Source organism: Erpetoichthys calabaricus, chromosome 17 (assembly GCF_900747795.2).
Source record: "Erpetoichthys calabaricus chromosome 17, fErpCal1.3, whole genome shotgun sequence".
Lineage (NCBI taxonomy): Eukaryota > Metazoa > Chordata > Cladistia > Polypteriformes > Polypteridae > Erpetoichthys > Erpetoichthys calabaricus.
The window spans coordinates 32990286-33270285 of record NC_041410.2 but is presented as its reverse complement, the minus strand read 5'-3'; the positions used below and the strand labels follow the sequence as shown (position 1 = coordinate 33270285).

Sequence of the window (280000 nt, the reverse complement as noted above, 5' to 3'; positions counted from 1 at the left end):
TGACTTTCCAATTAACCCTTAAATATTCCTTCTACCAACTTGTTTTAAAATAACTGAATCACTGGATTTGAGTTTTTATTGTAATATTCTTAATTTTGGACATCTTAGGGTGATCAGAAGAATGACAACTGGATCTTTGCTCTGGCTGTTCTTTTCAGTAGCATCCTGGTATACAACAGCATGGGAACCATCAACAACGAGGCTGTGCAGAGCCTGCAGTATCCTTCATTCATGCATTGTGAATTTCCCCTTGGGATTATCTATCTATCTATCTATCTATCTATCTATCTATCTATCTATCTATCTATCTATCTATCTATCTATCTATCTATCTATCTATCTATCTATCTATCTATCTATCTATCTATCTATCTATCTATCTATCTATCTATCTATCTATCTATCTAGGAGCTTGTGAGTGGACTGAATATTTCTGACCTTTTATTTAGGTTCAGTAGGGTGTTGGATTGTGCTTATCATTCAATTTACTTGTACTTTGTGTTCTCATTTTTGTGTTTCTCTTCAAGGAGTGGTATTTTTATTAAAGACAACATTTCTTTTTTCACCTTCCCTTCTTTCTGGTATTCTGGCAGCAGTGGACTGCAACCAGGGCTATTTCGTATCACAGCTCATTACACAAAAACAGTTTGAGTCCTTCAAAGGAAGCTGTTCACAACCAGTTAGTGATGTCTTGCTCACAGCATACACCAGATGGAGCCTTAACTGTTATTTTTCAGGTATGTCACAGAGATGTCAAAATACATTAAAGTGAAGTCTGAGAAGAAGGACAGTGATGATTCTGCTGAATTTGCACGCTTCTTTCCATCTTTTGTGTGGGCTGTGCGAGACTTTACCTTAGAGCTTGTGCTAAATGGGAAGCCCATTAAACCAGATGAATATCTAGAGAATTCTCTCAAGCTGAAGCAAGGTATGAGAGGAGGATAATGAGAAACTGCTGTTTATCTCCATGTTGGATAATAGCAGTGTTAAGTGTTAATACCTTAAGTGAAAGAAGGTATAACAGAAAAGTTTAAAGAATGACTTAAAGATTTTCAATTGTTTTTAAAGTTGCAGGCAATTCAAAAGGTATTGAGAGCTACAATCTGCCACGTTTATGTATCAGGAATTACTTTCCAACCCGGAGGTGCTTTGTGTTTGAACGTCCAGCATCAGCGAGCAAAATGAGGAAAATGGAAACTCTGACCGATGCAGATCTGGACCCTGACTTTGTTAGTCAAACACAGGATTTTTGCAGGTACATTCTTGACAAGAACGGTCGTGCAAAGATCATCAAGGGTGGATTTACCATGACTGGGCAAAGTAAGTAACTAAGAGAGTAAGCTCTTGTCTACATTGGTGAACAGCCTGAATGCTCGTTCATAACCGGATTGTTCACATTTTTTTTTTCCAATGGCAGTGTTGGGGACCCTTATTCCAATTTATGTAGACACCATTCGCAGTGGCAGTGTGCCATGCCTAGACAACGCCATCAGTGCCCTGGCCCAGATACAGAATACAGCTGCAGTACAATGTGCCATATCACATTACAAGGAGCAAATGGAGAAGATGACTGCAGAATTGTTTGAATCCCAGAAGAAGCTCTCTGATGTCCATGGCCATTGCGAACGAGAGGCAATTAAAGTGTTTATGAGCAAATCCTTTAAAGATGATGACCAACTCTTTCAGGAAGAACTTGGGGTATGTATTGAGTGTTAGAGGTAGTACATCAGGCTGGCTTTAAAATTACATTTAAAGTCCTTTAAAAATGAAAGAATGTAATTATCAGCATCAATTTGGACTACAGACCTATTTCTTTAAGTGTTTGCAACACTATTCAATGAATTGTAATTTAAAACTTTGGGATATGGCACTTTCCATAGCAGATAGAAGAACCAGTACTTTACCCTTACCAAACGGTCCAATGTGGGTTATTGATTGGCTTTTGCTGGACCATAGTAGTGAAGCAGAGAGGTCCTAGATAAGCACATCCTAACACAATGAGAAGGACCCTACAGTTTGTGGGTAACCTTCCAAACCAGTTTATTAAACAGGCTTGAACAGACACGTAGGCTTATGCCAAGCTAGTTTACTCCATTTCAACTTCAACTCTTCTCCTTCTTCTAAAAAATAATAAAACTTTATACTGTATATACATACTTTAAGCAAGAAAACTTAAGTAAATAAATATAATGTGTGCATTGCAGGTAATATGTGAATTTAGTAGTAAATCTCTTATGTCTGATGTGCAGTTTGTTGAAACACAGCTAAAGAAATCACTGGATTCATTTCGCTAATTTGTATACTTTTATTTGTACCTAAGAATTCCTTAAAGAAGGAGTATGAGTCTTACTGTCTGAAACAAGAAGACCGTTCTCGGGAGTATTGCCTCTCTCTTCTGAAAGAATTTTGTAAAGATGTGGAGGCTAAGATTAAGAATGGTGTCTACATGAAACCAGGAGGCTACCAGGATTACCGCTCAGACCTACAGCACATTGTCAAGAAATATGGAGAATCCCCCAAAAAAGGCATGAAGGTAAGAGATAATGTTCCACAGAACCAGCATTTCTCTGTCACATGCACATGTCCACACCTGAATGTGACATCTGCAGTTGATTTCTTAGAGCAATGGAAAAAAAGCCTTTAAGAAGACTTCAGAGAGAGCTCCATCAATAAAAATGATATTTTGGGCTCATGACTGCTAGAAATGGGAGCACTTTAAACACTTTGTAAGAATCTCAGTCCAGCACTGTTATATAACCAAATGTATTATGATCTCTTAATCATCACAATTTGACAACCACATTGTCAGTCAAGAAAGTTTTGACTAAAAACAACGTGTTGTGTGCAGGTGTGTTGTCACAGTGTAAAATGAGGTTTTGCGTGTGCCACTGCTTGAGACGTTTTTTCCTCCAATGGTTTCACCTTGACGCCTGAGCAGTTAAGTCACTGATGAACATTCTGTTCCCTTAGAACAAACACTTGATGACAAGTCTGTCATTGGCAAAAAATGTTATCATCATTGGCCATTAAAAATTCTGCCATAGTAGCTTGGAGGAAAAAAGAAACATCACTGAAGTCACTTGCACAATTGTAGAGTAAACACCAGAAATACACACTCGATTAACTTGGCGCAATGCCGCTTGACAAATTAACAAAACTGTAGGCTTACAATTCCTCCACCCTACTCCTGTGGTATTGACAGATACCAGAAATTTTTTGGTCCCCCCTAGCATTTTCAAATGCTAAAAATTATAGTCTCTGTTAGCAGAGATGACATTTCTAGTAGGTTAAATTATTAACACAGATTTTTATTCTTTTTCTTTCCACTCAGGTTTTGCTTTTGTGTAACAAGGTATAAACAAATAAAGTATAGACCTAAATATTAACATAAAACTAAAACATTATCTGGCAAGGTTTTATGGCTGTAATGAAAGTTGGTTTGCAGCCATGGATTATTGTACCAGTAGACATCCAGAATATGCTTAGCATGTCCAAAAACATTCTACATTATGCTTGTCTTAAAATACTGTTTGGAAAACATTAAATTATGGTATAACTAGCCATCCCCTGCTGCTTCGCCCGCGTATTAGTGAAACAGGACAGTGAGGAGGACCCCACCCAGCTGTCTACTCCTGACGTCACTCTTCTACCTCCCCTCGGCCCACAGCCTCTGTGTCGGATTAGTGTGAATATATCGCTCTTGCAAGCAAACTATGATTCTTAGCGCAATGAGAGAAGTCGCAAAATCAACCGGAATGCTCAAACAAATTATATATAAAAAAAAAAAAGATCTAATTCTGTTAAGTAGTTGTCTCTTTCGCTAACTAAGCAGAATTAAGGTTATGCCCGAAGGCAGACACATGAGTGAGGAGGGCCCAGCCCTCCTCCCTTGAAGCCCAATGAGTCTCTCTTGGATTTGCGCTAATAAATCAGTACCACAAGCGAACTATGGTACTTGGCACAATGAGAAAGTCGCAAAATCAACAGAATATTCAAGCAAATTATAGAAACAAACCCGATCTAAATCTGTTAAGTAGTTCTCTCGTGAAATGCAGACAGACATGAAATGCAGACAGACATACAATGGGTTTAAAAAACTATAAGAAACTTCGCGCTTGGACCACGAAATTTTTAAAACCATTTCTTAGCAAGCACCTATGGGCCAAGGGTAACCTATATTCCAAATTTCAAGTCCTCATGGTTATGGAGATTTCGTGATGAGTGAGTCAGTGGTATTTGTCTTTTAAACTGTATATATAGATTAAAATGTGACAAATCTGCAGTTCTTTCTGTGGAATGTAAAGAAACTGATTCATGCTGTTACTGACTTGAATACTTTAGTGAACTTCTTGTAAGTGTTATTAGGTCAAGACTACCCCATAAACTTCAGACGGTCCAAAATTCTGCTGGTTGGATCTTTACTGGTACAATAAGCTCTGGTTTTCTCGACAACGGTCTTCATATAACTTCATCAGTTTCAAGTTAGAGCCAGGTCTATGTCCATGATAAGATGTTGAATGTCATTGCTGCTTCTTTTCCTGCCTGGTTTTCTACACCAATCCATTGCCTCTTGTTATCTTAATAATACCTGTAACTTTAAAAATGTGCAGAATGTCCTAATGCTGTATTCTTCACTCTCTGTATTTCACATGTTGCATTTGCTGTGTTTTTTATAGGCTGACATTGTCCTTCTTGAGTTCTTGAAAGAGAAAGAAGAGATTGGAGGCTCCATCCTAAAAGCTGACAATGCTATGACCGAACAGGAGAAGCAGATCCAGAGTGAGTTCCAATCTTGTCTTCTTGCTTCTAACATAGTATACTTAACAATAGCTCTGTTTTTCAAGGCTTCTGATTTATGCCAATATATCCTACATTGAGGCTTGTTCTTATGGAGTTTATGTGGTTTAGTGGAACTTGTTCATTGCCAGGAATTGCTTCCTTGGAATATTACAAAGGCAACAAACTATATCTCTTGCATTTTGGAAGCTGTCAATTGCTGTTTCGTTGTTGTTAAAATGTGCATCATTGATATGAGGAGAAAGGCCTAGTTGCTGTCCACACATAACAGATAACAGAGCTGATAATTCTTTTGCACTTCAATTCTGTGTCTGTTAGCCTGGAATTACATTTTGCTAGTGACACTATGCCTATTTTATAATCTAAGCTTTTATAAACGTTTTTGATAATTCCATCTGTTGGGTTGTAGCTTCCTTGTATTAACTTTGGCTAGACCTGCATCTCTGCTGTGCTCATATTTGCCTCTATTGGCCCTAGTTTACGTATACTGGCACCCATGGATCATAAGAATGAGTTCATCTTTTATAAAGATATCACGGATTGAGTCAACTCCTCTTCTGTGTCTTTTTGTATCCCTGCAAACCTCACAATACTCTATACAATTTTTCTAAAATTTCTAGCTGTGTTTCTCTTTACTAAGGAAAGTAACAAGCTGTCTTGAACTTTAGTGTTTCAGCACATGGACACTTGCCTTTTAAAATTAGTCTGAAACCTAAAGTAGAGTGACAATATATGAACAAGGATAGACTAAGAACTTATATGTACTCTCTTTGTAGTCTTGTCATGAGATAACACTAGAGTTGAATAATGACAGGGTGAATGATGTGGCATCTTGTCCTCATCAGTTCATTGCATATATGTGTTTTTTTTTTGTTATTCTATTTGTAGTGGAACAAGTGAAAAAAGAATCCATGGAAAGAGAGGCATCGGCAGCACGTGAGGCTCAGAGGGCACTTGAGCAAAGGCTCGTCGACCAGGAAAAAGCCCATCAAGAACATATGAATCAGTACATGGAGAAAATGGAGCAGGAGCGCCAAGCTGCTATGGAGGAGCAGAGCAGGCTAATAGATTCAAAACTGAGGGTAACGTTTTCAATACAATGTTTAATTCTGTTATAAAATTTCTAACATAAAGGCAGACATGCCTTGAATGATTTTAAATAAGGTAGTTGCTTCACACAAGAGTATATATACAGGATTGTCCCATATCATGAAGAGTGACTCTTTAAAGTTTAAAAGTTTAAGTATTTACTTCAAGAAGACAGAAGATCGGGAGAAAATACAACATATGTGATTCATTAATTATAATTAAACAAACTAGAGGGCTTTGCCCCCTGCTGATTTCGCTTGCCAACCCCCCCGGCCTGCGCTATGCGCCAGCCACTTCGCGCCTCTACTGCTTGCGTATGTGGATTTCACTTTCACCAAACAACAAATCTCGCAGATACGCCTCTTCTTTGAGAAGAAATACTACTTTTCCCTGAAGGCAACATGAATTAGATGATCTACAAATCTCCGACTTAAAGTTTAAATCTGAACAATATATTCGTTCTCTTTTCACTGTTACGTTATTTTAACAAGTAATAATTTCCGTTTGTTTGCACTAATATGATCTTTACTTTCATTTTTTTTTGAAGACTTTCGAGTTTTAGTACTTTCATTATCTCTAATCTGCTCTGCATGTGTATGGTGCCAATGTTTTTGAATTCTATATGACGTTCTACTTTGTCATCTACTCTTTGTCTTCTACTCTTTGTCTTTTATTTCCGGCCCCAGTTAAATCAATTGGCACAATGTCTTGTCTTGTGGGATGTGAAAGTATTTCTCCAAAAAAGTCATGTCTTGTCCCAGGCTAAAAAGTCTTGTCTCGTCCCTGGATTTTTTTTATTATAATAGAGAGATAATGTTAAGCTCAAATGTGGCCAATTTGACAAACTCAGTGAAGAAGGATGTTTGCAGACATGTGAGAACCTGTACCATCTGCCCACTGTACGAAAAACCACCTGGGTTTCCTGCAGGACAACTACAATCAACAAATATCACTGAACCCAGAGAGATGTGGGGAATTGATATTATGGGTCCATTGCCGCCAAGTAAGAACAAGAAGACCGTCTTAGTAGTGGTGGTGGATTATTTCTCCAAATGGGTGGAGCTTTTTGCTTTGCCAAACTCAACAACTGAACAGCTGTTCTCCACCCTAAAAAATGAGATGTTTACTCGCTGGGGGGTTCCAAAGGTCATAATTTCTGAAAGGGGTCCACAATTTACAAGCTCTGAGATGGAAAGTTTCATTAAGGATTGGGGAGTAACCCATAAGAAAACCACGGCATACCATCCACAATCCAACCTCATGGAGCAAGTGAATCGGACCCTGAAAACTATGATAGACTCCTAGGTCTGTACCCGCCACCAGGACTGGGATCAGAGGCTTCCAGAGTTAAGAATGGCCCTCAATTCGGTGTGGCATGAGAGTACCGGTGAATCGCCTGCTTGTTTGGCTCTCGGAAGACAGATATTGGGTCCCCTAGAGTGGCTTGTTACTCCCCCAACTCCTGATTCATCCCAATATCTCAAAGTCTTGCCATTAGAAAATTTAAAGGATCTGGTTAGAGAGAGGTTAGTACGTTCCAAGGCCATGTGCAGACATGTGCGGAGGAGAGATGCTGGGTATGTTGGGAGATGAATGCTAAGGATAGAGCTGCCAGGGAAGAGGAAAAGAGGAAGGCTTAAGCAAAGGTTTATGGATGTCGTGAGAGAGGACATGCAGGTGATGGGTGTAACAGAACAAGATGCAGAGGACAGAAAGATATGGAAGAAGATAATCCGCTGTGGCAACCCCTAATGAGAGCAGCTGAAAGAAGACGTGCGTTCCAAGGCCCAACAAGCCCGGTTTTACAATAAATGCAGACAAAGTGTTAGATATTCTGAAGGGGACCAGATTTGGCTGAGGACACACTATCTCTCAAAAGCATTGTGCAGATTTACATTCAAGCTAGCACCAAAATGGCTTGGTCCAGCAACAGTAATAAAACAATTAGGGCCTGTTAATTAGCAAGTCCAATGGCAAACTGACAGTAACATGAAAACAGATACATACCATGTGACCAGTATGAAACCCTACTATGTCCCAATGGAGGGTTTGGGGTTGGGGACTCTGTAACGGTCGTCTGGAATATGTGTGTGTCACTAAGTTTGTAACTTTTCCCATTCCTGTTATTAGTGGAATGGCTTAATTTGTAAGGCCGGCCAGTTACACAGGGGGAGAGGAGCACCTGGCTTGGAGGGTCAACAGACTGTACGGGGGGGAGCCAACGGTATGTAAATGGGTGGCAGGAAAAAGGAGAGGAGGAGCGCAAAGCCAAGAGAGAAGCGGACGCCATCACAGGAAAAGGCAAGAGGGAAAGGACTGACACCACCTGGAAAATGTCAGGTGAACCCGGGTTCATTTCAAAACAAATTAATTTAATTTCTGGTGAAAGGTATTTGGGAGAGGACCTGATGGCCCAGCACAAGGAACTGTTATTCTGCACGTTTCCCGGAATAGGAGGTATGGTTGGTGCCTCATTCCTCACTGCAGACTGAGCTCGACATTGACTACAAATAGGTTTTTTTTTCTCTTGCTCAAATTTCTGTAGTAGTATCTTATGTGTTTAAGTGTTTTGTGTCATGATTTGTGTTGGGTGGGAAGCGCTGCAGCGCGATATTATGTATATAGGGCTTTTTTGTTACAGTAAGTATGTGTGTATCATCTTACAGTAATTTTTTACTTAACCCTGCTTTCACTGGTGTGTCTCTATACTTGGGGTGGTGTAGTAGGAAAGTAGTGTTGGTCACTCATGCCCTGGATTATTTTTTTTCTTTTTCCTTTGCTGTCACTCTAGGCGGGCAGCACATATTATAATCGTGCTGGTTCTAAGAGCGGTACAACCTCGCACTGAGAGTGAGAATCAAGGAAGTAAAGCAAAACATATTGTATATAAAAAGGATTTATCATTGGCTTTCCAGAGGGAGATGACATGTCTAATTAGTCCTTCACTTTTTAAAATCCTTTAAGATCATTCATTTCTAAATCCTTAGAGTTAATGGTATAGTGCAAGTATGACTTTGTCCCACTTATCTCTGATTTGTATAGCTACTAGAAAATCTGTAAATGCTTTTGACCGCCAAATATTTTGGTTCTTGCATTCTCTACTCTTGACATGCCTTCATACTTCAAATATGATAGAACTACATATACAGATTTGTTGCAGAAGACTTTCCTTCCTAGCCAAAACAAGGGACCCATCAACTCCCTGTGTCATCTCTCTTCTTTTGGAGGCCATGTGTATAAAGATGTAATAGGATAAGGATACAGTCTTCCTCCAGCATGTAAAATATAGTTATATCTGGTAAATTACCCAAATAAGTTACTATGTGGGAAAGACAGTTTAGTGTGAAAAATCACATGTTATAACAATGAATTTTCCAAAATAGAATAAAGCATGCTGTAACATACTCAAGATGGTTTTCCCCCAGGTTGTACCCTGGTTCCTGCTCTCCTAGTCATGCTGAAGATTGAAAACCCATGTGACTTAACTGGCTGAGCTACAGATAAACTTTTGTATGCCAGAAGGTTATAGCAGTTGTTCTAGGCAGGGGATTTGCTGATAGTGCAAAGTGACAGGCTTTCATGCCAAGCAGAGTCAGAACAGAGTCTGTGTATTCTTTCTAATGGCAATGTTATGAATTACAACAAAACCTGAACCATATTATACAGATATGTGTGTGTTTCCTATCTGCCACGTTTCTGATGTACATATATCGAGTCCTTTTCAATGGTTCATTTCCTGTAAAATGCTTTTAATAAACATACTGCACAGTCCTATGCATACATTTAATGGTGGAGTGGTTCTCATATGGGTGGCAATGGCCAGTGCCTAGACAGTTTCAGGGTTCCCAGTTATTAGCACTGTACAATTTGCATGCTCCTGGTTTCTTCACATAGCCAAAGTGTGTGAATATCGGGTTAATTTGTGGCTCTATTGGTCTTTTATGACTGAGTGCGAGTGAACACATGAGTGTTCATTGTGATGGGCTCGTGCCGAATCCAGGGTTGGTTCCTGGTTGCTGCTGTTATAGGGATGTAACCTCCATTACCTTGTGTCTTGTGACTTTTGCCATTATACATCATACCCCATTACACTGGTGTGTAGAGTTACTGCGACTGCATCATCTCAGAGTTCAAGGATAGAGTCCTAGCTTGGATGCAATCTGTTTGCAGTATGCGTAGTTTTTTTTCCTGAGTCTACATTTGTTCTTCTCAGTGTAGTGCGACTCTCCTCACACATGCCAAAAAGAAGTGCGTTAGATTAGTTGTCAACTCACAGCATTTGTACCAGCTATCTCAAATCTGAAATGGACTCCATTATATTCTCAGATTCAGAAACATTGGGTGGGGCTTGGAGGTTTTGGGGGTGGAGCTTATCCCGGAAGCCCTGTGTCCATGGTAGGACCTGTTCATGCCAGAACAGCACCAGAACTCAGAGGGGGCTTATGTGGCTTCACCATTTTAACTAACCTTTACATATTTATGGATGCTGGAGGAAAACCCCTAGAGTGAGTGGCTGGTAGAATGTTCAAACTCCACTTATGTAATAGCTGAGCACATGGCTCAAACCCAGGATTCTGAAAACATGGGGCAGCAGCACTCACTACTGCACCACTGTGCCTCTCATGCTGACCTGGGTATCACATGAAAATTAATGGAGCTTGGCTACATTCCTCTTTTAATTCCTAGTAATAATTATAGTAGAATATTTTAATAAATTTCAAATTTCTAATTCTTGTTTGGTAAAAGTTGGCTGCACAGCCCATGGAGTGCAATATCTTTAATGGGGAGCCACCAAATTATTGAATGCAGCATTAAAAAAATTGAAATCACTACTGTGTATAAACATGCACAGTGACTTAATAGCAGTAGTTTTAAACCTTGAGCATATTTTAGCAATGAAATGTATGTTGCCATGAGAAGTTTGCTCATCTTCTGAACTTTTGTTATGTTACAGGAGCAGAAGGAGTTCCTACAGGAGGGATTCAATCAGAGAGCAGCAGACCTGAATCGCCAGATAGAAGAGCTGAAAAAACGGAAGCCCCCATCCGGCCCAAGATGTGTGGTCATGTAACAGCTGGGCATAAAATTTTTCTGCCTATCATACTTGTAAAGTTACATGGCTGCAAGGTGGAAGGCTCTTCATGACTACTGCTGGAAAGACTGCAGTGGGAAGATGTCAGCAGTAACTCGGATCCTGCTTGGGCCAAGAGTCTCCCATTTTGCTAGCAGTAGTTCTTACTTTAACTGATATTGTATGTTACTTCTTGTCTAATGAAACTCCTCAGCTAAATAATTATTTTTCCTCCCAGTATGTGTATTTATTTGTAGACTTGATACTAAGCAATTTAGAAAACCACAAAGGTTTAATTATTCCATACTTTATTTGTAGTATTAGTGAAAAGTGTCATTCCTGAAAAATGTAAATTTAAAAAGAACACCAGAGCTGTAAATGTGTCTTTTTCTGTATATTATGCAATATTGTTTGTCTAGTAAACCAATAAAAATAGATTATCTTACAAACACCTAAAATGTCACTTGGGTATTATATGTGATTTAAATACTTTATTTTTCACCTATCAATTCAAATGGCATTTTCACAGTGGGTAATGGAGGCCCATCTGCCATTGGCAGGAGTCAAAAAGTGGACACCAGACGAGCGACATGCCTCAAAAATAACATTCTCAAGAGCTGGCATTACAGGAATGCTATCAAAAGAGGAAGCACTGGATAAGAAAGGTTGAGACACAAAAGGATACAAAAGAAAGACATGGGAGGAATGCTGGGAGTTAATGTAAGGCTATAGATATAAGATATGAAATATTTTTAGATTTATTGTATTACCTGTCTTCAACAAGTAACATATATGTACCTTGAATTTCATATGCTGACTATATACAGTATACGAGTTCAAAAGTCATTACATTTAGAGAACATTGTGATACACTGAATACCATGTGCCTACATGGGGGCATTAGTAAATAAGAGCTTAATTCACCAGATAACGTGAAAAAGCTAAATGAAAATCATGATAATAATGATGAATATCCTAAAATCCAAAATATAAAATGCACTAAATTATCTCCATGTAATACGTGTTAATGCTTGCTACATTAGAATGAAAATATAACACCCTCATTTTTGTAATAAATGAACTAACAACAAAATATTGGAACTAGAAAATAACAGCTTGTTTAATTAAAAAACGGGTACAATTAAAGAACGCCTGCAGTCAGAGTAGGCCCCTCAAGACAGAACATGAGAAGCGCTCACTCAACTGATTTCATTTTCCGCAGGAAAGTAAAACCAGATTCTACACCATCATCCACCACTAGATGGCCTCGGAGTCACACTTCTCTAAAATAAGAATAAGGTCAACACTTCAGTAGTGTACAGTCAGATGGTTTTGTTCCTGCCTCTTTCCTCGTTAATACTGAAGGTCTGAGATATATTGATCTATTCTAACTTCTGGGCAACAAAACATTTTTATGGTGCCCTCAGAAAAAAGAAAGTCCACAGTTTTGGAAATGTCTGGTGTGGCAAAATGAAAATACCAACAAACCATAACAGTTATCATTAACAGCAAGATTTTGCTAATTAATTAATTGGTTGTAGTTAAATTGGGTTGGACATAGGGGTTCATCTGTTGGCTCACTTCACACCAATTTTTTAATTGGCTGCTATTTATGGAAATAAGAAGCAACTGAGAGGTCAGGGTCTTAAAAATGCAGGTCAGTTAATATTAAATCAAAAGAAGTCTTCAGTTAGCAACAGTACTTGGTTACTTGGTAAATAATTGCTAAGTAAGTATTTGGTAAGACCTATATGAGTCCTTACTGAAATAGCACATTTATTGGACTAGCAGATGCAAGTAATTTAATGGACCTTAATTTAAATATGTAGAAAACAAAGGTCATGGTTGAAGATCAAAACAGGATTAACATCAATATTAGAAGGGACAGCACTCAAATGGAACAGGTTTATGAATACAGATATCTGGGAAAGATGGTAGATGACCACTTTGACACTAAGGTGGAAATAAGAGCTATATTAGAACAATAATTTTCTGCATATATAAACAGGAAAAATATCCTTTGTAATAGACAAATAAATCTAAACCTGAACCTTCAGATTCTAAAATGTTATATTTGGTCTCCTATACTTTATCGTCATGGATGCATAAATCATACACCCAATACAAGATGAATGTATTCTAGATGTGGCCTACAGGCATATTCTATGCATATCATGGACAGAGAGAATCACTGAGGAAGAGGTTCTATATAAATTGAATAAGACCATGGAGAAAATATAAAATATGAGACCCTATGAATATGATAAGACCCTGGGAAAAATATAATAAAACAAAGAAAACTGAAATACTTACATAGAAAGATATGAAAAGATCAAAGTATTAAAATAAATTGCATCAAGAAAGATTAAAAGAAAATGACCAAATGGCAGGAGAAGAACATCCTGGATGAGTAATATAAGAAACTGGATAGGTATTTTCAGAGAAGAACTACCGTAATACACACAGCAAGAGAAAAATGGAGATTGCACCAAGACAGAAAGAGAGACAGAGAATTGGTTACTAATTAAAATGGTGGTAGAATGCCCAGTTTATGGCATTTCAAGGCAGGATTCTTGAAGTTCAGTCCTTGAGTTCTGCATTGGCTGAATGCTTTTATTGCAAACCCGTTTCTAAATTAGAAGCCAGTTATTTCTGTTAAAGCAGTAATGGTTCAATCTTCATTTTTGTTAGCCTTTAACTTTAAACAGCTACAATCACTGTTTTAATTGCTTTTTGTTTTTTTAACAAACTAATGACTAATAGCTGCTCAATGTACAACTTGGGAGCAGTTACGACTGTGTGTGTTCATCATGAAGTACCTGTTTCAACTGTTTATGCCTTGTGTGGTGTTAGTGGCGACTCCACAAGCGGAGTGATTGATTGCTGCCACTAGCTTATAGCCCCTTAGGTTACCTTTTGCTCTAAGTGTCTCCTGAATGAGAACCAGACATCTTGTCTCCCTTGGATCTGCTTATAGTTTCTACTGTACATTGATTTGGCAAATATGGAATAATGGTTAGTCTTTGACTGGAGCCACCATGTGCCTAGGTGTGTTTGTCTGCTTTGGTTAGCGATTCACATTGCATTTCCTTTGTTTTGCATTGCTTTCAGTTTTCCTACAAGGAAAGCTTTCAACCATTTGACTTCCATTGTTTGTAGTACATGTAGTTTTACACAGTCTGCCTCACAAGGAAGTGTACTACTGAAACATAATTTTAGCCCTACATATATAAGGGTCACACACAATAGATCCCCGATGGAAAAGGCTCACATCAGCAAGGTGGAAGCAAAACTGAAAGCCAGAACTAACCTGATACAGATGTTGGCTTGCACCTCTTGGGCACCATCCACCTGTTGCCTTCAAACATCATGATTAGCTCTAGTTTACTCAGTAGCAGAATGACGTGCCCTTGTATAGCATAACAGTCCACACATCAAGGACATCAACAACACTGGCATTAGACCATAACAGGCACAGTGTGCTCAATACATACTGGATGGCTTCTTCTACTGCATCTCTTCAAACAATCTTTACTCTTGGAGTAAAAACTAAAAATCTCTCTATTATAAAAACAAATCTTGGAAGGTTGGAAGAAGACGAGGCATGATTTTCTCAGAGAGACACTTTCACATCCCGCGAGACGAGTCTTTGTGCCAAGAGATTTAACCACGCCCTGGGCCGGAAATAAAAGACAAAGAGTAGATGACAACATAGAACATCATAAAGAATTCAAAAACGTTGGCACAATACGTATGCAGGGCAGATTAGAGATAATGGAAGTATGAAAATACGAAAGTCTCAAAAAAAGGATAGTAAAGATCACATTAGCGCAAACAAACGTAAATTATTACTTAGTGAAATAATGGAACATCAAAAAGAGATTGAATATATTGTTCAGATTTAAATTTTAAGTTGGAAATTGTATGATTTGTGTTGCCATCAGGGGAAAAAAAGTAGTGTTTCTTCCCAATGAACAGGCGTATCCACGAGAATTAAAACATTTGTTGTTTGGTGAAAGTGAAATCCCGCGAGAGAAATCATTTCTCATTTGTGTGAATGCTATTGTCAGACACATTTCTTGAGAAACGATATTCACTCACGGGCAGTTATACATTGCGTTGTCACGATGTAATTCCAAACGTGGAATCAAAATTCAATGTGATATTGATGAAAAGGTAAAAGTGAAAAGGGATCAAATATATGGACATAGGTGATATGGCAGAAGTGCTCCGCATGAGATGCAGATCCCACAGCACGGCAGCAGCAGCAAGCCAGCAGCTGATCGAGCAAAGAGGAGGTAAATTAAAACTGCATTTGTTTCCCATTGTATCACCATTTAAGAGGGGGTTTCGGAGGAGCGACTGCGTCTCCTTGAGGTGTGTTCAGCCCCCCTCTTCCCAACGCGAGCGGCAGAGACACGAAGTGGCTGGCGCAGAGCGCTGGCCCCATGGGGGAGGGGTTGCCAAGCAAAGCGAGCAGGGGGGCAAAGCCCCCTAGTAATGAAAAATGACAAGTTGCCTGTCTGAAAAGACACCCTCAAAGATCCACCAATTCGACTAACCAACCAAAACACAGTAGCTGCATCTTTAACAGCACAACGATAATCAACTGATCAAGAGAGTTATAGTTGGCATCTAAAGCATAGTGTAAGCTCACACAACGTTGACCACGGCACAGACAGTGCAACATCACAAAGATTACGTGGGGTTTTTCAGCCAACCCTAGTTGTGCCTGTGAACATCTGGAACAGACAACTGACCACATTTTATTGGATTGCCCAGCGTTAGCATAACTGTCATAACATTGTACACCAGAAGAACAAACCCATTGTCTTTCTTAATTAAATTTGTGAAGAAGCTGGGTCAAGTTTAAATTGTTTTGTTCTTAATTTTTTTGTCAATTTTAGTAAAATCCATACAATAAATAGATACATCTGTTTTAATAAAATACTAGCCATAAGACCTGTCGAAGATAGGGAATAAAATTAATTTAAAAATATTTGTTATCTCATATCCTTGGCACCCTCATTGCCTTTCATTGGTATCCATGTTTGTCTGAACCCCTCTTGCCTGGGGTTCCCCCTCTTGATCATGTTCCCATGAAGCCTACTTCCCAGACTCAGACTAGGCAACTCTCCATGTGCCCTCTACTCCTTTACTCCTTGTGTGTCTCACTCTGGCACTTCCTGTTTCGATAGACCAATTTTATTGTCTGTAGGGAGCGGACATACACACAGACCTTAACATTTTATGAAATAGATTTTGAAAAAAAAATGGAGGAGAAAAAGTAAAGTACTGAAAATTACCACTCTGCTTCAGTCTACAAATCATTTGGATTGCTACTAAATTTCAATACAATAAATCCAAGAAAGTCCTAACTAGTCATAGAATTAAATAACCAGGAAAGAATTAAGAAACAGGGTTGGAAGAAAAGCATGCAGCCATTGTTGCCTTACAGGACTGAACCCAATAACCACTGATGAAAGGACAGAAAAGAGTTCAATAGCACATTGTGACGTTAAAAAATGGAATTTCTATAATCAACTTATTAGTAAGTATATGGAAAAAGATGATCTGCTGTGGCAACCCCTAATGGGAGCAGCCAAAAGAAGAAGGAGAACTTATTAGTAAGTAAAACTTAAATAATGATATTCGGCCAATATACTCTACATTAAAAATAATGGCGCGTACAATATGTACAAGTTAGTTTTGCCATAAGACTACAAACAGAAATGTGGTGCTAGTACAGGCAATGCTGATGAAATATAACTTTAAACAGAGCTAAAAAAGAGATCAAGTATTTTAAAATAGGAGTATCTAGATACTGTATGTCATACCGAGGACAATCATAATAAGAATTATTATGAACATTCTTATATTGCATTCACTAATCACCAAGGGACAGATGTTTTTTCGCTGTGATTACCTCAAAGTGCCAGCTCTTACTTTCTATAAAAGGAGTTTAATTATAAATGCAAAACACATGATGTTAGCTTACATGAAGCACATCCTGAAAAGAATTCAAGGATTTATTTTAATGCAACATTCTTCTCCTGCAAGGTTAAGCATGGAAGCAACAAAAAGGGCAGATAAAAAGTCACATTATGAAAACTGTATGTAGTGAGTACTGTAGTCTTTAATGAGGTAGAGTGGCGATTTCTAGAGGGGAGTGAGAGAGAGAGAGAGAGGGAGAAAGAGAAAGAAAGAAAGAAAGAAAGAAAGAAAGAAAGAAAGACTTACAGCTGTCGGTTTGCACAGAAACATAAGGCCATTTATTCATTTTGTAATCTTCTTTGTCCAATTTCATAAATCCTGGTTACTGTCTGTGTGAGCACGCCTTGTGTTGGTGGCTCTCCCATTTTCTTCCCATTTCCTGTACTTGGGTTGACTGCCGATACTTTTTGAGTGTGATGATTGGTACAGTGTGCCCTGTGATGGGCTCCCATGGCCTTTTGGCAGACGCACAAGGCACCTAGCAATTGATTTCTATGAAATGAAATAAAAGAATGAAAATGGAGCACATCTAAGAAAATCAGTTTTTTGCAAGATAAGGAACTCCATACAGAGAGTAATAAAGCTGGCTCTTGAACCTTGGTCCTAGGCCAGGTACAGCAGTCAAATCAATTTTTCCACCCACAGCCTGAACTCAGTTTCACTGCAAGCCTGATCCAATCCTGGTAGCATTATTCAGTATGCAGAAACTTGTCCTGGGTAGGATGCAAGTTCATCAGACACATCAACCACTTATTACTTATACGTAGTCACAGTTAACATTCTATGCACATCTTTAAAGAACACAGAGAGAACTCACATGAACTCAGGGAAAACATACAAATACCAGGTGTTTAGTCCTAATAACTATGAAGCAGCTAAGTTATGAAGTGTGATACGTTCATTTCAGTTCATCCTTTATTCGCCTATTTTTGTTGCAGCAGGTTTTTTAGGAATCGACCGAGAACAATGGTTTAAAGCAGGGGTCTGAAAAGTCAGTCCTTTAGAGCTGTAGTGGCTGCAGATTTTGTTTATACATGATTGCTTGATTAGAAACTAACCCTTGCCACTTTCAGATCCTGTTTAATTGTATGGCTTGATGGTGTTTTCATTGTGCAGCTTATTCTTATATTGTAGATTTTTGTCTACATAGGAATTACTTATGAATGCTTTGAAATCACTGGCACAGGAGAAACTCCCCAAATATGTTATACCATTTGACTAATCTAGATATCTAGTTATATGAAATGTCAAGCTTTTTCTGACTCTCTAGATCTGAATTTCTAGACCATATTTTGTGCAGGAAATGACATTCTAGAGTAAAAGAGTAAACCAATAGGTGTTGTCACGCATGTGTGTCATGCCTCCTCAGGACACTAAAGGGCAAGTGACCCAGCCACAGTTAGGGACAAAAAGCGGTTTCTTTGCAGAGAGAGAAAGGCCAGCTGGGAGTGTGTGGGATTCTGCCTTTTTTCCAACAGTACAGGATTCATGAAAACCTGTCCCTTTATGATCAAAAGAAGGATAAGAGGTCAATGCAGCAAGCTGAACTAGGTAGGCAATGTTCTTGAAGAGCATTGAATAGAGTCACCAATGCAGAAGAAAGAGTTCAATTTGGAAAGGATTCTTCCAGTCAGTTGCCAGAGGGCAGTTGGCCCAACTGTTGGCAACAGTACATGATCTTCTGTTGAGAAAAGCCAGTGTGAGCAGAAAGAGGACATGATGCTTCGTGGACGGCAAATGTCGCAGTCCAGATCCATTAGCTGTGGAAACTTGAGCCAAGCTTTCCATGTAAGGACAAGGCCAAGGAGGACTAACAAAAGCCAGATACTCTTCCGTTTGTTGAGTCTAGCTTCATGTTACAGAGCTGGCACAGGCACTGTAGCTCATCTAATGTGTAGGGTAGTACTACAAGTCAGCTTGCAAATTAGAGACCACCCTAAGCTTGGCAGTGTTTCATCAGATGATAATGGCATTCCTAATGTGATGCCTTGACCTTGCAGCATATTTCAAAAGGCAGGTCTGCACTGGGGGAATGGCCATAGATCAACGATTTGTACTGTATATGAGTCAGAGGCACAAAAAATTCAAAAACCAAAGTGAACTGATTATAATGTAAATCTGTGTTGGCATACTTTATGGATGTTGATCCAGAAGAGAGCAGTGTAGTTATACTGTTGTTGATTCACACCACAATTCATCAGTGTGCAGTAACTGTTGGTGTCAAACTGTGAACTCACAGCATCTGGATTACATAGGCCCTCAGAAGCAGCATCCATTATCAGCTTGAGATATATAAGAGAACCCCATTAACTGTACACACCGGGACAGGCTATGAGTAATGTAAAGCAGAGCGCTCTCTCTCTGACTCACAGCACCCACCATACTGCTTGACACCTTCACCATACTTCTCCATGTAAAGACTGCTGACTACACCAAGTGTATTGTTGTGCACTTACATTACAAGTCAATGAGTTCACAAATGTGCACTATGGCAACAATACAGAGGTAATAAAAATGGCAGAAGCCAAAAAAGGAGAAAGATTGAATAACTGTATACACATGGAATTGTCTGAGTGTGGTCATGTAAATTATTTTGCAAAAGGACTATGGGTAAAATAAATTTGGCCTTCTTGTGACAAAAGAGCATTTGCCAAGGTAAAGACATTTTTGAAGAGGAATTCTAACAACTCGAGTTAACATTTAATGCATGCTTGCTTCCTTGCATCTGATGCTTTCCATGACTCTACTGGGTTATTTATTTATTTATTTTTTTGTATAGTTGTTTTCACTGAGTGCAAGCACAGAATGCTGTAACAAGAGTTCTTATGTAAAATGCTGCAACAAATGTTAGAAAGTACTAATAACATGCATGCACAAAGATACAGATCTATTTAATCATACAGTGAAATACACCAATTCCAAACTGATTAGCAATATCTGCCCATTAACATTATTGTTGAACTGTGGTTAGTTCAAATAGAATAGAAAAACAAAACTCCGCTCAGTAGGAACGATGAAGAAAATAAACCTCTGAGGGTCCCATGGTCAGTTATATTGCAAAGCCGAAAGACAAAGTCAGGCATAGCCACAGTCCTACTGATCTTGACCAACTACCCACCACTCCCCTGGGCATTCTACAGTAGAAGTCTATTGGCCTGCCTGCAGTCTTGACTGTCTCCGATTGAAAATGTGTGCTGTGTAATAAAGCACAAAAACATGTCAATGAAGCCCCTGCATAATTGTGTAGCTGAAGACCTGCATAATGGATGAATGGGGAAAAATTCCACTTGCCAACCTTAATCAACTTATGTTTTCAGTGCTCAAATACTTTTTTAGCGTTAATTAAAAGAAATGGAGAGGTTGCACAGCGGTAAACACTTGACTGTCCCAATATTTTTGAAGCGTGTCATTTGAAAAAAAGAAATTAATTCACAAGGTTAAACATCAAACAATGTATTGTTGTAGTGTTTTCAGTGTAGTACAGGGTGAAAAGAATTTACAAATCCCTCCTTTTTTGTTTTAATTAGCATTTTCCAAACTGGGTTTGTAACAAGACAAAGACTAGATGTGTGCAGGCTGTCTTTAATGTTATTACTGGACTGTACTGTTCTCATAAAATGTGACCATCGAAATACCCAATATTCTGCTTTCCCAACTTAATTTCCCTCAAGCACAAACAAGCACACCCGGGCTTAAGCAATAAAGGCACAATTGGCAGCAACATGCAACAAAACGCACACACACTTGTACTCCAAGATTTTCAAGCCGCAGCTTCAAAGGGACCGGGAAGCAGATGTGCATGTTAATTTAATGCCAGCACCATTTGCTCATGGATTGTGAAAATCTGATTTAGAATGCAATTGACTGCCCTAAGCACAATCACGTCCACTTTATTAAATGCTTCTAAATATTGTAGCCCTAGGGACTGAGGAGGAATCTAAAGGTTTTACCCCAGGTTTGAATATCTTTCAAGGCAATTGTAAAAATATAAGGTCACTTCTTTCTTTGATCACCCCTCATGTGACCACTATGGACGCCATCACAGGAGTGTAGCATTTCCAAGCAGACAATATGCTTTAACTGGAGTCATAGAAAACACAACTAAAATGATTTAAACATTTAGAACACTGGCTATGTGTTAAAAAAAGGCAATTAGGGATAGATAGATAGATAGATAGATAGATAGATAGATAGATAGATAGATAGATAGATAGATAGATAGATAGATAGATAGATAGATAGATAGATAGATAGATAGATAGATAGATAGATAGATAGATAGATAGATAGATAGATAGATAGATATGTATCATACTAATAGGATCTTAAGTTTTAATTAATTAAGAAATCTGAATTTGTTCAAAACAATTTTTTTTAAAAAGATGAAGAGGGAAAAAATAGAAAACGGTAATTCTACAATATTAACAATAACAGATCTGAACTTTGTGCATGGCTGTCTACCAGAAGAAAACTCAATGTCAGTATAAAGAATAACACTAATAATTAGGTGGATTATTGGAGAAATTTTCATCAAACAATGAAAAGCGAGTCTAAGGAAGTCCCACTAAGAAGGCAATAAGAAGAGAACTGGTAGTAGGAGATTGCTGTTTTCTCTGCATCGTCCTTTTGTGAAAAGGATTTATCATTTACTCATATAGACATTTTATTAATAAAGGAAATCCCTAAAGCATAATGCAACTAGCACTTCATGGGGCGATTAAGATGACTCATGACTTTAAACCTCATTTTAAGGATTTTGCCATACAGCAAAATAACACTCCATTAGTGTGGCTTTATTTCTCCCAAGTTGTGCTTCACTTTACAAGTTTATTGCTGATAAATCTCTTTTGCAGTATTGCCATAATGGAAAATGATTTATTACTGAATATCCACTCCTGACCAATGAAGCCCTAGGAAATGAAGCAGCTTCTCCAACTTAAAAAATTCCCTGTTTGGCTCCTCATGTGCTATAGTACTGGTCTTTAGCTTTAGGTGATTTGAACTTTGAAATGCTCAAGCAGTTCTTATTTCTATTTTCAGGAGAAGTGTGCCTTTTGAAGTTAGTATATGGTGTAACAAATGTGTGGTTTTTTTTTTACTGGACATAAGAATGGAGTATTTATCAACTTTATTTATATAGCACATTTAAAACAAAATGCTGTGGCCAAAGTGCTTTACGATAATAGAATTAAAGGAAAACATACAATTAACATGTAATTAACATGAATAACATAAATAGAAATAAAATAAATGAACATAAATAAAATAAATAATAAATAGAAGTAATGTTACATAATCACAATGAGGAAACCATCAGTATTACTGAAGGTCATGGAATGCAAGTGAATAGAAATGAGACTTTAATCTTGTGTCTGGGGTTTCAGTTAATTGTATAAATGCACCTTATCTGGAACGTCCAACTTGTGGTGAGTCAGAATGGTGGCCTAAAGTACACAATTAAGACAAAAGAACACTGTAAGAAATTCAGTGAAAAGCACAAGTTAGGAAATAGAGACACGAAAATATCCAAGTCACTGAAAATCCACTTAAATCAAGAATGAAGAAATGGAAAGAGTGTGACACAGCTGTAAATCTGCCATTGAACAACTGAAAACAACTGGCATCACCAGTTATGATTTATTTGTGTCATATTGAATACTTATGTAATCAATTATTTTGTACTTTATATTTATAATTAATTTACACCACTTTGCAATGTCAAAAAGGCCAAATTCAACGTGGTTCAATGCTGTATAACTATAAAATGTGAAAATTTTCCAGGTGTTGAATACTTTATATAGGCACTGTGCTTTGGACTAAAAGACTGGTTTGTTCATGTTTCTTACAGTATTCAAATACCCATCTATTTGCTAATCCCACATTTTCCTGATCAATGTTTAGATGACTAGAACCTTTCTTGTCCTATACTGGCTCATTGCTGATCATATACCCACAGTCTTTTACATTAAAGCAATTGAGACATCACGATAAACAGCAGCAAATCTTATTTTTTACACAGGAATACATGGAGAACATACAATTCCCTATAGAAGGTACAGTACGTCATCTGAAAATATAAGGGGTAACAAGGTTAGTAGTTGCCATCCAATATGCAAACAATGAATTTTATATTGTGATTACTGTCCTGATTTGCTTCACCAACCATAATATAGTCAACTCAGAGATGCTTAAACTCAAGTTAAGAGCCACAAGAGCGATCAGAGCCTTCCAATCTGAGCTTTGAAGTCCAGGTTCTTATTATGCTATCTACCTTAACCATATTGACTGCATCAGATTCATTGTCTATGGTTTTCTCCCAGAGTTTATGCTCTTAGACCAAACATATTTGTCACAATTATAAGGTTGAAGGGCTTTCTATCAACTATTGCAATATGCCATAATTTTCATGTCAAGTCATATCTGAAAGCTGTCAAGACAACCATAAAACTCAGGTACACTCTTAAAAATACTGGTTCTTTAATGGCACTTTATAGTCCTTTACTGGGTTGTGTGGTTCCTTGTAGAACCATTGCTTGACAAAACACTATTACATTGTGGGACATGTTCTTTGCATGTGAAATTGGTTCTTAGTACTTTGAAAAACTTCCTAATATGTAGAAGAAACTTGAAATTTTTAATATATGGTAGGCTACCTTGCAGGACACTAACAGATTAAGAAGGCCTGAACTTATCCTGTGGTTTTGTATGCAGTGAGAGTCATTTTAAAATACAGTAAGGACACACTGGCATTTCACAAATCTGTTACTATCAGTTCATGGTTATTTACTATACAGAACCTGTTACAGATCCAAAGAAATAAGGGTTCATTCTGGAACCTTCATGTGGACAATTCTTTAAGGAACCAAAAATTGTTCCCCTATGGCATCACTCAGAAGAACCACTCTGCACGTTTATTTTTAAGAGTGCTGGAAAGACACTGTCCATACCCCAACCAAAATGAATGTCATGAAGCTAGTGAGTGAGATTAAGAGGCAAGAAAACTATGAGAAATATAAACACCAATGAAAAATGCCACTTGAACGCAGAGAAAATGTACTCCTCACTCTGCACATGGTAATCACTCCAGCTGAGTAATAGCCATAGGAATTCAAGGCAGAGCAAAGCAGTCCCATCACCAGCTTCTCATTACCATTTCTATCCTTTCATTATCGACTTACTCTACAATCACGGTGTAGGTCATGACTGTAGTGTGTTAATTCCTGTGAAAAGCCAAACATTAACAAAAAGATGTTTAGGTAGGTGGGCGGCATGGTGGCGCAGTGGGTAGCGCTGCTGCCTCGCAGTTGGGAGACCTGGGGACCTGGGTTCGCTTCCTGGGTCCTCCCTGCATGGAGTTTGCATGTTCTCCCCGTGTCTGCGTGGGTTTCCTCCGGGCGCTCTGGTTTCCTCCCACAGTCCAAAGACATGCAGGTTAGGTGTATTGTTGATTCTAAATTGGCCCTAGTGTGTGCTTGGTGTGTTTGTGTGTGTCCTGTGACAGGTTGGCACCCTGCCCGGGATTGGTTCGTGCCCTGTGTTGGCTGGGATTGGCTCCAGCAGACCCCCATGACCCTGTGTTCGGATTCAGCAGGTTGGAAAGTGGATGGATGGATATTTAGGTAGGTACCTGTAGTTCATCTTCTTTCTTTATCAAATTTTTATTGATTTAATTTTTAAAAAAATAAATGAGCAACTTTTAACAATGCAAATAAAAAACAAAAAAGAAGCCCCATCAACAGTCATTGAAGAGAACATAGAAAAGTAAGAGGTTGACTCAAACTTGTGCAGCCAGAAGGTGGTGAGAGCGACTGGTGCCTCATGCTTAGTCACCAGGGAAAAGAGAAAAACAGATGAGAGACTGGCTGAAAAGGCAAACATCTCTACATCACTGAGCATCAATCACTCAGGGATCCACCATATTACAAATGTTCAGTTTCCTAATATTTGAGCCAGATGACCAGTTGATGTTGAACATGAAGAGTTTTAAGGATTCATTGGTTGTAAAAAGTAGATTTTTTATGAATCAAGAGAGTGGGAATGAAGTAGAAACTTTCCTGTGATAGACCAGGGACAGGTTAGCAGAGCTAGGATTCTCTACTGAGTAAGATTCAAAACAGAAAGAAGAAACCAAAAAGAAAATAATGTGGAGAAAAAGAAAGGACTCTTCAGTGGAAGTTGAGGACAAAAGACCAGAACAGTCCTTGAACACTGAAGAAATATTTCAGGGGCATTGAGAGTTACAATGGTGAGGAAGAGAAGCACTTGATTGGCAAAACATTTAAATAATAATAATAATAATTCATTACATTTATAGAGCTTTTCAAGTAGTGTGTCAAATTAGAGTTGCACAAATTTAAATTGGATTTATTGGTGATTAGTTATTTCTAGTTGAGAATGTAATATTTTATATAAATAATGTCCCTGGATAAATATACTTTATACAGTTGCACATTTTAATACGAAAGTGTAGCTCAAATATGAATAGAAAACTTGTGCATTTATGAAAATAAGTAGAAGGTCAGAATGAAGAATTTACAATTGAATTGGGGTAGTGTGTAAATCTTTATTGATTGTAATGGCAAATGTTAGTGTCCAACTGTATACAATATTCTATGGTCAGATGGTCAAGGAGAGGAGGAGGAAACAAAAACTGCATCCAGCATGGAAGCTGGACAAAATCAACCTTTAGGAGCTCCAAGACCAGAAGACTCCCAGGCCCACCATGGCAGTCTTCAATTTATAAATGTGACACAGTTATTAATTATTGCCTACATATGATGAAATGTCTAATAGTGTGATTACACTGGTCTACAAAAAATATTTTTTGTTTGCTTCTGGGAACTTCAGAGCATCTCTTTGTTGAGTTTTTTACACTGATTTCATATATGAAATTGAATGAATTAAGCTAGCACATCAGGTTTTTGAAATACACATAATTGACGTTTTGACACTTTTGAATATCAATATAACATATCAACACGATATCTGCAGTTTGGACTATGTCTCACCAAAATTGTTTTGATGTGTTTATTCTGAAAACAAACCAGAAGACGATACCAAAAATGTTGGAGGCACTTGCTGTTGCGCTTGTGCTGCACATCTGTCTCTCTTTGCAAGAACCAACATTAGTCACCCATCATGCTCGGAGTGAATTTTTCCCGATATCAGTTTTCCATTACGTTTATATCTTGATGAAATCTTTCCCCATGCTCATCTCTGACATCGCTTAGATTTGGTGGAAAAAAGTCGAGATGAGAATGTAAAAATGCATCTTCAGTGACATTCTGGCTCCCGTAAGCTAATATACTTTCAGCATATTCTCCATAAGCTCAGTATAATTCTCTGCTCTGTGACTGTCAAGAAAATTCTGGACAACCTGCACGAATGAGGGTGCTGATTCAGTTGGCTTCAGTTTTCTTTTGAACTCATCATCAAGCATCAGTTCACGTATTTCAGGGCCAACAAAAACACCTTTCTTAATTTTGGCTTCACTTTGCTCGAGACCAAACTTATTTCTTAAATGCTGAAACGCATCGCCTTTACTGTCCAGTCACCCTAGTTGTCCTAGACCTGGAACATCATAACTAAAAAAACAGGACGCTCTGGACTTAAACGGTTTGTACATTTGAAGTCAGCAAGCGAAATTTGTTAAAATACAGATGAAAGAATCCCAGTAGCAAAATGCTTGTTGACCAGTGTTATCTTTCATTCTTTCCAGCATCAAACTATTTTGTCCAGGTGACAGTGGCACAAAGTGCCAATACTGGACAACTGAAAGAGAAAACAAAGACTAAAGTAGTAAGTAAAAAAAAAAGGCCACCTCACCAATTCCTTCACAATTCATTCTCAGAATATTGAGCAAGCCGGTGTTCAAAGATCTGAGATTCCAATTTGGGTTGGATGGGATCAGATGTTCAGGAGTATAGAAAGATTGTTCAAAGCCTTAATAAGAACTTGTTATGTTACCTGGCTTCACTTGTGAAATTTTGCTAACAAAAATTGCCTTAGTTATAGTTCCATTGGTTAATTGGATGTATCAGACGTACTACTGTATCGATATATTTGTAGTTTTAGGGCTAGTATTATTGGCAACCAGAATGGTGCAGTGGTTAAGGCTTTGGAGTTCAGACTTCAAACCCTGAAGTTATGGGTTGAAATCATGCGACCGACATTGTTTGACCATAAGTATTTTACTTCAACTGCCTGTGGTCAAAATAAAAGAAATGTAACCATTGGTTGCAAATGTTGAATGTTGCCTTGGATGAAGACGTCAGTCCAGTACTAATTTTATTAGGTCACTGGAGGGGCTTACTCTTGAACATGGTATACACAATTGTCCAGGAGTCTGCATTAGATCAATATTTGCTTTTCCTAGTGACATGGCTTTTGTTGAAGGTCACTATAAATACAGGAAAGTACATTCTTTTCAGTAATCAGTGGGAATAATGAGAAATTTGAAGTATATATTGTAATGATTATGTGATGTGTACAATTTTTGTATTTGTTTATATCATTAAGTCAAATATTTCTTTTGGTGTTTTTAGTCAGATGTATGTGGTTCCCCTTTAAATTCTGCAGAAGTGAAAGTACAAGCAAAGAATGTTAGAGAGTGTGGGTGCGGGGAGTGGGAATCCTCATTCCAAGTAAGCAGATGGGCATGTAATTGTAAACCACTTTGGAGGGCAGGGTTGGCCGCAGGGTTGCCAACCATATGTAAATTTACTGACAGAATGCAAAAAAATATGTAAAATCAAAGCTTGTTTGCAATTTTGTAAATATAGTTAACTGCTTGCAAAACAAAATTCCATTAAATACAGCAACACTACAAATCCATCTTGTGGCGGACTGCCGGCACCTCATCCCACCCGGGACGGTCCTGAGATGGAAGGATGGGGGGAGGTAGCATTTCCATGACACTGCCTCCCCCAAAACGCTAGATGGTAGCTCCCCTGGAGTGTAGCGGTGCCCCGGATTCCCGCAGGGCATCCTGGGACTTGGAGTGCGGTTTCTCAGCCCTGTTGGGTACCGTGGGGGCTGCCAGGAGGAGCTATGAGAGGACCGGAGGAGCCATGTCTCCTGTCATGAGGACGGGAGCCTCAAAGTACTTCCGGGCTGAAGAAAAAGCCAATTCTCCATCTGACCTGGAAATGCCAGCAAGTCATGTGGGCGGAAAGGCAGAAGCGATTCCAGGTCAAGGACTATATAAAGGACTGTTGAGAACCCAGCAAGTGAGCCGGAGTCAGGAGGTGTAGGACAGAGCTTGGTGGGAGGTGTGAAGGAAAGAGCATTGTGGTGATTTATTGTTTATTTATTTGTCTATTGTGAATGTGGTGCTTTGGGCAGTATTAAGGAGAAGAAAAGCATTAAAATACTTCTCATTGCTTTTACCCTGTGTCCTGGGCATCTGTCTGTTGGGTTGAAAGAGGCAACAGCGATCCCTAGCATCCTTACAATCTCCATATAATGCTTGAACACAGTTGGTCATTCGTCCTATATGTGCCTATCAATTAAATATCACAACAACCCATGTACAGCCAAGATGTAAGTGTATGCACTTACCGCTAATATTATAAGCGAGTGCAGCAAGACACGATGACAAAAGGCGAAGACGATTGGCCTTAGAAAAGCCGGCATTGCTGTGTGAGAACAGCTTGGTCTAAAGAGCTAGAGTTTTTGCAGTGGGTATGGACAGATAAAAACCCAGTAAACATGCATATTATTTGCAGTGCAAAAAAACTTCTTCAATTGCTTATGTTGGTGTTAGGGATGTACTTATGGAGTCATGCTAGTAGTGTGAAGCATGGTAGTATTGGTAAAGCTAGCGGATACATTAGCAGAGTTGAGTGAGCGTAAAAAATTTTACTTACGTTGCTTTAAGAGTGAAAAATGGCTGAATTCAAGAAGTGTTGTCATTGAAAAGCAAAATTTAAGGTTGGCAACTGTGGGAGGTCCCTTTTCAAATGCCATAGATATGCTATATATTTCAGTATAGTATCTCGGGGTAGACCTGTTCAGTTTAAACAGATTCCACTGGTCACTGCTTCTGTTGGATCCAAGGACACCACTTTTTCCACTTCTTCTCCTTACCTTCCTTTTTACTTGTAGCCAGGCAACACCAAAGGTCACATGCACAGCTTCTGGCACCCGCACTCAAGCTTTAAAGTGGTTTTGCTAATCATGTATCCCTTGAGCTTTACCAACCTTTCTTCTTCTGTTTCACAACTCACTTCATTCTGCAAATATGGCATCGTCAACACAGCCCCAAAACACTTTTGGTAGTAAGTGGAACGCAGGTAGGCGGTGGTGTAATGAGTCAGCAGTGGGGACTGAAGTGGCAGCCTTGTGGTTTGGAGTTCAATGCCTTAACCAGTAGGTCACAGGGAAATTACAATTACAATATTTTGCATTACAAAATAAATATCAATTTTGAATCGAGACCCTATATCTAGTGTATTATTGGGCTGAGCAAGTTTCAGCTTGAGTAATGATCCCTCAGGGATAATAGAGAAAGCACCGGTCTGCCCATTCTCACTTCACTAGAATCCCTCCCACAGATTCAGCCTGCCCAAACAAGAAAAGAGTGAGCAATGGAGGCAAACTAATGACTGATAAACACATCTGACATAAGCTTACTCCACAAGTAACGTATCCAGTAAGTGCTGACAGATAAGAATATTTAATGGGGATGCCTGACTGATGAACAAGCTTAGCTGGAGAAGAAGTTGTTCACTTTCTTTGCTTTGCATTTTAAGATCTAAAAGATGTGCAGACTATTGATGTTGAGGCTCGATGCCAAAAAGCCACAAATGGATAACACTGTTTTGAGCTAGAAGATGGGTTTGGTGCAGATGCAATGCAGTATAGCTAAACTGTGACAATCAGATACCAGAAAAAGGAATTATTCAAGCAGTATCAGATTGTGCTGAAGAGACAGCGGCATAGGAATTGAGAGGGTCAAATGACCACAGAGCCCTGGTAACTGGGCAAGTGTCCTCTGAAGATTGTCAGTAATTAGACTTAATCATTTGTCAAAGTCTGTACTGGAGTAAATGCAAGTTCAGATGGCATCAGTTGTAGCCTCTTTTTTATGTCTCCGTGAAGCATCAGGGAGCTATAGTAGATGCAATGAAAAACAAGTCTCTGTTCATCCATTCATCCATATCAGCAAACTAGCCAGTGTTAAATTAATGTTTAATGTCTGTTGCTACACGCGAGTGCTTAGGAGGCAGCCAACAAGTCCTGAGGTGAGTGAAATATCACGAGACAAGTGGTTGATTTTGAGTATTAATGCCTCTCTCCTTGTTTCACCAGAGGTTGTTGAAGAAAAATAATAAAATAACTCACTCACCTCCAGTAGTCCCGCATTCCCAAAATGGCTTACATTCCATCACATCACTTCCGCTTCTGGCTCCCAAAGATGACGTCACTTTCCGGTCACCTCTCGATGATGCCACTTTTGGCCTTCCCCGATGATGTCACTTCCAGTTGCCTCCCGATGACGTTACTTCCATCAGTACTTGCTTCCGTTCCCCATTTTCTAAGATCACAACCAACTCCTGTTTGCTATCAATTGTTATGTTTTTTGATCACATTTTTTGCTTATTTTCTGCAAGATCTCTGGACATTATAAGGGGACAATTCTGCAACTCTTTTTTGAGTTTCTTTGTTGATTTATTTACCCACACTATATAATGTCGGATGCACACACTTAGCATGTGCTTTAAAGGCTCTCCGAATTCAGGCAACTCTCCTCCAAAAAAAAATTGGGTCGCCATCACTTTTTTCTTCCATTTCACCCAAAGACCTGACGGCTGCTGACACTAATAAGGCATTCAAGTGCTCTCGATCTATTTAGTGCTCTGAGTTGTGATGTTTGGATTTCCTTTCTGACTTTACAGAGAAATACAAAATTACTGTTGATTTGTTACCTAATCTGAAAAAAGCAATTAAAGTATAAACAGCATTTTTTGTAGAAATAAAGAGCAAAATGAACATATTAAATGTGAATCTATTTGCCATGAAAATTCAGTTCGACAAAAAATTAGCATTTCTGGCTGTCCAGGGGCCTCATATATAAACGGTGTGTACGCCCGCTTCCACTCTTACATTGGGATGTATAAAAACTAAACTTGGCATAACATGACACGTATTTCTGTTCAGTTTTGTAAACGGGTGGCACCCAGGGTCAAAGAAGTGCTACTGTTTCTGTGTGGTTTCCATTTCTTTTTTATATTTGCATTCATGACGTGGGCTTCATCAAATACACAGAAATGAATTGCATTATTGTTTACAAATTTAAAACACTTGCTTGTAATAAATCTGTTACAATATAATGGTGCATAGAATGGCCGGACTATTCTAACTACCATGGCTGCTGTAGTTTTGTTGGAAGAGAGGGTGTACTTAGAGATTATACTGATTTCTTGTCCCATGATGATGACTGGCTTCTAAATCATTTTTGATTTCCAACAGCTATCCTCATGGTGCTGTGTGCTGAACTGGCGCCGGCTTTACAAAGGAAGAATTGTGCTCTACCTGCTCCTTTGCAAGTTCTGTCCACACTCGGGTTTTAAGTCACAGGAGCTTTTCAACGTGAACTGGTTGACCAATCTGTGTTTCTCAGTCATCACTGAGTCATGCCATGCCAGCTCTATGGGATGGTATTATCTACTTGTCATCCAGATGTATAAGATTTCCTTATACTGTGATTGAACATCACAAACATCAAAGCACAATTTACAGTAATGTCCGGTTTTCCAAATGTAATCGGAGAGATCAACTGCACGCACATTGCTATCAAGGTGTCTTCATAGAATGAATATGGTATTGTAAATAGAAAGCATTTCCACTCTATTAATGTGAAAAATAAATGTGATACAAAAATGTGTCTCATTAATGTTGTGGCAAGATATATAAGTGTCTCGCCAATAATTGCAGCAGCTCACTGCTCAAATGGTGTGAGCCCCAGAATTTTTCTATCTTTTCCAGTGGTGTTGACACTCAGACAATAGGCTGTGACTTGTCTTTTCATGTCGACTTTGATATCTGACCACTTCTTTTTTATTTCAGCACTGTGCAACTTTATGAACTTGAAATTTTGAGTGCCTCTATCACATTGTACCACTCCATCAATTTCCTTTTGTTGCTTATACCACTGCTTAAGCCACTAAATAATAAGTTTTCCCTTGCCTCTGAAGAGGACTTCACTGAGAAGGACCTCCACTTCGCATTCACTGAAATTACTTCTTATTTACATGTGGTTTGGCCATTGTCTTTTAACAAAACACTGAATGCAAGGGGCTATTTATATTGATTTGCATAATCAAATAGGCAAAATTCTGTGAGCATTTGGAGTGGGGCTGTAGGAGCGTGCATGTGCATTAAAATTCACATTGATTTGGATTTATAAAAGGAAAGGGCTTAGAACTTTGCTTATACAGAGTTTTATGGACCTGAATTTTTTGTGCATACGCACATTTCTATCTTTGTCTGCCATGTTTTAGTGAGAATTCTATGGAATGTGTTATCCATGAGGCCCCAGGTTATAATGACTAAGGTGAAAAGGCAGCATTGTATCTCAGACTTGTAGCCTCAAGTTCGTAGGGTGTTCATTTGAAATTTCCAACTTAGAAATTTGGATTTACTGTCTGTTGAAGAGCATATGAACACAGCATTGACATCACTTCTGGAACCAGTTTGGAAGATCCTCTCCTTTAGCTAGGGGTCATAGTTAAACACCAACGAACCTGGAAATAACATAAAGAATCTGAAGAACCCGTGTCTGGTGGGAGCACCATTAGCCTCCAGTAGCACCATGCAATTCTGTGGTCCTCATTATTATTTGTATGTTTTGTTCCATCAGTTAATAGGCATTTCTGTTAAATGGGGTTTTAACAGGTTAGTTTCCCAATGCTTTGACTGATGTTCTCTGACCCAATAATGAAATCAACTGGTTCAGAACATGAGTAGAAAGACTGATGGAGGGTTATGTGATTTATTGTTACCGGTAAGCAAATTACTAGTATAACTTAGTATTTCATCACACTGGCCTCTTCAGAACAGAACAGCTAAACTGTTATTACGGGCCAGCTGCACATTATCTTGTTTGTCTGGCAGTGTGCTCTGGGTATCTGCACCTGAGCCATGTTATAGTGAGAACAAATTTGTCCTTCAGCCTCTCCCACTTCAACTATAATTATAGCAGATTGTAATTTACTTTGTGAGGCAAGGAAGACATGCAAGGAATGTCGAGGGGTCCAGCACTGTAATCTCTTAGTGAGAGAATGTCAGCCCCTCTGGAGCCCCAGAAAATGGTGAACAGCACTTAAAAATGATTTTTAAATAGTGTAGGCAGGGTGTCTGAAAGCAAATGGCACTTAATACACTACTAGCTAGAAAGCAAACTTAAAAAGCATATGGATAAAATGGGAAAATGCAGTAAATAAATTAGTAAATATGAATACAAATCTCTAATTCTTTGGGTAGCCACAGAAGAAGTAATTGATTGACTAGGGCCAGCATTATACATACATGCAATCTCAGATATACAGGGTCCGTAGCCTATCCTGGCATTAGGTATAGTGTGGAAACCAGTTCTGCTCATGGCACTGGTCCATTTCAAGATCCACTTATATATACACTTACATGGTGCCAGTTTAGAATGACCACGTAGACTAACATGTACACCTCTTGAAGGATTTAGGCGAAAAAATGGGGTACCGACAAAATGGCCAAAGAAATATAATGGAGAACAGGCAGATAGAGACTGGACATGGGATCTGAACCTCGAAAGTGAAGCCACGAGGCAGCAAGACTAACCACTGTGCTTCAGTCTCACATAGTAGAGTATGCTTTGAAACTTCTATTGCTCCATTATATTTGTGTATCTGTGCAAAGTATTCTGGGCTTTTCATCACTAAAGGATACTACATAAGAATTAGCTGAACTTAATAGCAGTAAGATCAGAATGTATCTGAATATGCAGCACCAATCCTGGTCCAGGCTTTGGTTTTGCCATGTTTGGACTGCTGCAACTCTGTGCTGGAGGGAGTGCCACCATGTGTCACACTGCTGCTGCTGATTATTCAAAATGCAGCAGCTCATCTGGTTTTCAACCAGCTGAGGTGGGCCCATGTCACTCCTCTTTTCAGATCGCTACATTGGCTTAATGAAGCAGCATACATTAGGTTCAAATCATCGCTGCTTGGCCACAGAGTAGTCAATGGGTCAGCATCTATATATATCCAGGGTTATATTCTTAGCCTCCTCTCTGTCCAGGTGGTGAATATGTACTCCTCCCATGAGTACCCATGAACACTTACAGTATGTTAAGTTAACTACTATCTCTAATTGGGCCTTCTGAAAGTGTCCCCTGTGTCCCCTAAATAAACAGGATTCTGAGAAATTAATTCATGCATTTATTTCTAGTAGGATTGACTACTGCAATGTGGTGTTCACTGGATGTTCAAACTATTCTTTATATAGCCTCCAGTTAATCCAAAATGCTGCTGCAAGAATTATTACAAGAACAAGAAAATACGAACACATAACTCCAGTTCTTAAATCCTTACACTGGCTCCCGGTTAAGTTTAGGGCAGATTTCAAAGTCCTCCGTTTAAGATATAAAGCATTAAATGTCCAAGGTTCACCTTACTTGTCTGAACTGATCATTACTTACAAACCAGAGCGCACATTAAGATCTCAAGATGCCGGTCTTCTTATGATTCCAAGGATTAATAAAATAACAGTGGGAGGTTGAGCTTTTAGTTACAGGGCCCCTAAACTGTGGAATGGTCTGCCTGATACTACAAGAATTGCCCCTTCGATGTCAACTTTTAAATCCCGGCTGAAGACTCACTACTTCAGTTTAGCATATCCTGACTAGAGCTGCTGATTAACTGTACAGACTGCATCTCTGTTGTTAGTCATTAGCACTAAAACAGAAGTAATAAGATAATTATAATTTGTTACTAACCCTCACCTATTCTGTTTCTCTTCTCGGTACTCAAACGTGGCACTTGGTGCCACGGCCCACCTGCCAAATTGTTTTCCCTGCCTAAGGTAAAGTCATCCGTGATGGAGGATCACAGGAATCAATCAATGTTTCAGCTGTGGAATGGCCAAATGGGGGAGGCAGCTTGATGGTTGTGGTCTCCAGGACTCTAAACAAATCCAAATCATATTATGTGATATCATCTACTGTTAAATTCTGGTCCATACTTGTAAATTTTTTATTTTTATACTGTATTGAGGATTTGTTCTGTTCTGTGTATTGTATTGTATTGTATTGACCCCCTTCTTTTTGACACCCACTGCACACCGAACTTACCTGGAAAGGGGTCTCTCTTTGAACTGCCTTTCACAAGGTTTCTTCCATTTTTTCCCTACAAGGGCTTTTTTGGGAGTCTTTCCTTGTCTTCTTAGAGAGTCAAGGCTGGGGGGCTGTCAAGAGGGAGGCCCTATTAAAGCCCGTTGTGGCACATCTTGTGTGATTTTGGGCTATACAAAAATAAATTATATTGTATTGTATTGTATTGTATAATTTGGAACCTTCTCATACAGGGTGGGCTTCTATCCAGCACATGATTTTAAAAGGAGACATTCTTGCTCTCCCTTAATCCTTGAAATTAGGTCTGCCAAATACATTAGATGGATGTACCCATTGTGGTATGGAGTTTCTTTCAAGGCAAAAATGCATGAGGCTTCCAAAACAACCTAGAAAGCAGGTCATTAACTTACCTGTTCTGCCCAGCAAAGGCTCACCTGACTTGAAACCTGCTGGCTTCATTTGGAGAAAGCCACAACAATGGAGAGATGACAAAAATACTATCAAAATCTCAAGATCAAGAAAAAAGCCTCAAAAGGAGTAGGTTGACCATAAACCTTCAGCTTGTATAAACAGGGTAAGTAAGGATTCTTTATAAATAAATGATTTAGAAGAAGCACAAAAGAGTTGCCTAAAAACAATCCAATGCAAATGAAACCACAATACGCAGTTCAGAAATCAAAATCCTTTAACAGAGCAGAAAAATTTAAGAAAGCCAAAAAATCCAAAATAGAAAATACAATACTTAATGTAACTCCGCCAACTTGAATAATTCCCACATTTGAGCCTTTTCTGTCAGTTAAATAACCAGAGGGTGGACCCAGGGGTGATGACATCAGTAATGACATAAGAACCTTTTGGAGATCCACCCACAAAGAACATGGAACAGCAGAATATTCAAAGAGACAGAACATTAACTACAAACATAAAACTAAAACACGGAATTATTCAAAAATAAACACGTGTAATAGCATAACAGTACCCTTGCATAACACCAATAAAGACGTTTTAACAGGAATCACACCCAAAGAGAAAGCATCTGCAGTTGTGTTATAATTGTAACAATTCTTTAAATGCTGAATAAATCCAAAAATTACAATAATTTAAACTTTTTATCAGTGTAACACAATGACAGTCACAGATACCGTTGAAAGACAATTGTAAAGAAAAGCTCCTTTGTTGCTGTGGTAGGAGTCTTTCAAACAATGCTAAAGATCTGCACCCCTGTATAGCTGCATGTTGAGATGATCGTCTTTTCAATATCTCCATTATATGAAGCATATTGTGTCTGAAATACCTTTACAGTTACAGTAAAATTGACCATCCATGGTAATGGCAGAGTGGCCAGACATGTCTTTATGAAGATTTCAGCTCTAATATGACATCTCAGCTGCAGGAACTTTAGTAGAATAGATTTTCACTCAGCTCTGAGTGGAGTTGGACCAAATGAACTGGCGCAGTTTTACAGTTGATACGTTTACATACGTTCACATAAACCTAATTTATAAAATGCCATTTAAACCTTATTCCAATTAGAGAAATTGGTTTATTAGCCTCTGAGAAACTTGATTAAGAGAAGTTGATTTCTCAGTGACTAATCCGATTACATGGCCATGTAAACCCTTAATCGGGTCACTGTTGAGGATTTTGTAGACAGTACATGTCTATTGCACTTTGCGATTCAAGACTGAGAATCAGCTTAGCTTCTTTTGTTTTTCTTTGAAAAGTGTCTTAGAAGTCCTGTGAAAGAACACAAACAGAGAGATCAGTGTGACTATTATCAAAGGATGTGAAGCGTTCTGCTATATTTTGTAAGCACTTTGATTTTAATGGCTTGAATATGCTCCCTGAAGTGATCTGCAAAATGTCTCCCTATTTCACCTAATGAATTTAACAAAGCGATCAGATGCAAGTGTATTTTTGGTGACATATCTGCAAGTGACACAGTGTCTTCTGTCACAGATTAAAGTGCCTGGGTGAGGAATGTGGCTCTTTTCTGTGAAGTGGGCTGCAGATGAGATGTTTGTGCAGGTTAGGTGGTCTTCAGAAGAAGATCAAGGGAGGGTTAGGAAAACTGGCTCCTGTCAAAGGATTAGTATGTTTGTGCCGGTGATCATGTTGAAGAACTCAGTTATGTCAAAGTAAAAATACCTTTCTGCAGATACATCTTGAATTAATTATGAGGGTTCTTTAGAATTTTCGGCACTTTATTTTTCATTGATTTTTTTTTATGTTAAATACATTTAAAATGCATTACTTTATCATAAAGTCTTCCTGCCTTTCAATATACTTGTGACAGCTTTCTGAATGCCTTCAGAAAAAAAAGATCTTTTGGTTTAATGCAAAGCTGGCTGTGCACCCCTTCTTTTATGTCATCATTTTCTGCAAATTAACAACATCTCGGAACTGTAATGCAATTTCCTCTGTCGCTATCCTGATGATAAGAGCGATGGCCCGAGCTGAACATATTTGAACAACTACTCGTATTAGCTTCAGTGAGGTAAAGCATTGTCCTCATACTGAATGCACAAACAGATATGGGTGGCACGGTGGTGCAACGGTAAACCAGTGTTTGCATTGACTTCCTCTGGGTACTCCATTTTCCTCCCACTGTCCAAAGACGTGCAGGTCAAGTGAACTGGTAACACTAAATTTGTCCTAGGGTCCAGGGTTTGTTCCTGCCTTTCATCTTATGCTCCCTGGGATATGCTCCAGCACCCACCCGTGACTCTGGTCAGGATTAAGCAGATTAGAAAATATGTCATAAACAGATATGATTTTCAGCTCTTTTAATACATCGGTCCCAAAAAAAATTCAGCCATGTTCACCACTTGGTAGCAACTCACACACTGACCGGAATGTAAACAGCAACAGAATAACAAACCAGCAGACTAAGCGTAAAAATGTTGCAAGGTCTCAGCAAACGAATGCAGAAAATAACTTAAATTGAAGTAACACAGGCCGGTGAATGCTTGAGACTTGAAAGATTTGGGAAGACAGAAGAAAAATGAATACAGAAAAGCAAAAAGAAATTTAGTGGGAAAAACCTGCTGGAGTTGACAAAAGACTTGGGATTTCAGATAAATGTAATTTGTCTACTGGCCAATGACCCAATGCATGTAGCCAAAGCCACACAGGCTTAACAACAAAACAAAATTCAGACCTCAGATATAGCAGGAGTTGGAAATTACTGTTTACCAGCAGTCCACATCCAACCTGAGGAGGCTTCAGCAGTTTTACAAGGAACAATGAATAAAATTACAGGGCACAGATGTGAAGAGTCAGCAGAGACTTATAGCGAAAAAAAAATCAGGGCTGCAAATTCTACAAAATTTCAACTTAAAGGGGGTGAATATTAATTCAAATGATTGCTTTTAATTTAGAATTATTTTAAAAGTATCTTCAGGAGAATTTTCCATCTTTTTATATTATAGGACTTCTGATTTTCATCAATGACAAAAGTTTAAAAAAATATAAAGCAATATTCCATATTGGAACACAATTAAATACGTAAAAGTCTAATTTAAGGTTTACTCATTGTGATAAGAACGACACAGATACAGCAAAACGGTTTGGGGCAGCCATCCAGATATTATGCACTGGCTGCTAAAGGTTGATTTTTAGTTGAGATGTGTTCAGGTTGAAGTCCAAAACAGAACTGATTTCTGTTTGAGAAGATGGCAGATTTAAAGGTCATGGCAGGAAGTGTTGTCATTGAGGCTGGAACCGGAAGTGACATCCTCGGGACCGGAAGTGACATCATCCATGCCGCTGGGACTGTAAGTGACGCCAGCAATGGCAGCCGGTACCGGAAAGCGATGTCATCAATGGTGCCGATACCGGAGGTGACGTCATCAAAAGCACCGGCACCTAGTAGGATTTCCCAAGGATCGTCTGCAGAGGTTGGTGAGAGAGTTAGTGCAGCTTGCCACCCCCTGGTCTGGCGTGGTATTACTATTATTTGTGCCCTCTAGCTGCCTCCCATGTGCACATGTGTGACACCATTCTTTCACCCATCCAACTATGCCACATGTTACCTGCTGATTCCAGTTGAAGGTTGCGGGGATTGAATCTAATCCAGGTGGCTAAGGGTGCAAGACAGGAACCAATCCCAAAATGAGTAAATCTCATTGAAGTAAATGTTGACGTGTAAGTTAAATATTCAGGTATTGACAGGAAATGGTAATGATGTTCATTCCAACTTCTGATAGTGAAACCAAGCTGAAATTCCATTTTCTGCTTATTGACATTTGATGGACAAACATCTCCACATCCAGGAGGGTGACAGAGAAAACAACAGAAAAGAGTTAATTGTCAACAAATAAATAAATCCATAGATAGATAGATAGATAGATAGATAGATAGATAGATAGATAGATAGATAGATAGATAGATAGATAGATAGATCATAATCCTCCAGGAAATCTATCCATGTAATTGTCTGTGTTAGAATATTATATTTCCACACTTTCTGGTCCTTGAGTCAAATGACTCATGACAACTTTACAGCTCATCTGGATGAGTCAGAAAATGCTTTGTGTCACTCATGAGCATCGGAGAATCACCTTACCTGAGGTATGCAATACCACTCTCTTACTACTGTTGCTAACAGTATTGTCTCCTATGTCTCCAACAGTGCTGGGAAAACACCCAATAAGGGCATGTGAGCCAGAGAAGTTCCATCCATTCCAGTCCAAATGCTATAAAAGCAGGCATCCCCAGAAGGAGGAGCCAATGGTCTAAGCAGCCAATGGTTTGGAGCTGTGCCAAAAGCCAGACCTAATAAGTGATTATGTAGGTGATTGCCTGAAGTTCTTTTGTTTGGAAGTGCCAAAGAGCTGCTGTTTATTTTAGTTTTTCTTCTTGCCAGCATTAAATGGACTGGCTTGGTTGGCACCCCCAGTTTGTGTGTGATTCCTTCCCTTTTGTCACTCAACCACATTTGGTGAATACAGTCAAATGCTACAACAAAATGCTCTGAGATGTCATTTTACTTCTGGGGCTGGGGAAGGTATCACTTAAGGCTGTGAGCAGTTTAACATTGTCGAACTGATGCTGGATGCATTTTTACTCGGGTCTTCTGTTAGGTTTAAGTTTTAATTTGAGATATAGTGTTTTCAGATCACCCTTTCTTGCTTCTTGTTTTAAAATTCATAAAGTTTTGAATCACCTCATCTGGCAGAAAGTCATGCTGAAAAATGTACATGAAAGACATTTCAGCATCATTCTATGTTAGAACATGTCATTGCAATATAGGTTGCTGCTTTTACAAAGGAAAATAATGAACAATATGTTTATACTAAATATGGGACCACCAAATTAAGTAAACTTAGCAAATTACCTTTTGTTAGCTCAAAAAGTACAGCAAGATATATTCATAAATCATTCACTTCTGCTCCAGTTAAAAAAAAAGTTAATTATCATTGTTTTTAAGATAATATTTTAAAAGCATATAAAAAAAATAAAAATTCCTTTTTTTATGAGCAATATCTTTTGTAGTTCGCAGCAAGGTAAAGCAGCAACAGCTTACTTAGTAATTGCTGCCAGGAGGGGGCGCTGGAGGAGGCTTTATATGCTAGTCCTGTGCAATATTGGCACTCAACTTTTTCTTCAGCTTATAAGTGTGCTTCTTCTCTACACTACACAATATGTTTAAATTTCTTTGTTACTTTATCTGTCCTAGTTCAGTAAAATGAATGTTTAGCTGGCACAGCATAGCTTAAAAAAATAACATTTCACCTGACACTAGCAACAGCCAGGCTCTAATCAATAAGGATGAATTTCCCTGTAGTGACACCTGATACCTGTGTCATGAACAAAGATTCACTAGGAACATATTTGGTTGTTAAAGGTAAAGGCCAAATATCACCCCCCCCCTTGATTTTTTTAACCAATTAATTTGCTCTTAAACTCCAGGCTCACTAATGGATTGCTAAACATAAGGTTGATGATTTCAATCCTGGACATAACTGAACCGCTTAATATGCCTGTGCTCATTTTGTGGGAAAATAAGTCATTTGCTAGTTGCTCTGATAAAAACCTCAACTAAGTAAGCTGTGTAATTTAGCTATGATGTTACTTAAGCCTCACTTTTAGCAGAAAGCTTTGCTACTCCTCAAGAATTTGAGGGCCATTGATATTATTAATTAAATGTCTTTTGTGTGTACTTTTCATGCATTAGTGGAGCCCATAAAATAAGCAAGAACTCAAAAGACGAAATGTGAGACGCTGCTGCTTTTTAATAGTCGTCCATATGCTGTATAACATCATATCATTACATAGATGTCTTTATGTATTATCTCATTATATTAAATAAAAGCTGCATAATTAAATTGGGAAACATGTTCACACATTATTAGCATTACATTCTTAAAGCTTTATAGAACTGAATCCAGTCTGGGCAACGTCTATGTGATGTTTATGAGTTTTTCTTCTGCTCTTATGGTTGTTTGGATTACTCTGGATTCAGATACTCTGGTATTTGAAGATGCTTGGTTCCTGGCTAAAGCCCAGTGATACTGCTTTAAGCTCAAGACTGTTTATGATAGTGTAATGGATAAGTAGATTTACAAAATGATTAAATGGATGTGTCATGAACTAGGGGTCTAAAAAGCACTTCCAAAAATGCCAAGGGGGATATCCCATCCAAAAAACCCTTACTAGATACAAAAGGACCTCGCAGAATCTTCATACAATAAAAGATTTATTCTTGGCAAAAGATGTTTTCTAATCACATTGAAGCTCCACAGAGCAAAAAAGGCAAAATGGAATTGCCTGTAACAAGAAGGCAATGCAAATCAAACAAGTCCCAATACAGATTCCAAAAGCAAGTAAACGTACAGGCGGCAGCACGGTGGCGCAGTGGGTAGCGCTGCTGCCTCGCAGTTGGGAGACCTGGGGACCTGGGTTCGCTTCCCGGGTCCTCCCTGCGTGGAGTTTGCATGTTCTCCCCGTGTCTGCATGGGTTTCCTCCAGGTACTCCGGTTTCCTCCCACAGTCCAAAGACATGCAGGTTAGGTGGATTGGTGATTCTAAATTGGCTGCGGTGGGTTGGTACCCTGCCCGGGATTGGTTCCTGCCTTGTGCCCTGTGTTGGCTGGGATTGGCTCCAGCAGACCCCCGTGACCCAGTGTTCGGATTCAGCGGGTTGGAAAATGGATGGATGGATGGAAACTTACAGGCTCCCTAATACATTCACACTGAACTGCCAGGAACTGTGGGATACCCTCTGAATTTATAGGATGGAGAGCAGTTCTTGGAGGTAATTGGCAGGTCGCCTCACCACTTGAGGGGCACCACCCACAAAACACATAGAGCATAACACCGTCACAAAAAGGAGGATGATGCAGGAGATGATCAACAAGAGTAACAATAACACAAATAAATGGCACAACAAAGAACAAAAGGGACACAAAACAAGGCTTTGAATACCGGCAAAGGGCGAAAACCTGGCTGGGATAAAACAGAATGAATGAATAAATGAATGAGTGGTTTTCTCCATAATCTTGCATTGCTTCCCAACTGACATGTCTGCCTCTGTTCTGGATAAGAAATCCTTAAACAGTGTAACAACAACGGGGCACCACTGAACTCCAAACCACAGACACAATAATGGCCAAACGCAATTCCAGTTCGAATCAAAGATTTATTCACCTCCAGCACCTTCTTTATGCAATCACCAGTCACAATATGCAAATATAAATGTTCTCCTTCCACCTCCCATAGAAATTTGCCTGCTGCCTCCTGACTCTGACTCCATTAAGTGAGGCTGAGGGCTTTCTTTTAAATCCATCCTGGTAACTGCGTTCTGATGTCACAGCAAGTCATCCAGAGCACTTCTGGGTTGTGCGGAAACCAGGCCAGTCCTGCACCAGAAGTGACCTCTGCTGGTACCCAAAGACCCCTACAGGGTTGCATTTCAGGACTCTAACTCCCATACTACCCTGCAGGTATCCTAATTGGCTTCAGCCCTGAGGAACACTGCCACCTGTTGTATGGGGGAATGAACTGCTCCCGATTTTCTCTTTTGCCCAGTCCATCCATTATGGTCTCCTGGCTGAGTAGGAATCCATCATTTATTCTGGCCAGGATGTCTGCCCTTCCTGCCTGACACGTACAAGAGATTAGAACTAAATAATATGCACAATCTCACAATATATAATTACACTATAGTTTTGGACACTGGAGCTCCCTGCAGTGACCATTGTTAAATTTCTGATCAAATAATAAAACTGAGAAGTGAGAACCAGCTTTTCTCACTATAAGATGTATCTACTCTATTGGGAGATTTATACTGAATTTCTAATTATTTCCCTTTCCTTTCCTCTTTTGAGCTAATGCAGAATTCCACTGTTATGATTGTGATCAAGACTACAAAAAACAAACCTCAGTAGTGGCATTGTTTCAATGGCTTCCAGTGATTTTCTTCCTTTCCACTGGCAGATGCATGCAGAATTAATGCATATACTGTAAATGCCTTCGTATTGAAATCAAACGCCTTTAGCATGAATTTTGACATGAATTTCACTGAACTAATGTAATGAAATTTGCAAGTGAAACACTGAGTTTCGATGCAAATACAAGTTTGTGCAAATCATTTTGCTCAATGATTAGCAATGTTGCCATCTCTAACAACAATATGCCTAGGATGAAAACATCTCAAAAAAGTGCACAACCCATGCACAAAATGGCACCGTCATGGTGTAACCTGAAATATGTAAAATTTTCAAAACAGTATTATGCCATAATAATTTTATGCACACTTTATGAAGAAATACATATACATATTGACACATGTAGCATTTCTTGCATTTCCTTTCAGCCTACACTTACCCAGATCTTTGTAGACACGGAACATGCATGAAATATGTAATATTCCACATAATGAAATACTGTATTATTTACCCTATACAACTCCAGGAACCTCACACACAGATAAGGAGCCTTGGCTTGAGCTGGAAGAACTTTTTGCCCTGGCTGAGCTCCGTCAAGGAGGGGGATAATGGGACAGCAGGCTGGTTGTGCTGATCAACACATTTACAAAATAAAAGATGCTGATGGAGAGGTGCGAAGGAATTCAGGGTGGGTCAGAATTACGTGTTTTTTTTGTATGCTTCAGGGATTCTAGTGTTAAGGGCTCGGATAATTGTAATCTTCCCCCGGAAAGCCAGAGGGTGTAGACTAATGCCTTTTCTCTTCCCTTCTCTGCAGACCGAATGATTCACAATCATGATACCTCTGACATCACTTCAGGTTTCTGCCTGCCTGGACACACCTCTTCCTGCCAAGAACCTTAATCACCAGAAGCAATGCCATCTTAGTCAGTCCAGCTTGGAGACTCGTGTTGTCCCGACATTTCTTTTCTTTTTCAATACGCTATACCTCATGTTTTATTTGAATAAATTAGGTTAGCTTTCATGGTGTTCCAAAGATTTATCATCTCTTTTTGTTTCTTTATTACAATATTTACAAACAAATTATAACAGGACAGATTCCAAATGGGACACCAGCCCACTGCCAAACATGCTTATCCTTACCAGGCCAGTTTAAAATCAGCACTCATCCAAATATGCAGATGTATAAAGAAACTTGTACAGACATGATGAAACCATGAAAACCTTCACAGACAGTAGCATGTTTGAGAATTGAACTGGAGTCCCGGGGCCGTGAAGTAACAGTATTAACCACTAAGCCACCTAGGAATCCCTGCATGTCAGCTCAAAGAGAATTCAGGCAATGTCTTCAACTTGTACTATGTGGAGAACTGTACCAGCCCACATCCAACAAACCCCATCTGGCTCAACACTGTAAACCTTTTAGTTTGGCTTTTTGACAACAGGCCATATTTCTAACAATGATGGTGTTGTTTTCTTTATGGGGGTATTCAGTGGAGCAATGTTTATACATAACAAAAATATGTGCGGACTCCCTTTCTGCCTGGTCTACCTCAAATATATACACAATATGTCTTCCTTACTGTCTCCCACACACTGCTCCCTGAAGCCCACTTGAAGGATAAAACAGCACTTTTTGGTTCAAAATGAAATGATGCAGTGTTAAGGTCATTGCCATCAGCGACACAAGCACATTGCTTTCAATCCTGCAGAATTATCACCACGTTGGTGAAACCATCAGAAGCTGGTACTGGAGGTGGTCAGACATGCGCATTCTAAGGGGAAAAGGCCATTTGCACTACTTTTTCTGTCATAATATCTAGAAGAATGGATCAGTTATTATTTATTTAACCCCAAAAATGTGTGTTTTTTTTCTTTCAGACGTTGCCTAATTTCTTTTCTCTTATGTCTTAAGGCAGAAGAAGGATAAATAAAATTGGGCAGTTAAAAAACAAAGTAAAGTGTAAAAACAAAATCTCTGCAGCTCCTCTGTGCTTAGATGTGTCTCAAACCTCCATCTACCCAGTGGGGAGGCTCACTCACACCCTACATAGTACTGTATCCGTCCTCTACACCTCTTTCCACCCTGGACTTTTTCTTTTTCCCTGTCAGATCAAGACTTGCCTTCACTTAAATTTTGTCTCCACACTCCAATACCTCTTCCCTGGGATTACTTATTGTCAATCTACAATCACTTTCAGGGTCCAGGCAGCCCTGATTTTGCAACAGAGACAACATGCAGCACCTCCTTCAAGTGAATATCTTATACCCCTGCACCCTTCAGATGTTGGTTTCCATCAAAGAGGCCTATCTCTATGGCAGGGCACCTAGTCCGGGCTGCTCGACTCTGGAATAGTATGCTACCCTTTATTGGACAACAGGCTGTGACTCTTGTACTTTAGACGACATCCTTACAGGCTCTGTCAAGGTATACAGTAACCCCCTAGACCAAGAGGGGATGCTATTGTTAACCTTATCTTCTCCTACTCTCCCCATAGCACCAGGAAACTGCCCAACGAGGGCGCCAAACTCCACCCTTTCTGGCCGTCCATCCACAAACGCACTGGATTCCCAGAAGGAGGCGTCATTTGCTAGATGGAAGAACTGCTAGACAAAGCTCCCTTTAAAGAGACGTGAAAGAGATTTTTGTTTCTGTTTGTTGGCCCAAAACCATTGGTATTTTATGTCAAGATGGGCGTTACTTTATCTCAGCAATCCACATTGTCACATTTTTATAAGAAGAGATCGGGCATCCTTGGAACCTGCTGATTTGAAAACCATCTATCACCCTAGGAGAGTATCGTCCATTTCCTCCTCTCTCCTCTTCTGTGGTGTTTTTGATCTAGTCCAGCACAGTCACAGGATATATAACCCCAGTGTTGTTCTTCCTTATGCATACAGAATCTCTACCAATACATTCTCTCTCTGCCTCTGTCCTGTGCCTCCATGCTCCTGTTTACCAGACCACCCATTAAACATTTTAATCATACGGGATCAGCAAAGCTAGCACACCTTAACCCCTATAAATAGTACACACCACCTGCCTAGCCTGGGAGACAATCTGTAGATATCAGTTAAGTTTCTTTAGCTATGTTTGGATCAGAAAATAACACCAAGCCCTGGAATTAAAGGTGCAAGTATAGTGGAGAGTTTAGCTAAAAAGAAGACTGCCAGTGACTCTGTTAGTTGCCAAGAGCTGCTAATACCTTAAGATGTGGACAAATTTGTTGGTATCTCCCACAAAAAGAGAAAAACACCACAATTGTTTCCCATCATTGTTTAATATGTATTTAACAAATATCAGACGTTGCCTCAGAGTTTCAATTCAACAGAAATATTTCAAATAATAAAATAAATGAAGATGGCATGGACAAAAATGACGAGACCCTAACCTAATATTTTGTTGCACGATCTTTAGAGGCAATCACTACAAACAAATGATCAATGTAGCTCTCAATGAGACTTCTGCCACTCTTCTTGAGCAAAGCGGTCCTGCTGAGTCAGGTTTGTAGGGGACCTTCTCCAGACTGCGTGTTTCAGTTCTTTCCATAGATGTTTGATAGGATTCAAATGAGGGCTCATAGAAGGCCACTTCAGAATAGTCCAATGTTTTATTCTTAGCTATTCTTGGGTGCTTCTGGCCGTGTGTTTTGGGTCATTATCTGTTCGAGGATCCATGACTGAGACAGAGCTTTCTGACACTGGGCAGTACTGGGTAGTTTTGATAGTCTTGAGATTTCATTGTTTCCTGCACAGACTCAAGGCAACCTGTGCCAGATGCAGCAAGGCAGCTCCAAAACATAGCCCGAGCCTCCTCTACGTTTCATAGTAGGTATGGAATTCTTTTCTTTGAAGTCTTCATTTTTTCATCTGTGGATGTAGAACTGATGTGACTTGTCTGAAAGCTCCAGTTTCATCTTATCTGTCCAAAGAAGAACATTCTCCCAGAAGCATTGTGGTTTGTCAATATGCATTTCATCAAATTCCAGTCTGTTATGTTTTTCTTTCAACAGTGCAGTTCTCCTGCATCTTCATCCATTGAGCCCACTGTCACTCATATAAGCGACAGATGGTGCAATTAGACACTGCCAGACCTTGACCTTGGAGTTCATCTTCTATCTCTTTGGAAGTTGTCCTTGGCTTTTTGTCTGCTGTTCTCACTATCCTTCTGCCCATTCTGGTGTTGAGTTTCCTCTTGCAGCCACATCCAAGGAGGTCCGCTACAGTTCCATGAACCTTAAACTTCTTAATAATATTTGCAAATGTTTTCACAGGAACGTCAAGCTGCTTGAATATGATCTTATAGCTCTTTGTCACCTGCCATTGTTTTGAGAGCGTTGTGGATTCCAATATGACCACCCACAAGACTTTTAGGATCAAGCGCTTCCTTGCCAAGAAGCAGAAGCAGAACAGACTAATCCCCCAATGGATTCGCATGAAGACTGGTAACAAGATTAGGTACAATTCTAAAAGAAGACATTGGCGAAGGACAAAACTTGGCCTGTAAACAGGTTGCCCATTATGTTCTTAGAATTTTTCATGACTTTTAAGAATGGGTGAAAAAAGAACATGCTGCCTTACATCTTGAAGATATTTTGTACAGATATATGGCTGATGATATTAAGTGCTGTGAGCCACTAGGGGGCGTACTGCCACCCTAACCCAGACACACTCCACACGTTTATTTACAGTTTTACCAGTCCACCATACCAGTAAACACAATGCAACACACCAACATCATTCAGTCCCTTCTTGCCGCCATTCCTTCTCCCTCCACTCCTCTTCAGGCTTTGTCCTCTCCTCCCGACTCTGGCCACTTATGGAGTGAGGCGGCTCCTTTTTATAGGGCACCTGGATGGACTCCAGGTGCCTAACGAGCTTCCTCCGGCCACACTTTCGAGTGTGGCGGAAGCGTGACCACATAAGGGCCTGGAAAGTTCCATGTGCCCCCTGGCGGTGGCCACGGGTTCCAACAGGGTTGAGCCTCCATGCTCATAACCCGTGGCCCCACTGGAAACTAAGGGGGCTGCCCTCTATCGGCCCAGGGAAGAAACTGTCCCGACAATCCTCTTTCCCCCCTGTCTTTCCACACTTTGGGCGTCCTGGCTGGACAAAGGCCCTGGCCATCCGTCACAGTGCACAATAAATGTTTTAGAAAGCAAAAAGAGAAAAAATAGAATTTGATTGTCTATAATTTTGTTTCTGGTCTCCTCAGACATCTCTCTCCTGTGCTTTCTCTGGTCCATGTTCAGAGTGGGACACACAATGATACCAAAAAAGCAGAATAACGACTTTTCTCCACCTAAATAAGCTGAATGACTAATTGGACGATCTGAGACAAGTGTAATACTAATTAAAGAAACAGCCAGTTTGAAAAATCACTCTACTCCAGTTATTTAGGATCTTTTCTCAGAGGATCAACAAATGTGTCCATGCCATGTTAGAATATCTTTGTAGAATAACCAACACTTGATCTCTTGTCACACAAAGGCATGCAGGTATACACAGGACAACTACTTTTCATTTCATCACCTTTCAGGAGGCATACAGCACTTTTTCAATGAGCTATAAGGGTACCACCAAATCTGTTTGTGTTTATATCTGCTACAAGTGTTACATTTAAAGATAAGTCGTATCTTTGTGTTTATATAGTAAAACACCTCAGGATGGTGTTTTCATGAAAATACACTTGATAAAGTTAAGCTTTTCATGTAATGTACTCTGCGGTGGGTTGGCGCCCTGCCCGGGGCTTGTTTCCTGCTTTGCGCCCTGTGTTTGCTGGGATTGGCTCCAGCAAACCCCTGTGACCCCGTAGTTAGGATATAGCGGGCTGGATAATGGATGGATGGATGTAATGTACTATCTGTTTAAATATTTAAATTATTAACAGGACAAACAATTACACCTTTAATAACTATTTGAGTACATTTTAAGAAAGGTTAGTTATTATTATTATCTGTGAATTTCCCGTTGGGATTAATAAAGCATCTATCTATCTATCTATCTATCTATCTATCTATCTATCTATCTATCTATCTATCTATCTATCTATCTATCTATCTATTAACCCTTAAAACACCACAACTGGCTATAATTGGTTCCCAGTGCAATTTGCCAGCATGCCAGAGCTGATCAGTCTGTACCGTACATTCGTTGAGCAGCCAGCTCATGACCACTGCAGCATCACTGACCCTGGGATTCAGCCGCTGCACTAGACTAGCCTTCAAGCGTCAGCGTTGGCCTCGGTGTGTTTGCGTGCAGCCAGTTCAAGCGCAGTTGGCTCGGTGATTTACTGAATTTCATCAATGGTGTCAGTTCCACCTTGTACATATAATAATAGATTGTTGCAGTAGTTTTTTTTTTTATAGTTATTACAGTTCATTGGCAGTGTGTAAAATGATCAGTGTTGCAGTAATTGTAATGCTCTTTGCATGAAAAAAACATGTGTTCCATTGAAATTAAATTTTTTCTTGGTTAACAAGGGGGGCTCCGCCCCCTGCTCGCTTTGCTCGCCTACCCCCAGAGTTGGGTATCCTGAAATACATTAGTCGAGCTTGTTTGTCTTGGAGCTGTGCCCGCTTTGCTTGCGGCATTACAGACGCGCGTTGTAGGCGCCCGCGTTCATTGATTTTATCCAGGCGGGCTCGTGTTTGTATATCCGTCAGTCGAGCTTGTCCGTTTTGAACCCGTGCCTGCTTTGCTTCCGCATTTTCAGATGCGCGTTGTAGGTGCCTGCGTTCATTGATCTTATCCAGGTGGGCTCGTGTTTGTATCGTTGAGCTGTATTGCGTTTGAATTCGGTGTAAAGCGTTCAGCGGTTTGTACAATCCCAAGCAGCACATTATTCCAAACTTCACTCCGCAGTAGTGCCACTCACTCCGCAGTAGTGCCACTCACAATATGGTGGTGACGCCTGCGCCCTCACTCCGTACCATCTTTGTGGACCTGTGGGGCCTCCGTAGCCTCTTCCATTTGAATCTGGGCTGCAGCGCAGAATCCTCTTTTTTGTGTGGTTGTGTCGGTAGTCGTTAGCTATGGGCGCGTTGTTGCTTCGTTTCTCATTCACGTAAGTTGAGCTCTTTCGTTTTTGGACCGTGACTCCTTCGTGGGCGGTGGATACGACTTCGCTTGCGGTTTATGAGACGTGCGCTGTAGGCGCCTGCGCAGTACGTCTAATGGTCCCATCGCCGTGTACCTGCGTCCATGCCATCCGGTTTACCATTCTCGGTTAGTAATATAGATTGTGATGTTTCCTTAAAAGTGAAGCAAAAAAGTATTTGGCATCCAGGGATGCATCAACTCCCCAAGTATGTGAGTTAAGAGGCATGGCAACACCACTCCCTTACAGTTCAAATCCCATGCCCAGTCATTGTCAGTAGGAAATCTGAACATTCTTCCTGTGTCTTTCTTCTAGGTACTCTTCTTTTCCTCCCACATTCTTCAGAGATGTGTGTGTGTGTTTTCTTGATTGGCAATTCCCAGTGTGCCCTGTTTAAGGGTGGGTGAGTGAGTGTGATGGACTGGCATGTCGTCTGGGTCTGTTTCACCCCTTGTGCTAGAATAGTCTCCACTGCACCTCGACCATGAATTGGATATACAGTAATCCCTCCTCCATCGCGGGGGTTGCGTTCCAGAGCCACCCGCGAAATAAGAAAATCCGCGAAGTAGAAACCATATGTTTATATGGTTATTTTTATATTGTCATGCTTGGGTCACAGATTTGCGCAGAAACACAGGAGGTTGTAGAGAGACAGGAACGTTATTCAAACACTGCAAACAAACATTTGTCTCTTTTTCAAAAGTTTAAACTGTGCTCCATGACAAGACAGAGATGACAGTTCCGTCTCACAATTAAAAGAATGCAAACATATTTTCCTCTTCAAAGGAGTGCGCGTCAGGAGCAGAGTCTGTCAGAAAGACACAGGAAAGCAAACAAATCAATAGGGCTATTTGCTTTTAAGTATGCGAAGCACTGCGGCACAAAGCTGTTGAAGGCAGCAGCTCACACCCCCTCCGTCAGGAGCAGGGAGAGAGAGAGAGAGAGAGAGAGAGAGAGAGCCAGAGAAAAACAAAACAGTGAAAAATCAATACGTGCCCTTCGAGCTTTTAAGTATGCGAAGCACTGTGCAGCATGTCGTTTCAGGAAGCAGCTGCACAAAAGATAGCAACGTGAAGATAATCTTTCAGCATTTTTAGACGAGTGTCCGTATTGTCTAGGTGTGCGAACAACCCCCCTGCTCAATCCCCCTACGTCAGGATCAGAGAAAGTCAGCGCAAGAGAAAGAGAAAAGTAAGCTGGGTAGCTTCTCAGCCATCTGCCAATAGCGTCCCTTGTATGAAATCAACTGGGCAAACCAACTGAGGAAGCATGTACCAGAAATTAAAAGACACATTGTCCGCAGAAACCCGCGAAGCAGCGAAAAATCCGCGATATATATTTAAATATGCTTACATATAAAATCCGCGATGGAGTGAAGCCGCGAAAGGCGAAGCGCGATATAGCGAGGGATTACTGTAGCAGTCTTGAGAATAAAATGATGATATTTTGAATTAGTACTGACTCCGTGTGTTCGCTATTCTCTGCATTCACACTCATGCATTGTTGTTTTAAAGTGGTGTCAATCAGGCATTTTATTTCATGGCTCCTCTATAGTTACTGCTAAAGTTTGGACATGCATGTCTATTGTTAAGCTTTTCTCTAGTTATATTTTCCATATTTTTAGACAGGATGAGTTTGGAGGGGAGTTGCTTTCCTAATTTCCATGTCCTTCATATAAAGGTCACTTTATTTTTGGGTAGGTGTGATGCTTCACTGTGGGGCACATTGCCAAAGCAAGCAGCACGTCACTTCTGTGCAGTGTTCGACACTCTCTGTGCAGGCGACTTTGACAGTGCTCTTTATGAGATGGTGCTCTGTGATGCTGTGAGAACTGCCTCTGGTCTCCATCGCTCACTGATCCATCTGTTACCTTTCACCAACAGCTTCCCTATGATGCTCTGCCTTCGGTCCATTAACTGTCACGTCAAATCTCCACAGGGCTTTTTGTTTTCACTAAAGCAAGTACAAGAAAACAAACACATTCTAAATAAAGCAGGCACACCAGGTCAAACAAATTGCTGTTCGGACTGAATATGTTTGCACATGCAGCCATTTTGTCCCCAGGAAATGCCTGAGCACACATGGGAGGCCACTCAGGAAGCCCAGCAGGCATGGAGAGTGGAGACACAGCAGCTGAGTAAAGCCACCCTGAGCCGCTGCTGGCTGCTCTCCTAAGGAGCATATAATGCTTGTTCGCAGCTGTCAGATGGCCGAATACCACAATGAGAATATATCAGAGGGCATTTGTTAGAGCTGCAGAGCTCATGTGAGCAGAGGATACGCCACTCCAGACTATGTAAAGTGTGACCTGCGGGGCTAAAGGTCTGAAGCCTTACAGAGACCCCAGAGAGCTGCAAATCAAGCCATCATTTTTGGTTTTTTTTGTAGGCAACAATGTGAAAATGAAAAAGGTTAATAACTTGGAATTTCTAACAGAATCTAAGGCTGAAAGAAAATAAGATGTTTTTGGAGTTCAGCTGTATTATTGCTGAGCTCTTTGTTCTGAAATAATGAAAGGAAGCAAAGCATTGGCTACTAATGTATAAGATTCCAAAGTTGGAGGTCTCCCGTTGATGGTCATTAATTTAAGAAGATGGGATTTTTTTAACAGTTTTAGTGACATTTAGTTTAAGTTTAAGCTTTACATTTTTTAGGCGTGTCCTTCTTAAGGAAGGTCTGAGCTGAGGATCATGCCGTACTTGGCTCCATTTGTTATCCTCCCACAGTAAATGAAAGCTAATAGGCAAGTGTGGCATAATGAAAGACTTGAATACATCAACTCAGGAAGCCTAGATAAAATATTATACTACCAGGGGTACCTTGCACTGTCCAAGGGGAATAAAGTGTAGGGGTGGCCACTAAAAAATCTAAATTTTACTGAATGAACCCACATTAGACAGCAACTTTGCATATACAGTATGTGCCAAGTCCTAAAACTGCCTCCTAGGGGACACATCCCTAATAAAGTGTGGGTGTAATCACTAAATGAAGTTCCCCAAGGGGAAAAAAAAATCAGAGCAAGACACAGCAAGTGGTCTTACCCTGTGCAAATGGGGGATCTGTGCAAAATATGGCAGAGATAATTTAATTTATGTGGATTTGTACAATGAAACACAGAAAGACACATTCATCTTTTTATATTTTAGATGTACACAGAGTTTGTAGGGTTCATAGGGTCAGCGTACTTGTACAGTGAAATTCTTACTTGCATGTGCCACTGGCGCTAGGATTAGTGAGTACTGCTGCCTTACTGCAAAGGTTCTGCCAGCAGCCATCCGTACCATCTGCACTTCAGAACACATCATCCTCCTGACGCTTAGCATGTTCAGGCCTGGCCAGTACTTGGATAGGAGACCATCTAGGAAAAGCTTGGGTTGCTGCTAGAAGAGGTGTTGGTCAGGCCAGCAGGGGGCATTTACCCTGTGGTCAGAATGTGGATCCCAGTTCAGTGATGGGGACATGGTCCTGTTAATATGCCACCATCCTTCTGATAAGACGTAAAACCAAGGTCCTCACTGTCTATGGTCATGACAGATCCCTGGGAATTCTTTGTAAGCAGCAGAGTGTATCATTAATATCCAGGTTAAATTGCCCACCACATCTTAGTTTTTCCGGCCCCCTAGTCATCCCCTGTCTCTAACTGACTATCTCTCTCACCACTTCACTAGTTAATGTGTGGCAAGCTGGTGGATGCTACACATTAATAGTGGTTCAAGTGGCTCCCCACTGACTGAAGCACTCTGAGTAGTGAGAAATGTGAATTATTATTATTATTATTATTATTATTGTTTCTTACCTTCACACTTCAGTCTCCCTTATCTGAAATAACTACCTTACCCTGAAGGTAAAACTATACCTGCAATAGAATGTAAATTTAAAATGAAAGTGTTCACCTTCAATTTATATATATATATATATATATATATATATATATATATATATATACAGTTAGGTGCATAAATATTTGGACAGAGACAACTTTTTTCTAATTTTGGTTCTGTACATTACCACAATGAACTTTAAATGAAACAACTCAGATGCAGTTGAAGTGCAGACTTTCAGCTTTAATTCACTGGGGTGAACAAAACGATTGCAAAAAAATGTGAGGCAACTAAAGCATTTTTTTAACACAATCCCTTTTATATATATATAAAGTTTGGGAACCCCTCCTAATTCTTTGGATTTTTGTTGATCATTGGCTGAGCTTTCAAAGTAGCAACTTTCTTTTAATATATGACATGCCTTATGGAAACAGTAGTATTTCAGCAGTGACATTAAGTTTATTGGATTAACAGAAAATATGCAATATGCATCATAAAAATTAGACAGGTGCATAAATTTGGGCACCCCAACGGAGATATTACATCAATACTTAGTTGAGCCTCATTTTGTAAATATAACAGCCTCTAGATGCCTCCTATAGCCTTTGATGAATGTCTGGATTCTGGATGGAGGTATTTGTGACCATTCTTCCATACAAAATCTCTCCAGTTCAGTTCAATTTGATGGCTGCCGAGTATGGACAGCCTACTTCAAATCATCCCATAGATTTTTGATGATATTCAAGTCAGGGGACTGTGACGGCCATTCCAGAACATTGTACTTCTCCCTCTGCATGAATGCCTTTGTAGATTTCGAACTGAGTTTTGGGTCATTGTCTTGTTGGAATATCCAACCCCTGCGTAACTTCAACTTTGTGACTGATACTTGAACATTATCCTGAAGAATTTGTTGATTTTGGGTTGAATTCATCTGACCCTCGGCTTTAACAAGAGCCCCATTCCCTGAACTAGCCACACAGCCTCACAGCATGATGGAACCTCCACCAAATTTGACAGTAGGTAGCAGGTGTTTTTATTGGAATGCGGTGTTCTTCTTCCTCCATGCAAAGCGCTTTTTGTTATAACCAAATAACTCAATTTTTGTCTCATCAGCCCAAAGCACTTTGTTCCAAAATGAATCTGGCTTGTCTAAATGAGCATTTGCATACAACAAGCGACTCTATTTGTGGCGTGAGTGCAGAAAGGGCTTCTTTCTTATCACCCTGCCATACAGATGTTCTTTGTGCAAATTGTGCTAAATTGTAGAATGATGTACAGATATACCATCTGCAGCAAGATGTCCTTGCAGGTCTTTGGAGGTGATCTGTGGGTTGTCTGTAACCATTCTCACAATCCTGCACATATGCCGCTCCTGTATTTTTCTTGGCCTGCCAGACCTGCTGGGTTTAACAGCAACTGTGCCTGTGGCCTTCCATTTCCTGATTCCATTCCTTACAGTTGAAACTGACAGTTTAAACCTCTGAGATAGCTTTTTGTAGCCTTCCCCTAAACCATGATACTGTGCAATCTTTGTTTTCAGATCTTTTGAGAGTTGCTTTGAGGATCCCATGCTGCCACTCTTCAGAGGAGAGTCAAAGGGAAGCACAACTTGCAACTGACCACCTTAAATACCTTTTCTCATGATTGGACACACCTGTCTATGAAGTTCAAGGCTTAACGAGCTAATCCAACCAATTTGGTGTTGCAAGTAATCAGTATTGAGCAGTTATATGCATTCAAATCAGCAAAATGACAAGGGGACCCACATTTTTGCACAGCCAGTTATTCACATTTGATTTAATTTCATTCAACTAAATACTGCTTCACTAAAAATCTTTGTTCGGAAAACACCCCAGTACTCAGATGTTCCTAGGAAATGAAAGACGTACCACTGTTATCTTTCTTGTTGAAAGTAGAGTAAATTATTATGCAGTCTGAGAGGGGTTCCCATACTTTTTCATATGACTGCATATATATAAAGCAGACTGTAACAATCTTGCGGTCTTGTACGTTTGTTATCATCCAGTTGATGCTCAGAGTGTTTCTGTTGTGCTCCATAAAAGTAACCAACAGTTTTATCATGAAAAATCCATAGTATTATTTGTTTGTCATTTAGTATTTGTTTTTGTCAACTATATTTTCGTTTTGCTTTATTCTTATTGTAACAATGCTGTAGTGGCAATAAAATGAAATCAACCTAATAATAATATTAATTTAATTTAAATTTTTTCGTCATAAAATCTGCATGTAAAAAATGTATTACTACACCACAAACAGGGCAATGGCGGGTATTTCAGCTATATATATATATACATCCATTATCCATTACTGTATATCCTAACTACAGGGTCACGGGGGTCTGCTGGAGCCAATCCCAGCCAACACAGTCTGCAAGGCAGGAAACAAACTCAGGGCAGGGCGCCAGCCCAACGCATGTATATATATATATATATATATATATATATATATATATATATATATATATATATATATATATATATATATATATATTGTATATATATATATATATATATATATATATATATATATATATATATATATAATTGCTAAAAAAATAAACATAAATTATGAAACATTTAGACTCATAGGTAATCTAAATGTCTAACACACATACGGCGTTATATACTAAATGTGAATCTACTGTATAAAGCTTAATATGTGTTTGTTTGTTCACCCCAGGCAGTACCGCCAGGTAACCCTGCTAGTTTATTATATGAGTGAAAAGATTTGGTTGCTGCGTTTAACTTAAAGGTCTCCAAAGTCAGTTCTGGGGGACTATAGTGGCTCAATCCAATTTCTTAATGAAAAGTCAGTTATTGCAGTTAAAGCTCTTATTGCTCAAGCAACATTTTTATGCTTCATTTTAGTTTTCTCCCTTGTTAAGATTTCCCACCCTTAATTGCTCATTTTAGTTTTAAACAGCTGTGTTCAGTGTTTTTAATGACTCATTATTAGTAATAAAATGCAAATGGCAAAGGAACCAGCAGTTCTCATTTCTATTAAAATTGTGTGTATTCATTGGGAACTATCTGGGTTAATAAAGTATTTGGAATAAAACAAGAGAAAAAGATGTAGGACTGTAAATTATTAACCCACTTCAGACTACAAGTCACCTGGATGACATCCTTAGAAAAACGAGTTAGTGTAAGCACCTTAATTTGGGGTGTTCATAAGCAATGTAATGATTTACTTCATGGAGTAGAAGTATATAACAAACAAGAATAGTTGCTTCAAATATTTGAAATATTAAAATGTATACTTCAGCTTAAATGTTGTCACACATGCGCATCAGTGGGTCACCTTTCGGGCTAGTCAGGGGTAAGCATTACCACCCAGGGACACCAGAGGGCATGATAACTGACTATCTTGACACCTTTTTTCTACCCAGAAATTAGGGAAGATGCCCCATGACAGCAACTGACTTGGCACCTTCTGGTCTACAAGCTCTAAGAGCAGGGCACTCTCAGAAGAAGGTGTCTCATTTAGGAACTCCAACCCTGAAGCCTGACCACTCTTTAGAGTTTATTTACTCCAGCCGACAGATGACCGCACTTTCTGTTCCTTATAGCACCATTGTGTGCCTGTTATTTTGTTTATCTTGTTATTTCAGTAAACTGGATGGCCCAGTTGGCACCCCTACATATCATTTGGACTCTTGCATTGCTTTCAGTCAACGACAATGTTTGAAGTCTAAATATTCTCGATTGCAGTAGAAACTGGCTATTCTTACCCTCTGATAGAAGATCATAGAGAACTATCAACAATAATGTCATATTTGTAATCTCTGACATTAAAATAGTCTAAAACGATACGCTACATGCTTATGTTTGAAATCTGTCATTTTAACCCTTCTGGGAGTGGCTCTTAGAGGGCTAGAACCACTGGTAAATAATCAAATATCAGAAAATATTATCATTCTAATGATCAGGAACCTTGAAATAGCATAAAACAACACTCCACATACCTATTTTATCATTCCCCAAATTTTGTGAAAAGGAGAAACTTTTACCTCTCATATAAGATTTGAGGATGAACCCCAGGGGACACTTAATATGGCTTGTACAACTTCAAGTCCTTCTGATCATTTCTGCTGGAGACACTGTAAAGTGGTCGGGCACCAGGGAAACTGACAACTTGTGACAACTTAATGAATGCTGGAACGCCAACTGGGTTATCCCCTTTAATTTAAGGCAAATATCGTTTGGAACGTAAGGATAGTGCATTGACAATAAGATAACAGAAAACAAGGCTCAGGTTAGCCAGCTTTAATGATGACAATGTAGGTCTCTTGAGGAGCTCTGTAGCGTTCAGGTCTCAGTCTCGAATGATAACTCCTTTGAGGCCCTTGGGTTTCTTATGTCGGGAGGACAGGAACGGGTGGAGCTAATTGTCCTGTGTGTGTGGCTTCTCAGAGTTGCAGGGAAAGAAGGAGAAGACACAGAAGAAGGAGAAGACACAGTTAACGACAATGCTCCTTCTCTTCCCAATAGATGAACACCTACCTTGAAAGACCCAGCAAGGAATTCCTCTGACACACATGCGTGACAACACTCTTTTTTTTTTACTCTTTTACTCTAGAATGTCATTTCCTGCACAAAATATGGTCTAGAAATTCAGATCTAGAGAGTCATTAAAAGCTTGACATTTCACATACTGTAACTAGATATCTAGATGAGTCAAACAGTATATCATATTTGGGGAGTTTCTCCTGTGCCAGTGATTTCAAAGCATTCATATGTAATTCCTATGTAGACAAAAATCTACAATATAAGAATAAGCTGCACAATGAAAACACCATCAAGCCATACAATTAAACAGGATCTGAAAGTGGCAAGGGTTAGTTTCTAATCAAGCAATCATGTATAAACAAAATCTGCAGCCACTACAGCTCTAAAGGACTGACTTTTCAGACCCCTGCTTTAAACCATTGTTCTCGGTCGATTCCTAAAAAACCTGCTGCAACAAAAATAGGCGAATAAAGGATGAACTGAAATGAACGTATCACACTTCATAACTTAGCTGCTTCATAGTTATTAGGACTAAACACCTGGTATTTGTATGTTTTCCCTGAGTTCATGTGAGTTCTCTCTGTGTTCTTTAAAGATGTGCATAGAATGTTAACTGTGACTACGTATAAGTAATAAGTGGTTGATGTGTCTGATGAACTTGCATCCTACCCAGGACAAGTTTCTGCATACTGAATAATGCTACCAGGATTGGATCAGGCTTGCAATGAAACTGAGTTCAGGCTGTGGGTGGAAAAATTGATTTGACTGCTGTACCTGGCCTAGGACCAAGGTTCAAGAGCCAGCTTTATTACTCTCTGTATGGAGTTCCTTATCTTGCAAAAAACTGATTTTCTTAGATGTGCTCCATTTTCATTCTTTTATTTCATTTCATAGAAATCAATTGCTAGGTGCCTTGTGCGTCTGCCAAAAGGCCATGGGAGCCCATCACAGGGCACACTGTACCAATCATCATACTCAAAATGTATCGGCAGTCAACCCAAGTACAGGAAATGGGAAGAAAATGGGAGAGCCACCAACACAAGGCGTGCTCACACACAGACAGTAACCAGGATTTACAGTATGAAATTGGACAAAGAAGATTACAAAATGAATAAATGGCCTTATGTTTCTGTGCAAACAGACAGCTGTAAGTCTTTCTTTCTTTCTTTCTTTCTTTCTTTCTTTCTTTCTTTCTTTCTTTCTTTCTTTCTTTCTTTCTTTCTTTCTTTCTTTCTTTCTTTCTTTCTTTCTTTCTTTCAATATGAAGATCTACAGGGACAGGGACAGGTACAAATGATGAGAAGCTTTTTGTGCATACTCTAGCTGCCATGATCTCTTTCATCCATAGATGCATGGTAAATTTGTAAAATTGTTTCCATCATGAATAGTGCTTGAGCGTGTGCACACCACACCACTTGTGATTTTGCATCTTGCTCTCACTCAGTGTACTGCAGATAACAAACCTTCTAAACCTTCCAGCATGTACTGGTCCATTCTGGTGAAAGTGACCACTTCAGTCATTACATCTAGCAATTACAAGATAACCGTGCATGCCAGAGGGTTACCTTCCATTCCAGGCTCACCTATGGGATGTGGTGCCAGCCCAGAACAAGAGGGAGCGCTGTAGCTATCAGTCTTGTCTTCTTTTTCCCTCACAGCACTGAGAAACTACTCATTGAGGACAATGGAGCCAGAGTAGCTCTGCCCCTTCCCATCCAGCAGATATAAAGTAAAGACATACCCACAAGGTGGCATCTCATTTGGACCCAACAGAGTGTAACTGCAGACCGCAGTACCTATGAGGTTAGCCATGTAATGCCCCAACATCACGAAACGCCCTCAATGTCAGTCATGAAACACCCACAGCATTAGACTATGATTAACATTAGGGCCCCGTTACACTTTGGTTAAGATTAGGGTTGTTGGAGGGTTATCTGACTCAATGGGTGTGTTGTGACTGATGTTGAGGGTATTACCTGACCTGTGTCATAGGTATTGCAGGCTGCAGTTAGACCCTTCTCTTTGGACCTCAGAGCCTGACTGTCAGAGACGGCTCCAGACCAGCCTTTCCTAGGAACTCCACTAAAGGGCAATAAGAGACTATTAGCCATTTTTTGTATTGGAGCACCATTGTGTGCATGTTAAATAATTTTTTTTCCAGTTAAACAGGGTTTGCCCAGTTGGCACCCCAACTATTTTGGGTCTTGCTCTGACTTATCACTCGCCCTGCCACAGAGTGGTTAACTGACATCAATAAACTGACCTTGTGAAAGGTGTGAAGTTATCCTAATATTACCTGGTGCCCCCTTCCTTCCAATTTTTGTTAACACCTGATTCTACCAGGGTAGCTTTGGGCATCCTACACAATGTAATGGAAAGAACAGGTTCTGAAAATAGATTAGTGTTTAGGTGAGCTGAACTTTACAATGGATGCATTGCATTGAGCTAAAAACTCCACATCTGAGCAATGTGTGTTTTTCCTGGCCAACTATGCACATCTGCAGTGTTGCACATGGGGAGATCCTGGAACACCTGTTTGTGTGCTGTGTAGTGCCAGCTAGTGGTCCATAATCAGCTTTTCCCATGTCATGTGTTTAATGAAATCATGTTGGCCAAATCCCTAAAAATCAAAGCTGTCTTGTCTCAATTTTGCATTAATCATTCATTCATAAAGAAAATGTGGACTTGATAGTAAAACATACACACACACACAAACAATTACTTGTATCAAAAAGAGCTTCTGCAGGGCTGTGAAAGAAATGGGAGAAAAACGTTTAAGTTTATTCCATGACCACTTCCTGTATTGTTGGCACAAATGTGATCCAAGATCCTAGGCAGGATATCCTGCATATATGGTTTGTCAAAAAGACCTGCTCCACTCAGGATACCCTGCCTACAAGTACTTGAGCAGTAATCCGGTTCGGCAGGAATGAGAACCGCCAGGCGAGCTGGCCTTAAACTCTCAGGAGATCTGCTCCTTCCAGTCAAGATGAAGGAGAAATCCTCCTTTGACACGTACTGGGATCATTGTCATTTTTAGTTTTATTACCTTTGGTGTATATAGTGACTTTCAAAGTGGATTCTACCACACCAAAAAAAAACCAACTATAAATTAATTTTATAAATATTGGAGTGTAAAGCGTTGCTGAGAGAAGGTACAAGGAAATGCATCACTTACTGTATGATAAAAAAGGACTTAAGGCAAATAAAACATAAAACAAGACAAAGGTTGCATCTTCAAGTTCATGGATTTCCCAAACATAGATATACTTTTATTAAGAGTATTGCAATAATTTTCCTTATTAGTAAGACAAGATAATTCAAAATGTAATAGCGACAAGATTGTTCTACTTAGCGTTTTTTTTTTGGTGTAATACAAAGTCACCTATAATTAAATGTAAAAATACATTTTAACGATCTTAAGGAATAAAGTGAACAACACACAGAACCTCAAACTACAATATTTATGAAATCATGTGGTTGTGGCACCTCTTTCACAATAAGTTGTTATCTCACTGCCTTTTGCTGCCAAAGATGGTTGTATATTTATATTTTGTAACCTGCTTTTCTGGATCAGGGTTATTTGAACAATAACAGGTGGAAGAAGGAAATTAAAATTGATCAGGATCATCACTGGACACGCACACTCACACACACACACATGCGCTCATGCACCCACGATCACTCGCATGGCATATAAAGATGTCCTCATGGATGAATGTGAAGAAGTGGGCAGGGTGACATGTCAAGCCAATACCATAGAATAAAGTACAATAAGCAATAATTCAAGCAAATCAATAGAATCAATAATAAATAAATTATACATGAATACAAATAATGAAAAAAATACATAGATATAGACCACACCTCCAAAGTCATACATCCCACCTACATCTGACCTGCAGCAAGGGGTTGTAGTGCTGTCAAGGAACCCACACAGGATGAGGAGGCCGACATCAGAGTTCAGATTTATACCACATGATAAGGAGTCAGAGATAACCACAATCAAACTAAAAAACACAGAAAACTGGAGTATCCAAGAGATTAATATAAAGCAGAAAATGTTCAAAATACAAATGTCATTATGGTCAGATTCTAATCCTGTTTATAGGACCACTGCCAATTACTTTACGAAATGTTTTCAAAAGTTACAAACAATATAAGTAGTTTAGCAATTAGCATTAAAAAAACACCCAATTATTCAGCCCTGTTTCTAGCTAATCATAATTATGGAAAGCCACTGCTGATCATTGCAGCACTGGGCACGAGAAAAGGAGCCATCATTAGAAGAGATGCCTGTCCATTACAGAATTCACTCAATCACAATATTCTGATGGCATTACTATGAGAGGAAACCATAATCATAAAAACATGATTTAACTGTTATGTTCCTGTCACGTTTCCATCTATTTATCCTGAATGAAGAATGACCTAAACATATTTCCTTCTGTGGTTCACAATTATATTTTTTTCATTGTTCGGTTATATTTTACAATATAATGCATTTCCTATATTTTTTTCATAATGGATTTTAAAATTGTGTTTTCCATTTTGGTAAATGTTTTTCTATTGGAAATGAATAACAATAATAAGTCACAGTGGTAACGTAGTTAGCACTGGTGATTTCAGATCCAGACTCCTTGGCTCAGAGCCTGACCCTGGCACAGGCCTTGCAGGGCTGACACACACTCGAGCTGTGCCTGCATAGGTCTGACGTATCTTCCATATCTAAAAGGATATCATTAGGTTCTTTATATTATCACAATTTGTGTTTATACTTTAGGATATTTGGCCTTGAAATGCATTCCATCCAGGATTGTTGGGCTTTATATTATTATTATTATTATTATTATTATTATTATTATTATTATTATTATTATTATTATTATTATTATCAAACAATAAACCTAGACCTTTTAATATGTTACTATATACTGTATTATAGTACTACAGTAATATATCATAGTAGAATGGTATTATACTTTAGGAATATGGAGATATTTAATTAAATTAATATAATTATTAATAATTATAGTAATATACTTTATTTTAAAAGTATTGTTCCTTCCATGAAATTTATTTCTTAGAAAGGGCAAGTTGACTAACCTTAAAAGATCTGTGTCACTGGATCTTCTTCTTCTTTCGGCTGCTCCCGTTAGGGGTTGCCACAGCGGATCATCTTCCTCTATCTATCTATCTATCTATCTATCTATCTATCTATCTATCTATCTATCTATCTATCTATCTATCTATCTATCTATCTATCTATCTATCTATCTTGTTCTGTTACACCCATCACCTGCATGTCCTCTCTCACCACATCCATAAAACATTTCTTAGGCCTTCCTCTTTTTCTCTTCCCTGGCAGCTCTCCACTGCACATCTCCAAACCAAGGAAATCTCACCTCTCTGACTTTGTCTCCCAAACGTCCAACCTGAGATGACCCTCTAATGTCCTCATTTCTAATCCTGTCCATCCTTGTTACACCCAATGCAAATCTTAGCATCTTTAACTCTGCCACCTCCAGCTCTGTCTCCTGCTTTCTGGCCAGTGCCACCGTCTCCAGCCCATATAACATAGCTGGTCTCACTACCGTCCTGTAGACCTTCACTTTCACTCTTGCTGATACCCGTCTGTCACAAATTACTCCTAACACTCTTCTCCACCCTACCTGCACTCTCTTTATCACTTCTTTCCCACAATCCCCATTACTCTGTACTGTTGATGGATGATTGACTTACATTTCACCACTTAACTCTTTTGTAAATGTATTCAGCTCCATTCAGTTAAACTAAATAATTCTTAGAACATTAGACCAATCTAGATGAGAGGAAGCTTTTCAGCCCAACAAAGCTTGTCGATCCTATCCACTTAATTCTTCTAAAATAACATCAAGTGGAGTTTTGAAGGTCTCTAAAGTCCTACTGTCTACCATACTACCTGGTTACTTATTTCAAGTATCTGTGGTTCTCTATGTAAAGAAAAACTTCCTAATGTTTGTGCAAATTTTACCCATAACAAAACCAATAGTCTTATCCTTTAGGAGATCTTTTACTGTCTAATCTTCACCTGATCTTCTGTCTATTTTAAGACATTTTTTTGCTTCCTGCTTGTATCTAGCAGGTGGAAGTGTCAGAATCTTTTTTTACAATACCAGGAATAACTGCATCATTTAGCTCTGTGTCAACTATTGGTAAAAACATCAACCCTCATCATTGTTTGAATCATTGATGTTTCTGTTTTTGCTTTGTTATCTTTACCTAATGCTGGCAATAGATGTCTTCATTAGTTTTTTATTTTGTCCACTTTTATGTTTGAGCACTAAACTAAAAAAAATCACCAGACTAAAGTGCAAACAGCAGAGTATGCAAAAATAAAAGCACTTTTACATGCTAAACAATTTCTACCTTCCCCAACATTCCAATACATCTTTCTCATGGTTTATGTCCATTCATTTATACATTAAAAACCTACTGTATCCTCACCCTGTTCCTAGAACTCCAAGACCTTGCCTAGTATTTAGCCTCAAGGCCGGACATCATGACAAATGTAATGGCAGTTCATCACAGGGTGTACACGGACTTATATATAAATACAGTTGAGCAATTTAGACTCACAAATCATTTTGACAGCCTGCCCAGGGGTTAAAGAAGGAGTGAGGACCCTCCAGAGGAAATGTATAATGTATAAGGAAATTGGAAAAATACAAATGTGCCAAACAGAAATCACCCAGAGCCCAACTGAGATGAGTGACAATGTTATCTGTTATCCCTATTGGCCATCTGTGTATGCTGTATGAGTGAATGTGCAACAGATTTTTGTGTGAATTTTGAAATGTGACCTGGCAAAAATCTGCTTCCCCCTCAGGGGATTGTACTAATGTATGGGTCACCTCCCCAAACCCCCATATGATCCCACTAAACACAAAGGATCTTTGTTTGGATCAGGAGGTTTCTGTAGGTCACTATCATGCACCAACACTTGCTTTTACATTTTCTGCCATGCTTTACATTTTCACAAATATTGAACTGATTCTAAACGCTGTAATTAGGTGTTAGTCTACTATTGGGGTCCAAGGTACCTCAGTGAAACAGAAAAGGTGTGCACATCTTCTTCATTTCTTTTGCCTCCACTTTTCATGACCCTCCTCTCATTTTCTCTATACCTCCAGACAGAGATTTCCTATTGGCCTGCTTCATAGTACTTGATGGATTTCTGTATGCGTCTGACCTAAGAAACCCACAAAGCAGATTGACTGGAGCTGATTGCACAAGAAAGCCAAGAAAGAAATAGATAAAAGCAAGATGGAGTGACACTATAGAGCTGATAGACAAGTCAACATGTTGTCAGGCTACCAAACTGCTAATCCACGAATCAATCCATCATCTTATCTGATCAGGCTGCTCAATTTTTTGTGTTATGGCCACAGGCAACAATTTTAGATCACTCACCCCCTGACTTAACCCTTTCACTGTGACTGATCCTCCTTAAGATAGCTCAAAACAAACAGCTGTCGGCCCTGAGGAAATGAAAGACAACACCAAAGCAGGCGGCTCTTTCTTTAAATGCCCAAAAAGCAGGATGCAGGTGACACACTTTAGGCTTCAGGTGGCACAGCTGCTCCAGCAAGCCTCATTTAAAGACTTCTTAAAGTTTTCTCCCAGAGTGCATTTCTTCTCTGCGCCTTTTACTAGTGCTATGGACTGCACAGAAACTAAATAAGAAAATCAAAGAACTTTCAATGCCATGTTGTCCTGATGCGGCTTTCTGGAGTTGTGTTCACATCCTGGCACACTGGCAGATGGGTGTTTATATAGCGTGTGAGGTTCTTCATGATAACCTAAAAACGTATACTGTTTAGTGCTTTGTGAGCTCTTAACACTTCAGAAGTGAACCCTTGTCATTTCACAATGAGATCTGTGTAACTTTATAACAGAGGTTCTCAGGTGTCTTTTTTTTTGTTTCCACACAAGACTGGGAATTAAATACACAAAGGTGTTCCAGGAGCCACTTTGGTGCCGGCTTTCTCTTCATGAGTCTCCTTAGGATTGAGACTAAAGTCCCAATTATTCTTTACAAACTACTAGGGACATTATATTTTTATCAATGCTCTATTATTTTGGCTTTATTATATAGTGTCACAGACAGCCGGGGTCTTTGTCCGGCCGGGATGCCTCTTCACTGTACGGACTGGGGGAGCAAGCTTGGTCAGAACAGTACTTCCCCTGGGACGCTAGATGGCAGCCCACCTGCATGGCAGTGGTGCCTCAGATTCTGGCAGGGATCCATGGGAGATAGAGTTCTGTACAACACTGTTGGTATCCAGGGGTGCCGCCAGGGGGTGCTGCAGTGGTTCCTGAGCCCATGCGTACAGTTCTTCTGCCACACCCAGAAGTGCAGCCAGGAATGGGACATCAAACACCTGGAGCACTTCCGGGTGGGCTATAAAAGGAGCCAGCAGCCACCACTCTGGGAGCCAGAGTCGGGAGGAGAGGCACTAAGAGGAGTGGAGGAGAACTTAAAGAGAAGTATTAGGATTGTGATTGATAGTGCTTATTAGATAGATAGATAGATAGATAGATAGATAGATAGATAGATAGATAGATAGATAGATAGATAGATAGATAGATAGATAGATAGATAGATAGATAGATAGATAGATAGATAGATAGATAGATAGATAGATAGATAGATAGATAGATAGATAGATAGATAGATAGATAGATACTTTATTAAACCCAAGGGGAAATTCACATACTCCAGCAGCAGCATACTGATACAAAAACAATATTAAATTAAAGAGTAATAAAAATGCAGGTATAACAGACAATAACTTTGAATAATGTTAACGTTTAACCCCCCGGGTGGAATTGAAGCGTCACATAGTTTGGGGGAGGAACGATCTCCTCAGTCTGTCAGTGGAGCAGGACAGTGACAGCAGTCTGTTGCTGAAACTGCTCTTCTGTTTGGAGATGACACTGTTTAGTGGATGCATTGGATTCTCCATATAGGAGCCTTTTGAGCGCCCGTCACTCTGCCACGGATGTCAAACTGTCCAGCTCTGTGCCTACAATAGAGCCTGCTTTCCTCACCAGTTTGTCCAGGCGTTAGGCGTCTTTCTTCTTAATGCTGCCTCCCCAGCACACCACAGCGTAGAAGAGGACGCTCACCACAACTGTCTGATAGAACATCTGCAGCATCTTATTGCAGATATTGAAGGACGCCAGTCTTCTAAGGAAGTATAGCCGGCTCTGTCCTCTCTTGCACAGAGAATCAGTATTGGCAGTCCAATCCAATTTATCATTCAAAATTTGGATTTAGAAATATTGGACTGTGTTGTGGGTTCATGGGGACAGGGAAGACGTTCCACATGAGAGATGAAAAATAAAAGTGCTTTGTTTGTAGTAGTGTGTCTCCCGTGTCTGTCTTTGTCAGGATGAGCACTGCTATAGCACCTCTTATTGTCACAATAGATTCCTCCTGAAAGTGCACACAATGAATCAATCACCCAATCTGATGTTGTCTGACTCTGCATTTTTGCAGCGCAGGTCCACAGAGATTCAACGTCGATGCCAACATCAACAAGCACCAGGCAGTCTATTGTATTGCTCTATGAAAATCAATATCTATTTTATATATCTCCTTTTACAACAAGTATCAATAAGCTCAATTTACAAAGCTGATGAGAATTAAAAGTCGCATGTGATAATGAGGTAGTGTGTGGCATTGATTCTTTGCGGGCCTTGATGTTAGTAATTGTAAAGTGCTTTGTGTGATTTTTTTGCTGATGCCATATATTTTCCAGGATATTTTACAGGAATGAGGCGACATTAGGTTTATGGTAGTATGAATGAATAGAATCAGTATACCAACACGCAATGCTGAAAGCGATGCTAGTTGACCTAAATCAGGGCCGGCACTATGAAGGGTGCATTGGACCCCAGGTCCTGATTAAAGAGCGCCCACCACTAGCTGCAGTTTTTAAGAGAAACAGAGAGACATAATAAATAAATAATCTTAACATTGCACATGGGGGCATGTTTTACCCAATAGATATATTAGTTTGGTATATTTTAAAATAAAACACAGTGATCTGTTGGAAAGCACTGATGTGCAAATTATTTTTCAGTTGGTCATTTCAGGCGCAGTTGATCCAGACACGTAACTACTATTGGCTAAATACACCACTTTTTTGTAAAACTTGAGTTATGTGTATGGAATGTTATTTAATATTAATAAAATCAATAAAATTAAAAAAAAATACATCACTGCTATTGTAAGACTGAATATTGAAGAGCATTACGTTGTTGTCACTGTATGCTTGTTAGTGTCTTGCAATTGATGAAAATGAAGCAAAAGTGTAAGTTGGGTACTCAGAAGCACAAAGAACAGAAAAGACAATTAGAAAACACTCACAAGAATGTACAGATCCTGGCTCAAGATTCCCGATGCAGCAGTACCGTGTACCACCGAGTGCCATAATCAGATGGCAGACCTACTCAGTAGATCCATCATCATGGCAACAATACTGTGGAAAAAACTGAGGCTGAAGTTGTGAATGTTGAGTACTTATTCAGTGCATCGTAGTAGGCATAATTCTGACATGAATGATTTTTGATCCAGTAGCATAGCTAGGGGAGGGTGTAGCGGGCAGTCTGCTGCGGGCGGCAAATTTTTGAGGGCGGCATTATTGGCCAAAAGGCTCAGTACAATTTGTGTGTAAGCAGCAGTGTTCAGAAAAATATCACTCATGAATGGAAAAAGAAAAATTATCTGATTTTTATCCACAAATACTTCAAAAATTATTTTCAGACTGTTCTTCTGTGACGGCATCAGACACAGCAGTTGAAATTTATGAGGCAATAACAAAAATAAACATAAAAATTACACCGATAGTAATTTCTGGGAAGATCAACTAATTTACAATTTATAATTTCATTTCATTATCAATCCAAATGCATTCTTGCTCTGTGCAGAAAACATCCCCACCTATCGCTTGTACACTACACTGGTTCTGGTTTTCGCAGCATAATTATATTAAACTAATAATTATAACATGGCTTATCAGTGCATCTATACTATATTCTTGTCTAGTTGATGCTTATAAATAATTATATATAAAAAATTATTGCTGTTTCTCTATATATGAATAAATCTATGCAAAATGTATTTTCATTTTTCTCGATACGTATTTTAAATTTTCTATTTAAATAGGTTAACATTCGGAGTTTGCATGTTCTCCCTGTGTCTGCGTGGGTTTCCTCCGGGTGTTCTGGTTTCCTCCCACAGTCCAAAAACATGCAGGTTAGGTGCATTGGCGATCCTAAATTGTCCCTAGTGTGTGCTTGGTGTGTGGGTGTGTGTGCCCTGCGGTGGGCTGGCACCCTGCCCGGGGTTTGTTTCCTGCCTTGTGCCCTGTGTTGGCTGGAATTGGCTCCAGCAGAGCCCCATGACCCTGTGTTAGGATATAGCGGGTTGGAAAATGACTGACTGACTAACTGATATTCAGATATGTTGGAAGGCAGCAAATTGAAGCACCGAGCGACACAAACTCTAGCTACGCCACTGTTTTGATCCTGCACTTTAACCAGACTTAACAATCAAAATCATCAAACTATAAATAGCTGTTTTTAGAATACAGATATGTATTTAATTAGTACATTTTCACACAAAATTGTATCCAAAGTGCATTACAAATAGCAAAATGAAAAAACACACTTAGAAAAATAAAGATTAAAATGGCAGAATCTTTAATAAAATATGAGCATGCATTATAATTAAAATCTTGTAGCTTTTCTCCAATGGGTATTGTGGCGGATGGCTGGAACCCTTGCCCGGCTGGGATGCCTCTGCCTTGTATGGTCTGGAGGAACAAGCATGGACAGAGCATTACCTCTCCCGAAACGCTAGATGGCAGCCACCCTGGGTGGCCGTGGTGCCTCGGACTCCCACAGGGCTTCATGGGAGATGGAGTTGGATACAGCCCTGTTGGGATCCGGAGGCACCACCAGGGGCGCTGCAGCTGCTCCTGAGCCTGTGTGGGCAGTTCTTCTGCCACACCTGGAAGTGCAGCCAAAAATGGGGCAATGAGCACCTGGAGCACTTCTGGGTGACTTGTATAAGGGGCCAGCAGAGAATACTCGGGGAGCCAGAGTTGGTGAGGGAGGAAGACAAAGATTGCGGAGGAGTAGGGGAGGAGAAAGAAGAGAGATTATAGCAGAAGAGTATTGTGTGTGATTTTGCTTATTGGGACTGTGTTGTGCCTGGGGAAATGGGGAAGACGTTGCCCACAGGTGAAGAAAAAGAAAATAAAACATTCATGTTTTATCTGTGTGCCTCCTGCGTCTGTCTGTTTCGGGTTAAGCGCTGGTATAGCGATGTCACAGTATAAAGAGAAAATTCGGTGTCGTGCCCTCATCTGCTGTTTTTCAGAACATTGAGCAGACTAGTGTTCAAAGATCTAAGATCACAATAACTGATGTAAAATCCATGGCAGGCACTACTTAAAATTAAGACTGATACATGTTTATTCATTCCATCCCTTTTGGAAAACTATTGTTACAGGGCATGTTTTCACACAGCTTCTGTCAGCACCAGTAAGCACAAAGCAGGAGCTGACCCTTAGTTGGGATGCCATTTCTTTTCAGTGTAATATATCAATTGCTCACTCTTTATTTTTTACATACTAAAGTAATATCGTACTATAGTAATCTTAATAAAAATCACCAAGACAAGGCACCCAAAGCCTAAACTGTACAATACAATGCAGCACAAGATAATATAATAGGCTGTGGCACTGCTTCATTTGTAATAGTGTTAGCTAAGAAGGGCTGCATTTAAAATAGAAATTCATCAATCTGTGAAACACATATATTCGAAATATGGAGTCATAAAGACATTAAGTGCTTATTTTAACAGCATCGGGCATAAGACAGGGACCAAACCTGAATGAGATACCAGTGGGTGATGAATATTCATTAATTCAGGGCAATATGTGGATGGAACATGTTACAGAAGCTTTCAAGTTATGAATAATCCCTGGATGAGATACTAGAAACTAGTAAGTATCCATCAATCTGTCATCCACCCATACTTGTCCAAACCGAGTGAATCAAGTTCTAGAGTTTGAGGTGGGCTACAGCTTAACTTGGCAGCACTGGCTGTCAGTAGGGCACAACCCCTGAATTGGAGGCCAGTGATTGATCGATAAGTGATTGTAGCTAAATCAGCAAATCTGACATTCATCTCTGAGCTGTCATTATATCAGACCACGTTACATGAAATAATTTTTAATTTTATTCAGAAGTGCATGACTTTTACATTTGACATTTAAACAAAACGGGGAAGGAGGTTTACTACAAGCTTCAACAAGCTACACACCCCATCCTGAGGTGACCTATCCTTTTCCCTGTTTCAAATTCCAAACTCACTTTTACCTTCTCATCTTTAATTGCCTAACGTTCAGCCATTGGTGGTCTACTGCCCTACCTAAGAACTAAAACCCAACTCACCTCAGGCAGCATTAGGTGACTATTAAGTATGAAAGTGTCTGACTTTAATCTGCGTTTATCTGCTTTGAGAAATATTAGCAATACAAACTCCTTAGTAACAACTTTCACCTGAAGTGGCCAAAATTCAGTTGTGAAATAATAGGTGGCCACATTTTATTTGAGGGCATACAATACCAACTTACTGTTTTTACTTTCCTTTTTATTGTCACAAAGAATTTTACAGCTAATCTTTAATTTTGTTTTGCACAGATTAAGCATCAAATCAAGGGTAACCAACCAGAAATGGTATACTGAACAAACTGTAAAGGTGTGATGTCACAAATAGCAATTCTGAAAATCCCTGAAGACAGCCTTAGTCCATCCACTGCTGGGGCAGCTCAAAGCTGCTACCTACAGTATGGGCTGTCCCAGGTGTAACTGCACCACTGTTCTCCACCTTCACTTTATAAATCAAATTAACTAAACCTGTGCTGCCCCTAGGGTGACATCTGCTCTTCGGACAGGCCACCAAACTCTTAGTTCAAGTAGATAAGTGCCCAACCATGGTGGGAAACACTGTTACTTCCTGCTGTTAATAACCTTTCTGATTTCCATTATTTAAAGGAGCAGGTGGCCAAGTGTTCCCGGTATGGATGCTCTAACCCAAGGGACTGGCTTTAAGAAAAGGGCAGGAGTCATTGATCCATAACAATCTGCAGTGTGGGGTCTGTCCTGTGGACATGTTTCAGAGGCAGTGTGGATTGTAAATCACTAGGCCATCAGCTTAGTACCCACCTCAGATTTACTATGTGACCCTGAGGGAGACACTTAACTGACCTGGACTCCAGTTTTTAAAATGAGACATCAACAAATGTACCAGCAAAATGCAGCGTACTTTCTTAAACGGTTCTATAAAATAATGGTCTCAGAAAGTGGTGATATGTCGCATGTAGATTAGCACATGCAAGTAAGAATTTTACTCTGTACACCTGACAATGATAACTGAAACCTAATAACTACAAAAATATAGTTTAGTTGTTTTCTAATTGGAGAACCTCAATACAATTCCGTAATCAGTACCAGATATCTAAGACTGAGTGCCCCAATTTTAGGACACCGATTGTGGTGGTGATGAGGGGAGGTACGCTAACTGGACTCAAGCCCAATTGAAAGAATCTCCCTCCCTGAGCTTAGATACTGGACATCTTTCATGTATTTATTTAGCTTCCATACAGTGTCTAACCAAAGTAACATAGTTTTATAGTGCTATCTACATTTTTTTCCTACAATTCTGCAACTAGACGACTTAGAGATGATGTGGCTCCCCCTATCCCTAACCCCTAACCCTAGCCAGAACTCTTGGGGTTTGCAGTCCAGCATCTTACTCACCCTGCCTGATGTCATGTGTGCTTACACTTCATTCATCGCTTTTTTGTACAGGATCTTCAAGCAGTGGTGTTCAGCTTCATCTATAATGAATTACAAGGCAGACAACCTCCCATTCTCCCTTGGGTGTCATTGCCTGGTCTTCTTGTCATATGCTGCTGTCTAAATTCTGTTCCTCTCATTAGTGATCATAGTAATGAGTGGCCACCCATCTGTTACATAAGCATATTGGTGTTTGACTAGGCCACTGCGCGTGTGTGTGGATGGGGGGCTCTTTCAGGCATATAAGTCAATAGGTGGCTCATCTAGGGCATGTCACTGTATACATGGAAGCAGTATTACAATATACTGATGACTTGCCCACACCTTGTCATCATTGTAGAGCAGCTATGGATGCATTACTGGCTCATGATATACTGTATGTTGTTATAGACACTTGCCAGCGATGAGAGAAACAACTGATGTAAAACTGAATTTAAATAAATATTAGCGCATTGATTCAGGAAAAAAATGTGTAGTCCTGTCAGGCATTTATATATTTACATTTCACGTGTGTCTGCATTAGTAGTAAATAAAAATCCCTAGTGAAAAAAAAAATCACCACACTCATCTATCATGTGCGATCAAATCTTGCCAGAAGAAAAAGCTGGCATATTGTAATCTTTCTAGTTAGCCAATGAAAGGTGTCATTTTGCTTGACTTCTCACTACATTCATAATGGCAAACACGGTACAAAACCCTAGTACTACTATCATGTGTAGCAATGTTGTCGAGCTACCAGACATGGACTGGTTATATGATTCCCAACTTCTCCAATTATGATGACAACGTTTATGATTTGGAGTTCCAAACATGGTAAAATGGTGGCATGCATGACACCTCCTTTTAAAAGTCCCTTAAAGCTGTCTGGCTAGGACCTTTACTGGTCTGTCCAGCAGAGCCTCTCATAAACTGAACTAGGCTACAGAAATTAAATGTTTGGTTTCAACTGGAGCAGACCCAGAAGTGAGAAGCTGGCATCTATACATATCCCAAAATATAACATAAGCTTAACAACAACCCTTGTCTTGGATTAACAGTGCAAACGTAGAATCTTTATAAATAAAAACTCAGAAGAGTAAACAGAGGTAATAGGAGGTAAAAGGCAATACTTAGCAAATAAAGTCCCAAAATAAAATCCAGAAATCAGAATCCTTAATACAAATCAAGAAATAATGAGAAAACCAATACATGTAAGCAGATAAAGCGATACAACCTCCAACAATTAACAAATTGTTCAACTGGTGAATCCTGCTTCAGGCTGCAAAATATAAAGCCATAAGGAGGACCCAGCAGCTGTCATGTTAGGGTGGCCCTGACTCTTGTAGAGCCATCCACAAAGAACAAGGGACATAGGCACATTCAAAAGGACAGTATATAATAAAGAAACAGAAATAGAAAACAAAAACAACAAAACGAACAACATACTTAAATTAAGACTGACGCATGACAACAATCTTTGTCTTCACAATCCTAAAGATGCATCAGAGACAGAAAAGAAACTCGAAGCTACAAGGCCTCTTGTGCAGGAATCAAGAAATGGGAATGGTTGGCTTCTCATGTAGTGAGATTATCCTGTGAAGATAGCAATGTGTATTCTGGAGCTGTTTAGTGTGTGTTTGTTTGAAAAATATGCAGCAATTTGTATTTTTTTTAAAAAGCATATTGCGCTCCTACGCTTTGATGTGAACAAGAGGCATAAATAGAATTGATTTTACTGTTAGCGACAGATTACTTTTATTACATAGAATCACAAAAGAACACAGAAGTGTGAATGAGCCATTAGAGAGCACTATTACTTGTTTTCCATCCCTTTAAAATTTGCAAAAAGCTCTTTATATTGTCAGTTTCATTTATCCTGACTCGGCAGGAAAACAGATAACTAATTCCTTGAGTTTAAATGGGAGATGTGAGCAAAATGCAAATCAAAAAAATAAAATAAACAAAGTGACCGAAATCCGGATGAGAGGCAAAAATGAGAGTCAAAATTCAGGTAAGAAGATGAAAACCAGGCAAGACATGGAAATAAATCAGAAATGATTACAATAAAGATTTTATCTGCAGATTGGATAAAACTCAGTGCAACCAGTGACCCTTTATTCCGTCTGTTGATGAACTCGAGGTCACGATGCCGAAGACCACTCCTCTAGAAATTTAGGATGTCACCCTAACAACAGAACGTAAAATGGCTTTCACTATTGGAAAAGGCTGTGTGGCAAACGACCAGGGATCCCGCCCCACCGGGACGCCTGGATGAAAGACGGACCGGGAGAGGGGCACTATCTGTGCCTGGGCACAAGAGGGCAGCCCCCTTGGATTCCATTAGGGCTGCGGAAATGGAGCTGGGAAGGTTAACCCTGTGGGGATCCGTGGCCACCACCAGGGGGAGCCTGGACGGTCCTGGAGCCCTGGAGGTCAGCACTTTCGCCACACCAGGAAGTGCAGCCAAACCAGGAACTATGTATGCCCAGAGTACTTCCGGGAGCAAGGGCAGCACTTCCATCAACTAGGAAGTGCTGCCGGTGGAAGTGCTGCCAGAAGACCATTACAGAGCACCTGGAGCACATCCGGGGTGAGATAAAAGGGGCTGCCTCACTCCATTCAAGAGGCTGGAGTCGGGTGGAAGAGGACAGAGCTTGCAAGAGAGGAGTGGAGGCAGCTGAAGGAAGGAAAAGGGCTGAGTATAGTGTGGTGACTTGTGCACTGTGTTGGTGTTGTGTGTTGCACAATAAGGGGTGCATGTTTTGAACATTAGGAGTCCATGTCTGTCTGTGCCGAGGCTGGTCTTTCACAGCTGTAAGACCCCAAAATCCATGACATCATGAGACTATAAGAGAATCAGAACTTGCTTAGGATGAATCACCATGGTGGTTAACATGGATCCTGTGTTAGCCCAAGGCACAGAAGATATATGTGGCTGTCTGGGTGAACCATGTGACATTGGCAGGAGTAAACAAATGTACAGTTAGCTAAAAGCTGTTGACAAGAATGTGACACTTTGACAGACTCCACAATGATAGGCACAGTTCACAGATGCACAGCTCACAGCATAAAAAACATAGGTGACTGTATCGTCTGTGTCGCCATGTCAGACAGAAGCTGAATCATTATAACTATCCCTTTTTTGATGGTAAAGTATCAAAAGTATTCAGGGGACCAAGTTGGCCAGAGATGAGATATTAAGAAGATCAGCCAAGGTAGTAAATAGCTGATCCCCTTGATTTGTGGCAGTTCATTCTGAGCACAGTGGCCAAACAAGCAGACCAGACAAATTTCAACAAAGAGGCAAAAGGACCAGTCATTGACTAGTTGATCCACAACTGTGGCCAGAGGGGCTGTGAGGAGCGGTCAGTCCCTTTCGTTTTTAATGTCAGATTCCTTTGATCATTCTTGCAGAGGCTGCTCACCTGAAGGCATTTGACCTTTGCTCATTCCCAGAAATTGCTGTGCAAAAACTTGTTGGGAGGGTCACAGTGAGTCAAAACCTCTCTAACGGCACCATGTTAGTCATTAATGAGCAGTAGCTGAGAAAGGAGAATTGACAGAAGTGACATTTTCATCAGCAGAATCGATTCCTTTCATGCTTCCCCGAATCAGTGACTTTTCCAACAGCTGGCAGTGGCGCCTGGTCCAGAATTACAATATCAGCAGGGCGGTTGTCTCATTCCCGAAATGCGAGCGCGCTGTTTATTTTTATCTGCTTTCACTGTGGGTCAGAGGTGACACGTTCAATATGGATGACACGTTCAGGACTCGTGATTAGGAATTGGTCTCAGGGGGATTGCATCAAGAATTTAAAGAAAAATTCTTCTTAGGATATGTTTATATTTCCAAATGTTCTTCCTCTCTACCTGGATTTTCTTACTACATAATGATTTTAGAGAGAGTTGAAGAAGTTCTCTTAAAATTTAGGAAATATTCTCAGATAAGACTAGAACTTATTGAACTGTGTTTCTGCATAATGATGTGCTAGTGAAGATGATAATCAAAGCTTCTGTCAAGCACCCGGCCATGGGCAGCTAATGCACCCTGCAGTTATCACCGAGCTTCTCAGGTTTAGTCGTCCTCTGCAGCTGTCTCAGTGATGACTGCAAGTCTTTAGCACAATGTTCACTTCCAAAAAATGTTATCAGCAGAACTCAAGAAGCACGAGTTATGGAAATATTGAAATATTTCCTAATTAGTGCTTAGAAGAGATCCAGGAGTGCTGGACAGTTGGCCATCTCAGAAAGTGAGGCTTCACTGGATGTTCTTCATATGTATTATGATTACCTTTATTACATTATATTGATTTATTTAGCTGTGCTTTTTGCATATTTTGCATGCAGCTTAAGTGAGTCACACAATAAGCTAGTAGTAGGAACTGAACTAGAGTCCTTGTGCCTTACAGTCCACTGTTTTATCCATGACGCCATACTAATTTATTAAAATGTCTAGATGTATCAAGTTTAAGCAGAAAGGCTTTCACAAATCATTCAGGCCAGCACAGTGTGGCAAGCACCTGATTAATGTCAGGCTAAGGTGCCGTCTGTGTGGTGCTTGGCGTGTGGGTGTTCATGTGGGTTTCACAATGTCTGACAGCAGCACTTTAAGTATTCCTGTCACCTCTCACTGTTTTGTCATTTATCTCATACCTTTGGAGTGTATACTGCCTCACACAGCCATGAAACCAATTCCCTAGGCAATACAATTCCACCAGCTCAAAAAGGCAAGAAAGATTTTAGACATAACACTTTGGATCATCTTCCAATTTCCAAGTCAGACCTTCTAACTAGTGTTGATTTTTTTGCAGTGAGTTTGTTGGGTTTTGAAGTGATCTTGATAACCACATTTTTTTCCCAAACAAATTTGCTGTGCATTTGGCTTAGGCAAACATTTTTTTCCCAGTGTACCTTTTGTTTGCAATTTCCAGCATGGCATTATAGAACTGTAGCAGCCACTTCTATTCTGTCTGAACCAGAAAGCTTGTTGTGGCTTATCTCCCACCATCCCCGGCCATCTTTCCAAATGACCATCAGAGAGCTGTCATCAGCAGAATCAGCAACAGTAATGGTGGTGGCAATCTGATGGTTGGTATGGAGAGACTTTTCAGCCTCATTGACTCAGTCAGACAGAGTTTGGCAGTAGCAGCAGTCATTGCCAATGGCTAAACTGCATGCTGAGTGACTACCTGGGGTGCACAGAGTCCTGGGTTACAAAGCTGGACTTATGCCATGAGCTTGCTCAGCATGTGCGTTCAGGTAGTCAGCTTACTCTCTGCGTCTAACAGAACTTGAGTGGATCTGCCAGGAAGAATGAAGATAAACTACCCAAATTCAGCTGTGCAAAGCTTGTAGAGAATTACTCTACAAGCTGGAATTGCAGCTATGAAATTATTGAAAAGTACTTTTATGAATGAGAGAATTCAGTTTTTGATTTATAATAAATTTGCAAATCTTCAATTAAACAAGTTTTCAATTTGTCAATGTAGGTTATTGAGTGTAGATTGATGGACAAGAATTTCAAATTATCAGTTTAAAATTAAATCTATACCACAATGCAGTGTGCAGAAAGTGAAGTGATCTGAGTATTTTCTGAATTCACTGTACCAGCGTAGAGTCACCAGCTAACTTAAAATATGATTCCTTGGGATGCGTTAAACCAGTGTCATATTGTGCCAATCCAGACCAGGATCACTTGTGGGGAGTGGGGGACGGGCTTAGGCGGAGCCTATCCCAGCTAGCTAAGGGCACAAGGCAGGAACAAACCCTGGACAGGGCGTCAGTCCATCACAGAGTGAATATACACACACACACACTCAGTTCATCCCAGACACTAGGACCTCACACACTAGGACCAACTTAGCATTACCATTTCAGCTAACCTGCATTTTTGGAGCACCAAGAGGAAACCCATGCAGACATGGGGAGAGCATGCAAACTCCTAGCAAGGAGGACCCAGGAAAAGAACGTGGGTCTCCTTACTACTGCACCACTGTGCCACCCTATTAACCCAGAGTACCTGGAGAAAAACCCATACAGACACAAAGAGAACATGCAGACTCCACACAGACAGTGCCAGCCTGCTTCACCATTAGTAAAGTAATACATAAATACAGTATACATTATTACATAGTTTGAAAGGTTTTATATTAAGATTATTTACCTAAACATGTACATGTCAATGTTAATACATTATTCACAAACAAGCATTAGATAAACAGGTACAAATAGGTAACTCTCGTTATTATTGAAGCCCCTTACCTACAGGTTAGGGCAGATGACCGTGTTTGCTTTACATGTGCATTTCTGATCAGCAGGATGACGCAGTAGTTTTGTGGTAACTTCTCTGGATCAGATCTCTCTCTTTCTGCTGATTGTTCACTCATTTAGTTATTACTCATGCTTGATTCATTTTCGCGAGCCTGCTGAGCCATGATCTCTGTCTATAGTAAATTTTCAGAAGCATCACTTTACAAAGGCATTCTATGAGTTGCAGTAATAGAGTACAGTATATGTTTATGACTCATCATGAAATTCAATTCTTTTCAAAGTAATGAATTTGCTTTTCATTTGACTAAAGAGTCACATGCTTGGCTCTTTTAGCAGTGACTTGTCGGCTGTTGTATTTGCTGACCGTCGCTTACGGCACACAAGTACAGATTAGTAAGTGAGAGGTGGTGGGTAGCTTGTGTTTAGTTCCAGTTCCTGATTTTATAATAATGACTTTACTTAACTGAAAGTAAGTGGAAAATGCTTTTCATAGAAACTGACCTCATTAGTCATGTAACAGGATGTTCACTTTCAGGCAGCATGTATGGTAACCTTTAAAAGACCTCAATTTTAATAATAGTCTTCTTTTTTGTTTCTTTTTAATCAATTTGCGTTTTAAGATTTAGAACTCCTACCTACTTGTTTTGTCCTTTACTAGATGCCTTTGCATCTTCATCTTCCTGGAGGGCCATCATTTTCTTTCCAGCTTAGTTTCTTAGTTAGTGGTAGTCCCTGCTGTTAATTCCATTGCTCGTCAGTAGTCTCATTTTGTCATGAAAGACTTGTAAAAGTGTTGTTTTTTTTTTTCTGACAGCACCATCAGAATGTTTTGTGGACTTGATCAGATCAATATTTCTGACCTTCACTATTTTCTTTTAAAATATTTTATTGGGACATATATCTGAGTGTCAGGGCTTGTGAGTATCCTGGATAAAAACCAAGATTCAGGCCTTTAATGACCTCTTGGGCACAGACATCAGCAGTGTGTCTGTCTGCATAGAGAGAGTGTCGACCTTGTCGAGAGGTTTACTTACCCTGGCAGTGATATTCATGTCTCTGGTGACTCTTCCTATGAAGTCAGTAGATGGAGTGGGAGAGCATGCGGGGGTCATGAGGTAGCTGGAAAGAGGTGTGTGGCGCTCCCGATATCTATGCAAAAGAACAACGGTCCATGTCTTTAGAGTCCTGGTGCTTCCTGTCTTGCTGTATGGTTGCGAGACATGGACGCTATCCAGTGACCTGAGATGAAGACTGGACTCCTTTGGTACTGTGTCTCTCTAGAAAAACCTTGGGTACCGATGGTTTGACTTCGTGTTGAATGAGCGGTTGCTCACGGAGTCCCAAATGAGGCACATTACCTGCATTGTGAGGGAGTGTCAGTTACGGCACGACGGCCATGTGGTCTGATTCCTCGAAGGTGATCCGTCTCACAGGATCCTCATTGTTGAGGACTGGACCAGGCCAAGGGGATGCCGACATACAGTAACACCTGGCTGCGGCAGATAGAGGGTCATTTCTGAAGGGTGGGACTAGACCACTTGTCTACCTGGAGAGTCGCCAACCAGGATCCTGAGCTGTTTAATCATGTGGTGGGTGTGGCAACACGCTGTACCAGTTCATGCTCCCCAACCTAACCTGACCTGACCTGACCTAACCTTATGTCATGGAAAAATTATCAAAATGGATGAAGTTAGCTGGTCATCTGTTGGATCACTTTCTATCTCATTATTGTGGGGCTACTGGTTCAAGAAAGAACAAACAATTCAGGGTTCTGAATCTAAAATTAAAAGTAAATTAAGTTAAGGTAAAAGAAGTCTTTTTAGTTCAATACGTTACTAATTGTGGAAGTGGAGAGAATGAAAACCTGCTGATCTGTACAGGATGGTAAGCCTCACACTTAGGATATCAACTGTACCTAACAGGGCTCACCCACCCACACTCACTTAAGTAGCACTGATTAACCTAAAGCCAATGTGAAATTATGCAACTACTAGTCATAGGGTATGTCAAACTAGAAGATTGTGTTACCAGTGGCTGATTTCTTCACCAGACTGTGTCAACTTACATGACTGAAAATTGCTGGGCATGTTGAATTTAGCATCTGCTACATTTGAGTTCACCCCCTTTTTATGACAGCCAGTAGTGAGCTATCTGATGGAGTTGGTTCTGTATGAAACCTTAACAAGTATGGTGAGTTGAGCTGCTATCGCGGCCCTTTTTTTTTCTTTTTTCCATTCTGCCGTAGTACGTAAAACATCAGGCATCACACAGACAAGCTTCTGATCTGTTTGTGAGTCCCAAAACACCCGCATTCCTTATTCCTCATCACTGCATTATATGCACATAACTAGTGTTGTGCACACAGAGTCTGCCTCGCAACTAAAAACAAAATGAAACCGGTCAGATTATTTTCAGAGTCTTGGACTAATTGGAGTGAGCCACAGGGTATGTCAGACTATGCAACTAGCATTCATGGCACTGAAAAACACAGAACAGTCAACAAATGTGACATGGCCTTAAGGGTGACCACGTAGTTGAAGCCCCCCGGGTCCGGACATGATGCCAGGGCCCTGTCTGTGGGGTGTTTGCATGCTCCACCTGTGTCTGTGTGAGTTTTCTTTCATTCTAATGACACTTAGGGTAAGGTAATTCTAAATTAGTTCAGTACTGACATGAGAGTGAATAAATAGATTAGCTCCCTTATGGTTCTGAGATTGCCTTTGGCCAACCATGACCCTGAGTGGATTAAAGTTAGTTTAAGAAGAAGATAAAATGTCTTCCATCCATCCATCCATCCATCCATCCATCCATCCATCCATCCATCCATCCATCCATCCGTCTGTTTTTAAACCCATTTTATCCTGACCAGGGTCACAGAGAAGCTGGAGCCTATTCCATCAAGCAAAGCAGGAACAATCCCTGGACAGGTCAATAAATTAATAAAGGCATCTTTTGGAATGTGCAAGAAAATTGACTATCTAGGGAAAACCTACATAAAGGTTGTCACACACGTGTGAGTAGGAGGATGTTGTATGGATCAAGCGAGGGTACTTACGTGGCAGGTCAGGGGGTGGCGGGGTGCACTAAACCTTCTCCTGTTATCTCTACAGACCAGCCGTGGGAAAACCTGTCTGACTCAGATCTGATGACGTCACCTCCGGCACCCAGTCTGACATCACTTCCAGTTCTGGTGCCCAGAAGAATGTCACTTCCGGTTCCGGTGAACAGACTGAAGTCAGAAGAGAGCCACTTCCGGTTCCCCACATGTCACTTCCGGTTCCTACACATCACTTCCGGTCTAATCCTTTAAAGATGCCATCTTTGCAAACCCTCAGTAGTTCTGTTTCGGACTCAGTATTGTGAACATCTCTTTGCTATTCAAAAAAACCTTTTGCAACCAGGAATATTATACGGGTGGCTGCCCCAAACCTTTTTAAGTGTGTCGAGTCTGTTCATTTTCACAACTTGTAAGGAATGTATAGATTCTGCACAGAGCCCAGACCAAAAATTGAATTCAAGTCCTAGTGACATACACCATGCTACCCTTGCTTGGTAATGCATTAATCTACTGAGTATCTAGAAATGATTCACCTGATAATGTAATGAGCCTTAATTTATTTCTTTTTCATTTAGGCATTTAGTCTTTTAAAGCTTTAGTCACACATGAGGATGAAAATAAACTGACAGGAAAAAAAGCAATTTTGCAATATAATAACATCTCCCCCAGCATTCAAGGGCTCTTTATTATCAAGCAGTAAAAGAATCATTCATTAGCTTGAAGATGGCAGATTGTGAATGCTTGATGAATGTGGCAATGGAGTTTAGCAGTGCTGCCGATCAGTGCAGATGCACACTGTCTGAATACATTTATAAGCCTTTAACATGATAAAAAGAAAGAGTCAAAGTAGGATATTATACTGGATGTTAAATATAAGCAACTTCATTCCAGTCTGAATTTATTTTATTAATATAATGAGCTCCTCTGTCACAATGGTACAATAATTAACGCAGCTGTTTCACAGATCCTCTGTCCTGAGTTCAAACTCTAGTTGCTCAGCTACTGTTAATATCCCACATCCCAAAGATGTGTTTTTAGGTTGACTGGTGACCCTAAATTGTTCCTCTCTGAGTGGGCTATGTGATTCCCTGCGCCCCAGTCCTGGGCTCGTGCCTGCCTTGTATATCATGTGACTGGATCAAGCCATGGGCTCCTGACACCCCTGCCTTGGGCAGCCTTGTACGATGTATTGTGTAGATACAACATTTGCAAGGCATGCATCTTTTTCTTTCAAACTTGAGATTTAATTTATTAATTCTTTTATGGCCAATCAATGAATTTTGATTGTATATAGTATACTAGCTCCACCCATGTAGTAGTGAAACAGGACTGTGAGGAGGGCCTTACCCGGCTCCCCATTCCTGACATCATGCTTCCCCCTTCCATCGGCCTGGCGCCTCTGTCTTGGACTTGGGCGAATATATCGCTCCTGAAACCAAAATATGATTCTTAGCACAATGAGAGAAATCGCAAAATCAACCGGAATGTTCATACAAATTCTAGAAAAAAACCCAATTTAAATTCGTTAAGTAGTTCTCTTGGAAAAAGCGGACAGACAGACATATGTTGGATTTTATATATATAGAGATATCACAGCAGGTGCTCTTAGAACAAGACACTTTACAAAGCAAACAGGAATTCAGCACAAAGTCAAGGAAGATAACAAAGCAGATTAATAGATCGTTCAAATTCCAAACTAAGACATTTTGAGATTTTGTGATGAGTATTAAGATACAAAGGCGAAACCTGTAGGTTAGATCTGAAAGACGGCACAGCATGGCAGAAGAACATTCAAAAAGAGGCAACAACAAAAAAATAACATTAAAAGAGAGGAAAAGTGATGCTTCACATGTAATTTATCACAGAGTGGGAGCACAATAAAAATGTGGAATGGCATGGGATGAGATATCTAGACAGACATCAAGATGTAAGATTAGAAAGGGGGCACTTCACTCTGAGGTTAAAAAAAGAATTCTTGTAAGGACCGTACTGAGGACCACCCACAGGTAAAGGATTAATAAAGTATCTATCTATCTATCTATCTATCTATCTATCTATCTATCTATCTATCTATCTATCTATCTATCTATCTATCTATCTATCTATCACAGGTAAAGGACAAAATATGAAAATGGAACAGCACAGATGTCTAATTAATCATACCCGAAATGAGCATTAAATAATTACAGATTTATTAACACAAAATTGAATTACAAGAGGCAAAAATGTAAATGGACTAATCATTGATTAAAAGGAAAAGAAGAGCCTAAATTAATTAAACACTGAGAAAAGAAAGGAAGAACCCTAAATTCTAATTACCGTATATACTCGCGTATAAGTCGGGTCTTGAAACCCAAAAAATAGATCATAAAATCAGCCCCCGACTTGTAGGCCTGTTCAAAAATATGACACTTAGATTTTTTTTTTGACATCTTCTTGCCTCCTCCAATCTTGCACCAGTTTTTCAGACACATCGAATTTTGTTGCAGCACCGCAGTTACCAATTTGTTTCGCTACTTCTACGACTTTTAATTTAAAACCAGCTTCATATTTTCTTCTGACTGAACGCTCCATCGTAGATAAGAGATGCTCTTACGATAAAGGTGTATGAGGGTGTAAGATACAAAAAACACAAAACAGTGCAAACCTTGCTTTGGAATAGTTCGGTTATTACCATGTGATCACGTAAGCATAATACATAGAAAAAAAGGCAGTGTGCTCCATGGTTACTCTCGCAGGTGGGCGTTAGAATATCATAATCTCTTGGACCAATAGCATGAGTTTTCCACATTCGACTTATATGAACGACATTATAAAATATCGGAAATTATACGGTAAAATCAAGCCCCGACTTATCCGCAGGAGAACTTAAACGCGAGTATATTCGGTAAATAAACTATATTTAAATCTATGAAGTACAAAATAAGGACACCTAAATAACTGAAGCAAAGTTCTACACCAAATTGACAGAGGAACAAATGTATAGAAAATCTTGAAAAGAGGAACAAGGCAATGCCTCAGCAAACATTTGAGGCTGCAGTTTTGTATGATAGATGTTATTCACTAATTTTTTATGAGTTTTCTGCATCTTGTGGGAATAAAATCTACATCTTTTTTAACTCATGGAATTTGTTTCTGATATTAGTTAGCGTTCAAAAGCCTCCTAAGAAATGTTACCATTATTTATCATTATTTCACAACACCAAATTGGGTGCTGCCATTTTCTGTTATTTAGCATATGGTTTCCATGAGGATTTTACATAGCAGTCATTTTTGATGTTACCCGAGTGACCATATAAAGGTTGACTCATGCATTCCTTACACCAGACTTACATCACCAGACTGCATCAGTTTGCATAATCAAAAATCGCTGAGCATGTCAAATTTACCGACCAAGTGCAGTGCCATCCTTCCAGTTCAGTTGTACTTGCCACTTCTTCGAACAACCTAGTGGAGTTGGTGCTGTACAAAGGGTTAATGGGTACCATGAGCTCAGCTGCTGTCTCTGCCCCTTTTTTTTTCCTGTTCTGTCATGGCAAGTAAAACACGAGATATCAGGGAGATGATCTTCTCTTCTGTTTGTGAGGTCCTAAACACCAGCATTGCTTTTTCCTCTTCACTGGATTCTACGCACGGTACTTTTGGATGAGCATTCATTGGTTGTCAACTTTCATGCTCACAGAGACCACCTCTGTAACGAAAAGATAAAATCAAACCTGTTTGGTTTTACCGGAGTGAGTCGCAGACAAGTTGGAATGAGTCACTGGGCATGTGACCGGCTTCATGGGCACACAACTCCAACTCATTAAAATTTTATAAATGAAGGCTACGATTGAAAATCGCTGGAAATGTCACGTAATGTGACATAGCCTTTAGTTGCCTGAGATCTGCATATGAAGAGCTTTCCATGTGTTATTCTTTTGGTTGTAATCCTAATAGTAAAGCATTGTTTAGGGGTCTTGATGTTTGGATTAGTGTTTAGTGTTGATTATGAACATGACACGTTTTCTTAGGATGTCAATTCTCCAGGTTCTTATCATTAAAAAGCCCCTCAGTCTTCTGCAAACTGAACAATTATCAGCAACTCCTGAGTAGATGTCACAACTGGAAGCCAAGCCAAGAAAGTGGAACAAGTGACAAAACTCCAACAAAACCATGAGACCTTTTGCTAGGTCAATGCTGTTATTTGGTCTTTTTCCTCAATGAATGTGAGTAGCCAGCATGATTCCCAGTGCTCTGACTATGAACTCCTCTGCTTTTTTCTATCTCTATAAAGCTGAATCCTTGTGGTGAATTATCAATCAGTTAGAACAATGTGCAGACATCCCTTTAGAAAATGATTTGAAGTCAGACAAATGAGACCTTCTGTGGACAATCTTATCTTGCCTGTGTGGTTTTATGATGAAGGTCAAATGCCAGCCCTCATAACAAATAAGAAAAAGGAACACAGTGAAGGGAATAATGTCAGTCTGACATTAGGCAGAGTACTGTGGTTTCATAAGATGTTTCAATAACTGAAAAGGCACTGGTTACAAAATAGTGACCTCATGAAATGGAACAGTAGGCCTCCAAACAGACAGCAGCATAAACCTATGGAAAAACCTTATCCGAAATAACCCTTACTGAAATAAATGTATGTCTAAACAAAAGTCAAAAGCAGGATGACCTGTTTAAAAGAATAACAAACAGAAAGGCCTTCCACACACTTCTTCATGACTCTTTCAGCTGCCGAGTGCACGTTGAAGTTTTCTTTTGGTCCCCTTGGAGAGCGTGAAGGGTAAAGGTCATCTTTACATGCATGCTTGCAGCTGTGCACGGTGAGACGTCAGTCAGACCACGGGACAATGCAAAGTTCCGCTTAGATCCTTCCTGTGGGTTAAGGGATGCTATTTTAATTATAAGAATTTATCCAACTTTGTGTTATGCTAAGGCCACATGATCTGTTGTGCGGGGGCAAGTTGAGCAAAGTTTAAATTTCCTGTTAAAATACTTGCAGTGTCTGAGTTGAAACTTTGCTGAAAGAGGGATTCATAACTAGCAGGCAAATATACAATGGGTGCGTGAGAAAATGAGGTGCATAGAGCCAAAGGTTGGTAGGGGACCGGGACAGAGGGGCTTACCCCTTCATAAATGTAACAAGCACCACTCAGAAGACCATCAGGCCCACACTATAGCAAACTAAAGCCATTAGAGTAAAGTCAGCGGAAGCTCTGAATTTTGTCTCTTTACAACTTAAATGGAAACAGCATCGAGCGACATGGTTGCTACGCTCAATCACCAGCTCTCAGCTGCAAGTGTAATTGAGTTAGGAGGACAGCAAACAACCGCTGCCTCAATCAGACTCCCATTTTCCATGGCGCTGAAAATATTTACCTGTAAAACAAACCTAATTTTTACAAATATCATTATTCATTTATGGAAACTTTATCCTTGGTCGTTTCAGAGTGGCACTTAAAATACATCCAGTCTAAGATCTAAAATTGAAATTGTCCTTCTTCATTGCATTGATGCTTTCCTAACAACACAAAACTGCTTTGTTCATTCAAGTTTGTAAAAGATGGGTGAAAACAAGACCAGGATAAGGGAAGGGTTTGACTGAGACCGAATGCACAATCCAGTTCATGGTCTTGTCATGAATTTTCAACAGCTGGAGCACATACAGGTCACTCATTGTATTAGAGAAAATCTGATCCAGAAACTTTGTGTTTTAAAGTTGTGCGAGATGACCCATGTTTTCACCCAGCCTGGAAGCCCTTGAGGTGGAAGGACAGTGAGAGATGGCTTACACAGGGATCTGTCACCTCCAGGATGATAAATGGCAGCGATCCCGGGCTCAGATCCTGGCATGGGTGTTCCCAATGCATTCTGGGTATTGTAGTCCTAGGGGACAGCCATGTTGGGTCCCATGGGGGCTGCTGGGAGTCCATGCAGGATTTGGGCTCCAACCTCACCCAGAAATATTTTGCAGAATTAGATAAAATGATCTGCCTGCCTCATGTGGATGAGCCAGAGTCGGGTGGAAGGTGGACAACGCTTGTGTGGTGGAGTGAAGCAGGCTGTGTCCAGTGAAAGGCAGAGAGAGAAAGGAAGACAAAGAGTTTGATTATTGTGCTTTATTGTACTTGTGGATGTGGTGGGGAAAACACTTGTGAGAAGAGTTTTCCCACAATAAAAGACTCTTTGTGCTTTTAACTTCTGTCCAGAGCCTGCTTGTGTTGGGTGTTTGGGGAGCTGGAGCGCCCCCTGCTGTCCACAATGTTCAATGCCATTGTCAGAACCCTATACAGTGATCCCTCGCTATATTGCGCTTCGCCTTTTGCGGCTTCACTCCATCGCGGATTTTATATGTAAGCATATTTAAATATATATCGCAGATTTTTTGCTGGTTCGCGGATTTCTGCGGACAATGGGTCTTTTAATTTCTGGTACATGCTTCTTCAGTTGGTTTGCCCAGTTGATTTCATACAAGGGATGCTATTGGCAGATGGCTGAGAAGCTACCCGGCTTACTTTTCTGTCTCTCTTGCGCTGACTTTCTCTGATCCTGACGTAGGGGGATTGAGCAGGGGGGCTGTTCGCACACCTAGACGATAAGGACGCTCGTCTAAAAATACTGAAAGATTATCTTCACGTTGCTATCTTTTGTGCAGCTGCTTCCTGAAACGACATGCTGCACGGTGCTTCGCATACTTAAAAGCTCGAAGGGCACGTATTGATTTTTGATTGAAAAACAAACTCTGTCTCTCTCTCTCTCTCTCTCTCTCCCTGCTCCTGACGGAGGGGGTGTGAGCTGCCGCCTTCAACAGCTTTGTGCCGCGGTGCTTCGCATACTTAAAAGCAAACAGCCCTATTGATTTGTTTGCTTTCCTCTGTCTTTCTGACAGACTCTGCTCCTGACGCGCACTCCTTTGAAGAGGAAAATATGTTTTCATTCTTTTAATTGTGAGACAGAACTGTCATCTCTGTCTTGTCATGGAGCACAGTTTAAACTTTTGAAAAAGAGACAAATGTTTGTTTGCAGTGTTTGAATAACGTTCCTGTCTCTCTACAACCTCCTGTGTTTCTGCGCAAATCTGTGACCCAAGCATGACAATATAAAAATAACCATATAAACATATGGTTTCTACTTCGCGGATTTTCTTATTTTGCGGGTGGCTCTGGAACGCAACCCCCGCGATGGAGGAGGGATTACTGTAATGAGGACCCATCCCTGACTCTTGAAACAGTAGTGTTAAAAACCTTAGGATTCAAACCGAGCTGAATTGAAAAGTCTCCATCTTGACACTAGCAAATACGAATGACATCTGGAGGTGAGTATGAGCAAAGGCTCAATGGCAGGAGGCCACATTTTGAACCAGGTTAGGACAGAAAGGAAGAACAAGTAAGAAAAGGGGTCTGCACTGTTGAATTTAAGAACTTAAGAATTATGACAATCAGGAAGTGACAATTCACTCATCAGGTTAATTTTGAGTTCATTTTTTCAATTTTTATATACTTTTCTCTGTCAATTCTCATTTTTTTGAGTCACTGAGATTGGCACTGACATCCATTATTTTGGACCATTGTGATGCCCTTTGAGTACTGCCCAGGATGATTCACCTTGGGCATCTCTTAGTTTTTGTACTGAGCATCAATAGTAGAGAGAAACTGGTGACAGCACAACAATATACAAAATGAAAAAACACAGTGCTTCTTTATTCACAGGTGAATTAAAAAAAATCAGAACAATTAAATAAAACATCAGTGTCATAACAACTAATAATAAAAGAAAACACAAAGTCCTGATGACACAGTTAAAAAATATAACACAAAAGAAAAATACATGCAAAAAACGCAGGCAATCAATCAAGAAGAAATAAAAATAATCAAACTATTTACTGTACACGAAAACAAAACAAGCATACAGCTCACACACTATTGTGTTCTAGGGCTTCCTTCACTCACACACTTAGCTCCCCTCAAGTGTTTCTTGCTAGCAGGTTGATACACACAGAAAGACTTGATCAAGCATCCAACTCCCTGATTCATATGGCAGTGGGACTAATGCAAACAATCCCCTTTTGCTTTTGCCACGATGATGGACACATGCCATGTTCCCTCTCCCGTAACTGTCCACTTAAAATGACTTTCCACACATCCTTGCAGACAGAAATGCTTCTCTCTCTCTCCCTCTGGTAAGCATTCCATGCACAACTTTCTCGTGACCTCTAATTCTTATGACTTTCTTTCTAAAGTATTTAAATAAACTATCATTTTCCCACAGCATCATAATAGCACAGGCTGCTGGCCTCACCTAGCTGAGTCACGGCACGGCCGTCATCTTACTGGTGCCGTTGTCATCACCACACTTACTCCTCTGGCAAAAGGTAGTGCCTTCTCCATATAACTATTTATACAGTGAACAGCTATAGATCTCATGATGTGACCCATCACAAATGTTTCATTCACCATTTTAATGCTTGATGCCATTTTGGAGCAAAAGTACCTGTTAGGCATGTTGTTTGAGGTCTAGACATGGCACGGTGGGTTAAAAAGTCCACCTGGACTTCATTTCTACATCTGAATTGCAAAATCAAAACCCTTTTCTAATCACTCTTTCAAACTCTTTTTACTAAAATGAAATTTTAGTTCATGTGCAATTTGTTTTTGTTGTTTAACCACAAATTTTTGTCTCTCGTTTTGGCTTTGATGCTTGTATTTTTTGATTTCTCTGTATTGACCCATTTTTGGCTTCTTCTAATTTCGTGGCTCACTCTCAAACCCAATCTGCTTGCAAACATTACATATTTGGTTAACTAATAGCAATGTTGTCTGAATTTGTCATCAAAATACTTTTTTAAATTTGTCAGGGTTCCCGCTTCAACTACATGACTTAGTAGCTTGTTCCAGATTCCCACAACTCTTCTTTGAAGAAGTGTTTCCTGGCTTCAGCCTTATGTGCAATTCTCCTTCATTTATGAACAATGAACAATGCTGCTCTTCCTCACTCTGAAACACTAACACCGAGTACTTTCAGTCAGCGAATCATTCAGAAGAAGTGTGTAAAAAGACATGATTGGGGCTCCTTTACACCAATAGCAATATGTCTGCACAATACCTCTCTGGGACTGGGACTGCCAAGTCAGAAGCTTTCTTTCTTTTCAAAATTTCTTACTTTTTAGTAATTCTGGTGTGTATTCAGATCATATTTTATGCATAAATGTATTTATTTAACTATATTTATGTATTTAAAGAGCTTCTGTAAAAAGCCAAATTTCACCCTAGAACAAATAAAGGTCTCTTATGCTATCTTATCTTTCCATTTCTATTAGTTGTCACACACGTGCACTTAGGAGACAGCCAACAAGCCATAAGGTGACTGATCTACCACGAGATGATGGGTTGATTTCGAGTACTAATGTCTCTCTCTCTCTCTTTAATCAGACCCAAAGAAGACAAATAATAATTCTACGCACTTACCTCCACCATTTCCGGGTTCTCAAAATGGCCACTCCACATAATTTCTACCTCCGGCTTCAAAAGACGACGTCACTTCCGGTCCCACCGTGATGATGTCACTTCCGGGTCCTAGTGATGATGTCACTTCTGGTCCCGCCATGATGATGGCACTTCCAACTCCTAGTGATAACGTGACGTCCGGCTCCTTCTTGATGACATCACTTTCGACCTACAATTTTGATGTCATTTCCTGCCATATCATATCCTCTCACCATTTTCAATATAAATATCTCCATCTCAGTCCTGTATGTTGTCAAATCCTTTGGGTTTTGATTTATTTTTCAATCAACTTTCATCAAGTCCGACGAACATTTTACGGGGCAATTTCCCCAACTCTTTTTGATGTGTCTGAGACAAATTTATCTTATTACATTGTGTACATAAATGTGTGAGTCACTATACAACTGTAAGAATTCTACTGAATTTTTGATGCCTTTGTAAGTTTTGAAGGCCCAGTTAAGTCCCCATGTCACCTCCTTTCAAGTTTAATTCCCTGAGCTGTCAGAGTAGGACATGCCCTTTAATCCTGAGATGCCCTTGGTTGCTTGTCTCTGTACAACTTCCAGTGCTGTGATGTCTTTTTTGAAGTGTGGCCACCAGAACTGTACACTGTACTGTGGTTGTGGTTATCTAACACTGTCCATTTTATGAGTATATCATAACATGATTTATATTGAGCTGTTGTTTACTGTCATGATTTGGTTTTATCTTACAATATTTCTGTACATTTTTGTTTGTTTTTCCAGTCCTTTTTCTTATCATCAAGGTTCATCAAACATGCTGAAACCAAATTTTTCTTATAACTTTATTTTGAAGGAGTTTAAATATTTTTGTGTTTTCCAAAAGCATCATCTTGGATTTCTTTCAGAGATGGAATTTTTTAGTAGAAATTTTTAGCGGTTACTATAGCATTGCTATGTGAAGATGGGGTGCACAATGTGTGATGTCACGAAAGTGACAGTATAAATGTCATTATTGTGCCCTACCTTGTTGTCCAAGATTGCTGATATTCCCTTAACCCTCTGAACTCCTGACTTTGTCTGTGTTTTGTGAAAAGCAAGACTAATTTTATGGTTTTATAACCAGCTAGGCAAACAACTATATTTCATCTTCTGGTCCTTTTTCCATTAAATCTTTCTCTCTTTATTTATGGCGGAACAGCTTACAAGATCGATTAAAATATTAAATACCAGTAATGGCGTACTGCACAATAACGTGCAGTGAATACACTTGACTTATAGTTTTCCTACTCTTTTTCTCTACGTTTAGCATTCGTTTGCTCAGAGGTTGATGCGATTGCTGCTTCCTGAGCAGCTCTTCTTTTTTCCACCCTAGCGGCCCACTTTTTCTCTTCTTTCGTCGGCATCTTTTTGTGTTAAAACTGATTGTATTGCAATTACTTTGTATGTTTTCTTTAATTTTTCACATAAGCTGGCACTTAAGTGTTCAATCTGCTACCAGAAGAATGATTTAAGATATGAAGAGGTAGAGGAAGTGACGGCAAAGGTGGAAGGAAATGAGAACGGTGCCCATACACATGCGCCACGCGGCTGCCTGCTGCCGAGAGTTGATTCTACAATAAAATAAAATAAAAATGAAAAGAGAAATAACCTTGGAGGTTAATCATCACCCCAAAAGTGTATAGTAGACGTCACGTAGTATATGTGTACCAAATTTCAGGTCAATGGTTCAAACGGTTTGCAAGCTACAGGTGATCTAACATCCTAGATAGACAAACGATCAGCCATGGTAGCGTATTATATAAGAAGACCAGTAATAACGTGCAGTGAATACACTTGACTTGAGCATTCCTAGTTTTCATCCTCTTTCTCTGTACGTTTAGCATTCGTTTGCTCAGAGGTTGATGCACTGCTTCTTTCGTCTGCATCTTTTCACGTTAAAACTGATTAAGTCAGTGTTTGTGTTGCAATTACTTAGTACATTTTCTTTAATTTTTCACTTAAGCTGGCACTTAAGTCTTCAATCTGCCTCAAGAATGATTTAAGATATGAAGAGGTAGGGGAAGTGACGGCGAATGTGGTAGAGAACGAGAACGGCACCTTTACGCATGTGCCGCACGGCCACCCTGCTGGCTACTGCCGAGAGTTTATTCTACAATAAAATAAAATAAAAATAAAAAGAAGAATAACCTTGGAGGTCAATCATCACAGTAGACGTCACGTAGTATATGTATACCAAATTTCAGGTCAATTGGTTTGCGAGCTACAGGTGATTCAAAATCTTGGACTGACAAATGAACAGCCACGGAAGCTTATTATATAAGAAGATTATTTACAATTTTAATTACTTCTGCACATTGCATAGATGATAAGATAATTGCATACAGAGAACCCTTGAAGTTCTTTTTAGTGGTCACTTTCTTCAGGTGAGTGGCATCCATTTTGCGTGCCTCATTAATGCTTTTTTCCCTATGTGTGGTACTTTGTACTTTTTTAGTTCCGTATATTGTGGACCACTTGACCTGGGATATGCAACCTGTATTCAAAAGGTCTTTGGGGCAGGAGAGTTTGCTTTGTGTTTCCTTTAATTTCACACTTAGAGCTATGTGAGGTGCAGTGCAGCATTCAGTGGTGAGCACTGCTGCCTCACACGTCTGTAGGCTTTTAGGTCGCTCTGTGAACAGTTGGCATAATTACTCTCTGTCTCTGTGTGTCCCAAGATTCTCCAGTTTCCTCCCACATCCAAGCACAGGCAAAATAGGTGAAAATTTTCTCTGAACTGGTGCGACGTGCATAAATGTGTGCATGGATTGCTGTCACATCCAAGGATGAAACCAATTTTTGCACCAGTTCTAAAACTGACTGTGGTTCAGTACTGAAGATACTGTATCAGGTAGCCTACACAGAATGGATGGCATTTTTATTTTGATCATCCCTTCTGATACTATTAATCAATAAGCTCTAAAATGATTAATTCATTTTACATCTATTTGGCAGTTAGTCAGGTTGTAACAAATAGCAGGTGGCGCTCTTATCATAGGCAATCATTAACCTTTATTTCACATAGCATCCTTCACCTATCATTACAAAGTGGTGTATAAAGCAAACATGAAGAACTCAAAGAAGCAAGATAATGTAGAATGCAAGGCTGCTCGATACAAGATAAATATGAAATGAGCACACTTCAAAGTAAATAAAAGTAAACATGAACTGATACTGAACTGAAATTAACAATGTGATCCATGATATGCGTGACCTCTGACCTTTTCCCAGAATTTCTCCAGAAATTCCCAAATGCTATTGTGTTTAAATGTCCGGTTTTCGGTAAACAGCAAAGTAATAATAGTAGCTAGTAAACCAGCCAAAAATGGGACAGGTATGAGAGCACAATTCTACAAATTTAGAGTGATCAGAAGATCATATAGTCACCTTAGTCTTTCTTCAGTTAAAATGTTGTAAATGTTAAATATTCCTTTTTTCGTGAAAAATAATCTAGTAAAGTCAATGATTGAAAACAAAACGATATTTGTAAAATTAATGATCTGTAGCGCATTGCTCAAACCATTTCAAATAAAACAAAACAAGACACTTGCTTGTTCAGAAAACTATTAAGATGAATGCCTATGAGTGATGCAATTAGCCAAAAGCATCCTCATACGTATCAAACAAAACCTGAATAATTAAACATAAACAGCAGAGTCTATCAGAATTAACAGAGTGCTGAAAAGTTAATATCAAGAAGAACCTTTAGAAATTATGGATACTTTTTAATAATCTTTACTTCACTGATGTTTTGATCTCAACTTTAAAGCAAGCATACATTTCTCATTTTGCCTACCATACAATGGAAACAAACCCCTATGCATGTGTGTAGCTGGCTTTCAGCTGACAAGCTCATAGTTATCCAAAGCCAAAATCACATTATGGGACTTTTAGTCATCGGGTATATCAGATTTACTGACTGCATTGGTGATCTAGTCACCAGAACATGACAATTTACACGGCGGAAAAAACTGGGCTGTCTGATTGATCCATGGATGTACAAAATGTTAACAGATATGGCAAATCCAGCTACAATTAAAAAAAATAAACAAATAAATAAAATAAAACATGAGACATCAGACATATAAGCCTCTCTTCTTTTTGTGAGTTCCAAAAACTAGCATTCCTTATTCCTCAACCCTGCATTATCTGCATTGTACTTGTCAGCAGTCATGCACACAGAGCCCACCAATACGACTATGAGCAAGTCATGGACTAGTTGGACTGAGTCATTGGGCTTGTCACATTATGCTACAAGCTTCACCTGTCTGAAAATCACTGGAAATGTCATGTAGTAAGTAGTATTTAAAAAATTGTAATAATAGGTAGCAGCAAAGAAGAGGATTAAAACTGAGTGCCATTATGAACAATGCTGCAAATCCTCTCTCTGACACTAATGACCCTCAGGCAAAGAATTGTGTTAAGAAACACAACTGGGGGGTCTGTTAAACCAACAGCAATACATCTGCATAATGCCTCACTGGGACTGAAACTTTCTAATTTACCCATAGTATAGAATAAAGATCTATCTATCTATCTATCTATCTATCTATCTATCTATCTATCTATCTATCTATCTATCTATCTATCTATCTATCTATCTATCTATCTATCTATCTATCTATCTATCTATCTATCTATCTATCTATCTATCTATCTATCTATCTATCTATCTATCTATCTATCTATCTATCTATCTATCTATCTATCTATCTATCTATCTGCCTGCCTGCCTGCCTGCCTGTCTGCCTGTCTGTCTACCTAGAGACAGCAACATAGCTTTAACAAGGAGATGCTGAAAAGGAGGACTGTTTGCAGGAAGTGTTTCACAGGACATAGGTGGGACAGAGTTATGAAGGTGTGCCTGGCTGGGATGACACACATGCCACATTAGTGCAGGAAGAAGGACAATGCCTGGGGCAATATGCCCTGTGTGAGCACTGAATGACCCAGGAAGGCTCAGGATTGGATCACTTATGAAAATGAGAGATGAAAGGACAGGAAAGGGTGTTGAGATCCCTGGACCGCAGGCGAAAGAAGAGGGATGCTTTGAATGCTGAATGACAAAAATCATGAGGCTTGTGACAAAGCCTGTTAAAAATCATTCCAAGGGGATTCAAACTGGTGCGATCTGATATTGGTTTAAACAGCCTGGTGAGGGGCGGACAGTTATCTCTTCAGATAATTTGTTCAAGGAATGCAATGTATATATAACAGCCAATCACGACTATGCATTGGCACTAGAGCCCAAAAACAGAATTACCTCATCACATTATTGGACTTGCAAAAATGGCTACAGGCCAGAAACATATTTCTTTTTTAACAAATAATATCATCCTTCCACCCATGCATTTATTATCAAACTTGTTTAATTCATTTCAAGGTCATGAGGGTAACAACAGTGGAAAAAAGGCAGAAATTAATCCTGGGCATAAAAAATGCCCAGCAAGGAGAAAAGAAAAGAAAATGAAAGAAAAGAAAACTTTATCCTCACCAATCAAAATCATTTAGTCACCATGGTAGTACCAATACTCATGAAATTGTGGATGTTGAGATGTTGCAACAACCTACTAGTGCACCTGCACTTTAAATAATAAAAGAGTAGCAGAACTTTTGTAAGTAAGCAGTCAGTTTTATTTTATGTTTTGCCGTCATCGGTGACTTGGATGTTGCTGGTCCTGTTTCATGCTGTCCTGCTTCTGTCACAGTGGACAAAAATGGCTTGAAGAGGACTCCACGGGTCAAGCTCTTTTACAGAAAAGCACAATTGAAGCACTCAGGGACACACAGCCAGTCCATCCTCTCTGATTCATACACATGTTTGAAAAGATATGCTACACCTAAGTGACTGTTGTGTGCACTTGAGGAGGGCACAAGTGGGCTTCAGCTTGAGCCAGCTGATAGCTTAAAAAAATCTCTAAAATCCAAGTACTTGCAGGCTTTGGGGTCAGCTCTGTTTTTCAAGTTTTGTAAAAGGAAAGGCAAGGCTGGATAATGTTGGGAATGAACAGCTAAAGGTGGTCTGGTTCCTTTTTTATTTTTTTTTTTAAAGCACGTGCTGCCTTTTCATTACATTATGAGAAAAGGGAAGGCATGAAAATGATGGTGGAGGATTTCAGAGGACCCCATGATGGACTAAATTAATAAAGCTTACTATATGGATATAGGTTCATATGGTGTCTACAATATCTCTTTTTTAATGTCAACACTTTTTTGTTTGACAGACTATTTCTATAATATTGGTTTCACAATAAAAGTACAGTGGACCCTTGACTTACAAACTCAATTTGTTCGCGAGGGCTGGTTGTAACTCAAGTTGGTTGTAAGTCAAGACTATTTTTCCCATAAGAAATAATGGAAATGCCCTTAATGTGTTCCGAACCGCCCATAGCAACACTTACTTAACTTTTTTTAATAGAGAAGGGTTGTATAATGTGCATAATTTACCAAAAATACAAATAATTTTTCTAATGTACTAACCAAAAAGTTATAAAAAGTGCCTAGCCTACCAGAAACAACAATTTCATACTGTACTCACCATTTAAGTTGACATCTTTTGCTTGCAGGAAGGAAGAAGGAGGAGAATGAAATGGAAGGTGGTTATTGTTTGGAAGGAGTTTCCTTATACTAATCTTTTCTTTGTAAAATTGTTGAGATGGTGGATTTCGACATGCTGTACATATTAGCGAGATCGGTCACACGAACGCCACTCTCATATTTCCACACAATTTCCTTCTTCGTTCCTTTGTTACCTTCACTTCCTTCCTTAGCAATTACCAAAATAAATTATATAAATCACTGCACTGACCGAAATTACGTCCACAAACACATGTATCTGGGCTCCAACTGACGCTTATGAACGCTCTCGGCTGTTTGTTTACAATCGCGCAAGCGGATACACGTGACCGCATTCGGGTCGTAATGCAAGATGTTGGTCGTAATTCAAAACAAAAATTTTGGTCGTAAAGCAAGTTGTTCGCATGTCAGGCCGGTTGCATATCAAGGGTTGACTATACCATGCTTTTACACAACAACCACATCTCTGTGTCTGGCTCCATCATTGCTCCAATGGCCCCAAGGATTTTTGGATCCTTGATACCAGAAGTAAATGTTAGCTTTCCTCTCAAACCCCACTCACCATCCTCCCGACTTCCCCCACCATCGACACTTGTTATTGCAGTTGTGGAAAAGCCTCTGTTAAGTAGCCTTTATGAAATGAATCAATATGCATTGATGTGATTGGAACCTCATAGGGACTGCTCCCACTATTGCTTTGACATGAAATGGACTTCACAGGGGACTCCCTCTAGTTGCTTCAACATGATCAGGACTTCACGGCTATCAATAGGAAAGCGAGGCTTACTGTGGAACAATGATGTGGTACACAAGGTAGGCGAGGAATTGCCTGGCATACCAGGGAGTTTAGAGTAAGGCTACATTATTTGTTTCAGAAGTGTTTTTACCCAGTAATTATATCTGAAATCTGGTAGCGATACCAAAGTTAAAATTTTAGTACTGATCCAACACCACCAGCTACGAAACTGTATCTGTAACCCCTTACCTGTCTCGCTGTCTGTAGTGTACCCCATGTATTCAACCCCCTATGGCAGTGGGGCGGTCTTTATTTCCAAATCTTTAGTTCAACCACCAAATGAGGGCTTCGCTAGAGTGTCCTCTCGTTCCTTTATGGGACCACAGCTAGAAACAGTCTAACTTCTTATCCCGTTTGTAACAATCAGACAGAGACACTGACTTTAAGCATTCACTTAAAAATTGTATGTATTTGCATCAAAATCAATAGCATCCAATAAAAGCAATACAAAGAATTATACAACCCGAGTGGGTTCATATCATTTTTATTGAGTCCCAGATGACAGTTTCAAGATGGTTTATTTTCTTTAGTTGCAGAAAATGAAAAGAAGTTTTATTCCTAGGGTGAGAGAACCGAATGAAAATGTCTGAAGTAGCAACAGATAGAAATCTCCATGAAAGGACTTGTCTCATCTGAGAGGTTTATTGCAGGTATCCAAGTAACTGAGATGAGCTCTTTGAAAAAGTGTCAGTAAAACAGCAACTGAACTTAGAGAACGCTCTGAACAATGTCTGTAACAATAATTTGCTTGAACATTCCGGTTGATTTTGTGACTTCTCTCATTTCGCTATGTATCATAGTTCGCTTACAGTACCAATTTATTTCCGTGAATTCGAGATCCACGCAATGATAGATAGATAGATAGATAGATAGATAGATAGATAGATAGATAGATAGATAGATAGATAGATAGATAGATAGATAGATAGATAGATAGATAGATAGATAGATAGATAGATAGATAGATAGATAGATAGATACTTTATTTATCCCAATGGGAAATTCACAATGGGCCGAAGGGTGGGCCTTCCTCACTCACTCGCCAGCTTCAGAGCGTGTTCCTTAACTTCGCTTAGCTAGCAAACGAGAGAAAAACTGAATTCAACTTTGTCTGATATTTAAAATAAAGTGTTACTTAGGTCTTGATGAGTTTAAGTCCGGATATTCCCTTAAGTGTATGTCACATTGAAAAGATAGATTGCAATTCAGATTGTGGATCGTGATTTTTGTGTTAAAAGGATCGTGATATGATATTTTGGAAAGATCGTCCACCCCTAATTTGACTAATCAAGTTTTCAAATTTATGTAGGATTCATTAATCCTTTGGCGAGCTACTTGGAAAGGGGTTGTGAGCTATCGGTAGCTAGCGAGCGACGTGTTGGAGACCCCTGTCTTAGTCCCTCTGAGCCAGATGTGAGGATTGCAATATGTAAAATAAAAAATGCACTCTGAAAATCTCCAAAAAGTAAGAAAAGAAATTACAGAAGGGAAAGATAAGGCTGATAAAGGCATGGACAAGGGGCCACTGGGGTCAACTTGGGAATTTGTGGTCATGTTATTTACTATTAAAACACTACAGAGGCTTATTTTTTAAAGTCTAAGTTCAAAATGTTATGGGAATTTCTTATGAAATAGGGTCCCACAGTGAAGGATTCATGTGGTGAATAAAAAATGCACATTAAAAAAATAGTGGTTAATTTAGAGCATGGAGTTGTATATTGTTGCCAAAGACTTCTGACTCCTAATAACTATTTATTTACATAAAAAAATCATGTCTTTTGTTGTAACACACAGTCCTCAGTTTATTGTGCAGAGTTCATTCTGGAATCACCTTGGACTAAAAATGTCTTGTCACCCCACAACGTTTTGTTGCGTGTAGTTATGTTTAAGGAGGTACAGGATTTAATGGCTGAACAACATGATAACATGATGTATTGCCTCTTTCAACTTAAAAAAGATTTTTTCATGAATTACATAAAAACATAAGGACTGTACTTATTTAGGAAGAAAATGAGACATGAAGAGGTTGGTGCTACACCAGTGCAGTCTGTCCTGGGAAATGGGAGGTCTGTGCTTCTTGTGTTGCAGTCTGATGACCACAGGAAACGATGCCGAATGTTCAGAACCTGCTGAAAGTGGACTTGTGTTATGGTGCTCTTCTTCCAAACAGACAGGTTCAGCTTAGAGCATCACCCGTTTGACAGTTAAGCATTAACTAGTGAAGTAGGCAGAGAGAATTGCTAGAGAAGGCATTACAGTTTCTGTCCCCATATTTGATTTATCGAGTGACCCTGAACAATTTTCTAAAGCCACTTTCTAAAGGTGCTATGTAAACGTACTATTCAATTACTAAAGGTCACGACATTAAAAAAACCAATGGTTCTGCTAACGAGTCAGTTAAAATGTAAACTCTCTCTCTCAGGTCCACAATTGGAAGCTTTACCAACACATTTAAATTTAAACAAAGAGAAATGGCCATCATATTTGAGGAGGGCTTGCTGTGCACTCTTACCTCCTTTCTGTTCTCCTCCCTTGGACCCACCCATCCCGGAATGCAGAGTTTGTTTTCTCAACGTTAGTCAAATACTAAAAAGCTAAGAAAAGCACTAAAATTCTTCACTAGGGTCACATCTCTTAAAGAAGTAGAAGACTCCCATTCCTCACTTTTTTAGAGATTAATTGCAACTTAAAATAGTGTACAGAAGAACTCCCTACTCTGATTTCAAACATCTGCTTTATGCATTTAAGACAGAGAGGGAGAGCACCAGCTGACTTTGTATGACCACACACACTTTCTCACTGAATCACTTAATTAATTTTACGAGCAATGTTAACGTAATCTTTTCATTAATCTTCTGTATACTTCAGCCCTGAATCTAAACTAGAAACTTCGCTTCTCACTTAACCTCACTTAACCTGCTTCATTTTCAACTGGAAAAAAAAAATATACCAATGGCTTATAGCTGGGCACTTGTAAAACAACATGGGATCACAACATGTAAGGTACAAGTTGATGATGACATCCCAGCGTGATGAATTCATGAGAGAAAATTATCTGAGAGCTTTCCTAATTGAAAGGGATACCATATTTCCGAGTGTGATGCTTTCATCTCCCATATGTTGGAAAGTTCCATAATGGCTATTAAAGTATTGACCCACATTTATTATTATATGACTTTGAATCACCATGGATTAAATTCGCTTTTTTGACACTGATCAGCGGAGAAAGACTCTTTAATGTCAAAGTGAAAACAGACTTCTTCAAAGTGGTCTAAATTAATTACAAATATTAAATACAAAATATTTGATCACGTAAGTATTCACCCCCTTTAATATGACAAAGCAAAATCAACACTGAAGTCACATCATCAGTTCAATGGACATCACCTGTCTCAGTTTTCAATTGATTGGAGTATAAATTCACCTTATTAAGAAGGTCCAACCTGAACATGCAAAAGAAAAAACTAGAAAATGAGGTCACCAAGAGTTCTATGAGAACTGTGGTGTGAAATTTTGCATATAAGTTGATAAATATATTGTATGTCTTTATTTGTAACTTATAACACTAATCTTCTCCCAAGAAGATAGTTAGATTGATGGTTAGAAGATGGTTAGATTCATAAGAACAGCAATTATTTGATAGTTAAGAATCCCTCCTTTTAGGGCTGAGTCTCTTTGTAATTTTACAACAGGGTTGGGCAGGCCTGGTCTTAGGTATTATGGGGCCCTAGGCGAAAGGGGGGTCCAGGGGCCCCCCTGGAAGCTCTGCGAAATGCGTGAAAATTAGACCAAGGAGACGTTTTCTTGTAACGTTACGAGGTCATCACCCTGCGTCCCTTTTTCGCCCGGAGTTGTTAGCTGCTAGTGCGACTACCGCTGTTACCAGCACCAACTCTCACAAAATTGAGCAAAGCTCCTCTCTGAGACGCAATGAAAGCATCAGTATCGGCTTTTTTCTTTCGCTTAGCTGCTCTAGATTCGTATTTACGCTTCGAGGACATACTGACAGACAGGGGTTTCGTTCGTTCTCGCAACTCAGATTGCGGTTCTGCCTTCCCACTCCCGTGCCACCTGCTGCCACTGACGAGGTGGAAGGATTTATGAGATCTTGACTTCTTCTTTCTTCTTCGACGAATGATGATGAGGGCTGATTCACTGATGTGAACGTTCGACCCATAGAGATCTTGACTCAAACCGCTCCGCTTTTATAGACAGCCGCCCACACGGACACGCCCCCGCTGGCCCACGTGATTTAAACATGTGAGGGGAGGGGCGGGCCGGGGGCCTGGCTGCCGTCGATCCGGGGCCCCCCGGATGCCGGGGCCCTAGGGGGTCGCCTACTTCGCCTATGCCTAAGGCCGGGCCTGGGTTGGGAGAAGTGCCTCAGACCAGTTAGGCAAAGGATTCTCTGCAGGGCTGTTTCAATCAACCCCAGAATGGAGGCCAACTACCTTCAGCTTAATAAATGATATTGGGGGCAGGTGTGAATGCATTGTGTCACACCATAGTTCTGTTGGTCTAAAGTTGCCTGAAGCCATTAAGTGCCATGATGCCCTATTGGCTGTAGGGTTTGGAAAGAGAGTCTATAAATTAGCTTGCTTTATCCCTCCCTCTCTGTGCCTTACAAAAATCTGATGAAAGAGCAGCTCACACACCATGAACCGAAAAGGACAACACAATGAAGAGCACAGCTCAACAGCCATATTGAGACAGGCATGCATCCTGTTTTGAAGAAAGCTGACCAAAAATGAGGACTTAAATAAAGACATTTTAAGTAACTAACAAGTCTGTGTGCTGCCTGAAACTACACATCAGCATTTATCAGGTTGTATGGTTGTCAATATTCAAATGTACTTTGCTTATTGTTATTATGTATGAATATTATCAAAAATACATTATTTAAAGTGTAACTTAACTCCTGCTTGTCTTTTACTACACCTAATTGCCTGAGGTTATAAATGTAGACGGGAAGGTGGGGAGAAGTTATATGGTACAACACCTTATAAACAGTGGTAAGTGTGTGAGATTTGAGGCGTTGTGATGATGCAGGTTCTGCTCCATGCTCCCATCCAGCTTCTGGGAGTTCTTGAACCCGACACTGTCAGTAATATCACTGATGAGCTGGACAGTGAGACATAACAAAGCAAAGGGATGGTGCAAAAAGTGCAAAGTGTTTTTATTAAAAACAGCAAAATCAAAAACAAAGTGTCCAAATAAATAGTGCAGTGCTTCAAAGTCATTAAAAAATAATCCAATAAAACAGGTGAATCCGTGGAGGTTAAAAACACAATAGAAAAATCCTTTTAAAACGACGAGGTTAAAAACAATAGCTGGAGGCAGTCTTTCTTTAAAAATCCGGTGCTTACTTATTCCTTACTGGCGGCTCCCCTTGCTTCTCCCCTAATGGGCCCTGCAACAGGTTAGTCACCCTACCAGCAAAATGCAGCTCCCTTAAATTCTGGTCCGGTAACCCTCCAATTCCTGGCTACATCAGCCTCCAGCCGGACCGAGACTTGGGTTGCTTCCCCAGCGGCCAGGGTACTCATGCTTGGGCTCAACACGCCCAAAGCCTCCTCGACTCCTTCAACGGCCAATCGACCCCTCTGCCGGTCACTCCAGCTCCTCAAAATTACTCAGCTGGAGGGACCACTTCAATCTGCCCACTCTGAGAGTTGTCCAAACAATCTTTCGCGGCTCTCCTACCAGTTGCATTAAACCTTCAATGGACCTGCTCTCTCTATCACTCTCCCGCACCGGCTTTCTCCTTCCTGCCACCTATTTCTTCTTTAACCTCCATTCCTGTTCATTTCCCACTCTTTTTTCCTTCCTCCTTCTTTTTTCTCTCTCTCTTCATCCACCTCGCGCTTCTATTAAATATTACGGGGACTTGGAACAGGTGTGGCAATTAGCAGCTGCCGGCAACAATTACAGATGTGAACGACTCCTCACCTGTGCACTTAAGCGAGGACCGTCTGCATCACGAATCACCCAGGATCCGCTCCAGCCACACTACCACACCACCTCTCTAAGTCGTGAGTGTGGCGATTATTTATTTTAAAAGTGGCCTTTGAGTTGAGCTGTGGACCAGCTACACCACAAGCATTCTGACAAAAGTTACACATTAATAATGCAAAAGAGGAAAGTCTACCAAGACAAAACAACGAATTAAATGCTACAGTGTGTCAGATTGGAAAGACTGTGCAGAAACAACTGAATGCTTCACCACTCGTAGAAGAGCAGCAAAGTGGAGCCACTGTTACAAAACACACATGAAATCTCAGCTAGAATTTGTCAGATGGCACATGGGAGAAGTCAGCTGGAAGAAGGATCTGTGGTCTTAGGAGGCCAAAATGAGCTTTTAGACAGTATGTTTGAATAATGCATATTATCAAAAACATACCATCTCCACCATGAACTATGGTGGTGACACAATCATGCTGTGTGGATGCTCATGTGCAGCAAGCTTACCCTTACCTAAATAGTAAGGGTGAAATGAGTGCAGCACAATACTAGAAAATCCTGGGAGAAAACCTGATGCTGTCAGCAAGAAACCTGCGCCTTGGGAGAAGATTTGTTTTCCATCAGGACAACAACCCCGAACATAAAGTAACAGCTACACAAGAATGGCTTTGACACAACAATGGCAATGTCCTGAAGTGGCTCATTTAAGGTCCAGAGAAAAATCCAGTTGAGAATTTGAGCCTGAACTTGAAGTAAAGTAGTTTTACAATGACGAATGGGGAAAAAGTGCAGTGTCCAGATGGGTGAAGCTGTTAGAGAGAATGACCTGTCCACACAGACTCAAGGCTGTCATGGCTGCCAAAGGTGTGTTTTTTAAATACTGACTTGAAGGGGGTGAATACTTTTGTGATCAATTGTTTAGTGGTTTAAATTTATAATTAATTTACACCACTTTGCAATATTTTTTCGTTTTGACATTTGAGGGTCTGTTGATAAATGTAAAAAATAAATAAATAAATCCACTGTGATTCAATGTTATATAACAAAAGAATGTGCAGACTTCCAAAAGGGGTGAATATTTTTATGGGCACTGTAAATCTTATCTTCTGATAACTCACAGAGAGTATAAAAACAAAGAAGTTTACATTCCAAGCAGGGACATAACTAAATACCATGTTTGTTGTTAGCCAAAAATTGCACATAAAAAAAAACACATCATCCAGACCATGAAGCATTTTTAATTATTATTAATTAAGTCACATTATTGTAATGTGACTTTTAAAGCATCATGTGTCTGATTGCTTGATTATAACTCGTTCACTACAATGTATATATTTTGAAACTTAATTGAAAATAAAGGTTACAACTCACCACAGTGATTATAGTAAGAAAGAAAACCTTGACAAGAGAATGACTCAGACATTTTCCTGAGGGTACTAAATGAAAATGGTGATCACCTGGGTAAGTGTAGTCTTTGATTATGTTAATGGCTTATTTCCTCAGTGTACTGTATATTGGCTGCGGTGGGTTGGCAACCTGCCCGGGATTGGTTCCCTGCCTTGTGCCCTGTGTTGGCTGGGATTGGCTCCAGCAGACCCCCGTGACCCTGTGTTCGGATTCAGCGGGTTGGAAAATGGATGGGTGGATGTATATTGGTCATGAATAAAGTGCAGTTTCGGGGATAAAGTCATTTCAGTCATCTGAAAAACATGTTGTGGCTTATCCTGGATATCCTGTCGTTGAGTTGTACTTGTGGAGCAGAAGTGGCTGAATGCACATCACATAGAGCCTGTTTGTGCTTGTAAATAGCCATGTTGGGTTATACCATTTATTTTAACATTAAAGGGTGTTGGGGTCACCCTATCTTAACTTTGTTATGTAGGCCCACAGGCATGTCCTTCACCCCAACGCTTATTCTTTTATCCTTACACCGACCTGAGACCAGCCACCTGGGACTGACTTCATCCAGAACTGACTGCTACTGTGTTTCACCTCTCACCGTTTAGAGGACATCTTCTCTTTATTCATTGATACCCCAGGTGGCAGGATAGAGCAAATTCTAATTGAAAGCAAGGGGAGCAGTTGACCAACTTCCATTAAGTCATTATAGTCTTTAACATTCTTAAATATTTTTCATGAGCCAAAATGTGAAAGCAAATAAAAGGCAAATGGGTGTGACAAACCAATGATACAACCTGGAATACTTCAGGAGCTGCTGTAGGTGATAACTGACAGACATAACCAATGTGTTCGGACACTTAAGGTTATATGCATCTCAGTCTATGGGTCTTTTTGGTTCTTTCTTCTTCTGCTCCTCCTGCTTCAAGCTGACTTTTTAAAGCTTTCCAGGGTCAAATTAAAACCCGAAGCTGTTCCCTGTCTAATATTGTTTTGACAGATCATTGCAGTAGATGTTCAGGAGGTCTGCATGTACAAAAGTCAAGGGTGTCACTTTTTTCGTAAGCGAAAAGTTTAGAAAATGATCATTGGAACTCAACCGTCCTTAAAATACAAATTTTCTTTGTTTAAAGTTTTGACCTATTCATAATGCCAGACCGCACATTTTACAGTGGTTAAGTTTCATTTTTGCTAATTTAGCCTTTGGGCTGTTGCATCTAGTAATATTTCTTTCTATGTTCAGAAAAGCTACTTTTTCAGAGATCAAAAGTTAAAAAAAAACAAAAAAACTTATAGCTTAAGCAGATATTTTCGCAACATCAAATTATTGTCTATAATTATTTGTAACAGTTTAAAACACAAGAAATATAACATACTATAATAAAATCGCAATGCCCCACACCATTTGAATTTAATTTGCATCAAAGGGGAAGCAGCCATAATTTATTTTTAAAGCACATTTAAAACACATTTGGTTGACCAAAATGCTGCACTTATTAACAATAAGGGAGAGAGAAAAGATAGAAAAAATCACAACCATAAATTCATCAGCGCAAGAATATTAAAGAATAGAACAACAAGTACATAAACCTGCATTAGACAGATCCAAAAGATACTAAGAAAAGTTGCATTTTAAGTCTAGATTTAAAGGTAGTAATGGAAGGAACAGCCCTAACACTTATGGATATACAGTTTCAGAAAAACTACTGTAAAAGCACAATCAACCTTGAGTTTTAAACAGGATGGAGGAATGTTTAACAAAAGGTGATGTGAAGATCTTAAAGATCTAGTGGTGGAGGGGGGACAAAGGAAATCTGTTATGACATACCAGTGTTGAAGGATTATTATAAGCAAGGTAGACATGAAGCAAGAATCACTGTAAGCAGGGAAAAAAGACAAACGATCAGGCAACCAAAACACAAGGGCAAGAATCAAAAGTCCATGGCAGAAAACAAAACATAAAACCTGATAGGAATTACTTTTTCAAAATGATATCTAACACTAGAGTTGAAATTCAAGATAGTATTCACTAAGGGATAATGTGCAATGGGATTGCTGCCATATTTACAGTACATTGACACATCCTGTAATGTAAGTGATGCAATGATTACGGTCACATGACTCATCCTTGAACGTTGCATAAACACAGAATGAGACGGAACAGCAATAAAATAAAATATTGTGAAATCAAATTGAAATGACCAACATACCTCAAAACCAGATAAGAAAACATAAAATACAGCAAAATGCATGTATAAAATATGTTAATTATTATATTGACTAGATATTAAGCCCGTTACAATAACGGGCGCTAGAACAGTAGTGCATAAGCCTAAAGTAAAATAATAATAAAAATAAAATAGAAACGTATATGACAATACAGTAAGTATAATTAATATTACATTTATCCTCTCTTCTGTGGCTGTTGATTGATGTGTTGTGTCTGTTTGAAGATCTCCTATCCTGCCTCTCTTTATTTTAGCTTGCTGTGGCGTCTCTCCAGCAAGTACTGTGCAGTTCCCCAGCAAGTATTTTAATCTGTGTTGGCATGCAGCTGATTATTGTATGTGTGGCGTCTCCCCAGAAACGGATTTTATGTGTGCGAAAATAAATCTACTTTTAAAAGGCATCCTATTGTAATATCTTGAAAATTCGTATATTTAGGAAAACCCCTTCAAAGACTGAAATTTTACACCAAGCTTCTTAATCGCAAATCTGACATCCTCAGAGTGAACACTTGCACAACAACAAACACTAATCCCACCTGTTTGGGGAAGCTGGTCTCCACGTCTCAGTACCCGATTGGATTTTTCGTGCCTTATATTTTAGGTGTTACCTCATTTACCGAAATCCGATTGGATCGGCCACGCGATATTTTATAGGTCCCGCCCTCTCTGTCTTGTGTGACGCGCCAGGCGGCCTTTGAAGCATCTGCTAGGAGCCGGTGACTCTGCCACTCATTCCGGCCTTCCCTGTACTTCCACCTTGTCAAGTAATATGCGTTTAATTTTCTGTCACAACAGTGGGCAATCAGCAGAGTCTCCCCAGGAACTGATGTAATGTGTGGCGTGCAGCTGATAATCGTGCCTGTGGCGTCTCTCCAGCAAGTACTGTGCAGTTCCCCAGCAAGTATTTTAATCTGTGCTGGCGTGCAGCTGATTATTGTATGTGTGGCCTCTCCCCAGCAACGGATTTTATATGCATGGCCGCAAGTACCCAATCAGCACTCTCCCCAGCAATGATGTCCTTTATTAAAGAGTGCCCCGCGCATGCGCACTTCACCAGAAGACACACACACATGGACACATGGACGCACACAGGGATTTTATTAAAGAGGATATGATCAGTACTTCTAATTATTTTTTGGTGTCCATTGAGGTTGAAAAATAAAAGTTAGACATCTATTATAGAATGTTGACATTCAGAGAATTGAAAAATCACATTAGTTTTGAAGTAGCTATAAGATAGTCCCCTAACAATGGGTCACCACAAAAATGGTAGCATCTAAGATAAAAAAACCAAAATGGCATTAGGGAAGACTAAAAATATCTTCAATTTTTTTAAAGCTACTTCAGACCAAAAATAAACCTGATATATAAATTCATTGACTGCCAAAACTTCAAAATAGCTATTCCAGACACTGAGGCTGAGGATTATTGTGAGAAATTAATAAAACAACCAGGACATCAGTGACATGAGGTGAAAATAAGCGAGAGCAGCCAGAGGTGTACCGAAAGAGGCAATGAACATACAAGAGCAGACAGAAATCAGGAGTTGAAGAAAGAAAACAATTAAATAAACCCAAATGCAACCTGAGCTGAAGAGCACACAAGGCCTACTTGTTTTGGGAGCTAACTATAGCTAAGATGAAGTTCAAAGATTTTATCCAACCAAAGGATGAAGTGACACAGGACTGCCACCATATTTATATTATACCCAATTATATAATTGATGCAATGATCACAGCCATGACTCATCCTGCTGCATTGACTGAACAAAGCATGAGAAGGAAAAAAAAAATACATTTTCAGAAAATAATTCAAACTGACATGAAAACTTTCAAACAGAATATACACATTTAAAACCCATACCAGAACTAAATGAATATGTATAAAACAAGTTAACCATTATAATAACAGACACATTACTATTTTATAAACCAGAGGTCACCAAGTCTGGTCCTGGAGGACCACCGTAGCTGCAGGTTTTAATTCTAACCCTTTTTTTTAATGAGTGCCCTGTTTGTGCTGCTAATTAACTTCTTGTGAATTCATTTTAATTGAATTGCTTTTTAAAGATTTGCTCCCCTGAATTTCTTCATTGTTCCTCTGAATTGCTTCATTTCTTTCCTGAAATGGCACCCAAACAGAAATGAAATGTGAAGTGAGTGAGCCAACAGAAGACCAACTAAGTCAGAGCCTCAAACTCTAACCAATTTCACTCCAATCAGCTGCTTAATGAGGTGCCGACTCTTGTTGTTAATTAATCCAGTTCTTTAATTCCATGGCTTGTTGCTACTCACGTGGTGCATTGGCAGACATTTCTGAAATTGTTGATTTTTTTCTTTCTAAGAGAAGAGTTAAAATGTTTTGGGGACCTGACAAGATCCACATTCCTGAGACCTTCATCTTTCTTTATTTTCAGATATTGTATTTTGGACACCAGTTGTTTAGGCTCATTTTGTATTTTATTATTGTTTGGCTGCTAAATTAGGAAAAAGAAACAATTAAGAGGTCTGAGTCTTCAAGAGCAAATCAATTACAATTACAGTAATCCCTCCTCCATCGCGGGGGTTGCGTTCCAGAGCCACCCACGAAATAAGAAAATCCGCGAAGTAGAAACCATATGTTTATATGGTTATTTTTATATTGTCATGCTTCGGTCACAGATTTGCACAGAAACACAGGAGGTTGTAGAGAGACAGGAACATTATTCAAACACTGCAAACAAACATTTGTCTCTTTTTCAAAAGTTTAAACTGTGCTCCATGACAAGACAGAGATGACAGTTCCGTCTCACAATTAAAAGAATGCAAACATATCTTCCTCTTCAAAGGAGTGCGTGTCAGAAGCAGTGACTGTCAGAGAGACAGAGAAAAGCAAACAAATCAATAGGGCTGTTTGGCTTTTAAGTATGCGAAGCACCGCGGCACAAAGCTGTTGAAGGCGGCAGCTCACACCCCCTCCGTCAGGAGCAGAGAAAGAGAGAGAGAGAGAGAGAGAGAGACAGAGTTTGTTTTTCAATCAAAAATCAATACGTGCCCTTCGAGCTTTTAAGTATGCGAAGAACCGTGCAGCATGTTGCTTCAGGAAGCAGCTGCACACAGAAGGTAGCAACGTGAAGATAATCTTTCAGCATTTTTAGACGAGCGTCCGTATCGTCTAGGTGTGCGAACAGCCCCCCTGCTCAATCCCCCTACGTCAGGATCAGAGAAAGTCAGCGCAACAGAGAGAGAGAAAGGTAAGTTGGGTAGCTTCTCAGCCATCTGCCAATAGCGTCCCTTGTATGAAATCAACTGGGCAAACCAACTGAGGAAGCATGTACCAGAAATGAAAAGACCCATTGTCCGCAGAAATCCGCGAACCAGCAAAAAATCTGTGATATATATTTAAATATGCTTACATATAAAATCCGCGATGGAGTGAAGCTGCGAAAGGCGAAGCGCGATATAGCGAGGGATTACTGTAATTCAAAAGAAGTTAATTAGCAGCAAAACAGGTCACTTATTAAGAAAAGGGTTAGAATGAAACCTGCAGCCACGGTTGTCATCCAGGATCAGAGCTGGCGACCCCTGTTATAAACCTTAGAGTTACACAAAAAAAACTAAAACTGCCAATCATCATAAAATCAATAGAAGTAATTGAAATATAGAAGTAATACTTTAAATTGCATCCTAAAATGAACTGGAAGCCAATAAATGGTTGCTAACACCTGAGTAATCTGTTTTCTCTTCATAATACTAGGGGAGGAGTTGAGTGCTAAAGTTTTGAAGGAAAGTACTGTACATATTATGTCATTTCCAATTAAACTTAAGTAAATTATAAGAAAATAAGATCTTGCTCACGCTCTTTTTTATCAATCTATTGTAAATGTCATATTTTGGATGGCGGCTTAAGTTTTTTTCTGTTTGTTCCTTTGGTCTTTAATTTTTTTAAAATATAATTTTTATTTACTTTTTTCAAAATATTTTTAATGATGCTGAAAATTAATCTCCCACTGTGACATAATGTTTTTTGTTGATAGTTATACAATTATGAGTGATCAGGAATATGCGACACGCCACGTCAGCAATATGACTATATAAAGATCAGAGTGTGCATTCCCCAATTGTCTGAGATATTACATTCAGCATGAAAAGAACTTTTAGTGATATGTCTTGTTAGTTTATATCGGTTGCAAGATCTTCTGTTTCTTAAATTTGTTTAATACTAGCCATCCCCCCCGGCTTCGCCCGCGTATTAGTGAAACAGGACAGTGAGAAGGGCCCCGCCCAGCTCTCTACTCCTGACGTCACTCTTCCCCCTCCCCTTGGCCCGCAACCTCTGTCTCAGATTAGCGCGAATATATCACTCCTGTAAGCGAACTATGATTCATAGCGCAACGAGAGAAGTCGCAAAATCAACCTCAAAGTTCAAGCAAATTATAGAAAAAAGATCTAAATTCGTTAAGTAGTTCTGTCGCTTGCTAACTAAGCGGAGTTAAGGTTACGCCCCGAGGCAGACGCATGAGTGAGGAGGGCCCCGCCCCCTCGCCGCAGCCCAATGAGTCTCTCTTGGATTTGCGCTAATAAATTGGTACCGCAAGCGAACTATGATACTTAGCGCCATGAGAGAAGTCACAAAATCAACCGGAATGATAAAGAAAATTCTAGAAAAAAGCCCAATCTAAATCTGTTAAGTAGTTCTCTCGTTCGCTAGCTAAGAGGATGTAAGATACACTCTGGGGCTGCTGTGTGAGTGAGGAGGGCCCCGGACCCCGTCCCCTCAGCCCACTGTGTGTCTCTCGGATTCGCGCAAATAAATCAGTACCACAAGTGAATTGTGATACTTACCATGATGAGAGAGGTCACAAAATCAACCAGAATGTTCAAGTAAATTATAGAAAAAAGCCCTATCTAAATCCGCTAGTTCTCTCGTGAAAAGTGTACAGACATACAGACATTGGATTTTAAATATATAGAGATGCGCTCTATTTGGTTTTGATTATGCATTCCCTTTTGATTACAAAATCCCACACTCTATTCCGACTCTTTGATTCATGCCCTGTCCTTTGTTTATTTATTTCACTTCTTAGAACTTTCTTAATTGGAAGGGATGCCACATTTCCGAGTGTAATGCTTTCATCTCCCATATCTTGTACAACCTGTGAACATAACAAAGCTGTGTCTCTGAGTTGCCAGATCATCACTCTAGATTCTGTTACCTGAATTGAACACAGCGTAGTGTTTCACTGCCTGTCAGGATTAATCAATAAGAGCACACCGTGTACAGTTTTTAATGACATTCTGCATAAATAAGTGAGCAGCTTTAAAATAAACACCAAACAACCCAGCAATATAATACTGCAAGGAATCGGAGGTAAGAGAGCCGTGTGATAAACTGTAAGATCAGGATTTATGTGGAAGTGAAAGATGTGCAAATAATGGGCAGAGTGGTCAAGCTGTAAATAACAGAAATTCTTTCAAAACCTCCACAAACAGTTAAAAACCTCTCAATCTGGACATATCAGGTCAATTATCTCTCTTTGAGTCATTTGTTCTTTTAATTGACACAGGGAGAGAGGTTGGTTTGTCAATGGTTTTCTTTCAAATGTGTTTTCCGATATGCTAATTCATTCACATTTGCTTTGAAAATGCTTTGGAGGGATGGAGCAGCCGGTCTCGAGAGTGATTATTGTGTCGTTTATAGTTGTGGAAAAAGAAAAAAAAACACAGTTTTAAGGAAGATAGCCTTACCTAAAGCATCCTATACTGCAACCTAATAAAATAAAGGTGGAAGCAACCAGTCAGAAATCTGTTCGTGCTGTGAAGGTTTTAGTGTCAAGTGAGACTCTTACATCAAGTGAGGCACTTCACATCATGTGGATTTAAATGGTGGTTTTGTGTGCTGTTGTACACTCACTAAGAAAATTATTAGGAACGCCTGCACACCTGTTTATCAGCCATGTGGCAGCACCACAGTGCAATGCATAAAGTCACTCAGTTACAGGACAGAAGCTTCAGTTACTGTTCATATCAAACTCCAGATTGGGGACAAATTGTGTTCTCAGTGATTTCGACTGTGGCATTATTGTTGCTGCTAAACAGGCTGGCTGTTTGAGTTTTTCTCTATCTGCTGATCTCCTTGGAGTTTCATGTGCAAGAGTCTCTAGAGTTTATTCAGAATGGTGCAAAAAACAAAAACTGTCCAGTAAGCAACACAGAAACGTGTTGTTGATGAGAGAGGTCAAAGGAGAATGGCCAGACTGACTTGAACTGACAGAAAGGTTGTGGTAACCCAGATAAACACTCTGTATAGCTGTGGCAAGTAGAAAAGAATCTCAGGATACACAACACGTCAAACCTTGGGGTAGATGGGCAACAACAGCAGAAGACAACATTGGATTCCACTCCTGACTGCTAAGAACTGAAATCTGAGGCTTCAGTGTGCACTAAAATGGGACAGCTGAAAACTAGAAAAATGTAACCAGGTCTGATGAATTTTGATTTGATCTGAGACACATAGATGGTAGGGTTAGAATTTGGCACCGACAGCATGAATCCATGCACTCAGGTTGCCTTGTGTCAACAGTGCAGGTTGGTGGTGGTGGTTTAAGGGCATGGGGAATATTTTCTTGGCACACTCTGGGTCTGTTAAGACCAATCAATCATCTCTTGTGTGCCACAGCCTGTTTGAGTGTTGTTGCTGACCATAAGCATCCCTTAATGTCCTTCATGATTAACCATGTCACCAAAGCATAAGCTGTTTCAACTGTCTTCAAAAAGATTAAGGCTAGAAAGACATGTCACAAAATACACCATGCTTTTAAAACCAAATTCTTAATTATGACTCCTTTTACCTAAGTTGTATCTCATGTCTCCTTTTTGTCTAATGTTAAAGTTGCTCCTTAAATGAAACATGAGAATCTGAGGCTAAGGATCTGCGCTGGTATCCCGAAGGTTGCCGGTTTGAATCCCTGTCACTGCCAAAAGAGATCCTACTCTGCTGGGCCCTTAAGCAAGGCCCTTAACCTTCAATTGCTCCAGGGGCGCTGTACAATGTCTGACCCTGCACTCTGACTCCAAGGGGTATGCGAAAACCAACAAGATAATACAAGAAATTGTATAAGGCGAAATAAAGAACAAAAAAAAATCTCATGAGCCATCAAAGATCAGCCTTTGAGCAGTAAAATTTTCTTATAGGGGCATCCCATCCAGGATTGGATCCCTGTGTTGCCAAGATAAATCAGCCCCTTGTATCAATCATCTCTTGAATGCCACAGCCTGTTTGAGTGTTGTTGCTGACCATAGCCATCCCTTCCACTATGCATGTTACCAAAGCAAAAGCTGTCTCAACTGGCATCATGAACATGACAATGAGTTTGGTGTTCTTCAGTGGCCTTCTCAGTCACCAGATCTGAATCTAACAGAACACCTTTGGGATGTGGTAGAATGAGAGATTCTCAGTACAAATGTGCAGCTGACAAATCTGCAGAAATTGTGGGATGCAATCATGTCAGCATGGAGCACAATCTCAAAGGATTGATTCCAACATATTGTGGAATCCATAGCATGAAAAACTGAGGCTGTTTTGGGATCAATAGGAAGCCATACCCAGAATTAGAATAGTGTTCCTACTAATTTGTTCAGAGAATAAATATCTCTGTCTCTTTCAGAGGTGTTTTGCTATAGAGATTAGCCAACTGTGAAGTGTGCAAAATAATGAAAGTTTTAAATCATCCCTTAGCTAAGATCTGTAAAGAAAAAATAATGTCCCAGAGGATTATATACTTACATCTTCTGTCTGCGTCTTTAAAATGTCTACTTAATTTTGGTAAGATTTTCACAATTTTGTTAAAGATAATATTCTACTGACTTTCAGGTTCCTGCCTTGCCTGTAACGCTGCTAGGATAGACTCAGACTCCATGACACATTAAACTGAACTAAGTTGGTTTGAGAATGTCACGCTTAGTCCAGTCATTTTCTTTGGTGAATTGCCACATTCCCCCATGTCCCTTATTCACATGGATGTTCTCTGGTTGTATTATTTATTTTACATCCCAAAGATGTGTGTGTTGAATTAATTCAACTCCTAATTGCCACCGCGTAGGTGTGAACTCGACTTTACTGTTCAATAGACAGGCCCACAAGAATGAAAAATCAAAAAAGAGATCTCTTTAATATCGTTTTGGATTCTCCTAGATAACAATGAGACCAGAAAGAAGTAAAATGGAGACCTTTTCTTTTGTCTCATGCCTCTCACATTTTTCTCCTGAGAAAAAATACCTCAGTGTACTCACAAGTGAGTTTGAGTTTCAGCAGAGATCTCAGCAAAGGCACACAAAGGGCTCAGATGTTTTCTCAAGTAGTGTCTTGATATTTTTAAATGTATGGACAGTTATTTATGACAGTAATAACACTTTACTCTGTTTATGAAAGTGTAGTCCTAGTTTCTGAATAACACTATTAGTTGCACTAATTTATATTGCTGTGCTCCAAATAGATCATACTCAGTCTAGAAGAAAGAGCAGGCAGTGTGGCATAGTGGTTAAGACTTTGGGCTTCAAACCCTGAGGTTATGGGTTTCAGTCCCACTGCTAACAGCATGTAGCCATGTACAAGTCACCTTATCTGCCTGTGTTCCAACTGGAAAAACACAGAAATTACACAATTACACAAAAACACAATTACAGAAATGTAATTGAACATAACTCAAGTGTTATAAGTCACCTTGGATAAAGGCATCACCCAAAACATAAGTAAAAATATGACGTCTTCAAAGGCTAGAAAGAAATCTGACAAAATATACCATGCTTTTGAAATCCAGTTCTTAATTATGAATCATTTTACCTCAGTTGTATCTCATTTCTCCTCTTTGTCTAATGTTATTTTTCCTAAGGGATTTTAAGAGAAATATCTGATTCAAAGTTGCTCCTTAAATGAAACATACATGAGAATCTTTTTTAAATCTCACGAGCCATCAAAGATCAACCTTTGAGCAGTAAAATTATCTTATAGGGGCATCCCATCCAGGATTGGTTCCCTGTGTTGCCAAGATAAATCACAGCACCCTGTACCTATGGGTCGAGAAAACAGATTATTTTATTCTGGCTAATAAGCAAGCCCATCCAACCAACTGATTTATCGTTTTCTAACAGAGAAGCCACAGACAAAGCTGCTGGATGCTTGGCTTTACAATAAGTGGAAGCAAAGGTCAGAATGCTTGGCTTGCCACGAGACAATTTTCTTAACATTCGGCATGTACCTTTGATTGTGCTGTTTGAATTTAATGGGCTGTCACAACATGTAGAAGCTCAGTGTGATAGAGTTACCCAGGAAACTGTTCTTTGTTATTCCTTTTGCTCCTTTCTGCTGTATTTCATGCACTTGGTTTTGATTAGTCTTTTTAACATCTTTCATTTTGTAATGAACATTTCACTTCAGAAGGCCCTCAAATTTGCAGAATCTGCACTGCCTCTTTCACTGAGCTGCTGTAAAAGCTGTCGGCTGTAAGTAAGATGTCAAGCAGAGAGAAGTCTGATGTGGCCGTGCAACAGGGTCAACACTTGACAGCCAGAACTGCTATTGTGATTAATCTCATGTGGCAGGCTCAGCAGCCTCTGTTGCACATCTCCAGTTTACTAGGTGTTGGTGAACTGTATACGATGTGGCCATTTACCTTCTGTAGGAGGCAGAATGGCCACCGAGGGGCTGACAGCTGAGCTCGGGCACTCATTGCAGCGTGAACAATGATTGAGAAGAAAAGTGAAACAGATTTTTGGAGATATTCACCTCTTTAAGGATGCCAAGTAAATAAATATTCACTGTATGTAATGAAGGATGACCCTGCATTGTTCGTAGTAAAGCAAAAATAAAGATTCCAATGAAAAATGTAAGCATCACATTTTTTTTATTTCTTTGTCCCTCATACTTGGTGAGTTTTCTCACAAAAGCCTCATTAATATGAGTTTCCACAGGGACTGTGACCTCCAGCAGAACACCTTGTTTGGTGGCTTGTGAGGTGAGGACAATATCTGGTATCAAGGTATCAACTGCTATAAGCGGGGAGAACGTCAGCTGTTTCTCAGACCCACCATCAACTGGCAATCCCTTGCAGAGGTCAAGATTACTACAGATCTCTTGCCTGCTCACCAGTTCTAATGAAGGCGATGGCCTGTTTTTACACTAAATTCATTCATTGACGGCTTCTGTCATGACCTTCAAAACTTGATAGTAGCACCACTGGGATTTTCTGTAGCTTTGAGAAGCTCAAGTGGTATGTTTCGGTGAGTGTACAGTAACAAAACATTCTTTAACCCATTGTCACAAAAACCAGACACAAGAGTCATAAAAAAGGCCACCCGTATAATATTCTCTGGCTGCAAAATGGTAAATTGATAGCACTGATGTGCTCAGAACCCAGAGTCTGTGCTCAGAGTCCAAAACAGAACTAATGTGGTTAGCGACTTTAAAGGCCAGAAAGGGAAGTGAAGTCAAGTCATCAAGGGTGGAAGCGGAAGGGTCCTCTTCCATAGGCTCGGACCCGGACGTGACGTCATCAAAGGGCCAGAACGGAAGTCTCTTCATTCATGGGCTCAACACCGGAAGTGACATCATTGGGGCCGGAAGTGATGTCATTGAGGCCGGAACCAGAAAGTGACGTCACCAAGGCCAGTCGGAATTTCCCTTCTGGCCTGCAATAAAGCGAGAAAAAAAGGTCAGTGCACTCCGCCCCCCCCTGGTCTGGCATGGGATTACTCTCATTTAGACCCTTTAGGTACCTCCCATGCGCACATGTGTGACACCATTTACTTCTTATATTTGTAGCATCAGCTGCAAGCCAGGAAGCACACCTGGATAGGATACCAGTTGAATGAATGGCCCACACACTCATACACACAATCACACGGTCATTTTAGAACTGCCCATGAATCCAACATACATGTTTTTGAGTTAGGCAATGAAATCAAGATTGGTAGAAGATAAAGGGGAAAAGTGTAGACTCCACACAGACAACAACAGGTACTGAATTTGATCCCTGAACACTGGAATTGTGAAGGATAACACTAACCACATGTCACTACGCTGCCCTTCTACATTTACAATACCATTCTGCTCCTCAGATGGTCTTCTTTTACATGAACTAATATTCTACAGTATAGCGATCAAAGCAGTGACAAACACAAATCACTCATTAACCGAGGGGTCCTTAACGGCTTCCTTGGTAACACACTTCTCTGTTTTGTACACTGCTCTGTATGCTCTCAGTAGTGAAATGAACCGCAACCAAAGGTTTATCTGCTCAAGAGACAGCAGAACCTTTTAGAGAGAATAGCCCTGGGGCACAATGGAGGAAACACAAAATCAAGTCCTAGATAATACAGAGGGTGGTTATCCATAGGAAAAACAGCATATGGACCTGAACTTCAAGTCTGAAAAAGTGGCACATGTAGCCTCGCTTCCTCATAGCTTGTGACCACACTCAGTCTGCATTTGGCTGCATTTGAAATTACATTTACAGAAATAAAATCTGCCGCCGACAATAGATTTGTACTAATGTGCGTTTATTTGGCAGACAGTTATTTTGAGCACCATCACAAATGCTTATACAACACCCAAGTGAGCAGCTGCAGTCTTTCTGTCTTGTTATTTCAGAAGTTTAGACCATTTTTAGCAGGTAAACAATGTGGGCTGCTGAAGATAAAAGCGCATGGCTACTTTTGCCAAGAACACTTATGAAAGTGATGCAATGAGAGATTATCCAAAATGCTGGGAGGCATGTTTATTCTTTTAAGTGAACTCAATAATATCTCCCTGGGATTCTGAGTGGTACATTTTAACTACTGTGTGGTAATTCCACAGAAGAAAAACAAAGAATAATAAATTAAATACATCATATTTAAGAAACTGCTGCTTTCTGGGTAAAGGTGCGAACAGAAATGCTACTTACTATAAATCTTGGTTCAGTCCCTGGTCCCTATCTATGTTGAATCTGAAGGTTGCCTCAATATTTTCATGTATCTTCTCAAGATATCCAGGGTTCTGCTCACATCCAATGGACATTTGGATATAAATGGACCTGAGCTGAGTGTGACTGTGTACTTTGTAATGGGAAACCTTAAGATGGTTCCTGCCTTGTGTATATTGCTTGTGGGATTGGCTCCTGTGCACCAACACTCTGTGATGTAAGATTTGGTTTCAGAAAATAAATGTATTGTTAAACAGCACAAAATAATGAAATGGACTAGGAGAAGAGCCATTGTCGATAAACAAGATGCAATGCTACTGCAATCAATTGAAGCATCAGACAGATGATCTCCATTGAACTGCTTCTGTGACTTCTAAAACCAATGAGCTGCACCTATGAGGACTGAGGTATGTCAGATTAAAGGAGGAGAGTACTTTTATATTTGTAATTAGATTAGACCACTTTGCAGAGATCTGTTTTCACTTTTCTTTTCTTCACAGTCTTTTTCTGATGATCAGTGTCAAAATAAACAAATAAATATAAACACTGTTAGTCAATGTTGCATAACAATAAAATTTGAAAACTTCCACGGTGTGAATGTCTTTTATAGGCACTGGATCTACTAGTGTTTTATAAATAAATACCACTTCTTCATAAGATCCCCTTCACACTTTCTACGGACATTTCAACCTTATAAATAATCTGCACTCTCAGCTGGCTGCTGTTCTCACATCATACAGGCTACAAAATGAGTTCCGGTAAATACTCTGAGTGTTGATCCAAGCAGTTTCAGTGTCCATGTTATCCTTATCAGGATCATTTGTGTGTCAAGCAGTAATGGTCACAAATCTGCAAAGAGCAGTGAGCTGAGTTTCAGTACATTAAACACCTCAAACTAGTGCACCTCTATGTCAGTCTTTTGTTTGGTTTCTGATGTGATGGAGCAGGCATTAGTGCTGCCCTGGGTTTGCTCTTCTTAAAGTGTCCTTATGGTGTGATGCGCATGCACATGGGAGGCAGCTTAAGGGCCCTAGTGAATGTAGCCAGGGGTTGGCACTGCTTTCTGATCCCTTTTCTCCTTCTCCATCTGCAGATGTTGATTGACAGTTCTTACACTGATGTCATCTCCTGTGTCCACCCTCTTGGACTTGCCCCTTCCTACCATCTTCCTTCATAACCTGGAAAAATAGTTACCTACTTCAGTTTTGTTTGGACTTATGTCTGTAAAGACATATCCACTGCCAGACTATACGAGGTTACCAAGGTGGTACCCCAAGTCTATGTTCTTTGTGTCATTGAACAATGGTTTTCTTCACAAATCCAAAAAGGTGTCTGCTTGGTTGATTGGTAACTCGAAATTTCACAGTGAATGAGTCGTCTCTTTGATGGACTGCTTCCCCATTCTCAGATGGTTTCTGCATTGACCTCAGTGCTATAAGAATAAGTTAAGAATCTTTGCATTGATAAAAAAAATGGTTGGGTGGGTGGATGAATACCTTTGGCAGGCAATATGGAGACACTAATCAGCCTTAAAGCGGTGTGTGATTAATGTTAACTCCTTGGGAGCTATGTATGAATACATAATGTAAAAAATTTATTCATCTTTATTTCATGGAATCCAAAGGGGATTATACACATGAAATTAGTTAACTGGTGTACTGGGCATTCTGCTTAGAAGTGCAGTGTTTCTTAAGTTGAACAGCAGGACGTGATGTGGTTATTAATAGCCATATATATATATATGTTGTACTATTATACTGTCAAAAAAATTAAAAGAACAGTTTTTAATCAGAGTATAGCATCAAGTCAATGAAACTTCTGGGCTATTGATCTGGTCAGTTAAGTGGCAGAGGGGGTTGATAATCAGTTTCAGCTGCGTTGGTGTTAATGAAATTAACAACAGGTGCACTAGAAGGGCAACAATGAGATGACCCCCAAAAGAGGAATGGTTTAACAGGTGGAGGCCTCTGACGTTTTTCCCTCTTCATCTTTTCTGACTGTTTTTCCCTCATTTTGCATTTGGCTGCAGTCAGTGTCACTACTGGTAGCATGAGGGGATACCTGGACCCTACACACACTACCCTGCACAGGTAGTCCAACTTCTCCAGGATGGCATATCAATATGTGCCATTGCCAGAAGGTTTGCTGTGTCTCCCAGCACAGTCTCAAGGGCATGGAGGAGATTCCAGGAGACAGGCAGTTACTCTAGGAGAGCTGGACAGGGCTGTAGAAGGTCCTTAACCCATCAGCAGGACCGGTATCTGCTCCTTTGGCAAAGGAGGAAAAAGATGAGCACTGCCAGAGCCCTACAAAATGACCTCCAGCAGGCCACTGGTGTGAATATTTCTGACCAAACAATCAGAAACAGACTTCATGAGGGTGGCCTAAGGGCTTGATATCCACTAGTGGGCCTTGTGTTCACTGCCCGGCACCGTGGAGCTTGATTGGCATTTTGCATAGAATACCAGAATTGGCAGGTCCTCCACTGGCACCCTTTGCTTTTCAAAGATGAGAGCAGGTTCACCCTGAGCACATGTGAGAGACATGAAAGGGTCTGGAGAAGCCAAGGAGAACGTCATGCTGCCTGTAGCATCGTTCAGCATGACCGGTTTGGTGGGGGATCAGTGATGGTCTGGGGAGTGTGACAGATTAAGGTCTCCGTGACCCCTTGAACCCTCAGACTAGACGTCAGACACCAGATAAAAGTCCAAATAATAGTTTATCCATCCATCCATCCATCCAGTTCCCAACCCGCTGAATCCGAACACAGGGTCACGGGGGTCTGCTGGAGCCAATCCCAGCTAACACAGGGCACAAGGCAGGAACCAATCCTGGGCAGGTTGCCAACCCACCGCAGTAATAGTTTATTATTAATAATAATAATAATAATAAATGTGCACAAAGAACCCTCCACTCCACAATACTCAAATAATAATAATAATTCCAATAAACAATAACCAATCCTCCACTCCCAGACGCGTTGCCACCCTTCCACCCAGCTCAGCTCAACGTCTGGGATTTCCCATCGTCCTTTTATATTCCCTGACCCGGAAGTGTTTCCCATCTTACTTCCGGGTCAGATAAAAAGTCCTTCTTTTCAACCCGGAAACACAACATTCCCTCTGGTCATATGATTATGACGTGCTTCCGGGTTATAGGGCACGTATAAGTCCTTGAGCCTACCTGCAGCGTCCTCTGGTGGGCCCCATGGTGTCCAGCAGGATTGGGAATAAAAACTCCATTGTCCATAATTCCCTGCTGGTCTTCGGGGCACTTCCATGCTACAGGGAGGGCTCCATCTAGCGGCCTGGGGGTATTGGCCGGGGTAAATGGCCAGCCATCCCTCACAGGAGGCATACCCATGGTGGGACGCACAGACCTCTACAGGATAGACAACAGCACCTTGACTGCCATTAGGTATCAAGATGAAATCCTTGGGCTCATTGTCAAACCCTATGCTGATGCAGTGGGTTCTGGGTTCCTCCTAGTGCACAACAATTCCCGGCCTCATGTAGCGAGAGTATGCAGGAAGTTCCTGGAGGATGAAGGAATTGATACCAATGAGTGGCCCCCACAATCGCCTGTCCTAAATCCAATAGAACAGCTCTGGGACATTATGTTTCTGTCCATCCGACACGCCAGGTTGCACCTCAGACTGTTCAGTAGCTCAGTGTTGCCCTGGTCTAGATCTGGGTGGAGATCCCCCAGGACACCATCGGTTGTCTCATTAGGAGCAGGCCTCCCCGATGTTGTCAGGCATGCATACAAGCACATGGGGGCCATACACACTACTCATTTTGGCAAAATGGACTAGCCTGCTACATCATTTTTTCACTTTGATTTTTGGGTTGTCTTTGAATTCAGCACTCTGTAGGTTGATAATTTTCATTTCCATCAAACGATATGGCATCCTTTCGTTCCTAACACATTACCCAGTCCATATCAGTAGAGATATCCAGGAGGATTTTTTTCCCATTGAGATCTGATGTAATTTCAAAGTGTTCCTTTAATTTTTTTGAGCAGTTTATGAATTGTTTTATTCAACTCCATTTATCATAGAATTTGCATTGGGCATTTTTGCCATCTAAGTACGTCTGGTTAAAAAGCTGCGTAAACATTTCAATGAAAAAATGTAAATAATTCATATAAAAAAATTATCAGTTGCATTTTTAAAAATATTTGAAATGTTTGCATTTTTACATTGGTCAGAACAAATCAACATTGAGGCTTAATAGCACACTGAAGATGAAACTGTAATGCAAAAGCTCGCTCTGGGCTACAGACTAGATAACCTCTGCCACTCCTGCCATTAAGGATGTACTCCCTGCTCAAATTTACAGGGGTCCCCACTCAGCAAGCCAATTAGTTGGCAGCTGTAAAAATGAACTTGTGTTCAGAAGGTCACAGGTTTAATGCTTGCCTTTGATTACTGGGTGACCTTGAGCAAGCCCCTTCACCTGCCTAAGCTTCTTACAGAAATGTATTTATGTGTTTTGATATGGAATTGACCCTGAAAGGTGCCAAAGCAATTGCAATAATTATTGATTGATATTTTTATCTGTGCTACCTTACAGTCCTGCACCTTAGTGAAGAGACAACGATAAATGTAATTTTCACAAACTTAAAGAGTCATAGGAAGAAGTGAGCTGCAAATAAAAAGGTTTATTCTTGAATGATTGATTGTAGTAGTTCATATCCAATTTAATTCAACTGACTCTATTCATGATGAGTATTTATCAGTACTCTGTTCATTTACTGACGAAGGTGACCATGATATCAATGCTTTGTAATTTCATTCTGTACACAACAATAACTTTTTTGATAGAATGTTTAAAAATTCAGAAATATTATCTTTGCCTGGTGATGCAATGATTGAAGTTTTTTCAATGTTGTCCAGCTCTACTGAATGTGCTGGAGTCTGTTCTGTCAAAAGTTCTCTACTCCTCCTTCCCAGCTACTGTACCACCTTTAGATGACTGATGTAAAGCCAGAGCACATAGAAGGTAGGCAACTTCACAGCAACATGTCGAGGGCAGACTGACAGCCTCTCATCTGCTGGAGGTGCTAACGCAGGAGAGCATGTGGGTGGGCAAGAGGGCACACATTGACTCCTACTGAGCAGCATTAAACCGTGAGAACTTCATCACGATTTCTAAAAAAGTGGAGTTCTCTAAACCAAGAAATAACATTTTGCAATAACCACCATCTTTTCCATTGACTCTGTGTTATAAAAGGGTCTTTTTATGGTTGGTTAACGGAAGGGCAACCCACAATCAGTTACAATGTAGTATAAAGGGTGGTCTCTTTGCTTCCCATCATTTGCACCTCCCATTTTATTCACTGCCTGCTTTACATTTGTTGTAAATGTCTAAAGGTTCCTGCAGTTTGTGTGGTTTCCTGTGGGGTTTGTTTCTTGTTTTATATATTGCAGACACCTTCTCAGCTTGACCGAGTAAGTCCTTTTTTTACATTACAGAGTTGCAGAGCATCACAAACAAGGCATAAACCAACAGCAGCTTTGATGACAGCCCATCACAAAGTACTAGTCACACTTCACTCATACTAAATCACAACAGTTACAATGGAATAATTTAACATATGCATACATCTTTGGATCTGTGAAGAAACCAGTAGACCAGGAGCTTAATGTTTGAAGTCCACAGAGACCTGACGAAGCAGTGTTAATCTTTGCACCACCATTCTGGTCCTCTCTCAGTAAAATTTTCCCAGAATAACAAGCAAGTCTTGCTCCTATTAAGTATGTAATATATATATAATACAGTATGTACTATATATAAATATATATATACTAGACAAAGAGCCAGTTTCGACAACGTAAGATGAAACGGGCACGAGTTTGTGTCAGCAGTGTATGAAGAACAAATGATAAGTAATGAAGAAGTTGTTTTGTAATGATTGTAGTCCGCTTTACTCATTACTGTACAGGCTTGTACTGTTAGATGATGAATTTTCCAGGCCTATAGTATAATATTGAATGATGAATGTTCCAGTACAATATGGAATAGTAATAAGTATAAACCTGATATAGGTGTATTGAATGAATGCGTAATTGAATCAGAATGCGTAATTAGGCCTCGAGCTGTAGTCGAAATCGCCTTTCAGGCCTCTAGAGCTTTAATTGAAGTCGCCTTTCTCTTTGAATTTTTGCGGCCGTAAATCTGCCGCCTGCCGCGATGTTGGGGTTGGATGTCGGTCTCGTAAGGTTTTTCGGGCAGCTGCGCAGAAGGCAACCTTGCATTCGGCTTCGGACGGATGTGAGTGAGTGAGTGAGTGAGGAGGCAGGCGAATTATGTATTAAGATACGGGCGGCACGGTGGTGCAGTGATAGCGCTGCTGCCTCGCAGTAAGGAGACATGGGTTCACTTTCTGGGTCCTCCCTGCATGGAGTTTGCATGTTTTCCCCGTGTCTGTGTGGGTTTCCTCCGGGTGATCCGGTTTCCTCCCACAGTCCAAATACATGCAGGTTAGGTGCATTGGCGATTCCAAATTGTCCCTAGTGTGTGTGGGTGTGTATGTATCCTGCGGTGGGTTGGTACCCTGCCCGGGATTGGTTCCTGCCTTGTGCCCTGTGTTGGCTGGGATTGGCTCCAGCAGACCCCCATGAACCTTTTGGATTCAGCGGGTTGGAAAATGGATGGATGGATATATATATACACAGTATGTATGTACAGATATTATTATGGTATGTATACAGTATATACTAGTCACAGTACCTTTCGAAGACAGATAATAGAATGATTTAAAAATATTTCCTATTTCTTACACGTACCTTCATTGCCTTTCTTTGGTATCTGCGTGTTTGTGAACTTCTCTTCACCAATGGTATTTCTCTTGGGTGTGTTACTGTGAAACCTGCTACTCAGAATTTGTCATTATTTTCGTGGCACCTTAAAGGCCTCCTGTTTGGTTTTATACTTTTCATCTTTGAAGACAACTCTCAGCACCAAAGTCAAACTGACTAATCACAGCCAAGCCATACTGACCAATCAGATTGCTCTGAAGGACTGGACACACAGACCTTAGTGTTTTATTATATAGTAGGTATATTTTATACACATTTTAAAGTGCAAATTTCTCCATTGCACAAATTCAAACTAAGCGTAGGATCAAAGTATAGAAGCACTGTAACCAAATGTAGCCAATCCTTCATTTGGCAAATCTCAATGAATAACATTTTCAGAGGGTTGAATCAGTACCCCATACTGGGCAACAGATAATGGAGGCATAGAGAAAGAAGCCTTTTATTCTGAGGCAAACTCCTTCATTAATTCCTGGACCCTCCAGCATGGCACAACTTCCATTTCTTACATGGTTCACTTAAGTGGAAGTCATAATTTCTGATAATCCTCTAGAAAAAAATGGAAAAGGCCAATGGACAAAGGGCTGGGCAGGCAGCTGACCTTGGAAAGACAGACTTTGATTGGGACTTTGAGTGCAGGTCTTCACAGTGTACAGTATTTTCTCTGCAGTTTGTAACAAACTGTTTCTTTTGGTAAATGGCCTGCGTATACTTTCCATTACTTTAGTTTAACATCATTATGGGGTCTGGCACGACGTCTAAAAAATATTAACATTAACATTTAAAATATGTGGTGTTATCTTTCTAAGTATTTATATATGGAGTTTTGTGATTTACTCCTTCAATGTTCCATCTACACACCTGTTTTTTTCAGTTCAAGGTCACATTTATCACCTCACTCACTTGTCCACTCTTGCTTAAACTTGGCAAATTTTGTATCTCCAGTTAACATAGAACTTTCTAGAGGGAAACACCAACAAATCAAAGACAAATCCATACAGACACAAGGAGAACAAGCTCACACAATGACTAAGCCAGGATTCAAACCTAGGATCCAGGACCTTGTGAGGTAACACCATGCTGCCCTCTTTTACTATAATATTTGTAAACAAGGGGGCTTTGCCCACTGCTTGCTTCACTCACCAACTCTGCCACTCACGTATGTGGATTTCACTTTCACCAAACAACAAATCTTGTAATTCTCGCGGATACGCCTCTTCATTGGGAAGAAACACTACTTTTCCCTGATGGCAACACGAATTAGATGATCTGCAAGTCTCCAAGTTAAAGTTTAAATCTGAACAATATATTCAATCTCTTTTCACTGTTCCATTATTTCACCGAGTAATAGTTTCCATTTGTTTGCACTAATGTGATCTTTACTATCATTCTTTTAAAACTTTCAAATTTTAGTACTTCCATTATCACTAACCTGCTCTGCATGTGTATTGAGCCAATGTTTTTGAATTCTTTGCGCCCCGGGCGTGATTAAATCTCTTGGCACAAAGTCTCATCTTGCAATACTTGAAAGTATCTCCCTGAAAAAGTCACGTGTCGTCCCAGGCTACAAAGTCTTGCCTCGTCCCAGGATTTTTTTATTATAATAGAAAGAAATGTATGTCTGTTTCCTGAACAAATACATCATATAAGAATGAATTAAGCTGGTTTTGTTAAAGGCAGCATGTGCTTCTAAGTAATAAGATGAGATTTCTACTACCTCACAGCCCCCCGGACCCCTTCTGTGTCTCAGCATGGACTTTATACATTCTCCCTGTGTATTTGCATTTCCCTTAGAAACTCTGACATCTTTAAATAATCCAAAGAGATGCAGTCATGTTGCGTGACCGCGACTGTGCACCCTAGCAGGATGAGGTGCCACCTTGTGCCCATTGGTCCAGCTCATTATGGGCCTCATGTGAATAAGCAGACTGATAAGTCAATGGATGGATAGAAAAATATTGAGCCTGACCAACAGCTGAGACAATATTTACTGCTCAGTTAATGTCAAAGAAGGTCCATTATTTCTGACGCTCAGAAAAACAGGAAACAGTCACACCTTTATTCAAGTTACTGTGAGAAATAAGAAAACAACACTAAAAGCCTTTCTGCTTTTTGTCTGCTTGCTAATTGCAAATGTCGAGGCATTTACAATTTATTGTCATGGTTTAAATGAAAGAAGAACACCCTGGTAAGGTTTTTTGCATTTTTTATTAATGCTGTTAGACACATGCATATGTAAAAATGTCAAACTGCAAATCATTTCTTATGCATTTGGATTTAGCTGACAGCCATGATGATTGCTTCTGTAGTATTTAAGTCAATATCTGGAGAGCTGGCAGAGCCCTACAGCGAGTTGACATTGGAGTGCATCACAGGGGGAATCACTGAAGCAGTAGAAGACACCAATTTTACGAGGCTTGTGGCAAATCACCTCTTTTAACCTCAGCTTGACAGACAGTGTCATCAAAGAGGTGCAGATCAAGTCTCCTATGTATATGAATCACATCACTGCCTACCTGGAACTAAAAGCAAAAATGAAATCGGGCAAATTGAGGGTTTCATTTAAATTATACTTCTGCATGCAAAGTGTCACAAGTCAATACATGCTGTTCATCCTGTGTTCTGAAGAAGTTAAATAGGATAAATATTTAAAAGGAAAAGATGTCAAGTCGGGCGGCACGGTGGCGCAGTGGATAGCGCTGCTGCCTCGCAGTTGGGAGATCTGGGGACCTGGGTTCACTTCCCGGGTCCGCCCTGCGTGGAGTTTGCATGTTCTCCCCGTGTCTGCGTGGGTTTCCTCCGGGCGCTCCGGTTTCCTCCCACAGTCCAAAGACATGCAGGTTAGGTGGATTGGCGATTCTAAATTGTGTGGGTGTGTTTGTGTGTGTCCTGCGGTGGTTTGGCACCCTGCCCAGGATTGTTTCCTGCCTTGTGCCCTATGTTGGCTGGGATTGGCTCCAGCAGACCCCCGTGACCCTGTGTTCGGATTCAGCGGGTTGGAAAATGGATGGATGGAGATGTCAAGTCAACAGAGCAAAACAACAAGGAATATCTTAATTTTGGGTGAGATGCTAGCTAATACACATTAATAGATCCAAGCTGGGAAAAGTCTATAATTCTGTTCAAATCCTCACTGAATCATCCAGGTAGAAACTAGCAATCAAACCAGGGTTCAAGTGCCGTGAGGCAGCGACATCAGTTGCACATTTTTAGTAGACAAATTTGACCCATTTTTCCAGATGAGGCCACACAAATACAGTATGAGTTTATAGAATAATTATAACTTTTCTTGATGGTGTCCACAAAGCACACTATAAAATCCATTGTTCTTTTAGCCTTTAGTAGCAGACACCAGGATCCTCTTTTATTTAAATTTTATTTCTAATGGTTCCTGAACCCATAATTCAAATATATGCTGCATAAATAAATACATACATTTAATGCAGAGATGGAGGGAAATTGAGTAATTGGGCAGGCTGTACTATACTGGCGAAGCTGGCAGTTGCCTAGTTTTTGGGTTCACCATTCTATCAGACATACATGTATGACTTTCTGGAAACCCCATTGGGGACCCCCCTGCTTTTTGATTTGACATACACATGGGAATAGTGCAAAACCCAAGGGGGGATCTGACATATATGTATGACACCTCAGCAGGGACTATCTCACCCCCCCCCCCCCCCCCCCGACTCTTTTTCAGTCTGAGATACATTTAAGACTCTCCTGAATCCCCAAGACAGTCTTCATCCCACCCCTCTCCAATCTAAAACCCACATACGACTTGTGGTAATCCACAAGAGGGTCACCACTTCACTCATTCAATTTGATATACAACTTGTGTGAAACCCCACATTACCAGCCACTTTTCGATCTGGCTGTCAGTGATTTGAGCATAACATTTTTACTTTTGCCAAAGCAACAAAAAAGAAAAACCAGCACTGGTCCACAACCAGGCATAATGAAGCCTTGAGGATACAGTAAAAATAGTGGTTATACTGTCGTTTTTGTAAGCAGGCAATAATGAGCTAACATATGTGAAACTGAGATATTTATAGTGTATAATTCTGCTTTCTGAACGAAGCCAACAGGGATTCCAAAAACTATAAAATCAAGTATCATGCTATCATTAAATGTCTAAATGTTTAACACTAGAGAACAATATCCCTTCAGAGATGCATTCTTGTCTAGTGGCTGTGTATAAGGAGCAGTCAAGTGAATGTTATAGACGGCTGGGGTCCTTGCCCAGCCTAGACGGCACTTCACTGAAAGGTCCGAGGAGGTTGACAGCCTGCCGTTGGGAGAGGAACCTCAGTCTGCAGAAGAGCACCTGGAGTCATATCCCATGGGAAGTGGCCTGATGGAGCAGGTGGCGGTGAAGGCAAGGACCCTGACCGTCTGTGACAAGATGTTCTGCATATTTCTAGTGCAGCAGGATGTTTCTCAAAGATTATCCAAAGTTGCCTGACCTTTGACATCAGTGACAGAAAGAAATATTGCCACAATGTTGTGAATCATATTGATGAATTGAGGATTGATGATGAGTGATACAGCAGACACTATCATTATGGACCAGTTGAATTCATTCTTTATGAGAGCATGAGAACATGAGCAAGGTTTGTGCCTGATAGGTGCCCAAAATGCTGACTCCTAAGCTGAAGTGTCAGCATATCCAGCGTTCCGGAGAGAATTTCAAGCTAATGACTTTGGAGTGGAAAAATTGAGAAGCATTTCATAACTGGAGATGAAAGCTGAATACATCACTGTGATGCAGAGTCCAAATAATAACAGAAACAATTGAATTATGGTGATGTTTCAGTGTCAAAAAAGTTCAAGATCCTGACCAGGGTATTATGTGTAATATTTCTTATGTATTTAGAGGTGTAGCCCATATTGATTACATGTCTCAATATACCCACATAGCTGGTCAATATTATGCTGATTTTCTTTGCAATCTGTGGCATTGAATTAGGGAAAAGACCTTTTCAGTTCTGTTTTACGATTCATGCTTCATGAGTCATAAAGATGGATTTGGTAGGATGCCACCCTGCCAGCCCCATCCATCCCCACCTACCTTCAGGGTGATATGCTGGTTACTACAGCACAGTTTGAATCCATGACCACCTGTATGTTGTTACTGTGATGTCCCTTGCGATTCTCATATCCACACTTGGGGCTATGATCTTTATGCGTGTGCCATCAACTACACCAGTAATTCCAGGAAAAGCAGTGATTTGCATGAATGCAGTTTGCTTTAACATTACCTCATAATGGGGTGCTGGGAAAATGTATAAATCTATATTACCTCCTACATTGCAAGGGCATTGAAAGTTTGGTGCAGAATTCCAGAAATGGTTAGTTGTCACGTACCCGAGTCATTGCTATTTCAAAGCTACCTTTTCCACATGACCAAAAAACATAACATTACCAATACTTTCCTTTCAGGCTGACAGCGCTTGGCTTCATTGTGTAAAAGGAGTAATCACATGACATACAAGATTTGTTACAAATATTATTCCATCTCTGTCCAATCAATGACTTTTTACTAGTTTATTTTTGTTTAGTATTTCCAACAACATTTGCCTTTCCTGGATTGTGTGTGCCTGATTGAACACCATCGTCTGGCAACTCCTAGAGAGTTAGGTCAGCTCATGAGCTCTCCTATATCCTTGTGAAGTTAAGAATAGTTTCCTAATTTCTGAAAATTGAATACATGCTTTTACTAATAATCCTCAGAGTAAAACCAAATTTGCCTTCCTCTGAGATTTTTGAGATTGTAAGTACCAGGAACAGGTAGACAAAAGTGAACATCTAGATAGATAGATAGATAGATAGATAGATAGATAGATAGATAGATAGATAGATAGATAGATAGATAGATAGATAGATAGATAGATAGATAGATAGATAGATAGATAGATAGATACTTTATTAATCCCAAGGGGAAATTCACAATTCATCTGGAGAAACACTAATCTGTTGTGCTTCAAAAACATTTTGATGGTGTTCTCAGAATACTGAAAATGAACAGCTTTGTAAATGTCCGGTGTGGTGGAATATATACATTAATAAGCCATAGAATTTTATTAACATTGAGAGTTGACTTCCCCAAGTTAGTGGTTGATCTGGGGCCTCAGTTTACATCTTATTATTGCTTGGCTGCTACTAGAAACACCTAAGAGTTCTGAATTATAAAAAGCAGTTAAGACCAAAGAACAATATCCAAGAAAGTTAAGAAAGTAGTCGGAAATGAAAACCTGCAGCCACCATAGCCTTAAGGATCAGAGGTTGACACCAATGACCTAAAGCTTCAAAGATATTAACAAGCAGGATTTCAAAGTCCCATACAGACTACTTTAGATAGCTTCTGTTTTTCCTTTATCATTAGATGACTTCTCAATTTCAATATATTGTTAAGCTGGAAAAAGATATAATAGTACTAATAACCTACAAAGCCTTAAATAACCTCACGCCAAACTACATCAGTGACCTTCTCCATCACTATGTGCCTGCCCGCCCACTAAGGTTCTCTGATTCTGGTAATCTTGGTGTGCCCCTCACTAATCTACACTCTATGGGTGACAGGGCCTTCAGCTGTATAGCGCCCAGACTCTGGAATGACCTACCAAAATTAATCAGGTCAGCTGACTCCATGAATTCTTTTAAAAAACAACTCAAAACTCATCTGTTCAGGAAGGCTTTTAGCTCTACTTGACTTTATTACCCTTCTCTCAGTTTACTTCTCTGTCAAGATGCTCATGTAACCTGTGTGTGTGTGTGTGTGAGACCATCAATTATGTTGTCTGTTAGCCTTTTTCTCTGAATTCACTGTCGTAATCTTCTTTATTTATTTATCTGGTTTGTACAATGCTATATACTGTATACCCTGCTGTTCTTTCTTAAATTCTGTAAGTGCCTTGAGCATGGGAAAGGCGCTATATAAATAAAATGTATTATTATTATTATTATTATTATTATTATTATTACTGTAATGGAGTTGTCAGGAACTGTCATCATAACTGAACAAATGAAAGGGAAACAGGGGTAAGTTGTAAGTAAAGTAAGCTGATTTATACTCTCTATTAAAAATTGAATTCATTCTTGCTGCTCATAGTGCTAGACAGTATGAACTTGTTTGTTTTTGGTTAAATATGGAAGTAAGAATCTCACTGTGCTCTGCTACTGCTGATGCCACCTAGTAACTTGATTTGTGTAAATATACTTCTCTATGTGAAGAAATGCTTCCAAACAATTGTGCACAATTTAATCCGCTTCCATCTATGCCCCTGTGTTCTTGCTGATGAACTTGCTATAATATAGCAGCTGCAATCAAACTTATTTATAAACTCAATAATCTGAAAAACTTCTGTTATGTCACCTCGTAAGAATGAAAAAATGTGATGCTCTTAATTCTTCATATCGCTCATACTCTTCGGTGCTGGCCTTACTGTAGCGGATCTCTTCTTGATTTCACTTGTGATTCATTAGATCAAATTTGACCCATTTTTCCAGATGAGACCACACAAATATGTATTTGCAGAATAACTATAATTTTTCTTGATGGTGTCCACAAAGCACACTATAAAATGCATTGTTCTTTTAGCTTTGCAGCAGACTTCTTATACCTTCTGGTTGTGAAGAGTGACAAATATAGTAGGCCTCCTAATTATTTGTGTAAGGTGTTTGAGCTCCATTGTGTAATTTGTAATGTTTTATTTCCTATGTATGTAGTACTAGGGTGTTGTACTATGTTAGCCATTGTAAATGCAGAGAGAAATCAAGGAAAATGACACCTTTTATTGGCTAACTAAAAAGATAAAAATATGCAAGCTTTTGAGGCAACTCAGGCCCCTTCTCCAGGCAAGATGTAATCAATGTACATTTTGCCAGAATAAGGGGCCTGAGTTACCTCGATAGATAGATAGATAGATAGATAGATAGATAGATAGATAGATAGATAGATAGATAGATAGATAGATAGATAGATAGATAGATAGATAGATAGATAGATAGATACTTTATTAATCCCAAGGGGAAATTCACAAAGCTTGCATATTGTAATCTTTTTAGCTAGCCAATAAAAGGTGTCATTTTGCTTAACTTCTCACTACGTTTTCTATTTATGAAACTTAACATTCACCTGCTACATATCCACCTAAATCTGTAGTCTGTCAGGGGTACATGTCTTGTGATTTTGTTTATTTTTGCATATTCGGATAAGCCAGTGTCACATCTCGTGACTTCTAGTCATGGGGTACATTAGACTTGCTGACCGCTGCTGCTGATCTCGTCTCTGGACCCTGAGGATCGCTGCTCATGTCTCACTTAATGATCACATGCCAACTGTCCAGCACAGTTGTGCTCTCCCCGTTTCCTAACAGCCAATAGCATGCTGCCTGACAGAGCTAACAATGTACCAGCTCTGTATGAAAGATTGACAGTTGCAACAAGTTGAGAAGCAATCTTGGTTCTTTTTTCCTTTTTTCCATTTTGTCATGGCACATAAAACACAAGACAGTCCAAAGCCCTCATTTTCCTTATGCCTCATCTCTGCCTTCTATGCAGTATACAGTAGTTCTTGGTGAGCATTTATTGCTTGCCAGCTCTCATTCACACAGAGCCTGCTACTCTAAAGATGTCATTAAACCTTTTTTGATTTTATTGGAGTGAGTGGTGGACTAGTTGTAGTGAGTCACTGGGCTTCACATGACTGACTTCACTGAAATGTGGCAACAATTGCCAGCATCTCTCTCGCTAAGATTATCTAAATGAAGGCTATGACTGAAAATCTCCTGAAAAGTCACCTAATGTTACTTAGCTTTTTAATATAAACTTGATACTGCCATTATGACTAATCTGCTCCTTCTTGCAGTTTGATGACTACTTTATCAAATGGTATCACTGCAAAACTCTTTAGAAACTCACAATATGCAATGTCTACTGCAAAATATGGCATTTGGACATCAAAATTTGTCTGTTGACACACTTGAACTTTGTAGCTGGTTGTCTCTCTTATCTTCTATAATTACAGGTATTTCCATTAAAATACACTTTAAGCTAATTGCCAGTGTTGGCTCAATCTCCTCTTTTATATAATGACTGATAGCTTCTAGTGTTTAATAATTTCAGAAAAATAATGTTTAGATGCTTGTGTATATAATCACTAGTTTCTTTGAGCGATCTTGGGGAGTGGTGGTTCATTCATGATGAATTATTTGTTTCTAGCACTACATTGTCCATAATCTCCAAATCACTGCTTTGTTTTCCTTAATGTTTCCCGTTAGTCCCTGCTGTCCTACTGACCTCTTCACAAGTGAATAACTCAGTTAAATAAGAATTAAGAATGCGACTGTTTCCATTTCTGTATATTCCATTTCCTTCTTGCTTATCTTAACACTCTTCATCTCTCCTTTGTCTCACTGTTAAAATGCTGAGTGATACTAAGTGCTTATAACATGACATGACATACTGTAACACGTTCTTCTGGGAAACCTGGTAGACACAGAAATGGACGCTGCTGCCACACTGCTCTTACAGCTAGGGTTCAATCCCTGGCTTATGGCACAGTTTGCGTAGAATCATCACGTTCTCCTTGTGTCACTGTGCTCTCTCACAGCATGCATGTAAACATTATGTTTTGTTTTTGTCCAAAATGATGTTAATTTAGTGCATTCCCAAAACATATGGCCTATGAGGCTGGAGCTGTCATGGTTAATTTTAAACAAGATACATGTAATGGATGAAAGATCTTTAGTTGAATTATGAAATACTTGACACATATACAGTAGAACTTGAATGTATTTATTGTTTGGCTGAGTTCCACTTCTTTTCAGAGATGCCACTTGAAAGGTTTGCCTTCATGTTCCTTAAGATCTTTGAAAGGTAAATTCTTTGCAATATTTGTATATATTGTTAAAACACTCTCTGTGTCTTCACCAGGACTAACCAGTATGGAGTCTAGGACTGATATGGTGCAAGATGTGGAAAGTTGGGTAGGCATCTTTTAACAAAATTTCTAATTAACATATTGGAAAATTGTGTGTACTGTATCTAGAAAGTTAAAGTTTAGAGAGTAATTGTTCATAAGGTGTAAATATGTTACATACAGTATATAATCAACATCTCTAAGTGTCTTATCTCCTAACATTTTCCATTAAGTTCAACACTGAGTAGGTCTAAGAAGGTTGAAAAAGGTGATTATAATGTATAAGAGCAACAGAAAATAGCATCTCGACTTTGAAATGTATCCAGCATTGGTTCCGTCTTTTAAGTAATTGATGGATCACTGGATTGCTGATAAACTGATGATAGTTAATATTGAAAGGGGCTCAAAGTGAAGGATTTGTTTTCAGTTGCAAGCCAGACCAACTTGAATTCATGAATTTCATCAATTGGTAAGTCTAAATGACACCAAGTGGAGGTGTGTGTGATCTGGGCCTGTGATGAACTGGAACACCATCAAGGGTTGATTCTTACCTTGTGTTTAATGTTGGCAGGACGGGCTCTGGTACTATCCATCACTGAATTTGATTAAGTGAGTAAGAGAATATCTGGTAGCTTTAGCTTATTCCATTATTGAGCTGCATTTTGTATAATACAGGCAGACAACAAAGTGAATACATTAGTGAGAAAAAATCTGCAGTCAGTATTTGCCTGCTTCAAAAACAATGAAATGGCTTCTATGTATCTGACCACTAATGCATCTTAATTATTTCAGCACTTCAATCTCATGATTTAAGAAGAAGCCATTTTACTTTGAAATCTTTTTTTGTATTCTACTTGAAAGATACCATAGCAAAGTAATATATAACGTTGTTCAGTCCAATTTAAGATTGTAGGAGGTTGGAGCCTGGCCTAGCAGCACTCAGCACCCACCCTTGCACATTCCCACACCGGGCTAACTTTGAACCACCAGTACACCTAATATGCACATCTTTGGGGATGTGGGTGAAAAACTGGAATACCCAGAGGAAAATCCATGCACGCAATGGGAGGACATAGCAATTCAGACAAAGAAGACCTAGGAAGTTGGATCTATGATGAAGCACTACTACCTTAACAGCAAAAGTCTTAATTGCATTTTACGATTGTGGTCAGTAGAATGAACCGCAGGTCCACAAAATAAAATGTTGGGGTACCAACCCGGTTTTCCCCAGTTAAATTGAAACAAACAAGCAAGGAAAAGATGCGCTTGATGGTGCCACACAAATGAAAAATCACAGCCCTTGGTTCAGGAATCTTTTCTTGCCTGATAAAGCCTCTTAAAGTCATGGTGGGAGGGACTCCGTCCTGGTGTACGTTCTCTTAAAAAGCAACTCCTCCTTCCAAGAACAGCAGGATATGTGGTCAATTGCCCTCACTGGGCTTCTTCTCGGCACCGCGCAGAGAAGAGAAGAGGACAAGGTTAGCAACAGTGTCCCCTCTTGACCCGGGGTGCAAGTGAATATCTCAGAAGAGCCAGGAGGATGATTCACTTATGTGCACGAGTGACATGGTAAAAAGTTCAGTTTAGTCTCACCAGTATTGTTATTCTTTACTTAGCAGATACCTTTACTTAAAATTGGAACACACTGTTTCTGTATTGTGTTTTTCAATGGTGAACACCAATCTGTTGAGTTTTGCTCATATAGAACAGAACAATTGTTTATGTACACTTTTGTACCTCACAGGTGGTGCAGTGGTAGTGCTGCTGCTTTGCAGTAAGGAGACTGTGGAAGGTTGTGAGTTCGCTTCCCGGTTCCTCCCTGTGTGGATAGCGCTTTGAGTACTGAGAAAAGCGCTATATAAATGTAATGAATTATTATTACAATTGGAGAACAGACAGATTACGTGACTTGTTCAGTGTCACTCAGTATCTCAAAGACCAATAAACATTTGATTTGAACTCAGATACCTGAACACATTGTTTGCAATACACTTGTATGCTTGGTAAGATAGTGTAAGGTTAACAGACAATTAGGAATAGCAATCTTAGGTTACGTGCAAGAAGCTCAGTGTTGCACTTTGGACCAAGACTGAATAACATTGGGATAACCAATAAAAGGGCAGTAAAGCGAGGACAGAAAGAGCCAAAATGAGCTATTCAACATTCAAAGTAGTAAAGAGTGGTAGAAAAGAAAGCAAAAGTGAAACTGAAATGATAAGAGGCAGGTCTTCAAGAGGAGCTTGACATTCAGGAGCCTGGGAGCAATTGTGGTGGTGGGAAAAAGCTCATTTAACAGGCTTGGAAATGTCATATATAAATTAACAATCCTGGAGGAAGACTGAAGACTGGCTTCAAGGAGCAGAAGAACAGAAGACAATGAGAAACAGGGCATCCAGGAAGCTATAGGTCAGGAGAAGTATTTTGAGCAGGATCTAAACCGCAAGGGGAAAGTTCTGGAGATAGCAAAGGGCAGAACACCACTAGTCAGGTGAGATGGGAAGGCCAGAAGCCTGTTAAAGGGGGGGCTAACTAAGTGTTTGTCTTAGCAAGACATAAGAACAAGATCTTGGCAGGCCATTTTTATGTGTTGGGTACCTGTCTTTGGTAACATCTGGTAAAACAAGTGCTAAACATTTTTCCTCTTTGGGCAAAACATCACCCTCTGAGTCAATGAAGTTACTTTGGTAAAGCTAATATGTACTTTTATTTATATATGGTAACTTACAGATCATAAATGCTTGAAAAATTTAATTAATTCATCTTCTCTGATCTTCTGGATATCTAAATATTTCAATCAGGATTGACCTTGGTCCCACTGAATACAGTGGAGGAAAAGAGGAGGTTGGCAGAATTAGAAGTTACAATGACCAAGTTACAGTCATCTAATCACACTGAAGCCAGATGTATAATAAACACATCTGGAAACAACCATGAGTGAATTTTGCATAAATCTGGGTAGGAACTATTAGACAGTCATTGACTGTCACATTTCTAAACTAATCCAATTTCTTATGAAGTAGGGGCAGTGACTTTGAACTGCAAAGATTAGATGTGCTCTTGTTAACCTAGTGTGACAGACAACAAGCTTCTGTTTATGATGAATCCTCTACAATCTCCTAAAAAAACTCCATTAGACATATAAATGTGTTTTAAGTGTGCTGAGAGCACATTGCATGTTTTAAAAATAAACAACCTGATGCAAGGAAAAAAACCTTTCTATAGCATCCGATTATACATGGTCATTCAACGGCATCAAGAAGTGAAGTTGCAGACGTGTATCATAATGCTCTCTGTAGTTCCCCATTACGATAGTGTAGGAGTTGATGTAAACTTGGAAGAAATGGCATCTATATTCAGGAAAATATGAACTGCAAAATATTCATCTGAAGTAAACGGTGTGTCACACTCCGTCAAAATAACTGTCATTAAGAGAGCTGATAACAAAGAGCCACAGGAGGTGCAGATTTCAGTACTTAAAACACCCAAATCAACCAATCTGCCTAACAACACCAGCAGATGCACTGATGATGCTGCACAACATCCACCTTCTGAATGCAAGTCTAGACAAATTACTAAATAAATTTAATATTACTGTCTAATTGGCATTTTAACAAGTTGTATAATCCACAGACCATCCATCCATCCATTTTCCAACCTGCTGAATCCGAACACAGGGTCACGGGGGTCTGCTGGAGCCAATCCCATCCAACACAGGGCAGGGAACCAATCCCAGGCAGGGTGCCAACCCACTGCAGGACACACACTAACACACCCAGCACAATCTAGAATCACCAATCCACCTAACCTGCATGTCTTTGGACTGTGGGAGGAAACCGGAGCACCCAGAGGAAACCCACGCAGACACGAGGAGAACATGCAAACTCCACGCAGGGTGGACCCGGGAAGCGAACCCGGGTCTCCTAACTGCAAGGCAGCAGCACTACCACTGCGCCACCCATCCACAGACCACAACTGGTTATGTTTATTTGGATTAGAACAGTTATGGAATTATTAGTAGATGTAGGATATAATTCAAGAAATATCATAATGTAAGTCTTTGTGACATGACCAATCAATGCATCCAATTTGTCCATCTGTTTTATACTTTTTTTGTCTATAATTTAGTAATTGTTTTTATTTTATCTCTATACTTTTCAAATTTTTTAAGTATTTAATATAATTTTATTTTTATCTTTTGAAACATTTTACTTTGCTTTCATTTGTATTTGTAAGTGCAATTTATCGTATGCTATGCATTGTAATTCTGATTCTGAGAAAAAGCTTTTTGTGAATTCAACTATTATTGGTGAGCAGATTTTTTAACTTTCCCTCAAAAACCATACATATATGAACAGTTTATTTTCCAGTACGAACTCTTATTTAGGAAGAGTACATTTGTGGATGTTTCAGGCCATTCCTTTTAGATCTTTTAAAGCTGCTGGTTTTGCATCATAATGATCTACATGACAAAGGACAGTTGTACAGGAATCAGAATTCATTTACATATAATTAAAGGTAATGTTAGTAAAAATAAGTCCCATTCTTTCTAACTGAATGCTGAAAGGGAGTTTTTGGAACTTATGATGAAGATCCAGCCATTGTGTGCAGAGTGCAGATGGCGGACAAAGCTGCATTCCTTTGATGAGGAAACCATATGTAGAGCTCCTCACTTTTCAGATCTTCTTCATTTGTGAAAACTCCATGTTGATGGCCCTGTACAGCCTGTGAAATTTCGTTGTATAGTTCTTTATAGTCCCAAGTTGGTATTTTAGGAATAGATGTGTGAAAATGTGCAAGGAGCAAAGTAACTACCTTTCCTTTGGCCACATACTGTACATGTTAGGTTTTTGTTTTCTCTTCTATAGTTATGCAGATGCAAGCTGCTACACAACATTTGCTCCTCACAAACAATGCAGCCATTAATGCAAAGTGAGTGAATTCTTCCCACCAATTGAAATCAGACATTTGGTTCCCATCTGACACTGTCGAGCATTCTGCACTGATGTATCTTCTACAGATGCTTAGTGAAGTTCATGACCTGATTTGCTTGGCAACCCATTCTGCATGGGAATCAAATCCTGGCCATTCCTGCAGATTAAAGTTGGGTGAATAGGCCATAAACTCGCACAACTATTGTGACCATTAAGAACTACATATTTTTGTCCCACACCCCTGTCTCACCAGTATGAGAAAGTTGTTGCATATGATATACAGTACCTTTAGTTAAGCAAGACATCAAGATTTTGGGGGATTCCTCCCCTATTTTTAGCCCCTCTAAGTGCCCAAAAATCCTCATTTTTATGACATGTTTGGACTGTTTTTGTGCAGGAAATTATACCCTTATGATAAAGAGTAAACTAATAGGTGCCTTGAGTAAAAATGATCAGAGGTACTTGAAGTTGTGCACACTACATCAATAAATCCCAGGGGTTCACCTCCTAATAAGAGTTACTCCTTTTCATAAAAACTATGAAAGTAAGTGGGAACTGATAATATAGACATGAGGAGTGTTGTTTAATGCTATTTTGAGGGTGCTGATCATGAATATAATAATATATTTGATATTTTAGACTTTTCCGGAGGTCCAATCCATTTAAGAGACACTCCCAGAAGGTTTAAAATAGCAAATTTCTATAACAGATGAGTGCAGTACTAGGGTGTTGTACTGTGTTAGCCATTATGTATGTAGTGAGAAGTTAAGCAAAATGACACCTTTTAATGGCTAACTAGAAAGATTACAATCTGCAAGCTTTCAAGGCACCTCAGGCCCCTTCTTCAGGCAAGGTATGGTGAGACCGTTTAGACCATAAACATTTTATTTGAAGCCCACATTTTACTATTTCAAATATTTGATGCAACTATTCTTATTCGTTATGCCCTTCTACCTCATGAAATAAATCATTATATTTCTTATCAACACCAGTAGTACTAGGGTGTTGTACCGTGTTAGCCATTATGAATGTAGAGAAAAGCCAAGCAAAATGACACCTTTTATTGGCTAACTAGAAAGATTACAATATGCAAGCTTTCGAGGCAACTCAGGCCCCTTCTTCAGGCAAGATGAAGGGGCCTGAGTTGCCTCGAAAGCTTGCATATTGTAATCTTTCTAGTTAGCCAATAAAAGGTGTCATTTTGCTTGGCTTTTATCAACACCACAAATTAGGGTGGCTAATGATATATATATATTTTTTATTTTAATTTTGACATTCTGTATTAATCTCCAAAGGGAAATTGTCTTTTCCTTGACCTTTGGGGGTCAGAGCACAGGTTATTGTGACTTTTATAAGAAATGTTTTGGCAATACTCACAGCATGTTATGACAAGTCATTTTGAAAAACTTTTTGGAGGTCCTTATTATTCAAGCTGGACTATGTCCTGTTTCATTAAGCTTTTTATGCCCTAAAGTCTATTTCTCTCTCATTATCTTTCATTAACTGATATTTTTTTATATTTTTGCTTCCTTGAAGGCCGCTGCCACTAAAACTAGAGTACACTCCAAGCAAAGCCTACAGACTATTGTGCTGGATTCTTTGAATGAGAAAAGTGAATTTGGCTTTCTTTGTTTTGGCGCACCAGTTATTTACAATAGAATAACAGTATTGAGTGACCACCATAATAGTTTGTTGTATTTTTTCTGTTGATTTACAGGATAACAGTGCCTCAATCTACAGAATACTACAGTATATGGTTACATGGATAATTTATAAATGAATGAAATAATTGATTTATTAACCTGTTATTGATCGGTGAATGTGCTTATTTATTACCTGCTAAGTACTCAGAATTCAGGATATACATAAGTGAGAGAAAAGCTTTCTTTTGGAAATTTAGCATGGCTAAACTAAACCCATGGTGAGACAAAATGACATACTCTTAGACAAAAACTGTAATCCAATGAAATAATGAAACTGTTATCCAGATTAGTCCAGATCCAGAAGACGTTGCTGTACATACCTGTGGTCTCTGAGATTATGCTTTGGCTGGTAGAAGACTTTTTTGTGTGCTGATAACGATGTTCTCTTTCAGACATAGCACACTCTTTCTGCCTGATGGGAATTGTAGTCCCTGTGTCAGTTTGGTTTTAAAGTTGTCCCCCTCCCGTTATATCCCCTGTGCCCTATGTGAGATATAGCCTATATTTCAAGTTGGACCAATGGCAATGGACATGCAACCTTTTGTGAAAATCTTTGTTGCAAATCTACTGACCTGTTCTCCACTTCTGTATTTTCTCTAGAAGACAATGTCCCCAAAGAATAAAAATGATGTGATTTTCAAACTCACGTACACCCCATTTCAAGCTGACATCATATAAAAGAAACTCAAACCAGAAGATGGTGTCACTTGGTGAACCAACTCCTTGGAGAAGAGACTAACTTCTTGATCTCATTTTCAAGAACAAACTTTATGATGACAATCAAGTTTTGTTCTTCCCACCTGGAACTCCAACTCCTTGATGCCTCTTTATCTGTTATCTATCCTGAGAACAATGGCACCCAGATCTTGATGGGTCACAAGTCCCTTGCAATGTCTTTGCGTTGTGGTTGAAAACTGGATCCTCAACTGCTTGGTACAAGAACACAGGAAGAACATAAAAATTCTATGCAGCAGGCACCTCAGCGATGAGTCCACTGCACCACTGTACCATCCTAATTGTTTATTATTGAAATGGGAATGTTCTCAGTCAAACAGGGTGATGATTATACATACAGCAAACATTTCTTGTAAATGACGCTGTTCAGTTCAAAATATAAACACATTATGCTGTTCTCTACAAGCAAAGACTGCATTATTGATGAGTTCCAGGGATAATATGAGGCCAAATATCCTTTTTGGTTGGCATCGGTCAGCTTCCAAAACAGTGAAAAAGCCTTTTGTGCAATCTCAGGTTTCTCTCAATGCTTTGCTATGTACAGTATATATTAGATTAATGTTACTTCTTTGTTATCACATTTTTATCTGCTTTTATCTGCTTGAGGAAATAAATATTGGCAACCGCACTGTGTCTTTAACTCGGGCCTTGACCAGTTATAAGTATACATATTTGTTAAATTATTTATCTCTGTATACTTTCTGAACCTGCTTATTTAATTATATCATTGTGGGCTCTAGTGACCTATGCTGATGCCGTTCACACAAGGCAGAAAGTAAACCAGGGGCGCTAGTCCATGAAATGGCATACTCTCCCACAGCACAGCGATTTAAAGCTCTCAGCTAACTTCATCTGCATTGTCTTTGAGGTGTGAGAGGGAAGCCCATGGAATACCCAGGAACACAAACCCTGCAGAAATGGAAGAATATGAGGTGTCATATAGACAGCCAGATGGAGCTGTGTGGCAGCAGTGGTAAACATGGTGCCATGTTTAAACTACAGGGCCTATAAAAAGTGCTCATCCCCTTGGAATTTTCATATTCTATTACTTTTTTGGCATTGATCAACAGAAAAAGACTCCTTAATGTCAAAGTGAAAACAGATATCTGCAAAGTGGTGTAAATAAATTATAAATATAAAACACTAAATAATTGATTACTCAGTTATTCGTTCTCTTTAATTTAACACACTTCAGTCTTCACTGGAGCAGCTCATTGGTTTTAGAATTCACAGAATTAGCTCAATGAAGATCCCCTGTCTGAGTTTCATTAGACTGTTGTATAGGTGCACCTTATCTGGAAGGTCCAACTTGAGGTGAGTCAGTATGCTGGTCTAACCTGCACAATGAAGACAAAAGAACACTCCAAGCAACTCTGTGAAAAGGGGATTGAAAAGCACAAGTCAGAAGATGAAGGCAAGAAAATATCACTGAAGTCACTGAATCCTCCTTGGAGTCCATAAAGAAATGGAAGAGTATGGCACAGCTGTAATTGTGGATAGAGCAGGCTGTGCACAAATACTAAGTGGCCATACAAAAAAAAACTGGTGAGGGTAGGCCATCAAGAAACCTATGAACATTCTAAAAGAGTTACAAGTTTTGGACTGTACATATGACAACTGTTGCCTGAGCTTTTTGACAGTCACAAATTTACGGGAGAGTGGCAAAGAGAAAGCCACTGTTAAAAAAAAATACAAAACGCATAAGACATCTTAGCTAGAGTTTGCCAGAAGCCACATGCAAGACTCTGAAGTCAGCTGGAAGAAAGATTTATGGTTAGATGAGACCAAAATTGAGCTTTATTGTCATCTGAATAAACTCCATGTTTGAATACTTTTGCACATTATAAGAAATGCACCATCCCCACTGTGAAGCATGGTGGTTGCATCATCATATTGTGGGGATGCTTTCCTGCAGCAGCCTCTGGAAGGCTTGTAAGGGTGGAGTGGAAAATGAATGCAGCAAAATTATGGGAAATGCTGGAGGAAAACCTGATGCAGTAGATATAAGAAACTTGTGAATTGAGAGATTTGTTTTCCAGAATGACAACAACCCAAAGGATAAAGCCAAAACTACACAGGAATGGCTTCAAACAACAATGTGAATGTTCTGGAGTGGAGTAAGAGTCCAAATCTCAGTCCAATTGAGAATTTGGGGCAGACTAGGCCAGAGGGTAGAATGAATAACACAAAAAAACTGAAGGAAAACCTGATGCAGTGTGTAAGAAAATTGTTCACTTACAATCCCCATGCACCCTGACAGATCTGGAGCAGTTTGTTAAGAAGAATGGGGAAAATGGCAGTGACCAGAAGTGCAAATCTGTCACGACTGCCAAAGGTGCATCTGCTAAATACTGACTTGATAGGGGTGAATACTTACACGATCAGTTATTTCTTGTAATTAACTGGGACCGCTTTGCAGACATCTGTTTTCACTTTGACATTAAAGAGTCTTTATCTGTTGACCAATGCCAAAAAATCCAACTTAAATACTGAGTGATTCAATGTTGTATAAAAATAAAATGAGAAAACTTTCAAGGGGGCAAATACATTTTATAGGCACTGCAATTCTGTATTCTGTGTTTTTCCAACTTTTATAACATTTCTCACCCTTCATCCATCACAGTTGCTTAACTGAGCAGTAAGATGCTAACTCTTTCAAGATCTTCATAGCTCTGTTTGCCCATGACAGTAGTCTCACAGTATGACATCATGAATTTGGAAGGGAAATAATACACTGAGAGAGCTGTTAGGGTACAAATGAAAAAAAACTTGAGAATAATTAATAACATGAGGTCAATTTATAGGCTCTACGTGCCTAATGTGACTTTGTGACATCAAGTGTTTAAATCATTAATAGAACGGCATGCCCAAATAAACACGGAAAAAGGGAAATGTAATTTAAAAATGACTGGACAGTTTAATATGTCAATAATTAATTTGACTTCTAGAACATATTGTGGTTAACAAATAAAAGTAACTTTAATTTTCCTCATAAATTAATTATTATTATTATTAGCTATTTTCTTGAGGTTATATTTTTTATTTAATGACTTCCCTTTTCAAAACCAACAATAAAAAAAACACAATTTTTTGTAGAGAAAGTGTAATGGAAAGGACTGCTGTATGTGCATGATCATGCAAAGGGCTATTCATTATTTGCTCCTGACTTCTACCTGATGCTGAACGTTTGTGCTGCTTTTGCTCACAGCCCTAAATTGGAATACAATGTCTCAGAAAAGCACTGAATGAATAATTAAAATGTATTTGTTTCATTAGCAGAAAAACAGCCTTTTTGGACTCATTATTAAGAGTTAAGAAAACAGGCAACAATCAAAACCTTAGTGCAGATGCCTGAATCATAATAAATACATTAACTAAAACTAAATCAAAAAAACATATTGCTTTAGTAGTAAATAAACAGGATCTAATTAAAAATTTGGTTAAAGCAAAAACCTGCAGCCACTGCGGTCCTCCAGGACCAGAGTTGAGTACCTCAAGCAATAGAAAGGCACTGTTTGAATCAAAAGAGGACAAAATGTTTTCAGCATTGTTATTTGATATTCAGATAACATTGAATTAGTGATGCAATTGGGAATATAAATAACCAGTAACCGCGCACTGCAGAATACACTTGACTTGAGCATTCCTAGTTTTCGTCCTCTTTCTCTGTACGTTTAGCATTCGTTTGCTCAGAGGTTGATGCTCTTGCTGCTAACTAAGCAGCTCTTCTTTGCTCCACCCTAGCGGCCCGCTTCTTCTCTTCTTTCGTCAGCATCTTTTCGCATTTAAACTGATTAAGTCAGCGTTTGTGTTGCAATTACTTAGTACGTTTTCCTTAATTTTTCACTTAGGCTGGCACTTAAGTCTTCAATCTGCTTCAAGAATGATTTAAGTTATGAAGTGGTAGGGGAAGAAACGGCGAAAGTTGTAGGGATAAGAACTGTGCCCATGTGCATGTGTCGCACGGCCGCCCTGCTGGCCGCTGCCGAGAGTTGATTCCACAATAAAATAAAAATAAAAAGAGGACTAACCTTGAAGGTCAATCATCACCCGGAAAGTGGAGAGTAGATGTCACGTGGTATATGTGTATCAAATTTCAGGTCAATAGGTCAAACTGTTTGCGAGCTACAGGCGATTTAAAATCCTGGACAGACAAATGAACAGTCACAGTAGCATATTATATAAGAAGACAAGCTGGTTAAGTTTGCAAATGATACCAAGCTAGATGGATTGGCAGATAATTCTGAATCTGTTGAATCATTACAGAGGGACTTGGACAATATACAGTCATACAGCATACAGGCTTGTGCAGATTTGTGGCAGATGAAATTTATTGTAAGTAAATGTAAAGTATTACATGTAGGATATGAAAATATTAGGTTTGAATACACAATGGGATGTCTGTCAATCGAAAGTATACATTATCAGAAGGATTTAGGAGTCATAGTGGACTCAACACTATCTGCTGCCATACAGTGTCCAGAAGCCATTAAGAAGGTTATAGAATGTTAGGTTGTGTAGCACCTGTACAAGTCCAAGGAGGTTGTGCTCAGGATTGATAACACAGTGGTGAGGTCTCATCTGGAGTACTGTATGCAGTTTTGGTCATCAGGCTACAAAAAGGACATAGCAGTGCTGGAAAAAGTCCAGAGAAGAGCAACTAGTCTGATCCCAACACTACAGGGGATAAATTACAGTAAGCTTTGTTGGGCTGAATGGCCTTTTCTAGTCTAGATTGTTCTAATGTTCTATTGTTCAAATTGTGTTTGCCTGCAGATGGAGTGGCTCAATACCTAAAGCTGGTTCCTGCCATGCGACTGATGCTTCTGAGACATAATAATAATTCATTACATTTATATAGCGCTTTTCTCAGTACTCAAAGTGCTATCCACACAGGGAGAAACCCACAATCTTCCCCAGTCTCCTTACTGCAAAGCAGCAGCACTACCACTGCACCACCTGACATGCTCTGCCCCAGCCCTAGACTGGAATCAGTGGCCTAAGAATATGAAAAATTATGATACAATTTATAATCTGAATACCACTCAATCATTTTGTTTCAATTGTAGGGCAGTAGGGACCAGGGATGTTCTTAGGGTTTGTCTTAGCCCCCCTCTGTTATTTTCAAAGAGTGATAGGGTCTCCCATGGGGTTTCACTCCAGTCATATCATACATGTATGACAGTCTGAAAAGCAAGGGGGATTCCCCCTTGTGGTTTCGCACACGTTTTACATGTAAGACAGACTGAACAGCCTGGGTGGGGCTGGTGGTTTTAATCAGTAAGATCTGGGGCTGGACATTAGGAGCTTAAACCCCAGTGGCGTAGCGTAGTGGGGGAGGCAGGGGCGGCCCGCCCCGGGCGGCACTTTTAGGGGGCGGCAAAATTTCACAATAAATAATAATAATATCTTGTAAAAATTTGAACCATACCTAAATAAGGGGGCAGCGGAATTTTCCTCCGCCCCGGGCGGCTGACACCCACGCTACGCTACTGTTAAACCCCGGAAGTCACCACTGGCAGGGGAGCTCATGAGACACAACTCGAAGAACCAACCCCGCATTGGACATCATAGTGACAATTAGTGACAATGAACCTATACGATCAAATTAAACCTCCAGTTGACTTAACTGAGTGCCATATATTCTAGGTGTGAACTGCGCTATTTTTGCAGATGATAAATAGACTGTGAGTAAATTGAACCAAGACTCCTGGAATTAGAAAAAGACACCGCAATATTAAATATACGGATATTTAAATTAACCGCAGCGACAAGCGCCGCTGTTGCCTCATCTCGCAGTGAGTCAGAGGTCGGACCCGCTGCTCTCCGACCGTAAAGCTGTGCAGCATTTATGCAGTTTGATGTTCCTCCACGAGTTTGATAAGGCTAATCTTCAAATACTGTATTTTTCCTAAAGCCGTAAGTACTAGGACCGATAATTAAGGGGTTACGGGTGCGTTCGTGCCCTGCGATGGACTGGCACTCCATTCATGTTAAGTAAATGGATGGGCAACGAGGAGTAAATGGGTGGACTTATGAATAGGAACTTGGAGACTTTTCATAAAAAATGAAGATTCGCATAGTATTGGAATGTTTTTTTCTACGTAATCTTTGAAGTAGACATGAAGGATGCTACATTAGCGAAGGGTGCAATCGTAATATTCGGAATATGAGATCACCTCAACCATTGAATTGCGGTCTGTGGTTCTTTCGTCAAGTGCATTGATAAGAGAGCCGGCAGTCCGCAGAAACCAGCCATGTGCCTTTAAGCGGAGCTGCAGATGATGTTGTAAACGCGTAAGTGTGTGTGCGCACTCTCTCTCTCTCTCTGTCTCAGTTTAGGAGCACCTGTTGGCGCTGCTTTAGCTGCCAGACTGCCCCTCTCTCCCCTCCTCCACAATCTGCCCCGCCTCCCTCTCTCTCCCTCTCTTCTCTCTCTCTCTCTGCCCCCGAGAGGCAGCAGACGCGCAGGACCCTCATAACGCTTGTATCGCACAGAGCGCTCGCAGCAGGCATGGCTTGGACACTGCGCCTCGGACTCACCCTCACTATCCTGGCAGCTTTACAAGGTGAGCATGAGTCGGATCGTTCTGTACTTATCAGAGGGGCGTATCTCCTCATTTCTGGTGGTGGTCACGGTGATAACAGACAGTTGTGGACGGGTATTTTGCCCACCCTCGTTTGTTCAATGCTGTTTCCCACGCTGCGGCACGAGAGTTGCCAAGTCTGAGTGAGCGCCCACCCGTCGCTGCCATGTGTGCGGGAGTGGGAGGAATATGCAGGTATGTAACTGTGCGTGTGCGCTCCCGTATGATCGTGAACTGGTGCTATTAAAAACAGCTCAGAAGTTTGGACGCGTGTTCGATTCGGCAGCACCTCTTTTGGATAAATCGCACCCAAGCCTAACGGAGTAATAAATCAAAACGTGTTAGACAAGTCCAGAGCACGAGCCCGCCCGAGCCGAACCGGACGGTGTGCAGTTGTTACCATGGATACAGGTTGACAGGAGCGAATAAACCTCTTCATGCTGTGCAGTCTCGATAGTCGACAACTTTATCTTTTTTTTTTTTTTTTTTCATTGAGTCACTTTCAAAAAAAGACGCATCGACAGCGAAATGTATCTCCTGCCATCTCTGTCAAGATTAGCGGTCATTGCAGCTAATTTAGTAATCGGGGTCCTCCTGGGATCTGGACACCGCCGAATCGACGGCACGTCCAAGACAAAGCAATAGAACAGGTGAAAAAAAGGGACCGCTTCGCAATAATAATGAAAAGTGACAGGTGACACTCGCTGTTCATTCTTGTCATCTTTACCAGTCACAGAGTGAGGCATTCACATCTTATGGAAACTCATTACTTTGTAGTAATTAAGTGGCATGTCCTGATTTTGTGTTCTTTATTATTAAGATTCGGAATAACTCTGATAGCATTTATCCCTGGATGTCTTTCTTCAGGTGTCTAATAAACACTAGATCATCATCCCTGCTAAGACACACATTCATCAAAATTCAGTTTCAAATGTGTAGACTCACAAATCCAGAGGGGTCTTCTGATTTAAGTCAGACTCCCACTGACTAGACTGCCGCTTAAGCGTTTTAAGTTTGTGATCTCTGTGGTCTGGTAGTCAAAGCCACAAAGCTGAAGATTTCAGTTACACCTGCCCCGGTGTTCAGACTGTTTAGATGGGAATTAATCTAACAGAAAACTTAAAATGTTCTTTTGAAGCATGTCTTAAGATTTGATTTGTCATCAATGTGAATGTTCATAGATAGATCCAGCATAAGAAGAACATAAGAAAAGTTATTGCTAAGAACAGGTCCACTCCTATTCATCTAATATGTCCAAAGTCATGTTAGTTACAGAATGATCTTCGAGGTGTTAGCTTACCCTATGATGCCTAGTTCCTTGAATCATTTATTGTCTGTATGAAGTCATATTTTTGAGTAATTGTGTCAAATATACAATTAACTGTCTTCTGTTTGTGTTGATGTCCTTGTGGAAGAGCACATTTTAAAGTAACACCCACCATACAGTATTCATAAATTTCAGTACTTCAGTCAGATGTCTGTTTGACTAGGATGAAAGAATGAAACTATTTCAAGCCTTTTCCCATCAGTCATGCCCTGTAGTCTAAGAATAAATCTAATCCTGCTTTCTATTACTGTATTGTATCTTTGCTGTTTTATTTATTGACTTGTTACAGTTGATTTTCTTAACTTCCCTAAAGTTCACAACTTTTGTATTGCTGTGTGGTTGGTGCGTTACATTTGAAATCCTTACACAAAGCTGGTGTTATCACTGTCTGGATGAAATTTGCCCATCGGGTGGAACTGTTTTTCAATTTATATTTTGTATAGCACTTTTCACTAAGCACAGGCTCCAAGTGCTTACACATACTGACAACTATAATCTACTAAATTAATCCATATAACCCTACAGCATTTGTGCATTAAACAGCAAATTTGTGTGAAAAATATGGTCAGCCATGCTCAATTGCCAGTGGATCCAGTGCTGGTTCTTGATCTCATGCTTGATGCTGCTGGGACAGGCTGCACCATCCTGCGACTATAAACTGAATTAAAAGATTTTGGAAACAGGTTGATGAATCAGAATCACTTTTTATTCAACAGTACTTAATTTACAGGAATTTAATTTGGTAGATTTGGAACTGCTTATACCAAAACAATGTCACATACAAATAACATAAGTTAAAAAACTAAATAAATTAATGAAATAAATACATAGTACAGTTCCCAGTTGGGATGCTTTCTGTATATAATTTACATGTTCTGCCCATTTACGCTTGATATTCCAATGGGGACATTTCTTTAGTCCTACAGTCTACAGACATGCTGTTCGATTGATTGATTACACCATAATGACTTGACATTAAGTGCTTTGGCATCAGAATAGGCTGTTAGAAAATCTGGGCAAAATGAATGGGTAAATTTTACTTTGCTGTGTTTTTCATTTATTTGAAATATATCTTAATTCAATTTTGTTTGTGCAGTATGTTTTTTTTATGCTGGAAAATTGGATATCTGTGTTTTGAAATTATGCTGGCAACAGATGTTAGTATTTTGTATTTGATGTCGTTCATTTTCACCCAGCGAGACAATTCTTTAATATGATACCATTGTCAAAGAGGAGCTGTGTGCCAAATGCAATTTGTTTCATGTCAGTAAGTCTACTTAGTTTTGGGTTACGTTGGAAATATTTATGGCTTTTGTTCTCCTTTTGTAAGGTGTGGACTTAATTTAATCGACTCCATATTTTGGCGGTCTGCCCTTAAAAGTCGTACAAGTGGGTTAGATTGATTTCCTTACTGTACCTACCTCCTAAGTAACCCGAGTTGAGTGCTCTCATGTGTGTGCCCATTTTTCTATAAATATAAGCTGGGGAAGTCATTTCCATGTGGCCATCTTGTCTCCTCTGTTATTATTTTATTCCATCACACTCAGATTTCAGCCAAAAGTACAAATTGTAGTGTCCACTAGATAGCACTCTCAAATAAAAAAAAGTGATGGTGTGTGCATATAGTTTGAGGTTCTGTTAGAGAAGCTGGCAGCGTCAGGTGTGCCTTTTTAATTACTGTTTTTAATCTTATCAATTACTAGCGGATCCTTTCCTCTGGAAGGTCTTTGAAAGGCTTTGTAATTATAGGTGTGATGTGAGCCACCCTAATCAGCTATCATACCATAACCCCATCGCGGGCGCCTCTCTCCTGAGCTGTCTGCATTCTCCTAGCTGATCGTCAGCCCCCATCTCAGTAGATATTGTTATGTATACTTGGGCGAAAACACCGAGCTGGTGGCTTATCTGCTGTCATCATGAACTTTTTTGTTGTTCGTTGAGTGTTTATGTCTGCTTTCAGCAGATCTGGGCTTCTTTGTTGAAACCATGGATTTCCAAAAAGTTTTTGCTTCTGGCAAGAAAAAGCCACCTGCAGGTGTGAATTTTATTATTATTACTTTGGGGGTGTGTTTTGGGTAGTACTATTGTTCCTACACCACACTGTCTTGGGCTGAATGGCTTCTTTGCAGTTTCTTAATTTTTTTCCAAACACTTTTGAGATTGAATCTTTCAGGATCTTCAGTTTCTCAACCATTGATCAGACATATCATGGCAAATTGTGTAAGGATTTGAAGTAAATTCTTTATCGTTATTGTTTTTGTTTGACCAAAGGGTCTGTGTGCAGGGTTGTAACCCAGTTTCAACCCATCTGGCTGCTCTGTGTTGTGACAATATGGTCAGGTGGGACGTTTGTGTCCTCTGTGTTGTGGCTAAATCTCCCAATTAATTCTGAACCAATGGCCTGGCTCAATGCAGCAGAGCTAATATGTAGGGATTTGTCAGATTTTGGCTCAGTCTTCTATCCACCTCCTAATTTGGCAGGGTTCCTGTCCATTTGCGGGTGCCATTAAATCCCTTGTAGACTGTACCGTACACAAGACGCCCATTAGGGGAATTAAAGCTAGCACAGCAGGGAGGCTTTGTTTTTCTTGCTTTTTTTTTGAAGCCGTTCAAAGGAAGCTTAAGATAAAAATGGCTTATTAGACAGAGGCTGTGTTTTTAAAAAAGATGTTTGGGTGCATTTAATTAAGCTGGGATTTGCTAATCAGTGATGACATGTATCTGCCAATGTGGTTAAGGGGGCAAGGCATTGGCTCTCATACCAGCTGGCATCCTGTGCACTTTCTCATGTTGATTGTGTTCTGAGAGAAAGAGGGGCAGAGCTATGGTTTCAAAAATGTCCTGCTGTGTGAAACACAGAAAACAGCAGGAGCAGCAGTGGCTCCTGTCTTGTGATCTTGTAGGCTTGGAGTGAATTGTTCTCTTTATTACCTTTGTCTTTATGGCTCCCTTTAGTTGTGTTTACACTACACATTCTAATCTGGATCAAATGATCCTTTCTCACAGAAGAGTACAGATCTAGATCAGGCTTGTGTGGGGACATGATCTGTCTCAGTTAACAAGTGCTCTACCCGGTCATGTCCCTGCATGGAATTTAAACTTCTGTGTTATCAGAAGATAAGATATACAGTGCCCATAATAAGTATTCACCCTCTTGGAAGTTTTCACATTCTTTTGTTATATAACATTGAATCACAGTGGATTTAATTTGCCATTTTTTGACACTGATCAACTGAAAAAAAGACACTTCAATATCAAAGTAAGACGATCGTGGCAGAGTGGACTAAATTAATTACAGGTATAAAACACTAAATAATTCATCACGTAAGTAATAGTCCCTGTCAAGTCAGTATTTAGTAGATGCACCTTTGGCAGCCATGTCAGCCTTGAGTTTGAGTGCACAGATCTTTTAATAGGCTTTGCACATCTGGACAGTGCTATTTTTCTCCATTCTTTTTTTGCAAAACTGCTTCATCTCGGTGAGGTTGCATGGGGATCACATGTGAACAAGTTTCTTGCACGCTGCATCAGATTTTCCGTCAAGATTGTGTGGCATTCATTTTACCCTCAGCCCTCACAAGCCTTTCTGGGACTACTGCAGAGAAGCATCTCTGCATCATGACACTGACACCACCATACTTCAAGTTGGGGAACGTGTGTGTTTTTTATAGTATGCAGTGTTCAAACATGGCTTTTAGTCTGATGCCAGAAAATGCAACATTGGTCCAACCAAACCATAGAACCTACTTCCAGGTGACTTTAAAGTCTTCCATGTGCCTTCTGGCAAAATCTAGCCAAGATGTCATGGGCATTTTTCTTTCAGTGTCTTTCTCTGTGCCATTCTGCCATAAAGCTGCAATTGGTGAACCCCCTGGGCAAGTTTTTGTCTGTGTAGTGTTGCCAACTGGGACCACTGCAGTTTGTAATTACTTCAGATTTCTCATAGGTATGTTGGTGACCACCCTCGCTAGTCTTCTTGCATGATCTCTTTGTTTTTTTGGAGATGCTGCTCTAAGTAGATTTGCTGCTGTGCCATACTCCTTCCATTTCTTGATGATTGGTTTAACTGGCCTGCAAGGAATATTCAGTGACTTGGATATTTTCTTGACTCCATCCCCTAACTTTTGAATCACCTTTTCATGGATTTGTTTGGAGTGTAGGTCTGAGCACAGTACCGACTCGCCACAAGTTGGGCCCTCCATATAAGCTGCATTTAGACTGAAACCCCAGAAGGGTGATCTCCACTGAACTAATTAGGTGGCTTCCAGAACCAATGAGCTGCACGAGTGATGGTTGTGAAGTGTGGATACTTCTGCAAACAAGTTTTTTGTGTTTTATTTTTAAATAATTTATTGCACTTTACAGAGATAATTTCACTTTGACATTAACGAGAGTTTTTCTGTTGATCAGTGTCACAAAAGCCAAAGTCATTAGATGTTGTATAATAATAATATGTGAGAAATTTTATGAAGGTGAATACATGTAATAGGTACTGCACATTAGGTGTAACATCATCTATGTACTTAAGGAACCGATTCTAATGACCTACTGTGCACAATATGATTAACTGTAATTATTACAAGTTCTTTAATTGTAGTAGAGTTGATCCATGAGCACAGCCAAGCACACACCCAATGGTGCCACTGTGTAATCAATACATGGGGTGGCACTGTGCCACACTTCTCACCCAGGCCTTACCAGATATGGCCAAGTATAGTAGTAGTAGTAGTAGTAGTAGTAGAGTGTTAGCCATTTATGAATGCAATGAGAACTGAAGCAAACTGACACCTTTTATTGGCTAACTGAGCAGATTTTAATATGCAAGCTGTTTCATAAGGTGTCAATAAAAGGTGTAATTTTGCTTCAATTCTCATTGTAGACATGGACAAGAAACCATTTCATCTTGTATATCAGGTGAAATTCTTTCTGCAGTGTGGATTTTATTGGTATGCTAAAAAACTAATGGAAAGCTTGCAAACATATTTAAACGTAAAACCACACCTATCACAAAACCAATGGGAATATGTGCATGTAAAAGAAAATGAAAAATGTGATTTTATGTTGGCATTTTAGTGTCCTAAAGACAACGTGATGTGTGTTTCATCCAGATAGCTGAGTCAATCCCCTTTGACTATGTGTGGGATAATAAATGTGTCTAAATTAGTGAGTGACAAAGAAGCTGCACTTTCATCTGTTCAAGCCAACTTAAGTGATGAATACCTGCTATCAAATCCGTCCAGCAAACAGTTACCAAGCGTTTCAAAGGGTAAGTGTGGCACCTGTATGCACAATTAATTATTTATGCAGTCATTCATTAATACAATACAGTCTTTAAAGTATATACAAATATTGTGGTAACTACAGAAACCATCAGATTTTTAAAATAAAACATGACATGGATTTTTGGACAATACTGCCCACCATTATTCCTTACAGGCAGTACTATTTCCAGAGGTATGGATTTGTCGTGCTTATTTCCCTTGCTATTATCTTGAATTCTAAATGCCATTTACCACACAAGTCTGGTGTGAATATGGGTAAAACATGTCTAGTTAACTAAGATTACACAATAACTTATAAAGTATTTTAATGTGGGGTCCATGGCACTACAGTCTGTCTATTGATATTGTTTATGCACAGATCAACTTGTCAATCCCATTGTTTCACAAAGATGGGTCAAATTAGCTGGTGACGAATCTGTACCCTGTACAACATCTTCCATTTCTTCCTACAAGTGTTCAATAAGTTTAGATTTTGCTGACTGAGGAGGCCACTACACTTAGCTGAATTCACTGTCCTATTATCTGGAACTGCAATGAGTGACACCTCAGCACCACACAAGTTCAAATGGAATGGAACCAGTGTGATGTTTTTTATGGTGGCCTTAGTGCCAATTCTGCCACCAACCCCCAGGTTTTTCCCTGCAGGTTGGAGGGCCTTCAAGCAGGGCTGGATGCAGATTAACATTGTACCGAGGACAGAGCAATTGCAGGTTAAGGGCCTTGCTCAGGGGCCCAACGAAGTAGAGTCACTTTTGGCGTTTACAGGATTTGAACCTTCCGATTGCCAGTGCAAATCCCTAGCCTCAGAGCCACCTGAAAAAGAACATATTTAAATTCTGTTTTGTAAATGATAGTGTAGTATCTTATTCCTGATTGGCTTTGATATAACATTTTAGTTTGTGATGAGTGGATTGTATCTTATTACATGGTCTGCTTTCTTTTGTTTGTCATTATTGGTCTGGTGAATGTTAACATGTTCACTCCTGTGGAGTTTTTATATGTGTGAACAGGATAAATTCAGGTAAAAGATATGGTTATTTCTAATTTGCAACACAATTTCCTCTACTCCAAGTCATTTAAGCCAAACACTGATCCTTCCACCTACTTCGATCTCTTGTCCCTACACCGTCTTGAAATAGTGTAGGGAGAATCTGCTTTCACTTCTAGTTTTAACACCTAGTATGATTAATCTGTTAATTTGTTTGAATTTTACCATATCCTCTTCCGATGATCATGGTGAATCAGCAGAAAATGGCATTTGTGAGACCTGGTTGTTATTGACACACGGAGTGCCTGAGGGTTACTGTGAAATACAAAAGACCAGGGTACCTTCTAAACAGTGTGATCATGTAGCAGGAGTAGAACTTGACTGGATCTTTCCCAGTCATATCCAATTCATGACCAGGTTCTGCCAGTTTTGTGTTATGTTGCGCCACTTTGAACACCACCATTGTTTCAATTGTTATTTAATTGGTTGCACCCATATTTTGCAAGTTGTAAAAGCCTCTGCTTATGTTCATATCTGGAGCCACTTTAGTTGGACCCATTCTCTCCCCTAATTTAACACACAATAAGAAGGTGCCTGCATACCTGGCTTAGCCTCCTTGGTGTTATCCTGAGCATCTCTTGTGCTCAGAGTTCTATGTCAGTCAGTCAGTCATTGTCCAAACCCGTTATATCCTAACACAGGGTCATGGGGGTCTGCTGGAGCCAATCCCAGCCAACACAGGGTGCAAGGCAGGAACAAATCCTGGGCAGGGCGCCATCCCACCGCAGGGAGTTCCATGTAAATATGGTTAATCTTGAGTAGTACTTGGGTTAACTGAATTTGATGAGATTTGGAGCTTTAAGCCTTAATAAAGTTCAGTACAACATTCTGCTGACACCTGGTAGATGAAATAACATCATACTGCACAAAAAAACATATTTTCTATGTGTTTTGCCACCCTATGGTAACTCATTAATATTAATGAGTGGGGCATATAAATGAAAAGCTGTAAAGCCAATTTTAGAACAAACTGAAACTGAACCATTAGTTCAAATAAGCAATAATGATGACAGTGTAAATTGGTGATCCGATGTTCACACGAATAGTGAAACTGATGCATGTGGCACTGCATGGCTGTGATATGCCTGATGAATTAGGTCGCATGAAAGTTCACCTCGATGCAAGTAGATTCATGGCAAAAAAAAAGTCAAAACTAATTGCGAACAAGTAGAAGGACAAGAAAGACGTTACCCCCCTAAGCTCTGTTCACAATGTAGTATTTGTCAATATTTGTGTTAGGAGGAAATGTGGAATACACTAAGCCTTGCACTGTGGTAACCTACAATAACACAGGGGGGGGTGCGTTGTTTTTGTGGTTCATGCACTGACATTCTACCCTCTCATGCACTAGCAACAGAAAAATATTACAAGAAAATTGTGCACAGAAGTGTGCTTCTACTGCCCCCCTTGCAACATCAAGCTGTGCAAGTTTCAAACCATATCAGGCAAAGGACGTGGCATCAGTGGTGAACACTAGAAATACCTTTCCTACTGTATTGTATTGACGTTTTAGAATTTACATGTTTCTGTTACACATAATTACATTTTGACCATGCTGAATAAAATTTGTTTTTGGCTTGTTTTTCCAGCGGTAAACATAATGCAAAGGAGGCTACGTAAATTATAATACTGAGGAGGCTACATACAGTAACATTTCACGTATTCAGTAATGCTGTCACTATTTCGGAAGTGTGCAATGTGGGAATGGAACTTGGAACCAATGAAATGGACACTCATAGGAAATTGTTACAGGTAGTTTCCTTGGCAATGCTTTATAGAATAAAATAGTAATGTTGAGAACATGCAGGCTGAATGAATTGTCCTCTTAAATTGTTTAATCCACTCCTCTAACCTACAAGAAGAATTCCAATCTGAATGCACAACTACACTCATGACTTTACTTGACCAGTCACCAACGATGGCATGTCTTACCATGTGAAACATGCCACAGGTGTTAAGTAATTACATGAATTAATGGGTCCCCTCTGTGTATAAAGAGTACACCATGTAATGCATAGTTCATCATCAACACGAATGCTGGTTGTAGTATTTACTAAACACGCTTTTGTCAGTCTAGGCTTTAGTTTTTGAATGAGCTGTTCGACTTGCTACGTGAAAATCATTTCCTGATGCACAGCTGCCATGGTAAATCTGAGCTCACCAAAAGAAAACAAATAAAACAAAAAACAATCGCTTCTTTTGGGATCACCTGAACAAATGAAGATGATTGACTTCCTGCTAACGCTTAGCTCATGCAAAATGATTCCAATTTCCTTTGTGAGTATTTGAAATGAGCCAACCTTTGAATCCTGCATCCCTGCCAAAGTTAAAACTGTAAAACATCAGCGGATTCCACCTTTCCTCTCCAGATCTGAGTTTAACATCTTGTACTTTTTTTGTAATCGCTAATACTCCTCTATTTTTAGTGATCTAACCATGAAACACATTAACATGTCATAGCAGGTTCAGCACAGACAGCAGCCAGGCTTGCCTTTTCAACTTAATCTATGAAGGTAACAACAAGTACCACTTTATATTATAATTATGCCATCCATCCATCTTTGAACCTGTTGCTAGTTCAAGGTTGTGGCATATTGTAATTGGATTTAATCTGATACTTGGTGTTAAAAATTTGTTCAGTTTATGTTTTAGTTCTTCATGGATCCTCCTGTCAGTGCTGCATTTTTTCTTTATTTGTTTTTGGTTTTATTGTGTCTTATAGTTTTGTGACTACATGTTGTTAAAGACACTATAAAATAATAAAGATTGATTAATGGATTGATTTCTCTGTGTAGCTACGGATCATATTATAATGTAAATGCAATTTTTCTGATGACATTGCGTTTGACCCTGTTGTGGCTTTAGAATAAATGAACATTTTGTCCAGCGGCACTGTACCATGTTTTACGTGTTCTCATGATTTATTTTATTTGTGCCACTTCTGCTCTGTTGAATGCTAAATACCACAATGGACCCATAAATTAAACCTGATTCACATGCTTGCATGCAGATCTTTGTGTTTAACAAGTAAATCCCCACTCAGTCAGGTGCTGCATTATCAACAGGCTGGTTGCTGAGGTGTGAACTTTAGCCTCCGCAGGTCATAGGTGACACATTTGAAAGAAATTCACTGAGGCAGCAGTGATGAGATGAACCACAATTGATCAGACGGACAGGCAGGGAGGCATGACAGCTTTGTGACCCTCTGATCAGCTGACCATATGACCGTGCTGCATGGAAAATGCTGAATCTGCTCATTTAGAGTGGCCTGATGAGAACCTTGGGGACCTGGTGACTTGGTGCCAGCTTGCCACTTGGTTAGGGGAATGTGGTCTCCACCATATTGCAACAGCACCAGTCTACACTTTGGGCTGATCTCTTTACTTCTTGACGTTTTGACCTCTCTGGCTATAAGAAGCACAGCTCTCTAAACTGTGCCCATTTTTACTGCTAAAGGAGCTGATAGTAAACTTACACTGTGGTGGGTGTTTGGGGGGTGGGGTGGGTTATTGATAGGAAGTCCATTTTTTTTTTGTATACAGTATATTGTCTTGTGGGAATCGCTCAATTCAAAGGTGTGATGTCAACTTCCTTCCCTGTGCAGGCTTGATACTTTAATTCAGTATTCAAGCAGATCTGATGTCACACTTCCAAGATGGAAACTCTGTGATGTTTGGACAAAGGGTTTGTCTTTCTTTCCTAATTATTTTTAGATTTCATTCTTATCACAGAATTGTGTGTGTGTGGTTCTTGCCAGTCAGGAACCATCACCTAGAGGAAACTATTCAAAGAAATGGCACTCAAGACAAATTCAGTATATCACATATTATTCTCAAAAACACGTGGCAGAAGCCTATGGTAGCAGCAATGGGTGCAAGACAGGCAACAGGTAGTCTTTAACAAGCTTGATGACAAATGAAGAAACTTCATTTTATGTAGGACTTATCACAGTAACCACCTCCCCATGGCATTTTTGGATTTTATTAATATACTGTGAGTATGTACATGAAAAAGAGGCTTCCTGGGGCAAGGACAGCATTGGAATGAAACAGGACAGGAGAAGGACCCTTGGCGATCTTATAAAGAAGAGTGAGAGGCACAGTGAAAGTGCAGAAATATGCCAATGTGAGAGCACACACATTGTATGTAAGTCAGGAGCTCCAGAATATCATTAGGTAAAGGCACCAGTGTACAGAAGAAATATCTTCAGCCTAAGTGGAAACTTCTAATGGTTTCCAGGATCATAGGGGGCAGAAATCACAGAAGTTGGCAGGAATGACTGATCCTTTTGTAACAGTGAAAGTGAGAACATGGAGGAAATATGGCAGCACTTGGTCATTAACCTAATACTTTATAGATACAGGTACACCAGGAACTGTTAGAAAAAAGACTACCCTGCTTTTCCAGGACCAAATGTAGGATTGCCTGTAAAACCCAGGAAGTGATTCCAAAGCTTAACTGGAAGTGACCACATGATGCGGTATAAAACAAGTATATCAAGTGTGACATCAGAGGCTTTAATCAAGGGAGAGATGAGAGGAACGTCTGGTTCGGTACTTTAAGAGGAGCTAGTACATAAGGCAGATAGGGTTTAAGACCTCATATGTCAGGCCTGCCTGATTTGTTTGGTACTTTGTGTTCTACTCATAATCAGTCCTCCGTTGTTTGTAGGGTAATGTGATTTTATCCCTGCACTTTAAAGTGTTAAGAATGATTATAGACGATTTTTACGTTAACTGTAAGTTCTTTAAATTTGTTTTGCACTTGAATGTCTAGCAAGTTTTAACCACAGACAGAGTAAGTGTTAGTAGAGACAGCAGACAGAAGGCTAAACTAACAAAAATGAGACTTAACACTGTAAAAAGGGCAAGCAAGTCCATCAAGAATGGTAAACTGGTGATTTTCTGAACATTTCTACTTGTATAAAAGTGAAACCCTTGAACAATTGCTTATCTTCATGCATGTACATCTCATGAACATGTGCTGATACAGTCTGTCAAAATGACATTGGCCAGAGAGGGATAAGCTTAAAAAGTCATCAGCCTAAACTGATAGTAATAAAAAGAAAAAGAGCAAGCCAGGAGGAAATGGAGAAAGAGCACAGTCACCAGAAGGACCCATGCCTTGTGATGCAGCAATGTAACCTTAAGAGGCTGAACACCACACAGCGGGTATGTTGGCCAGTATTGTCTAAGACAGCTTCTGAAACAGCCAGTTTATATAATTAGTAATTTGCCATAATTGATTTTGCTTTTTCTTCTGCATTTTGCACATTTAGAATAAGGATGTTGTTCTAGACCAGGGGTGGCTAAAGTCAGTTCTGGAGGGCTACAGTGCCTGCAGATTTTTGTTCCAACAAAGTTTCTTAATTAGAAAACAATCCTTGCCAATAATTTAATTTCATGGCTTGTTAGTGCTTTAACTCTGCCATGTCAGGTCATTCTCATATACTAGATTTTTTTTTCATTTCTAAGGATATCATCCAAATGATTTGAAGTTTAAAATGGATAAGCAATTCTCAGTCCTTCACGTTTTTCTGTTCACTTTCCTTCCAAGTATGTAATTAAACCAAATAGTGTATGATAAATACACACAGAGGTCTAAATGGAAACAAGCTAAATGGAGAAATTCTGTTTCTTTTGTTATTTGCATCTTATTGCTAATAAGGATGCTATCAAAAACTTGGAATACGTCTGTTTAAGACTAAAATAAGCAATAAGGGTTCAAAATCTTAACAAGTGAGACAACTAAAATGAAGCAGAAGTGTTGCTTGAAAAAAAAGTGCTTTTTGTTAACCAATTGGGTTGGAATAAAAACCTGCAGCCACTATGGCCCTTCAGGAATGACTTTGGCCACCCCTGTTTTAGACTATGATGACTGAATTAAAGTTTATTACCTGCTCCCCTTGCTTGCATTTAGTATCTTATCTCTGTTTCCTTTTAGAGTATAAATGAATGAATACGAGACCTCCTGTAATAGAAGTGAAGCATAGTAGCAGTCAGTTCTGGTTGTAGTTTGGGTTTGTAGTCCCAGCAGTAAGGACATTGCAACTGCTGGGCTGTGTCAGAGCGCAGGGACAGGAAAATCAAGAGTTGAGGATGAGGACGTATGTGTGGGTCTACATAACAAAGAATCACGGTGTGAGAATACAATGTTTTCACCCTAAAACCCTTCCTCAATAAATACAGGATCCATTTCTGTTGACTTTTTGCCTCCTTGGTATTTATCTCCACTGCCTTCTTAGCATAATCTGTATATAACATAAGGTCCATCTCGCAGTGTCACCATTTTCTAAATTCTTAATCATCTTCAGTTGCAAGGGAAGTGAGATCCTGGCCTGACAGCCTAAAGCCCTCCATGAAGCACAGGAACGTGAACCTTAAATCATGTTGCTGACCTGTAGAGCTTCTAAAACAGAGTCTAAAGGTATTTACCAATGTAAATTAATAAATGCTTCATTTTGTCAAACATTTTAAAGACACTTGTTGGACCTCACTTTCCAGTCTTGAGCAAATTTTACTTGAATTTGACATGTTTTTGTTTCTACCCTAAAGTGAACATTACTTGCTGGAAAGTCAGCATTTCTTCAAGGATTTACCTTTTAAGGCTTTTCTTAATCAGTTAAATAAAAAACTTACCTTCCACTGTCTGGGCAGAGAGCCAGGCCATATTTCCAACTGAAGGCTTCATTTAACAATACCTGCAGTGGTGTTGCTAGTTTAAGCTTCGCTGCAGGATGGTCTACTGGCCAATGTGTGATGTATGCTAATTGACAGGAGTCAGGGACTAATATGACATGTACCTTTGTAGCTTAATCATCTGCTAGGCAGGACAGGGGTCAGTAGATAGTGTTATGTTTACCCCCAGATAAATGAGGCAAAATGTTGAATTTGTTTCAACAATAAAAAGTTTTATTACATGTAACTGAAACATTTAATACACGTCCTTCATGTGATATAATTTCAGACAGTCACTAATGCACAGCTCAACTGCAATCTCAATAGCAGAAGCTTATAACACTTTTCTTATAACATTTTCTTCTTTTACTTGCTCATGAAAAGGTAGAATGTCTGTGTCTGATCTGCACGATTGATGTGCCCATTGAGTTATTGTAGGCTGCCATAGTGACGTCCACATTTCCCCTCACATGTTGCTGCATTGTGAAAAAGTTATTTTGCCTTTTGGCCATGCTGCTACTATCACATCACAGTGGACCTTCATGCAACCAAATTTACTGGGCATATCACATCGGTGTCAGTGTCTGATGACCAGTTCACTCTGTCATCACTATCGCTTGATTCAGCAAATGTTTCAGTTTTAGTTTCTTCTAAAACTGGCTTTATACATACTCTTTTACACACCATTGTGTTTTGGTTGAGTGCTGCCCCACTCTGAGTTTCTTTAGAGTGGCAAAGCATGTAGTCCAAAAACACTTCCATAAATACTCAGTAGAGGAGGAAATTACCATCAACTCCTGACTAGTAATAGAGTAAACACAGAATCTTTATTAATAAAAAGATGTATTCGTCACAAAAGTGCTTTTAACAAGAATGAAGCTCCGTAGCAGCACAAAAGGCAAGAATGAAGTTGCCTGTAATACCAAAGGTGATTCAAAACTAAGAAGTCCCAATACAGATATTCAAAGAATTGTGAAAATACAAAGCTAAGGGTCAAAAATCTAAAAATCCAATTAAACAAAGTAACACAAGTAAACTCCTGACTCTCAGACACTTTTGAAATGAGCTGCCACGAACTGTGGGAGACCATTTTTAGGGCGGAAGGCGGTTTCTGGTGATGATTAGCAGGTGGCCCTAGCAATTGGCGGACCTACAAAACACATCAGACATAACCCAGGAAGCTTACATCCATCCATCCATTATCCAACCCGATATCTCCTAACTACAGGGTCACGGGGGTCTGCCGGAGCCAATCCCAGCCAACACAGGGCGCAAAGCAGGAAACAAATCCCGGGCAGAGCGCCAGCCCACCACAGGGCAGCTTACATACACAAACAAAATCAAAAACAAAGAATAATGCACATTATTAACAAAAGTAACATTAACATACTTAACAGACTGTAAATCAAAATGAACAACATAAAACATGTACTCGAACCCCAGTCAGAGGAGGAACCTTGGCTGAAACATGACAGAAATACTCATGAATTTTTGCAGCATGATCTTATTTCATCTATTAGATGGCAGAAGTATACTGTCCTAAGAGTTATTCGGGTTTATTTTTCTGTCATTACATGTCTCCTTGAGTCAGACTCGGGGATAACCGTATTTACATAGAATTCCAAGGGTGAGTCATGCTTGGGGTTAACTCCAAGGGGGTTAAAGGAATATTTTACCTAAAATTATACTCTCTTTTTAAGCTACATACCCAATGTAGTTTGTGGGGATGGTGTGGAAGATGTTTTAATCTCGTTTTCATGCAGAATGAAGATAAAAAAGTTTCTGATAAAACAGAAGTCTGTGGTGACCAACATTGAACAACAGGAAACAACATCAAATATTCATAAAAATATCTCACATTATTTGTGTCTCATAATACACATAGTCAGTTGTATGCTTACAATGTCCCAAATATATGTATTTTTACTAAAATATTATTAAATATGTCACTTCTGGAAAATGCTCTCATGAACTAAAATGGACAGCCTTCAGATGCGTACGAACATCTGAACTGTGGGCCTGCCTCCCATCATTACATTTACATCATATCTACAACTGCACTACCTCAGAACTGTTTAACTGTAGGCTGTGAACCTGCATGGGTGAATTGATCTTCTGCATATTGAAGCATCTCAGATATGAAAAGTCCAAGGCATATTCTCTTCCTGATAAAGTTTTCAATTGCTTTTGTTTAACTTTTAATTTTTAGTTGTAAATGACTCTCAGTGAAATTTGCACTATTGATATCACATGAAATGCAATGTTAGCCAATGAATAAGCTGTTACTGGGCAGGACTCGTGACCACTGAGTGAGAAGGTGAGGCTGGTCTTTTATTTAATTGCTTGGATGAGGTTTAGATAACAGTATTTTAGGAAAACAAATGTGATTAAGACATGAGCATACAACTGGATGAATTCACCACTGTTTCTGAGCCACTGGATTGCAGTAGTTCACGAGTTGCTATCTATACTAATAAAAGGCAAAGCCCTCACTTACTCACTCATCACTAATTCTCCAACTTCCCGTGTAGGTGGAAGGCTGAAATTTGGCAGGCTTATTCCTTACAGCTTACTTACAAAAGTTAGGCAGGTTTCATTTCGAAATTCTACACGTAATGGTCATAACTGGAACCTCTTTTTTGTCCATATAATGTCACGTCATCACGCCTCCTACGTAATCACGTGAACTGAAAACAAGGAAAAGATTTACAGCACGACTCAAACGCGGGAACGAAGGTAAATGACGTTAATTGTTGAGTGTCTTTTAATACTGTGTAAGCATACATATTAACACATGTGCAATTAAACGTGTGCATTTACGGGGTGATTTGTCAGGCTTAAAAGCTCGCCTTTTATTAAAAAGGTAAATGCAAACTGTTTTCATTCTGAAGGGCACAAACCACGTTGGATTTCAGCCGTTAAACGCGCAAAAATGTTGGTACACCAGATAAATAAGCGCAACATATTATCAGTTGTATTGTATGCTTACAATACATATAGAAATGTGTTAATCGTTAACTAATAGTGTGGGATGGTGTTTATCGGCTCAGCTACAGTTGCCGATGAAGACCAGAACTGCTTTGAAAAAATATGAACGCCTTGGGGCCGATCTGGAAGAAGGTAGCTCAGCGCCTTGATTTAAACGATTCCATGTCTTGGTGGGTTTGCGTAGCTTATTGTCAATATCTTTACACCTGTTTTTAAGACTTATTGACTGAAACGGGCTTTCACGAAAAAAGTTAGGGCTTTGCTACAGGATACACCCTCCACAAGTTAAGGAAGTAAAAATAAAGGTATATATTTCTGTTTTATTTAAACCTTTTAAGTTCGTATGCATAGCCCCATTTGGCTGTTTTAGTTTTTTTTTTCTTTCTTCAGTAATATTTAATCTCCTTAAAGAAAAACAACATATGCATTTTACTTTTTTTGTATCTCTTTAGTAATATTTTAGTGTAAAAGGATAACCAGTATTTAAACCTTTTATGTTACTTTATAAAGTTATTTTACACAATGTTGAAAAATTAATAAGAAAGCTACATATTTTGGCAGCTGCTGCTTTAATTTCAATGAAATGAAAAAAGCTCTCCAAGAGAAAACCTCAATGAAGAAGAAACAGTTTGCACTATCTAAAAAGGAGAAACCCTCATTTATAAAGGTTTGCTGCAGATGACTTAACTGAAAATAAATGAATAGTTCCTATGTGTATAATACATATTTATCTATTTGACTTATGCCTTTATTCCAGCAACTTGCAACATGTGAGGTACAATTTGTTACATTACTTTGGTTTTTTGCAGCACAGGCAGGTGAAGTGACTTCCTCAGGGTCACACAGTGGTGTCAGTACCAGGATTTGAACTGACAAGCTCCGGGTTTGCTGAAATATTACTGAAGAAAGAAAAAAAAAACAAAAACGGGCAAATGGGGCTATGCATACAAATGTCCATCCATCCATTATCCAACCCACTATATCCTAAATACAGGAGCCAATCCCTGCCAGCACAGGGCACAAGGCAGGAAACAAACCCCGGGCAAGGTGCCAGCCCACCGCAGGGCGCACACACCCACACACCAGGGACAATTTAGAATCGCCAATGCACCTAACCTGCATGTCTTTGGACTGTGGGAGGAAAGTGGAGTACCCGGAGGAAACCCAGACAGACACGGGGAGAACATGCAAACTCCACGCAGGAAAGCGAACCCGGGTCTCCTAACTGGCACCTTTCACTGCGCCACCATGCCGCCCGCATACAAACTTAAAAGGTTTAAATAAAACAGAAATATATACCTTTATTTTTACTTCCTTAACTTGTGGAGGGTGTATCCTGTAGCAAAGCCCTAACTTTTTTCATGAAAGCCCCTTTTAGTCAATAAGCCTTAAAAACAGGTGTAAAGCTAAACTTGGAGCATCGCTATTCAATTACACTTGTCTAACGCCTCTCCTAAGGGGAGATACTGTGGGATCTGGGCATCAGACAAAGCACCAATCACAGGCCCGATTAGAAAACGGGAAGCTGTGATTTGTCGTCTCCCTCCCATGTAACAATCACAGCCCGTGTTACAACGCACTATGTATGTATGTGTATATGTATATATGTATATGTGTGTGTGTATCTGTATGTGTATATATATGTTCATATGTGGATGTGTATATGTATATATATATATGTATATATGTATATATATGTATATGTAGATATGTGTATATGTAGATATGTATATATATATGTATATATGTATATGTATATATATGTTTACGTAACCTCTTTAACACACTACTTCTCCGCTGCGAAGCGCAGGTATTTTGCTAGTTGTTTATAATGGCAATGGGCCACCGCTCCGACAATCCCACTTGAGCCCCCACTGCTTAACAAGAGGGACTTGCATCATAAAGGTTGAGAAACACTGGACTATAATACATGAGTAATATTAAAATTTTTAATGGATGTTCTGATATTGTTTGCTGTTGTCCAGTGCTCATTACAAACTATATTGGGTAAATACATTTTTAAAAATATAATTTTTAAGTGAAGTATTCTTTTAAGTTGTTGCTTAATGTTCTTCAATGTGGATGCACTTGGCAGAGCCATATTAATGTCTACAGACTTAACAATAGTGCCACAGCATGGCTGTGTGGAAGATTTTAAAGGTGAGTCTTTAGATTCATAAGTGTGGAGGGGACAAAGCTATTTGTAGAAGTGATGTGTAACCTTGAAAAGTTTTCCCAGGCGAGAGATGATTGGTTTTTGGCAATGCAGTCAATTCAGTAGGAGTCAGAAGACAGACATTTGATGTGTAAAGTGGGTGGGCTGGGAAGATGTTTGATGTCAAGCAGACTTTTCATTACCCAGGCATTTGTGGAAGAGCTGATAATGTGTCTCTGTGATTACTTAAATCTAAAGTATTTGTGTGAAACATCTCTGCCTGGTACAGTGCATGCTCTAAACATTCTGAGATGGGGGTGGGAGTGGGGTTTCAGGGGTGGGAGTGGTCTCATCAGTTGAGCTGAGTCTTGATGTGCCACCCCCACAGGTGACACTAAATCCAGAACAGAGCATGAAGGCTGCTCTTAGGATTCTGTGTTGCTTATGTGTCAGTAACATAATTTAACATTCTTTCAATTCAGGGTCACATTTGTGGTATTCTGTAGACAGTATTGACTTGCAGGCTAGGTTGGGATAAATGGCCTCATTTTCTGAAAATTGTTCTTAAATTAATTTAAATTAATGTCAGAGAGCAACAGCCTATGCTGGTAGCATCTTTCACCAAGCAGGAGTAGACCTTGAATGTAGCATAAATCTATCATACGTCCCACACAGCGTACACAACCATGCAGGGACAATTCAGAATCTCAGTAACATAAAAAACTTCTATTTGGGGTCTAGGAGGAAACCAGAAATACAGGTTGACCCTTGTGATTTGTGGGTTTACGTTCGTGGATCCACCTATTTGCCGGTTTGTCATCAATAATTTAGTGAAAAGTATTTTTGGAGTGTTGCGACCTATTGTGGAAAACGACAGACGACACTGTTGGCCACGCTGCTTAAATGGACTGCAAATCCCAGCAACCCCAAGAATACTGTGTCATTGGGCAGCTTTGGCGGTTGCTGCAAGGGGAGCTGGGTGAAAATGAGGCTGGTAGTTTTAAAAGTGAGCCATAACAATCCTGTAGAATTGCAATCATCTTCTTCTTCTTTCGGCTGCTCCCGTTAGGGGTTGCCACAGCAGATCATCTTCTTCCATATCTTTCTGTACTCTGCATCTTGTTCTGTTACACCCATCACCTGCATGTCCTCTCTCAAGCCTGTAGGATTGCAATAGGTGGTGTTTTTTTCTTTCAGTGTTTCACTGCACAACTGGATTTCATTTACATCCATCAGATTAGTTTTCTCTGGATTTATGTTCTTGTTCTGTGCCAGATGTCTTGTGATCTTGGTTGGAAAATGTCTTAGTTTGAGGAGCACTCGCAACTTCTACAACATCTTCACATACATTGACATCACGGTTGGACAAAAATTTGTATAACTTTCACGAGGCTGCTCACAGGGGTATTTCATTTCGTAACTACACAACCATCCTCTGCCTCTGAAATATTGCACTGTGCCATGAGTGTTTATCATTTAGTGCTTAGTGTTTTGTTGGATTTTCTTTTGAATCTGTAATATTAATCATTTTTATTAATTGCTACCATAAATTTACACACAAATTTAATGTAATAAGTTACATTTTGTAAAGAGCTGCTAAACTATGCACTTTGTGTGGGGGGTGCCATGCATCTTTGTCTTGGCAGGCAGCCTCACACATAAGATTTGATTGCGCAGGAATTATTGTATCTCATATTTCTTGCATCTTTTTGCATCATATTTAGTTCAAAAAACTTAGCATATTCAGTAATCATGGGCCCAAAATGTATTTGTGGAATTTTTGCATTCACAGGGGTCCTGTACCTCTAACCCCTGCAGATTGCAAGGGATTACTTGGAGAGTAACCAATTTAGATCTGTAAGGCAGTGTTGCAACCCACTGTAATACCTTACCTCCATCTTATGTGTTAGTACTGAACAGGAATACCTGAACACACATGAGTGCCTATGCTTTATTTAACATCTTCAAAAAACCTTGTGATAATCCCCCTCTGTTTGATTTCCTTTGTCTTTCACTGTGCAGTGGTAGGTTTCTCTTAATGCCATGTTTGATCTGCCCCTCCTTGTCTCATTTGTTCTCCTCTGTTTGATGTTTAACATTTCCAACTATCTGTTTTTTTTCTTGGCTACTCTATAAATTGTTTATTAATAATTTTCTCTTCCTTCTGTACTTTATCTTTGGGTTGTTGTCATGTCATCTTGAAACTGCAGCACACATGTTCTGTTTGGTCTCACTCACCATTTACCTGACTGTTCCATTTTCAAGTTTCTCATTAATCTTAGCGCAATTAATAGCCTATTAAATGCTGGGTGTAGCTCCTGGTGGGTCCTGCTAGTAAATCTATTTGTCTATGCACTCCTGCCAGCATTCTTTCTGTTTTTCAGTCCGTTAATGAGTCGTCCTGCTTTCTGATGCCAGCCTGTTGTTGTATTTTCCTTCCCCTCTCACAGTATGTGCTGACTGGAATGCTTTATGCCATCTACATGTTTTGTGTGACAGCAGTTTGTGAACAATAGACATGCATCTGTACGTTTGCCTGTATTTTAATTATATTAGTAATATTTTGTTTGCTTATCACCTTTAGATTCATTCATCTATTTTATGTTCCTGTTCACTCCATAATAGAGTCAGAGGGCGTTGGAAACTCTCCTGGAAACATCAAGTGCAGGTTGGATAGAAATGCTAATCCTAACACAGACATTCACTTTAATTTAGAGCTGTCATTAAACCTTAATGGCACATATTCAAGATGAAGCCGAAGATAGATGAAACTAAACATAAACCAGTTTGAACACATAGAGAGCATACGTAGTGACCAAGCCAGAATTCAAAATCAAGATCTGGAGCTTTGTGGCAGTCATTCTAACCAGTTTATTACCACACCATCTGACACCTTTACTTACAACACAAAATGAAAGTAAGAAAGGTTGTGGTGAGCTACTGGGTGCAAATTTGAAGCAACTCCGAATGGGGTGCCAGTCCATCACAGTGTGTAGAATTACATCTATGGAATTTGAGATGAAAAGAGAGCATATAATGAAAAATCTGCGTGAATATGTATGCTTAACAAAGACTGTGACATGGTCAGGATTCAAAGTTAGACCCTAGGAGCTTTGAGACTAAAGTTCTAACCAGTCTGCCAACCTGAGGCTCACCTATTCATCCATCTATTCATCCATCCATCTCTTTTCTGACTTACTTAATCCAATATAGACTTGTGGATGATCACCACATGTAAGTTGGAAACCAGGCCATTGTAGATCACACTCATCGACAATGAATCAATTCAGAGTCATCAATTATCTTATTTATAAGTTAAGCAAATGGCAGTGGCTAGAGATAAACTTAAGCAAGAATTTTCAGAGTACACATTGACCAGGTTCAGATTCTAACCCTGTAGCCAATAACCATTGAGCCACTCATGAAAACTTCATGAACTAATGAAGACACTTGAAATCAAAGAAAATGTAAGCAAGATAACAGTATGAGTAACTTGCCTTTGTCTGAGTGAATTTTCTCAAGACACTACAATGTTCTCTCACACACCAATGGCTTATTAGTGATTTTAAATGTGTAAATGTGAGTGTGTGCACCCTGTAGTAGCGTAGCATCCCTTCCAGCACTGGTTGCTGAACTTATACCCAGTTCATCTAGAAAAGGTTTTGGCTACCCATAGCTCTGTAATACAAAGTACATATGAAAAGTAGATAGGTCAATAACATTACCCTCGATAAGCCAATTGTATTTTTATAGGCTGCTTGCAAATCAAGGGCAACTGTTTCCACATTTATACAGAGTGAGCACCAATAAGTACATTTTTGAGTTTCACACAGTGAGTCAGGAGTGCAAACTGAAACAACAGCCTTACAATTTATTGTCTGACTTCTTAACTTCAAGGTTATATTCTCTGTAAATGGATGACATACTGTATCATCATATGGCATCACAATTTTTTTGAAAATGAACCCTAACCCTAACTTTAAGCCTAACTCTAACCCTAATTTCTGGCCAAAATATACAGTAAAGGAAGATGAAATCTCAAAACAGCAAATAGATGTGCACTAACAAACACCAAATTGCCATACAAAATGATTCCTAAATGCATGAGCTCACCCTCTGCCAAATGCTGCTTCTCTGCCAACACTTGGCAGCAAAATCAGGATTCACAACCGACAACACAAGGAAGAACGGCAGAGAAGGAGTTTCATCAGCCCGAGGAGTCAGATATTTATGTTGTTAATTCCAGATAAAATAAGGAGGAAAATACAGTGGTGGTAATTGCTCTCATTGTTGCTTTTTATATTTATGTTTCAGTTAGCTTTTTATTGGAAATGCTTTACACTGTGACTAATGTCAGGCTTTTTTAGTTTCTTTGTAATTCATTTTCTCATTAGCTCCTTACAGGGGTTTCAAAGTAGTATTGAATGCTGCTATTTGCTTAAACTACCCTTAAGTCGGTAGCACATTACACGATTTCTTGTTGGAGGGGATGTCAGAGTTGACAGCTGTAGTTGCTGATCTCATCACCTGAGGATATCAGATTACATGACAAGAAATTACAGGGAATTCCATAATAGAAGACTGTATGACAACATCCTGACAATTTCAGATTTCTAAAATATTGCTTCTTTTTCTCATGGCCAATAATATACTGCCTGACTGTACGGGTGCTATACAAATACTTCCCAGGTATCAGGTAGTTTAGCAGCAGTCTCTGTGTTTTTTTTTTCCATTCTGTCATGGTGCATAAAACATAAGACATCAGACAGATGAGCCGCTCCTCTGTTTGGATGATCAAAAACACATGTGTTTGTTATGGCTGCATTATATGCATTGCACTTCTGGTTGAGCATTTATTGTTTTTCAGCTCTTGCACATACAGTGTCCGCCCCTACAATTTAAGACACCTGTTTGATTTAGTTAGGGTGAGTCACAGACTTGATGGATTGAGTTGCTGTGCATGTCAGACTATAAGACTTACAGTCATGGGATCGCTCGGATACAGCTTCTGACTCATTATGATTATGCATTGTAAATTAATTCTGTGACTTAAAATTGTTGGGAAAAGTCATGTAATATGACAGGGTCTTTAGTCTATGGTCCGGTTCACTTGTGAGTCCATTTAGATAAAAAAGTGACAAAATACTGTAAGATCTGTTCGATTTAGTTTAGAGGTTTTCAGAGCCTATCAAGGCAGGAACCAACTGCATGGGGAACTCAAATGCATGCATTGACATTCACTTGGGGCCCATTAAAGGTTGCCAACAAACCTAAAATGTGTGAGGGATAGTGTAAGACCTGTGGGAAAACCTAAAGGGAGAATGTGGATATTCTGCATAGACAGCAGCCATGCTTGGGATTAAGACCAATGACCATGAATCCCAGGAGTGCTAGTCAGTTTGCCAACCACAATAAAGGAAGTGAGTGCTTAAAACAGCACTGAAGGAAATGATGCTTCAGCCACAGTATGCAACTGTTTAGTCTTTGGTCACTGTTCTTGTCACCGAAACCATGTGAATTTAAATGACTGCAAATCACTGGGAATATCTAATTCACTGACTATGTGGCAGAGAAGGGCTAACAGCCTCCACACCCCTCACTCCCACAGCTTATATAATTCCTTTCTATGGATTCCCAATATTGTCATCTTGGAAATGAAATGTTCAAAAACATTTACAGTTACAATGATGACTACTTTCAACACTCCTGGCTCCCTGCTTACCATCACTGCAGGCAATAAAGTACTTGGAAGCATCCTCAACGAAACGGACTGCAACACAATGAGATTCAGATTTCCTTTGGAAATTTTCACCAGTGAGTATTTTCAAATCAAGACCTTCATTTGTCCACCAAGATTGCTGTACACCATGCTGTGTGTGCCTCCACCTTGCTGTATTCCCCTGAGACATGGACTCTTTATCACCATTATATAAAACCTCTTGAGGCCTTTCATATTCGCTGCCACCAAAAGATTCTAGGGATCACAGAGCGAGACAAAGTTTCCCATACTGAGATCCTCCGAAGGACATGATCTCAGTGTATGAAGTCAATGATCCTCCATCAGCTGCTTGGGTGGGTTGGACATTCCTTATGGATAGCTGAGTCTTGTCTGCATATCATTTTGTATAGGGAACTGGAAACTGGCCACAGGAGATATGGAAGACAACAAAGTAATTGAAAGATTATCTGAAGAAACCTTTGAAGTTATTTAACTTCTCATTAGAAGAACTGGAGAAACTCACGGCAGACTGTAAAATCTGGAAAACTATCTGCACAAATCGCATAGTGTATTTTGAAGCCAATACAACACCACTTTCTGAGGAGCATCATTGATGTGTTTACTGGCAATGGCTTAATCCTGTGATGAGCCTGAATTTTCAGTGTCCCAGTTGTCTTAGAATATGTGGCAGCAGCATCTGCTTGTTCAGCCACATTCGCTTACGAAGAAGGAGGAGTGGATAGAAAACGTAGACATCCCATTGTCGATGGACCACCATAAGCCGAAAGTAAAGCCAGTAATATGCCTGCCTAGTGTGTGCACAGCGTGGTGAACATTCATTATGTATTTGTCCATGACATTGCACGGGGTGCTAGAATTATCCACGTGGTTGCTGTTGAGATGGACACATTATACAGTTAATTTCATATTGATGAATTCTTGTATAGCAATCTAGCGATCTTCATTGGGTACGGGCACAGGTTGCTTACACATATTTACAGCTCTCATACACATTCTGCTGTCTGTCTGTCCATCTAAAGCATCCAGATGGACTGCCTGCCACCTTCTGTCAAATTTCTCTTGCATTTGTTTTTAATGCTGCTCAGTCTCTTTCCACTGATCAATCAGTGTCAGCCTGTATGTGTGCGGAGGGTCCTGCTGTGAGGTGCTTGGAGAGAAGGAGGTGGGGGAGGGGCCTTCTCTTTCTTCTCTGTAATTAACTAGTCAAATATGTGCATTCCTACTCTTTGGAATGCTTAACAAAGAGCTGCTGATAAGAGCCAGAACATGCTTTATTGCTTTAGTTTTTTTTTTCATTAACCTATTCTTGAGGAATGTTGAGTATTTTGTGAAGAGAAAACAAAGTAGGTGTTTGTTTTTTAAGGTGCAGTTTTTACACCACCATTCTTTCTTTTCTTTTTTCGGCTTGACTGCAGTTTGTCTATCGCCTCTGTCTTTTGTCTGTAACGTTCCTGGTGTAAACATACTTCTGATGGAGAACAAGTACTTCCCTTCATGGGAAGTGTGTGTCTCTAACAAGTGGATTACTGGCAGTGTCCACAAACACTGAGTTTTGCTCTTAATGCACACTATTCAACTCCCAACCTCGGTCCCTGATGGTAAAACGCCCACCTTTCTAAAGTGTAAATGCACTGAATAAATCACTCATTGGTAACTCTAACCAGTTAAGTTTGAAACACGCTAACTCAACCTGTTCTTTCTAGGGGATTTTAAGAGACAAGCAATGAACTTGGCGCCGTCCCGGTGTTTGTTTAAAACTTGGGTCTGCTGTCTTTCTGCTCGGTTACACTGCAGGTAACAGTGTCACCCTCCATTCCACAGTGGGAGCCAAGATGTGACTTAGCTATTTAAGGAAGGCTGTAAGACTAACTGCCTTTAGCGTCACTGGAATGTAATAAATGAACGTCTGATCCATGACCAGAGAACTCTCTTAACTTCTGTTTTAGAGCAGTGAGGGGAGCAGTTAAAGGGCAGTTTTGCAGCAGGTGATGCCAGTCATTTCTCTTATTCTGGTTGTTAGACAGCCATGTTTGGATTCACACCATAACACATGGTGCTTGAGTAAGCTTGCATTATCAACCTCATTAAGAAGAGTCCAAGCATGGTCATTGGGTTTTCTGGACTAGGTGGCCTAGTCCAGACTAGTCTGAGGTAAATGGCATATCTGCAGAGTGTCGTCCTCACTTTCTTGAACGACGTGTATTGCTTTCTTCCTCTCTGAAGGGCTGTTATCTGCTGGGATCCTCTCTGCTTTATAGCTCGGTTGCTGACAGGTCCAGAGCTCTGCTGATATTGAGAGCAGTCCTCTATCAAGCTGCATTTTTGTGTGTTACCATTTTCCTACTGAATTAGCAAGGTTCACCATGTTCACTAGTACTGTTAGGATATATCTCAGAGTTGCATTCCAGTTCATCTTGCTAAAATGTGTCTTGTGGAGTAGTTTTAATTGGCCAGTCCCATGGTTCACCTCTTAGAGCTGTGGTAACAGGTGTATCCTGACCAAGCGTCACAATCATTTTTTGACATAAGACCCCTAACACACTCAAAGGGTTGGTGGGCTCAAGGCTAACCCTTTTCAAACTCATGTCGACTATTGCTGGTGGCTGGTGGCATAAATGGAAGTTCACTAGACCCAAAGACCACTCATCAAGCATGTGGTGACCAATAATGCCCCAAAGCAACAAATGTGCCAGATTTAGAAGTCTTGTCACAATTTGTAACTTATCAGCAATTCTAATATAAAGAAATGTACAGGAATAAACTTCAGCGTGCAAGAACTCACTTGAAAATGTCCCTTATTGTAGTTCTGTGTGAAAAACTCAAGCCCTGTCATTGCTGAGCCACAGTGGATCAAGGCATCTGCCATACTTGGCTTTGGCTACTTCCATTTTAGGACATAGTTGGTCATCTCATTCTTCACTTTGCACAAGTCTTGGTAGAGGAAAAAAGTTAAGGGAAGGTTGTGGAGTTAAGCCTCTGTTTAGTAGGTGTTTCAGTGATGTTTTGAATATTTGAGTTGAAACATAACAATACCTTCTGAAATCGCTTAATTCAATTCAGAGTGGTGGAGATGGCCAGGGCTTATCCCAACAGCATTAAGCACAAAGTAGAAATTAACAAATGATGGGGCACCAGCCCATTGCAAGGTCCACATATGCACACGTCTGTTTCCACAGTGGCCAAATAAGACTTACCAAATTCTTGAACACGTCTTTGTAATGTGGTTAGGAAAGTCAGAGTACTCGGTGGAAAATCCAGGAACAGGGGGTTCATGAAAACTACACACAGGAAGTGACTGGGCACCGTATTCATACCTACAGTGCTGGAACCATCAAGAAACATCACCATGCATACTTTACATGTGAATCTAGCAATAAGGATGTATGATTGTGAAGTGAAATGTGCATATTTTTATTGAGTGGTAAGTCTGTGTGTTTAACAGTCCTGACAGTATTGCTCTTCTTTATTAATCAAAGTGTTCTCCACAAAGTTAACCCATGTAAGTTATGAGATTTTCTTGCAGTTCAGTTTTTACCTAAATCAGGGTCTAGCTGCGCTGGTGGGTTGTACAGAGTATATATGGGGTACACGGGAAATGCGATATGGATTTAAATTGAAATTCTGATTATTTTCACCCAGAATGCAGTATAAGATATATGTCAATATGTTCTCAGAATACCTTAGAGACTGAAGATCAGTACTGTATATACATGCATGCGTATGTTTCCCATACGTAGTCCACATCCTTATACAGTATAGTATATATATAAAAATGAAAAGCAAAGAGCTGGGATAGCAGCCATAGCCCCATTTAATTGTGGTGGAGAAAAAGACAAAAAATTGCACTTGTGGGTGTAAAACTGGCTTCAAGCCAAAGCATAAAGTAGAAGTTGTGGAAGAAGCAATCTGTTCTTTCCAGTCGATAGTCTGAGAATGAACCTCAAATTCTGATGGCTTCTGGGTTTATATATCGCCTATCTGGAAGGGGTGGTTCTTCTTAGCAGAAATAGAACTTGGTTACACATCACCCATTCAGCCTTGGAAAGGGAGAAATGGTCTATCTATCTATCTATCTATCTATCTATCTATCTATCTATCTATCTATCTATCTATCTATCTATCTATCTATCTATGTCATTTTCTTAATTATAATTTCCAATAATTTTCAATTTTATAATTTCCAATTCAAATATTGCATTCAACACCCTGCTTGCTCTGCCCATGTCTGTGTCAGCCCGTCACTATCATCTCAGTAAATGCAGCTACCTTTTTCTGTCTGTTTGACTTTTTTCAAATAAGAAACTACAAAGCTGTTGATTCATTGCCATGGCAATCACAGGTAATAATGTGTATACAGTATATATATATATATACTGTATGTGTCTTACAATGTGCGCCATTTACAAAGCTTCCAAACTAGTTATTGAATACAGTGCATCTGATTTTTATGTCTGTAACAGTTTATATGGTGCATGCAGGTATTCATTTTATGACATGTACCAGCCTATTAAGTACTGCATTTGTGGCTTTGCAACTGATAATTTGCATCCATTGTACTTAACAAGTTATTGAACTCTTCGATCTTTACAGTTTAGAAAGATACTTTACAGAGTTGGTGTCAGGGAAAAATCTATAATTGGTACTATTCCATTGTCCTATTCCTAATCTCTTCAAATAAATAACTATAGTTTTCAATGTTGTACTGCTTGCATTGTCCATCCATCCATTTTCCAACCTGCTGAATCCTAACTACAGGGTCACGGGGGTCTGCTGGAGTCAATCCTAGCCAACACAGGGCACAAGGCAGGAACCAATCCCGGGCAGGGCACCAACCCACCGCAGGACACACACACACACACACACCAAGTACACACACTAGAGGCAATTTAGAATCGCCAATCCACCTAACCTGCATGTCTTTGGGAGGAAACCGGAGCACCGAGGAGGAAACCCACGCAGACACGGGGAGAACATGCAGCATCCAGGAAGCGAACCCGGGTCACCTTACTGCGAGGCAGCAGCGCTACCACTGCGCCACCATCCCGCCCTGCTTGCATTGTCATCCAACCAAACCATTTTCAAACAACAGAGCTAACACTATCCATTTTAAACTCTTCGCTCACCAGGCAACATGGGACGCAGTCACATTTAGAAAGAAAGGTTTTGTTTAACATTCAGAAGAATTTGTGGAAAATCAAATAACAATATTTAACATCATGATTATAAAGGAGGACATGGATTGGCTGGCATTCTAGCTGGAATGGATAATGTACCCTTACCTGGACAGGAGGACCCAGTAATGGATGGACAATATGGATGAATGGGCATCACAGCTGGGTTGTTTACCATTACCTTTCCCAGTATAGATTCCCGCATAAGAGAGATTGCCTCCAGAGGCCATAAGTTCCCCCAGCACACTGGGTGGTGACATCCCTCTGGCATAGCCCCCGTTTGGACATCCACGGGGCTGCATGGGAGTTGTAATTCTGGAGGGCAGTCCAGTTGGGATCTATGGGTGCCGCTAGAGTGGGCTGCTGGGAGGAGGCTCATCTGTCAGTGGTTTGTTCTGTCTGACCTGGATGTTCTTCCTGTGTATGATGCTGACATGGTGGAAGTACTCCCTGTTCTGACTTTAAAGGGGTAAAGGCGGTGGAGGAGAAGAAAAGAAAAGCATTGTGCTTGTGCTGAGTGACATCATAATGGCTTTTGCATATTGATTTTCCATAAACTCTGATTCAAATTGAAAATTTGACATATTAGCTAGCCCTAGCAAGTGGGCATCAAAAAATTAATGAAGGATGTGCTTTATAAATTATGTAGAGTACAGTAACAGGAGTGTTACAAGGGAGGAATGCTCAATGAGGAATATCATGTTGACTTCTCATCAATCAGACCTAAACGAAATGAAAACTAAATGTTCACACATTTGGATAAAACGAAAAAAAAAAAACAAAAAACATACACACACTTGGCAGCCCATCAAAAAAAAATCAGACTTTCAGGTTCAGAGCCAAACCAGTCGCTGTTTTGAAGAACGTATTATATTAATAATAAAGGTGCCTTAATCTTGGTAGTCAAATAAGACCTAAATATAGTAACTGCTGAGATCCCTCACATCCCCCATGCCACCTGTCCTCAAACACAAAGTCTCAGCACAGCTATCTTGTTTGCACATCACTGGGTAGAGGAAGAGGAGGATGGGGAGTGGAGGTGGGACAACACCACACTGCCACTTTAAGATGCACAAATGGCTTTGAATTCATCCTGACAGACTGTTGCTCCTTGAATATGCTTTGCTCACCTGTTGTTGGGGAACTTGTGAAAACAGTGTGCTAGATTCAGTTGTGAAAGTGATAGAATCACTTGACGGTAATCCAAAAAAGTCTTCCAGGCATGCCTGAGTTGGAGTCAGTAGAGATTAGTGGGCTTTTCAAACAACTGAGCTGATGGAAAGGCGTGGAAGACAAGAAGAATAGCAGCATAAAAGCAGCTTCGTTTAATGTGAAACAAATGACACACTGACTTCATTTTGTGAAAAGCATGACAGAGTGTTCAGATTCATTTAATAGAAAAAGGGGCATGAAGGTCAGAAGGGCAAGAATCCAAGAGGTATTGGGGTTGTTTTCTTCATATTCAGCTCAGGATATGAGCATGGCACCGTTCAGATGTCTGAACTGAATAAAAAACCTACCTTTAAAACAAACTTGTGTTTTATTTCCACAGGGATAATAAAGTTCATATTTGTGTTTACTTTCGGTCATCCTAGTGCCAGTTAAAATTAATTTTCCTATCCCTGTTGAAATTGAAAGCTTCAAAACAAATGCACATTAACTGGTGATTTTAAATTAGCTAAGAGTGAGTGTGAGTTTGTGCAGTGGTGTTCAGTATAATAAACTGGTGTCCCATCCTGTTGTCGCATACTGTAGGCTCCAGCCCCTCAATGCCCTTAATTAGATTAAGTGGGTGTAAAAATCTTATATTATGTTACCTATGCATCTACAAATGGAGGGGACTTTGTAGTGTTTGGGAGAGTTAATCTTGTATTTTTTAGGACTTTATACAACTTTAATGTCCCTAAGAGGAAATTTGACTTTTTACAGAAGCTCTTTAAATAAATAAAAACCTTGACAGATAAATAAATATAGGGTGAGTCAAAATTTTGTTAACACTAATGGTACTGGTATATATATACAGTACTTATATACAATTTTTGTGGACAGTTTATGTGCCACATATGGTATATGTGTTGAACATGATGGTGAACAGGTTGAGACATTCCTGTAAATCATCTTGCACATAGGAAGAATGTTTTGTAAATAAATTGTTTCCGCCATTCAAATGTTAGCAGAACTTTGAGTCACCCTATACTGTATATATACACACACACACTATGGTCTGGTGACAAACCTACATGACTAAAAAGAAAGAAAGTTTTACAAACTCTTCCAACATTTGAGTGGGATTTGCATCCACATCTAAAAAACGTACAAGTAAATGTATTTTTCCACTTTGAAAGGGGACAAATGGACTTTTCCACTTTATTAACTTAAAACATTCAGGCTTTTTAAATAAAAGGTGTGATGCCCATAATCCTATAATAAAACCGAAGCTCTGATAAGTCTCAGCAGTGTTGCTTTTCCTGGCATCAACAATAACATCCATCATGACTGAACAGGGCACCTGCTTTATGGATTACATGGAGTAGCTGAGTGGTACAAGGCATGATGTTAAAATCCAGTTTTGTTTTGTGGTTTTTTAATATAATCTTTAAAATCATCTGTAATAATAGGTTCACATGAAAGTGGAACAGGATGAGAAACTTTGAAAATATAACCAATGGAGACAGATTATAAATGTGGCCATTCACCTTGGTTTTGTAAAGTTAACCACTTTTATTCTCTTTTCTCTCATATGTGTTGAGAAGCATCCTCTCCTTTAACCATCTGCAATAAGTAAACCCGTCACCCTCCAATTCTTCAATAATTGTAGATAAACTTAAACACAAAAACTTATGTTGAAATATATTGTAGACAACAAAGAAAAAACAAAAAATTGGGAGTGGTCTTCCTTAGACTTTCTTGTACACTCTGAATGGGGATGGATATTTGAGGAATAACCCACAAGACAATGATTATATTTTTATATTATGTACATTAAAGAACCATCAACAAAAAATCAAATCAAATCAATAATATATTGATAAAGTACCACTTCCGGTTAGAGGAAATAGCCTGAAAGTTGATAGAAATCAGCATTTTGTACCTAATACATGTATAGAAAATTTGGTTGACCTAAGTGAAAGTGTGCTCAAGTTATCGTGTTTACACACACTCACACACACACACACACAGACAGACACACTGACATAATTCCAAAAATGGTCTAAAACCTCGAAATTCATCAAAATTGTGAAATGGAATTTTTGGACAATTACAATACTTTCCCTATACTTTGTATACAAGAAAGTAAAAAACAAAGAAGTCTGCAGCCTTGGTGGGTTTACCTACAGTGGACTCAGAAAGTTTTCAGGCCCCTTCATGTTGTGCACACTTTATTGTGGTGGAGATTTAAGATTAAATGGATAAATTTGCCATTTTGCTCATCAGTCTACTCTCAATAAACCGTAATAACAAAGAGAAAATTTTGAAAAACCTTTCAGAAAGATTTGTAAATTTATTAAAAGTCAAAAACTGAAATTTCTTAATCCAATGCACATGGCTATTTTACCTGTCAGGCAGGGGCTTTACCTCTAACCCACCTCTTAAAATGTAAAAATGCTGTCTCAATTCTTTCTCTCTTTCTTTCACTTATCTCTGAATTGTGACCTCTTCTTCATCTCATTCACCTCTTGATCCTGAACTCAAAGTAATCGTTTTTAGAAAACAGCCTATAAACCCCTCTGGGGGTTGATGTTCTGGACACTTCTGAGGTTAAGGGTGAGTCTTCAGCTTCTTAGGTCCGCCAAGTCACAGTGTCCTCCCTAGCAGGTACCAAGACTACTACCCTATGGGGCTTTGACCTGCCCTTTAAGAAAAGAACCTCACAATGGATGTCAGTCCACCAGCTGGACGTAAGATGTTCACTGTATCCCATGACAGTCCTTTATAGCCCCCACTCTCTCACTGAATTCTTTTCCTGTGCAATATCTGTATTGGCACACTGTACCCAATTGCTCATGTCCACCCACTTTAGCATGTGACATGTCAAAACAGGCTCTTCGTGATGGTGTGTGTTTTGATTAGTGAGTCTGAGCAACAACATAGTCTACAAAGTTCTACCTTTGTCCCAGCGACTCCTTACACTGTGTCATTACTCCATAGTTAACTCATTGATCTTTGTTGTTTAGTGGCTTTTTTCTGTGCACTCTTATGGAGTTCTAACGTCACTGTTTTCTTTTAAGATGAAGTCTTAGGGGATTGTGCTTAGAGTCATCCAGTTGGCATCAGAACTTATTTATGATAGTGGTCACTGCACCAGCAGCTTCCTGTGCCCTCTTGTTTTTGATGTGTCTGTTATGAGCAGACCAGTTGGAAACAATCTCCTTGGAAACCAGTAATGTCTAATGGGAAGAATTTTCCCCCTGGAAACGTAGTCACCAGGAGTGAGTCCGTTCGACTGTATTCTATCCCAGGGGGCTCATTATATTGTGTGAAGAGCTGCAGACGGGTAGCATGCGCTGACCTTGAGTCAATCAGAATTCAGAGGTTTCATCTCTGCTTTTTACTAAGCGATGAGGTTGCCAGCATCCCCTTGAGAGAAGCAGGGCTCCAGACAGCTGGAAAATGCCTCTTAGTAGCCAAATATTGCGGTTAACAGGCAGAGGCGTCTACCATTGGCCAAAGGAGTCTGAAAGTGTGGTAAAGAAAGAAAGAAAGAAAGAAAGAAAGAAAGAAAGAAAGAAAGAAAGAAAGAAAGAAAGAAAGAAAGAAAGAAAGAAAGAAATATGCAACTGGATCTTCAGTCTCAGGTTAGCCTTCATCCCATAGGCTATTGTCACAAGGATAAGAATCTTTAGGGCTGTCTGCAAGCAAATCGTTTTCTTGAAACAGATGTGAAATTAAATAAATATGAAGATTGTTGCATGCTTTGTGCCTATAGTACTGTTACACGTGGGTGGGGAACTCCAGAAGAGCATTTTTGTTTTTGCACAAAGACAGAGAAATTAGCAACGGCTATTTATTTATACATTTTTGAGGATACCTTCCATGCTTCTGTTCAGAATTGTGTGATAAACATCTAACCTGCAAGTGGAATGAATTGATCTGACGATCAGCTTAATGTTTGTCCAAACATTCCACAGCCAAATTGCCTTTGGGACGTTTTTAGTTGTCTGTGCAAGAAATACCCAATGAAAAACTTTTGACATGCTGATTCTCCCATCCATAGCTTGTGTGGCAGTCCACACATTTGCAGTCTTTGTTAAATCACTTCATTTCTGTTTGCATTGCTACAGAAATATTAGGACACAGATTGCAATTCTAGTTGCCAATTAAACGTCTCTTTGAGGCCTCTTACACAAATTATACTGATCACAGGGCTACATTTTTGAGCTCCTTTTGTTTGCATTAAACTACAAGCCTTTCTCTGCTTTCACAGATGATCCCCTGTATTCTTGGATCAGCTTGCTGGCCCCATGAGATCTCCATCCCTCACTTGGTATAAACAAATATGCACAAATACACACACCCTTACACACACACACACGCACGCACGCACACACAAACACACACCAATGAGTTGTTGGTTTTGCAGAAGGGACAAGATTGGCAATGCTTGACTCTATTAAAAGCAAAGACACTGACACAGGGGTAGAGCAAGAATCTGAAAAATATAAATCTTTTGCATTGATTTTTCAAATATCTACTGCTAATTGTTTCATTAGAAACAATTTATCTCTAAAGCTGACCAAATCTCTCAGGGTTTTGAACTCATCATCTGCACATGAAAGGGCTTATTGCTTTGGGAAATCCCATTGTTCCATTTTTGGACAATCATTTTGGCAGGTCCATCAATTTCCATACTAACAGCAGGATACTGCAGCTGACCACGCTGCCTAAGGCCAGGAGGGGTAGTAGTTCCATGTTCATATGCTTTTAGAAGCATTATATCAATACTGTAGTTTGTTCACCCTGGCTCCAGAAAACTGTTTTTAAACATTAAGAAAGAATGTAGGACCTGAAATTTACATGTTTAATGATTGTTTGTGCTTGTAATTGTGTGTGCGTGCGTCAGTGATGGTAGATGTGCTTGAAGATTAAATTTGGTCATTACTGACATTTAGGTGTAATCAATTTTTGTGCTATTTACCAAGGTTAATTACAACAGTCCCTGTAATATGGCAAGTTTACGTGATGCTCTGTGGGGAATGGCTGCACATTAGATGCTCTCCATGTCTCATCCTGTATTCTTTAGCTTCTGTCACTCAATATTGCTGTCCATATACCACAATTGCTCTAGTTAAACGGAATATTAACTTATCTGTGTGTGATGATGCCTTTGGGAAGAAGAACTCCTAAATAAGTGATTGTTACGTGCCATGGCAGTTGATCTGATCAGTCATCCTTGATAATTACAAATCTTAAAAAGTTTGTCAAAAAACAAAATGACATATATCAAGAATCGTTAAACACAACTCTTCAAAGAGGGTGACTTTAATGCTTTCAAGACCAAACAGAACAAATTCTCTACAACCTTTAACTTCTTCCTGGTCCAACTAGAGCAACATGTAACCTCCCTTCATTCCAAAATGGTATATCTTTCCAGTTTAAATTAATAGAACCAGTAGACAGAGTGAGGAGGGGAAATCTTAAAATGCTGTGTATTCCATTCAAGTGCTGAGAAAAGTAATTTGCTGCAGTATCTTGAATCAGAATGCTGCTAGCTCCTGAATCTTTCCAATTTCAATTCTGAGGTCATGAGGGCTCATCATATTTATAACTAACTGCATAGAAGTGAAACAGGACAGCAAGGAGGGCCCTGCCTGATTCTTGACTCCTCAGCTCGCAGCCTCTGTCTTGGACTAGCGTGAATATATCGCTCAGCAAGTAAGCTATAATTCTTAGCACGATGAGAGAAGTTGCAAAATCAACCAGAATGTTCAAGTAAATTCTAGAAAAAAGCCTGATCTAAATCCGTTAAGTAGTTCTTTCGTTCACTAGCTAAGCGGATATAAGATACAACCCGAGGCTGGCATGTGAATGAGCAGGGCCACGCCTCCCTCCCCTCGGTCTGCTGCGTCTGTCTCAGATTGGCTCAAATAAATCAGTACCACAAGCGAACTATGATTCTTAGTGCAAGGAGAGAAGTCGCAAAATCAACTGGAACGTTCCAGCAAATTATAAAAAAAAAAACGATCTAAATCCGTTAAGTAGTTCTCCTGTGAAAGCGGACAGACAGACAGGCAGACATTGGATTTTATACTGTATATATAGAGATGAGAAGGACTGATGATACCCATCCACCTCTGGTGATTTTAAAGTTTTTAAGGTATGTTGATCAGTGGATTGTCCTGCAAGAACTCAAGATGATAAAATCTATCGCTGTTGAGGGACGAAAGATTCTTTTCTTTTCTGATTATAGTGCTCAGACTGTGGAGGCTTTGTAAGGCAATCTTTCAAATCCTGAGGAAAGTCAGAGAGGGTGGCATTCAAATTTTTCTTTTGTATCCTGTCAAAGTCTGCCTAACATATGCAGATGCAGAGCACCGCTTCTCAGATCACAAGCTGGATTTAAAGGTGATTAATACTTTCCTTTCGACTGGTACCTGGCCTATTTGACTGCTTCGTGTACTTTCAATTGTAATCTATTAACAATGTTATCACAGTTGAATTCTAAAAGCTAATGGCCTTGTAATATTATTTTTTTTCTTTAGGGCACTATGGGAGGTAGGTCCTCAGAGGTGGTTGGTGATCAACTTTGTTGTACTCATACTGCTCTGTATCCTAGCTTTGTTACAACTTTGTGTATTGAATTTCAATTCTTCCTTATACCTTTCTCATTTCTATGGAGTTACACATTTTAACATTTTCTCAATATAATCTACACCACAGAAATCGAGTGTTAAATGAACTGCGGACATAGAGTTTTTCTCAAGGAACACTTATGTTATCTAAAGATATCCTGAATGCTGTTTCCAAGCGTTATCTTGTTGCTGCCTCATCTTCTGCATCCAATTGTAGAAGTGGCATTATGGTTTTAGTTGGGCGATTGTTACAAGTTAAGATTCTTAGCTCCCGGGGTGACGATGAGGGAAGGCTCTGTTACAGTTTCATTAAGCTAGATGACAAGTCCACACTTTCTTCTATGACAATGCTAAAAACATTCTATTTTTTGTTGCTTTTGAGCTTATTGTTAGCATTGTTGCAAATTCTTTCATTGACCCACTTTTGTATAAAATCACTTCCATTAATCAGTCAGTTTTTTCCACCCACTCCATTCATGTCAGGTTTATTTCAGATTTGACACTGGTCTACATTTCTTTGAAAGAATTCTCTTTTTTTCTGCTTGTCACAAATCTTCCTTTAGAATTGATTTTATCTTTATCTCTAAAACATTACCTTTGTACGTCTTAACACATCATTAGTATTGACCTCTTTATCAGACCACAGATTTTCTACTTTATTTCTTTTCCTTCCACTTTTGACCTCTAGGCCTGTGTGGTGGTGAGTTAACACTTCCCTCTTACAGTGCATTGAATTTATTGCACAACTCTTTACTAAACTGATGAAATTTATTGAGTCAAATGTAAATGCAGTAAGTGATCCGGTTTTTGTGTGGATGGTTATTAAATACAATTTATAAGCTATTTTTTTGTAACTTTTACTACTGACCAGCCCATTATACCTGTAAAGTGATATTTGACCTTAATATTGTTTAAACTAACCAGAGAGAGTTCATCCTTTAATACAGTGGTCCCCAACTTTTTTGACAGCAAGGACCACTTTATTGTGTTTGGTGGGTAGTTTTATACACAATTTACAAAACATTTCTATTATTATTAAGTTATTAAGCAGTTCGCATACGTTTGCAACCCAAGATTTTTCTTCTTTTTTTGCATATAACAAAGACATATGCTTTGCATTTGCCATTCCTACAGATTGCACATCACAAACATTAACACTGCAATCTTTTTTTCGTGTCTGCCGTTTCTATAGGAGGGTGACAATGAGTTAAATTCCAATGGATGTTTTTCAAATGTTGACAAGCAATAAGCAAAAGGTATCACTGAAAACCACAGAAAACAAAAACAGCAAAAAAAAAAACAGTACAAGGAAACTTCAAAGAAAGAGATTTTTTTTTACAATGTTTCTGTTTGCGGATTGTTGTGCAAACGTGCACAACTGAGCTGTGACCACAGATCTAACTGCTCTGTGGATGATTCGTTCAAGCATTTCAAGGTCACTTCGTTGTAGTGAAAGCATCTGTTGAATGTACTTCGTAGTAACGCGATTTCTATAGACTCATGTCATATGGGGAAACTGTCGGGACCATAAAAATACTTTGTTGTAATACTCTCTCACCTCGGTCTCTCTCCTCTCTCTGCACCGCTGCAAAGCCCCGCCCACCAAGCATTCTGAAAAGTCTGAGTGAGTCTCAGTTGCCGGCAGTTCTCTCGCGGCCCGGCTGTCAGACAGCTGTGGCCCCGTAGTGGGCTGCGGACCGGAGGTTGGGGACCCCTGCTTTAATATATGATCCACAATTTGAATGTCATGTTTCACAGACGTCAACGATTGCTTTTTATAGAAAGCTGAACGTTTAATTCATTGTACCAATACTAAATATTATTTATTAGATGCAAAGCTAAGTAAATTGCTTAGTTTAAGGCTCCTCAAATGAGGCACTTTCTCTTCTATATCCTCCATTAGGACTACATCAAGGAACTCTTTCTAGCAACCATCTGAAATTAATAAGTGCTTTATTGAATTTTATTACAAGCTGTTCACTGCTGACTTCTCCTGAAGCAATAAATGTGTTCTTTGCCTCTGTGCACCTTCTAAAATGCCCTCAAAGTAATGCTGATTTTGTAAATTCTCAGATCACCTCGCCTCATCCACTCTCATTTAAGGTAGAGCGCCAGGTCCTGATGGCATTCAGCTCAATTGATTTCAACATTTTGGTGACAACTTGGAGAGCTGTTACTTCTTTTATTTTCATCTGCTTTAACAAAGTTGCATCTTCTCATTGATATACACTCCTCCATCACCTTCTTCCTTCGTAATCCAGACAAATTTTCGACCAATTGCTCCAGTTTTAGGCCACTTTCTTTGATGGACTCTGATGTCAAATTACTAGTTAAAAAAATGTCAACTTGTCTTCAAACCATACACAAGGCCTATCATTCAGCTCAGACTGGCTTCATTGGCTCGTTGTTTTTTGTGTAAGATCGTTGTCACCTGTTACACATTATTTACAAGGATGATTCCCAAATAGCACATGTGGCACTGTTTTCATTAGGTGCTGGGAAGGATTTTAGCATTTTGAATTGGAATTTTCTGTGGAAAGTTCTGCAAGTGATGGGATTTGACGAAGCTTTCGTTAATATGATTAAGACGTTATGTTTAAACCCCAGTGTACCATTTCTTTCCAATTTGAACTTATTTCTCCATCTGTAGAGGAGTAGACCAAACTGTCTTCTGTCTCCTATGCTTTATGTTCTTTTGCTTGAGCTACTCATTGCACTTTTACCTGACTGACAACTTTTTTTCTGTTTTAACTATGAATAGTTTGCCTCACAAAATTTCTCTTTATGCCGATGATATTCTTCTGTTTCTTGAGAATGCCTCAGATGATTTACCTTATATTTTAAAACTGTTTTGTAAATATGAAGAGCTCTATGGCGTAAGGTGGGGTGAAGTGGGATGGGAATGGGATAGGTTGTTTTGGTGGGAAGGGGATTTTTTTCTCCGATTGATATTTACACTTTCCTCATATGGTTTTTGTCCCTGGCTTTTATTTCAAAATGAATGCAATTTTTTTTACAAAGAAAAAATAATCCATGTAATATTTCATTATTGTGTAATTATTAATTTAATAGAATCCAAGCTCCACTTCTGAGGGCACAAACAGGAACGATACTGGGTTTCTGTTTTATGAAGTGTTCTTGATGTGTTTGTCATATATATGAAAAGAAAAAAAGAGTTGAGCAAGTCTAAAATCATTCAGCCAAATCGACTAATTAGCAAAGGGAGAACCTGACATTCTTTCAGAAGATTTCAATATTAGCAGGAAAGATAAATTTCTATGTTTGTGTCACTGGTTTTATGCTAGGGAACGAGTAAGGAAGATTTGTTTAAGGAGAGTGGGAGAAAAGACATAGTTAAAGCAAGAAGGAGTCAAAACCGAGAAGACAGCTGCACCAAAACCAAAATGAGACTCAAAAATTTAGGTCAAAAATTAAGGCACAAGTTCAGAAAAGTTTAGAAAAATATATATATATTTTTTTAAACAAGCGATTTTCGACAACAGACCAATGGTCACAAAGGCTTTTGGATCTGCAAACTTGAATGACGAAGTGTCGGAAATGCCGTCTTTTAGCCTGAAACAGTGTCACCAAGACAAGGTTGATCTGTCCTAACAAAGGGGTGACCAAAATGGCAGTGAAGACAGCACAAAAGACTTCACAGCAACAATTAAGCTTCCAATTTAAAAATGTAATAAGAGAGTCTCAATTTACGGCTTCAGAAGCCCTCAAAATGAGTGCCTTGTAAATTGAGAAAGAAAAACACATAAAAAAAATAATTATAAACTCATTCACAACAAGAAGGAAATGAAGTATCTGGTGAACATTTTTCTGACTGACTGACAGACTGAACATTTTTAAATAGTGAAATACCTTTTTGTATTCTTTGCCTTCATGATTAAATATGTATTAAGGATGGACAATGGGCAGGTGGGTGGTTGAATACCCACTTGTACAATAAATTACCCACTCAAAATATAGGATATGACTACATAATACAGCACTTCTTTAGCAGTGTATACCAGAAGGGAGACCAGACCACAGGAGTAGAAATGAATTCCTGCTTTCCTGTGAAATAGGCAGATGCTTTTAAAGAGGCAGCGCACAAACACTACTGCCACTACTGTCATTTTATTTCAAACAGCCTAAAGGTATCTTTCCATCAAGACAGATAAGAATAGCGTAGTTCCTAACTTTGAGATATGCAGTCACATTGAGGTGATGACTTTTAGCAATGAAGAAATATACATTCTAAAATATAAAATATACTGTAGATAGATAGATAGATAGATAGATAGATAGATAGATAGATAGATAGATAGATAGATAGATAGATAGATAGATAGATAGATAGATAGATAGATAGATAGATAGATAGATAGATACTTTATTAATCCTGATAGCTGTAATGGATTCAAAGCTCTGTATGTGCGGCAGCACGGAATCAGATTTTAAAGATATGAAGCACCATGGGAAACTGCACATGGCCTTTCTGATTTTTCCATACAGTGGTCCAGATCTATTTTTTTTTTTCCTGTCTCTCAAATTTGCAAACACTTCGGGGAATCGGTGATCATAGATATTGAAATGTGACACATCTGTAAAAAAACAAACATGAACAAAATTAAAAGTCTCAGTGTGGAAAATGGGTGAGAGGAGCCTTCCTTCAAATTAAAACAGGAAAAAAAAAGCTTTTGGATCCTCAATAAAAATTAAAGAGCTTTATTAAGGAATAGATAGTGGCAATTAGTGCAACTTAGTATTGGGAACTCGGCGATGTTTCTTGGCAACGTTTTTTCTGCCTTTCAGTTCTATCAATTTTGTTTCTGACTTTCATGATCTGACTCTCCAGTTAATCTGACTCCTGCCTGTTCTTTGAGTTCAAAATCGGCATCCTCCCTTTTCAACTTTCATTCCTTGGTGATTTTCTGCACCATCCTGTATATAAAGTGTTCAAAGCAGCAGGAAGTGGAGACCATTTTTTACCATTAAAAGAACCTGTTAGCAGGGAGAATAAGAGTTAATTTTTTTTTTTAGAAAGACAGACATTGTCTTTGTGACTTGTTCATTATTCCGTTAATGTGTGTGGCATATTTTTTTTTGCACTTCTCAGCATGATTTTCAGTGCGTTCCAACACTGTTTTTTTGATTCAGTATTCTTTTTTCTTTATTTTTTTTTGTTGTTAAACCCTATAGAGTTAGTTTTAAATAGGTTCCGGTGACCATACAGGTTTACGTGACTAAAACATGCCCCTGGGGGCTCATCTCAGGTCTGCTGTTTACCTCTTGCTACTTCTTGATTTTTCTCCTTGGGGGTGTCTGATGTTTACAACAGTAGTCTTACTAGACCGAAAAAAACAACAAAAGCAAACTAAAATTTAGTCAGGGGTACTTTAATTTAGCATTTTCCCTAACCTTTTCTTAAAAATGTACTTAGTTGGTGTGTGTTATAATCCGTTTACCCATCTTTTAAACCTGCTGTATCCTGAGTTCCTGGAGTAAACTCATGCGGGCACAAGAAAAACATTCAAACTCCACGTAGGGAGGACCCAGGACGTAAACCTCGGCCCTCTTGTTTTGAGACAGCAGCGGAACCACTGCACTACTGTGCCACCCATGTGTATTATCATTTTTTATTTAATTAAAGACGACTTTCTAAGTGGATATTTTTTTGAACTTCTTTCACCCATTTGGGATTTTTAAACATTGTGCTTTGTTTTTTTGTTTGGATCGTTATTGAAGATGTTAATGATTTATTTGTGCTATTTCATTACTATGACATCATCGGAGAAACAGGATATACAGTAAGGTCGATTTCAATAATCTTTTCTTATCATAGTTTGTAGATTAAAAGCCTCCTTGTGCTTCCTGAAAGCAACTTTAATCTTGCTTCACTTTCCCAGTTTAAGAATTTTTGCTTGTGCTTTTCACGTTGAGTTTTGCATCTTGTTTAAAAGCTTTTATGCCCTCATAGTGAGTTTGTGGTTACACTCTTTGCCTGCGTCTTGACTGCATCTTTTCTGCTGATCCCTTCATCTCTTGCTGTTTTTTTTTCCTAGCAGTGCAGTGTGCAGTTGAGATGTCAGAAGAACTGCTACTTCTGTACCAAGTCAATGCCAGAATCCCAAAAACATAACAGTACTAGCCTATTTAGAATATCGGTAGTACCGTGTAAAGGTTAGTACTGCACTGTGCATAACTGAAAGTACATAAATTACTTCGGAAGGCACAATAATATGTGAGAAAAACGTCAGTTAAAAACTTTGTGAGAAAATGGTTCCTACTGGTGATGATACAGCACCACATCAACACATGCAAAAAAGAAACTCGTGTATGGAAACGTTTTAAGTTTGAGGCAGGAGAATGGCAGCAAAGTATTGTGGAAAATGTACTAATTATTTAAAAAAAATATAAAAAACACACACACACATAGAAACAAAGATGTTTGTTTTTGCAACTTCTGTATGGAGTTAGTTTGGAAACAGATTGGTATGTGCTTATAGAGAGTACCACAGTGCAGATTTAAGCTGTAGTTGTTTAATTTGTAGTGTCATGAATTTGTTGAAGATGAGGAAATGATGGCAAGATCAATCATTTTTTAATACACAGACCTACTCAGTCCTGATAAGGGAATGGAGGCCAAGCATTCATTCTCTTTTTGCAGTGAGTATATCTATTGTTAGACTTGTACAAAAATTCTGATTTTGCTCTTCATGCCAGCTTTTGGACCTGCAGAACATACCAGCTTTTGGGGATTGAGAGGAGAGCTGATGTTTATTTCTGGTACCCTAATGTCTATAGCATCCATTCAGGTTGTGAGGAACACTTTGCGCACATCCACAATTATGCATATAGGAGTGTAGGATATGGGAGGAAACTACGCACTGGCATTGCTAGTGGCGAGTAAAGTCAAATGTCAAGGCAAGGCAAGTTTCGAATGAAGTGCCTGTTTGGCTTGTGTACATCGGCAATGAAATGAGATGTTCCAATTGTTAATCCGAAAATAAAAATCATTTAGTGTTTCTATGCTTTGAAGCACAAAGCATGTCACCCTATTAATATGACATGTACTGTGCTAACAGAAAAGCTTTATCATCGAGACAAGCAGTCGGCAGAGCAGGCAAAACAGCATATTTCATGACTGAATACAAATATGCAAATGCTTCATTTGTGTCATTCATTTTGTTTCTGAAGACAAAGTAATGTCATGAATTAATTCCTAAAATGTGCCAAACGTAGTAAAAGCACATATATCATATATTTGAATGGCTAAGATTAATTGACTAAAGGTAATGTCAGTCCAGTTAATGTACGAATTTTAGATTTATACATATACACATATGAATAAATATTATAAATATTTATACATATGCAAAAAGACTAATCGCTCCTAGCAGAATAATTTGAAAACAGTGCAACGATGGCTGCTTTACAAGCGCTGTGAAATAAATTAGTAATGTAAAACTGACAAGGCTGATTTCACACAGGAAGCTTTACAGTTTGGGTAAATGTAAAAAGGAGAGTCGGATTTGGACAATTAAAACACCAGGAGTTTGAAATATTTGAAATTGCTATTAATTTGATTCATCTGTTGAAACTCTTTAGTAAATTGTTTAACCAGTTAATGATGAAAATTTAAATCTTACAAAAGCGAATGTTACAAACATTAGACGGTGATTCTCTGACATAGCTGATTTGAAAAGCAAGATTAAAAAAACAACTTTAAAGAGTTTGTTTAAATGAAAATATCCAGAGTTATTTTGGAATTCACTAACTCGTCAGTACAGATATAATAATGTTTGTATTTTTAGTGTTGATTTTAAGCAGCATTTTTCAGTTACTGAAGAGAAAATGTCAAATAAAATCAGGTAGTTCTTGATTATATCATTGTTTATAAACTCAATTCTGAAATTACCCCAAGATTATAACATGTCCCCACGTTTTGTTATACTGGATGAATCGTCATGTCTATCATACGTTAATAGTCAAACTCTGCATTGTATTTAGACATTTATGATTCCCAATGCTAGTTTACTTAAATGATATTACGATATATCAGTATTTTAGAGCTGTTGTTGCTGTTAGTATTTAAATATTTAATTTTCTGTTATAGAAAAAAGCAAAATATATTTCACTTGAATAATGGAGCCATTTAAAAAAAAAACATTAAATTGGATTTCTGTTTTTGCTGTAGTATCAAATATGTATGAAGCATTGTGAACTTTCAATGATTATGCTATGAAATACAAAAATGCTGATAGTTTGACATCCATAGTGTGCAGAACAGGCATACTGAGGTGTGCTGCTTTATCTACTTATAGATTTACACTTGTAGTTTATAAATGTGGAACAAGTTCATAGCAAAATTGAGAGCAAACTTAAGACAGACAGTAAGTGGGCTGCTGTTTTAGCTTAGAGTTGTGAAGCGGTGAGGAAGAAATGCTAACCACTGCAATAAGGTGCGTTTTCATAGAAGTGAGCTGCTTTGCAATTGTCTGTCAATTGTCTTCCACGCGGTATTAAATAAAGTGTATTCTTCAGTAGTTATGATTGTTTTAATGAAGAGCATAACTAAATAATGTTATAATCTGATTGATTCCAAATTGTTTCCAAGTCAAGTGGAACTTTATTTATTTACTTTTTAAAATGGCCATGGTTTTTATACATGTTAGCTTTTAGATTGCTTTGATTAGATGCTGAAAAAGGGGGTATGACTTTAATCTTTTGAAAAAGGTGGTGATATGCTATACACCACATATACAGTACGAAATGCAACATGGACAGTTGTAAGCTGTCTTCATGTCAATGTGAAAGTTGTTGGTCATGCCTACCAAAATGAGTGACAGACACGGTGCTGTTGGGGAATTGAAGTCTGAAAGAAAAATGAGTCCATAAACAGTTAAATAAAACCATAACTAAGGTGTTTGACTAATACACTCCAAAACTATTAACGTCAGATCTGGGTGTAGACAATTAAAAATCCTACAGTATTTAATGGTTTTCAAATGGGTGTTTGAATTTGTGGTTTCCTGTGCCCATTTCCCCACTCTTTGCTCTAAGGATATTACTTATATACACATTTGCTCATTTTTTTAAATGGAATTTTTTAGGTCAGTCTAGTTATCTGATATATTTAGTCTTTTTTTTCTTCATAGTGCTGGCTGTGGTCCCAAGTCTCATTTCCCTAATGTTTAATTGTTCTTTTCCCCTGTAGATTCAAAGTTGTTGGTGTTTTGTCTCCCTTTTCATTGTTCCTTTATGTATAAAAGATACATTTCAAGTTCAATATGCAAAGCCAGATCAGCTGGTTAAAAATGAATGGATATTTTGAATTTGCTAATATAACATGGACCATATTTGTATAATGTTGGTTCATAAACTGAAGTAATCAGTATGGGTTTGTATATACCCTAAAGCTAAATTCCAGGCTTTCCATCAGAGTGCACAATTCTACAATATATATTTTATTATGAAACTAGCTGGCAGTATTTGGGTTTAGCAAACATTATTTTAATAGTAGCAATTGTGAGGCACAGCAGGAGCCTCTGTTTTATGCTAGGGGCTTTTTATTATTTGCATTGATCAAGCCCCTGTAGAGATGCTGAGACAACAGGCACCAATGGTAGAGCTTTCTTCTTTGGGTCCTTTCTCAAGGAAGAGACTAGCACTTGGCCCAGAAATAATTCTGTGATGACCCAAAGTAACCCCAAAAGTATTTACAGGCCAGACAGAACTTGTATTTGAAGTGAAAGGTATAAGCGATTGATGGGGTGGGGTTCAGAGTGGGTTTCTTTAAAAGAAAATAGCAGGAGACAGGAAGGAGAATGCATAGAAGGGTTTGTACTTGAACAAGTGGACTAGCCACCCCATGTGCTAGTAAGGGGATCTTATCTATATACCAAGACAGGCACACCCCAGAGAGGCCCTACAGTAAGTTTATTACTTTGTTCTCCTTCTGTAACTACTTGTTTGCATTCATGCTTTGTTTTTCCCCATATTTGCCATTTCTTGGAGTCTTTCTAGAAATCAGCTGTAACTTCTTCGAACTAGTTGGCATTTTCTCTTGTAAATTTGATAAAAATGGAGTCCTCTCAATTGTTATTTTAGTACGTGTATCCCCTAAAACACATGGAAGCACATGCTGCATATTCCCTTTGATCCCTGTGGTGGAGCATTCATGTGGATGATAAGATCCAGTAGTCCCTGGAGATTTCCAAGAGTAATACATAATGTATTGAGCATCAGTCCAAATAATTACTGGATACCAATATAGCTATGATCTCTCTCTCTCTCCTGTGACTTCTTGCTCCTGACCTCCAGTTTAATAAAGACTTATCTCCAATCATTTTCTTTGATTTCAGACTAGTGTCATTGGATTTATTTTCATTTTTAATAACCAAACTGCGTTTATCAAATTCTGAATAAATTCAATTCTTTAATCTTCAGAAGACAAAAGCCCTGAAGTAATAGATGCCAGAAGACATGAGATCATTTCAGATGAATAAATATTTAATGTCACGCCTGGCAATTCGTATTCTGCCCTCTTCTCTGGAGGTGCTCGGTGGGTGCATTTTAAATTTGAAAGGGTCTGCAATTTGTTTTTTTTTTCGATTGCGTGGGCTCACATCCAAAGAATCACTAAGCTTAATCCTTCTTCTAGATCTGACTTATCTGATGAGGTGTTACTGGACCTGACTTAATGTATATCACCGTAATCTACAATATATCCAGACAAGTGTCTCTCTTATACAAGACCCACTTTTACTTTGACTCTGAAACTTCTTAGCAACCCTTTGAATTGTAGAGCAGAGTATATAGGTATATGTAAGTCTGACTGGACGAGAAATGGTGAGGCCACTGACTTCAGGAGAGGCTTCAGCAGAGGACCACTGTAACTAGAACACACTTTACAGAGTTAGCCGCACCTAAATGTCTGAGTCCTAACAAGATTCTGGGAGATAACTGTAATCACAACAATAATTAAGTATTTGGTAACGTTTGTTTAAGTTGGATTTAAAAAGAGCTGTAACATACCATTCTCAAACATGGCTAATCCTAGTCAGTCTTTCCTAGCAGCATCTAATAAAAAGCAGGAACAAAGGCCTTCACAAGGCCCACCACTTACATACTCATCCAAAAGTCAATTACGGTTGTTGAGTCAAACATTTTTATGTTTCATTTCATAATTGCCTCACTTGTTAAAATTCCCCACCTTTAATTGCTTATTTTAGTCATAAGCAGCTGCATATGCTGTTTTTAATTCCTTCTTATTATATAGAATTATCTTCTTATATAAAATGCAAACGACAAAGGAATTAGCATTTCTCTGTCTATCTAAATTGTTCGTATTTACTTTATTTGTGTGTATTCATCATGAACTATTTGGTTTAATAAAATATTTGGAAAGAAACAGAAGAGAAAAAAATGAAGGACTGGGTATTTCTCATCTCTTTCAGGAACAAATTATTTGGATGATATCCCTAGAAATTCAAAAATCAATGATATCATCACATCACATCACATGGCAGAATGAAAACATTAACAATTGATAAAATTAAGTGAGCTCTGTTATTGCCAAGGATTGATTTCTAATTCAAAAGTAAGGTAGAAACGAAAACCTGAAGCCTCCACAACCCTCCAGGATGGACTTTGCAGACACCTGGGCTAGATGATCTATCGCATTAGGTTAATTTCTGGAATGATTCACATTCTGCCAGAATATAACCACCGGTATATTCTGTCATTTTAAAGACAAGACCACCATTAATCATTTTGGTAGGAATGAAATAATTTAAACTATAAAAGGAGAAAATCAAAATGATATTTAATAATATATACATCAAGTCTGAATTTGGTGAGAGCTTCATGCTATAACAATATTTTCAGCTTCACTATTCCTTCAATTGAGTTTCGTAGAACAGCGTCAAAATACAGCCCTAGAAGGCAACTCAGAATGTAACGTAGGAAGATATTTGGTACTGGCTGTGCAAGTTAGTATATCATTCAACAGAAGAAATTAAATCATAATGAATTTGGAGCAAATATTGAAAAAGGAAATGTCAATTAAAAACTACTGGTGCCACCTTACACATGTTTGACCGACACTGCCTGCGTTCGACTCATTACAGTGCAATTTTGTAGTGTTGCATTGTGCGGGATGAAATTCTGTTTGTGGTAATCTGTGGCATATGCACTCTCAGACTATATTTGTTGTGAATTGTACATAATGTGAGCTTTATTTATTTTATAATGATGCATTCTGTGAAAATCCAATTCCCCCTTCTAAATTTGTCATGCTATCGACCTTGCTTCAATTGAGTTATTTACGTAGTAATTTTTTCACAGCCATTGGTAGATGGAAGATACTGTATATGTTGATAAAATCCTGCTTGCAGCATATTTTTTATTTTGTTAATTAATTTAAAAATATTAATGCAGTCCAAATTCTGATACTTTTCTAAATGGTTTCAGATAATAAAGTTTTCACGTAACAACATCTTGTGAACCCTGATTGAGTGTAAGTAGCATGAAAGGAAAACAGAAACCAAAAAAGGAGGGTTGGATTCCTGGATGATCCCCCATTTAATTTTGTTGAATAAAAGGTTTTAGCGTATTGTATAAAAATGTATTAAACCTAAGTGGTTTAGAGCTCCATTCTCCTCAGAAGCTGGTCCGATAGTGAACACCGAATTCTAGTGAGAGCTTCAACACAAATAGGGCTGAGTCTGGATGGGGAATGGCTTTGTGTACAAAAGATGTGACCTCGTTTTTCTTCCATTATTTTGTTCTCCTCCATGCTAAAGAAACAGAGGGAACAAAAGTTATCGACGCTGTGACACTTCTTTCCTTTTCTGTGTTCATGCAGCACAAACCCTCAAAATATTCCCCATACACACACGTCTGACAGTGTGTAAACTTAACATTGATATTACACGTTAGTCTTTTAGTAGATAAATAATTTACTGTTTATTCTGCAGTATGTAATTCACTTGAGGGTCTTAAGAGGAGAGGATCTGTCTCAGGCAGCACGAGGCCCAAGCCCATTCAATCACAATAATCAATCGCAATCACAAGCACAATAACACACAAACCCACATTCAACAATGCTGGTCCAGCTAAGAGTTGGTACATAATTTAACATACTGTACACGTTTTAAGAGTATCTGGAGAAGAACCTGTAAAACATGATTGTGGTTGTGCAAGTGTAAATGTATTTTGAAAATATTACAGTTAATAACATCTGAAAGGGATTTATACTCTGTGCAAAATGAATTAAGGAACCTGTGTAGTGTTGGTTCCGATTTGCTGGCAGGTTGTGAGAAGTTTGTGCTCCTCCTGTAATTTCACACAAGCAAACAGACATGAGTTAAAAAATGAGGTCAATCAGCTGTGAGCTTACATTACTTTGTATTTGCGTATTTACAAATCACAAGAGCCTACTTCAGTTATATGCATATTTTTACAAGCAGACCACAGGCAGGTGGAAGCGAGTCAGTGCTATGGACTGAAACAGCAATGGCACCACATTCCATTGTCTGATGCAGAGATAAATGTTAATGCTGAAACTGTTTGTATAACAATGAATGTTAACTAGCTATTGACCCCATAGGGATCATATAAATGCTAAACAGCATGAGATGCAACACACCCCCAACTGTTCTCTAAAGAAGCAGATTTGCCATCTCAAAGTGTTGCAAACTGGTACCTGGTATTCAGCTGCAGTTCAAAGCAATTCAGAAGCTTTCTCTGAAAAATGGCAAGTAATGTAAATGTGATTCGTGGTCGATAACATTCAAGGCAGGCAGTCAGTTCCAGAGGGACTGTGACGGATAGTGAGCTGGAATTGGCAGCCGCTAAAATGTCAGTCACAACGGTAACTGGCTCTATTTCGGTACTATGATACTGCCTGCAAGCTGTCTGAACAGGCTCATGTGATGTATGCATATGCCATTCAGATGAGCTTCAGTGACACAATTACATTGATTTAATTGGAGGAGCAAGTTAAGGAGAGGCTGATGGTGAGTATTGACCACAGACAGTATGGCCAGGTCATGTTACACTAGATGTTACTGTTGAATTGAATCTCTTTTACTGTAAGGCCTGCCTTTACTACTTGTTCCTACCTCTGCTCTGTGTGTAGCAATTCTGTGCTTGGTCTTCATACCACAAATTTAGAGATGAAACACTCAGCTGTAGCCTTTTGGAGCCCTTTCATAAACTGTAATAGGACAGACTTTATAGCCAAACAAGAAGTACAACTTTGTAGCATCTTGTAGCAGCGGTGGCCTCAGTAATATGATGTTTAATGGGCATTTATCACTGAAGAATGATGAATGGCATTGAAGAGTGCCGACCATCAAACACGAGAGATAATCTTTGGGAGATAAGTGTTACCATCACTACAGCTACCAAAACTAAGCCTGTGTCTAAGAAGAGGCATATGGTGTGCATGACTGGCTCTTATGCTGATTTTTTATGGAAATGAAAGATGTCACACTTCTCTTTTTCTTTGTTCTCTGTGCTCCGTTAATAGAATGCTTTCCAGTATGTCTTAAGTTTCAGTAATGTTCATTAATCAGTATGGAGTACTGAGGAGCTGGCGTTGTCCATCTGCCCTGAAGAAGGCGCCTGCTGTCTGGGGCTGCCCTACGATTTAACGTGTATGTTTTTTGTTGTGGCATTAAAAGCAAATACTTTTACCATCTACACACTTTTACCACTGTGGCATTGTAGGAAACCAGCATTGCATAAACTGTGAATGGAATGGCAGCCAGGTGTAGGTGCTACAAAATCATGTCAGGGTAGTTTAGAGTCACTGAGTACCTCACCCTGCACAAAGGATTTGAAAATTCCACACAATGACTGGGACAGGAGTAGACTCGTGTCCCAGGGCTAAAAGGCAGTAGAACTGATCACTGGATTCACAGAGTTTAAGAAAGCATGTAGCTTACAATCAAGTGACAATAACTGAACAGTAGTCAGAGTCATGAATTTCATTTTAATCAGAGTAATCTTTAATAAGTATAATACAGATGTTTTCAAATAGGCAGACTGGAGGCTCAGAGATGTCATTCCTGATTCGAAATACCAGGATCTGTATGGGGTTTGCATCAGTAGCTAAATTGGGTATGCACAAGTGCCAGCACCCCATGTTTAAGACTGTACATTGTGACACAGCGTGACACATACACTGTTGATTTTTGAGAGACGCACTTAGATTTTTGGGTGATATCAATTGAAGTGGGACCTACCTGAAGTAGCAGCACGATGACCTTACAGTTGAGTGATGAATTCCCCTTTGGAATTTCAAGAACAGTGACCGAGAGGTGGCTAATATAAGCGTAATGATCATGTCAGCTGGTACTCTGGAAAACACTACCAGTGTACAACAACAGTGCCAGTATGCAGCACCTACAAATTCAGACATGCTGGTACTGGCCAACTTCAAACCCAGGTTTCTGAACATTCACCATGTGCATGTCACTTATTTGCATGCTATGTGCATGGTTAACATCTCTCTCCAATGTTACCAGCTGTATCAGGCAAGATCTTTGAATACTCAAAAGATGTCAGTAATACTACTCATTTAATAAAAAATGTTTAGTCCATCATGTGCGGTGAAGTAAATAACATCCATTGCCTTTTTTCATGCTCCACCTGAGCCCCTGAACATTCAATGTATGAACACTGGACACTGCACCACCAGCTCACACTGTTTCAATATATCTATAGTAAATAACTTCATTAAAACTATCTATAGGTTTCTATTAGTGGATTGCACACATCACACTGTTCTCTGCTTGGCTGTATGTTTGTGCTCTACAAATGACCGTCGTGCCATCAATGACATTTGCTTCTTGAATTACACCCAGTGCTGCTGTGATGATCACTGACTTCCTGTGACCCTAAACTGGGCAGATTACATTTAAACCTCAGCACATGCAGGCCTTTATGAGTCCCTATGACTTTTGTTCTAACTATGCACATCCTTAATCTATCCTACACTAGCCATCACAGGACATCCGGAGCATGTGCGTGCAAGATGATACCAACCACACCAGACAGTATCTTTTGCATAATAATACAATAATTACTTTGAAATAACAATATTTTTTGTGTGGTGTGAATATGCTTCTGTAGGTCAGTCTATTTTAAACTTGTTAATTTTGATTTCTAATTCACAGCCCTAGCAAAGTGAGCTCTGATTGTGAGCCATTCGTAGTGTTTGTGGAGTTTGCACCTCATCCCTGCGTTTGTGTGGTCTTTTCTCCACATATAAAGTAAATTAGCTTTGTGTGCGTGTGTATGTGGCAATGGGCTGGCACCCTCTACCAAGTTGGTTCCTGTCTTGCACCCAGGACCCTCAGGATAGACTTCTTGAGGTTCTGCTTGACTATGGAGAGGTATGTCTTAGAAAGATCAAGATTGGAATGTTATTCTTTAGGTTTTACAGTGAAGTAAAAGTCTCCATTGTGCATACAGCAACAGGCCAGCTGTTCTTGCTGGTTCTCCAGTGCATTCTGAAACTGGATTTTCAAAAGTGCTTTAAAGTTAGCCTGGGAGCTACTTTGGATTTATCAAGTTGGAATGGACTTCTGACTGGTAACCAGAGAAACTCTGAAGAGGGCCATTAAGTTGGGCTACCGCAGCACATCTAAAATGAGCTTCTCGTAAAACAATGTGGGGCGGGGGGTTGGGGCGAAGAAAAAAGCAGGTCTCATTAAAACAGGCAAATAAAAGTCAACATTTCCTTGACTTTTATTTGCGTGCTCATTAAATAGAACACTACAGTAAGGGGCTCTTTAAAAGGTGTAAGAGCTTCTTGCTGGGGTCATTTCGGCTTTGGTAGCCATGACGCTCCCCCATTCCCTGCTGTTATTTTCACAGTAACAGCTGTTGAGTCTACATTAACAGCTGTCAGTGTTTAATCGCTGAGTACAGAGCGACGGCGCAGACTTGCATTGGTGGTGCCGCTACTGAACCCCTTTCAAAAAACACCCAGTAAGTTGACCCTTTCATTTTTGGGAAACTTCTAATTGTTGTAGGATTTAACCTTTTAAATGCTCAAGTCCCTTGTCACTGAAGAATGCCATGAGCAGTAAATAGTTCAAGATTGTTCCACCTATTGTGCTTCCTTTGTCTTCTTTAATTTTGTCTCCTTTAATTTGTAGGAATTCAATGGTGTTCCCTCTGTAACAGAGGTTGTGTTCTGAGAGGTAAAGGGTCAGTGCTAAATAAAGGGTGTAGCTGAACCTTCAGCCCAACCCAGCTCAGCATGCTCCCACAGTGGCCCATTCATATTTTTACAATAATCAGGTCCTTGTTTGCTAGTAGTGAGAAATTCTCAGTGTGCATTTTTCTGTCTGCTTATCAGTCACACAACAGGATTCCCCTTGAACTTTGGTGAGAAGCCCTCCTGTTTTCACCAGGTGTTTTAAAGTCTGATATGTAGGAACGGGTGAGATTTCTCCCAGGACCACATCCTACACCTCCAAATATTTGATGTAGAGTTTCTCTATTTAATTAAACCTCCGCCATTTACAAAATCATGACATAGCAATCTCAAGCCCGCTTAATGCAATTGAGAGTAGAAGAGAGGCCAGCGCCATACACCCCACAAGGTAGGAACCAACCCAGGATGGGGAGCTACTCTATTGAAATATATTTAAAGTTGGCAAGTAACCTATCACAGGAAAACTGGAGTATCTGGAGATAAAACACACAGACAAGTGGAGAATGTGCTAACTCCACATAGACAGCGACTGGGCAAGATTCAAATCAAGAACGTTGGGTCCACGAAACAGCAACACTAATGTCTGTGCCATAGAGCTTCACTGCTTAGTAATTATTTTATTTATATCGTATATTGGCTTAAACATATTAATAATACTACTATCAATAGTAATAATGTAAAGTCTTCAACTCTTTACAAGTGTCATGAGTTGTAAGATGAACTAACATAGTGTAATTTGAAAGCATTATCACCATGAATTTCAGTGGGAAAAGACACGTATTCCAGTGTCCCAAAACAGACACCTGTTTTTGCTAAAATAACACCAAATTCTGCACATTAATAGCTATTATTAGTTATCAAAACACACTGAAAAGGCATTTTCCCTGCATTAATGACTCAGTAATATTACTGATTACTGACTACCATTAATCTTGTTCATAGTTACTGTATTAGGCAGCATATTTGCAAATTGTGATACTTGTTGTTAATGTGCAGTGTTTTTGTTTGTAAATTTTAAAAAGAGCAGAAACATAACAGTAATGTTGCATGGTATAACAGTACTGAAAAAGTAGTGTAAAACAGAAAATTTGAAACGGTACGGTACCAGCATTTTCTGTACTGAAAGTGAGTTTTCCTCAAAGTCAAAATTTTATTAATGATCAAACACAACATAACAGTAACTTCTCAGTAAATATAAGAAAGAAGTGACACCAAAATCACATATGCCAAAGAAATGGAGACTGAAAAGACAAAGAGGGGCTGGTGGTTCAATTGCTGTGTACTGGTTGGTGCATGAGAGAGTGGGAGAGTGATGGAGAAGCAAAAAATGAAGAGGAGGAAGTGCGTCATTCTTTGAATGTCATTGGTGGGTTGTCCACATGTTTTGCCTATTTCTCTTTCATTGAAACAGGAGAAAGAAAGAGGCTAGAAGTTGAAAGACAAGGCTCCGACAGACAGCAGCATAAGGTGAATTAGATTAGTTGCAAGAAACAACAATTAGTTGCTGGACTGCTTTGCTTCTTGTACCTAGTAGAAAATACCACATTGATTCTCGTAGCCACAAAGAAGATACCTCATAAACTGAAAAGGGTATTAAATGAAATCAACCCCATTGTAAATGTAAAAACTTGTGATAAGAACCCTAGTAGCTTTGAGATACCTGCATTTTGTCTATAGTGTGTATCACTTCTTCTTTTCCTTAGAATACGATTTTCTCTTTCTTTGCAGCAGTTGTTGAGTATTGCTTCACATTCCAAGGAGACTATGGTTTAATCATGTTCTCTTTTGACCTGGGACTAGGTGTTCCTTCTTATGAGACTTGAGAGATGAGGTTAGCTTCTGCATTACAGTGTGCCTTACTCAGACACTTTAATAGAATGCAAAACAAGATAAATTAGTGTATAGATAATTTATTAAGGATTCTGGGCCCGACCGAAAAATGAAACTATAAATACATAAAATATTTAATTTATTGTCAATTATGCTAATGGTGATGGTCATATGGCAAGTTTCATTTACTTTATATATATATAAATATATATATTTATTCATTGCATTCGTAGTCTGTGTCACAATCTGATTGTATGGGTGGTTACCTACCAGGTAACGCTTGTGGTTGGTCAGCAAGACAGCTAACGTCCGCCACAGTGCCCTCATTTCAGTTGCGAGAAGCAGATCATAGAATGGTTGAAATAGTTTACTGTCAAATAATGCAAAGAGTACGCGACACGTGTTTTGCCCTAATTCTGGGCTCATCAGGCATACACACTCACTGCACCCCCTCTCGGGGAATTAAACCTCGGACGTCAGCGCCAGAGGCGAAGCCTCTAACGTTGCGCCACGGCGTGTGGTTCATTCATTTGACAGCATGTAGATCGGGGTAATTCATTGCATTCTTAGTCTATATCACAATCTGATTTTATGGGTGGTTACCTACCAGGTAACGCTTGTGGTTGGTCAGCAAGTCAGCTAACATCTGCCACGGTGCCCTCATTTCAGTTGCGAGAAGCAGATCATAGAATGGTTGAAATAGTTTACTGTCAAATAATGCAAAGAGTACGTGACACGTGTTTCGCCCTAATTCTTATATAAAGTACATTACAACAGTTGAAATGAGAACAGGCCATTCAGTCCAACAAGCTCATTCGTCACTTAACAACTGCAATGCACAGTGACCTGTCACCTCTCTTCTACATGACAGCTGCATGCATTGTGTATTCATGAAACACTTTTACAACAGTGTTGCAATGATTAGTCCTGCTGCTTTACATTGGAAAGTGGCTTTTGAATCCTGGCTTAGACACTATCTCTGTTGGGTTGTCTTGTTTTTCCAGGTCTGTAAGGGTTTTTCACCAGCTAATTCTTTATTCTTCACACAATCCAAAGATGTGCATGTTACATTAATTAGAAAACTGTAAACTAGCCTTGTATGCAAGACTGTACCCTACAATGACTAGTTTTCCAAAGGTGGCATCTGATGCAGCTGTGTCTGCCTCCTCATGACTCCTCCTGAACTGGATTAGTTAGCTTTGAAAAGGAATGAATGGCCTTTTAATCAGGGTTAGCCATTGATGCCACAGTACAATTTCATTGGGTCATGATATGATGATGAAAGTTGAAAATATCACTATTCTTTTATTTTTTCCAATATATTAAGTACTAGTTAAGCCCGTACCACCCATAATGCTTGCTGATCCTAGAGTCCTGTTTTGCAGAGGTATCAGCTAATGGCAAAGATTTACCCAGGGCAGGGGACTTGGACCTCCCTGTGCATGCTGCCCCTTGGGTCTCCTATTATGAAAATACTAATGGTATATTTATCTAAGCCACTGGCTTTTAGCTTGGGATTTACCAAAGACTTCTTGCATTCAGAATAAAAATTGTGTCTGTCTTTTCAACTAATTTAATGCAATGGTGTCTGAATGAATTAAAATTGCATAAGCTTTTATGCAAACCTTCCAATAAAAATGATGATATTATGTAGTACAACCTAACTGCAGTTATTGAAATTGTGAAAATTGTAATACTGAAATAAAAAAATAAGTGGTGTACAAAGCAAAAAGCAAGCAGCTGAATGCATTGTACCATATACATCACATTACATACCGTATATACTCACGGATAAGTTCTCCCGCGGATAAGTCAGGACTTGATTTTACCATATAATTTCTGGTATTTTATAATGTCAGTCATATAAGTCGAATGCAGAAAACCCATGCTATTGGTCCAAGAGATTATGATATGCTAACACCCACATGAGACAGTAACCATGGAGCACACTGCGTTTTTTTTCTATGTGGGCTCTGCAATGCATTGTATCAGCGTGTGCTCCTAACCTCTCTCTCTCTATTGTGCCTACGTGAACGCTCGGTAACACATGAACTATTCCGAAGCAATGTTTCCACTGATTTGTGTTTTTTGTATCTCACACCCTCATATACCTTTATCGTAAGGGCATCGCTTATCTACAATGGAGCGTTCAATCAGGAGAAAATATGGAGCTGGTTAAGTGTTGTATTTTTGAACAGACGTATAAGTCGGCGTCTGATTTTATAATTGATTTTTGGGGTTTCAAGACCCGACTTATACGTGAGTATATACTGTAAATTAAAGAACAAAATGAAGTGCAATTGTAAATTATTATTCAATTATTCACAATAAAATGATTACTTCATACTGAGTAGTAGTGAAGGTGTTATTTTGGAAATCCTAACACTTCTCCCACAATTTATTTTTGTGATGTGATTACTACTGACTGAATGTTGTGAGCTGTGTGCTCATTGCCAGCAGCAGCCAAGTTAACTTAAGGCACATGAATTTTTCTGTGCTCACGTTCACTTCAGCGCATGCACATGTATGATGAAATAGTTTGTCAGCAGACAATGTAATCCATCAGTCTTCTCTGAAGGAGTCATTCGCTATGTTGACGTGTGCATGATGTTGGGTCAGTTACGCTTGACTTCCCACTTTTAACCATTCTACCCTTTTGACATTTTTTCGCTAAGTAATGCTATTTCCACTTCCGTACTGAGTCAACATCCTTAAGTGAATCTCAGCAGGTTTCACTCACTCTGCCCAAAGAAGCCTCACTATAGCGTGTTGTTTGAACTACCCATAAGCCTTTGCGAATGTGCTATACTGCGTCAGCTTCTATTCATTGAGGTTACCTCGTAATATTCAGATTGTCTCTTACTTTTTGATTTACCCTCATATTTGTTGTGCTGGACTGTTTGACTTTCAGTTTAATATTAATAACGCGTGAGTTTTAGTGTCCACGTTTTCTCTGCAAAGACATAACTTTGAATGAAAGCAGTGATTCCACCTGTCTGCATTTTTATGGATTTACCTCCTTCTTTTCAGCCATTTGGGTGGAGAATCTAACCTCTGACTGTGTCCCCTTTTAACTGGATAAAGCAGTGATTGGAGTAGTTCAAGTTTCTCATAGTGATTGCCTCTGTACCTGTTCTATGCCTTGGGTATGCAGTGATTAAGTTAAGTGTGGTGTATATTGCTAGCTCATTCTTTTAAAGGCCTTTTGAAAGACAGCCTGGAATGACAGGACTGAAAGCAAGTAACTTTGCTTATTGGAAGTTGTGGGCCTGGTGTGCTTTTCTCAGAGCCTGAGGACTGCAGCTATACTATAACGATGGGTGGAGAATAAAATTCTGGATAACCCTGCAGTGTGCTCAGCTAGATGGAGTGGCTTCTTGCCAGGCCTTCTGACCCTGCGGATAATGTCACAGAAAGCATGCATATATTTGATAGAGTGGGAGCTGAACAGTATGACTGTCTCAAAGCATGTGACATACTAAACCCCTGGTCTGAAGGATAGTGTAATGATGGATTGAGCTCCCATTTCATAGAATACCTCACAGGCGTGTGAACATTGGACACTTTACGTGAAGCCATCATGATGTTCTGCACTCCATGAAGATATACAGGGCATAATAGAGAGTCTTGTGCCATAAAACATTTCTGACAGACTGAACAGTTGACATTCCGTAGACTTGTTCTCTTTGTGAAAGTTGTACCCAGTAGCAGTGTTTTTACAACAATTGTTATTTTTCTGTTTCCACTGAGGTAAGAAAAAAAAATCTTATTAGGCCAAGAAATGTAGTTTGAGGAGCTAGAGAATGTCAGCAGGCAGGAGTTAGTGAAAACAGAGCCACAGAGTGGTTGATTGTCAGCTTTGGGAAGACTGCCAAGGGGCTGGAACAGTAGGCTGCTATCTACCTAAACTATTTCTTTTCTCATTAGCCCTTGAGATTAGACCCGGAAATCTTGAGGCTCATCAATTTTCAGCAGCACAGAAGCTGTGCTGTGTGTATTAGTAGGAGACTGAGGAAAGAGTAAAACGTTGAGAGGAGTACAATGGTGGATGTGAAACTTGGTGAGTTAAAAATTCAACAAAAGAAACTGATAGGTAGCAGCTTATCCAAATGTATGTTATAAAGCTGGTGTGTGTATGGCTAAGTTGAAGGATAAATAGAGCAAGAACAGAATAGGCCCCTTTTCCTTCAACATTTACAGAAATTTCTTTTAATGGCTGGAGAAGGTTGTGTTGCAGTTCAGAGTAGGTGTGAGAAACTCTGAGAAAAAACACGTCTATAAATATCATCTGTGTGACTGCTGGTGTCAGTCCATAACCTTATTGGCACAAGGCACACATTAAATAGTGTTAAATGCCAACCCTAGGTGTACATAACCCTAGCTGCATGACGAGCAGGTCATTAATCCATTTTCTATTGTTAATATGACTCCTATTGTCATTCACGTACCCTACTGACAATGATATCATATTTAAAGGGTTTTAATGCCAATCCAAGGTATTCCCTAGCAGTATGAACCCCAGGACTTTAATACATCCATCCATTTTCCAACCCATTGAATCCGAACACAGGGTCACAGGGGTCTGCTGGAGCCAATCCCAGCCAACACAGGGCACAAGGCAAGAACCAATCCCGGGCAGGGTGCCAACCCACCGCAGGACACACACAAACACACCCACACACCAAGCACACACTAGGCCAATTTAGAATCGCCAATCTACCTAACCTGCATGTCTTTGGACTGTGCGCCCGGAGGAAACCCACGCAGACATGGGCAGAACATGCAAACTCCATGCAGGGAGGACCCGGGAAGCGAACCCAGGTCCCCAGGTCTCCCAACTGCGAGGCAGCAGCGCTACCCACTGTGCCACCCCACATTAATACATACAGTACCAAAAATCTCATTTATGTTCTTTATTGTCCATTTTTCTTTACTTGCTTTTTTCTCACTCGAGCAGTCCAGCTTCTAACCCACCATTATTAAACAGGATATTAATCTCGGTCGTGTTCATAGTTTTTATGAAAGCTGGTTGACCAAATTGTTGCAGTAGCATGGCTGCAGCCATTGTCTTTTAATTAACGCTTGTTCTCTTTTAATTAAATTTGATTGAAAGCCTTTAATTGCCACAGAAATTCAAGACCTTGTTTGCAGTGTTTGACAGCTGCCTCGTGGACTCGAGCTTTTTATAACAAGAGCCTCTTATATTGTTTTAAATGCCTCTTTTATTTGTGTGCAGCTGTCCTGAGCTCAAAATCATCTTGAATTAATAACCATATGAAACAATAAATAAAGCAGGCTGGCATATGAGATACAGTAAAATAATTAACAATAGAAAAACACATTAAGCTTGTTATCATATTTTGGTGTTCTGATATCTCATTAATTTATGACTATTCTATTTTTTTAAGATAAACTGTTGCTTTTTAAGATTCAGATCTTTCTTCCATCCATCCATTTTTTGAACAGTCTGGATAAGTGTTACAAAGCCACTGGATGCAAGTCCATCGCCAAGACACACTAATGCCTGTGCCCACACACGGGTAAAAGTACCCTGACATGGCTGTGGGAGGAAAATGCATGCATGTGTGAGCTTCACTTAGATGTCATTGAACCCCAGCCAGCAGCAGTGCTTACCACTGTGCAGTTCAAGAGTCAGACATAAATGGCGATAAACAAGTTAGAAAATATATATATGGCATATCATTCAGGGTTAACTAATTTGAAAGTTAAAGCATTTGACATCTTTCATTTAAAGAGTCAGGTATTGCATTTTTTGTTTCTTAAATATTTCTGTAACTATGAGTTTTATTCAAAATTAGCATTGATAACCAAATGCAGTTACATTCGTTAATAGACTACATTAAAGACACACTTTTTAACAGCACTTTACAATATCATGTTGTTAAAAAATGTAGCCTAAATAGGCTTGTGGTGGCTCAGTAGCCTTAATAGACAGCAGATTCTAATTGAAGTGACATAAAAACGGCATTGATTGATGCGTTATTGTTGGATGTCTCACTACTTCAGACCATGATGGAGATTTGCTGATAAATGATGGTGATGGGGAAATACTGAATCACTGTGCAGATAATGCAGCCATTTAGCTGTTTTTAGAGTAAGATTAATATAAATATTAAGTACATATTTGTTTTCTCTATGGTTACAGTGTGATGCTTACATAATTTATTTCCTCATACTTTAGTTTTTAGATAAGAGATGCAAGAGACATTTGCACTTTTTTTTAATGTTTATAGTTAAACAACCTTCACGCAGCACAAAAACTAAGCTGGTGTACAAGTGTGTTGTGTGTGCCTCTCGTTTTATCTGTCAGAAGTGTTTGTCAGTTGAATAAAAGAGGAAAATGTACAAAATATACAGGATGAAGTAACCTCTCTCACTGTAAATTTGAAACAGTAAACTAACACCTGATTGAAGTCACACAGATCAGAATGCTTCACTGTTATAAGATAGATGAGTTAAAAATTTGCCAGTTCTTTTCAATGGGAGGTCCAAAGACATGCAGGTTAGGTGGATTGGTGATTCTAAATTGGCCCTAGTGTGTGCTTGGTGTGTGGGTGTGTTTGTGTGTGTCCTGCGGTGGGTTGGCACCCTGCCCGGGATTGGTTCCTGCCTTGTGCCCTGTGTTGGCTGGGATTGGCTCCAGCAGACCCCTGTGACCCTGTGTTCGGATTCAGCGGGTTGGAAAATGGATGGATGGATGGATGGTTTCCGAATTTTCAAAAATATGTGCAGGACCCTGTGTTTAAGATATCTCAGGGAAAACTGAAATTTCCCAACAAATTTTCTTGAAGAAAAATGTGCCAAACGTAAAAAAGAAGCTGTGGGAGCTGAGTTGTTTCTTGCAGACATAAAGAGAGATGTGGGATCCACAGTAGGTGCTTTACACATAATATGTGAACACACCTATAAAATAGCACAGGAGATTATGTTGTTGCACTTCTCAGATGGAAAAAGTGAGCACGGTCAATCATTCCTTAAATGCACCACAACTTAATAATGAAAATTAAGTAACATTGTTAAAGGCTTTCTAACGTTAACCCACACCAGTGTTGCAGTTCCATTCTAAACTGGATAACAACCCAGTTGGATATAAAATTCATTACATCCTCCACTGGACTGTGAGAGTGACAGGTGTTGGTTTGTAAAAGGGTGACTAAGCTTTTTATCCTCACCTTGGTTAATTGTAGTGCATATCAGTCCCTAGAAAGTATTGCTGTTATGGGGAGGTGGGAATGGTTTGTTGATTATAGAATGAAATTTAACTTTAAAAATGCCTAACCAAACAAGACATTGATTACGCCAGTGACCTTTCAATTTTGTTCTTTCATCTAATTAATATTGCTTGTGTGTCTTGATGTCATTAAAAATGCAGGGATTGGTATGCCTTTTGCATTTGGTGAGCAGACATTACATCAATTCCTCTTAATACCCTTGCCTGTTGATACCAGGGACACAATAACAGGACTGACATGTAATTGTGCCTGTAAGCATAATGTGAACTTCAAGCAGAACTTAGCAGAGCACCTTAGCATTTCCATCCCCAGAACTGCTGTTCAGTCGATGTTTCTCATTCTGAGTAAACTCCAGAGACTGTTGTGCATGGAAATCCCAGGAGATCAGCAGTTACAGAAATATGCAAACCAGCCCATCTGGCACCAACAGACATGTCACAGTCAAAATCACTGAATTCATCATCATGTGATCAAAACATGAAGCACCTCACCCCTATCTGAATGGTTTTATTCATTGACACATGATTGGCAAATTAAATAACTGCATGGATAAGCAGGTGTGCAAGTGTTCCTAATACTTTTCTAAGTGTAGTATTCAGCGTGTAAGACACAAAATATAAAAAAGACATAATGTGTTGTCAGTTCAGCCTTCACCTGATGAGACAAGAAGGTACCAGTTATTAGTGGGGTGTCAGTGCATCACTGGGCACATTCATTTATACCTTTTCTCCCAGACTGTGAGATAGGGAGCAGTATTTTGGTAAGGACCAAAAGATAAGACGCCATTCAGAAAACGGGCAAGGACTCATAACTGTGATGTCAGAAAGCACAATTGTTAAACCAAAATCAAAACTCAAACTCTTTGTTAAAAGGTCAAAAGAAATAAATTTGTTTCCCAGGAACACTAACTAAAGAAACACACACAACTCTTTGTATTATTCTCTGTAAACTCAGATGATTTAGGAAGTGCATGATGTGACCTTCACAACAATAGGTCAGTGACATCATGTGTCTTGCATTCCTGTATTGTTTCATAAGCAATGCTCTACTGAAATGGTAGTATATATGATAAACAAAATGGGCATTGAGAAAGACAAAAATAATTTAACTGAATTAAATTAATTCCAAATAAAAATATGAAGCAGAATTTGAATCTACATAATCAAAACTTAAAACGAATAAGGAAAAGTCCATCAATATACAGAAGAATAGTAAAAAAAAAATCAAATTTACACCAAATTATAACAATGCCAGGTTGCTTTAGTGCCACCAATCACACTATTACACACATAAATACTTGAGGAAGTGGAAGGAAAACTGGAGTACCCAGAGAAAAATCCAAGAATTTATAAACTACGTACAGACTGAGACCTGGAACATGAAGTAGCAGTGCCCCTTCAAAGAAACAAAGCAACTACCCACATTGCGTATAAGTCAAGTTTGTTGTGCTCCATGTTCATAAAGATTAGATGATATTTTCTGTATTCATGAGCATCATTACAATATGAAGTGGCATCCTTCAGTTCTTGGTGATGAAATCACCCGCACAGCTTGCCTTGCTTTTGTGTTTATATAGTCTGTTTGTACTGAGCTCCATCTGGCGTACTGACTGAGCTGTACACACCTCAGTAGCCATGTGGTGACAGGAAGCAGTCTTAGAAGAGGGTAGCCAGGTCCCCTTATCTTTCCTCAGTCCCATCTCCCCTTCAAATGTTGCTTTTTTAGAAATGCAAACACCTAAATAAAGTGAAGCCATTTTAAAGGTGGGTTTTGAGCTCATAGCCAAACTAAATACAATAGAACCTTGATTATCTGTCAGGAGTCAGGAACGAGGTTGTAATGGATAAGAGAAAAGAAGAATAACAGAACAGCTATTTTAAAAATTATATATAGTAGATTAGATTAGCAAATAGTCACATTTATTAATGAAACAAAACTATATTAAAAAATATAATATAGTATCAACAAAATAAATTCATATAATATTATAACAACCAGTGTAATAAGCAAACACAACTTAGAGGTACTGGTGTTTTCTACATTTTACTTGGAGTCATCTTTCCGTAACAAGCGGTACCCTGTCTTATACTCTTATCTGGGTCATGGAGCACACCTCCAAAACAACACTGTGTTCTGCGTTCTGTGTTTCCGTATACTGCAAACACTCCTGCTTATTGTCTCCTGACTCCCTATTCAAAACGCCATCCTGCTGCACCTTCTTTTTTCTCCTAACGTCTCCTGTCACTCATCTTCTAAGAGGTGTGCTTGTCCCTTACAGAACAGAAGTCTTTCACCTAGTCCCATCACTACAGCATTTCACCCTTTCTACTTCTCCACAGCACATCACAAGCTTCCTGCATGTTACAATATATTAACAAAACATAATAGAACAGAATTTTAAATGAAAGTTACAATACGGAAGAACATTATTAATATGTTAGCATTAATACAGAATAATATTACCGTTAGTGGTTTCCATTTTCGACACGTTTCTCAGTTTTGTTGGCATCACGCTTTATATCGTTCACTGTTGTTCTTCCTACTGCATAATTGAAGCAACACTTGAAGCACTTGAGCGGTTTCATAAATGTTCAATAATTTCTATTTTTTGTCTCAGTTTCGCCACCACATACTTACATTTATCAGCCATAACAATGTATAGTAGATTAATTATTACAAAAGAGAAAAGCTATGAAACACTATTAAAACTGAGGGTGCATAACTGATTCTGTGGCATGACACGTGGTGCTGGGGAAGAACACACTAGTGCAGGGGGGAGTTGTTCCAATGTGCAAAGCTCACAGAGTACAGAATGGTAGAAGTAGTACAGGTGGCCACTGGCATGCGCAATTTTTTTTTCCTTTGGCCCTGACAGTTAACAGAGACTGACAGTTAATCAAATGACAGATAATCGAGGTTTTACTGTATTTAGTTATAGTTGAAGGTCTCATGCATCAATCTTTACTTGTATAAACCAAACATAATGCCTTGGTGTATATTTTACTGCTACAGTGGAACCTCGGTTCACGACCATAATTCGTTCCAAAACTGTGGTCGTAAACCGATTTGGTTGTGAACCGAAGCAATTTCCCCCATAGGATTGTATGTAAATACAATTAATCCGTTCCAGACCATACGAACTGTATGTAAATATATATTTTTTTAAGTTTTTAAGCACAAATATAGTTAATTAAACCACAGAATGCACAGCGTAATAGTAAACTAAATGTAAAAACATTGAATAACACTGAGAAAACCGTGAACAACAGAGAAAACTAACATTGCAAGAGTTTGTGCTATACTGTAGCCTTATGACCTGATCGCTGTAAACACTTTTTTTTTTGAGTTTTAAGCACAGGGGAAAAAAAGGAACATTTGAACAAATCCAAACTTTATTTAAAAGCCAACCATAAGCAACCAAGAAAGTAACATTGCAGGAGTTCACGCTAATAGCCTTACAACCCAATCGCTGTGTAAACTTTTTTTTAATGAGTTTTAAGCACAGGGAAAAAAATGAACATTTGAAAAATCTGTAATTTAATAAACCACCAAGAAAAGTAACATTGCAACAAATCACGCTATGAACCACTCGCTGTAAACGCTTTTTTTTAATGAGTTTTAAGCACAGGGAAAAAAAAGAACATTTGAAAAAAGAGAAAAGTAACATTGCAACAATTCACGCTATGAACCGAAAAATGAACATTTGGAAAATCCATAATACAAAAACTAACCATAAACCACCAAGAAAACTAAACTTGCATGAGTTGAGTTCTGGCATGAAGTGAGGAGGAACTGGGTGGAGAACAATCCGTTCTCGTCACAGTTGAAGACTTGTTGCGGGATGTAGCCTTCGTCATCCACTAATTTTGTGAAATTTTTCACAAATTCTTTCGCAGCTTCAGCATCAGAACTAGCAGCCTCTCTATGCCTTACCACACTATGAATGTCACTTCTCTTGCGAAACTTTTTTAAACCATCATCTACTGGCTTTAAATTCCTCACTTTCGGCACTCGTAGAAGGATAATTTTGCAGCAAATCGCCATGAATCTTCCTAGCTTTCTCGCATAACATCGCCTCGCTTACGCTATCCCCTGCAAGTTGCTTCTCGTTCAGCCACACTAGCAACAGTTTTTCCACCTCTTCCAGCACTTGAGGCCTCTGCCTGGTTAACGCTGTAACTCCTTTTGCAACATCAGCTGCTTTAATAGATTCTTTCTGCTTTAGAATACTCGAAATCGTAGATTTTGACTGCTTGTACTCGGCGGCAAGATCAGTAACACGAATGCCACGCTCATACTTTTCAATAATTTCTTTCTTTACTTCGATTTCAATTTTCTGCAAAACTTTCTTCTCACCACTCTTCACTTGCTTAGAAGCCATGGTTAACTGCAAAAGCACACGAAATACTGTAGAGCACAAAGAGTTCACAGGTAAAGCATGTACGTCTGACTGAGAACAATGAACAGGGAGAGGCTGAACACGTGCTTAAATGCAGTAATCAGCGTGTACGAACTGGAAGGGAAACTATATAGAGCACAAAGAGTTCACAGCGAAAGCATGCACGCACATGCAAGCACGCACGTCTGACCAAGAACAATGCAACACATGCAGAAATCATCGGCGCGCACAAACCAAAAGGGAAACTGGCTTGTTCGTATACCGAGTGTGTGGTCGTGAACCAAGGCAAAGGTTTGGTGAACTTTTTAGTCGTAAACCGATTTGTACGTGTACCGAGACGTTCATGAACCGACGTTCTACTATATTTGTATGTTTACCTTAACCCCTTCACCGCCCTCTGCCGGATATATCCGGCACCGCTGTTTTAATGCTAACGCCATACTGCCGGAATTATCCGGCACATTTGCCTGTGGTTATATGAATGCCTGGCAAGTAGTATAACTGACGGTTTGGCGTGGGTATTATTACTACGTTGTATTTCGACAAGTCTGTGGTTGTTTTGGCCGGTCATGTGACGTGATTCGCATGTAACAGCTGTGAATATGGCGAAACGTAAACTGACTTCAAGTGAGGCTTTGCAGGCGATTTTGGACAGTTCTGATCATGATTGTAGCAGTTCTGAAGAAGATTTTAGTGACAGTGATGAGCAGCAACGTGCGCTGCATGATACTGTGAATGAAGACGCATCGGATGACGGCGCTGAGTGGGTGTATCCCCAGCATCTCAACTGGGCTGCTGCCCGTGGTGAACTGCCTTTTCTGCATCCGTTTGAGGCAACGTGTGGCTTTATTGTTGATGTAAACAATTACACTGCTGAGCAGTTTTATGAGCTGTTTGTGTCACCTGATTTGATTAGACATTTTGTTCATCAGACAAATCTGTATGCAGCACAGTTTATTGAGAAAAATCCCAATTTACCTCCACATTCCCGTGTTCGTGCTTGGTTTGACACTGATGAAAACGAAATGAAAAAATTCATTGGGATTTTGATGTTGATGGGAATAATCAGAAAACCAGATATTGAGATGTACTGGTCTACAGATCCTATGTATGCAACACCTATTTTTGCAGCTGTCATGACACGTAACCGATTCTCTTTGCTGCTGAAATTCTTTCATTTGAATGACAACAGAAATGAGCCAGATAAGAAAGATCCAAACCGCGACCACTTGTTCAAGCTACGTCCTTTGATTGATCATTTATTTGAAGCATTTCAGTTGCCCTACATGCCAGGACCGTCAGTTGCAGTTGATGAAAGTTTATTGTCGTGGAAGGGCCGCTTACAGTTTCGACAGTATCTACCATTGAAAAGGGCACGGTTTGGTATCAAGATGTTTTGCTTAGCTGAGAATTCAGGTTACATTTATAGATTTCGTGTATACACTGGCAACTTGCACAACATTTAGTGGTCAATACTGCTTGAATAAATGTAAAAAATGTAAAAAAAAATGTAAAAAAGTAAAAAAACAAAATTTGTTCAGATTTCGCCTGGCTTGGGGAATATTTAGGGAGTTGGCGGTTAAAGGGTTAAGCATGAGCCATGCATTTTTTGCAGTTGGATCACAGGTATATCAACACTACTGTGTTTTCATTTAAAAATGCCATTTTTTTAATGAAACCAATCTGCATCCACACAAGTGTTTTTACATTGTTTATGAAGCATCTCCGTCTGCACTAACATGACCGAAAATGCATATAGATTTTCACCTGCACTGGGCATGTATGCATCCATGGAAAAAGCCTTGAAGGGATGGTAATGCCACAAGCCTTTTGCACATGTATGCAGCATTCAAACTGTACAAATTAAAATGTATATGCATACAAGTAAGCAACACAGGAAGCGCAATGGAAAGCAACGCCTCTATGTCCACTATGTGAAACATGATTTTATTCACTTGTGGAGTGACTAATCAGGGATGTAATGAGCTGGAACCAATCATAAAAGGGCCATGAAATGCACACAAACAAATCAGAGCTCGACTAGTGTGTGCATTTTGTTAAAAGTCTATATTTTCAGGGGTTAACAACGCCAGGCTAGTGTGGGCGAAAGGCAAAAACTGAGACTAACGTCAGCACTTTTAAATGACAACGTAATACTGTGGATGTAGTCACAGTGAATTGGAGGTGGGAATTGAAAAGGTAATCTTTTGACTTAATGGCCCACACTACTCTACATGCTAATTTTGTCAGTTTTGACTTTAAAGTCAAATTGTGGTCGGCCAATACTTGGAGCTGATTGTGACATAGTCGGCTTTCCATTCTCTGTAGCCTCAGGCCAAGCATTTCCTGACATGTCGCAGTCCTTCTGTTGGTGTTCTTGACAGATTTCTCTGTTTACTGCTGGCTGAATTTGGTGTAGGAGAAGGAAATTGCATGGTAAAAGGAGTAAACAATGGCGACAGTCTAGCTTACATTCGGCTCCAAGGTTGTTCTGCAGCAAGCTTGGCTCAACTGCATTCATGCATAAAAGTAGGGATGCCGTTTTTATAGGGCACCTGAGGTTTGGCAGAGGATTTATCAGTTTATCTTTTATCCTCTACCACCTGCAGAGAGTCGTTGGCTTGTCAGCAGTAATGAGGCTACATGCAGAGTGATTATGGACCAAGGAGGGGGTCTGTTAATCCAAGTTAAAGACATAAAAGTAAAGAAACATGTAGTCATGTTGCACCCTGCCTAATTACAAATCTACACACTGAGACACTTTGGGGTGGAGGATACTGAAGTGTTGGGATTTGGGCCATGTGTCTTTGATTGGCCTCCTATGGCCTACATTTATTATTATGTATTTATTTAATCTCTATTTTAATCATTCTGTCCGTGGTGCTTTTTAACTCAACTCAACTTTTTTCATGTAGCAGAAATAGGAATTTTAAAGTATTTTCATTAATTTTTACTGTATCTCTATTTACCAATGACAGCAATAGGAGTAATATACATGTTTAGATGAAACTTGAAAAGGCAGAGAATTGTCTTGGTAGAAAACAATGGGGAGCTGTAATCAGTCATAAACATGATATGGCTTCTTTTGTCATAAATGACAAAGGAAAATAATTCTTATTTATAATATTTTTTCAGAAGAATATATTTATACCTGGGATAGTACGGTTATAATAATAATAACTCCACTTTTATATAGCACTTTTCGCGTGACTCAAAGCACTTTATTTACATAGTGAGCTGGGAGCCATTTCAACCACCACTAATGTGTACCATCCACCTGGATGATGTGACAACAGACATTTTTGCATCAGTATGCTCACCACACAATAGCTGTTAGCTGGTGAAGTGGTGAAAAATAGGCAAATAGGGACAGGGGATGATTAAAGAGCCTGAATGACTAGGCCATGGAGGGCAGTTTAGCCAGGACATAGCAATAGACCCAACTGTTTACGAAGGATGCCCAGGGAGTCAGGACCTCCATTTTATGCCTAATCTGAAGGACAGCTCCATTTTTTACAGTACAGTGTCCCTGTCACTGCACTGGGGCATTGGGATCCACATTCAGACCTCAGGGTAAGCACCCCCTACTGGCCTCGCCAACACCTCTTCCAGCATCAACCCAATCTTTTCCTGGTTGGTCTCACATCCAAGTACTAGCCGGACCCGAACACACTTAGCTTCAGGTAGATGACCTGTTTCTGAAGTGCATGTGTTATGGCTGATGTAGACGTATAGGCCTCATGTCGATGTACTTTCCTCGATTCAAATCGTGAACCTCTTTACAGACTATGTCGAGATTTCACAATCCCTCTACTATATGTCTACATGGATTTTTTGCCAATGGTGTTGTTCCAATTGGTGATACTCAATTGGTCTAAATCGGCCCTGTGTGAGCAGGTGTGCTGGCCTGTTCTTCAGTGGATGCCATGATGAGGTGGCACTATATCGTGTTTTATTTTTGCCTTGAGATGGAAGCTACAAGTGCCTAAATTGTATTCAAAAGCTTTGGTCATGTTATTTTAGATTTTGCTAATAGCTAGCTAAGCTGTCCCAATATATCATCCAGATACTTCTTAAAGGTTTTCAGAGTTTCTGCTTCAACTACATGTCTCTGTAATTTATTACATCTTGCCTGAAGAAGGGGCCTGAGTTGCCTTGAAAGCTCGCATATTGTAATCTTTTTATTTAGCCAATAAAAGGTGTCATTTTACTTGATTTCTCATTGCATCCATAATGGCTAACACGCTACAACACCCTGGTAGCATTCTAGATTCCCACATGTCTTTGCGTAACAAAGTGCTTTCTGGCTTCTGTCCTTAATTTCCACTGGTGTCTTCAAGTACCTAATTCACCATTAAATTGAAAGGCCTAATTATGGAATTTCGACTAACAGGCTAGCTCAACTTCTTAGCCAGTAAATCACACTACTAGCAGAATCATCCAGTCCTTTATGTTAAACAAGGGGGCTCCGACCCCTGCTCGCTTCACTCGCCTACCCCCGGCGTTGGGAATCCTGAAATACATCAGTCGAGCTCGTTCGTTTTGGAGCCGTGCCCGCATTGCCCGTGGCATTTCAGACGCGGGTTGTAGGCGCCTCCGTTCATTGAGTTTATCCAGGCGGCCTCGTGTTTGTATATCCATCAGTCGAGCTCGTTCGTTTTGAACCCGTGCCTGCTTTGCTTCCGCAGTTTACAGACGCGCGTTGTAGGCACCTGCGTTCATTGATCGTATCCAGGTGGGTCGCGTTCAGCGTTTTGTACGATCCCAAGCAGCACATTATTCCTAACTTCACTTCGCAGTAGTGCCACTCACAATATGGCGGTGACGCCTGTGCCTTCACTATGCAGTAGTGCCACTCACAATATGGCGGTGACGCCTGCGCCTTCCGTATTATGTTGGGTTCCACCATGCTGTGTAGGTGCCTTTGCCTTTCGTACTTTCCCATGCCTTCCGACGCGCGATGTAGGTGCCTGCACCTTACGGGTCTGCCTCTGCTGTGTGGTGTGGACGTTTAACTGTCGTTTTCCTCTGCTTTCATATTCTGTATCTTGCTGTGCATGTGTTTCGTGCCTAGGTTTTTTTGAAGCTGTTGAATTCCAGTTTTCATTATCTGTAACCTGCTGTCCATGTGTTTGGCCCCGTTCTTTAACCTCTTTATGAAGTTTTACTTTGTTTTCTACTCTGTCGTTTATTTCTGACCTCGCTTTATCCTGCTTTTGTTTCAATGACACCTGGTCTGTGGTGATTACATTCTCCCTTTGTCGAGTAATAATTTCCATTTGTTTGCGATACTGTGATCTTTACTGTATTATCAATAATGCATCACTGTAATGTGATCCACCTATGCTGTATAGTTTGGACGTGTGAGGATGACGTACGTTTAATACGGAGCGTCCCCCCGTGTTACTCTGGGGCCCCCCATTGTTAATACGGAGCTCCTTCCGTACTATTATGCGGTGCATTGTGGACCACTGCGGACTCCGTAGTGTGTCCCGTTTCACTTTGTAGCTCGGTCAGTCCAGCTGTTTCTTTTTGGAGCCATGCCTGCCTGGTTTGCGGCATGTCAGACGGTTCGTAGTCTCTCCCGTTTCACTCTGGGGAGGGGGGCTTTGTGTGGCGCCTGCGCACTATGTCTCCTGCGTCCACGGGCATGTCCCTGCGTCCATATCCAGTTTACCATTCTCGGTTAGTAATATGGATATGATAAAACAATGGCTTTTCTTAGCTAGTACTGTATATCTCCAGCTGTTTTATATATTTTAAGCTACTATTTGTGAATAGGAAATGGTGTGTTCCTAAGGTCCCTGTAATAAAATATTCAAATCACCATCTCCAGGCGGGGTGAATCTTAGCATCCTCATGTCCATACAGTCCACCTCATCCATTTTTACCAGTCTACCACAGTGCCATCCATTCAGTAAGGCAGCTTGACGGATGGACATACTGTAGCTTCTTCTGTAGTTAATCTTTCCTGACCACAACACACACCTTCATTTTTAAAATAACAGATATCTTGAATCACAATGGATGCAGAACAAAAAAGGCAGGAAACCTATTTTAAAGGGGAGCATGTTTATTCTGAAAACAAACCAGAAGACGATACCAGAGACACGTTAAAGTATATTTATGTCAATTTACCTCAATATAAAAGTGAGGCCAGCGTGCCCAATAATGTTGGAGGCACTCGCTTTTGTGTTTGTACTGCACATCCGTCTCTCTTTGCAAGAACCAACAGTAGTCACCCATCATGCTTGGAGTGAATTTTCCCCGATATCAGTTTTCCATCACCATTATATCTTGATGAAATCTTTCCCTATAGTCATCACTGACATCGCCCAGATTTGGTGGAAAAAAGTCGAGATGAGAATGTAAAAAATGTGTCTTCAGTGACATTCTGGCTCCTATAAGCTGATACGCTTTCAGCAGGTTCTCCACAAGCTCAGCATAACTTTCTGCTCTGTGACTGCCAAAAAAATTCTGGACAACCAGCACGAATGCTTCCCATGCTGCTGATTCAGTTGGCTTCAGTTTCCTTTTGAACTCATCGTCAAGCATCAGTTCATGGATTTCAGGCACAACAAAAACACCTTCCTTAATTTTGGCTTCATTTTTCTTGAGACCAGACTTATTTATTAAATGCTGAAAAGCATTGCCTTTTCTGTCCATCACCTTGACAAAATTTTCAAAGTAATGGTGAATCTAACGTCCTGAAATGCAATGTTATGTTTAACAGTAAAACCTCTACCTACTGCACCGTGACTTGTGTCATTATGCTTTAAAGTCATATAAGACCTGGTAATCACTAACAAATATTTTTTCTGCTAATTAATAATTTTTAAATAAAATAATAATGACAAGGTAAACAACTCACAGCTGCTAATAAAATGTGGCACTCTTTTATCTCAATGGCATCCCTAGTGGAATTACCAGTATTTATCAAAAGGGTTATCCGCCTTTACAGTCCAGTCACCCTAGTTGTCCAAGACCTGGAACATCATAACTAAAAAAACGGGACATGCTGGATGAAAACGGTTTTCAGATTTGGAGTCAGCAAGTGAAACCTGTTAAAGTAAAGGTGAAAGACTCCCAGTAGCAAAATGCTTGTTGACCAGTGTTATCTTTCCAAACATTTCTTCATTTAGGTGCACCATAAACTGTTATCATCCACACTTGAGGCCCTGTACACATACAAAGGAATTACTCTGTAGATACAAATACTTAGCCCAGTAAGAAAAATAAGCACATCTTTGAAGCTCCATACTCTCTGCATACACAATTTTTTCCTAACTTCAAGTTGTGAGAATGCGCCTCAGAATTTTCCTTTGATACTCTGTTTGACCTCACTCTGGTAAGGCTCTTTGGTACAGCTGGCTGCTTAACTCTGCAGTTTCTCAGCACTTTAGAGCTGCACCCTTGTCCGAGGCCGTCCTCACATGTCCCTGTTGAAACTCCCTGTGTTGACGCATCCATTGCTGCACACTTTGCTGTTTTTCTTTAAAAACCCAGGTAACCCACTGTGAACGTTGTCCATTTATTGCATGAGCAAGACATTTGCACATAAAGGATAGTCTAAGTGAGTCAGAGGAAAAATGTGCAATTTCTCAAACACAATGCAAATCAAACAATGAAAATCTGGAAAGTTCTACACAAGATTGTAGAAAAAAAAAATTAATGTTAAACACATGTTATAATTACCAGTCACAAATTAGTGTGTATGGCCCTGTGACTATGTTTAAATTGTCCTTTTAGTTTATTTAGCCCTCTTCCAATACCAATAAATTATTAATGAATTAAAAGAACGTCCTTTGTATTTCAAACCCATATTCAAAAATGTGTCCGCATGTTATGTCTTTAAAGTCACCACCAGGAAGTAAGACTGTTTTGCTCCCCTCCATGCTCATTTGTTTGTCTTCGGTCTATTATGGTGTTTCCAATTTCAATTGAATATCGTTTTCTTTTAAAACTCAGCCTGCAATAGAATTTAAATTGTAGACATGGCTGAGAAAAACAATCATGCACAGAAAAAAAAGAGACGAGTAAATAAAAGAGGCAAACAGAAAAGAGTAGCAAAGTGAAAAGACTGTGGTCGTAAATGGAGAATCAATCAGACCAGAAAACAAAATCCAAAAACGCAAAGCAAACATCAAATTGGAGAAAACAGAGCAGAAAAGTCCTAGCGGTAAAGTCTTCCTGGAAGTGTCCTTTAGCAAACAGATTGTCAAATAAGGTCAGTCCAAAACTCCAATGCTAAACCATGTGCACTGCCATCTTTCCTAAGTACAACGCACTGATGAAAGTCCTAGACAAATACCCATCACATTAATGGAAAAGTAACAGCAACAATAAACAATATAGCAGTCTTGTCCAAAAACTTATACAAAATAGTGGGGTTTGCAGCAAATACCACATTGTATTTTGCCACTAGGAGATACCACCCTCCTGAGCAGCCACAAACAAAATTAACAGGAGAAGTAAATAATTGATTTGTAATAACTAGTGTTGGACTCATCTCTTTTTTCAGATAGTTTACCTTTTATTGTCTTTGCAAAAGTGGCAGGTAATATTTATACAGACATACAACAACTTATTAAACAGCAATCAGTGAACAGAAATGGCAGATTACACACTGTAAACAGTATCATTAAAAAAGGAGCTCATCAATTTGCATGCAGTTAAAAGTTCTTTATGGATTGTGAAGAGAGGGGGTCTTCTGAGTGTCCGATGCCTGTACTATTTTGAAAGGAGCTTTGTCTCCTTCTATGCCTCAAACATAGCCTGCAATAGAATTTGTAAATGTTCAAGTGCTGTTCACCCCGGCTCTCTTGGCTATTGTGTTTCAATGGGAGAGTGGCAGTCAGGCCAGGGACTCATTCTTGCAAGAGTTGTTTACAACCAGGTATCCAAAATGATCTATAATATGTAATTTCTTTATAGAGTGAAATAAAATAAAGAAAGGTTTGCATGTTTCCTGGGTACACAAGGGGATAAAAAATCGTACATCATTTTCTCTTCAAAATGTTCTATGGGGCTACTAATGCTCAAGTTAGTATGCTGCAAAGGAGGCATGTGGCTCACAATGTCCTAAACGTGTGTATTTTAACCAAAATATTATTAAATATACCACTCCTTTTAAATGAAAACAGGACATGCTCAAATGCGACCAAATATTTAAATTGAAGACCCGCCTCCTCCCTCTTTCATTGGTCATGATTCCAGCTCGGTAACAACTTATTCATTGGCTAACATCACACTTCACATGATACCAGCATTGCAAAGTGTGCTGAGACAGGAGTACAACTAAAAATTTAAAGTTAAAGAAAAGTGAGTAACATTATCAGAAGAGAATATGCCTCATCACTGTGCATATCCGAGATGCTTCAACAAGCAGAAGATCCATTCACCTGTGCAGTTTCACAGCTTTCCGCTAAATAATCTTAAGGCGCTCCATTTGTGGATATCAATACAAATAACATGACTGGAGGTGGTTCTTCAGTTCAGGCTGTAGTGGCCGTGAGGATGCTAAGATTCACACTGCCCAAACACGGTGATTTGTTTATTTTATTACAGGGACTTCAGGAACACACCCAGCTTTGACCCAGCATGCATACACTCAAAACACAGAGACACTTTTAAAGAGGCTCAATTAATCTAAAATAAAGTAACTGTTAAATAAAGAAGGCAAAAAATATTATTAAACAAACAACACATATCCCTCATCTGTGACAATAATTTGCAAACACTGCATAAATGAAACTGAACGAAAACACTAAGCACTAGAAACTAAACAACCAACACTTACAGCACAGTCCAAAACACAGCCCAGTACAACAGGTGTGGATGATGGTGAGAATGAATTGAGATGCCAAGTGAATAGCTTCCTAAATGTTATGGAAGTTTTGCCCTACCATATGCCAGTTGTTGTGTGAAGATCTGTAGAGGTTGAGAGTGCTGCCTGGACGAAAACATTTACCAACCCAGATGAAATCACACGAACAAGCAGGTAGAGGACAAGCACATAAATCCATAATAAAATTGCAATCCAACAGTGGTTGTATTATAAAGGTGGGCTGAGAAGCATTGCAACGAATGAACACAGATGATGGTGATCCCCTTGCCGTCTTTTTGGCACCTTTTTATAGAGAGCGCCTAATTAGCTTCTTTCCCAGCAAACTTGTGGCGGACGGCCGGGGGCCTTTTCCTGCTGGGACGCCTTCACGCTGGGAGGACCAGGAGAGTAAGTGTGGCTAGAACGTTACCTCCCCCAGAGCGCTAGATGGCAGCCCCCCTGAGTTGCAGCGGTGCCTCGGACTCCCGCAGGGCTTCATGGGAGTTGGAGTTATAGTGCAGCCCCATTGAGATCCATGGGCGCCGCAAGGGGTGCTACAATTGATGCTGAGCCCTGGAGAGCAGCTCTTTCCCCGCACCCGGAAGTGCTATCAGAATTACATCATCAGACACCTGGAGCACTTCTGAGTGCTTTATATGAGTGGTCAGCACACACCATTCAGAGAGCAAGAGTCAGGAGGTGGAGGACAAAGCTTGCCAGAGAATGAGAGGAGGAGAAAGAAAGGGAAGAAAATAAACGTGTGTTTTGGGACTTCTGCATGTCCTGTGTCTGTCTGTAGCCGGGCTAATTCCACACCGCTCTGAAGCTTCCCAATGGTGTAACACTGCCGGAGCTGTTGAGACTGAAATTTAAGTAGCACTGCTACATGGTGTTTGAGTGTGTTCCATTTACGTTCATGAGATTGTTTTCCCAGAAGTGTTTTATTTAAAATTTATTTAACATTTTAGTATAAATGCATGTGTTTTAGACATGGTGAGAATACAACTGGATGGCTTGAGTCACAGATTTTACTACATGAGTAACAGGAGATATTTTTTATGGACTTTTTGATATTGTTTGTTTTTTGATATTTGTTTTTTGGTATTGTTTTTTGATATTGTTTGTTTAGCAGTATATCACCATAAACACCCATCCTATCAGAAACATTTTGCATGAAAACATTAGATATTTTTCAGCCAGTAGTATAAACTACAGGGTAAATAACAGGTACAATCAAAAAATCAATTTTCAGTGAACTATCCCTTTGTTGATGCTCTGTAGAAAGTTGGCTCCTGCCTTGCGCCATGTGCTGCTGCTTTGTTTCAGCTCCCATAACTAATAAATGGATTAAACAGGCGAGACAGCAAAAGCACAGATAAACACTGGCTTGATTGTCCAAAATGGACAGGTTGTTACAACAGAATGGTAGCTTACTTATGTTCATTACCCTGCTCTCATCCAGGTTAGTCTCGATTTTTCAGATGGTGATACCACACCTGAGCAGTTCATCAAGAAACACATCAAAAATGAAACTGTCAGCCCAATTTGTTTAGCTGCACCTGGGCCCAATGGAAAGTGGCCCCCTGCCTCACTGTCGGGGGAGAATTGTCAGCTTTCTTCAGAGGTCTTGTTATTCACCTGAACGCCTCTGTGCAGATTAATAATGGTCCCTCCTACTGTGTTTGCTGACCAGATGATTCAGACAGCCCTTAATTAGCCCTTAATTACCCCTCAATTACCCCTCTTCCATCTGCCCATCTGTGCGGCTAAGCGAGGTGGGGGGGCAGGTGTCCACGCAGATGGTGTGCCTGTCTGAGTTCTCGTTAACGAGAAAAGGCCCTCGCCTCAGAGCTGCACCCCTCGGGCCTCTGTGTCCTCTGTTATGTTCAATAATAAGTCTGCGGCTTTAGAAATCCATCTTTTTTGTCATATAGTGCTGTCAATGAAAGCACTGATTTGACGCTTTGTGTAGTTTTCCATTTCGATGAGAGAGTCAGAGAAATGTCCACCCGCTTCAGATCTTTGGTGAATGCGTCTTTACGGTTAGGTGTGAACATTCAATGCACTGATGCATCTCCTATCAGTGGCTCCATTGTGCAACTCTCACGTCTGTTCTCCTGCTCCTCTTCCTACAACAGAGAGCTCCACTAAAGTGACAGCAGGGTATCAGCCCAGACATTTTGAGAAATTCCTCTCATCCTTTTAAACACTTGAGTGTTAAGATGCCTTCTCTGTTGTTGCCCAAACTGTGACCTCTGAAATGGGAAAAGTCAAGGGTCAGGAACATGTTGATAGATCTTGAATCTCTCCAAAGACAGGGGGAATGTCCTGGGTGGAGTTTGCAGACTGCGTGCTCAAGCAGTGCTTTTCTGTGGGAGCCCAGCTATGACTTTCAAATCACTAGGGGTTTTAGCTTTGTCAAGCACCCATACAGTGTGGCTTTCCTTCCATTTGGAACCACTGCAAACTTCCTTTTTTTATTATGGTCCCCTGGGAGTACCTGGGCAGCAGGAGAATAAAAAAAAAATTACTTTGTAGAAGAAGGAGAATAGGCATTCATCCAGAATGGTTACATGCAGTAGTGGGATTAAAAGGATCACTGCATGCAGAGAATCTTTAACGTGAATGGCGGAAAAAACACTGCTGGAGTCCGTGACTAATGGGTGACCTCTATGAGAAGCAGAGTTGAAAATTAAAAAAAAAAAAAAGATTCCTCTTTCTGGCAGTGTATTTGCCAGCCACTTTAGGCAGAATTGAATCCACACTCAGATAGCTTCTTGAGCCAATGGGAGGAACCATTGTTCCTAAGAGGAGACTGCTTTGTTGAATGGTAGAACAGGTTTTTAGGGAGAGAGCTGGATAGAGAAAGAGAGAGAGAGAGAAAAAAACAGAACTAAATTCTTTGTGTGTCCTCCTAGCAACCAGCCTTACTCTGATGAGGGGGTTGGTGAACTGAAAAAAAAACGAGAAAGAAATAAAGAAAGAAAGTGAGGGAGGGGAGGGAGGGGAGGGGCAGTTTGCAGGCATCCTGGCTTGTGTGTCATTTGTTCGGCCTCCATCCTCACACAATGTGTGTACAGGTGTGTGAAGAGGCAGGGATCTTTGTTTTAATTGCTATACAATCTTTAACAGAGCCAAAGATTTGAAGTAAAAATCTGTATTGTATGCCATACCCACCCCTGTCCATGCATCTACATTGCTTTTAGAATGGAAAATGTTCAGACAAATCAGTGAACAGTGCGAATGATGGTAGCCTGACAGTCTTTATTAATTCTGTGAAACACATGATACTGAACAGGTAAACAGAAGCAGAATAATCTTGAGATGAGTTTGCATTATTTAGAAGTAGAGCATCACACTATCGAAGAAACAGGGCATCAGCTGTGAGATAAGAACATGGAGGAGTAAAGGCAAGCTATAAAAGCTTATTGTGATGTAGAAAGCATTTTATATCTGTAAACGGGTCAGTTTTGTATTTTAGTTTTTTTGTTACCAAGATTGTTTTTGAGGTCTAATTTTCAATGCGATCCATTCTGAAAAACACTGATTTGTTTCCGTTTTGTTTTTCTTTGTTTACGCCACACATTTTGGATGCATCGCGTGACTGTGATTGTTACATCTGTCTGGCATAGCTACTTTAAACAAAAAGTAGGTTTTCATTTTGGTTATGACATTCCTTTTATCTCTGATTCTTTTGGTCTGTCCTGTTAATTTCTATCCATCCATTATCCAACCCGCTATATCCTAACTACAGGGTCACGGGGGCCTGTTGGAGCCAATTCCAGCCAACATAGGGCACAAGGCAGGAAACAAACCCCGGGCAGGGCACCAGCCCACTGCAGGGCACACACACACCCACACACCAAGGACAAACTAAGGACAATTTAGGATCACCAATGCACCTAACCTGCATGTCTTTGGACTGTGGGAGGAAACACATGCAGACATACAATACAATACAGTTTATTTTTTGTATAGCCCAAAATCACACAGGAAGTGCCGCAATGGGCTTTAACAGGCCCTGCCTCTTGACAGCCCCCCAGCCTTGACTCTCTAAGAAGACAAGGAAAAACTCCCAAAAAAACCTAGTAGGGTAAAAATGGAAGAAACCTTGGGAAAGGCCATTCAAAGAGAGACCCCTTTCCAGGTAGGTTGGGCGTGCAGTGGGTGTCAAAAGAAGGGGGTCAATACAATACAATACACAGAACAGAACAAATCCTCAATAAAAAATAAAAAATAAAAATTTTCTAGAAGTACGGAGCAGAATCTAACAGTAGATGATATCACATAATAAGATTTGGATAATTTTAGACTCCTGGAGACCTCATCCATCAAGCTGCCTCCCCCATTTGGCCATTCCACGGCTGAAACAGTGCTGGGCCAGCCAATCCAATGAAAGGACCCCTCTTTCTCATGATTCCTGCGATCCTCCATCAGGGATGACTTTACTTTAGGCAGGCAAAACAACTTGACAGGTGGGCCGTGGCACCAAGTGCCACATTTGAGTACCGAGAAGAGAAACAGAATAGGTGAGGGTTAGTAACAAATTATAACTATCATGTTACTTATGTTTTAGTGCTAATGACTAACAACAGAGATGCAGTATATACAGTTAATCAGCAGCTCTAGTCAGGATATGCTAAACTGAAGTAGTGAGTCTTCAGCCGGGATTTAAAAGCTGAGACCGAAGGGGCATCAGACATGGGCATAACATGTAAACTCCACGCAGGGATGACCTGGGAAGCGAACCCAGGTCTCCTAACTGCGAGGCAGCAGCGCTACCGCTGCTCCACCGTGCCACCCTGTTAGTTTCTAGTTGGCTGGTAATTCTTATTTTTTTGGTCCTGCCCCCTTGCATGTTCTGACCACAATTAAGCCCATTTGTCATTTTATGGTCGTTTTCTGCATATTATCAGCATCCCTCCTATGCCTTTCCTTGCTATCCTTGTGTTTCTGTACCTGTGTTGGCCGGTGCTTCTCATGTGTTCTCGTAAAGCCTGCTTCTCAGACTCTGTTCCCCATTATTCTTGCAGATACTTCCCATCTTTGAAGACATCTCTAAGCGTTCCCCTAATGCTTTTCCTTGGTATCCTCCTGTGTCTCAACTACTCTTGCCCAGTGCTCCCACTGTCAATCACTTTTGACTGAGCAAACAAAGTGAAACTGACCAACCAATCTAAAGTCAAACTAGCCAACCAGATTTCTCAGAGGATCCACACACACATAGACAGTAGTGCTTTATTATACAGTAGATATTGTAGTTACTCATCTTAAAACTGAAAATAAACAACCTTTAATTTGCTAAGCTGAACTTTGGCTCAAAGCTCCATGCAACCTTGCAGTTAAATTAGTTGTGTTCAGTAAATGGATGAGAGTGCAGTTTAGCATCTGCTGTGTTCTTGTTTCTATTAGTTAAAGTTGATGCTGTCTCAAGTTTTTGACGAGTGATTTATGTTACATAATGTAGTCCAACTACACTCAAGGAATCAAAATAAGAGTCTGCATCCATTCCAGATTTTGCATGGAGCTTCATAGACTGTATTTATGAGGCATTTTGAAAATTATACATAGAAGGGCATGTGTTTTCATTTAGAGCTGCATTTGTCATACTTCAGTATATGCCTTCTGTCTGTAGTCGTATCGAGATTTATTCATTGTTAATAAAGTATATTAAACTCAGTTTAGCTCCAAAACCTATAGCATCAGGTAACTGCTGGGCAATAAGAATTTTATTTCACATGTGGTATGCATTTAGAGTTCACTGGATGTTACGCTGCTGAGAATTCATATTGTACTACCATGAATTTGGGAGTTGAAGGTTAATTGGTTGATTGGATCAACTAAATAAGGAAATATGCAATATATCATAAAAATTTGGAGTGGTCTCCCCTAGACTTTCTCGTGTATTCAGATATGGGGGTGGATATTTGAGGAGTAAACTGTGAGACAATGATTATATTTTTACATTTTGTACATTAAATAACTATCAACAACAAATCAAATTAATAATATATTGAACAATTATTATAAAAATAAAGTTGAATAAATCGGACTCTGCAGCTGCATGAATTAAAAAGTACCACTTCCAGTTAGCGGAAATAGCTCAAATGTTTATAGAAATCTATGTTTTGTACCTAATACTTGTATGCAAAATTTGGTTGACCTAAGTGAAAGCATTCTCAAGTTATCGTGTTTACACACACCCACAGACACACAGACATAATTCCAACAATGGTATTTTCGGCCTCTGGGAGGTCTAAAATGTCGAGATTCATCAAAATCTCGAAATCAAATTTTTCTATGAATACAATACTTTCCCAATACTTTGTATATGAGAAAGTAACAGGAGCAATTATTGGTAAATATTTAGCCATTTCAGTTTTTCTTGACACTGGCTTTGATCATGGCACGTCTTAAAGTTAACATTTACTAAAACTGGGCTAAATTGTTAATAATGAGTAGTGATGAGCATACCCCGCTGAATTCACTTTGCCTCAAGTTCGGGAAATATTTGGGAACTTCACCAAGCTCATCAAAATGCCTTGAAGTCAATGGGGAAGGAGAAACTGAACCAGTTTTGAGTAGATTATAATAGTGCAATAAACTTTTAAGTGTACCTAATGGCTAGGATTATTGTGGCCAAAAATGTAAGCTGAACTGTAAGGCAGTATGGCAGACCACTGTGCTATCTGCCACCCTGAGATAAAATTAACATTATTCAATACCAGAACAGTAAAATTTCCTGCAGATAGTGGCATGATTTTGCTAAGGCTTCCCTCCACAGAACTGATAGCAAGTACCCACCTCTCTTGAACTGAAAATTACAGTTTGATTTTTTTTAATGACACTTTTACTTTTTACTGCCACTGTTGCCAAATAAGCTCAACACTAAAGCATGTGGGTTCTTTAGTTTGCATCACTGCACAGCACTCTGGGTAATACTATTAAAGGTGTTGGTTCTCATATTACAAACAGGTCACATTCAACTCCACGTAAAAGACATTATCTTTAAAACTCAAATACACTGATATATTTACAGTCTCCTTTTCTGTGTGTTTTTTCATTAAATGTATTTGCAAGTTTTCTACTAATTTTTAGTCCACTACTAGGATCGGCGTTATATACTTCGGGGGCTGTCCCATCCAACAGTGGTTGCTACCTCTCTGTCACGTTGACCTCACAAAACATCATGGGTCGCTGTGAAAAAAAGTTTGTCTGAGCCAGCGGCATAGTAAATTTTCTGGAAAATATTTTCCGCATATTCGATACGAAAGCACTATTGCAAATTCTGCCGATCTACACTGATGATGAGTTTAGAATTCTGTGAATAGAAAACCTTTCTTATCCTTGGGCCAGACTGACATATCAGACTTTTCTGTTTTGGACCCATTTCCTGTTTTGCTTTTCCAGTATAAAACCATCAGTTTTCTTCTAGTTGTTGGGGTGAAAGCAACATAACACATGTCATGATGTCGTAAATTAGTGTTTTGCGTCACATAAATTTCAAAGCTTTCAGTACTGTATCATTATTTATTATTTAGTCCATTATGTGTTTGATGGTGATGTCTGCTCATCAAATAACTTGAAAAGATTAATGCATCTCATGGTGTCCTTGCATCTCTGCAGGTGCTTTTGCTGCCGTGTTGGTGTCCGTACCGTCAACTCAGGAAGCTGAAGTGGGCAAGCCATTCTCTATCCCCTGCACCTTCACAACTAATGGCCAAGCAGGCGAAGCTCTTGTTGAGTGGTTCATTGTAAGTACACATGGATTCCTGATACAAATTGTTTTGGGTTGTACTATCTGTGTTCTCATATGGATTTACCTGTCAACAAGCTATTCCTGATGAAACTGTGTAAATGTCAAATTAACACCTGCAGAAAGAGAGTCAATGGTTGAAGCCATTAATGTACACATGAAAGATCAGCAAAAAGCAATAAATATTCTACTGCCCAAACAAAGCTGGCACTGTGTCTGTTTGTTTTTTTCCCTTGGATTTTCCATGTAAATCCCAAAGATTTATATCTGTATGAGTGAGAGTGTATGAATGTATGTAAGTGCCCAGCCATGGATTAGTACTCTGCCTTGCACTAGATGCTGCTGGGATAGATTGTGAGCAAACCATGTGTTTGAAAATGGTGGGCCGGTGAAACCATAACAAACAGTCAAAATGATAAAATTGACTGGACTTGTATTGTCAACACTGAAACAACATGTATGTTGGACACTAAAATATATACAGCATATTATGTAGCCATAAACATAGTGGATGTTTTGTGTAATTTGGTAGTGTTATGTAAGAATAACCAGACTGAATATTCCATATTTATTATAATGCATATATGCATTATCAAGTAATTGTGGGTCACAGTGATTTCCTTGAAGTTATGATCAGACCACATACACATAATACTCAGGTATTTCCTGTCTTCCCCACAGGTGGATCGTAGCAATGAAAGGATTAGAATTGCCTACAGGAATGAGAAGCAGGCTGGCGTGGACAAGAACACTGAGATGTCCGAGCGCATCAGCGTCGATAAAGACTCCTCCCTTGTCATCAGCCCAGTTGAGCTGACAGATGAGCGAACCTTCTATTGTCAGGTCACAGCAGGCATTGCTGGGAGCGGAGAAGGAATATCCAACCTCAGAGTTTTCAGTGAGTGCATTGGATGGCCACTGTTTCAGGATCACCGTACTACAGTTTTTATGCAACAGAGAACAGGGGACTCAGAACAATGAATGGACCGAAGTGTCATTTAAGAGTGAAGGATGCTGAGGGGTATCTGTGAAAGCAGGGGAGGATTAACCATCAGGTTGTTCTGGGTGTACATGAAAGCTAGGGGCCTTTTCTCCAATAGGCTTATTGAAACAATGGGGTTTCTGTGGAGTAAAATGACCAAGGTGGACAGCTTATGAGACAGTTGAGTCTCACGCCATAAACAAGAGTGTATGCTGTATTACTAAAAGTATGATCAACTTTCTGTTATGGAGCTAAGTCACCCATGGGCCTTTCAGATTCTTAATCCGGCCATAGCTGATAGTAAATGTTGCAGCACTTAGTAACTCTTGTCGGTTAGTTTTAAGATAGCATGGTGCTGTATACATGTACCCTTTCAGGTTATAATTATTGTAGTAGGCCAGGAATAGTGTGGCGTAGGTAGAAATTTATGTTTCTGCTGAGAAAGTGATGGAAAGGAGCGCAAATGGTTTATGAAGAAGTGATGCCTGAAGATGGCATATGTTTTTGCTTCCCATGGTATCTCTCTCCAGTGTGGCAAATGTACTGTCTAATTTGTAACATGATTTTTAACAGTCATCTTTGTTCACCTTATTCTGGAGTTTGAAACATGCCCAATGTAATTTTCATTCATTATCAAGTTTGCACAACTTAATACACATTTAATTATGGTTATGTGATTCCATCAGAGTTCAAGAGAATTAAAAGGCAGATTCTTTCAACTGATGGTTCACACAGCTCTTTAATTAAATGCTTTTGTTTGCTGTAGTGCATTCCTGCTGGTGAGGTGTCAGGTCCATTTTCCTTTGTTTCTTCTACAGTTTCAGCCTTTCTCTTCCCCGGACCACTTTGATTCACTGTGATTTTGATTGACAGTTTACTGTTGGCAAAGATACGCAGACACATCTGCGTTTAGTCAAAAGTGATTAGAGAGCAGGATTAGGGCAGTGCTTGGTGTTAGCACAATCCAGCATCCAGCTACACATTTTATCTCATCATTCTAAATGTAGAAATATTGGAAAGCCTCACGCATTGTTTTAATGCATTTTAGATCAATTTTTGTTTCATTATTTGTTATTTTTTAAATTTCAGATTCCATAAATGTATTACTTATAACTTTAACTAATTATGCACACTGTTGAAGAATTCTGATTGGCTCTCAGATTTCCCATTCCAGCTTGGCAAGAGCTATTGATAAAACAATTACTCAGCTGAGTGCCACTGTCAAAACACTGTAAAAATAAATGAAAAGTGACCAGTGACTGCCAGCTTCATAAATACTGTCTTAAAAAGAACATCCTGGTAGCCCAGAATATGAAAATACTAATCCACAGAGCAGCAGAATGGGCGTCTGTCAGTTTGTCAGTCATATGCCCCAAATACACTGATCCAAAACAGTAATCAATTGTAACAGCCTTTTTAAAAATCGTCTTACATTTTATCTGTGTGTACTCAGCAACACACTGAAACAAAATCCACAGATAAAAAACTGTGATTGACTTAGGAAAAATATTTTCATTTAAGTTACTTGAAAATAATAGCTTGCCATAGTGCACAAAGGAAAAATGACATAGGAAGGGTTAAATTGTACACTTCGATTACAGTATATATGTTTTAACTGCCATACCAGTTAAATCATCAACACTTAGATGCTAAAAAATAATAAACATATCAATGGCAGACGTCTGTTGTCTCACAGCAGACAATTACCCGAGGCTTGTTTAGACGGCAGAACAGCATTTTTATTTGGCTGCAGGCCACACTTTTGTTATAGATATTTCAGCTGACCAGCTCCATTGTGCACTCTCACTGTTCTCCTTTGCCAAGCAGTATTCCCGGAGAGTTGCATTAATTTGAGCATCATTCTCCATGTGCCCTCAATGAGTTTGGAACTTTTTCTTTCTTGTCACTGCTTCCTTCTTTTCCATGTGCCTTCTTATACTGTTGCTGCCTCCTGAGTTTACAGCATGTGGGTATTTCCAATTATGTATTGACACTGCCGTGGCAAAATAACACAGAATGGTTCAAGTGAGGTAGATGATTGAGTATATACAGTTGTTTGCCTTGATGAGGAAGAGGATAGTTTCCCATCTTCCTCAGTGGCTGCATCTGTGTCATGTACAAATTAAAGTGAACAGAATTCTTATGGTACTCTGATACTAGAGCTATGTGTGATCAGCAGCAGAACTGAAACTTAAGGCCGTCACACTGACTCGACAGTTTAATGCTGATATTTTTAGCACTAAGAACAAATTAATGAACTGATAAAATAAGATAATCGTCTCATAAAGCAGAAAAAGAAATTATGACTATGATGTTTTTAGCAGAAGTGCAGCAATTCATTTTATTATAAAGATGTCAGTATATTGCTAATCCAACTGCTGATAGTAATTCTGTTTTTGTTGCCTTTATATTTCAGTTTTAAAAATCAATTACTAAACAGTTGTATTATTTTTACTATACAGTTGTGTACTAATGCTGCTGCTTGTTGATGTTGATAGTTCAAGTAAAAGACAAACCCAACTAATAGATATTCCTTTTAAATGGTGCTCATTTTAAGTGCGTAAGTAGCATTTAAGCACCCTGATGATTTTGTTCTTTTAACTTGTGGGAGACTGGTATGCCTTGGTATTCATCTTGATGTCATTTTTAATTACTCTGCCTTGAAACTCTGCTTCCTGTCTAGCACCAAATGTTATGGGAATCCTGGACTGGATTCAGTAGGATGTAAAAAGAATGTTTTAATTAAAGGGGTACAGTCATAGTATTTTATCTTTTAATTGTTCTGCCAGAATGAGTGAGGCAGAAAATAATTTAGAATGGCACCAGAAGGTAAGAAAAGAAACACAACACAAGTGAAGAGTCGTAACCAAACAATGAAACACACAGTTATCAAGGCAAAAACCAGTACTTCAGATTTACAAATGAACAGTCGGAAGTCAAAAGTCAAACACATAGATGTCAAGCCAAAAATTAATACTTCAAATTTTACTCAATATTTTGTTAGCAAGTGCTTCTTTGCCAACAACACAGTCTAAAGAATAGCTGCCAGCCTCTTTGTTTTTACTCAGATAATGAGAAAGTGCATTGCATGGCCTTAAAATCGTCATGCTGATGATGTCACTTTTAGTGTGCTTCTGGGGCAGTTGCTTAACAACATGGTACTATCCACTCACAAAATAAACAAAATGGTGTCAAAAAATGCAAAACTAATTAAACTATAATGAATTTTAAATGAAAGAAAGTTAAGGAAATTGAATTCTGCTTAGTTCAAGACCGAATGTGAGCAAGAGAAAAGCTCACTATAATGCAACAAAAAAGCTGTGTCATAACTACTGTATATCATAACATTACTAGCAAAAAGTACTCTTTCATGTGGGAGCTTTAAAAAAATCATGGTGTGAATGATGCAGCCATGTTTATGTAAATTGGCAGATAAAAGCAGACAGGTGATGTCACTGGTCCAGTATTTGGTCTTGGACAAGATTTCAAAATTCCAGGATGTCACCAGTTTGCTCTTCTTTGGCAATTCATTTAAAATTGGCAGCATCATTTTTTCAAAACTTCCACATAAAGAGAATACTTTTTAACATTGAAACATAGATTAAACTCAACTGTTCCCCTTTAGTGCAAATTTGTAATAATCCAGGTGCATTGTGTAAGGTAAGAGTCATGCTTACTGCCCTTCTGTAACTCAGATGATGTACAGCTAGCTGCTCACTGGCTTATGTTTTAAACTGATCCATTTTTAGTTTGCTTTCCTTTATCCTTAGGCAGCTGTCTTCATTTCCTAAAGTAGTTTTCTTTTTATAATTGTATGTATTTATTTATTTAATTTAGATAATTATCTGAAAAAATAATTGTTTCTGTTTTTAAGATGCTCCAGAGGCGCCCGAAGTGACCCCCCAGACACAGAGCATCTCGGTTACCGAAGACACTGTGTCCGAGGTACTGCAGGAATTGGCAGCAAGAAAGCTGCATTACATAAATCCAAGTGATAGCACTGGACATATGTGGCACTTATTTATTTTTTATTTTTATCCTTTTGTAACTCAGGTTGGCACGTGCACCAGCAAAAACGGATATCCAGCTCCAAAAATAATTTGGTTTAAGGATTCTAATATGCTAGAAGAAGTAACAGAAAGAAATGATGGTAAGTATTACAGAAGTACAACAAGCGAGCATGTTTCATGAGAAAATAAGGAATAGCTCACTGCTTTGCATGCCAAGAAAATAGGACACAGTGATAAAATGGGGTAGCATAGAAGTGCACACAGACTACAGGAAGGAAAATGCTATGCAGCAAGCATCCTAAAAACTGTGACTATAACCTCTGGGATCTGTATACTTCAGACTGAGGAGCCAGAGATTAAACCACAAGATCGTTGATTCAAATGGCACTTCAGACTCACTTTGTGTTTTCTAGCCACTTGCTTCGTTTTTATGATTGTATATCTGACAGACTCTTTTACCCAAGGTAGCTTACAAGATCAGAATATATTACAACTACTTCAATATACTTTAGATTTTATAGATAGAGCACAGGCAGGTTAAATGACTTGCTCAGTGTCACACAGTGAATCAAGGGCAAGCACTGAATCGACAATCTTGTGCTTTAGGGTTTAACACCCTAGGCTCTATTTTATATCGCCTTACCTGACCATCATATCATTGAATCTTTTTCTGAATTCACTTGATCCACATTATGTTTTTATGGTGTGTTGTTTAAATCACATGCATTTCTTTAGAGAAGGTTTTCATAATGAAAGGTGAAATAAAATGCAGATTCAGAATAACAATTACCACTGGGAATGTAAAGATGGTGCATATTAATGGCATATTATTACAGCAGAAATACTGGAATTGAAGCATTTTTAATAAACAGACTTGACTGTTTAATGTTAACTGTTTATTTAAAATTTTCTACTTTTGTGATATTTAACAAATTTATGCCAATAAAAACAGTGTTGTCCTAGGCCATGTACTCAGAAAAGAAGCAGTAGCACCAAGTGTAAACTGGGCTAGCATTTCTGTCAATTACATGCTGGGAGTGGTCACTGGCAGAAGTTCTTTTACAGTATGCAGAATTTTCATTTAAAACAAATTTCCTCTTTGTTGATTTTGAGACCAGCGCTTATATTTATCAAGAATCTCAAAGAAAGAAAATGGTCCTAACTGGCTCAAAAACCTGAGATTGGTACAAATTTAGTCCTTCTGTTAGTCCTTTTATCAGTTTTCCTAATTTATGAAGCCTAGCTTCACCAGGATTTAAGAGAGCTTGTGACCTTATTCTAACACACAAGGAGCTGCCAGAAGATGGCGTTCAGACAGAGATTAGCGCACACATCCCGGGAAAGACGGAATGTTTTAGAATCAGCAAACTTGTGAAAAGATATCGATTTAACAGAAACAGAAATGAATTCACAACAAATCTTGTATGTCACGTGAACTCTCCAGCTGCATGGAAAAAGCCATGCGCCATCAGCAGACATGCTAGTGTTGGTAATGTCATGTTTTTTGGCCACAGGGAAAATGTAGCTTTGCAATATGTGATGACTTAGGTGTTTCACAACCAACCATTTTTAGAATTTTCACCAAACTTTAAATGTCCTTACAACATGTGAGATTTACACATTTCCTTATAATTCCACATTAGGTAATGTTAAAGCAAGCTGCATTGTTGGTGTTATTGACGGCGTGCACGTAAAGATGATTTCCCCAAGTGTGAAATGAGCATGCATATGTGAAACACAAATAATATCACTGAATCACCACACAGGTGGTCATGGATGCAATTTCCTACCTTATTATATTTTCCTTATTCTTCTTCTTCACCTACTGCTTTGAATATTATTATTATTGTGATGATGATGATGATGATGATTATTACCTTTGTATTGCAGTGTTAGCATTAGCATCAGTAAATTACAAAGCACCATCATGAGTGCCATTTTGTGCCATGGGGTGCAGTGAAATTGTGACATTATTCATTTTAAATGTGAACTCTTACTCCTCATGTGGAGTGGGTGTAGGATGTTTCATAACTGCTTCTCATGTCCTACTTTGAGGTATCCTAGTCAGACATTCAGTACAATTCCAAGGAGTAATTCTGAGCTACTTGATAAATACAGGCACAGATTTATAGCACATGCTCTAATATTATATTCTCCTTACAGTGATGTACATGGCTTCTCGTGTGGTTAAAGAGGCATCTGGCATGTACTCAGTTTCCAGTATCCTGTACCTAAAGATCAACAAGAAGGATAAAGATTCCCAGTATCACTGCCAGGTCCAGTACACCATGCCGAATGGGAAATCAGAAATTAAGAACTCTGAGAAATTCAAGTTGACTGTTCACTGTGAGTATGTGTGTTGAGACTGACTAGATGGACAAGTCTGGGTGGGAAGAAGACACCAATAAAGCCAGAGGTGGTCTAATGAGTCAACATTTCTATCTTAGTAAAAGACTCCTTTGTTCAACTATAATTTCATTTTAAGCCCCTCTCTGGTGCTAAATGCCAAAATAGGAAAATATGTGACTGGTTTGTTTCATAATGAAGTATTTCCTGCTACTTTGCACGGCTGAATGATTTTGCTTTAGCTCCCAAAACTGTAAAACGTGCATGCCACCCAGCTTTACAGTACATGTACATTGTTTGTTTTAAAGAGAAAGTGTTGTTCTACAAGTCGAGATTCATGAAGCAAACAAGTGTTTTGAACTTCTCGTCATTTAGATTACACTGAGGTGGTGACTTTTGATGTGGTGAGTCCGCTGCCGATTAAAGAAGGTGATGATGTTACAATGAGGTGTGTGTCAGATGGCAACCCAACACCAGAATTTGACTTTTTAAAATTAGAGGTGAGCGATGCATGTGTGATTACTAAAATTGTGAATGGCTTAAAAAAGAGAAAGAATAGGGGGGAAACCTGATTTAATGAAGAATTAAAGTTCTGATGTTTACCTGTGAGTTTCTCACACATTTTATGTCACTGTGTATTGTTTAGGGAGAGAACACTGTGGAGAAGGAAAGTAACTCTGGAAATTTTACACTGAGATCGGTGTCCCGGGCTGACAGTGGCACATACGTTTGTGAGGCACTGGATTTTGATTCACCTGAAGAAGTGAATCTGAAGAAACAATTGGAGATTTTTGTAAACTGTGAGCATTATTTCCATTTACTCCTCCACTTTGAAAAAAAAGGATATTTACTGGACTCCACTAGTTGTTTTCCTGTTTTTCATCTCACCCTTTTCTGGTTAATGTTGGATTACTGTTCCTTAAATGTAGTTTGGTTGTCTGTAAATGGCATGGCCAGGTTCTCGATGAGGCTATGGTCAATGCTGCTATGCTTTGATTACATCTGTGCAGGATTGGTCTAATCATTTCCTCTCTGTCTGTAATCTAGTCAGACATATTTGATTCTCTGGCTGGATAGTGCATCTCTTAAAGCCAAATTCTATCAAGTGTGGTTCTTAAACAAATTTCTAGAAGAGCGGGAATGAAATATTATCCCGGTGATTGTGCGATGTTGCTGAATACAATGATTCTGTTTTGTTTTCAGACCTTGATCCAGTCACCATCAAACCAGCTGGTCATCATTCAGTACAATATGGAAAAGATTTAACACTCAACTGCAACACTAGCGGCTCAGTAGAGCCTATGCTAATGTGGAAAAAGGTAGTGTGGCTCACCTGTATTGGTTAGGGAAAAAGTCAATTGTGTGCTGATTAAGAAGATTATTGCAGTCTACAAATCTAAAAAATGTCAGTGCCCATATCCATAAACATAAGAGTTAGTGAAGCTCCAGTCATGTTGATCTGGATTCTAGCTATTGGTAATATTCTATCTCTCTTTTACAGGGTAAGCAGGTCGTTTCTCATTCAGGCACTCTAGCCCTAAAGGATGTTTCATTTGCCTTAGCTGGGAAATACAAATGTGTTGCAAGTGTACAGTCCATCCCAGGACTGATGAAGGAAGCGAGTGTCAACGTCTCTGTCTATGGTGAGTGTTGGGGCCTTGCTGGTCTTTTTCAGGAGCTTATTCCAACTTTTGTATCACCACTATCTATCTGTCAATGTTGGACTCCCTCATTCTTGTCTTGTAATTATAGGTAAGCCAATAGTGTTGTCAGGTGATACATCTGTGAGTGTATCAAAAGAAGGCAGCATGGTGAGCTTATCTTGTTCAGCAGAAGGTCACCCAGCACCTCAGATTTCCTGGAACCACACTGGAGAACAGGTCAGCTTCTATGACATCTGATAAGTGATGCTTGATTGTGCCAGACATTAAACGATATGGTGTTGAATTCTTTTTTGACCACACTTTTAGAACACAATCACTATTTGATACAAAAGAGTGGTATTTTTAGGAACATCTGCTTTATTCAATAAGACAATGTGGTATTGTGGTGGTTAGTGCTGCTGCATTAAGGATCCAGAGTCCTGGTTTCTTCCACATTCTCAAGAGCGTACGTTTTTGGCCAGTTGGGCATGTTAAATTGGCCCTGTGTGGGTGTGAGTTTGAGAGAGCTCAGTGATGCTCCTGGTGCCATATCCATTACACTTTCCTGCCCTGTGCCCAGCAGTGTTTCCACTTGTCTGTAGTCCCTACCTTGACTTCTTTAGAAAGAGCATTGTCTTAATGATCTTAAAATAATTATACCTAAAACATCACCAAACCTTTGATCTGACTTTCTCCTTTCTGAGCCGAGTGCTGTTTATTTGATTGAAAAATAGTTGATGTCACTTAATTGCCTTCTTTCTTGTTTTTCTTTTTAATCACATGCATTTTCTCCAATAATGTCAGCTTTGCAACATAATTCTATCAGTGTCTTTTCTGAGCAGCTATCGACTGTCTTATAGTGGCAGTAATATCAAGATTATATCTTTTATTGTTTCTAGTCTCTAAGAATTGATGGACACCGTGTAACCAGCCACATGAAACTAGCAGCAACTAAAGAAGTTCTGAAGAATGGTGTCACTTGTGAAGCAAGAAATGAATATGGCGCATCTAGCAGAACCTTCATGGTAGTACCAGATGATGGTTAGTATTACCTTTCATCTCATCAGTCTTTAGAATCATACCATTTTAAATGAGCTGAGAAACCATGCATAGTTGTAGTGTAGCCATGACAATACAATACTGTCACGCTAACTCCTCTGTCCAGTAGCAAAGAAATCTTTAAATAATATGATGATTACTGTATAGAAGGTGGTCTGCATGACCAATGTGTACCAAATTGACTAAACATCAAGTAAAATATATCAAAGTATTCACTTTACATATTTGTCATTTAGTTTTGTAATGACTGGGTTAGGCATAAGGCACTATATAAATGACCCATTATTATTATTATTATTATTATTATTATTATTATTATTATTATTATAGGAATGTAGCAAGCTTCTCTGCTTACATTTGCCACTTTGCTCTTATAGGTAAGCAGTAAACCAGCTTCTGAAGTAAGAGACAGACAAAAAATAAACATTTGTACATACAATTGTAGCACATACAGGGTTTATGACATGCTTAATAAGCCAAAATTAAATCTAAACATTTATGATGTGCTTCTTCTTGAATACCACACTGCCCTGCTCATGTTTTTACTAGTCTTCCTAATATAAATGAGGAAGTAAGTGGTGAGACAGGTTTGCGTTATTAGGCTCTTTCCAACTTCAAGAACTTTTTTCAGGAACCAGGGACTTTTTAGAAAATCAGGAACTTTTCCTCTGCAGGAACTCAGGCCATTTGCAGTTCCTGGTAACTTTGCTAGTTAGCTACTGCTCCAGAATATGTGCTTTTCCTTCAACAAGAAGCTATCGTGGGTGAGGCTTGGGTGATGAATTATGCTGATTGGTTGACCAAAAGCACTGGCGCCATCTTACAAACCTGTTAGTACTTTGGACTTTGGAGAGTTATGATGGAGCACCGCATTTCGCACTGCATCATGCTTTATAGCTGCCTCCCACCATATATGGCATTGAAGCAATAAGTAGCAGGGAGGGGGTCCACGAGCATGTCCAAGAAATGAATGGAAGTTTACCTGTAAACTCCCAAACATGCCTCACTTTGCACCGAATCATTTTTCTTTCCATGTCACATATTTTGCATAAAGGTCACAGTTCCTGTTGTGTGGTGGGAACGTAATGCACAAAAGTGGCCAGGGGGCCACTAGTGGCCCAGGGCTTATATCATACAGCAATTCATTGGCATTTGAAAAAAAAACATTCCTGTGGTGGAAGAGCACCTAATCTTAGAGAAAATAGCAGTTAGCTCAATCTTGAAATAGATGGAAAGATAATCATTATAACTGATAATTATAATTCTTTATAAAATTAGAAGTATATAAGTCAGAGGTCTTTAAACCTAATATTCTTTGTATCATATTTTTTTTCTTTTTTCCTTCTTTCAGAATCCACAAAGCCTAAAGACGAAGGTGAGGATTGATTGCAAACTGCAAAATTCATGTATCTTAGGGCTGTCCAGCTGTAGTTCAAGGTCTGGTGGAAATGGAGGTGGCCAATTTAAACAAGTAGGATACTCTGGCTGAAACATTACAACATGTTGCTGTATGTGTTTAGAGGACACAGAGTGTTAGGGAACATTGGTAATTTTGGTATATATAAACAGTTATTGTGTTAATACTTAGTGTGAGTCAGCCTTTCACTTGCACAGCAGATTCTTACATATAATTGGAGTGGGTTTAATACATAGTTGTATGTGTACTACTTCGGTATTTTAAAAATAGTTGTTGTCGCACGGTGTGCTGAACAAACATATACACTAGTTTGAAAGGGCTGAATAGCTTCTGCTTTTTAGTGAAACACAATAACGCAAAATACGTAGGTTTAAATCCCAGATCAATTATGAATTTACTGTGTAGGTAGACAGGTTTAGTAGTTTCCTTATATCTTTTTAATCTTTATGTGCCAGGGTCAACATTCAATAATTTAAGAAAGTTAAAAATAATAATTTGTGCTCAAGTGTGAGAATCATGTCATATTTAGGGATAAAAAGTGTTTATCTAAAAAAATTGCTACGAGCCTGTGTGCAGGGTATTTTTTGATTGGCTTATAGGGCTTTAAATTCAGTCATTGGGCCAATGAGATGTGAGCCTATAGAGGCGCACTTTGGAAAGTTGATTCTGTGTGCCTCAATCAGATTAGAAACAGGCTTTGAGTAAACAATTTATTTATTATCTCCTTTACAGGTTAAAAAAAATTAAACTTTCTACTTGCTTGAACATTATATTCTCAGTAATACTGTAGTGAAGTTATTTTTAGAAGTTTTGCTTAATTCTTTGAGTTAAATTTGAAAAGCAACTAATCTAGCTAGCACGACACAGAAAGTCAGTGTCCTTAGCATAATGCCATTGTTGAAGTGTCAGAATGAAAATGAAAATTTATGGTTAATTTATGGAGGATTGTTATAGAGTATTTTAAAGTTATCACTTACATTTTAGATTGATTAAGCAAATTATGTGAATAATAATAACAGAAGTAATAAGTAAACCATAATGTTAGATAAAGTAAATGAGAGAACGTGGAAAAAATGAACAAACTAATGAATATAATGTTACGAGATTATTTTGTTTTTGGTATTGAATAATCTGAAGTAGAAGCAATGTTTTGTAGATAGGATTTAATGCAAATATCTCTGTGGATTGTTATATATTGTAATTTAACATAAAGTTACTAGGCGCGTTCACATGCACTTTAATAACCCAATTATTCACAGAAACCTGATTTCTTAAATGTCATGTGAACCCTTATACCAGTTATTGGCCTAAAACTGGGTTAACAGAAGTAGATTTCTCTGAAAATAACCTGATTATGAGGCCATGTAAACCCTTATCCGAGTTACTGGTAAAAGTTTTATCACCTGCAAATGTCTGTTGTAGTGATGCGGGCTCTGCATCGGTCTGTCGTTGTGAAAAAGGAGCTGAGCCGTAAGGCAAAGCTCTCAATTTACTAGTCGATCTACGCTCCTAACCTCACCTATGGTCATGAGATATGGGTAGTGATAGAAAGAACGAGATCGCGAATACAAGCGGCTGAAATGAGTTACCTCCGCAGGGTGACTGGGCTCTCCCTGAAAGATAGGGTGAGAAGCTCAGTCATCTGGGAGGGGCTCAGAGTAGAGCCGCTGCTCATCCGCATCGAGAGGAGTCAGATGAGGTGGCTCGGGCATCTGATCAGGATGCCTCCTGGACGCCTCCCTGGTGAGGTGTTCCGGGCACATCTAACCAGGAGGAGGCCCCGGGGAAGACCCAGGACACGCTGGAGGGACTATGTTTCCCGGCTGGCCTGCGAACGACTCAGGATTCTCCCAGAAGACCTAGAAGAAGTGGCCGGGGAGAGGGAAGTCTGGGTATCTCTGCTCAAGCTGCTGCCCCCGCGACCCGACCTCGGATAAGCGGAAGAGGATGGATGGATGGATGGATGTCTGTTGCACTCCAGCAGCCTGTGCATGTGTTTGCTTCACACACACTTTCCTCAGCTACAGGTAGAAGTCTCCACAAAAAAAATTTCCACAGGCAAATATTCGATTGAGGGCGGCAGTGGGTAGCGCTGCTGCCTCGCATTTAGGAGACCAGGGTTCGCTCCATGCGTGGAGTTTGCATGTTCTCCCCGTGTCTGTGTGGGTTTCCTCTGGGTGCTCCGGTTTCCTAACCACAGTCCAAAGACATGCAGATTAGGTGCATTGGCGATCCTAAATTGGCCCTGGTGTGTGTGTGTGTGTGTCCTGCGGTGGGCTGGCCCCCTGCCCAGGGTTTGTTTCCTGCCTTGCACCCTGTGTTGGCTGGGATTGGCTCCAGCAGACCCATGTGACCCTGTAGTTAGGATATAGTTAGTTGGATAATGGATGGGTGGATGAATTTTCGATTGATTGCATTTCTCCTTTTCCTGGCTGAATTTATGTTGAGCTGAATGTAAAGAGCTAAACCCAGCAACACAATCTCAAGAGCAGTAGGATAACAGGTTAAAAGTAATGTGTGTTACATAGTCTGTTTACCCTTTAAAGTAACGAGTAGCCTAACACAATACTTAGCTTAATGAAGTAAAAATACCTGTGTGATTATTATTGTTGCAAGAAGCACACATACCACCGGTCTTTAGTAGAGCTCAGTTGCACAGCTGAGTAGAAAAGAGTGTGCTACATGCATTCCGATATAGATAAAGCGTCAATTTGACCAAACTTATTTACAAAACACAAGAAAATTATCACAGGCTTCATGGTTATTTTCAGCTTCACGGTGGCTGATGATGATGTTTAACTCTTTATTGCACAGTTTAATGACATTGAAGCATTTTGAGAAGGGAGAACTCCAGAAGATTACTTGTCCATGTAAAGGCGGATTTTTAAGAAACCAGGTTTCTGCCATAACTGGGTTATTCACCTTAACCCGGTTATGTGTGTGCATGTAAAGGCACTCATTAATGAGGAGGAATTAATTTTCTCCCTTTCAGAAGCATTACATTAGCAAAGCCATGGATTATATCATCCTAAACCTGCACCATAAGTTATTTGAATACTGTTCTTGCCAATGTAACAACTCATAGTCTTTTTGCTTGTAATGATTTTATTGATAAAAACATTTTGCTACTATTCAGCCAGATATTACTAGCACGGCACAGATTCAGAATGGCTTGTTTTATCCCACTGCATGCTGCTGCTTGTTGAAGCCCTTTTACTAAATACGCTGACCTTTCTCCTTTGCTTTGACATTTACAACCTTATTCTGTATTCTTTTAACCTGTCCTTCTGTCTGCTTGTCCCTCCTTCTTGCATGCTGCATACAGTGGGCCCAATCTTCACAACAGGTTTGTATGGACATTTTTCTGCACTTCAGGGTGCAACAGTTGGGGTGATCAAAAAAATTAAAGTGACTTGTTTCCCCCTTCGCTGTTTTATTGTCATCCTCCCTCAGGATTGTAAATTTTAGGCTGCAGGAAAGGTGCATGTTCAACTTGATGGTGTTTCTTTGACAGATAAAGAGGAACCACATTAGCTGTTCAGAATGTTTTTGTAATCTGGCTATAGTGACAGGACAATGGCTAGCAAATATGGTAGTCTTACAATGTTGACGGTTTTAGTTGGAAACAACATGTTGCAAACTGGAAAGACTGTCTATCTTATCAATGAACAAATGTCATATAAAGCAAGAAAGCAGTTGTAGTTCTCAGCCTTGTGCTTCATAAACTGCATTTCATAACAAGCTAATGCATTTGTTCAAAGGCAGTTGCATTTTGAATATGTAGGACCTAGCACAGATATGAAACCCTAGAGAACATAGGCCTTAGACTTAGGCTATGTCTACACTACTACGATTACATTTAAATATCATTTTTTTAAATGAAAATTGTCTCTATTCATAGTAGAGTTTTTACATCAGTTACAAAAGTATTTTCACCCACACTAAAATGACTGAAAATGTATATGACATAGATGTTTGCCTACACTGGGCTTGTGCATATTGGTGGAAAAATTCTTGAAGGAATGGTGACACCGCTGGCCACAGGATTTATAAAGCTGTAGCAACCAGTAAATTATTTGTCTTTTGCAAATGTATACAACAGTCAAAATGTTCAAAACACAATTTACATGCTGTAATGAAAAGACAGGAGAGAGAAAAAGTTTTGGGTTTCCACCCTACATAATAACAGGTATAACAGATAGAGGCACTATTGTCCTCTTGAACCCTTGTTCCAGACATCAGATAAAAATCCAAAATGTTATTTATCATAATAATAAATGTGCACAAAGCACCCTCCACTCCACAATACTTAATAAATCAATAATCACAATCCTCCACTCCCAGATGCGTTGCCACCCTTCCACCCAGCTCAGCTCAACGCTCTGGTCTCTCACAGTCCTTTATATAGTCCCTGACCCGGAAGCGTTTCTCTCTCTCTGTCCATGTGACCGTAAACACTTCTGAGTCAGATAAAAGCTCCTTTTCTTCAACCCGGAAGAGTGTTATTTCGCTCTTGTCGCCGTGACTAAGATGCACTTCCGGGTTATAGGTGAAACAAAAGTCTCTGGACCTTCCTGCAGCGTCCCCTGGAGGTTCCCATGGTATCCAGCAGGGTTGTGATGAAAAACTCCACTGTCCATGATTCCCTGCTGGAACTCGGGGCACCTTTATGTTGCAGTGACGGCTGCACCTGGCAACTTGGAGGTATTGGCCAGAATGAACGGCCGACCATATTCCACACAGGCAATAACAAAACAGTCACGTAGAGTAATGATAAAGGACTGAGTCCCAAATAGACTAACTGAGGAAGGAAGGTGTGGGCTTTTTTAGTTGTTTTAGAGGGAGAGTTGTGTCTCTGTGGGGAATGGCGGAAGTGAGATCAGTAGGAGGGCGTGGTCTGGACAGGAGGATGGAAGTTGGTGCTGGTTTACATGGGTTTCCCTTCTGTGGATCTGTAGAAGAGGAAGAAGAGAGATCAGTGCACTTTGTCAACCCTCGAACTGACATCTTACCCTCTATTAAGCCCTTTGACTGCCTCCCATGTGCACGTGTGTGATAATACATACAAGCAAGCAACACAAAAGGCCATGGAAAGCAACTCCTCTGCTGAACTATGAAGGGTGACCAGTCAGGAAATGAGACAAAGTAATGAATAGGATCCAGTCAGGGATAGGCTACGGATTAAGCATGAACAAATTAGAGAGTGATTAAGAGTCTGTGTTTTTAAAACCGGATGTTTTCACCCATCTACACTGCAACGCCGAGCCGGCATTTTCTGAAATAAACTCCTCTGAAGAGCATTTTCAAAAGTCTCTGTTTTCAGGGGTTAAAAACTCTTGGTTAGTGTGGACGAAAGGCAAAAACGAAGACCAGTGTTTGCAATTTTTAAATGAAAATATAGTAGTGTGGATGTAGCCTTAGCTGAAACTAGCCAACCAAGACATATATTTAAACAGTATGATACATAAACTTGTAAAAGTGTAATAGCAGTAGCTATAGAGGTGTGCACAGTACTGATTTTAATTTCATCCCAGTCCCGGCTGCTCCAGACAAAATTTCATCCCATTTCCGCCCACAATTCCCTTTGTCTGCTAAAGGTTTATTTTCCACTCCTGACCGCATTCCCATTTTCCCCTTTAAAAAGCTCTTGAACTGGGCACACAGCTTAAGGGGATTCTTAAAAGAATCTATAATGGCAACAAATATATAACTCACACAGATGCAAGTTAAGCTGATTGTTTTTTTCTTTTTCACAATACAATCAGAGTTGATCTATTGCTAACCTTTTCAAAAAATAATAAATAAATTAATACATCAAAGGTAATGTCCTCTTTTTCCTGGGGATGTCCTCTTTTTGAGATGTAAAACAGCGGTCTGGCTGGCATTTATAAAAACGTGTCTGAGATTTTGTCTTGATAATTACTTACACTGAGTAAACAAACAGGAAAGCTAAACGTTTTGTCTCATCCATGTACGACAGGAGAATATTTTGGAAGGTAACTTATTTCTGGCACAGGGTTTGTTTAAAGAAAAGCCCACATGACGGATCGACTCAGGTGTCAGTTCAGAAGACTAATCAAAGCCACATGCTATTCAGCAACAACTTATAAATGCAAAAAGAGCCTGAGAAATCAAATTGCACATCAACAGGCAATTTAAAAAAATAATAATAGCAATAAAAATAATTCCTTTCGATGAGCTGGTTAATCGAGTTAGAAAATGACATGACATGACAAAGTTAACAGCCATCTGAATGTATGATCAGTAGAGTTGGCATGTGTGACTCAAAGTTCACACTCATTCTAAAGAGTGCAAAACTGCATCTTCTCACTACTGTCAAATTGAAGTCCTGGTGTTGCAGAAAATTGAGTCTGGTCCTGCTGGAGTTCAGTGGGAATTCAGACCTCTCTACATGTCCAGGCCCCTCCGTACACCTGTCTTATGCTTTTCTGCACAAGTTCACTTTGAGATTGGTTTGATATCGACACCCTAAGCTAAAAACTTGAAATCCAGCTTTGTGTGGGGAGTTTTTAGTTAGTTGAGTGTCTAACAATGAACATTCTGAAGGAATATTATCGATGTGTCAAAAGGGTAGTTTAGATTATTTCTTCAACATTTCACAACCTCTTAATCTTTCTTTTATTACCAACTGTAGTTTCTGTGGTGATTTCACAGATAATGTATTGACTAATACAAAGTAATAAAAATATAATTTCTCGTCATATTTTGTGGCAATTACTTAAAAGTTGCTGTTTTAGCAAGTCTGGAAGTATAAAAGCTCTGAGCTAGAAAAATGTAGGGCAGTGCCAGATGTCCAATACCTGTGCCTCTAGGAGTTAAGATGCCAATTGAATTGCATGCCTTTCAATTAAGAATAACATTAAATAGATGGCTTATGTGCTAGATCTGATATTTTAGAACCAGATAATTCAGAATGAATGCTGCACCTACCAGTTCAATAACGTTTCCCCAGAGGCATCTTGAGTGCATTCCTTATTCTTCATGCTGCTGGTGTACTTAAATGTGCCAGGATGCTTTATTTATATAAGGCATTAAGGGCATTAATAGTCAGCACCGAGACTCTGTATTTAAGGTTTACATCACATGGATGTGATTCCCTTGATCCATAATTATTCCAAGTTACAGAAAAGTTCATCTATCCGGTAGTAATTATCTTCTCATTATTGTTGCTTTTAATCATACTTGAATGTGTTAGGGATTTCCTGTCTTCTTCTGTTTAATCTTTCTTTATATTTTCATTACACATAGAACAGCTATTAAAGTGAACATTGCTTATGTTAATAAACTGTAATATTGTATTTAGCCATCCTCTTCTGCATTTCCCCTGCTCTTTTAAAAAGTTCACAAGAGACTTGTTATGATACTATTTTTTTTTCATTTAAGTTAGATACAGTGAGTCTCTACATTGCAGGCTTATGGCTACATGACTTTACTTTCATTTTCAACTTGCAATTAAGTTTTGAGAATTCAGTGTTGTTATTGCTATATCCTCGCCTTCTTTTTGAATTTCCCTTCGTTGTCAAATCATTTCTATTTATTGGTTTTAATTTTTTTTAATCTGTCCTTTAAGAAAAGTGTATATAGAAATAAAATCAAATAATATCCTAGATAACTTTGTCTGTGAAAAAGCATCTTGCTGTCCTCCAGCACACAGAAATCCTTACAAAAATTCCAGACTATGAAACAAGGAATTGAAAATATGGTGCACTATATAATATAATATATATATATATATATATATATATATATATATATATATATATATATATATATATATATATATATATCGACACGTGTTTCGCCCTCATTCTGGGCTCATCAGGCGTACACACTCCACTGCACTCCCTCTCGGGAATTTATTTGACAGTAAACTATTTCAACCATTCTATGATCTGCTCCTCACAAACTGAGGGCACCGTGGCAGATGTTAGCAGATTGCTGGCCATCCACAAGCGTTACCTGATAGGTAACCACCCATACAATCAGATTGTGACACAGACTTCGAATGCCGTGAATGTATATATATATATATATATGTTAATATGATATATTATTGTAAAGTTGGGCATGGTCTGGACTGGAGTTGAGTGAGTTGTATATTGTCCCTTCACAGCACACCCTGGCAGTGACTTTAGGCAGGTAAACACTGGAGGGATCCCAAGTAATCATATGTTCTGGGATTAATATAATAAGAAAATGATCCTAGTGGCAATCGATAATAGTCTAATAGTCCCCTAAGATATTGATGACTCCACTGCCCACTTTACATGTCAGACTTCTTCAGGGTTTCCTAGGCATTAAAATGTACAGCAGGTTGGAGTTCAGGACTGCATGGATGCCTGGAGCCACTAAGGGAAATTCTTCATGGTTTGTCCCAAGAGTTCTATGGGGCATTCCTTACCCAGGAGATGACTCAAGGCATAAATAGTCCATGTGAGAGATTTAAAAGAATCTTCTGGCCATTGATGAGAAGACGTCAGAGGTGGGAGTGGAGTGAGTGGTGAGGATTCACTTGGCAGGATCAGGAAGAGCCAGTGTGGTGCAGAGAAAGAATGGAAGCTAGGAAAGGGTATGGTTTTCTTTTGTCTTTTAAAGGTAAAGTTGAGAGATAGGAATGGTCTTTAGGAAGGCCTAGCGTGACTGTAGTTTTCTTTATTTCCCTATTGTTATATTTTTTGTTCCATTACTTCATTGTGGTCCTACCTCATGTGTGTTTACATATTGTTAAAAAAATCACACCTTTTTGTGTTGACTTGGCCATCTTTTTGGTTAGTGTGGGTTTTGGAGTCAACTTTACACCCCTAAAGGTCAAGTATGCATGCATTTATATTTTACATTTATTTCTTACTTATCTTTCACTTTCATCCAAAGCGCTTTATAAAAGAGGCCAAACATATTCAATTATCATCAATTTGTGAGGCTGTTTTGAAACAAGTGCTACAGGATAAGGTTACAAAATGGATCATCACAAGTGATGAGATTTAAACCAAACTAAATAATGCAAGACTAGTTTGTTGTTCCTCAGTTATAATAACCTATCAAAGCCATCATCAGTTTAACAGATATTCACAGAACGAGGCTCTTCTTAAAGACAGTGAGGGAGTCAGTGTTTTGGATTTAGGTGGGCAGCTCATTCCACCAGATAGGAGAAAAGAGTCTGGATTGAAATTTGATGCACACTAAGGAGGTATTAGCAGACTCCATCCATTAGCAGACCTAAGCCAGCAAGAAGGACCATAGGACCTCACAAGTGCCTACATATACATAGGTGCGGACCCTTTTGACTGTTCTTTTGGCAAGCATCAAGGATTTGAACTTAATACATGTTGCTATAGGGACGCAATATAGCGACCAGAATAGAAGAGTAACATGCACCCAACTTGGCTGGTTGAACACCAGACATGCTACTGCATTTTGAGTCATCTGCACTTTTTTGATAGTTGCACATCCAGATACTCTGACTGGATCAGATGCTGTGCCATACAGTATATAAAAAACATTACTGTCTGTATGTGTGTTTGATCCCTCCAAGCAATCTCATTGGTCAGTTTGGCTTTGGTCTGATTGGTCAGTTTCACTTTGGTTGCTCAGTCAGACACAGTCTAGACAGGAAGGACCAGGTAGGAGAAGTTGACACACAAAAAGATACTGAGAAAATGTGTAGGAGGAATGCTGAGATCAAAGATGGGAAGTACTCACAAGAACTCAAATAAGGTTCTCACAGCAGGTAATGGGGAACCATGTACCTTTGGTGGGAATCAAAAAGAGGACAAGAGATAAGCAAAGCACCTCAAAATTATTAATAGAGTCTGAGAAACAGGCTTTATGAGAACATGATTGAGAGAGGAAGTGCCAAGCAAGACAGGCTGAGACACAGGAGGCATAGGAGGTGACTCTATCAAATACCAGATATTTTTAAATGTATTCTATTACCTGTAAGGTAAAGTAGCTAGTTTAAAATATTTACATATTTATTTCAAATAAACAGGAGCTGCAATCAGTCACGTTACTTATTTTAAGCCACAAAAAAGCTCTCCACATGTACTCAATATCACATAAAACAACTCATTCACCTCTTAACAAACACTACCAGTCCTTGTTTGGTGTCATCTCCAGCATTCAGTATTAGAGCCCTGGACACCTGGACATGAGAATGGGAGATGAGTCCTTTGCAGTGCATTTCTGGATGTCGGCATTTTCTTCCTGCTGCCACCTAGCAAAGAACACCTGTATAGCTGACAGTTGGCAGGGCTCAGGGACTCTTTGTAACTCCATAAGTTCTGTTCATGCATTTATCTTTGGGTCCGTTCCAACTGTTAGCTTAAATCTCTTGATGTTCAAAATATTCACTTGGTGAATTCATTCAGTTTCTCCTATGAGGATTCTGTAGCCTAATGGCACCCCAATCAGGTTATAGACCTAGGACAGTTCTTGCTTGACTTCAGTCAACTACTGTACTATTGTGGCGTACATCCCTTGACAACATTTTTTATTAGACCAGATGCTAGGAATCCCTAGCCTCCACACAGACATCTCTTTCTTTTATTGTAGGCAGCTTTTCTCCTCCTTATCATTAGTGCATTCTTTGGGTCCAGGTTCTGCCTCTGAGGCAAGTCTTCCTATGCCACTAAGTAAACAATGTTAATAACGTGTATTCTGTCTTTCTGTGCTTCTCTCTTTTAGCGGACCGTCAGGAGCAAGGAGGAAGCAGTACTGCTGTCATTGCTGTGGTTGTCTGTGTCCTCCTATTGCTGATTCTCGTTGGATTTTTATACTTCCTACAGAAAAAAGGAAAATTGCCTTGCGGCAGAAAGGAAAAGAAAGTCATGTAAGTTAACCCTGCATTGAACAGTTTGCTTCATTTCAGGAATAGGAAGAATGGGCACCTCCATGTTGTAATGTAATGTCTTCTGTTTGCATAAGTTCAAACTCAGAGGCCAACACAGATGAGATTGTGGTAGAGATGAAAGCAGGAAACCCCAATGAACAAGCAGGACTTCTGAATGCCAACAGAGGCCGCCGGCAAGTGGGAGATGAGGTCAGAGTTAACAACATTCTAAGATGATCTCAAATAAATTTAGACAGGCTTCACTTCTTCTTTGGGGGACATTGGTGCGGCTTCTTTTCACGTTCCTTCCGTAGTTGGCTTAACTGCCACTACATCTCTGAGCAGATCTAAATCTATATAAATAAAATCATAAGTTGTTTGTTTGTCTGTCTGTCTGTTTGTTTCGCCAATCATGCAAAAATGGCTGAACCAATTTTCCCGACTTTTTGCTTGTATGTTGCAATTTAAAATATAAGCTATATGTTGTATCCGGGGAAGGGGTTGGAAAGAAGGTGATCAACCCAAAAATCAGTGCTGAAGTAGGGACTACCATTCCCATCAGGCAGTAGGAAAGCAATGGGGCTGATGGGATGACATCTTTATTAGTGTGCATAACATTTTGTACCGCTCAAAGCAGGATCTGATCTATGACTGCAGTAAGAGCACTGTCTTCTCACTGTCGTCTCGACTGTCTGTCTTGTCTTCTAATTTGGATATGAATTTAATTGTCTTGCTAGATTACAGCTTTTGTCTAAGAGTATGTAATTTTGTCTCATCATGAGTTGTTTTTAGCCATGTTGAAGTTCCAAAAGGGGTATACAGTGTTGATAAATCCTTAAGGAGCAATATTACTTTCTTTGAATCACACAATAAACAAACAACTAAAAAAAAAAAAAACGTTTTGATTAGCTGCTGTCGCGAATCATACATACAACAAACAAAGTTTAGTACTAATTTCACAAAAGTGTACGCAAAAGGAAACTGAGCACTTTCACTTACCACTACCAGTTATTTTGTAATTTTATTTTATAAGTGGGTTTAGAAAAGTGGATGGATGGTTGGATATTATACCTAACTAACAGAATGATATTCAGACTGATGGACAAGAACAGTCTGATCCGTGTTCTTCAAACGTGCAGGTAGGAATTTCATTGCACTGTATATTAGTGACTATCACTCTGAAATGAACTGACGACACAACACTTTTTATTAACGCAAAACTTTACAATTAAAAACAATGAAGCATGATTTTTAGTGCATGCAGAGTCATTGTTCAAAATCTGATAAAAAGAGAACAGCTGAGGACGGCATTAGTAACTTTTAAGTTTCTTAATGGCAGACATTTAATCAACTCCATTTTATGATAAGGCACTTATAATTTTAGGATTTGATATCAATACAGCATTGTGATTTATAGCTATTTTAAATCATTGTTGAATGAACCAATTTTAAATCATCTTTATAATATTATAGAATATCACAATGGGTGCTCAACAGTAGCAAGGTCTGCTAGTCTCAATCCCCCCACTACTACTGTGAACCTTGGCTCCCACTGCTATGGAGTAGCCCAGAGATTGTCAGATTAATTATTCAATAAGTCATTTAGTTTATTAATGTGGGATTAAACATCTGTTCAAAGAAGTAGCATCAATTGTTCCAACCCAGCAAGAATTTACTATATGTATGGAATCCAATCATTCAAGAAAACAACAAATTCTTGACTCACAAGAGCAGAGAGATAGTGTAGATGATGAAAGGGATGCTAGCATTTCAGCCAGCATTAACAAAAGGGTCAAAATTTAAAAAATACTTAAATATTTTTTTCTTACCTTCACCCATTTTACAAATATAACCTGACAATGCTGGTACTTTTTGTATTTGGTGAATAAAATGTTGAAGTTAATGACAGATTAACATTACAAGTAATAGTGGGGTCAGTTATAACCTCTGTGGAAAAGCTTAAACCTAAAAGGTTTGACTATGGTGTGGATGATGAGCCTGGGTTAGGATGCCAGCCTGTTCACTGGTTGCATGGAGTTTAATGTTCTCCCTCAGTCTGTCTGAGTTTTTCTTGAGGTAATCCAGTATAGTCAAGTAATAATCACTATGCACTTGACTAAAGCAAAATAATATGAAATTGTATTTTTGTATTGAGCAAAAAGATAACCTGGATAACCCGGTTGTGATGTGGCCACCAGCACTACTGCTATACAACTCCAGGAGACCTGGAATCGCTGGCTCAGTTACTACCTGTTTGGAGGTTGCAGTACTCCTCATGTCATTTTCTTCCTACTTTCAAAGACATGCAAGTTAGATAAAATCCTGGACTAGTATGAATGAGTGAGTGGATGCATACATGACTTTGCCCTATGATAGACTGACACCTTCTTTAGAGTTGATTCCAGCCTTGTGCTCAATGCTGGCACCATGGCCTCTGACATACATGACTCTGAAGTTCACCTGGAGTGTTTAGAAGACCTACAGAAGAATACATTATTTATTATCAGAAAATTAAGTGACATTTCTTAAAGACAGGGTTGCAGATTTTCAATCCAATAGGGAGGAAATGCAACTTTAGCCTGAGACTCCTTTGTCATAAAAAGTAAAGTCCAAGCAGACCTTTTGTTAACAATTTACAGAAAAGGTCCAGAGAGCAGTAAGGAGTTGTTTTGGAGCTATGAGCAAATGTTCCATAAAGCAGTGCTCACCGTTTCTCTGCCATATGAAATACTGAAAAAACATATGAATACACTACAAAAAGTATTCACACCCTAAGAAGTTTACACATTTTATTGTTTTTCAACATTTAATCATAGTGGATTTTGTTTGGCTTTTTTGATGGTGGTCAGTAGAAAAACTTTTCAACTCTTCAAATTCAAAATGAAAACAGATCAAAATTTAATTATAAATGTAAAAACACAAAATAACCGATCTCATAAGTATTCACCACCATTAGTTTGATACAACTCAATCATCACTGGTATAGCCAGTTGGTTTTATCTGTCACATCATTAGTTCAGGGGAGATCACCTGACTATAATATAAATGCCCCTTATGGTGAGTCAGTGTGGTGATCTAGCATACACAATGAAGATAAAAGAAGACTCCAAGAAACTTAGTGAAAAGGTGATGGAAAAGCACAAGACAGGAAATATGGAACAAGAGAATCTCCTAGTCAGTGAATATCCCTTGGAGTCGAGTTAAATCAAGAATGAAGAAATGGAAAGAGTATGGCACAGCTGTTAGGCCAGGTTTATACTTCACGATCTAGCAGACGCTCCTGCTACACAAGTGTTTTACTGTTTATACTTGCACGCGTACTTTATGTAAATCTGGAAGAATCCACCAGGTGGCAGTGTGAGATATTATCACGGTGAGAACAGGTTCGGCTTTGCTGTGTTGTGAATTGCCTATAACACCCGTTAAATTCTGATGACACCTTACCGCAATATCTCTGAAAAGCATGTTTAATGATTAAATCCATCAATCCAGGAATGTGTCCATTGCAGCAAGCATTGGGCATGAGGTAGAAACAATCCCTAGACGGGGCATTAGCTCATCGCAAGGTGAATACAAGCACGCACATACACTAGCGTCGTTTTAGTGTCACCAAATCTGCATGTCTTTGGAAGGAAACCGGAGCACACTGTGGAAACCCAACAGGAAAACATGCAAACTCCAGGCAGGGAACACCAGGGACGTGACTCCCTGTGAGGCAGCAGTGCTACTGCTCCGCCACCGTGTCACCCCCATGTGTATAATTATTAGCAGTATTCATTATTTAAATGAAATTAACAATTTATCTATAAAATGTAACATACATACTTTAATGCTTTTCATCATGAAAGTGATATCAAGTATAAATGTGCTGAGTGTTGGAATAACATACATGTAGCTGCTGGAATATAAGGTGTTATCAGTCACGGGTAAGACGCGTGTCAAAAGAATTCTCAAAGTCCAAGTGTTCGTTTTAAAGGTATTTAGTGAAAGTTAAAAGCAAATAATCCAAACAAGAATAAAAGAAAAATAGTTACACACGTAGAATAAAAGGCAAAAAAAGGGAAAAATGTATCTTCTATAAACTTAGCTTTTCTTGAAAGACTTTAGTTATTTCTATACTTAAAGGTTCTTAATCTCTTCTTCTCTACTTAATGGTTCTTAATTTCTTCATCTCTACTTAAAGATTCTTAGCTTCTTCTTCTGTACGTTTTACGTACGGCACAACACATAAATTAAGTGCTGTTTTCTTACATATTTACTTCACGCACTCAAAAGGCTCGTAAGCCGGGTGGCACATAGGCAAGTGCCCAGGCATGGTCACGGTTAAAAACCGCATGCCTCTACACCTTATACAAGGCAAGGCTGTCACTAACTAACTGAAGAATAATGTTTACTCCAAGATGTTAGAAATGGCAAGAACATACCAATACGATTCTATTTATGGGGGTTATAGGAACCTCCCATAGTTTATGCATTGTCATCTAATAAATATTAATGAATCTTATAGAACAAGGAAAATGGCTCTTACAATACATTTAATGTGTTCTGTGTGGTGATCTATTGCTGTTTGCCGCTGCTGTCAGGTCAGGAGGAAGCCCCAGAAAAAAAGACGGCACAAAAGATGGTATGTGAGACTTTTAAAATGTATCGTGTCATTACGATCGGGAATATGCGGCGCTTGAATATAAAAGCATCACAAATGCATCTGTGTGTCGGCATTTTGCTTCACTACATTGAACCATTCATCAAACATCGAAGCGCGCACATCGATCCCGTAGGATCCGCATAGGGGCTTTCTGTCACATGTAGATAGTTAACAGAGACCCTGGCGTCACGTTCCAACTTTTATTACACTGCGCCCCCCGACTTTTTGCTGGTGCTGCAACTCGCGTACACATCGCGTTAATTTCTGAGGACCTGCTCAGAGGACGTTTCAAAGAGAACGCTGAGAACACGTGGCAGGCATGACGTGCGCGTACACAGTCTGAGCGTGAAATATAAACGAGACCCTAATCTTTTTAGAGGAGGTCGTCCAAAAAAAAAAAAAATTACTGATTGTGCAAGAAGACGACTAGTGAGGGTGGCCATTAAGACACCTATGGGAACTCTGAAAGAGTGAAATGACACAGTGGATGAGATTGAATAGATTGTAAAGTCACATCATAAGTGAACATTAATAAACAAGTGTATTCATTTATTTCTTCATTTTTCCTATGGCTTTGTTTTTTTCACTGAATCTTGTATTCTTGGTGTGTCTTATTTTACTTTCATTACATGGCCACATTAAGTATTTTAGTTATTTGATGTGTTTGTTTGTTATTTAGTATCTTTACCATGGTGTCATCTTGGTTTCTGAGAGCTGCTATCTTTTTGTGATCAGGCTGCTTGGTATGAGTACAGGTAGCTGGGGACACACACCGGACAGCACGCCATTATGACAACATTTGTGTCTGCATTTAAACCCCCTCTTCGGGAAGTGTGATTGTCTGACTTTCAAAAACAAAACTACAATGAATTTCATTTTTTTGGTTTTCGTTCTTACATGTCCTTATGTTTTGTCTTTGGGTTTGCATATTGGGCTGAGACGCTTCTCTTGGACTGATCCCCTTGGTTACGACTTCTTGCTTTGTTGTTCTGTGTCACTCTCTGTCGTTCTGTTCACGATTCTTTCCTCCTTTCTCTCTCTGTCTTTTGCCTGGGTTCTTCACTAGCTGCAGCTTCATGAGAAAGTGGCAAAGGAAAAGCCAAGAGTGTTTGAGACTCTGAAGACAACCCTAACCCTAACCCTAACCCCAGGAGACGATTCTATGATCTAATGAGACTAAAACTAAGTGTTTTGGCCAACAGACTAAAAGCTATTTTTTGGCATACCTCACACTGAGTTATGACCATCCCTCACCCTGAAGCAAGGTGATGTCAGCATCATGCCGTGGGGACCCTTCTCTGCAGCAGGTCCTCGAAGACTTGTAAGTGTAGAGGGGAAATGAATTTGGGAATATACAAGGAAATCCTGGAAGAACACCTGATTCGGTCTGCAAGAAACCTGCACCTAGATTTGTTTCCCACTAAGACATCAACCACAAGCGAAAGCCAAAGCTACCAATGTTGATGTCCTGGAGTGGCTGAGTCTGAGTGCAGATCTCAATCCAATTGACAATTTGTAGCTGGAATTGTAAAAGGCTGTTCAATCGCGATCTCCATGCAACCTGACAGAGAGACCTGTGCACGCGGGCTCAAAACTGGAACGGCTGCCAAAGGGTCGTCTACTAAACACTGACTTGAAGGGGGTGCATACTTATGTGATAATTATTTTGTGTTTTATATGTGTAGCTAATTTTGACCACTTTGCTGTGATCTGTCTTCACTTTAACATTGAAAACATTTTTTCCTCTTGATCAGTACCAAAAAAGCCAAATTATTTCCACCGTGCTTTGATGTTGTACAACAATAAAATGTGAAAACTTCCAAGGGGATGAATACTTTTTATAGGTGTTGTACAAAAAGTACACATTACATGCCTGAAGGAGGTTACACTACACTGTAAATATTCAAATGTTTGTTCTTTCTCTCCTTTCTTTTCAGTGCTGAGTGAAAACAAAAAAAATGTATTGAGGGAAGCAAACCGGCTATATGGCAAGACACGGCACCACTGCAAGGGAATACTGTGTGGATCCCAGGAAGACAAGTCTATTACATCTTCTTCCATTTGGTGCAAGGCTTCCCACATAGAGAAAGAAAGATCTCTCTGTTTGATTTTTGTTTTTTGTTTTTTTTTTTTTTTTTAATAACCAAAATGGACAATTGTGTATTATAACTACTGTAAATACTGTCCCAAAAGACTGTGCTGAAAGAGAGGCCTTTCAGTGTTGTGCATGTGTGCTCCCAGCCACCTTGGAAGCACCGTAACCCTGGCCCCGCTGCTTTCTTGCTCTGGATAGACCAGCCTTGCCTCATTCCACCATTTAAGAGTATTTTTTTTTCTTGTTCTTCATAGTCTGGCTAATGGAGTAAGTAGAGTATCCTTAATAGCCGTGTTATTAAATGACTGTACATTGTTAGGAGTACTTTTTTCTTCTAATAGCATAGCCGAATTTGCCCTTTTTTTACTGAGCAATGTGTACCTTTGATGTTTCTGTGCTGTGCGCGACACATTTACTGATCAGTTGGATTGGTCCTGTGCCGCCTGCTACTTGGCGATTCCAACATGTAAACAGCTTTATTAGATGCAGTCTCTACAAAGACACACTCTGGCAGTAGCACAGTGCGCACGGATCTTCTGAAACCTCCTGACCTCTGAAATTTTTAACATTGAATTGGCAAAGACCTACAGAAGGGGTAGCCGTCTTCATTTTTTTCATCCAGTCCATTAATAGGAGGCCAGCAGAACGGTTCAACATCAGTGAGTTAGCGGCACCACAATCAGAGCTGCTGGTGACCAGTTGTAGTGAGGGGGCTCGGGTTGTATCTGTCTGCCTTATCGACTCTGTTTCTTTTTTTTCGGTTTAATGTGTGTGTGTGTGTGTGTGTGTTTGGTTTTTATATTTTTAGAGAACTGGACAAGCTTGCAAATTGTTTTTCTTTAAATCACTTTTTAAAAGTTCTGGATTGCAGGCTTGTTGTCTTGCCATATAATTAATGTGACTTGTTTAGACACATGATGGGGGTTCGGGTTGGTGGGTAAGACGTTCTGACACCCCAGGACATCCCAGCAAGTTGTTTTTTTTTTTTTTTTGTTATGCACTCTGATATCAGCTTGAGAAAAATTAGATAAGACTCTCGTCAGAATGACTGTCACTTGACATATAGGGGGCCCGGCCCACCTGTGACTTCTGACACTATGGTGTCGTAAGGATGTTTTCACCAACAAATGAATCAGTGGAAGGGCCCCAAGATGGTTTATGTAATGTTGTCTTTTAGAGATCATAAGGGAAACATTCTGAAGGCTTTTGAGGAACTAAGTGCTTTGGGTTTGTCTTTTAGGTGGGAGTGCCTCATACCACTGCAGAGCAGACTGATCTATGAGGAGGTCATTAAGACATGGCAAATTTTCACTTTCGGATTAATCTGAAAATATTTTTTATCTGGTGTTAGCCTGTGCAACGTTGGGAATAAAATGTAAATATCCTTTACATGGCCTCCTGGAAGTTTATTTTGGGCCCTTAATAAAGCTGTTGCTTCATTAAAAAGCCACAAGAGTCTTCTTGGATTTCTGACTGTTGTGACACTTGGCATGGTACTATTGTAGCCAGCACTTTGCTTCAGGGCACTTAGTTTACTCAGTGGCTGACTTTTCAGCTTTATTCTCCTTATATTGATTTTACAGATTGCTGAATGGGGGTGTGGGGTGGCTGTTATAGCTCGGTCCGCAGACAGGTGCTGACTGTTTGAACAAAGCTTCAGTTATGTGAGTGGACACTGCACCATGTGGCTACACATCTCACCCAGCACACAGCAAATGGGCCTCATGCTGGCAAGGCAATTTTTTTTAAACTACTGACAGGGTGGGGGTCTCCGCAGCTTCGCCCACCACCACCTCTGTGTTGTATATCTAGTACAGTTGTGTTGCTCTGTGTTGTGTTGTATTTGTTTACAATGTGTAGAGGATGAATATATTTAGCTTTGTGATCAACCTCTGTGTCTCCTGTGTTTTGTTGCTGTTCTCCATTACCTCTTAGTTTTTTTCTTTATTCCTGTAACCAGCCTAAGGGACAACTGTGGGGACCGTCCATTTTGGTAAGTCTGTTGCTGTTGAGCTTGCTAATGTTAAGCATGTGACACGTTACTCGACTTTTACTTGGATGGGATTTTGAACGTAATGGCTGCAGTTGCTGACCGTGTCCTCTGAGCATGAAAGAAGCTAGAAACTGCAGGGCGTGACAAATTTCAGGACTCTTTCCACCACAATTTCACATTTCTGCAGTGCCGCCCCTTCCTCTGTGCTACCTGATGTAGCTGGTACCCGTACAAAGGCTTTACAAGTACGATGAGTTCAGCTGCAATCTCAGCCTTTTTTTTTTTCTTTCCATTCTGTCGTAGTATGTAAAATATGCAACATCAGACAGACACGTCGCTCTTCTGTTTATCAAGTTCAAAACACCCGCATTCCTTATACAACAGTGCTCCTGGGTGAGCATTCAGTGGTTGTCAGCTCTCATGCCCATAGAGTCTGCCCTCACAAGGGTTGCATTGAGTCACTGGGTATGTCAGACTTAGCCCCTGACTGGCTAAGATTATAGATATCAATAAAATCTGCGAGTGCAAGTCATGCTCAGTTTCACAATTCCAGAGTTTCACTAGCTTTGCCCTTTTTTTATCTTTTTTATTTTCCGGTGGTTTTTCGTGCCCCGTTGCCGCTATTGTAAAGCTCCAGTGCGAGCATGGCATTTTTAAGATTTACAGAAAACGCTTAACTGTAGAATACAATCTGTCGTGTCAAACACTTATATACCATGTTTGTGAATAAATGACTTTGACTTGAAAAATACCAAAGTTATCCTTCAAGACAAATTTAATGATGTTGCGGACTGAATGGACTGAATAACTGGAGATGTCAGTCTCCGCAACTAGAGATCACTAGAGTGTGCCAAGACTGCCTCTGATGCGCTAAGATTACCTAAATAAAGTCTGCAATTGATAGTCATCAGTAAGCTCATGTAATGTGACAAGGCCTCTAGAGGACCTGAGAACCAAAAACTGCATGCAAGGGGGTCGTTCCATGTTGTCCGCTCTACCTGATCTTTCACTATGCTACAGTTACAATAAAGCTTAGTCTTAAGGCCATATTGTCTTTCTGCCAGACAGCCTGTACAGTCCTGTGTGAATTTCGACTGTTTATTTTCCTAACTATGCAGCTAGGGTGGGAACCATTCTGGACAGAGGGTCAGTCTGGTGCAGGTCACATTTGGATGTTTCAAAGCCGATTCAGAGTCATGAGTTAAGGTAACGTGTGTGTCTTTGAGATGTGGGAGGAACCCATCTAGATATGCTTAGACATAATTCCAGTTACCGTATATACTCGTGTTTATGTTCTTCTGCTGATAAGTCGGGGCTTGATTTTACCGTATAATTTCCGGTATCTTATAAGGTCGGTCATATAAGTCGAATGCGGAAAACTCACATTATTGCTCCAAGAGATTATGATATGCTAATGCCCACCTGAGAGAGTAACCACACTGCCTTTATTTTCTATGTATTATGCCTACGTGACCACACGGTAATACCCAAACTATTCCGAAGCGACGTTTGCACTGTTTGGTGTTTTTTGTATCTCACACCCTCATACACCTTTATCGTAAGAGCATTTCTTATCTACAATGGAGTGTTCAATCAGAAGAAAATATGAAGCTGGTTTTAAATTAAAAGTTATTGATGTGGTGAAAGAAATTGGTAACTGTGCTGCTGCAACAAAATTCGATGTGTCTGAGAAACTGATGTGAGGTTAGAGGAAGCAAGAAGATGTAAAAAAAAAATTAAGTGTCGCATTTTTGAACAGCGTATAAGTTGGGGTCTGATTTTATGATCGATTTTTTGGGTTTTAAGACCCGACTTACATGTGAGTATATACGGTAATTGCAGGCTGTACACTCACTCATCCATCAGTTTTCAACCCATCTCAAACCAGTTCAGGTGCAAGGCCAGATGCATCTCTGGTTGCTTTCTCAAGTAAAATTATAAACCTGCATCCTGCACTTGCTTCTATAAAATTAATTTAGATAAACCAATGCAAATGGCTAAGCTCTGTATAGAGAATGGCAAGGCTGCAATTTAAACCCAACTACCCTGAAATCTTTCATTTTTATAGTTTTGCCTCAAATTTTAGGTTTATAGAAACACTGGATTTCCTGACCAGTTTTTATTTGAATGCCGTTTGCTGTAAACACACCATTTATGCTTCCCTAAATGTCAGTATCAAGGCTGTGTTGCCAAGTGCTGAGCCCTAATGTTAAGATCTCATTCCTCAGCACACGGTGTCTGGGAAACCAAGAGAAGCAGAAAACTATTTAATTACATGGATTGTGAGGGCGGTTATTGACTTAGGGAACAGCAACAAGAAGGTTATCAGGCTCATAAATCAATGGCCTCCTGACAAGCTGGATGAGTCTGGGTGGTGGGGAAATCCAAATAGAGTCTTCCAAGGCCATCCGTGCAGGAGTCCCCTTGTAACAAATTCCTGTTTTGAACCGCCACTGGCTTCCCCCAGATATACAGTAGACACCAAGACTAATAACAGTTCCAAAGAAGTTTTGAAAAAAAAAATAACAGGATTTCTTCACATTAAAACAAAGAAAACAATTTGACCTTTTGAGTGCTGAAGGATTTTTAGCCTGGATGTTTGCCAGGATGGCTTTTTAAGGCTTTTTTAAAAATCGTGTTTGTGTTCGTCCTCACCCCTACTTGAACATAATGAGATAGACTGTAGTTATGTTTTTAGTCAGAGTGGCTGTCTTAAGCATTTTAAAACAATGCATGGAAGTGCACTTCCCTGTTTTTTTTTTTCCTTACAGGGTTATGGGGAGGCAAGGCCTGTCCCAGTAGTTTTGGTCACAAAGAGAAATACCAAACTTTGGTGGTTTGGCAGGCATTGCAGGTCAGTCCTACATTAAGTTAAACTAACACTCACATATAGGATGTCCAGATAAAAAACCCATATGGACATGGAAGAGTATAAGGCCGGGTTTATACTTCACGCAACGCATGCTCCAGCTTGAATATAAAAGCACAACGGATGCATTTGTATGTCGGTATTTTGCTTCACCACATCGAACCATTCATCAAACATCAAAGCGTGCACATCGATCCCGTAGGATCCACATAGACTCGGCTTTCTGTCACATGTAGATAGTAAACAGAGACTCTGACGTCACATTCCAACTTTTATCACACTGCGCCCCTCGACATTTTGCTGGTATTGAAATTGTACCTTAAAATACTTCCTACATTGGTTCCATATTGTGAGTGAGTGAAGCATTATTGGGTTGTTAGTGTATTGGTGAAGACTTGTACTTATTAGGGTATGAAGCAAGGAATATAAAGAGGTACTGCAGGATTTTATTTCTATTGCGGACCAAGCCTGTGTCTGTTCATCTATTTGTATTCATGTCCAGGTTTTTATAGTTTGTATAATTGCCACCCAGTAATAAAATTGAAAGTTAGGTAGAGCCATGCCACCTTCTGCCTTAGGTCTATGTAGGGTCGCCCATTGGATACGTGGATGTTTTAAATTCCAAATAAATGAGGTTATGGTTGAATCTTAATTTCTTAAAAAATTATTTATTGGTGCATATTGGAATATTTTGAAATAAAAAAGAAGCTTAGGAAGGATAGTCATCTTAACAATGTTAATTCTTCCGCCTAAAGTGAGATGAAGGGTAGACCATTTATGTAAGTCTTGCTTAATTTTTTCCATATTTCCGCATTTCATGTCTTAAGTTAATTCATGTCAAGCAGATTCTTTCCATAGTTTTTACTTGTGGCAGATACATTAGGACACAAATTGTGATGAGAACAGGCCTTTCAGCCCAACATGCTCACCAACCCTATGCACATACATTCTCCAAAAGAACATTGAGTTGAAATTTAAAGATCCCTGAATCAAACTTTCACATAAATGTGAGATTCTTCATTAAAATGTGTTGACATACAGTAGTTGAATAAGGATTTGTTATTCATGGACACAATGCATTCTAAGTCCATATGTACGACTTTCTAAAACTTGAGGTTCGCCGCTTGAGCTACCTGTGCAGACGCTTGGGAAACCTGCTGACTTTAAGCTTGTGAAGATGGTGATGTGCATCAGGGGTCTGCAAAGTTGGTCCTGAATGGCCGTAGTGTCCAACCATCCATCCATCCATTGTCCAACCCACTGAATCCGAACACATGGTCACAGAGTTCTGCTGGAGCCAATCCCAGCCAACACAGGGCACAAGGCAGGAACCAATCCTGGGCAGGGTGCCAACCCACCGCAGGACACACACAAACACACCAAGCACACAGTAGGGACAATTTAGAATCGCAAATCCACCTAACCTGCATGTCTTTGGACTGTGGGAGGAAACTGGAGCGCCCGGAGGAAACCCATGCAGACACGGGGAGAACATGCAAACTCCACGCAGGGAGGACCTGGGAAGCGAACCCAGGTCTCCTTACTGCAAGGCAAGTGTCCAACCAAATTGCCTAATTAGAAACCAATCCGTGCCAATAACAGATCATATTTCATTTGACGGCTTGTTAATGCTTTCATTCTGCCATGTCAGGTCATTGTAGATTTTTTCCTTTTCAAGGATATCATCCAAATGATTTGTAGCCTGAAGTGAAAGAGAAATTATTAGTCATTCACTTTTTTCTCTTCCGTTTACTTACAAATGTTTTATTAAACCTAGTAGTTTACGATGAACGCACACAGATGTAAATGGAAACAAGTTATAAGGAGAACTGCTGGTTCCTGACATCTTCAAAAGCAATGATCGACTTCTCATTAAGAAATTAGGTTGGAACAAAAACCTACAGCCATTATCAGCCCAAAGGATAAACTTTTCAGACCCCTATTGTAAATTATCCCATGTAGCTTGTAGTAGTGCCCTTGAAAAATTTTGAGTCTCATGTTTTGTAGAGAAAGGACATAACAAAGTTTCTGATAGAACTGGACCCAATCGTGATCAACGCTGAACAAAAGCAAACACTGTTAGAAACGTCCGTGAGGCCGTCTTGCATTACTTGTGTCACATGATCTACATATCAAGTCATCCAGTGGTATACTCTGGATACTGAAAGTAGTCCACAAACAGGAAGTCCCCCTCATATGAGGTCACACTTTTAAACTGAAGGTCCACATCCCCTCCAACTCATTGGTCAAGTATTGAAAGGGTTTCCTGTTTGTGGACTACTTTCATTATCCTGAGTATACAACTGGTTGACTACACAGTTTTTTCATGCAGACTTTTGATAAGATAGATAGATAGATAGATAGATAGATAGATAGATAGATAGATAGATAGATAGATAGATAGATAGATAGATAGATAGATAGATAGATAGATAGATAGATAGATAGATAGATAGATAGATAGATAGATAGATAGATAGATACTTTATTAATCCCAATGGGAAGTTTGCGGTTATCCAGCATTGGTCAACATTGGGTCCTGTTCTCTCAGAAACTTTGTTATGTTCTTTATCCATAAAAACTTGAGATTAAAGATTTTTCTTGGCCATCAGTACAAACTAAATGGGGTAAATAACATACAAAAAATATCACCTTTGAGTGGAGTATTCCTTTAAGGTCACTTTGGCTTGGACAGATTAACGTGGCATTAGAGAGCAATCATAAAACATTACTTCTATACAAATTCAGGCTGGTTTTGCATATGTTTTCTGCTGAAGCTTGTCATACTTCATTGTCTTGGTGAAAACCCAAAGCAGGTCAGTAGATGTCTTCTGTGTCACACTCCGGCTATCCACTGATAGTGCGTTGTAAATCTGTTATCATGGTTGGTTCTTCTTTCTTCCTATTGTTTAGGTTTTCTATTCCTTCACTTTGCTTTTTATTGGCCACTGTGTTTTAATCTGTCTTCCAATTCATGGCAATGATGTTGCAAATGTTTGTAAGACATTCACCAGGTAGGAGAAAGTCAGGGAACAGTCAAATCCAACATTGACTTGGCTTATTTGAATTTATTAATTTTCTTCTTTTTTTTGTTATTTGGAAGAAAGAGCAGTGGGTAGCCATGCTGCCTCTTGGATTCAGAATCCTGTGTATGATTTTTGTTGGAGTGGAGCTTACATGTTCTCCGTTGTGTAGGAGTTTCCTTCCACATCCCCAGTGACATACTAGTTAGATTAATTGAGGTTGAGGTTGGGAGCATGCGCTGATTATGGTGTGTTGCTGCACCCACCACACAGCAAACCACCTGAATTGAGATCCAAGTACAGCAGTGCAATGGGTGACACCTTAGTGCCACACTGAACAGTGTTGAGCTTTTTTTACAGTGGCTGGAGTGCCAATCCTGCCACCAGCCCCCAGGTGTTCCCTGCAAGTTGGAGAGGCTGGATGCAGATTAACGTCATACCCAGGACAAAGCAATTGCAGGTTAAGGGCTTTGCTCAAGGGCCCAACGAAGTAGAGTCACTTCTGGCATTTATGGTATTCAAACTGGCAACCCTCCAATTGCTGGCGCAGATCCCTAGTCTCAGAGCTACCACTCCGCCCTAGATTAATTGACGACTCCAAATTTGGCATACATGAATGTATGTATGAGATTGGGGTCTGCAATGGTCTAGGGCCCTCTCTAGGGCGAGTTTCTGCCTTATTTATGCTGCTGCTTGATTAGGCTTCAGCCCCCTGCCTCCTTGACTTGGATTAGGCGGATGTTGTTTTATTTTGCTATGCCTAACAGATGCAAATGACAGAGCCTACCTTGGAAGAAATGATTGTAGATAAGAAGCCATTAAGAGGCACACTCATTTTCTAAGCCTGCTTCACCCAGGGTTTCATCTTAAGGAACACTCTAGGTAACCTAGGGGATAATGCAGGAAATGTCTTCCCTGGATTGATTTACCTATTTGGCTGACCCTTTTATCTAAGGCAGCTTACAACATCTGAAATACAGTAGATTACATTTGTTTTGCTTTTCCAACTGGAGCAGAGGCAGGTGAAGTGATTTGCTTATAGCCCCATGGTGTCAGTAGTGGGATCTGAACCCACAATCTTAGGGTTTGAAGTCCAAAGCCTTAACTACTACAATAGCCTAGATTGTTATTATTATTATAATACTAGACAAAGAGCCCGTTTCGACAACGTAAGATGAAATGGGCACGAGTTTGTGTCAGCAGTGTATGAAGAACAAATAATAAGTAACGAAGAAGTTGTTTTGTAATGATTGTATTCCGCTTTACTCATTACTGTACAGGCTTGTACTGTTAGTTGATGAATTTTCCAGGCCTATAGTATAATATTGAATGATGAATGTTCCAGTACAATATGGAATAGTAATAAGTATAAGCACCACAAACCTGATATAGGTGTATTGAATGAATGCGTAGTTGAATCAGAATGTGTAATTAAGCCTCGAGCTGTAGTCAAAATCGCCTTTCAGGCCTGTAGAGCTTTAATCGAAGTCGCCTTTCTCTTTGAATTTTTGCGGCCGTAAATCCGCCGCCTGCCGCGATGTTGGGGTTGGATGTCGCTCTCATAAGGTTTTTCGGGCAGCTGCGCAGAAGGCGACTGCGCATTCGGCTTCGGACGTACGCAGAAGGTGACTGTGCATTCGGCTTCGTGACGGACGTGAGTGAGTGAGTGAGTGAGGAGGCAGGCGAATTATGTATTAAGATTATTATTGTGGTCTCTGACTTGGGCACAGAGATAAAGGTGGAAAACCTCAGAAACTAAATCCTGATTCCAGAAGATATAAGGTAGCAACACTAACCACTGTGCCACCCTGTATGCACTCATCTATTTGATGCAGACATGCCCTAATGAATCTCAGCAGCATAAAGCGGAAATAAGCCATGCATAGGTTGCCAGAGCATTGCAGGCCTAACATAATCATGCTTGGCCAGTTCAGCTTTGCTCATTACCCTACCACACTTTATTAACGTAAGTGGCAACCCAAGACAAAGCAAATATGAAGCAGAGTGTGAGACAAAAGCACTAAGCACTGTGCCACCCCACCAGTAATTTATCCTCTCAGTATAAAACAAAGAGAGCGAGTGATATCCATCATGCAAGCACTCAGCAACGATCCCCAACTCTTGGCAGGCATCCTTCTGTGGGTCAGACTCTCCCGTTAATTTGGATATAAAGGTGGTACTTTTTTATTTCGTTAATGGTTAATTTCGGCCTGGTAGCACATCTCAAGAATTTGTTTAACAGCTCGTCCTTCTCGTGATAATGAGGCCAAGCATTGCGTGTGCTCATGCTCTTTCATGCTTTTCTATACAGCGCTTTGGTGTTTGTGACACTCGAGTCTCTTCACTTGAACTCCTCAGACTTGGAATGCATAATTGAGCACCTTTGTTAAAATTGCTTCCATACACCATCTGCATGTGCACAGACAATCAAAGGTTCTGAATCTTTAGCACATTGTGCAGTTCCTTCTTCTCTTAATTTATCCATTGTTTAACGTAGCTCACATTTGTTGCTTTACAAGCGAAACTGTAACATGAAACTAAAATGGGACAAGGCAGCGGTGACTCTTCTAATAAAAATCCTTTCTCTCAGCTTAAATTAAGGTGGATAAAAGCTCAGGCTCTCAAGTATGTTAGAAAAAAGGCAGCGTTGGTATCTGACTGCATACTTGGGGTATTACAAATCTCTTCAAAGGTGGTCCATTTGTTTCCTCTTACAGTTCTGACTCATAGTGTGTCAGAGGTAAAGTGTTTCAAAACTCAGCCCCCTTGTTCAATCATTAGTTTCACCGCAGACAGTTTAACAAAGAGCTCAGAGTTACAGTTCTCAGTCTACTTTTGGGGCTCTTTAAGTGAACTTCACGAAAACAATGTGCATGTCCCAGGATGCACTGCACCAGAGCATACAGGGAATCAAACCTTGTAGGAGTGGAATATTCATTCAGTAGAGTATCTGCATATACTGGAGCATTTAAACAACTGTCGTGGCCAGATGGGGGCGCTCATGATCATCTGTACACCGAATAAGCACTACAGAAGACACACATCCAGAAAAAAGTGCTTTATTACAGAAAACTAAAGGACAACAGGTAGGAAACCAAAAGAAGAAAAATATGGGGCAATCAAAAATGCACGATAAAGTTTAAGTGCTGTGATTTTGTATTTTTCAAAACGGTAGGCATTATTTATTTTGAATGTTTTATTTTTCTGTTTTGTATAAGAACACAAGTAATTTGGCAAACCAGAGGAGACCATTCAGTCCATCAGGCTCATTTCCTTAGCCAATAACCAACCTGTCTTAATATCTCATTCCAGATACTTCTTAAACGTTGTTACCGTTCCTGTTTAGATCTCATGTCTCAGTAGTTTGTTTCAGATTCCCATAACTCTTTGTGTAAAAAAGTGCTTCCTGGCTTTAGTCTTAAATGCCTTTCAACTTAACTACTACTGGTGCCCTGGAGTACGTGTTCACTGTTAATTCTGCTGTTTCTACTTTATCAATGTGTTTGAGGATTTTGAAGACCTGGATTAGCACCTCACATAATCTCCTCTGTTTGAGACTAAAAACGTTTATCTGTCAGATTTCAAACCCTGAGGTTGTGTATTCAAATCCTGCTACTGACACTGTGTGACCATAAGCAAGTCACTTGACCTGCCAGTGCTCCAATCAGAAAACCAAAAGAAACGCAACCAATTGTATCCTAAATGTCATAAGTCACCTTGGACAAAGGTGTCAGCTGTATAAGTAAATGTAATCCTCTGCACAGCTTCAAGTGCTGCTATGTCATTTTTGTGGCATGGTGACCACAATAGTCCCTTGGTTTATACTCAACAGTTTGTATAATATAACCTAACTTTTTTTTGTTATTTTACCTTTTTAATCACTTTTGCACATTGCTCAGATGATTAAAACATTGTGTCATGATATACCACTTAATCCCTTTCAGTAGTGGTTTTCTATAGGACATCTTGTATTCATAATTGACGTTCCTGTTGCCCGTGTTTAGCACTGTGGCCCACCAGTCTGGCAGCTCCTGCTGAACCCGACACAGACACGTGTGGGACACCAGTTCAATGCACACTCTTGATTTTCTTTTCTTTTTCCCTTGTGGGAAACGCCTTCCCCGTTCTTCATAAGTATAATACAGTCCCAGCACAAGCAC

General features: G+C 39.5%; 3 protein-coding genes across 6 annotated transcripts in view; all 3 read left to right on the top strand.

The window, feature by feature from the left end:
* Positions 1-11408, top strand: part of LOC114667311 (guanylate-binding protein 1-like) — a 31054-nt gene extending 19646 nt beyond the window's left edge. For both annotated transcript variants that reach the window (XM_028822570.2, XM_051920595.1), the window contains exons 4-11: positions 109-218; positions 738-928; positions 1069-1320; positions 1418-1698; positions 2321-2533; positions 4677-4779; positions 5686-5879; positions 10841-11408. In XM_028822570.2, coding sequence (XP_028678403.2) covers positions 109-218; positions 738-928; positions 1069-1320; positions 1418-1698; positions 2321-2533; positions 4677-4779; positions 5686-5879; positions 10841-10957 — 1461 coding nt within the window. In that variant the 3' untranslated portion in view covers positions 10958-11408. The remainder of the gene's footprint in view (positions 1-108; positions 219-737; positions 929-1068; positions 1321-1417; positions 1699-2320; positions 2534-4676; positions 4780-5685; positions 5880-10840) is intronic.
* Positions 11409-47980: 36572 nt separating this feature from the next.
* LOC114667688 (60S ribosomal protein L39-like) lies at positions 47981-48273 on the top strand. The gene has a single exon (XM_051920604.1). It carries the CDS (start codon positions 48021-48023, stop codon positions 48174-48176), a length of 156 nt encoding a protein of 51 aa, XP_051776564.1. The 5' UTR covers positions 47981-48020; the 3' UTR covers positions 48177-48273.
* A 103966-nt stretch (positions 48274-152239) lies between these two features.
* Positions 152240-269844, top strand: bcam (basal cell adhesion molecule (Lutheran blood group)). 3 transcript variants are annotated; one of them, XM_028822867.2, is made up of 17 exons: positions 152240-152419; positions 238780-238907; positions 239591-239807; positions 243766-243836; positions 243945-244041; positions 246065-246247; positions 246623-246747; positions 246894-247047; positions 247451-247566; positions 247749-247890; positions 248000-248127; positions 248790-248931; positions 250301-250324; positions 253692-253712; positions 261071-261215; positions 261311-261425; positions 267798-269844. In XM_028822867.2, the coding sequence occupies exons 1-17, from the start codon at positions 152365-152367 to the stop codon at positions 267801-267803; spliced, it is 1869 nt and encodes a 622-aa protein (XP_028678700.1). In that variant the 5' UTR covers positions 152240-152364; the 3' UTR covers positions 267804-269844. The 3 variants fall into 3 exon arrangements, with proteins under 3 accessions (XP_028678700.1, XP_051776554.1, XP_028678701.1); XM_051920594.1 differs by lacking the exon at positions 261311-261425 and having other exon boundaries at positions 152241-152419; XM_028822868.2 differs by lacking the exon at positions 253692-253712 and having other exon boundaries at positions 152242-152419.
* The last annotated feature ends 10156 nt before the right edge of the window (positions 269845-280000 follow it).

What these genes read in the sequence shown, in the direction of transcription:
- LOC114667688 (XM_051920604.1), top strand. Translation starts at nt 48,021, where the DNA reads ATGACCACCCACAAGACTTTTAGGATCAAGCGCTTCCTTGCCAAGAAG.
- bcam (XM_028822867.2), top strand. Translation starts at nt 152,365, where the DNA reads ATGGCTTGGACACTGCGCCTCGGACTCACCCTCACTATCCTGGCAGCT. An exon ending in CTCTTGTTGAGTGGTTCATT is followed by an intron (nt 238,908 to 239,590) that starts GTAAGTACACAT and finishes TCTTCCCCACAG; the next exon opens with GTGGATCGTAGCAATGAAAG. An exon ending in AGAAAGGAAAAGAAAGTCAT is followed by an intron (nt 261,216 to 261,310) that starts GTAAGTTAACCC and finishes TGTTTGCATAAG; the next exon opens with TTCAAACTCAGAGGCCAACA.